This window comes from Rhineura floridana, chromosome 7 (genome assembly GCF_030035675.1).
Source record: "Rhineura floridana isolate rRhiFlo1 chromosome 7, rRhiFlo1.hap2, whole genome shotgun sequence".
NCBI lineage: Eukaryota > Metazoa > Chordata > Lepidosauria > Squamata > Rhineuridae > Rhineura > Rhineura floridana.
In genome coordinates, this window is record NC_084486.1 from 111,523,039 (window position 1) to 111,772,177 (window position 249,139).

The following is a 249,139-nucleotide window of genomic DNA, read 5'->3' on the forward strand; positions in this document are numbered from 1 at the left end:
GAGCACGTCTTGATGTGTCCACTGCTTCCCCCCCCCAACTTTGCAATGTAGCGGCCTGAATTGTATGAATGTGCTTTATTTTTCCTCTCGACAGTATACCGTGGACGGATTTTGAATCCCAAGTTCAGTACCTCCAACCGCAGGTTCTAGATAATTCCGGAGTGAAGGAGGCAATGTGAATACTTTGCCTTGAGATATCACCATCCTCTTCAGTGTAACACCAATATTGCAGGTGTTTTCAACTAAGGAATATTCAGAATAGACCCATTGAAATTAATGGATCTAAGTTAGGCTGCAATCCAATACATGTCTACTAAGAAGTAAGCTCCATTGGGTTCAATGGCGCTTACTCCCAGGTAAGTGTGTATTGAATTGTAGCATTAGTCATTTCTATTAATTTTGGTGGGTTGACCCTGAGTAGGACTCAGTTGGATACAGTCTTTCTATTTTTTGGTGATGTCAAATCAGATGCAACTTCTTCATACTAGATCATGCCTGGTTTACTCTATGGGTATGTGTTTTTTTAAAGCTATTGTGCCCTTTTCTTTTCAAAGGAAGGACCCCCTTTGGGCAGTTGAAATCTAGTCAGAAAATTATTTTAAAGTATTTTCAATTCTATTTCATAAATTGGCATTTCCCCCCTTTTATCTGTGAAGAATGGTGTTTTCCTTCATGCTGTGTGAACAACCATAAGGGCATCTGATCGAGTGCACATTTTAAAGTCTGGTCCCTGGATTCAACAGGATTTAGTTGCAAGAATAGCAATATCCATCTGTTCTATCTGCTCTTCTTTCACTTTATTTCAGAAACATTGGTCTTCTGTCCATAAAGTCAGAGAGAAGTAAGGGGCTTTCTGATACTCATCTGCAATAGAAACTCCCATCTCTCTTCTTCATTATGCAATCTGTACCGGTAAGTGAGAGTAAGAGAGACATCTGCTGGTAAGCAATGCAGCATTTTCCCTCATTTGGCAGATCTTCACTCAGGGCCCAACATTCAATTTTTCCCCAGACCACCCTTCATACCACACATGGAAATAAGCAGCAATCTGGCAAGGGTAACATCATCTGGTATGGATTGTGGCCACTGTTCTCTTAATTATTAATTCTCTTCAGTGTGCGTGCGTGTGCGTTTCTTTGCAGGAGCAGAGGCCAAGCTTGACTTTAGGTTTTATTCAATGTAAAGGGGCAAGAAAAGAAAAGAACATTTTGCATAATGCCAGAATTGCTGTATTCAGTTTGTACTGAATTGACAACATGTTAAAACGAAACTTTAAATTAAAATGTATATATTATGTATTAAACCAAGCAATATGTTGTGATCAATTTGTCTTGTGTTGTTGTTGTTAATAAAAATAATAGCAGCAGCATCTGGAAAAACTAAAATTCTTAAACCATTTCAGATCTCTTGATTTAGTACCAGTCTGAAGTCTCCTTTTTCTTTAGCCAAAATATAACAACATTTGTGGGCTTCGCAGAATTAGTGGTTACACCAGTGTTAAGGTACTTTAATGTGTCTCCGTTCATGCCTGTCCTGTGTAAAAACATCTCCATGTTATACTGACTAATAAACCCTTTGCCATCAGCAGAGAAAGGATGGTTTCCTATGATCTGGAAAGAACGGTGTGGCTGCTCCCTGTTTTGTGGAACAACATCCCTGCTGAGATACAACAGACACCATTTGTCATTTCCAGAAATGGCTGAAAACATTCTTGTTTTGACAAGCTTTTCCAGCAGGCTGGAAAAAAAGTAGGTTTTTTCCTTGTCAGGCCATATCTGATGAGAGGGGAAATAGGGGTGCCTGCCCCAGGGCCCCACACTTTGGGAGGCCTCTCGCTGAGTGCTGGCAGCCATTGCCAGTAGCCCTGCTGCCTGACAAACACTGTCACCTCCCATCCACCTGGTGAGGTTCTCCACCTCCCGAGAGCAACGGAGGGAGGAGGTAGAGGGCCCCACCAACACTGCTGTTCCTAAAGCAGTGGGAAAAGAAAAAGTGTAAGTGGGGGGGAAGGTAGTCACTGCTAAAGCAGTGGCAAAGCAACAAAAAGTAAGCCAGAGGAGAGATTGCTGCTGCCATCATTGCCATGAAGAGGAGGGGCAACAGAAACGAGGGAGGTGAAGGCAACAATGAGGCCTCCACAGTGTGAACTCTGCTAGAGACAGCCCTGCTGGCTTGGGTGTTTGTCTTGTTTCTAAACTTATTTTTAGTTGTTTGATTTATATGGTCATAAATTACACTCTTGAGGAGCAGAGTATATTTTTAGGAAGCAAGCTGGATCTTGCCCAGCAAACCTAAAGAGGGATGGGCTGTGTCTCAATAGTTGAGCATACACTTTCCAAAAGGTGTAAGGTTCACTCCCCGATATCTCCTGGCAAGGCTGGGAGGGACACCTGCCTGACACTCCGGAGAGCATCTGCAAGTTGGGTAGGCAGTACTGAGCTAGGTGGACCAATGGCCTGACTCAGGGTAAGGCAGCTTCCTATATACATGTATCCTTTGGAAGGAATTTTGAACTGCAGCTACGATGGACAAGACAGTTCTTAAACTCTGAGTGTTCAATAGTATTACCTTGGCAACAGCTGAAGCTTTTGCCTGCACCTCTCTTTCCTATCGCTTACAGATTCATATGTCCTAATAACTGAATACAATCACAAACACAGCTTGAAAACCCCTGCTGTTTCATACTTTCAGCCAATAAGAAACTGTCAATTTCTTCCTCTCTTCTATGAATTGCATCATTTCATGTTTCCTGCCTGTAGTTTTCCAGACAATTACTCATAATAAGAAGTGCTCATACTCTATAATGCATTCTTTGGAGTGCCTTTCTAGTGAGATCCTTCATCCAGCCACTATCACTCTCCGCAGATTTCCACTTCACTTCCATCAGCAAATCAAGGTTCTGTAGACAACAGACCAAATTATTACTATTATTACTTCCAATGTGCCATCAGAAATCATGAACATGAATGAAAGTAAATCTCTTCTCCAAGGAGCTTTGAGCCCTAAGGTGGACAAGTGGAGGATGGAAAGAGACAAGAAGGGAACATGGTAGGAAGAATCACAGAGAGGCATCTACACTGTACTACAATAAAGCCATCATTCTGAACCAAATTTATCCTATATTCTTTAGAAAAGCTGGCTTTTGTTCATCTGGATTATCAAATTAAGCAATTATAATACCTGACTATTTTTTGTGGGGTGCCTCCTTGAAGGCGGTACCTCCAACTGTACTTTGCTTCAGAGAAGACAGCCCTGGCCACTACACTGAGTGGGTACCTAGGCCTCCTCCCCAATGGCTAAACAATCTGGGGAGATAAAGGCTGACCTCATCACTGGCAGGCTCAATAGTTCCAAGGCTGTGATGGTCCTGGCAGCAATGGGTGGATGTATACCCAATTCCCCATGGCACCTGCATCTGAACCTTCTTGTTCATTTGTTTTACCCATTCTATGCAGGGCTGCCATCAGGGCATGCAGCTGGAGAGCTGCCTACGCCCATTCCACCAGCTTTCCTGTCCTTGATCACTGGCTCTCTCTCGCTTTCCTACTCTGTCCCTGTATCAAACTGACTTTCTGTCAATCTACTGCCACTGCTGTCAGATATGCCTTTTAAAGACCCAGAGAGGAACAGAAACATTCGGGTGTTGCATTTGTGACAGTCACCAGCATTTCTTCTCCTAATTAGGTTGTGTCATCCATACATCCCTGGGAAAATCCGGCATCTGTTAAGCACACAGCTGGGTGGACGACTGAAGGATGCCCTGTGCTTAATTCTAAAAAGCTTCCTATGTAATTGCCAGCTTTCATTTCATTCTACCCATTTTAGAAATATTGAGATATAGGCTAGAAACATTTTTACTTCTCCAGGTATTTGGATCACAAGGGAATTGATATCTGGGTGTGTTGTTAGCTGCCCTGTGTTGGAGAAAGGGTGGGATATTAAAAGAAGAAAGGACGAATCTCTAGCTCTTGTGGGGATAATAAGAAGAGGCATAGATGCAGCGTTCTACCTAATTGCTCATTAAGAAGATAACCTCATCTTCCTGCCTTCTAACATTCTAGTCAGTGAGGACCAAGATAATGAGATAACTAATAAACACAAGGAACATGTTTTTTAAAGGGCTCTGCAATACTTTGATCCCAGGGAGTGTGTCCTTGGAGCCATGGGTCAGTGCAGACCTCCCCCTTCGTGGACAGGGTGATCAACCCCTAAATGTATCCTCACAGCTGTAGAGACTGCCCCAACTGTCCCTCCTCAACTCTCTGGTGACAGAGAGGGCAAAAAGGAGGCATTCCAGGGGCATGCTGGGAGAAGATCATAACCCTCCCATTCCCTGATATGCCTTTGGAACAGGAAAGTACACTAACCCCAGAGCTGGGATACTTCCTTTCCCTCCCGCTGGGATCCATCCACAGATGCTGCTCAGAATGTCGAGAGACCATCAGGGTGCAGTATTGTTCATGGGTTCTTGCTAGGGCAAGATTTAGGTCTAGAGATGCAATTTATTTATTTATTGCTGCTAGTGGCATTGGGGGATGAGGTTTCGGATCCTTGGCCTCTCACTTGTGGGGTGCCACAGGGCTCCATCCTCTCCCCGATGCTGTTCAACATCTATATAAAGCCGCTGGGGGCTATCATCAGAAGATTTGGTCTGCAGTGTCACCAGTATGCAGATGACACACAGCTCTATCTCTCATTCAAATCTTCACCGAGGTTGGCTGTAGAAACCCTGTCCGAGTTGCACTGGTTACCGGTTGTTTTCCAGGCCCAATTCAAGGTATTGGTTCTGACCTTTAAAACACTATACAGTTTCAGCCCAGTCTATCTGAAGGAGCGCCTCCAACATCATCAGGGATGCCGCTCAACAAGATCAGCCTCAAAAGGCCTTCTCTCTGTCCCACCAGTTAAAACAGCTAGACTGGTGAGAACTAAGGAGAGGGCTTTTTCAATTGTGGCCCCCACTTTGTGGAATTCCCTCCCAAATGATCTCCGCCATGCCCCCTCTATGATGAGCTTCCGCCAGGCCTTGAAGACCTGACTCTTCAGGCAGGCTTTTGGGGTGGGTTAGGTTTTATTATTATTGTTGAGATTTTTAATGTTTTAATGTTTTAATGTATTTGTATGTTTTTACTTTGTACGTCGCCCAGAGTGGCTGGACAGCCAACCGGATGGGTGACTAATAAATGTAATAAATAAATAAATAATCCAGGTTATGTTCTTCCATGTTTATGTCAGACCTTAGTATGAATTACCAGCCAATTGCATTGTATATTTGTTCACATTAGATTTTTTGGTTAGTCATGGTTTATATGACTATTTATATTTTGTTATGTCTTTTAACTGTTGGTGAATTATGTGAAACCTTTTGATGCTGTGAGCCATATTGAGCATGATTTACGTTGGAAAGGTGGCATACAAATGATCGCTGGTGCTGAGGGCCGAGTTTAATCAGTCACAGTCTTTAAAATGGAAAAGTCAGTTCTTTCATACATGAAGAACACATTGCTAATTGTTTGTGAAATGGAGGCAGAGGTTTGTATCTCAAAACACCTAGAAACCATTCAGCCTTCTGTGTGGTTTGTACAGCATATATATTTGGGCTGCAGACAAATAACAAGAGGTCTCTTTTTTCCCATGATCACAGGCTGAGTTGCTACAGCAACCAGGTATCCTCAGTGACTCATCTTAGTGCCAAAAGAGTTTACATTTGAGTACCCATTCAGCTGGAATCCTGCTATAACCAGGAATGCCACAGGGCCAATTACTTTCTATCTTTCCCCAGGAAGTATCCTTCAGAAGCATAATTTCAAAGCTGACCACAAGTGCCAAGTAAGCCAACTAAGGCTGGAGTCCTACTTGCACTTCAGAACAAATCTCATAGAAGCTGATGCTCTCATCCATATTATTAGGCTGCACATATATCAATCCTTGACAATCCTTGGCCAAGGACTGTATTAGGACCCTTCACAGGATTTTGAATGAGTTTGCCTCTTAAGTTCTGCTGGGGGGTGGGAACCCCAGATTCTATTGCATAAGGCACGCTAACATTAACACAGTGAAGAGATGGAGACTCACTATAGGAACAACGTCTAGCATGTGCTTGTGTACATACATCAGTTTGGTAACACGAATCAATGGAAAATATCAACTATTTCCTTTTGAAGCACCCAGCATTTTAAAACAGAAAGACAGGCATATTACTTGATTAATTTCACTTCAAATGTAATGCTATGTAATGCTATAATAAGGAACTTTGTTAGAAATGTGTCAGCGGCATTTGGAAATATATTATTCAGTCAGAGCAATGGTACATTAAGTCTCATATACTTTTTCCACCACCAACTATTTCTGGATAGTACCTCCAATCCCTGCTTTTGGAAGATGTGTGCATAGTTAACAATATGCACACAATACATTGGTTCATTCTGTCCTTTCTAAGGATCCCCAGCATACCTTGATTTAAGGCAGGGGTGGAGAATCCGGTGGCTCTCCATTTGTTGTTGAACTCCCATCAGCCCCAACCAGCTTGGCCAATAGTCAGGGATAAGGAATGGTCAGAATCCTTGATTGGAGGTATCTGACAACTTGTTAACATTTTATAGCAAACTGACCTAAATAATATGTCCTAAACTTATATGCAGATTGAAACAGATATGAACTGGATTGTGCACTTAATTGAATTTTGTGATGCAGTTTTGGTTAAAAAATGTGCACAAATTGCATATTTTATTTATTTACTTATTGCATTGCATTTGTATACCGCCCCACAGCCGAAGCTCTCTGGGCGGTTTACAGCAATTAAAAACATTAAAAACAAATATACAAATTTAAAAACACATTTTTAAAAAGCAATTTAAAAACACATACTAAAATGCCTGGAAGAAGAGGAAAGTCTTGACCTGGTGCCAAAAAGATAACAGTGTTGGCACCAGGCACACCTCGTCAGGAAGATCATTCCATAATGTGGGGGCCACCACTGAGAAAGCCCTCTCCCTTGTTGCCAGCCTCCCAGCTTCCCTTGGAGTAGGCACCCGGAGGAGGGTCTTGGATGTTGAGCGTAGTGTATGGGTGGGTCCGTGTTGGGAGAGGCGTTCCATCAGGTATTGTGGTCCTCAGCTTTATAGGTTAAAACCAGCACCTTGAATCAAGCTCGGAAACATACAGGCAGCCAAAGCAAGCGCGCCAGAATCGGTTTTATATGTTCGAACCGTCTGGTCCCTGGCCTCTGCATTTTGCACAAGCTGCAATTTCCAAACCATCTTCAAAGGCAGCCCCACATAGAGTACATTGCAGTAATCTACTTGGAGGTTACCAGAGCATGGACAACTGAAGCCAGGTTATCTCTGTCCAGATAGGGGCATAGCTGGGCCACCAACCGAAGTTAGTAGAAGGCACTTCATGCCGCCGAGGTTACCTGAGCATCAAGTGACAGAGATGGTTCTAGGAGAACCCTCAAGCTATGAACCTGCTCCTTCAGGGGGAGTACAACCCCATCCAGGACAGGTTGGACATCCACCATCCGGTCAGAAGAACCACCCACTAGCAGCATCTCAGTCTTGTCTGGATTGAGCCTCAGTTTATTAGCCCTCATCCAGTCCATTTTCGCAGCCAGACACTGGTTCAGCACATTGACAGCCTCACCTGAAGAAGATGATAAGGAGAAATAGAGCTGTGTGTCATCCGCACCCAATGGATTCATGTAGATGTTGAACAGCATGGGGGACAAAACTGACCCCTGCGGAACCCCATACTGGAGAGTCCAGAGTGCAATGTTCCCCAAGCACCACCTTCTGGAACTGACCCGCCAAGTAGGAGCGGAACCACCGCCATGCAGTCTCTTTCACTCCCAACTCAGCCAGTCTTCCCAGAAGGATACCATGGTCGATGGTATCGATAGCTGCTGAGAGATCAAGGAGAGACACACTCCCCCATCTCTCTCCCGACAGAGGTCATCATACAGGGTGACCAAGGCTGTTTCCATGCCAAAACCAGGCCTGAAACTTGACTGAAATGGATCCAGATAATCGGTCTCATCCAAGAGTGTCTGGAGCTGGCCTGCCACCGCTCGTTCAAGGACCTTGCCCAGGAATGGAACATTTGCTACTAGCCTATAGTTATTAAGATTTTCTGGATCCAGGGAAGGTCTCTTCAGGAGTGGTCTCACTACTGCCTCTTTCAGGTAGCCAGGGACCACCCCCTCTTGCAGAGAGACATTAATCACTTCCCTGGCCCAGCTGGCTGTTCCATCCCTGCTACTTTTTATTAACCAAGAAGGGCAAGGATCCAGCACAGAAGTGGTTGCATGAACCTGTCCAAGCACCTTGTCAATGTCCTCAGGCTGTACCAACTGAAACTAATCCAAGAAATCAGGACAAGGCTGTGCTCTGGATACCTCACTTGATTTACCTGCTATAACACTGGAGTCTAAGTCCTGGTGGATGCTAAAGATTTTATCCTGGAAGTGCCTAGCAAATTCACTACAGTGGGCCTCAGATGGTTCTACCATGTCCTTGGGGCCAGCATGAAATAGCCCCCAGACAATTTTGAAGAGCTCTGCTGGGCGGCAAATTGATGGTTTGATAGTGGCAGCAAAATATTGGTTTTTTGTTGCCCTCACTGCCCCTAAATACAGCTTACCATAGGCACTTACCAGTGTGTAATTGCATCCACCAGGAGTTTGTCTCCATCTGCACTCAAGCTGTCTCCTATATTGTTTCATAGCTCTCAGCTCTGGGGTATACCATGGAGCCGTACGAGCTCTACACAGGAGAGGGCACTCAGGAGCAATCATGTCAACCGCCAGGGTCATTTCTGTATTCCACAGTTCAACCAGGGTTTCAACAGGTTAAATGCATGTGTATTTGAGGGAGGATGCGTTGGAAAGCAAATTCAGTGCAAAACCCCCCACATTTTTTTAAAATCCTGCAAAATCAGACTGAATTAATATATGATTTAGGGTATGTAAAACTGATTCAGAAAAGAAATCATCTGATCCATCTATCCCTATAGCCAAGGCAGACAACTTGTAAAACAATGAAGTCAATTCTGATGATTCAATAAGACTTAGGGCACAATCCTATAGGTATTTGTGCTGGTTGAGCTGATTGGCTACCAGCTCAGCCAGGTTACGCCAGCGTAACTCCCTCATCCTGGCTCAGCCACTGCTCAGCTGGCAAAACCCCAACCCTCCTGGTTCAGCTGGTTCAGCCAAGACCGGCATAAATTAAACTGGAGTAAGTCCCCCCAAAGGGGTGTGGTCTGGAGGTGTGGCAGGACAGAACAGAGGAGATGTGGCCTAACGTCATATCCTACATCTGTTCAGGTCAGTCATGTGACCTTCAGGCCCAGTGTAAATTAAGCCAGGGAAAAGGCTGCCTGTTGAGCTGCATGCTCCCCTCTCAAGGGCTCTTGAATGGAGGTAGGATCTGGAGTACTTTAATCCTGTGTAACTTCAGCTGGTTTAAGTAATGCTGGCTTCCTCAGCGTAGAATTGCTCTGCCAAACTGCTTTATTCTTACAGCTGCATTTGCTCACATTCATTTCCTTATCCCCAACTCTCCCCTTCCTTTTCCTGTCCTACCTCATTAAAATTAGGCTATAATTTAGTCCTCTCTCTCTCTCTCAATATATCACCATGCAGATTGAAAGTGTTGAATAAATAACATGGGTGCAACGTTTATCAATGACCCAAAGTCATTAATCAATTGACATTCTAAGGATTAATTAAAATAGCCCTGATTAATTTGGTATTGACCTCCCCCCCCCCAAAAAAAACCACCGCCACAAGAACAAAGTGTGTGAGAGACTCTCATTCCCGACATGGTGGCACACAACCCCAAAGACAAAGTCAAAGTGTGTGTGTATGGGAGGGGAGCAAAATAGCTCCCTGACACAACTTGAGCCACCTTGCTATTAGAACTGAAGAAAGACAGAGAGGAAGCATAGTTTCACTGCCCTGGTGAGGAAGTAAGAGTTTGAGTTTTCTCATAACAGACAGTCAACTTTTTCTTGCAGGTTGGCCAGCAAGTAGACGGCCAGGTAGAAGGAAGAAGCAAAGCTCTCCCCCTTCCACATCTGACAGTTCCACAAAGGGGTAAAAGTGGAATACAGCTTTCCCATTTTACTCTCAGAAATATTATCTTGAGAGTTAAGTCCAAACAACATCTGGAGGGCTACAGGTTCCCCATGAGACAATCCTGAGTCTGACTCAGTCTTAGGCAGCTTCCTATGTTCCTACAATGACAGATGAGTTGAATATTGTAGTAAAATAATGTAACCATTATTGACGGTAATTATGTGGTATGTGGTACAATCCAATGCATGTTTGTTCAGAAGGAGATCCCACTGTGCTCAGTAGAGCTTATTCCTGGGGAAGCATGTGAAGGACAGCAGCATTAGGATTCCCCACCCCTAATAGATTGAGACCAGATTTTAAGTTCTATATTATGGCCCTGATCCAGCAAAACTTACTTGCTACTATGTTTCATTGAAAGCAATGGAGCAAGTACATCATGACTATCTTAAATACCATTATTTTAAACACAGACTTCGCCTGCAATCCTATACCCACTTATCTAGATAAGTTCAATTGAACTTAATGGGATTTACTTCTGAGTAGACATGTTTACGATTGCATTGTTGGTCACATCTAACTTTACCTGGATAAACGCCTTTATAAAATGATCCTTATAATTCCATTGTACCTCGTATGAGTGCTGGGTCTAAAAAATGTTGACAGTGGAAGAGGGTGGGTCTGCACTCACACACACACACGCACGCACACACACACACACACACACACACACACACACCCATTTCTTAGCCGAAAAATAAACTTGTAATCTGAAAGGACAGCCTGGAGTTCAGCACAGCAGTGCTCTCAACTTCATCGACAGGATGCTCCAAGAGGATGGTGGGCATTCTGTTCCCATGGGGAATTCTGTCAAAGAAGCTGGAATGCTGCCAGGCTGCTGCATGGGTATACAGTCTGCTGCTTAAAGTAGTACTGACTAGGCTTCCCCCCCCTTTGCTCTCACTTAAGAAAAGGGAGGGGAGGAAACTCTGTCTGCACCTTGTATTTAAAAGGTAAGGACCCCTCTGCAAAAGGTCTTACATTTTTGTCCCCCCTTGAAAGTTGCCAAATATCCCCTCCCTGCTTTTATGGTGGATGAGTAGGTCTCAGGGCATGGTCTGAAGGGACATGAGGACACCACTTTGCTAAAGCTAAGCAGGCCTGGATCTGGTCAGCACCTGGATGGGAGACCTCCCAAGAACCACATGCATGCTGCCTTGGGTTCCATGATGGAAGAAAAGTGGGATATGAATATAAGAAAATAAATAAAAGTGAGAAGCTGAGCCCTACCTTGAACAGTGGCATATAATTAAATAAAATGAGATGCTAAATTGATGTGTGGCATGGCAGGCAGCATTTCCTCCAGGCGATTACAGATATAAGTTGGTTACTTGATACAATATAATTTTGCCCTTAATCATTGACATTTTAATAGTTTGCACTTTTCATAAATTGTGGGAGGATATTGCAAATCCTTCAGAACACTGCACTATTTTACTATCCAGGCAGGGGAGAGATTGTTTTTAAGAAAACCTTCCAAAAATCAATGGCATGTAGGGATCTCAATGCAAGTAACTTAACTGCAGCAGCTGGAAGCAATATTGATTGAAAGCTAACATGTATCTCATCACAACATTAAAATGGTTTGCATGTTAAAAAAAACTTAAAAGCATCAAGAGTGTATCATCATAGTGCATGCATTAAGTATTCTGTGTGTGAAAATTAAACAGATGCTTTCGAATGATGGAGATAAAGCTGATATACAGCACAAATCACGTAACCTTTCAAAACATCTCACCCAAGCCTCATCTTTGTCTAATTTAGTTTTATATTGTTTGGTGGGAAAACTAAGAGGAGCTAAGATATGATATATGCAGAGAGGCTAAAACATATTTGCTAACTGCCATCATTTCAGTGTTCTGATGATTTAAATATAGGATACATGGTAGGCGGGTGGGGGAGAGAACATCAGCCTGCAGCCTTCACAACAACTAGAGTTGTGTTCCTAATTTATAAGATGTTTTCAGTCATTTGTGCCACATTTATTTTATGGCACGCAGCCCACAAGGTACAGTAATCAAGACCTTGCATGTACGTGTTTCAATCAATCCAATTTTAAATATATGCATATATCAATAAAGGCAGCTGAAGACAACTGCAGAGTCAGGGATTCTACATCATATGGGGGAAAGTCTTAAGCTCCTTCCCATTCCCCAACATCTCAGTTAAAGGATCTCAGGAATCAAGACAAGGCAACATCTCCTCTGTCTGAAGTCCATGATTCTTTAGTATGATTTGTGCTTGCTGGCTTCGTCATGTCGATAACAGAAGGAAGGTAACAAAGCTGAAAAGCTTCCATGTGTTATAAATATTGGTGGCATACAGACATCTGGGTCAACTGGCACATAGGCTTGGCTGTATTAGTAATGCCTCTGATTCTTAAAAAATATTCTGAGCTGTTCTAATTGGTACTAACCATTAAGCCCATTCTGTCTATAACTGAGAATTATCTTAGGACAGGCAAATCTGTAGATTCTAATCTGGCTCTTTTCAATATGGATCTACCATGTCCTTGGAGCCAGCGTGTAATAGTCCCCGGACAATTCTGAAGAGCTCCGCTGGGTGGCAGATTGATGATTTGATAGTGGCAGCAAAATATTGGTTTTTTGCTGCCCTCGCTGCCCCTAAATACAGCTTACCATAGGCACTTACTAGTGTATAACTGCATCCACTAGGAGTTCGCCTCCATCTGCACTCAAGCCGTCTCCGATATTGTTTCATCGCTCTCAACTCTGGGGTATACCATGGAGCCGTACGAGCTCTACACAGGAGAGGGCGATCAAGAGCAATCATGTCAACTGCCAGGGTAATTTTTGTACTCCACAGTTCAACCAGGGCTTCGACAGGAGCACCAGCCCTATCAGCTGCAAACCTCTCCAGAGCCCTTTGGAAGCCATCCGGATCCATTAGTCTCTGGGGGCGGACCAGCTTAATAGGCCCCCCACCCTTGCAGAGGGGAAGAGCCGCTGTAAGTCTAAACTTCAGCAAGCAGTGATCTGTCCATGAGAGAGGGACTGATGTAAGGCCCCCCACATTCAGATGACCATCTCCATGTCCAGTTGCAAAAACCAAGTCTAGAGTATGCCCTGCTACATGTGTTGCTACAGTTATGTGGCTGTACCCTCTCCTGGTGCTGCTGAATACTTCAAAGTAAGTGCACCTTGGCCAAGAACCTGGGCAATCTTATTAATCAGAGGAAAGTAGTACATTTATTTTTTCCACGTGATAGTGGTGGACATCAGGAAGTAGGTCACCTCTTTGCTTAGTTTCCAAGATGCACTCTCCACTGTTTTCTTACTTTGATAGTTATTTGAATATTGTGGGGGTGGGTGGGCAAGTGTGTGTATACTTTGTGACATGTTCAGGACTTGGCTTTGCAACCTCTTTTTATTCTAGACTTCAGCCCTGGTAATAAAAACAACAATCAATAAATCCCTTTCCCAGTCATTTGGAAAAAAGAGAAAGGATTTTGAGGGCAAACAGCTCGACCCTAGGCATCTCTCTTGATTTAAGTGATTAATAAACACTATGTATATTGCACATGATAGTATGAATGAAGAAGTGACTGAATGGAGAAGATGTCCATCTACAATCTTTACCTAAGCTTTGTCTGTATCTTGAATGTAGAATTGCCTGCTGAACTGATGGGTAAATTTAAATCACTTGAAAAAAATGTTAATTCTGTCAGCCATTAGAGTGAACAGCTGTAATACCAGGTTTTTAAGTGACAACCCTGAGACAACCAGTTTTATAAATATAGCAAGATCGTTCCAGGTTTTTCTAAAATGGGGGCAGTACAAACTGTAAGTTCAGGGCAGAATTACACAGAAACAGAGGAAGCTGCTTTATTCCAAGTAAGACTGTTGGTCTATGCAGCTGAGTATTGTCTACTGACTGGCAGTGGCTCTTCAGAGTTTCAGACAGGAGTCTTTCCCAGCCCTTGCAGGAGATGCCAGAAAGTGAACCTGGGAACTTCTGCATGCAAAGCATGTGATCTACCACTGAGTTATGGCTCTACATGATTTATGACTCTATACATGAGTAAATTTAAGGCACATTATGGAGAGGGGGAAGTCAACACAAGATAATCATGATCATTTAGGGTCTCTTGCAATGATATGAAGGGTGAGCCTAAATTTGAAATGACACACTTCCAGATAGGCTGTGGGGTTGCAGACTCAGGCTGCTCCCAACCAGGCACTTTTCCCCTATGCCTGTACCTGGTCCACAGGCTTCAGCCTTCAACTCTTGTGTAAACCATTGGATTGGAAAGCCAGAATTAAGAGCTTTTGGGGCAGGGCAGCCCAATGGAGATAGGAGATGGAGAAATGAAGAGGCGTGCCAGGTTTATGCATGGTGAAGGTGGGGGTAGCTTGAAGAAAAGAAAGAATGCACACTCCAGGGCTTGCATGTTTCCCCCCATTCTGGTGGCATCTCAGAGGAATAGGAGGACTGTGGACCCGAAGCCTCCTCAGAATGCCCCTATTTTGCCATGACCACCCATTGGAGCACCCACAGCAGAGCAGCCAGAGCACCCACTAGTAGGGAGATGGGTAATGGCAGATCTCCCTACCTATGCGCCTTCCTGGGATAGTAGGATTATGTCTTCATTATATTTTAAGGGGTGTTTTATTACTCAGGAACATGCTTGTTAAGTTTGTTTATTTATTTGTTTGTTTATTATTTGATTTATATCCTGCCCTTCCTCCCAGCAGGAGCCCAGGGCAGCAAACAGAAATGCTAAAAACATTTTAAAACATCATAAAAAGAGCTTAAAATACATTAAAATAAAACATTAAAAACATTTTTTAAAACGCTTTAAAAACATATTTAAAAAAGGTTAAAAACATAGAAAACATATTAAAAGCAATTCTAACACAGATGCAGACTGGGATAAGTCTCAACTTAAATGGCTTGTTGAAAGAGGAAAGTCTTCAAAAGGCGCCGAAAAGATAGCAGAGATGGCGCCTGCCTAATATTTAAGGGGAGGGAATTCCACAGGGTAGGTGCCGCCACACTAAAGGTCTGTTTCCTATATTGTGCAGAACGAACCTCCTGATAAGATGGTATCTGCAGGAGGCCCTCACCTGCAGAGAGCAGTGATCAACTGGGTATATAATGGGTAAGACAGTTCTGTTCTGGTTATCCATAAAATAAGTTTGGTTACAAACAATGCTGAGCCAAAAAATGTGGGGAGGGTATTTCATGAATATTTTCATCCCTGTGAAATGGTCTTTATGCATCTTCTTTCTTTTCTATCCATTGGCAAAGGGGTGTGAAACTGATCACAAGAGGGCAGGTGTGCACATGGAGGGACCTTCTTAAAAGGGCATTGTGGTTCCTTGATGTCATCACATACACTATCTGATCCCCAGATAGCTTGGATTATGGTTAAGGTAAAAAGTTCTCCAAAAAGAACATTTGGTTCAAAACTGGAGAGGAAATGGGGCCACTGAAACTGGGGCAAGGGAAAATTTGCCATCAGGTTCAGTTACTATTCCTTTCTTTTATAACTTGTTTTTTAAGTCACAACTAGCAGAAGTAAGCAACAGTAAAGTTCCGCTCTCAGGGACCCAGCCACCTTGGTGTCCTTCAGAATGTCCCAGATACAGCAGTACTTTGGGGTACCATGGGGCAGGGGTTCTGGCCTCTGTTTGGGAGGGCAGGTGATATATATATATATATGTGGTTGATTCAGAATTAACTGTAATTGTGTTGCATCCAGGGTATGATGGGTGACACAAAATGGCAAAGACAGTCAAGAGAGGATGTTTGTAAAAGAAAGAAAAGACCTGCTGTTCTCTTAACAATAAGCTCCCGACAAATCGGGCAGTGAATTATGCCATGCCACCTGAAAAAATCAGCAAATGGGCCACCCCACTGTGCCTTCTGTGAAAAAGGTGGTGAAGTTGGACAGAAGGATTTCACAACAGCCCTAGCTGGGATCACGTGAGGTAGACTCCATTTAAAGTTTTTAAGAATGGTGTTGAAGGAGTTTTAGGCTTCGGAGAATAATAGTTCAAAGGAGCTGAAGGGGAGGGGACTGCAGATATTTTTACAAGTGACACAACACACCCCATAGCAACTTTGGCAGCAAAAATGGAACTTTATGAAATTCAGTTCAGCTGTAGGTCTGCTGTGTCTTTGCACTGGAGTGTGCATGTGTAGGGGAGGGGAGTCTTTCAGTAATCTGAAGGCTGTGCCTCACGTATTCTGGGAAACATATCTGAAAGGAACAAGAAAGAAGAAAGGCAGAGAGTGGAATTTCAGGGCTTGCTTGTTCTGTCAGCATTCACAGGTTATCTAGCTGCTGTGATATCAAGAATCCTGCTCATGCTATGAAAAGAAAAACTCACAATAAGAAGCCACACGTTGCCTACAATCTCAGCAAACCAACAGGATGAAATGGCATCACTGTGAATGGTTTTTGGGCTCATCAAAAGAGACTCACAAAACATATCTGTCCAAGGTCAGAAAAGAACTACATGTTTTTCAGCAGAGTACTGCCACCCTACTTTTGAAGCAGAGCACAGTATTTCAGATAGCTGTTTAACTTCTCAAACATGGAAATGCAACAACTAGATTTCTGAACTCCCTTCTCTTAGTCTCTTGCAAATAAATCTCAGCCAAAAGGCTGAACATGGTTTTTTGTTATTATTTAGGATGCCAGCTTCAGAAATGAACTGAAGAGAATGTCTTGGACATTCATTTACATCTACTATAGCAGGACTCTGTGATAAAAATGTGTTTTGTGGAATGGACTTTAATCATATGCTTGAACAAACTTCATATGTACAGAACATTAATTCACTCTTGGACTGGCTGGTGTTGTGATAGGACACCACTTACATCCAAGTCAGAGTACATATGGCACCACCTTATGATAATTCCTTCTGCCACAAGACAGACAATACTTTCATCCATTTTCCTAGCTTGTCCAAGACATACACTACATTTATCCTACTCACAAGTGTTCAGAACCTATTAAGGAGGCATTAAAGTACACCCACCCACAAGAAAAACAGCTTTTGACTTGTGGCCCACACCTGTACAGATATTCTCTTAAAGCAGAAAGCAGGCAGGATTAAATGTGAAGAGTGAAAACAATGAAGGAACAGCAGATGAACTCCATGTTTCCACAAAATCTGTGTGCTATTCCTATGGTCCTCAGGCAGATGAAGACCATGAGGGGTTTCCAAAGGTGATTGGGTAGGACAGAGGAGTATACTGTTAAGGTAATTAATGGTCAACATTTTAAATTATGAATGAAAACATAAGGTTTTCCTAAAGAAGGAATGAAGATATACAAGGGACATTATACATGCCTGTGCTCAGAAATGCCATATTCTGTTAGATAAACCACTGATAAATTGAAGCTATGCAAAACTGAATTAATCTGTTGACCGTTGTTGCTTCTTTTTATCAGTGACTAGGACAGAGCACTGGTGTAGTATAATGGTTAAGAGTATGAGGCTATGAGCCAGAATGCTTAGTTCAAATCTCACCTAAGAACGTATTGAGTAGCCATAAGCAAACTATTATCCTTCACCACCACCCCATCAAATAGAATGACAATGTTATTGATCTGCCATGTAGAGTTGTTGCAAAGATTAGAGATTATGTATGTGAATTGGAGCTGGTTTATACGGAGCCAAAAAGCTAGTCCATCTAAACCAGTGCTTAACAATTCAGGGAAGGTTTTACATCTCTGCTCCCTGAGATTCTTTTCATTATAGATGTTGAGGCCTGAACATGAAACCGTCTGTATGCAAGGTGTGGGTCCTGCAGCTAACTACATGCAGCATTAACAGCATAATTACTAATCACGTGTATTTTTAAAGAATTAAGTACCAAGTACTGCCAGGGCACATGGTGGTTGTAGGATTGTTATCCAAATTGCAGTGTGCAAGAAGGGGAAGTTTAATCCTTCCTTCTCCAGCGGCAATCTTGGTGAAATCTACCCCCCACAAGATGGTTAGCAGTAGGGACAAAGCTCCCATCGAATGGGAGCTCTTTCCCAATACTAATTATCATTCCAGTGAGTGAATTTTACCAAGATTGCAGATGGTGGCAAAAGGCTTAAAATTCTCACCCCTACGCACTGCAATCCTAATAACAATCACCCTCCTGGTTTTTAAGTTTTAAAAATACCCAATGTGATTGCCAACATGGCTGATAATGTCACTTATAGCTAGGCCCTGGGAGAGAGAATGTCAGTGACTAGTTTAATATCACATGAACTTCATTACTGAGGCCAGGTCTTCCCATGGACTATATACCATACAAATTATTTTCCACTAGAGTAGGATATTTTGACAACTTGAGATCAGATTATACCTTTGCTCTCTTTTTGCCTGTCTCTCTTTCCCTTCTTTGCTGGCATGTGCTCTTCATATGGGTAAGCATCCTATCCCTTACCTCCATCTTCGTAGCTCTTGCCTCCCAGTACCATCACTTTGGAAAATGGAAATGGACTGCCTTCAAGTTGATTCCAACTTATGGAGACCCTACGAATAAGGTATTCAGAGGTGGTTTACCATTGCCTCCCTCTGAGGCTGAGAGGCAATGACTGGCCCAAGGTCACCCAGTGAGCTTCATGACTGTGGGGATTCGAACCCTATAGTGCCGCAGCTGTTACATTCTTTCAACCTCTCCAGACAAAAAGTGAATTGAAGATGGTGCTGTTGTCTAGAGCACCCACACTGTTCACTTTAGGGTTCACTTTAGCTTCATCAAAAAGTAGCCATTCTGGATGCACCCATCACAACTGCTTATTTTTCTACAATGAGCTAGAGAGCATGAAGCTGAAGCAATGAAGGCAGCAGGAAGGTGGGAACCCCGAGACCCCCCAATCATGACAAAACTGAGCCAACTACCCTTCATATATAAATATGTTCTATGGTACATACCTTGATGCACTTAAAAGTACTATGCCCACAATTCTGTGCATCATGTACAAGGAGGAAAGCTGGATGCTATAGCAGAAAATGATAGCTGGCAATCTAAAATGTCTGCCTTTGAGAGGACAGGAAAATGTGTTTCCATTATATGATTAAATTTAAACAACCACATTTACACCATATGGCTGCTTGTCATACGATAAGCCAATTAAACTTGTCGGGAGAGAGACAGAGGGAGTGTAACTCTGTTGATTCTCCTTGACCTCTCAGTGGCTTTTGATACCATCGACCATGGTATCCTTCTGGAGAGGCTTGCGGAATTGGGAGTTGGAGGCACTGCTTGGCAGTGGTTCCGCTCCTACTTAGCGGGTCGTCTCCAGAAGATAGTGCTTGGGAAACATTGCTTGACACCGTGGGTTCTCCAATGTGGGGTCCCGCAGGGTTCGGTTCTGTCTCCCATGCTTTTTAACATTTATATGAAGCCGCTGGGGGTGGTCATCAGGAGTTTTGGAGTGCGTTGTCATCAGTATGCTGATGACACGCAGCTCTGCTTCTCCTTTAAATCTTCTTCAGGTGAGGCAGTCGACGTGCTGAACCGTTGCCTGGCTGCGACAATGGACTGGATGAGAACTAACAAACTGAGACTCAATCCTGACAAGACTGAGATGCTGTTGGTGGATGGTTTCTCTGATCGGATGGTGGATATATACCCTGTCCTGGATGGGGTTACACTCCCCCTAAAGGAACAGGTGCGTAGTCTGGGAGTCATCTTAGACTCTTCCCTCACACTTGAGGCTCATGTAGCCTCGGTGGCCCAGAATGCATTCTACCAACTTCGGTTGGTAGCCCAGCTACGTCCCTATCTGAGTAAGGAGGACCTCTCATCAGTGGTACATGCTATGGTAACCTCGCGTCTGGACTACTGCAATGCGCTTTACGTAGGGCTACCTTTGAAGACGGTTCGGAAGCTACAGCTAGTGCAAAATGCGGCGGCCAGACTGCTAACAAGAACTAAGCGGTCTGAGCATATAACACCTGTGCTAGCCCGTTTGCACTGGCTTCCAATATGCTTCCGGGCCAGATTCAAAGTGTTGGTACTTACCTATAAAGCCTTATACGGCGCGGGACCACGATATCTGTCGGAACGCCTCTCCCGATATGAACCGGCCCGTACACTACGGTCTACTATGAAGGCCCTCCTCCGGGTTCCGACTCATAGGGAAGCCCGGAGAGTGGTGACAAGATCTAGGGCCTTCTCAGTGGTGGCCCCCGAACTATGGAATGGTCTTCCCAAGGAGGTGCACCTGGCGCCGACACTATCATCTTTTCGGCGCCAGGTTAAAACCTTTCTCTTCTCTGAGGCATTTTAATTCCTGTTAATTCTAAATTATTATATTTTGATTTTAGACTGTACAGTTTTGTGTACAGTTTTGTGTTATTTTTATTGTATTTTTAATGTTCACCGCCCAGAGAGCTGTTGCTAGTCGGGCGGTATATAAGCTTAATTAAATAAATAAATAAACTACATCCATGCCATGTAACAGAGGCAACAAAACACTCTTGGTATCACATGTGAAAGTTCTCTAAGTGTGCAAATAAAGTGCTGCAGATTCCAGAAATGCCACAGCAGGTTCACATTGTGGTCATGGCTTGGATTCAAGGGTGCTCATCAGAATGTGGTCATAAGAGCTCCATCCTCTAACTTCAACTGAAGACAAAACAATATCAGCTGCTGCCTTGAATTGATCACATTTATTCAATATTTTTTGAAATAAGCAAGAATTTTGAAGCACATAAGCAAATAGAGCCACAAACACACACACACATATAAATAAGATGCACTATGAGAAATACATAATATTGAAACAAAAATAATACTGTCCAATAACATTTGAGAGACAAACAGTTCAAATTAGGGGTTTTTTTTAACTCACACTATAAAAAACTTGACTTTTTAAAGAAAAATATAGATCCAATATAAATACCTGATCCTGAACACTGTGAAATAAATGGAAATTATATCATCCGCTCACTTCAAAGGTAGCAGGATCAATCTCTTTGTTTGCCTCAATAGGCACTTCACTTGATCGTTTTTACAAAGCTTACCTTGAATACTATTACAAAAATGACAAACATCAACTCAAGAGTATGTTTCAGCAAGTTTCAGGAACATAATGCAGAATTAGGTTAGTTAACCATGCACAAAAGAGGGAGAAAGCTAATTCATTCAGTTTCGGAATAATAATTTTTACTAGATTCCTTTTCACAAACACAAACATTTCAGACTTCATTTTTTCAGTAATGGATATATCAAGTTTTACATTTTTCCTAAGTCTACCGAGAATGCTGGCACTGTTATGTCATTGCTTAAGATATTGTATTCTGTCTGTAATAACCACAGAGGTTCATCATCTGAGTTTGGTAAAAGCACATACTATTGTTAAGATTAGAGCTTTCTAAAGCTGAAAGTACATTAAAAGGAAAACCATGAACTTCACAAATTCAGTTTTAAAACATTTTCCCCAAACTAAAAGCTGCAGAAAACTTGTTCTTAAATAATCTACAGAAAATTCTGGTGCAGCTGAACATTTTAAATTTCTTACACTTTCTTCATCTTAAAAATATTTGAATTAAATCAGTAGCCCATCCTTTTGAAAAATAATCCAAAAAAGAAGACCTGAAGTAGATTACAAATCTTTTGTTTTAATCAGTGTGACCAAAGGTTTGTCGTCAGGACTGTAATCTTCATAAGCAATTGGAGTTGCATCATACATTGCAGGTCGAGATTTCTTTCCAAACCTAAACCCCCCAAAGAATGAAAAGGAAAAGTGAAATTACAGACTGGTAACACATCCGCACTTGTGACAGTGATCCACTGATCCATTATTACATCAAAGAAATGTCAAGTTTCATTTGAAAAATCTACTCAAGTGCCAAGTATTCATGAAATGAGCACATAAGTTTAGAGAACAGGAACAATGCAAATGTATACAATCAGCATAACTACAACCTGAAGTTTCTCCTAGACTGTGCCACTTCTGGTGAGAGGTGGTGGTGGGAGGTTGCTGAATGTCTGAGTACCCCTCCTTGGAAAATATTCACTATACATACAAATCAAGTGCATTAAAGAAAATATTCCAACCTCGCCTTCTCCTTGGTTGGGTATTTTTCTATGCGTAGAACATTTCCCTATTTGTGGGGGACCATTCCAACTCCTAACCTGCATCCTGATGTGGTACAGTCCAGGACAGCACTAGGATATTGCTGACTATATAAACTGGTCAAAAGAATCTTATTGCGAGAGAGAAAAGAGAACTATTTAAATGCAAACATGTGAGCAATATAGATCAAAGAACCCTATGCCCCTAACACTTGTAAATATGACTAGTAATTAATTTCTATATTGTTTAAGTTGAATTAATCCATTAACTCAATTAGCATCAAAGTAGCAATGTGTAGTCTTTGATCCATCACCAATTCCCTTCCTGCTTAGAAGAGTGATCCCTAGGAGATATTCCTCAGAGAACTAATCTTCCAGTGAATGAGAGAAGAGATCAAGCCCAGCCTGAAAGGCTTTCTCTTCTTATTTAATAGCAGCAACAGGTCTACTAAGAAGCAGTCTTGCATCATCTTGTAATTAACGTGGTCTGCAATGTGTTTTGTTTACATATCAAGTGGGTATGTTAAGGACTTTTTACATTATGTATGCATCTGTGTTAAATGGTCTTGATCATGCACTCTTGCAAGAACATAACTTTCATTCGAAGTGCTCACATGCTATCTACTTCCAAGCAGAGCTTGGAAAAGTTACTTTTTTAAACTACAGCTCCCATCAGCCCCAGCCAGCATGGTCACTGGATTGGGCTGATGGGAGTTGTAGTTCAAAAAAGTAACTTTTCCAAGCTCTGCTTCCAAGCAAGTGCTAGATAGTCCATCAGACACTGGTCAGTGGGCCACTGGTGGACAAAGGCCTACCTTTGGCCTACCCCTTGCCCAATGAAAGGGAATTCCATTCTAGAACACAGGACAGGTTCTTCTAGGCTTATTTTCCCTATTGGAAAACAGTCAATTCTTCTGTTTCAGTGCAATGCAGAAATAATAGTGTTCCTTAATCTCTACAGAAAAAATGGACCAGTGAAAAAATGAACTAGACCCAAACGTTCAAAGGAAAAAGCATGCCATTATTATTCAAGTTCAGAACAGCAAGAAGTGTGAGACAGCAATTCCTGCTTGGTAGATTGTAATGAACGCTACACTTCTCCTTTGCCTAGCTGTTCAGCCATGAAGAAAGAAAAGACAGAGCAACTGTGTCAGAGGAAGAGCCCTGTTCAGTATAAAATGAACTATGGTAAATTTAACAGGACAGCTGATATTTGCTCTAATACAATACCTACTAATTTTTTGGGGCAAGGCCAGATTCTGGAAAAATAGAAATTTATTGTATTGTAAGCCCAACGCGTTTCAGCCTGTTAGTTTTCAGGCCTTCATCAGAGGCGATAAATGAAACAACAAGGATAAATTCACTCACATAAACATATAAAATCATACATATAAAAAATCTATGTATCAGTCTGTGACTTACAATGCAGGCTAACGAGAAGTTTGAATGAGCAGACCGCTTACAACAGTATAAAGTGATTTCACCGGTATTCTATTTCTGGTTGCTTATGTATATATACTGTTGCCCGCCTCCCCCAATCTCTGAGCAGTGAGATTTCGGGGGTCCCTGCGCCCATCCAGGGTTTGGTTTCCTTTGGGAAGAAGGTCAGCGGAGACTGCAGTGTCTTTATGAAATATGGTTTATTTATTTACACACATTCCAACCTGAGCTCAAGAATGGAGGGGTTCAAGGCATCAGCAGTCCAATATCTAGCTTTTCCATCTGGGTGCAGGGGCATCCTATAGCCATGAGGCAGAGGGATAGCCTCTCTACATGCCTGCAGCCCCAGCCATTCTCTAGAACACACTCCAAAACTACCAGCACAAAACTCTCCTCGGCTCCAGGAGGGGGGTGGGAATGCTCTCCTGAAGAGTTTCAATAACAAAAGGATCTTCCTGGCCCATTTCACCAGTTGCCGGGGCAACTAAATAGGCCCATTAACTACCTGGCCACTCTTATTATCAAAACGAAGGACTCACTGGCCAGCAGAGCCAGTTCCTCATTCCAGGGTACAGGATTCCAAATCAGGGTCTGGAAAGGTGACCCATAGAAATCATCCATTCCAACCCCCCATGCTCATAACAATACTCATGCCTAATGTTCTGCTTTTTGAGGAGTTTATACTGTTGTAAGCGGTCTGCTCATTCAAACTTCTTGTTAGCCTGCATTGTAAGTCACAGACTGATATATAGATTTTTTATATGTATGATTTTATATGTTTATGTGAGTGAATTTACCCTTGTTGTTTTATTTATAGCCCCTGATGAAGGCCTGAAAACTAACAGGCTGAAACGCGTTGGGCTTACAATACAATAAATTTCTATTTTTCCAGCATCTTGGCTTTGGCCCCTCCTTTTTCCTGGTTTGGATGCCAGCCACTTTTTGTTGTTGCCAGATTTAATTGGGAACAAATGTGATCATGTGCAGATAAGCCGTCTTTTCAAGCTGGATTTGGACGTCTTTCCAGTTATCCTGGATATACAGGTAATCACTGCACTTCTGTTCAGGTCAGATTAGTCCAGGAGCATGTACAGAATTGCATACGCGTGTGAAAAGAGCACACCACACATACAGCGAAGAAATGGGGCAAGGAAAAAAGTTATATCCCCCCTCTCCCCACCCATCCCAGTGCAACTGTTCTGATGAAAACCAGAGCCCCCAGCAGCCCTGTATGAAGCTGCCTGCTCTCCAAGATCATCTAGCGAGGCCCCCTGTGATGTTCCTATATTAATGTATATATGGTAAGTGTTGGTTGTTTAGAAGATACATGGTAAGTGGAGTGAAAGAGGGGGAGTGAATGGGCAGTAGAATGCTAGATGATTGGCTGAGTGTTTAAAATGGCTGAATGTATAAAAGGAAGAGTGAGAGTGGAATCTGGGGGGGAGAAGAGAACTGAGTGGGTTGCTTGGTGGGGTTTAGAGAGTTGTTTGCCAGGAGGGAGGTGGAGTTCGGATTAGTATTGAGTAAAACCATATGCTTATGTGCCTTAAGAAGAAATCTTGTTAATCTTGTTAGCTTTGTTATCTGTAATAAATACTTAATTTGGTTTACCAAAGGCCTGATCCTTGGCTGGGGTTTCACAGACCAGAAGGGAGGGTAAGGTAATGACCAAGGCTGAAGGGGAACTATAACAAATGGTGGCAGCGGTGAAGAGAATAACAATACCAGTATTCAGAGTCTCTGGGAATACTAGTATTGGGACGTTACTGGTGGTTGCCTAGCAGGGGGATCTGTTGAGATCTGTGCTAGAGCGGGGAGAGAAATCATAAGAGAGAGCGGTCCGGACTGGTGGAGTCCCTGGTGGTGCCTAGTGACAGGCAGTAACCACGCGCAGGTAGGAACCTGACAGGGAGAGCCAGGGAAGGACGCATCACACACCCCTCCTGAGAGTTAGTTGGTGAGGATACGAGAGGGACTTCCCTGCTGTGTCACTCAGATTGTAGCACTACCTGTCTCTTGAGGTTTGTCCCCCCCCCTCCACACATAACCAGTCTTCTGCCACTGTCTGAAATAACTTCTTTTCCAGCAAGTTTTTACTATATCTAATATAAAAACTTTTTTTTCTGTTTCATTTTCAGCCTTTTTGGTTTGTTTAATTCTTAACTTGCATTTTTAATAGATGTAATTTATTTCTTATTTAAATATTTTATATTGTTTTTATTGTAAGGTGCCTCAAACAGCAGTTTATTTATTTTTAAATAAACAAACAAGAACAGAAATATAAGATCCCATCATGGATATTCTGCATCAGATGTAGTCTGACTCTCAGACTGCAGGTAAGGACTTCTTAACACAGTAGAAAAACTCCTCCATACCAAATCAAAGAAACCCTGCACACAGAAATATTCTAGTCTAACCTTTTCACTGACATGCTGATTTTCTATGTGGTGGAGTCTCTTTTAATTTTATTTTTTACCTTGAGTGGGAGGAATATTAAATCCTATTGAGTCCTCACCTGCAAGTCTAAAGTGGTACTGTCAAGGCACAAGTTGACCACCTAATCTTATATTGATGAGAATATGCATGTCAGAGAATTCTGACAGAAATGGAAGTGCTTGTTCACCTATTCATTCCATGTCCAGAATGGAAATCTATCCAGCAAATACGATTGATACTTGCTGTTGTTGCTTTCAGACTACACACAATATGTAATTTATTACTTTTCTCCCATTTTCATTGTGTTTCCTTTGCACTGAAATGAATGGTGTGGAATAATATAATAAGAACATAATTAATCACATAATTAATTGTGTAAAATTCAGCTAGACAGTGACACAAGCAACATAGTTTTGTCAGAAGCCAAACTGCAGTGGAATGGAAACAATGCTGCTTGCAACAAACATAGGTCAGAACGGAAACTGGTGCCTTTTGTGTTTTAATATTGTATTTTAAATTGTTTTTAAAAGATGTGTTTTTAAATTTGTATATTTGTTTTAATGTTTTTAGTTACTGTAAACCGCCCAGGGAGCTTCGGTATGGGGCGGTATATAAGTACAACAAACAAACAAATAAATAAACAAACGTTTTGTGCATCCCTAAGCGAGACCCAAGCCTTTAATCCCAAACAAACCTGGCATGCCGGATGGAGGCAATGGCACTACTAAATTCACTGTCAATGCTCCTGCAGTTGTAAAATTCCTCATATGCAGGCCTAGATGAACCTTGATATTCGATCCGGCTGATGCGACAAATCCCCACAATTAGGATGATCAACATCAGGACAAATGCTACACACAAGGCTCCAATTATGATGTAGAGAGAATGTCGTGGCATGTTTGTCAGGCTCTCTGCCATGTGCCCAGACTTCCATTGCAAATCTAGAAGCAAGAAATATAATGATCATTGTTGATTAATAGTACTGTAAGGAAGTAGCATCACTTACTTACCCTACTTCTTCACACAGTGCATAGTTAAGCTATGGAATTTGCTCTCACAAGAGGCAGTGATGGCCACCAACTTAGATGGCTTTAAAAGAGAATCAAGCAATTTCATGGAGAATAAGGCTATCAATGGCTACTAGCCATTGTGCTTCTGAATACCAGTTGCTGGAAACCACAGGAGAGGAGAGTGCTCTTGCACTCAGGTTCTACTTGTGGGCTTCCCATGGGCATCTGGTTGGCCACTATGAGAACAGGATGCTAGACCAGATGGGCCACTGGCCTGGTCCAGCAGGCTCTTCTTATGTACATTCCGATTCACTCACTTCTAATGTTTCTGCTTGTCCTTTTAATGGAGTTTCATTGTGCATTAAAACCTAAGCTAGAAAGCGTGGAACTATTCTGAAACAGCTGTTTTGGTCTTGTTCCTTTCTACCATTAATTTTGCCCTTGGTTATTCCTAACAGAGAGGATACAGAAACAGTGAACTAAGGACAATTTTTATATCACATTTACCCTACAACTGAGATGCATAGAATCATAGAATAGTAGAGTTGGAAGGGACCTACAAGGCCATCAAGTCCAACCCCCTGCTCAATGCAGGAATCCAAATCAAAGCATTCCCGACAGATGGCTGTCCAGCTGCCTCTTGAACACCTCCAGTGTCGGAGAGCCCACTACCTCTCTAGGTAATTGGTTCCATTGTCGTATGGCTCTAACAGTTAGGAAGTTTTTCCTGATGTCCAATCTACTCCTCATCTTGCCCACACTTGCCTCTCTTGCTCTTGATTCAGCTTTGCTATCTACATCCTGGTGAGTCCCTGACAATGACGTCCATGCTACCTGTGTGATTGAGGAGTGGAGCACATAAGCCTAAAAAGGGTATAACATGGAGAACCCATCAGACAGTGGTGGAAGACACAAGCTCGGGGGGCTTCAGAAAATTGAGGGGAGCTAATAGAATGAGGTTTGACAGTGGAAAAACTACTGAGTAAGGTAGTTTGTATGAATTTTAAAGTTACATTTGGAAGTATACATGTTTATGTCTACTCATTATGTCTACAACTGTTCTTATGGTACCAATAGACATTGCATAAAGTGTTGTCCCCGGCATATCATCAATATGATCATCTTTTTTCTGAATCCTAGAACCTTATTTAAAAGCAGTTTCTATTTTGTTAATGGTTGCTTTAATATAATAACAAATTGTATTAAATATTTATTTATTTATTAATAATACATAAATAAATAGATAATGTATTTGTTATCACATTTATATCCCACTTCTCCTCCAAGGAGTTGAAAGTGGAGTACAAAATCCTCCCCTTCTCACAACATCCTGTAGAGTAGGTTATGCTGGCTCAAGGTCACCCAGTGGGTTTCAAGACTGAGTGGGGATTTGAACTCTGGTCTTCCAGGTGCCAGCCCAACACTGCTACACCTCACTAGCTGCTGCCTACTGCTATACTCAAAAGAATATATTTCAAATATTCTTTCTTCACTGGCCAGAATATTCCATAAATCCACGTTTCTTTGCTCTGTCAGGCTCTGTTCAACTGTTCTCCGATAAGCCAAACGTAGAAGAATGCCTAATGAGGCGGCAAACAAGGCACTTCACTAAAATGGGTCTGCTTTATTTGTAAGTCCAAGGTACATGGCTGATGGAAGCAAAACAAGGGATAAACCTACAGAGTAGACTCTCAAAAAAGGAGCATACCAAAATTATAGTTGTAAGTGTTGGCCTGTAATGTGTTCTGTGTGTCTCACAGAAAGAGGCTCTGGAAACCTGAAGCAGAAGAGTTAAGCAGAGCAAGAGAGTGTGCCAGGTCTGCCAAGGTCAGCAGCTGGTTGACAAGGGCAACCGCTGAGATAAGAAGGGGACTCAAGGCAGCTCTGGTGTGGGGGAAAGTTTGTATGGAAGGAGGACTGCGTTTGTTAACTTTAGTGTCAGTGAAAGACTCTTACAAAGTACTTTGCCTGGCCTGTATTATTCCGGTTCGGACCTGCTCCAGTGCCTCTGCACTGTACGGTATCAACACGCGCTGCAACAGTAAGTTGCTCTGGAAACCTTTTTATGACTAAACAGCTGGGTTAAACTGTTGTGTAAATTTATATAGATATTAGCAGAGAATGTCAACGGTCTGAAATGCATGTGTGCCAATGTGTGCGTTTACCTAACAAAGCAGGCTTTTACCCTGCATTGAGATCACTGAGACTTAAGATTTAGTAAAATAAGAAAAGCTACTTTATTTATAGAAATACATAGTAGATAGAAAGGCATACCTAGTTCTAACTAACTAACTAAGTTGGAGGCGCAATGCCCAGGTTCGGGAGTTGCCCTCATGGCTCAGGAGAGAGAGAGCAGAGACAAAGGTGTCTCCTCTCTCTTGGACAGTCGAAGAAGAGAAGAAGGGAAAGGGCAGAAGACATAAGGGCTCTGGGGGATTTCCCGGCTGATAGGACTGGCGCTCCTGCCGAAGCCCTGGCTAATCTGTGGAATGCAGAGATGACCCGGGCTGTTGACACGATCGCTCCTGCGCGCCCTCTCCTCTGCAGAGCTCATACAGCTCCTTGGTACACGCCAGAGCTGAGAGCGATGAAACAAGATAGGAGACGGCTTGAGCGGAGATGGAGATGAACTCCCGACGAATGCAATTATGAGCTGGTTTGTGCTTCTACCAAGCTGTACATAGGAGCGGTGAGGGTGGCGAAAAAACAACATTTCACCGCCACTATTCAGTCATCTCTCTCCCGCCCAGCGGAGCTTTTTAGAGTGGTCCGAGGTCTACTCCATCCAGGCCTACAGGACATTGTAGATACATCGGTGGCCCGCTGTAATGAGTTTGCTGAGCACTTCCAGCACAAGATCTTCTGCATTCGCCGGGACCTAGACTCCCATTTAATAGCAGTTAGTCCTAATGAGGTGTCCAGAGCACAGTCTTGTCATGTTTTGATGGATGAGTTTCAGTTGGTTCAGTTCGAGGACGTGGACAAGGTGCTTGGACAGGTACGTGCAACCACTTCGGTACTGGATCCTTGCCCCTCTTGGCTAATAAAAACTAGCAGGGATGGAACAGTTGGCTGGGCCAAGGAAGTGATTAATGCCTCTTTACGAGAGGGAGTGGTCCCTGGCTGCCTGAAAGAGGCGGCGGTAAGACCACTTCTGAAAAAACCTTCCTTGGACCCAGAGGATTTCAGCAGCTACAGACCAGTGGCAAATGTTCCATTCCTGGGCAAGATCTTGGAGCGAGTGGTTGCTGACCAGCTCCAGGTGCTATTGGATGAAACCGATTATCTAGATCCATTTCAATCGGGGTTCAGGCCTGGTTTTGGCACTGAGACGGCCTTGGTCGCCCTGTTTGATGACCTATGTCGGGAGAGAGACAGAGGGAGTGTAACTCTGTTGATACTCCTTGACCTCTCAGCGGCTTTTGATACCATCGACCATGGCATCCTTCTGGAGACGCTTGTGGAGTTGGGAGTTGGAGGCACTGCTTGGCAGTGGTTCCGCTCCTACTTAGCGGGCTGTCTCCAGAAGATAGTGCTTGGGGAACATTGCTCGACACCGTGGGTTCTCCAGTGTGGGGTCCCGCAGGGTTCAGTTTTGTCTCCCATGCTTTTTAACATCTATATGAAGCCGCTGGGTGCGGTCATCAGGAGTTCTGGAGTGCATTGTCGTCAGTACGCTGATGACACGCAGCTCTACTTCTCCTTTTCATCTTCCTCAGGTGAGGCGGTCGATGTGCTGAACCGTTGCCTGGCTGCGACAATGGACTGGATGAGAACTAACAAACTGAGACTCAATCCTGACAAGACTGAGATGCTGTTGGTGGATGGTTTCTCTGATCGGATGGTGGATATATACCCTGTCCTGGATGGGGTTACACTCCCCCTAAAGGAGCAGGTTTGTAGTTTGGGAGTCGTCTTAGACTCTTCCCTTTCACTTGAGGCTCATGTAGCCTCGGTGGCTCGGAATGCGTTCTACCAACTTCGGTTGGTAGCCCAGCTACGTCCCTATCTGAGTAAGGAAGACCTCACATCAGTGGTACATGCTCTGGTAACCTCGCGTCTGGACTACTGCAACGCGCTTTACGTAGGGCTACCTTTGAAGACGGTTCGGAAGCTACAGCTAGTGCAAAATGCGGCGGCCAGACTGCTAACAAGAACTAAGCAGTCTGAGCATATAACACCTGTCTTGGCTCGCTTGCACTGGCTTCCAATATGCTTCCGGGCCAGATTCAAAGTGTTGGTATTAACCTATAAAGCCTTATACGGCCCGGGACCATGATATCTGTCGGAACGCCTCTCCCAATATGAACCCGCCCGTACACTACGGTCTACTACGAAGGCCCTCCTCCGGGTCCTGCCTCATAGGGAGGCCCAGAGGGTGCTGACAAGATCTAGGGCCTTCTCAGTGGTGGCCCCCGAATTATGGAATAGTCTCCCCGAGGAGGTGCGCTTGGCGCCGACACTACCATCTTTTCGGCGCCAAGTTAAGACCTTTCTCTTCTTTGAGGCATTTTAATGTAATTTAATTTAATTTTAAATTGTTGTAATCTGATTTTATATTGTACAGTTTTTAGATACTTGTTCTATTAGATTGTGTAATTTTATTGTATTTTTGATGTTCACCGCCCAGAGAGCTATCGCTAGTTGGGTGGTATATAAATTTAATAAATAAATAAATAAATAAATATCAGTATGCGACGGAAGGAAGTCAGAGCATCACAGGTAAAGGTAGTCAAGCCTAGCTATCTGGAGGATCTAACTCTATCTCCCTTCTGGAACATGAACAAAAGAACAAAACAGGAGTCGCTCTTGCCCCACTTCCAACATAAACATGCTTTAATATAAAAATAAATGGCTACTTTTCTTTCTCTATCCCTAAGGCCACTGAAAGGGTAAAACCACTGTAACTAGGGACTAGTCTTACACCAGCTCATCTAGCTTGTCTCTGACTGCCTCTCCATCAGAGATCTAACTACTGAAGCACTAACTGTCATTGAGAGTGTTCTCTTCTCATTTCCCTTCTCCTTTTTGTGCTATATTCCACAGGTGTGACAAGCACCTGTAACCAAGATCTTGAGGGCTTTAGAAATCTGGATTCAAACTATGATTCTGAAATATTTGTTATTATGCTGCATAATCAATAGTAAGTAATAAAAGCATACGGTTCCTACAATATATTCCTTTCATATAAAGTCATTAAATTACCTATTATTATTATTATTATTATTATTATTATTATTATTATTATTATTAAATATCAAGGCACTGCATAGATTATTATTATTATTATTATTATTATAGGATTATTGCATGTCTCAGGATATTAAATCCATCTATCAGTCAGCCTATTATCTACCACCTAAAGAGACTGTCACTCACACCCAGATTATTTCCTCAATTAAGTACACATGCCTATTTTAGCCATTACTATTTTCCCCCTTGAGCAGGTCTCCCAGGCTTTATTCCTTTATTTATTCATACATTTAGTATACTGTTCTTCAGCTAAGAAGTTATTCTCAGATTACTTCCAGTGTATGTTAAAATAATGGCTTGGATTCTAAGATAATTAAGGATGCAATCCTATACTTGCTTATGTGGGAGTAAATCCCACTGAACTTAATAGGACCTACTTCTGAGCAGATATGCACAGGACTATGACGTTAAGGAAGTTGACAGAATGAAAGTGTGGAAGGAAAACTCCTCAAACATTTGATTGTGCTCCAAATGACAGTTTATTAAAGAAGGCCAATGATATTGGGAGAGAGGTCACCAAGGACCGCCTCTGCCCAAAATATGCCAAGCAGAGCTTTATAAAGTGATTACATGTTATGCAGGTGTTACAACACAAAGCACATCTTATAACCATATACAGCAATACCTTTCACCCTTTGGGTGGTCACCTTTAACATTATTGGTCTTGCCCATCTATGTGCCAAGTTGGTACTTGCCTCTATCTGAAACCTGCTGGTTCTGTGTTTCGGCTAATGCCATCTGTTTGGCCACTGGGCTCCACATCCCATGCTGTGGCCACCCTGGGAGCTGATTCCCCTTAAATCTCCACACCATCCAAAGGTTCAAGCTTGCAGGGCAGCTTCCTTATTATTAAAAACTTAAACTTGTTATGTGAAATATTTCGCTGGACCACAATTTCCTCTGTCCCTTGTTTCAGTGCTTGTTTCAACTAATTCTGCTTTTATGCTGTATTATGACGCATCTTAATAATTCAGGCCTCTAATGAGAGAACACAAAAGCAAAGGCCTGAGCAAAAGCCTAATGAGTTATAATTTTGCTTTCAGCCCCCCCTTTTGAAACTAAGTCTCAACCGAGGATTTATAACTCATCAGAAGGGTGTAATTTCTGGGGGCTTTTTAAACCTTCCCCCATTACTGGTTCAGCAAGCATTATCCATTATTATTATTATTATTATTATTATTATTATTATTATTATTATTATTATTATTATTATTATTATTATTATTATTATTATATGCTTACTATCTAAAAGATCTCAAAGCGGTTTACAATAGAATACACAAGGTACAATAAAAACACATCAAATTAATTTACAAAGCAAAATACAAAAACAATACATAAACAATATCCATATACATAAACACAGTATGAAAGTCAGAATTCACCAAGAGAAGCCCATAAGCTGCCCTCCCCTCTCTATGAAAGTGTCAGAAAACTGAAATTATGTTGACCACGGAGGACGACGACAAGCAGGTAAAAGGTTATCGCTCCCCAGGTTCAGCTTGCCACCAATTTCTCTTGCCTCTCTTTCCTCCAGGGGAGAGGGCGGTGGGAGCACCCGCTGGCTGCGAGGCTCCAGGACTCAAACCTCAGCAGGCCTATGTGTCCATTGTTCTGAAGGTGGAACATCTCCCCAGGAGGCAGGTTGTGATCAGAGAATAGGACGGGCTTTTGGGGGCTAAAGAGGGCGGCCATCGTGTTGATGTTGATGGGGGATTACATGTTGTTGACCACTGAACCGCACTGTCACTGAGTTTGTTTTCCATCAAGTCTGAAAAACTGTAGCTAGGGGGAGTTATGTCTTTGCCCAGTCTGGGAACGGACAGCCAAGGCCGTTGCTATGGTAACCATCGCGATAGACTGGGAAAAGTTCTAGCAGCTATCTGTGTAAGCTGAGTCTTCTGTGTATTGCCTCTGAACTGAGAGGTTGTCTTCTGTGTTTACCTTTGGAGAGAGATGTACCAGAAGGGGGGTGACTGAAGAAACTCTACATGTATTTACTCTTAAGCCTTTGGCCGTAATGTCTTAATAAAGACTCTTAACATGATCTAATGCTCTGAAGAAGTTTCTTGCTCAACTTAACTCCAACGTAATGTATGCTGTTTCACGCAACAATGCACACACGTCAACAGGGTTATGGGCCCAGATCCACAGCGCATTACACGGGAGTAAGTTGCTGGTCTGAACGGCAGACGGAGTTCCAGAGCGCAGCTTGATTGATTGTACCAGACAGAGGTGAGTAACATGGCTGGAAACCTGTCTGGGGGAGGCTTGCCAATGGAAAGATTGACGGAAAAGAATTATGGCAGCTGGAAGCCGAGGATGCGGGCTTTGCTGATAAAAGAGGATTTATGGGACATTATAGATGGACCACCCCCCGCAGTATTGACCGCGGCCTGGAAGCGCAAAGATCAGAGGGCGCAGACGTTTATAATCTTGGCTCTATCGGATTCTCAACTGATGTGTGTGAGAGATGAGCCGTCGGCTAAACAGATGTGGGACGCGTTGCAGGATTTGTCCCAGGAATGGCAGCGGAGGCAGGAGGCAAAGGAGAAAAGTGCCGTGCCGAAGGAGGCTGTCAACAGCAGACAGGAAAACAAGCAAGAACAGCAATGGCTGAAGGCTTGTTATACCTGTGGGGCTCGTGGGCATCTTCAAAGAGACTGTGCAGTCAAGCGCAACTCCAGGGACGGAGGCTTGAAGCAGGGAAGTGTGAACTTTGTAAACTGAAGCCACAAACTTTAGCACCTGTTGACTGGATTGTTGACAGCGGGGCAAGCCATATATTAATCAAAGACAGAAGTTTGTTTTACACTTCAGAAGACGTGCAGGATTTTGTGCAACTAGCTGATGGATCGGCTTGGGGGGATGAGCAGCTATCCTCTCGTGCTGAGGATATATCTCCAGGGGGTGGAGGGATCCTTGTAGTGGGTGATTTGATCATTAGGAACATAGACAGTGGGGTGTGTGATGGGCGTGTAGACCGCAAGGTGTTTTGCCTGCCTGGTGCGAAGGTTGCGGATATCGCCTGTCGTTTAGATAGTTTGGTAGACAGTGCTGGGAAGGAGTCAGTGGTCGTGGTGCACGTTGGCACCAATGACATGGGGAAATGCAGCCGTGAGGTCCTGGAAGCAAAATTTAGGTTGCTAGGTAGGATGCTGAAAGCCAGGACCTCCAAGGTGGCTTTCTCTGAAATGCTACCAGTTCCACGCGCAGGACCAGCCAGACAGGCCCAGCTTCACAGTCTCAATGCGTGGATGAGACGATGGTGTCGGGTGGAAGGGTTCGGATTTGTTAGGCACTGGGGAACATTTTGGGACAAGCCAGGCCTGTACAAAAGGGACGGGCTCCACTTGAACCAGAATGGAACCAGACTGCTGGCACTTAAAATTAAAAAGGTAGCAGAGCAGCTTTTAAACTGACTGAGGGGGGAAACCCGACAGGAGCTGAGAAAGGTCCGGTTCGGAATAAACCTCCCCCCTGGGATAAAGACCAAAGAAATGATGAAATTTTAAAAGGGGTAGGCCTAGAAGTAGGCATTATGAGAGCAGGGGCACAGCATATAAATTCAGAAGAGCAAAATTACCACAGGCCTAACCACAAGTGCCAAAGACACTTGAAGAGAGACACTGCTTACAAGTGCCTGTACGCTAATGCTAGGAGCCTCCGAAACAAGATGGGAGAACTGGAGTGCTTGGTCTTAGAGAAGAGCATTGATATAGTGAGCATAACGGAGACCTGGTGGAATGGAGAAAACCAGTGGGATACGGTTATCCCTGGATATAAACTATATCGGAAGGACAGGGAAGGACGTATTGGTGGCGGAGTCGCTCTATACGTGAAAGAAGGCATTGAATCCAGCAAGCTCGAAACCCCAAAAGAGGCAGACTCCTCCACAGAATCGTTGTGGGTGGTGATACCGTGCCCCAGGAGGGACTTAATACTGGGAACGGTCTATCGTCCCCCTGATCAAAATGCTCAGGGAGACCTTGAGATGAGATATGAAATTGAGGAAGCATCCAAACTAGGAAATGTGGTAGTAATGGGTGACTTCAACTACCCGGACATAGACTGGCTGCATATGTGTTCCAGTCATGACAAAGAAGCAAAGTTTCTAGATATTCTAAATGACTATTCCCTAGATCAGTTGGTCATGGAACCGACCAGAGGGACGGCAACCCTGGACTTAATCCTCAGTGGGGACCAGGACCTGGTGCGAGATGTAAGTGTTGTTGAACCGATTGGGAGCAGTGACCACAGTGCTATTAAATTAAACATACATGTAACTGGCCAATTGCCAAGAAAATCCAACACGGTCACATTTGACTTCAAAAGAGGAAACTTCACAAAAATGAGGGGATTGGTAAAAAGAAAGCTGAAAAACAAAGTCCAGAGGGTCACATCACTCGAAAATGCTTGGAAGTTGTTTAAAAACACTATATTAGAAGCTCAACTGGAGTGCATACCGCAGATCAGAAAAGGTACCGCCAGGGCCAAGAAGATGCCAGCATGGTTAACGAGCAAAGTCAAGGAAGCTCTTAGAGGCAAAAAGTCTTCCTTCAGAAAATGGAAGTCTTGTCCGAATGAAGAAAATAAAAAAGAACATAAACTCTGGCAAAAGAAATGCAAGAAAACAATAAGGGATGCTAAAAAAGATTTTGAGGAGCATATTGCTAAGAACATAAAAACCAACAACAAAAAATTCTATAAATACATTCAAAGCAGGAGACCATCTAGGGAGACAATTGGACCCTTGGATGATAAGGGAGTCAAAGGTGTACTAAAGAACGATAAGGAGATTGCAGAGAAGCTAAATGAATTCTTTGCATTTGTCTTCACAGTGGAAGATATAGGGCAGATCCCTGAACCTGAACTAACATTTGCAGGAAGGGATTCTGAGGAACTGAGACAAATAGTGGTAATGAGAGAGGAAGTTCTAAGCTTAATGGACAATATAAAAACTGACAAATCACCGGGCCCGGATGGCATCCACCCAAGAGTTCTCAAAGAACTCAAAGGTGAAATTGCTGATCTGCTAACTAAAATATGTAACTTGTCCCTTGGGTCCTCCTCTGTGCCTGAGGACTGGAGAGTGGCAAATGTAACGCCAATCTTCAAAAAGGGATCCAGAGGGGATCCCGGAAATTACAGGCCAGTTAGCTTAACTTCTGTCCCTGGAAAACTGGTAGAAAGTATAATTAAAGCTAGATTAACTAAGCACATAGAAGAACAAGCCTTGCTGAAGCAGAGCTTCTGCAAGGGAAAGTCCTGTCTCAGTAACCTATTAGAATTCTTTGAGAGTGTCAACAAGCATATAGATAGAGGTGATCCAGTGGACATAGTGTACTTAGACTTTCAAAAAGCGTTTGACAAGGTACCTCACCAAAGGCTTCTGAGGAAGCTTAGCAGTCATGGAATAAGAGGAGAGGTCCTCTTGTGGATAAGGAATTGGTTAAGAAGCAGAAAGCAGAGAGTAGGAATAAACGGACAGTTCTCCCAATGGAGGGCTGTAGAAAGTGGAGTCCCTCAAGGATCGGTATTGGGACCTGTACTTTTCAACTTGTTCATTAATGACCTAGAATTAGGAGTGAGCAGTGAAGTGGCCAAGTTTGCTGACGACACTAAATTGTTCAGGGTTGTTAAAACAAAAAGGGATTGCGAAGAGCTCCAAAAAGACCTCTCCAAACTGAGTGAATGGGCGGAAAAATGGCAAATGCAATTCAATATAAACAAGTGTAAAATTATGCATATTGGAGCAAAAAATCTTAATTTCACATATACGCTCATGGGGTCTGAACTGGCGGTGACCGACCAGGAGAGAGACCTCGGGGTTGTAGTGGACAGCACGATGAAAATGTCGACCCAGTGTGCGGCAGCTGTGAAAAAGGCAAATTCCATGCTAGCGATAATTAGGAAAGGTATTGAAAATAAAACAACCGATATCATAATGCCGTTGTATAAATCTATGGTGCGGCCGCATTTGGAATACTGTGTACAGTTCTGGTCGCCTCATCTCAAAAAGGATATTATAGAGTTGGAAAAAGTTCAGAAGAGGGCAACCAGAATGATCAAGGGGATGGAGCGACTCCCTTACGAGGAAAGGTTGCAGCATTTGGGGCTTTTTAGTTTAGAGAAAAGGCGGGTCAGAGGAGACATGATAGAAGTGTATAAAATTATGCATGGCATTGAGAAAGTGGATAGAGAAAAGTTCTTCTCCCTCTCTCATAATACTAGAACTCGTGGACATTCAAAGAAGCTGAATGTTCGAAGATTCAGGACAGACAAAAGGAAGTACTTCTTTACTCAGCGCATAGTTAAACTATGGAACTTGCTCCCACAAGATGCAGTAATGGCCACCAGCTTGGATGGCTTTAAAAGAAGATTAGACAAATTCATGGAGGACAGGGCTATCAATGACTACTAGCCATGATGGCTGTGCTGTGCCACCCTAGTCAGAGGCAGCATGCTTCTGAAAACCAGTTGCCGGAAGCCTCAGGAGGGGAGAGTGTTCTTGCACTCGGGTCCTGCTTGCGGGCTTTCCCCAGGCACCTGGTTGGCCACTGTGAAAACAGGATGCTGCACTAGATGGGCCACTGGCCTGATCCAGCAGGCTCTTCTTATGTTCTTATGTTCTTATCGCAAAAGATTGTGGAAGCCCGAGGTCTGGTGAGATTTGACAAGTTGGGAATACTGTCAGATTGTTTGTTTGTACCAGAACTGAATCATAACATATTGTCTGTGAGAAAACTGGTGAGTTGTGATTTTTCAGTCTTGTTTCACAAAGACCAATGTTATGTAATGAGGGGAGATCAAGTGTGTTTGCAGGGAAGCCTTAATGATTCACAGTTTGTAATAAAGAGCAGTCAAGCAGGGTGTGCTGTGTTAAACGCTGAGGCACAGGTACATCAGGGCTGCGTCCATGAATGGCATCAAAGGCTGGGGCATGCAAACTTTGACACGATTAAGAAAACCCCAATGTACAGTGAAGACATGCGTTTAAGAGATTGTGGACAGTTAATGGATTGTGATGCATGTCATAAAGCTAAAATGACTATTGCACCAATAAACCGGGAGGCTGAAAGAACCACAACAGCTCCCTACCAGCTAGTTCATGTTGATTTATCAGGGCCAATAAATGCTTCACGAGGAGGTGCGAGATTCTTTATGGTACTGGTTGATGATTTTACGAGATATACTCATCTTTATTTGCTGAAGCAGAAAAGTGAAGCAGAGCAAAAGCTGAAACTGTTCATTAAGAGAATCGAAACTCAACATGGCACCACAGTGGGGGCTATACGCTCGGACCAGGGGGGGGAATTCACGAGTAAAACATTGAGTGACTTCCTTGAAAGTAAGGGAATAAAACAGAATTTCACTGCCCCATACAGCCCGTTTTCCAATGGAACTGCAGAGAGAAAAAACAGGGTGCTTCAGGAAGCAATGAGAGCCATGCTGATGGATTGCAGTTTAGGGAATTCTTTTTGGGCAGAAGCAATTCTTTATGCGAATTACATTCACAATAGGGTATTACACAGTGCTCTTGGAATGTCTCCTTATGAGAAAATCACTGGCAGAAAACCGAAAATACAACACATTCAAAAATTCGGGGCAAGATGCTGGATCCACATTCCACAGGGAAAAAGGAGGGGCAAGCTTGCACCGAGGGCGCAGCAAGGTTTTGTTTTGGGATTTCAGAATGCATATTTCAGAGTTTGGTGTCCAGAAACACAGCAGTTAATTCTGAGCAGAAGCATTAAAGTCTCAGAAAAACCTTGGGATCAAAGGGAAACAGTCATTCTTACAGGGTCAGATGACACACAATCACAAACATTTAAGCCAAATCCAGACATAAAGGTGGAGGGCACACATATTCCTCTCAGGGATGCGTTAAATGAGCTCATTTGTGGGAAACGTAGATCGAAGAAACGCAAGGCTGAGGAAATGGAATCTCCTGCGCAGGCTGTGCCAAGTACCAGCTCAAGTGGGGGGGATGGAAGGGCAGACGCTCTAGTGCCTTTAAGACGTTCTACAAGATCAAATATAGGCAAACCGCCAGAAAGATTCACTGTGGGATTAGTGACCAGTCCTGGAATGCACAAACTGGTTGAAATGGATCCTGACACGTTATATATGACATGTGTTCAGCCAAAGTTTGATTGAATAAAGTGTTAGCTAAATGTACAGAGATGTTTTGAACTGTACTGAAATGTAAGCTGTATTGCAAGATGTATTGGAGAAATGTATTGTTGTTATTGTTGTAATGAGTTACAGACATGATGGGAAAAAGGGGGGATTGTTTACCATTGAACCGCACTGTCACTGAGTTTGTTTTCCATCAAGTCTGAAAAACTGTAGCTAGGGGGAGTTATGTCTTTGCCCAGTCTGGGAATGGACAGCCAAGGCCGTTGCTATGGTAACCATCGCGATAGACTGGGAAAAGTTCTAGCAGCTATCTGTGTAAGCTGAGTCTTCTGTGTATTGCCTCTGAACTGAGAAGTTGTCTTCTGTGTTTACCTTTGGAGAGAGATGTACCAGAAGGGGGGTGACTGAAGAAACTCTACATGTATTTACTCTTAAGCCTTTGGCCGTAATGTCTTAATAAAGACTCTTAACATGATCTAATGCTCTGAAGAAGTTTCTTGCTCAACTTAACTCCAACGTAATGTATGCTGTTTCACGCAACAACACACACACGTCAACACATGTGACCCCCACAATAGGGAAAATCAGAGGCCCACTCTGCCTTTTCTGCATAGCTCCAGTGACTGGTCCTGTGGCCAGGAGGACCTGCCTCCGAGGGCCCCCCCCCGAATCTTCCTTGCTGGCATCTCCATCTGCACTGGCTAACTGGGCGGCCAGCAGCAGCAGCAAGAGGAGGAGGTGGTGGTGGTGGTGGGAGAAGTCCAACCTCAGCCTCTCCCGGGTGCGCATCCTCGTTGTGGCTCCACATGGGGTCTCTCCAAGTCCGTCGGAGCGTGTAAGCATCATTTTGTGCTGTGTCTCGAGCAGCTCCTCCAGCTCTGCATCCTTACACGCCTCTATCACCACATAAAATATGATAGTAGGGGGTACTCCAAAACACTATGAGGCTACAGACAGGCTCATTGCATTCTCGAGTACTGCTTCTACAGCCAATTTGAAGGCCAATTTACTATAATTTCCTTTGAGATTAGACTTTCTCCCCATTTTCTTCCCTGGATCGGTTTGGGTGGCCTTGTCATGTTGAAGGAGAGGTTGTAAGGCATAGGACATCAAGAGATGCAAATTTTCGGATGCCTGATCCAAAGCTGAGGCTGCTGAGGTCCAGCCATTCATTCCTTCTGGGAGTGCCTGTGTCAGATCAAGAGGCTGTCCCATCTTTATAAATTGTTGTGGATCCCACTACAGAAGAGAAAATAACTGTGAGTGGGAAGCAACGGAGGTCCTTGTGTTGCAACCAGGCCAGCATCCCTCAGTTTGTGCTGGAAGGGATGCTGCCTTGCTACAACCCAAACACCCCCCCATGAGAGTAGTTTTTATTAGATTAAGGCCAAATTTGTTAACATAGGGCATACCCATAACTTCACAGCAAAACCCAGATTCTTAGTGAGAGCTTCAGGTTATATACCCTCACCCACTTGGATCATCAGGTCATTAACCCTTACCCAGACCAAACAATATAGATCTTACTCTTAGAAGTTCAAAGGATTATAATATTTCCAGAGTCCAAATCTTCGCAATCTTGAAACTTTCCCTCTCCCAGGCTACCCTCTGTTCCACATGCTTGGAAACCAGAAGGATTGTTAGGCCCTCGAGGAAAAGCCCATTAACTGCTTCTGAATTTTCCTGGTGATTCAAAGAACAAGAAGTTGTGACACAAATTTGAGACCCTAAGGGACTTCCTTGCCCTTAGGGACTGGTCAGGATTTGGCATACAACCAGTTTTGCATTTTGCATTATTTTGGCCCTTATTTCTTTGTCTTCCAGCAGATTCAGGTCTCTTTCCTTGCCTTCTTGGTAGGCCCACTGGCTCTCCGGTCTCAAATCAGAACAGTTTGTCTGAATGTTAGAGCTCTTGGGACCCCATTCTTAGGCTCAGGTCCTGAGGGTCTTTGTCCTTGGCCTCAGGGATTGATTTTGTTGTCAAGCAGCCAAAAGTTTCTTCAAGTCACAATCAAAGACAGGTCAAGCCTCTCTGCAGACAGGTTTCTCTAGCTTACTGCACAGACCCCCTTGGATGAAGAACAGGTGGAGACCTTGCAACTGCTGGAAGGGATGGGCAATCGACAGCTCTCATCTCAGACTTGTGTCTCGGCATGGATGGCTTGCGACTTGACAAAGCGTAATGGATGCACGAAGTGAAGGCAAACGAAAAAGAAAAAACTTGGCCTTTACAGGAGAAATTGCAGCTTGCAGCTTGCTGGTTACTGCAGCTTGCTAGTTTGATGCAACAGGTTGAATGTCCTTGACAAAACAATCTCCTCTCCCTCCTCCCTTTGATAACTTCATACGAGAAGGGAAGCAACATTAGTTAATTTTTTTTATGAGCGTGGTCCAAATAGAAACAGGAATTTTTCAAACCTATGAATGGGCAGTCTAACAAATTTCGCCTTTCAACGTCCTCCAGCTCATCTACTTAAGCATCTCCAAAAGCTCAAAGCAATAGCAACCCTGAAGCATTTCACAATAATGCCAAATAACTCACCTCAGGGACATAAAAGATATGACACAGATCTCAAACATTTGTCATACAAGGCTAGTTTACATGAGGTGTAATCAGTTTTTAGTGGCTTTCCTTCCCTATAAGCTTAACAAATTCCACAAGCCCTTAAATATTGTATAGTCACAAAGGCAAATTTGGAAATAAACCAATATCTAGCTATTTGTTCGGCCATACCATCTTTCTTTAAATGAGGCAGACAATGACTGTTCATTGTTCCCTTTCTTTTTGGTATAAAACCTATTCTGTGAATTTTAGCCAAATCTCTTTGTCAGCCACTGGCCACTGAGCAAACCATCAAAAACAGACTGTTAAAAAAAAATGGTCCAAACAGTCGCTGCTGTCTCTGCAGCTGCATCAGCCCTATCTTAACCCCTTGTATGCTAGCTCACAGCCCACAAATGCTGCTTTTATTTAGCGGTTATAAAGTGTGAACAAACACCAAAAAGAGGGTCAAGCTGATCCCATAGAAGGAGAGCATGCTGTTCTGAGCCATGAAACACTTGGGCCATGAAATGTGCACCCCCCTTTTTCATGGCAAAACTGTATAATGAAAAAGATCTCTAAAAAGAAGCATGCCTTTCTAAGACAAAGCACCCTTGCCAAGCACCTGTTGTATTACATCAACATGTTGAAGTGGTGAATGTGTGCTGCTCTTAGCTTAATAGCCACTGAGCACGATACAGACAAAGACTCCTTTCTATAATCAAACACGGTAGGGTGCCTTATCCTTAAGCAAAGCAAAGCAAAGCAAAGCAAAAGCAAAAGCAAAGCAAAGCAAAGCAAAGCAAAAGCAAAAGCAAAAGCAAAAGCAAAAGCAAAGCAAAGCAAAGCAAAGCAAAAGCAAAAGCAAAGCAAAAGCAAAAGCAAAGCAAAGCAAAAGCAAAGCAAAGCAAAGCAAATAAAGTGAACTGGGAACAAAATCAAAATTTCCAATATGCTTCTAGTCAGTGGTTCCTGGAAGGTCAGAATCACACTGGGCAGATCAATTCATTCTTATACTTCCTGCCCACCTCCCTCAAAGCATCTGCTACTAGCCACAACGGAAAAGCAGATACTGTACTACACAGGCTACCAATAGAATTAAATAGGGCAGTTCTTAGCACTAGGCCTACAGGGCTCTTCAGGAAACTTAGGGTGTATACAGACTTGGTGTATAGGGTGTGTAAGACAAAGGGATAATATGGTAGTGCTCTTGATGCCCCCATGGTGCATGTGTGTTCACTTTTTTTCTGTCCTGCTATGGCTTCTCTGTAAAAACTTGCAAAGCCTATTTGGCCAGCGAATGAACTGAGACAGAAAAAATAAGCATGTCCTTATGGAGACAATGGCCATCTTAGACTTAGTTAATCGTCAATAAACCCAGATGGTAATAAATACACCAATACTTACGTATTTCACAATTTGCTCCAACCCATCCACGTGGACAATGGCAGGTATACCCATTGGGTTGGTCTATGCACATTCCACCATGACGACAGGGGTTGCTCTCACAGTCATTTATATTGATCTCACACTCTTCACCTTAAAAACGGAAAGAAACACAGTTACGTGTTGCAGATGTGGAAGTAAAACCACATATATCCCTTTCAACTGCAGACACCCAATAATCAGTGTATCTTACTCCCAAAAGATTTATTTTAGCAGTCATATTGCCTATAGTACAGCAAATAATTTGCTCCTTGTAAGGAAAATTTATATTTTTCTGCAAGCAGATTTTAGTTCCAACCATGCTCACTTCATGTTACTTGTTATTAAAACAATGGAACAAGATCTCTCTAGGATTGCAAAGGAGTGAAGAGTGTTTAAACAGCAATCAAAACACAGACTGACACAGGGCAGCATATCTGCATAGCAAAGCAATCAAACTTCAGCAAGAAATGGCTGGCATACATAAAAGAATTAGATCATTCTAACCACAGCTCAAAACAAGCATGAATCAAAGAAATGTCTTGCTTTGCCACTGGGGCTCTGTAAATTGAAGCTGAAGATATTGATGTTTTCTTGAAGATTAGAACACACCTGGATTTGTCAGGAATGGATTTCAGAAATGCTCTTACACAACTGCAGAATAAAATCTTAGAGAAAAAAATATCCAACAAACAAGGCAGCTTTAAAGCTGGTGATCCAGCTTATACCAGACAAAGTATAAACTAGCGGGCACCCATTGTTTACCTTTGCATTTATGAAAACACAATTTGATAAACTAAATTTGTCCTTTTGAAAGGCTGATAGAATTTTAATAATAAATAATAAAATTAATATATAAGGGATAAAAATATGGTTATAAAAGAAGGGGGAAGACCCCTGGTGTGCATTAGGATTAGAAATTAAGAAGAAGAGGGGGAAGTGTGGGATTTTTAACTGCAGACACACCTTAAGCCCCTGGAAGACTGACCTAATTGGGAACTCACAAGAGGGCATGAGTTATCTGACCTTTAAAGGATGTTTGCCCAGTCATTTGTTCATTTGTAAGGAAATGAAAAGATTTTCAAAAAGGTGTGCAAAAAAGGATCCACAGTTCTAACTCGGTTTTGTATGTAATGTGTAAACATTTCTATATAGGTTTTGTATGTAATGCCCCAGCCATGCCTGAATGCATGTTGCTCCATTACACTTTCTGTAACAGAATACACTGCTGGCCCCCATACCATTATCTGGAGAATAAAGTGGCCCACAAGAATCCCAGAGTTGACTATCCCAGCTTCAGAATATTAATACAAGAATCACAGAAAAAGCCAAGAGGATAAAATGTCTTCAGTTTCCAGGTATAGATTACATAAGGCTCATCTGCCATATTTAGCATCATTCAATTAATACATTGGCTTTCTCTGCAGCTTTCCAAATGTTTTCTTGTTTCAGAAAGATATTAAATCAGTTATGTTTTAATAGCCATTTTACCTTACTAAGCTATAGTTAACTACACCTTTTAACTACACCTTTTACTTTTGAAAGCCAGTGTATCAAATCACTTCTATCCAATATTAGCAGCTCTTCTGTCAAAGCTAAGTCCAATAGCAATACCCAAATTAATTAGTGCACGCTCTCTCTCTCTGAAAGCCCACTAAATAAACACTTGTTGAAATGGTACCAGTTGGAAAACATTTTGCCTAAATCATTTTAGGTGCAAGTTTTCCTTTAAGTAGTGCTGCCTTGTTCCAGAGAAGTAAAAGCATGCAGATAAAACAGCTGATCTAATTTGTATATATAGGAATACCTCACTGCAGATGTATGTTTATAAATCTCTTATTTGTTGAGCTTCAGTATACGTATCTGACTGAAGTTTAGTGTTTAGTAGCTTTAATGATGCCTTTTAATCCTTCAGAAGATTGCCCCATGAATAAAAGAAGAACTTTGAAAATGGTCCATTTTATTTTAGGCAATTCTAATCCACTAGAGTTGAGCAGCTCTAGCATGCAAACTTATAAAATAAAAAGTAGCAAAATTAGCATAAAAAGCAAAAATAAAACACAGTCGATAAAAACAGTAGGCAAAAAGACAATTCCTCTCAATTGCCCAATTAGGGACATTGCAAGGTGCCAAAAGGACTTACAGTACAGATGCATGATGCAAATTTGCATATATTAATTTCTGTGTATAAATGCCTCTGGGAAATTAAGATGGTGGGTGACTGGGATCTCACCAACCCTGCATTTTGTAGTACACACACCCACTCCATAACCTAAAAGCATTTTAAAAACATGTTAAATGGGAACGAGGAAGAGATCAGGGGCCTCCTGAAAAAGGCCTGAGGCTTGAGCCTTCCAGGCCACCCCATAACAAAGTATTTACCTAGAATTGTTTTTTGTGACTGCAATGAAAGACATATCATCTCTGTAAAAAGCTAACAAAAAGACTTTGAGAAACCAAGGAGCTAATTCTCTAGGACCATTACAGAAAGGGCCCTGTTTCTCCTCATTTGTTACTGTGATTGTTAGAAATGTTAGAACAGGGCTATTAACCCGAAGTAAAAATAACGAATTTACATGGCATTATGAGAATATTCCCATAAATGGCTAAAAAGAGCTATTCCACTGAAAACAGGTATAGGAAACATTCTATTTTAACATGCTTTTGACACTTAAGACGGTATGAACAAATGGGAATGTTAAATTATATTAAGACTTCCCAGTCTGTACTGAGTGATCATGAAAATGTGTTCTCTGGGTGCAGAATGATTCTAATTCATTGAACTGATAACAGAATCACATGAAGGCATTTATTCTGGATTATGCAACAGTGTTATACATTTTCTTGAATGAAACCAAGGGATTCTGCCTACAGTAGAGATAAAAGAAGCAAACTGTTGTGACTGGTGATATATATGTAGTTTTAAAATGGTAACAAATACATTGCAATATGCTTCCCTCCACCCTCTTCCACATGATTTCTGTATTTATTTTAAATCCTACATGTCTTGTTCTCAGCTTCCTACAGTACAGAACTATAATATATCATCATACATTGCTGCTTGTTTATTCAAAGGAAGCTTGAAGGAGAGAGAAAAAACACCAACCTGTAAGATGTTTGAAAAATGTAATATTCTGTTTAATGATCCATCAGAATACACATTTCAGCAGTGGGTTTCTGGATACTACTTTCAGGGCTTTTGATAAGTGAATGCTACAGTAGCCTTATGAGCTCGTCATACTCTAGGGCCCATGCTAATGTTTGTCCTGACATTAATGCATCTTTCTACTGGAAAGTGTTCCATCATACTGTAGAACAGAAATAGCCAACATCCTCAGTTTGGCAGAACCCTCACGGTCAAGTTGCTCAGGGTCTGGAGAAGCCTCTATGATGTTATTTATTACCTTTTCACTAACATGGCCAAGGAAGTTTAAGAAGCTGATTGCAGCTTCCTTCAGAAATTCAATAGTTGTCCCAGCAGCCTCAAGAGTATCTTTCTATTACCTAAAACACTGGTGGGCAACCTGTGGACTCAACAAATTATCTTCTGAAGCTGCCCTGCTATTCCATACCACCAGGTGTCTTCCTTTTTCATTTCCTCCATATTTTCCCTGGCTTAAAAAAATGTTTCCCCCCTCTTTCCATGTAATTTCACAACAAACTGGAAGGGGTACTTTGTATTCGATAAAATATAAATTGATGCTTTCATCCTTGTTTTTATATGCCTTCAAGTCGATTACGACTTATGGCGACCCTATGAATCAGCAACCTCCATCCTAGATTAGTTTTATTCCAATTAGTCTTTATTCTGGAGTAGATAAATCAGAACATTTGTCTCTGGCTCCACCCAGCATTGACTCTTGCTCTGCCCACCAGTTCAGGACAAAGCCCCTGACAGTCTAACCCTGAGGAATGCAGCCCTTGATAGGAGAAAAAAAAGGTCCATCTGTGACCTAAAGGGGTAAGATGGACACTTCCTGGATTTGCAGTTTTGCTCAGAGACCAATGATGCCCATGTCAAAGCAACTTGGGGAGAACAGCGCAATCCAGCAGGTGCTCTGCCCTTAAGGAAATTATAGGTTATCCAGAATCCTCTGCATCAAGCAGAAATGACATCTGCTTCAATGTCAACCATCAGATATGCATTATCCTGCTCCAGAAAACTAACTAGTTGCATTCTCGATATGACAATCACAATATTTAATATCTGGAGGTATATCTCTTTTGAATTGTCTTGTGTGAACAAAAGACCTTTGTTACATTTTAGTACTAATTTTAGTAAAAGATTTGCATAAGTCCTTTTAGTGTTGTTGCATCTATTACTTTAATCTGCAAGCCTAGAAAGACAAATGTAGATGAAGATAGTCAGGTTTGTTTTATAGAATACCTTCTCTGCACCTTCTGCTTTGTATTATATTTGTCAGAACTGCAATTAATATCATTACTGCTAAATTTTTAAATACATGGAATAAAATATTTGGTATCAAAACTGGCCTTCAGTGGAATAGTATGAAATGGGGTGAAAATTAATTCAATACCATTTGTCTTCTATTGTACATTCTGATTGATAATCATGCATATTATGTATTTTCCAAATAACTTGCCTGTAAATCCAGGTGCACAGAGACATGTAGCATTTAGCCCTTCACTGTCGCAAGTACCACCATTCTGGCAGGTGATATTAACACAAGGATCTTTGTATAATTCACAGTGCCTTCCTGAGAACAATAAGTGATCATGGATGATGTTAGCATTGTACATGCTTAAGGCTGGGGGAATGGGGGTGGAATCAGACTATATACAATACTAGCAGCCTCATACCCAGCATTGCTCAGGAATTCTAAGAAATATAGTCAGTACAGTTTGAAAGGTTTAGTCTGCCATCTTGATTCAAAATGATGTCCAATTCTATCCAAACACAGACAAAAACCTGCTCCTTGATCTCAGGAACCATCATGAAAAATTTGATTTCTTAAGAGGTGTCCAAATACAGAGCAAACAGACAACCAAAATATATAGTATATATGCGCCACATGGAGTCGGATTCATGATTTTCAGAAAAAGGTGGTCATATATAGTTTTGTCCTAGGGACACCAAGATAATTATGAATACTTGTTTGGCTCTCACTTAGACTGCAATAGGCTATGACCAAAACCAAGATAAATCTAAAGGTTATAATATTAGATGGGAGTGGCAGCCAAGTCCTATAAGTTTAATCCTATTACTAGCAGATAAGATATACTAAAATAGGGAAATTTAATTGGGGCCAAGTAATGCTTATCTTGACTTGTCCCTCCTGCATCCACTGTTTTGAGCTATCCCCTAATTCTTCATGATTGCTGCTCAGTGAAAGGTAAACAAAGCACCAGCCATCCATGAACTAAATCTGGATGAGATCACTTAACTTGCTTGTATTGCAAAACCTAGGTCTGTGTGGTGTTCACACCCACATAGGCCTGTCTAGGAGGTCAAATGGTGGCTGTCTGTACAAATACCTCAATCTCCCTAAATTGTTCCATGCCTAACCCCTGTATTGTAGGATGCGTGAACCTGGTATTAGCAGCCCACAATACACTGATATTTACTTTGATGTTGCCATGAGCACAATTAGCAGTTCTTCAATAAATGTATCTACAACCATTGCAGACATCTATTGGATACTGACTGTGACATCACTGATGCGGAGTAACACACCTCCCCTCTTCAAAGTTTTTCTTCTTTTTAGTGGGTAAAGGATGTATGTGTACATACCTCTCTTATATGTATACCTAGTGCTTTTGTGGTACAAAATGAGGTGCCAGTACTCATACTTTGATGAAAGCACTGTGGGTGCCAGCACAAAATGGTTGCCATGGGCAGCCCCCCCCACAAAAAGAGGTGCCAATACTCCGTACCAGTGAGTACTGTTACAAATCATCATCATCAATCATCATCATCATCATCATCATAAATGGAATGTCCTGTTATTTCTGCACCTTTAACTAATTAATTAACTCTCTCCATTTGGAGTAAATTTGCCTAGATCAGGCACTGTTTCTTCTTCAGCTTAGCCAATTTTACTCTTTCACTGATTTGTATTAAGCAAGCAGCTACAACTTGGGAGTAGAGAAGTGGCTACAACCGAGAGAAAAAGCTTCTTCCCCGAAGCAGTGGAAAACTATTGCTAATTTTGACTTAGTGCCATGACAGCGCTAAGGGGAAAAATACTATTTCACAAAACTCCAAAGGTCAGATTCAGCTGCACAGTTTAGAGATGTCAGTAAAGTAATATGTTAAGCCTGCCATATCCCACACTACAAATGAACTTCATAATTTTATTTTTAGAATACTTCTCTAAAGTTTGATGCAACTGAAATTATGCAGACAATCACATTTATTAGGTGGCTTTACTATATTAAAGCAAAACATCCCTTACCTTCATATTCAGCAAGACACACACAGTTGTAGCTATTGACAAGGTCTCTGCAAGTAGCACCATTCTGACATGGGGCTGAAAGGCACTCATTATATTCCTCCTCACAATAGAGTCCATGGTAACCTAAAATCATGTAACAACATAAAACAGAACATGTCATGAAAGTGTTTCTCAAGAAATGGTAATAGCTTCACAATTATGGATAGGACAGAGATTACTATTAGCTGAAATTAACAACAATGCACAGATACAACTTTCAAGCTGTTTTGTCACTGAATGTGCATAAGAAACTGATTTTATGTGAACAATCAGAAATACTTTTGTCTGCTAAGGAGGCATCCCAATAACCTTATTAGGAACCTGGACAAGTCAAGTGCATACTATAAGTACTGAAGCAAACTGACTACATTTTCAGAATTCATTTTTGCACTGCAGCAGATAACAATTATTAGGCGGTGTTACGAGGATAAAACTAGCATAAATCTTAGTGATATATAATACCACTTTATAATGAAACCAGATCTCACATCAATACAACTTTGAAGTGTAACTCAAATAGTGAACTACATAATATTAAGTACAGCTGTCACTTATTTGAAGTGGATAAAGATATGGGAGTCTGAAGACACTGTGACTGACACAGCTTATTCAAGCTGGTAAAATAGAAACAAAAGCCATTTCACAGGAAAATAAAGTGCAACCAATTTGTTCAGTGAATGTTTGGTGGAGTTTACATTGTGCTCACTTATTATTACAAAGGTAACCGTTTCATAGAATACAATGCTGATTAAGCATTATTTATTCTATTGTATTTCCAGTTGTATACAGATCTGATTCTGATTTGTATGTAAATAAATAAAGAATTTACTTCATTTAATTGCATCAGCTAGTGTATAATCTCCTTGCAAGCCCTATTTATTCAAAACAGACATTATGCAGTAGCTATGATTGGTGAATTATGACTATTATTTCGTTATTAGACACGACAGCTTCAGCTCCATACCACCACAACCGTTATTAAATTAGAGAGGCCTTTCACCTTTCATATATTTACATCATTCAAAACATCCCAGGCTTGTACATCAGGACCGACTTTACTAATTAAGGCACATGGAAATCTTGGCTTGGATTCAAAGGTCACACAATTTTGTCTGGAATTTTCGATAATGTGGAGATCAAAATATAAAACAATCAGAAGCAATAAATCTGGTATTATTGTTTTATTCTTCTTCAGTAACAATGGCTTGCATGAAAAGGTCCCGCTGTACAAGCAGAAGGTATCACCAATCACACTGTCTCATGCTCACACCCCAAACTGGCTGTAGAAGTTCAGGGGACCCCCCAGAGCAGCTCTTGGGGGAAATGAGCAAACTCTTCCTTCCCCATGAGCACAAGTGTCTCCCAATGACACAGCAATATCCAAACTGTTTGTGAATAGTTATTATAATTATGTTTTTGCTGTATTTGTCACTGCTTGTTGTTATTTTATTTCTGGTCTTCTCCTGCTAATTGAGAGTTCAGGATAAAAAACAGGGTGGTATTCAATGCTAGTCCCATTCAGAATAGAGCCTTTGAAGTTAATAGACATGGCTAAACCTACGTTCATTAATTTCAATGGGTTGAAACTCTTAAATTGAATATAATCCCATTTATTTAATTTCAGTTAGAAGTGATGCTACTGAAACAGCAGCAGAAAGCAGAATAGATTTTTTCCACAAATGGTTTTCATTTTTATACTCTTGTCCCTCTCTTGTTCTTATTTCCTCTGAAGCAGGAAGAGGCAGCCCATCTAATTTAATGAAAAATGTAAAGTAAATAGCAGCACGTCTTTTCACTGTATGTATCAATGCTCCAGTGAACTGTGAGCATGCCCTGAAACACTGAATACATTACTTGTGAGAAATACTATCGACTTCAAGTGATTTTTTTAGGACTCTAGTCAAATAATGAGTAAGTGCCCAGCTTTTGGTTTTTAATGGCACAAAGGACTGGATCTAAACTTTGGCTGCAATCCTATATGCCTACCTATATGCCTACCTGGGAGCAACTGCACTGAACCAAGTGGTATTTACTTTTGAGTAGACATACACAGGATTTTGCTGTTAGTCATACTCAGAGTAACCTTATTGAAATAAAAGTTATTCATCATGACTAATTGACTTCAGTGTGTTTACTCTGAATATGACTAACTCTGGATTTAACCCATGATGTCTATAAAATACATTGAGTAAATCACCAGTCATTGCTTTGTGATCAACCTTCAGTAAGATACAGAGCAGAAACCAGAGAATTACCATATGCAATCTTACCTTGAATTCTTATTTATAAAATAATTACAACATAAATTCTTATGAATTAAAATAATTACAGTTACAATGCTATTGTAAATGAATTCATATAACTCTCAATATACATATACCTCCTAATTGTATATGGCTGAAAAAAGCTCCCCTTCCCCCCAAATTGCCATTGCTATGAGCAAAGACTCTGCTTGCTTTACATGTTAAATAAATGACTTGTTTTGGAAATGAGTATCAACTTGCTCTATAGGGCAACCAGTTGAAGTCCTCATGTTTTCTGGGGAAATTCTTTTTTCTCCACTAGAGGGTGGCTTCCCCCTACCACACTTCTTAAATGTCAAGGACACAGAGAATTTTCACCCTGCTAGCTAGAAAAAGTAGATTTCACATCTCCTAATGTCAGTTGCAACACTGCTAATTATAAGAATAAGATGAAGCAAAGGAAATTATTTTCCTATGTGACTTAAAGTCAAGTCTAAATTCACAAAAAAATAAATGTATTTATATTCTGTAAACTAGTTGTTTTTAAAATGCATGCTTAGAATAGGTTTTTAAAACACATAGGAAATGTTCCAGTCCCTCCTGTGCATACACATATACAACTCTGTATTGCCGGGGGGGGGGGGCTGTCGGTACATAAATCTTTGCATGCATAAAATGATGGATGCAAAGAGAGACTGATCTCTCTTTTAACCATGTGTGATAAAAGGTAACAGGATTGCATCCGCTGGCTATGTCTACCTCCTTCACTACGGTAGGCACGTAAAAGGCTAGGTGCATATACAACTGTATAGTGTAGCAATCTGATCACAGAGGGTTTAATGATCACATGGAACAGCCTATACATGAACAGCTGAATGTGTGTGATCTCTCATAAAGGTAAAGGTGTCCCCACACTTATAGTGCGAGTCGTTTCCGACTCTTAGGGTGACGTCTTGCGACGTTTACTAGGCAGACCGTATATGGGATGGGTTTTGCCAGTTCCTTCCCCGGCCTTTCTTTACCTCCCAGCGTATGCCGGGTACTCGACCACAGATGGATGGAAGGCTGAGTGGACCTCGACCCCTTTTACCGGAGATTCGACTTCCTCCTTCCATTGGAATCGAACTCCGGCCGTGAGCAGAGCTTCGGCTGTGTTACCGCCGCTTACCACTCTAGGGGCCAGTGGGGCTGTTCCTGCTTCCCACTTCACTTATTAATTGAACACACAGAACTGAAGCTTTAAAAAAGGGGTAAAAGCGACTTCCGGGAAGGGTGACTTAGCCTGTGCCTGCTTTTGAGACGGGCTCCTGCCTCAAAAGAAGCTTATTCAGATATATCAGTCAGTTTTTTCTTTTTTTTTTGACTGATTAAACTTCTCCCGGGTAGGGAGAAACGAAGAGATTAACCTCAAAGCCTATTTTTGTTGGGACGACCAGATCTCATTAATTTATGGGACGAGGTCCAGCCGACGAAGGTGGGACGGATTTTTAACAGCAAGCTCTATCTGATAAAGCGAACGTTCACCTTATCTTCTAAGAGAGAACGCACTAACAGGCAAGCACCCTTCTTTCTATATTTTTCTTTTACTTGACTTAAATTGTTGCTGTTTAAAAGAGATTTGCCAGATTGATCAGTTTTTGACATCTCACTGGGGAGCCATAACTTCTCTCTGCTACGCACTAATTAATAGCTTATCTCTGTTTTTGTTGCAAAAAGCTGTCCTGGATTTGCATTCTAAAGATATACACAGAAGAGGGATTTCTATTCCAGATTTTTATTTTGAAAAATATTATACTGTTTTGAGACTACTCTCTTTTTGGTCTATTTTATTTTGACGAATCTGTTTCTTGACGATTGCCATTAATTGTTTCGATCCTGGGAACTGCATTTTGTTTACTTAACTATTGGAGAGATAAGGCTGTCTGCTCTGTTTATACTGTGATGTCACCAAGTTTGGAGTATTAACCCAATTGTTGCTGAAATAAGAAGTGGTTTTCCTATATTTTTCTTTTAAAATGGCAATTAAGAAAGTGGCTGAAAATCTGGAAATAACTATGTTTCAGAAAATAATGGATGAGATTGAGATAATGAAAATTGAATTGAGTAAAATGAAGCAGGAGATTAAAGATATAAGGGTCCCTGTGAGAGAGGTGACCCTGGAAGGGGTCCCTGTGAGAGAGGAGACCCCGGAGATTGGAACAGGGGTCCCTGTGAGAGAGGTGACCCTGGAGACTGGAATAGGGGTCCCTGTGAGAGAGGAGATCCCGGAGATTGGAACCAACGTGGAACAGGAACAAGATTTGGAGTCTATGGACTTTAGAAATAAAATCTATTGTTTGGAACTCAATGTTATCTCTGAAGAAATGAATGAAGATTCTAGAGATAAAGTTATCAATGGCATGGATAATCTTCTGGACTGGAATGATGTGATGGAGCCCAATATAGAGAAAATCTATGGAATTAACTGCAGCCATGTGACAATGGAAAAACTTTTAAGAGATGACCCAGTGTATTTTGAAAAAAAGAACAGAGATATGATTTTACAGCAGTATTTCAGCAACCTATTCAGAATGGATGGCAAGAAAATATTTGGGATAGAGGTAATCCCCATCAGACTCTTACTATATGACTATGGCTTTGACAGCAAGATTATTATGGAATACTGATAATGGAAGATTGGATATTGAAATTACTGGACTTAACAAGACTACTGAAGATGGAAGATGGAAAATGGAACTAATAGAGATAATAGAACAATGGCTACTGAAATTATTGAACCTAACAGATTCTGATGTGATGGATTAATTGAAATGTTTATTTTGACTATGGTTATGACAATAAGATTATCATAATTAGTAATGAGATGGATTAATCGATATGCTTATCTGGAAAAAAAAATTGATAGATATATTTCTTAAAGAATTGAAACCTCTCTTTGACTTTTTGTGGAAAGAATAAAGTAATGTTTATGAGATTTGATGATTAAGTAAGATAACTACTGGAGGAAAGTGATTTTATAATATGACTTAAGAGACAGGATTGTTATATATTATAGACTTATAACTGATTTGATCTTTGACAAATGGGAAGTCAATATTTTACTCTTTATTTTTTATTTTTGTTTTTTTTTTTTTCTTTTTTTTTTTTGTTTAACTATTTTTGATTTTGTTTTTTGTCTTTGAATGTTTTATGATTTTGTCTTGTATGTTTTATGAAAATCTGAATAAAAATTATTGAAAAAAAAAAAAAAAAGGGGTAAAAGCCTCCTAATAATTTTAGGGACTTTACATAGCCAAAATATTTTTAATCTATTTTTTAAAAAACTTAAATGGTTTTTCCCATGTAAGGGGCAGGGAATATGCAGTTTTTATTGCTGCTTCAAGTGTAATAGCTTCAACTCTCTCTGATGTTGTCAAAATTCTGCTACTGCTTACTTAGTAAAATCAATGAAAAAGAAAATATTATTGCAGCTTTTGTCCTTATTCAGCACTAACTACTTGTAGCGGGTAAGATCAGACAATCAATCACAATACATAACTCTTAAATTGCTGGGTCATCACAAAATATACTTCAATGTGGTTTCATACATTTCACCTAAACCAAACTAGGATTGTGCATGTTTACAGAGAAAGACAACTGAATTGCTGATCTTCTGTAGACTAACTGAAAATCACCATAGGGAATACATAGAATATGCATTCTATGCATCCTGCTAACCTTCTCTCCCAATCCAGGCCTTCTCATTATTTTATTCTATATCAGAAATGCTTTTTTACACCTGCACACAGGATCCTTCCCACCATATGGGTCCCCCCAGCCACCGTTGTGTCACTTCCCTTTACTGAATTATCACACAGTTTAATGCTTTAGGTAACATATTAATTCAGCAGCACTATGACAAGTACAATTGGATGTGATCACTATTGAATAGTGATGTATTGTGGTCATCTTGAAATTATTTTGCCTCCATCCAACACTGGGATGTGCCCTTTAGAATAATTTGTTCCCTGTTTCCTTCAATGTCATGTTAATCACATGTAAAAATTCATCAGCTATTTTCATGCATCTCATCTTATAATCAGTGACAGAAGACAGCCCTGCCAAAATATGAATCCATTTTCAGTCTCTCTTCTGAAGCCCAAGAGGAACGGGAAAGGCAGTAAGAGAACTGCATAATATCTTCTATTTGTGAAAGTACTACATACCCCAATTAACAATTTCTCCCAGTCATGAATGCATAATAATCAAGTAAATGTACAGAAGTCAATATAGTCTGCAAACCACACATGTGTTAATGCAAATCAATTGAATGCCTGCCTGTAGCAGTTGAGTCCTGGGTATTTGGTACTGTAGGTGTAGTGTCTTGAGGCACATCTTTCCATGTTAATAGTTCCATGTAGCTGAATGGTAGAGTATCTGCCCTGTATGTAATTTACTGTGTCTGTCACTTAAATGATTAGGCTAGGAAAGACCAAGGCAGAAAAAAGGAAGGTCAGCTCTGTCCACAATGCCCCTATGTAAAATGTCATGGACATTTAACTATTTATGGGAAACCCTGTAGAGCTCAATGGCAGAGCATCTGTTTTGCACACAGAAGGTCCCAAGATCAGTACCCAAGCATCACCAGTTAGGGCTGGAAAAGACCCATCAGAAACCTTGGAAAGCCAATACCAGTCAGTGTAGACAATGCTGAGCTAGATGGGCCAAGGGTCTGTCTCAGTAGAGGACAGCTCCCTATGTTCCAGTGTTGTTTGGGTACCCACTCATTTTCTACTTCAGTATCTTCCCTGCAGAGTGGCTGACCTTATTCATTACATAGTCTGTTTTTGCTTACTAAATCTGCACACCAATTCTTGGGACGCTACAAAAAAGTTGGTATTTATCTATCTGGAGTGATCTTGAGGGGGGGCTTTTAAAAGTGCTTGCTTTTAAGATGGTCTGAATGCTCTTGTGCTCGGACTGGGGCATGGGAACAGTCTTCAAGCATTTTGCAGCACTGCTTGAAACAGTCTCACCCCCCACTTAAAGATCGTTGCTCCAAAGCGTGCTTGCTTTATGACAATCTCCACACTTCCATCTGAGTGTGGGAGCACAGAGACTGTCTTAAAGCAAGCACGCTTTGAAGCAGTCTCCCCCACTTTAAATGGGGAGGAGACTGCTTCAAACATTGTTGCAAGCGTGTTTCTTCATTGCTGGAGATGGAGCAGTCCCTGTCAGAGCTGGTCTGCAGCCCACTCTGTCAATCATGTGACATCATGTGATTGACAGGCAGCTTGCCCCACCCACCTGTCAAAATTGGCCCACGGTGTGAGGTCAGATAAAGATCTGGCCCATGAAGCCAAAAAGGTTCCCCACCAAACTAGGGTTTAGTGCAACCCTAGACATCCCAGTGGCCCTTTGAGCCAGTGATGGGATGGTGGTTATATTGACCCCTTCCAGAGGAGCACTGCTATAACAAAAGAGATGGCAACTCCCCAGATGAATAGCTGACTTCCCCATTCACATCTACTGCTCTTGCTTGTGGTTTGCATGGCACGGAGGAGAAACATCCTCCCCTCAATGCATGGTTCCTGGTTGCCAGGGAGGAGAATAGAGGAAGCTGGGAATGGGAATGAGCAATGGGTAGCAGCTGCCTCAGATACATTTAGGCACTAAGTACTCATTGGGAATTGATGTGCTAGTGAATGAGGAAAAATGCCAGCACCCCAGTACTGTTCCATTTCACATGCTTTAGCTGAGTCTTCCCCGCTCACTGGCAGTCTCCCTAATGTCTCCATTGGAGAAGTTATTTGCTCAGGAAGGTAGTGTAAGTCAAGATAAAACTCACCCAACCAAAATACGAAGCTGCAGTTTGTATTAGTTCTACTCTATTTTCCCTGGCTTATATCCTTCAAGCAATAATGAATCATGAATGTTTGTACAGCAGTGGCAATAGATGAGGTGCCTGGTGTTCACCAACAAAAGTTTACCAGTCCTCCTCACCAGTGGGAGCTTACTTATGTTCAGGGATTCGTTGGCAAAATGGGCTACCTTACTGCAAACCTACCCTATGTGCGTGGGATATTGCCATCACCTATTGAATAAGAATAGGTTCTTAGGCCAGTAAACAGCACCAGTAAGATGAAACAAAATTACCTTTAAGGGAAATGCTACAGCCTACTCAATAGAAGATACTAATGTGATTTGTCCTTCAAGAACAGGGATGAGGAGCCTGTAGCCCTCCAGACATTGTTAGATTACAACTCCCATCATCTCTGACCAGTGGACATGCTGACCAGAGCTGGAGCCAACATCACCTGGGAGGGCTACAAGTTCCTTATCCCCCTCCTACCAAAATAACTTCTGAATTGTGGCCAAGGTCTGACACACTGTTAGAGTAGCAACGCAGTGCTCAAGTGGAGATCTCTACTAAAACAAACCTCTGTTGCTGTACACATTGGGGGGGGGGAGGAAGGCTGGAGTCATTTGTCTGTTTCTCAACTCACATAGGAGTGAGTCACGGGGTGAATCTAATGTTGCTGGCTCTTCATAGCATATGTTCAGTTCAAAATAGGACCCTAGTTAAGAATTAATGAATTAATTCAGAACCAAACTTCTAATCCAGGATGGTAATACTGAGTCTCTGACCGCCGACTCTCATATGCTGATGTTATCACTAACAAAACAGAATCACATGTGAGGCAAGTTTTGGGGAGATTGCCACCCACTGCCTCTGCCAATCCCGAACATAATTTCAACAGAACCCCCTAAATGATTGCAGAGTTATACAAATATTTCAATATATATAAGAGGAATGTCTACAAAAACAACAATGCACAGGTGTTCGCGGCTCCGGAATTTTTTGCAGTGGAGAAGAGAAAGGTCAAATGCCCTCATGAGTCTGCTTTTCTGCAAACAATGGAACTTGTGGTTGCTCAATGCTTCTCCCTATTAAACCCTTTGTGTATGTAACAATTTACAACTCTATGGTATTTCATCTTATCAACAGCTAAAAGGTACCTTTAGAATATGTGTGATATGATATACTCTTCTTTATGCACAAAGAACTGTTCAAAGATAAGAATGTTTCAAAACACAAAAAACGTTGAAAACACAGTTGCATCGGGAAGCTCAGAAGCTACTCTGTTGTTATCCTTGATGTTCTGTGCTGTACATTTAAAAAAACCCACCAAGCTGGCACCATGCATTTCTTTCCCATTGTTTGCTGCCATAAGATGCCAGTCTCACCACTAGCCAGTTAGCAACTGATCATTGCTATCCCCACCATGCCATACTCTCATTGATCATACTTGTTCGCTCACTGGCTTTGTGGAGGGAGTGGGGGAGAATTCCTGTACTAACAGGATCTGCATAGGATTTATGGGTTTCTTCTCTGATTCATCTATGGTATACAGCACAGGCAAGAAATCTTAGCTACTTGCCCCATAAAAAACATTTTTAGAGCCACTCCCTGGGAACTCTGTTAGCAATTAAGTAATTATTTTCTGCAATGGGGTGCAGGAGGCTGAAAGCTCAGTGACAGAGCATCTGCTTTGCACACAGAAGGTCCCCGGGTCAATCCTCAGGACTGGAGGTACTGTATTACAGTTGTTCTGTTCCTAGTTGCAGGGTCGCTACCAGAAAGTACTAGGAAAATGTTGCTTGGCCCCATGGCTTTTGAATTGTGTGGTCCCACAAGGGACCATTCTGTTTCCTATACTAATTAACATCTATATGAAATCATTGGGGGCTGTCATCTGGGGTTTTGGAACATGGTGCCATCAATGCTGATGACACATAGCGCTATCCATTACATTGGAAGCGGAAGAGGCTGTGAAGATTTTGGACTACTGTCTGGAAGCAGTGAAGGACTGCATGGGGGCCAATAAACTGAGGCTAAATCCTGATACAATGGAGGTACTGCGGGTAGGTGGTTTCTGGGACTGGGAAGTAGGTGTAGAATCTGTTCTCCGGGGGGTTGTTTTTCTCCTGAAGGAATAGATTCGTAGTCTGAGAACGCATTCACATTAGACATTTATTCTACTTTTATTCCACTGTAAGAAATTATGGCTTCCCCCAAAGGATTCTGGAAAGAATAGGTGGGAAGGGTGCTGAGAGTTGTTTGGAGACCTTTACTCCCATCATAGAGCTACAATTCCCTGAGTTATCTGGAAAGAGGGACTGATGACAGTTGTAGCTCTGTTCTTGAGAGGGTGGTTGCCAACCAGATCCAGGTACTCTTGGAGGATGCAGATTTTCTAGATCCATTTCATTCTGGATTCAGGCCTGGGTTTGGTACAGAAACTGCTTGGTCACCCCGTATGATGGCCTGCATTGGGACAGAGACTCTGTTGATCCTCCTTGACCTTTCAGCGGCTTTCAATACTACCGATCATGGTATCCTTCTGGGGCAACTGTCTGAGTTGGGCACTGGGGGCACTGCATTGAGGTGGCTCCATTCTTACTTGGATGGCCAGCTCCAGAATGTTCCTGGGAACACTGCTCGGCTCCATGGGCTCTCTAGTACAGGTCCTGCAGGGGGTTGGTTCTGTCCCCCATGTTGTTTAACATTTACATGAAACTGCTAAATGGGGTCAAATGGAGTTTTGGAGTGCTTTGTCATCAGTATGTTGATGATTTCTCCTTTTCATCTTCTGCAGGTGAGGCAGTGGATGTGCTGAATCAGTGCCTGGTTGCAATAATCGACTGGATGACGGCCAATAAACTGAAGCTTAATACAGACAAGACTGAGATGCTGTTGGTGGGTGGTTCCTCTGACCAGCTGAGTGGTGCATGGCCTGCTCTAAATAGGGTCACACTTCCTCTGAAGGAGCGGGTTCAGAGTTTGGGGGTTCTCTTGGATCCACTGCCGTCACTTGAGGCACAGGTGGTCTCAGTGATGCTGAGTGCCTTCCATCAGCTTAGGCTGGCGGCCCAACTGTGACCCTATCTGGACAGGGATAACCTGGATACAGTAATCTGTATTCTGGTAGCCTCAAGGTTGTATTGCAATGTGTTTTAAGTGGGGCTGCCTTTAATGGTTTGGAAGCTTCAATTAGTGCAGAATACAGCTGCCTGACTGTTGACAGGTTCAAGGCAAACAGAACATATAACACCTATTGTCCTGCCCAGAGGCGAAGGATTCAGACTGAGGCGAGGTTATGTCTCTTCCCCTTTTTATTAAAGTTATAGTTACATCCAAAGCGGTACGCTTCATATACCTGTCTACTCCGACTCACTGCTTTCCCTAACTATCCTAGCTAAACAGTCTCTGCAGCGTTTGGGGAGAGTTGACTCAGCACTTGTGCCTTGGGAGACACCTGCTTCAGTAGGGAAGGTTTGTGCACGTAAGCGGCAGCTCTGCCTACGTTTCACACTTTGAAAGTCTCTTTTCTTGCACCTCCTTGCATGGGGTGAGTCTCAGATGGCCTATCTGACAGCAGGGCTTCGCTAGGTGACAGCGTGGTCTCTAGAAGTGGGATGCTGATTGGCTGGGAAGTGTTTGAAGTGCCTGGCAGGGATTCCTGCAGAGGAGTAGATGGCATGATCGGAGAGTCGCTTCCCAACTGCTTGGGTGTTGGACTCGCAGGTGGGGCAGGAGCTGCCTTGGTGGAACTGCCAGGCATGGGTATTTAAGGGCTGCCAGAACCCTCCTCGCTTGTCTCCCTTCCTCCAACTCCCCCAAGGAGCCTCGTCCTCATCTTATTCCCCTCCCTGATCTAATTCTCCTTTCATCTGGGGCACAACAGCTATCCTGTTTCAATTGCATTGGCTGCCTATATGCTTCCAAGCCCAATTCAAAATGCTGGTTTTGACCTAAAAAGTGCTTTACTTCTCAGGACCCCAATATCTTTTAGAATACCTCTCATGATATGAACCTACCTGGGCCCTTAGATCTTCCTCTGACAGCCTTCTCCAGGTCCTCCCTTTGAAGGAAGCTTGGAGAGTGGGGAGAAGGGAGAGGGCCTTTCAGTTGTGGCTCCCCATTTGTGGAATATGCTTTGTTTTTAATATGCTGCCAAACCTTCCTGTGGCTTTGTGGGGGTGGTACTGGTATTGATTTGTTGTTGTTTATGTTTTTATAGTCTGTTTTGTTTGTTTTGTTTTAACATTGTGTAAGTCACTTAGGGACCTTCGGGTATCAAGTGACAAATAAATCTTATTATTAGTAGTAGTAGTAGTAGTCGTCTAATAATAATAATAATAATAATAATAATAATAATAATAATAATTAAAGCAGCTGATCTTTTAAACTGAGACTCTACACTCTGGCTTGATATAGAGTTTAAAGGCCACACCAAATTTGGTCAATTTCAAACTCTGTTCCTTAAGTCTGCACAATGAACAGTATATGCTTCAGCACAAATGCATTCATTTGTTCTGCTTTTCATCACTTTACTCCAGCTGTCCTCAATGACTTGAGAGTAAGAGGACCACAGATACTAAAAGTGAAGAGAGAGGAAGGGAAGCATTTGATCAGCTGCAGCAGTACCACAAAGATTACAGAATCAAATTGTTCCATACCTTCTGAAACTAGAAAGGGAAAAGCAGCATGCTGGTTTAGAAAATAGGCCTTTACACTATGTAGAAGTACTATTAAAGCTCCAGCCTTTAATATTCTGTGACTGTGGCTTCTTTAGCTGAATACATGTCAGAAAAAAGCCTTATAGTAATGAATACTGAATCTGTATCTATGGCATGGGCTATTTGTACCTATGGTCAGTGCTATGGCCACTGATAGGTTAATGTACTACACTTTGACCCATAAGGCGCAGAACAAATAACATATTCTCATATCACTATTGTTCAATAAACAAAGCCCAAAAAACTGTGTGATGTGGCTGCCACTAAAATTTCCAAATTATATATCAACAATGGATAATTGGTAACTACTGGTCCAGACCTTCCAACAGGCACACACCTACTTACCTGTCTGTCTGTCTGTCTGTCTATCTATCTATCTATCTATCTATCTATCTATCTATCTATCTATCTATCTATCTATCTATCTATCTATCTATCTATCTATCTATCTATCTATCTATCTATCTATCTATCTATTATTTGATTTATATCCCACCCTTCGTCCCAGCAGGAGGAGGTCTACATTGATTTCCTTATGTAAAAGATGGCATGTACTCTGCATATCCATCGCTGTCTTGCACAGACAAAAATGTGACCTGGCATTCTGAGAATCTCAGCCTTTATTCTTTGAAAGGCAAGTTTCTAGCCCTCATGGCTGCAGGAAAAAAAGCTTCAAAATATGCAGGCAAAGTTAGGGAAATGCTCAGACCCGCACTCTGTGGAACCTTCATATTTTTGGTCAGCTCCAATTATATCTGATCCAAGATTTAGGAATACATAACTTTCACTCATTTAGGTCACAGTCAGTCATTCTAACAAAGTCATAATTCCTTCCCTGAAATTAAAAGTATCTAGCAATTCTGCTGGTTCCCCCCCCCAAAGAAGCCATTTCAACTAACCCAAAGAACTATAACCCTTGCTTGAAACCATGTCACCATAAAAAGGAAAGGCAGTGCATATAGATATACAGAGGGGGGGAAACAATTTCCCACAGTAGCTCCATTCAGACTTCATGCCAAAACATGTTTAAGGAAATTTAACTAAAGCATCCCATGATGTATGAACTGACAAACCATGGTTTCCGACTGACTAGAAATCCAGAATCAGAAACCATGGCTTGAAGTATGTTTGTTAAGTAATGGCTTTTGTAGTAATTTTGGTTTGGCGTGTTCTGAACTGGCAAACCCTAATAATGGCTGTTGCACTGCCCTTGGGGGCCACTGCACTACACTGCAGCTACAGACAGGACTTTTGAGCAGCCAGAAAAATGAAAGCAGTTCTAAAACATGATTTGAGTTCTAAATTGTGATTGGCACAAACAATGGTTTGGCATATGAGAGAATTGAGCCTGAGGCTAAAAGGGAAAAAATCAAGAGACTGCAGTACATTATAAAATCAAATTTAGGTATGCCCTCCTAGCCCTATTGTAGACTATGAAGACAAAGCACAGATGAATTAATTGAAATTAGATGTGGTTGTGCCCATTGTATCATGATGGCACAGAGTGCACCCAACTCATAACAATTAGCAGATAACATAGCTTGAAAAATAGTATTAACGCCACCAGGGGGATAATTATATTCTCTACTTAGATTAATAATCTCTGTTCAACCCAGGAAGATGGTATTAAATGTGCTACTCACTTCTAATTCAAAACCTGCATATTCTAGCCTTCTTTTTGTTTAAGAATGGCAGTTCTAAGATCTAGGAGAATGAAATATCCCTCCACTCCCCCACCCTTTGTTCTGTGATTTGTTTCTTGACTCTGCTTCAGGGTAGGAAATAGGGTGCCCTCCAAATATTGTTGGACTCCAATTCTTATCTGTCAAAGCCAGCATAGCCCAATGGTCAGGAATGATGAGAGTTGCAATTCAACATCATCTGGAGGGCACCATATTGACCATTTCTGCATACTTCATCAAACACACATAGTGGTTTTTAAGTACGTTCTGGTGTACAATAGTTCAACTTGCAATACTTTTGCTGGTCTTTAAGTTACTATACACTTTGTTGCTGTTGCTACTTCAATCTAATATGGTCACTTTTGTGAGAGATGCAATAGAATCCAGACAGTTGGTCCAACTTTCCCACCAGATCCGCCCACCCTGGTGCCCTCCAGATGCTTTCAACTATATCTCCAATTATCCCTGACCAAAGGCTATTGTCCACAACAATCTCTGGAGGGCACTAGGTTACGGAAAGCTGCTCTACATAGAGTATCTTTCTGGGGAGCAAGGAAAAGGTAGTAGTTGGCCAACTAGCAAATGGTCATTCCTGGACATGTCAGCAGATCTCTCAATGACCAGCTCAGTAAATACATCACTCCCTCTCCCACTGAACAGGGAAGGTGGTGGGGAATAGAAAATGCTGCTGCTCACCATGTGACATAATGACAGGTAACTAAACCCTCAGACCTCTTCCCCATCTGAAAGCTTGTTTACTCCCTTCCTCATTTCAGAGGGCTCTGATTCACAACCCTCTCCAACTTAACAAAGCAACCCACTTCAGCAAAGCAGGTAACAGCCTTAATGTTCACTCATAGTTTCCAAACTCTGCTATCAAATATTGCTGTTATAAGTATCTGCATTTGAATTAAACAAGTTATAAAAGTCTGTTTACGCATTCAGCTATATTTCTCAAACATTAAATATACTCCGTAATGTAGTGTACTTCTAATTCTTAATATCATGCCTTTTAAGGTCAGCAATATGGCCACTTTGCACAGATCATCTTCATCCATAAGCAAAGAAGTAAAGCTGTTCCTATTCACATGGAACAGCAGCATTCAGTTCTCAAAGTGGCCAACCAGATGCCTATGGGAAGCCCACAAACATGACATGAGTGCTATACACTCTCCCCATTTGTGCTCCCCTGCAACCGGTATTCAGGGGCATACTGCCTCTAGTACTGGAAACAGTACACAGCCATCATGGCCAGCCATCACTGATAGCCTTATCCTCCATGAATTTTGCTAAACCTCTTCTAAAGCCATCCTAGCTGGCGGCCATTACTACATCTTCTGGTAGAGAATTCCGTAGTTTAACTATGCAGCATGAAGAAGTACTTCCTTTCATTTATCCTGAATCTTCCAACATTCAGCTTCATTAGATGGCCCGAGTTCTAGTATCGTGAGAGAGGGAAATTCCCTCCATCCACTTTCTCCACGCCATGCATTATCTTATCATTTCCCCTCTGCTTAGTTGCCTTTTCTCTAAACTAAAAAGCTCCAAATCTTGTAAACATTCCTCATAGGAGAATTGCTGTTCCCCTTTTCTAGAGCTTTTCCAGCTCTAAAATATCCTTTTTTGAAGTGAGATCAGAATTGTACACAGTATTCCAAGTGGTCTCACCAAAGTTTTGTACCACAACATACGATACTGGCATTTTCATTTTCAATCTGTTTCAATGACCCGTACTATGAAATTCATCTTTTTTCACACCTCCACACACTGGCTTAACAAGATACATATCTCTACACTTGCTAACACTGAATTTGCCATTTTTGTGGCTATTCACCCAATTTGGAGAGATCCTTTTGGAGCTCTTTGCGATCCCTTTTTATTCTTACAATCTGGAAGAACTGAAAGTCTCTCCTTCCAGTTACCCCTCGCCTTATTTCCAATGCAGGGTCACCCAGCTTCAGAGAATGATTGGGTGGATTGGTATGGGAAAATGAGTTTCAGCAAGTAGCTAGGTCCTGAGTGGTTAAGGGCCAGCACTCCAAATTAAGCTCAGAAACAGAGGCAATAGTGCCATTTCAATTGTGGGTGAAATATGGTCCCAATGACAGTCCCAGGTAGCAGCCTGGAAGTATACTTGGAACTAACTGGAGCTTCCAGATGATCTTCAAATTCAGACCTACACACAGTACATTGCAGTACTTACAATCACAGATTTTGTACGTATAATGACTTGGATCCAGACTAAGTCAGTTGAAATTCTCTCACTGAAATCAACAGGAGTGCAGTTTCATGTTGTAGTAGGAACTAAGTTGTAGTAAACTAAATTTAGTTTACTAGAAAACTAAAGTTGTAGTAAACTAAGTCCTACTTAAAGTAGACCCACTGAAATTAATGAACCTAAGTTAGTCATGTCTATTAACTTCACTAGGTCTATTCTAAGACTAGTGTTGAATACTACTCTTCGTCTGGATCCATCTCAATGTTTTTCTGTCACCTTCAAATTATACGTTCATAACAATGCATAAACTTTCATGTCTAAACATTTACAAAATCTACTATTTCATGGACACTGTACAGGAAAGCTATTTTGCAAAATGAATTTAATTTTCTACAAATTCTGTAACCATCTGATACAGCTATCTTTACTCCCATGAAGAATAAACCATGTGTCTATAAAAGTAAGCTATTTAAAAATGTCTCATGTCTCTATTTTGTTGCATCTCTTTAAAATTGGTATCCTAGAGCAATATTGTTATAATATAGCATCCGATACAAAACAAGCTGTATGGAAAACAATCTGCATGCTCAAGTGCTCATTCTGATTTTGTAAATTAAATATCGAACACATTGATACCTATCATTATACCACCCAAAAGGAAATGTGTTGTCAGCATACATATACTAAAGAGGAAAAAGGAAACCATTTTAATCTACATGTTTCTTGATGCTAAAAAGATCTGAGAAAATGTGGCAGTGCCATACAAACCTGGGATACAGAGGCATTTGTAACTTGTTCCAACACTACGGCAAATACCATGTGCACAAGGATTCAGAGCACAGAAGTCAATCAGCTGGGCACAGGCAGGTCCTGTAAATCCTGGACTACAACTACAAGAATAGGAAAGACGGTCTGTGTAACAGGTCCCATTGTTCTGGCAAGGAAAGGAAGCACATGGATCTACTTTTTCCTCACAAGATGTTCCCAGGTACCCTAAAAAAGAAGCAAGTGGAACTTATTTGCATGCATACATTTTGTTCAACTAATCTTTGTCAAAGCATGGATCCTTAACACCGTTTAAAAACAGAGTTCCATGACTAGAATTATCCTAACACATACATAGAAACAAATATTTATACAAATATAAATGGAGGATCACAGCTGACACCTTTTCCTCTCAGCTTAGGACACCAAAGACATTTATTGGCACTCATAAGGATGGGTTTTCAGATATGTTTGTGGAATCTTGCACTATATCCTCTTCACTTGAACTATTTATAACATTATGTAACAGCTTAAATGATGTTAGTAGTTCTAATTCCTGAGAAAATCCTCAAATAATCCTACATTTGCTCTTTGTCTCAAACTTCTTTGTCCTCCCCACAAGAATGTATCTGTTACTAGATATGGCCTCCTCCCTTAACTGCTTGTGAACTTCTTGGTAGGATTTAGCTATTCTTTTCCTTGATTTATTCCATTCACTGTTCCCTCCAACGTGTTAAGATATGAGAAACTGTATTTGTCTCACTCATTAGGATTCCAGGTCCTGGATGGAGGTTCCTTAAATTAAAAGGAAGCTTTTTAAAAAAGCCTCCATTGCCAGGTAACGTTAGTGATGATCAAGCCTAGAAAGGGCTACCACAACTACTACATGAGAAACATCCAGTATACTTTTACAAAGGCTGTAGCTTGCTATTTTAAATAGAGACCCTTCTGGCCAAGTGATCTGCTGCAGTATGGCAGGCTGGAAAGTGTTCCATTTCAAGGTTGGTGTTCTTTCTAGCCAGCAATTCTGCATCTAAGTAAGGACTTCAGCCCTTCAATAGGGTAAATGAGGAGGCTGGAACTCTTCTATCCAGCTGGTCTACTCATGATAAGCACTGTAGCCTGCTATTTTAGTTACAACTGCACACCTACAAAGGGCAGCAGCAGAATATTCCAGCAGGAGGAAAGGCAAAGGATTTGAATTATTATCTGGGGAGAGGGGAGAATGGGACAGCATGTAACTATACAAACCAATGTTGCCTTTATTATGATGTAGACTTTATATTATTCTATTGCTACAGACTTCTCTATAAATGGAAGCTCTCCAATTTCTATCATTCTTGCAACTCTGTATTTAACACCAGTATTTAAAGTCAGTCCGTGTAACTTTTGGATTTTAAATTGTTTTTATAAATGTTTTTTATTACTGATATTTCACAGAAGTGAATCGTAAATTGAATAAATAAATAATACAGGTTTTCCAGATAAATCAAGGGTATGGAAAAATAAATACTCAGGAATAGGAACTCCACAGTGTAAACATGGAAAACTGCAGAAAAAATGTTTAAGCTTTACATTTATTTGATATTTGCATTTCTTTTACCAATAAAATTGCGGAGTGTAGTGAAGAAGCAGCCTTCAGGATAGGGATATTATTGGTAAAAAGAGGTATGATGAAAGCATGAAGCTCAATAAGGTTTATAATGAGACTTAAAATCTATCATAGGCAAGGAACAAACAGGAAATGGCAAAATAACATCAAATATGAATCACAATGTTCAGAAATATGAAGAAATATTTTTGATAAAACATTTTAATTAAACTTGCAATATGTAGAAAAGTCAATAAAATAAATAAATCAGGTGATATCCTTATGCAGCTGTAGTACAGCAGATGTCTCTGTGAGTAAAGTGAATTCAGGGAATGTTTTACAGAAAAGAGAGCAATACAGTATAATGAAGATATATTTCTTATCAAGGAGAGGCTTAATCTTTTGGCTTGGCCATGTTCAGTAGTAGGTAATAGAAAAAAACAAGCACTACATTTTTAGTGTAGTATTGCTTTGTTAAATGTCTGATGAGCACACAGGAGACTGCATTAGACTTAATTCTGCAAACATAAAGCCACACATGATAAATGATTATCTAGGATTAGTGACTATAAAATCTTTAGATATGAAACATGCAGTTGGATGCATCAAGTAAGGAAACATGACAAATGGTTTTGATTTTTTCTTTACAAAAAGTCAAAGGGAAACACAAAATTAATATTATACTGAAATAGTAATCAAAAGTGTTCTAACACTGGAACCAACATTTATGTGAACCGAGTCAAAAAGAAGAAATTCAGGCCAATCAAAGTGCATTTTAGCAACACAGAGGACACTTCTATGACCCCTAATTGACCTCATATTATTTTTATTTATTGAATTTTCATGCTACTCTTCTTGCAAGGAGTGCATGGGATTATTCCATTTAATGCATTAAGCTTCATGGTAGAACAAGGATTTGAATCCAGGTTCCATTGCCCCAAAACCAATCTATTACAAGACAGAATCTAAATGAATGATGATAAAAAGAAAAATAGGGAGGACTTTCAATTGCAGTAAATAATCAGTTAATTAAAATATGATCTGTGAATATATTCACAACTTGTTTTAGGAAGTTTACAAGAATGCTGCATTTTGCAGCAGGTTATGCCTGCAGTATATTAGGTACAGATAGTTAATTGAGTTAAAAGGGGATATTCATGACTAATGGCTGCAGGGACAGATTGACAATCTGCTGAACTATGAACAAGCTGCCTATCCTGCCCAGAGTGAGAATCATGAAACGGAGGCGAGACTGGAATTAATTCCTGTTTTATTAGAGTAACTTCGAAGGCAAGGCATCTCATAGATTTCTCTAACTAGCTCACTGTAATCCCTAACTACACTACTCAGGCTTACTCTGCAGCATGTAAAGGGGAGTTCCCTCAGCACCCTCATCAGAGGGGTGCGGGCTTAAGTAGGAAAGGTCCTGCGCGGGACCTCCCTCTGGCCAAGCCTCTTTTCTCGGCAGCGCGCACAAGGTGACAGAGGGCATGCACATGTCTGCTCATCAGTCTAGACTCCTCAGGTGCCAGCTCCACTGAAGGGGGTGGAGATGTTTCTGGCAGGGAAGCGTTTGAAGGGCCAGACAAGGAATCCGGAGGGGGGGTGGAGTTGGCGTGCGTAAGAGGTCTTGCTCCAACGGCTCTCCTGGGGCGCTTGGCAAGGGAGGGGTCTCCACATGAGCGGGCGAATTTCCTGTGGGAATCAGAGAGTGGTTGGTTGTGTCTCCTCCCCCCAGATCTTCAGGAGCATCCTCCACATCTGACATCTCTCCCATCTGCAGAGCTGGGGGTGCGCCCTCGAACAGCTCCCCCTCAGAGTCACTCTGTGCTGGGAAGGGGCCCTGGGACTCCCCCACCTCCTCATCCAGGCCCCCCTGCGTCACCTGGGGCTTGACACTGCCTGTTTCTTTCAAGCAGTGAAAAGACACTAAATTCAAGAGGAATACTACTCAACATGGCATTGATTTTTTTCTAACCACAGAGGATTAATAATGTTGTCTGAGAAAGTCCAGCACATGGACTCCATATACAATACTTGCTGGATCAGATTTTTGCAACCTCTCACAAGCAGTCTAGGCTGTGGATTCCAAGGATTTGCAGAAACAATTTCATTGGAGTCCCAAAGTGACTGCAAAACTCAAAACACTAAGGAAGTCTGCTTGTCTAAATTTATATCCCAATTAAGAGTGGGCAGGCCACAGTCTGTGAACAGGGAAGTGAGCAGATAAACCAGTTATATGCTGGTACCAGCAGATTATGCTGCAACAACATTCCTGGTTGGCTAATAATCCAGAAATCTTGAAAAAGTGGGAATACGGCAGGCAAAATCAGGAGCTACAAAGGGAGGCAGTTTATAGGATGGGGTGAAGAATAGGATCTGGCCAGTAGGCCAGATTCTGAGCTCTCCCATGGGCCACTTTGATAGTGGGCAAGGCCACCTATGTGTCTAACATCATCATCATGTCAGGTGACCCAATTTCAAAGGAAAAATTGAGAGTATATTCTAAGTGCACTCTCAATTCTGTCCTTTTTTCCTTTGCAGGTGGGATTTCAGACATGCAAAACAACACTGTACTTAAGTCAGATTGCAAAGGAATATCCCTAGTGAAAGTGGAGCTTGCAGTCAGTGCTGAATTTAAATTGGCTCCACTTGGGAACTCCTGGGTGCAGCTGCTCCCAGCTGGGCTTGCAGACATCAGTGACCAGCACTGACTGCAAACCCTGCTTTTGGAAGTGATCAGCACGAATCGGGAACTCCAAAGCAGAACCAATCCCAATGGGGCTTTCATTTGGTACCATATATGAAAGTTGCCAAATAAAAGCACCACTTGCCAAAGGACAATTGAGAGTGCACTTTCTTTAAGTCTCCCAATTGTTCCTTGCAGTGGCATCTTTACCTGCCCCAAACCTGACATCGTAAATATCAGGTTTGGGGCAGGTGGATCTAGAGGATCATAGAATAGTAGAGTTGGAAGGGGCTTATAAGGCCATCAAGTCCAACCCCCTGTTCAATGCAGGAATCCAACTTAAAGCATAATGGTCAGATGGCTGTCGAGCTGCTTCTCCTTAGGTAATTGGTTCCATTGTTACAGTGCTCTAACAGTTAGGAAGCTTTTATACACACACACACACACACACACACACACACACCCGCCCCATAGCCGAAGCTGTCTGGGTGGTTTACAATAACTAAAAACATTAAAAATAAATATACACATTTAAAAACACATATTTTAAAAACAATTTAAAACACAATTTAAAGCACAATTTAAAACCTATACACGTTACAAGGGCAAATGAGGCAAGATCAAATGCACCTTCCCTGTGTGGGGCTGCATAGACTACAGATGCTCACCCATAGACTCACCGAGGAAGTTAAGTTCTATCTTTCCACACATTATCACTGAGCAGTAGTTCAGGTCTTCTCATACACCCACCTTCTCCTGCAAACTGGATCATGCAAAACGTCCCTCAGCTTTCCTTCCCATGTTAGTTGAAGCTCCTTACAGATCTGCCAAAGAAGTCACTGAAGTGGCCCCAGCACAGACCTTGCTTAATTCTGACCCTGCTTAACGTGCCAAAGAGGAAAAAGAATGAGAAGGCTGCAGGCAAAACACCCGGGAACAGTCCCAAATGTAACAGCTGCAGCGTTCAGACACTGAAGGAAGGAGAAATATCTCAGGCCCATCCACAGGAGGAAGAAATCTTGGGTAGAAAGCAAATCCTACATCTGTCCCAAATGTTCCTCCAGGGGGAGTGCCACCCCATCCAGAAAGTGCCATCCTCCAACTTGCCAGGATTCAACTTCAGTTTACTTAGAAAGCAAGTGGAAAGAACTTGAGAATTAGCCTCCAATCTACTAGCAGGTTTTCTGTCAGAGGCTACTTGCTGATGGGCAGTATTTTGAGCAGAAAAGCTATTAGGAAGATGAATAGTAATCTGGCAACTCCAAACGATGGAATCATTTCTTGGAAGTTCACTATAACATTCATGAAGTATCCTCTAATAAGAGCATAGACTCCTCCTGATGCTCCTACCAGACCCTGGTAGGCATCACAGATTGAGCAGGCCAAGGAACCTCCAATCACTCCTGAAATATAAACCAATCCAACTCTATGATGTTTGTGAACCATTTCTAGGGGAATCCTCAAAAGAAGCTGCAGGAAAAGGTTTCCTAAGATATGTTCAATGCCAGCATGCACAAGAATGTAAGACAAGAATCTCCAGGCTTCCTGCCTTTTGTCAGGCCTGTAAATAAGAGGGCTTTCCCGGATTTGGTTGTCTAAAGTGAGCCAGTGTTTCTGGGGTTTCGAAGCAGCATAATAAATGAACACAGCCAGCTTAGCTACACTGATGACAACGATGAAGAGAGGTGGTGGGATGCAGTTGGTTCTTTCAAGGTAGGTCGCCCTGACCTCTTCTGGAAGCATCCATTTAGAAACCGTGTCATGGATGTTGTTGCAGTTACTACAAGCTGCAGTTTCTGCCTTCATTTCTCTCATCTTTCTCCTGTGACTCCAGAGCCCTCTCCAAGTTCAATCGCTCAAGCTCCATGTTAGAGTCAGCCTACTCCTGCCTTGAATTGGTGATTGTTATCCACGATAACACCATCACCACCACCCCGCATCAAATCTCAAATCATGCAAGTCCACCCAGAGTGACTTGTGGAAATCACAGATCTAGCACTTTAAACACCACATTAAAACACTTTTAATGATGTTCAGTCGAAACATGTTTCACTGAACTGATGTTCAGTCTGGCTTCCTGTAACTTGAGCTCATTATTCTGTATCTGGGATGACTGAGAAGAGATCCTGGACCTCCCCTGTGTGACAACCTTTCAAGTACTTGAAGGGTGTTACCATATCTCCCTCAGTTTTCTCTTCTCAAGGCTAACCATACCCAGGTATTTCAGTCTCTCCTCATAGGGCTTTGTTTTCAATCCCCTGATCATCCTCATTGCCCTTCTCTGAAACTGTTCCAGTTTGTATGTATCCTTCTTAGTGTGGTGTCCAGAACTGGATGCAGTACTGAAGATGAGGCCTAACCAGTGCTGAATAGAGAACTAGTACTTCAAGCATTTTGGAAGCTATACTTCTGTTAATGCAGCCTAAAACAGCCTTTGCCTATTTCAATTTAAAGGCCTCCTGATGAAGTTCTCCATGCTGTGGGGCCAAATATATTCTTCCCACTCCTTGTGAGATGCAACCCATCATTTGCCAGGTGAGAGCAGCCCATGGTCCCAGAATCCAAATCTCTCTCATCAGCACCACCCTTGTAGCCAGTCATTCACCCAGAGTATTTTTCTTTTCCTTTCTACTCCTCTTCTAAGTACTGGAAGGATGGACGTGAAGACTATCTGGGCCCCAAAGTACTTGAGTTTCCCTTCTCAGAGCTTCCAAATCTGCCATGATTTCTTCATAACTCCACTTGGCAGTATCATTCATTCCCACATGGATAAGAAAAAAGGGATGAGCGATGGCAACCCTTCCTTCACACCTCTAATCTGTCCTCCCAGCAGACAGCATACCTGGTAAATCCATGGGTTTTATCAGCACACTTGGGTTTCTCAATCCCATGATTAGGGAGTCTTCCACTACTACTACTCGTCTCCTTGTTGTGGGGTGTGGTTTCATTGCCTTTCACTCGCTGTTGCATGGGGTCTCAGTGCTCTTCAACATTTTTATTAACGACTTGGATGAGGAGGTCAGAGTTTGGAAAAGTTACTTTTTTGAACTACAACTCCCATCAGCCCAATCCATTGGCCATGCTGTCTGGGGCTGATGGGAGTTGTAGTTCAAAAAAAGTAACTTTTCCAAGCTCTGGAGGAGGTACAGAGCAGGCTTATCAAATTTGCAGATGATACAAAATTGGGGGGCATAGCTAATACCGTGGAACACAGAAATAAAATTCAAAGGGAACTTGATAGGCTGGAGCATTGGGCTGAAAACAACAGAATGCAATTCAACAGGGATAAATGCAAAGTTCTACACTTAAGAAAAAGAAACCAAATGCACAGTTATAAAATGGGAGATACTTGGCTCAGCAATACGACATGTGAGAAGGATCTTGGAATTGTCGTTGATCACAAGCTGAATATGAGCCAACAGTGTGATGTGGCTGCAAAAAAGGCAAATGCTATATTAGGCTGCATTAACAGAAGTATTGTTTCCAAATTGTGTGAAGTATTAGTTCTCCTCTATTCAGCACTGGTTAGGCCTCATCTTGAATACTGCGTCCAGTTCTGGTCTCCGCACTTCAAGAAGGATGCAGACAAACTGGAACAGGTTCAGAGGAGGGCAACAAGGATGATCAGGGGACTGGAAACAAAGCCCTATGAGGAGAGACTGAAAGAACTGGGCATGTTTAGCCTGGAGAAAAGAAGACTGAGGGGAGATATGATAGCACTCTTCATGAAAGGCTGTCACATACAGGAGGGCCGGGATCTCTTCTCTATCATCTCAGATTGCAGGACACACATTTGATCTTGTGTTCTGTTTGGGACAGGAAGAAGGTGATCTGAGGGTGGAGGGGTTCTTAGTGACTCCGTTGTCATGGACAGATCACCACCTGACAAGGTTTAGACTTTGTGCCCCCAGTAACCTTCGCAGGGGTGAAGGGCCGATTAAGATGGTCTGCCCCCGGAGACTCATGGATCCAGATAGTTTCCTGAATGCTCTGGGGGATATTCCCAGCATGGCTGGCGATACTGCCGAAGCCCTGGTCAATCTCTGGAATATGCAGGTGACCTGGGCAGTAGACACTATTGCTCCAAAGGGCCCTTTCCCACAAGGGAAGACCAGTAATACACCTTGGTTTACTCAAACCTTGGGCCTGATGAAACTGCAGGGACGACGGCTAGAGTGACGATGGAGAAAAACTCAGTCTGCTTCCTATCGAACACAGGCTAGAACTCATTTTCGAGCCTATCATGTGGTGGTGATGACAGCGAAGAAAGTGCAATTCTCTGCCACCGTTGCGTCTGCTCAGTGTCATCCGGCGATGCTTTTATTTATTATTTATTTATTTATTTTTCCAGGCAAGAAAACAAACATTGCACATATCTTGCAGGTCACCACCACTGTAGTGTCCTTTCCGTCCATAATCGCTATTACCTTTTGTTTCTTTTTTCCTACTTTTATTGGACTGGCCTGTCCTCCTTGAGGGATTCATGCCCCTTCGGTCACCAGCTGTCAGGCCACGCCTCTTCCACTCAAGCTGCTATGCAGCCCTTCAGCTTTTCCACTTACCCAGCTAAGCACACAGTCAGAGCACATAGCCTTCTGGGATTATTCCAGGTCACTCATCCCTTTGCCTTTTGTTTCTTCCTCCCCACACCTCCACTACCAAACTCCTATTGGCTCTACCTGTTGGCTCTTTCTCTGAGAGGTGGCTCACTTATATATCCTCTGGACCAGCTGAGACTGGTCTGTCTCTCTGCTCAGTTAGGAGTCAGGAAACAGAATGAAAATCCCGGCACACACAGCTGCTGCTAGTTGCACTCAGCAGTTATCAAGAAAGTGGCCTCACAGGCCAAATTAAGACCCCTGCTGTTATGGGTCCCATGGAGAATATTTGGCAGGATTGGGTGAATGTGGAGGGGGTTGCAGTTGTTGGAGAATGATCTGGTGAGGAAATGCTTCCTGAAACCTTTGTCAACCCTGTGCCCAGTGATCCTGTGTGTATTTCTGCTGAGGAAGGCTTAACAGCCCACCCTCACCTGCAGTGGAGAGTGAGGAATATAGTCTACTGGCATAGCTGGTGTCTAGCCCAGATTTCTTCATTCAACAGCCAGGCTTTTATGAATACGCTGGATAATTCCAGAGACATAAGGAGGGGAAATTTCTCACAGAGTCAGAGCTGACAGCTTCCTCAAGGTCAAGCAGACGGGAGAAGAAATGGTTACAACTTGAGAAATTCTCTTTCCCTAGGTGAAGCCCCCACCTTGCTTCAAAGACTGGAAAGTGCTAGATTTAGCTCATGCAAGTAGAGTCCCCTTCCCCCTCTCTTTTATTTGGAGTGTCCTGGGGTGAGAACTTTGTTGCTTCCACAGCATAGTTGCACCTGCTGGTGTTCTTTATTAGTATGTTCTGATGCCACATTCCTGTGCTAACCTCTGGAATAAAACTCTGTCTTTAAGTCATGAGTCTGCTTCTCTGGTCAGGAGCCAGGACCCTTGCTGGAGGTTCCTCATGCCTGAACTTCAGGACTGGGAGACAAGGAAAGCAGTAGTAGGAGAATCTAGGTGAGACAATAACTCACCCCTCATACCAGATCTGACACCTTGGAGTGCCATAAATATAAAACTAACCTAATCCCTTTCAACAGAGAACAACCCTTCCTTGAGTCATATAGAGTGGCTACAGGCAACTGTTTTCACACTTTCCATAGGCAATCTGATCAGGGTTCATGCGCAACCATGTGGGAAAACAATCATTTGTATCATCTGACCACAAAGTCAGGGACCTTTTACATATCAGAAAGCTGACAAACAGAGACCTGGTAAAACTGTGGACACTTCAGATGGCTGGCTTCTCATATAGTTTCACACACGCAGTGGCTGCATAGCAAATGGCAATCTAAAATCAAACAGCTGTAGCAACTGTTGTAGAAACAAAGTAGGCTTCATTTTAAGCACATATAGACATAGAATGACCTTGAAGATAATTTGATCATAAGTATCAGGAAAACCATACATCAAAGGCTCAAACCCAAGGAAACCCATTCAGAGGCTTCTGCATTCTAGCAGCAGTCTGAAAGATAACACTGTTAATTTGCCCATAAATCTTCTCAACCGCTTTTCAAAAGGATTTGTGTCATTAGTTGAGATTAAAGCTGATCAAACATGGTAGGCAGGAATTTATTTTTAAAACAAAGCTCACATTCAAAGCCTCAGCCCCGCTCAGCTTGAAGATCAAATGCAGAACTGTAGAAATCAGACCTGAGATTTAAAGTGAGATGAATACAGCTACTCCTCTTAATATATTCTACAACTGAAACATGATGTTCAACAAGAATTACTGGATTCTTTCAACATGTCACTAGGTCTGAAACTTATCTTTACCTATTCTTCCTTACCATTCTCTTTTTGATATCCCCAAATATCTTCTCTATGCTAATTGCTTGAGAACTTTACCTTCCTCCATTCCTGCAACTCAAAGTTTGGCTCCTAGCCTACAGATCTCATCTTTATGATGCAAATGAGCCACACACTAAAAGCTCTTTTTAAATCATCAATTTTTACCACATATTCCATGCTTTGGTTATATACTGCGCTTCCCCAAGTATGAGAATGTCTCCACAGAGTTTGGTTTCTTTTGGATATGAGATAACTGGAGACCAGAATTTGAATTACCGGGCAGGGGGCAGAAGCAGCCAGGGTCCACTCAACTTACTTCTTGCTTCCTTAGCAACTTGCTTTAAGTAGGATATTGGAGGGTCATGACTGGGTTACAGTTGGGGTTGTGGATGATCTTCACTAAGAAGACTTCACTTTTCACCTCATATGATTTAGCACTGTTGATGCCTTTGTAATAAATGCTTTACTTAATAAACATACAAGCAAAGAATAGTGAGGTTTAATAGGAACTCCTTCAGTTGGAAGTTAATCTACTTACCCTGCATCAGATTCCCAGAAAGCTGCACTTCCAGTTCCAGCTAACTGCAGCTATACTCTTGCACCTCTCCATGTTCTCCTCTTGTCTAAATTCAATTTTTTTAAGCAGTCCTTCTGTTAATCACAAATTCCCTGTTGAACACAGGTCCCAGACCCCACTTCTGCAGGTAAACTGTCCATTAGGGGCACAGCAGGGGGGACACCAGTTATTATGAACTACTAACATTTTTCTGTCAAGTCCCCAACTGCCTATTAGGCAAATCGTAGTGACATGCCCTTCATAGCAATCCATTTAATGTAATCTGACAATCAAACTCACAACACCTCTCCTTCCTCTTTTTCCTTTGTCCCAAGGTTGTGTATTTCCATATTTTCTTATTCATTTTATTTTACAGTTACACTACTTCTCCCAGACTCTAGGGCTTTAGCATTTAAGTGGATTCTAGCTCATGGCGCATGTTCCCTGGTGAGCTGAAAATTAGCATTTCAGAGCGTACAGCCTCTTCTCAGCATGTAGCTACAATTAAGCACAATGAGGGAAAGCAAAATTTCCCCAGAGGAGGATGACTTTTCCCTGAAAATTTCAGGGCAGTCTAAAAATAACAATGTGTGCAACTTAACACACCTTTCCAAGCTGCTGTCTTCCAGCCACATGCAATATGTCCATGTTTTAATCTTATTTCCCACCCTAGTCTTCAAATAAAGGTAACGGAGTAGGTGAATGTGTGCAAGAGCAAAAGCATTGTCATGAGAGGTGATAAGAAAAAGAAACTGATGTGTATTTTTCACTGGATAAGTGTTTTATCACATTCTAAACAACTGAATGTATGGCTTTCTTTGCTTTTCTAGAAAACTCTTATCTTCTAACGGTTACTATCATTAGAGTACTGCGCTTAGGCTATTTTGCAACATAAAGCCAATTAGACAACATATTTGGAGCAACTAACAAAAGGCATATTGTACAGGTAACTGCCATAACACAAAGATGCTCTTTACTAGATTTCTGCAAGAAAAATTTGTTGCAAGTCGATAATGACAGGCAACTGTTCCTATCCTTATTTCGGACACATGTCGCTAAACATGTCTGCAGACCTCTTCTCCATGTTAAAGGAATAAGCCCTTCTGCAATATGACTAAATGAGACAAATTTAGCTTAAATATTGTCCTCGGGAGGGTAGCCAATGTGGTGCCCTCCAGATGTTGTTGGACTCAAAACACCCATCAGCCCCAACCAGTAAGTCCAATGGTGAGGTATGATGGGAGTTATAGTCTAGCAACATCTGGAGGGCATTATTTATTATTTATTTATTTAATTTCATTTATAAACCGCCCATAGCCAATGGCTCCCTGGGCGGTGTACAACATACAATAATACAATAAATGAACAAAATCACAGATAAAAATACAAATTCATAATAACACTAAATGATATTAGCATAGCTAAAACATTAAAACAGTAAAATACATAGAAATATATTAAAATGCCTGGGAGAATAGGAAGGTTTTAGCCTGGCGCCGAAAGGATAGCAGCGTAGGTGCCAGGCGTACCTCCTCGGGGAGACTGTTCCACAATTCGGGGGCCACCACCGAAAAGGCCCTAGATCTTGTCATTACCCTCCGAGCCTCTTGGTAAGACGGTACTCGGAGGAGGGCCTTAGATGTCGAACGAAGTGTACGGGTAGGTTCATAGCGGGAGAGGCGTTCCATCAGATATTGCGGGCCCACACCGTGTAAGGCTTTATAGGTCAATACCAGCACCTTGAATCTGGCCCGGACACAAATCGGCAACCAGTGCAAACGGGCCAGAACAGGTGTAATATGTGAGGACCGCTTGGTCCTCGTCAGTAGTCTGGCTGCTGCGTTTTGCACTAGCTGCAGCTTCCGAACCGTCTTCAAGGGCAGCCCCACGTAGAGTGCATTACAGTAATCCAATCTACAGGTCACTAGAGCATGAACAAGTGAGGCGAGGTCGTCACCGCCAAGATAGGGGCGTAGTTGGGCTACCAAACGAAGATGGTAAAACGCATTCCGAGCCACCGAGGCTACCTGAGCCTCGAGTGACAAGGAAGGGTCGAAAAGAACCCCCAGACTACGAACCTGTTCCTTCAGGGGGAGTGTAACCCCATCCAGAACAGGATGAACATCCTCCATCTGAGCGGAAAAGGCACTCACCAACAGCGTCTCAGTCTTGTCTGGATTGAGTTTCAGTTTATTAGCTCCCATCCAGTCCATTATCGCGGCCAGGCAACGGTTCAGCACATCAACAGCCTCACCTGAAGCAGATGAAAAGGAGTAATAGAGTTGCGTGTCATCAGCATGCTGATGGCAACGCACTCCAAAACTCCGGATGACCGCACCCAAAGGCTTCATGTAGATGTTGAAAAGCATGGGGGACAGAACCGATCCCTGAGGGACTCCACAATGGAGAGTCCAGGGTATCGAGCAATGTTCCCCAAGCACTACCTTCTGGAGACGATCCGCCAAGTAGGAGCAGAGCCACTGCCAAGCAGTACCCCCAACTCCCAACTACGCGAGTCTCTCCAGAAGGATACCATGGTCGATGGTATCAAAAGCAGCTGAGAGATCAAGGAGAATCAACAGAGTTACACTCCCCCTGTCCCTCTCCTGACAAAGGTCATCGTACAGGGCGACCAAGGCTGTTTCTGTGCCAAAACCAGGCCTAAAACCGGATTGAAACGGATCTAGATAATCGGTTTCATCCAAGAGCGCCTGGAGCTGGCTGGCAACCACCCGTTCCAAGACCTTGCCCAGAAATGGAACATTCGCTACCTGTCGATAGTTGTTCAAATTATCTTGGTCCAAGGACGACCTCTTATGTTTGCTACTCCTGTCCAAGGGGAACCATTTCCCAGTGCAACTCTGGATCTATTCTGGAGGGAAGACTGTTGTCTGTCCAGCAAAACTGGCACAGAACACTTTAATCAAAAGACAAGCATAAGACTGTAAGAAGAGCCCTAGCTCTACCAGCCCAACAAGTCTACATTCTGTTCTCACAGTGGTCAACCAAAAGCCTGTGGGAAGCCTGAAAGTAGGCCCTGAATACAACAGCACTATCATACTTGTGTTACTCAACAACTGGTATTCCAGTATTATGAACAAGGAAGAACTTCTCCCTATCCACATTCTCTACTCCATGCATAATGTTAAAAACCTCAACCAAGCCCATTTACTTGTTTTTTTTCTAAGCTAAAAAGGCCCAAAGATTGGGAGAGTTATTCCAAAGCCGTGATTGTTCGGTTGTTCTTTTCTGAATCTTTTCCAGCCCTATGATATCCTTTTTGAGGTACACTGACCAGAACTGCATGTAGTATTCGAGGTGTAGTTGCATCATAGATATATATAAGGGATAATGATAATAGCAATTATATTTTCAATTCCTTTTCTAATGATCCCCAAAATGGAATTCATTTTTTTTTTACAGCTGCCACATACTGGGTCAACATTTTCATCAACCTATCCACTACAATCATAAGATTTCTTTCTTGGTTAGTCACTGCCAGCTGAGAACCCATCATGTGACATTAGGGTTTTTTGCTCCAATGTACATCACTTTACACTTGCTAACATAGAATCTTAGAATAGTAGAGTTGGAAGGGGCCTATAAGACCATTGAGTCCACCCCCTCTGCTCAATGCAGGAATCCATCTTAAAGCAGACCCAACAAGTGGCTGTCTAGCTGCCTCTTGAATGCCTCCATTGTTGGAGGGTCCACCGCCTCCTAGTGTTGAGCCTCAGCTCTCCCAGAAGGGACAGGAAGGAGGGAGGCATGCGTTTCAGGCGCCTCCGCTGCCAGGAGACACAGGAGACTTGGGAGTTGTTGAGTCTGAGCGAGACCTTGGGGAGGGAAGTGAGCCTGAATTCCAGTCAGTTCCCACGGAAGACACGATCTCCGAGGAGGAGAGCGCGCCACCCCCAGTTGCTGCTGAGGACCTGTTGGGGGAAGCTCCAGCAAAAGTGCCAACTCCTCCCTTACCAAGCAGTTCCCAGGATGCCACCAGCATGACGCAGCCCCCTGACCTCGAATCTGTTACTCAGGAGCAGGTGTCTTCCGATGAGCCGTTAGAGACACGCCCCCGTCACTTCACTCCCGCCTCCATGAGAAACAGACAGGGCAGAGACAGGACTTGCGAACGAGTCAGAGATTACGATCGAAAACGTTCCCTACTTAAGCTTGCCGCTTACAGTGGGGAGCTGCTGTGTCAACTTCCTTCATACGCCACAGAGCGTGTCTAGAGTGTAGTTAGGGATTTTAGTGAGTTAGTGCAGGTTTTTTCTATGAAGCGCAATGCTTTTGATGTATCCATTACTTTAATAAAACAAGATTTAATGGCACCCGAGTCTCAACCTCATAGTTCCGGCTCTGGACGGGACACCTAGGTTTATTGGTTCCATAGTTGTATCGCTGTAACAGTTAGGACGTTTTTAATGATGTAAAGTCAAAATCTGGCTTCCTGTAACTTGAGCCCATTATTCTGTATCTTGCATTCTGGGATGATCAAGAAGAGATCCTGGCCCTCCTCTGTGTGGCAACCTTTCAAGTACTTGAAGAGTACTCCCCTCAGTCTTCTCTTCTCAAGTCTAAACATGCCCACTTCTTTCAGTTTCTCCTTATAGGGCTTTCTTTCCAGTTCCTTAATCATCCTTGTTGTCCTCCTCTGAACCTGTTCCAGTTTGTCTGCATTTTTCTTAAAGTGTGGTGTCCAGATCTGGATGTAGTACTCAAGATGAGGCCTAACCAGTGCCAAATAGAGGGGAACTAGTACTTTATGCAACTTGGAAACTATACTTCTGTTAATGCAGCCTAACACAGTATTTGCCTTTTTTGCAGCCTCATCGCACTATTGACTCATATTCAGCTGCTGATTAACAACAATTCCAAGATCCTTCTTGCATGTAGTATTGCTGAACCAAGCATCCTCCATCTTATCACTGGACATTTGGTTTCTTTTTTCTAGGTGTAGAACTTTGCACTTATCCCTGTTAAATTTTATTCTGTTGTTTTCAGCTTAATGCTCCAACCTATCAAAATCACTTTGAATATTGTTTCTGTCTTCCAGGATATTAGCTACCCCTCCCAATTTTGTTTCATCTGCAAATTTGATGAGCATTCCCTGCACCTCCTCATCCAAGTCATTAATAAAAATGTTGAAGAGCACTGGGTCCAGGACTGAGCCCTGAGGTACCCTGATCGTTATCTCCCCCCACTTTGAGAAGGAGCCATTGATAAGCACTCTTTGAGTATGATTCTGTAGCCAATTGTGCATCAACCTGGGAGTTGTTCCATCCAGCCCACATTTAGCTAGCTTGCTCATCAGAGTATCATGGGACACTTTGTCAAAAGTTTTGCTGAAGTCGAGATATATTACATCCACAGCATTCCCAGTCTACCAGGGTAGTTAGCTGATCAAAAAATGAGGTAAAATTAGTCTGGCAGGATTTGTTCTTGACAAATCCATGTTTGCTTCTAGTAATCACTACATTGTTTTTAAGGTGCTTATAAATTAGTCGCTTTATAATCTGCTCCAGAATTTTCCCAGGGATTGATGTCAAGGTGACTGGTCTATAGTTCCCAGATTCCTCCTTTGTTCCCTTTTTGAAGATAGCTACAAGATTAGCCCTTCTCTAGTCACCCAGCATTTTACCAACCCTCCATGATTTCGCAAAAATAATAGACGGTTCTGAGAGTTCTTCAGCCAATTCCTTCATTACTCTAGGATAAAATTCATCGGACCCTGGAAATCTGAACTTGTTCAAAGTGATTAGGTATTCCTTGACCATTTGTCTGTCAATCTCAAGCTGTAATCCTGCACCTTCAACTTCACATTTGATAGGAGTGACCTTTCAGTAACCCTCAGTAACCCTCCTACTGAGCCAAAGCAGGAATCGAGCACTTCTACCTTTTCATTGTCATCTGTTATAATTTTGCCACCCTCATTGAGTAGATAAGCCATCATTTCTTTTCTCTGTACTATGGATGTACCTGGAGAAAGGTTGTTTGTTGCTTTTAGCATCCCTTGCTAACCTCTGCTCATTCTTAGCTTTAGTCTTCCTGACGCCATCTCTGCAATTCTGAGCTACCTGTCTGCACTCTTCCTTTGTGGCCTGGCCTTCCTTCCATTTCCTATGTTTGTCCTTTTTGTTTTCAGGTCATCTCTAAGCTTTTTGTGAAGACACATTGGCTTCTTCTACTTCACCTTTTTTCCTTGTTGGAATTGCTTGCAATTTCCTTTTAGAATTCCTTTAGAATTTCCTTTTTTTAGAAACTCCCACCCATATTGGACTCCTTTTCTCATTACTGTTACTTGCCATGGGACTGCATTTGCTGTTAACCCAGTCTGGAGATATCATTTTTGAGCTTTTCACTGTCTCCTTTTCTTTTTAGCATCCTAAATCATTTGGTGTCATCAGCAAACTTGGCCACTTCACTGCTCACTCATAACTTCAGATCATTTATGAACAAGTTTATTTATCTATTAAATTTATATTTACAAGCTGCTTACAACTGTGAAGCCTACCACTTGTCTAACTGATCCTTGCCCATTGTGGCTCCTTATGAGCTGCAGGGAGAAATTGGGCGAGGGGATTAAAGCGGTGGTAAACGCATCCTTGAAAGAGGGTGTAATGCCATCAGCCTTCAAGGAGGCAATTGTAAAGCCCATCCTGAAGAAGCCCTCCTTGGATCCCCAAGTTTTCAATAACTTCCGCCCAATTTCGAATCTACCATTTTTGGGCAAGGTCATTGAGCGAGTGGTGTCCAACCAGTTGTCAGCACACTTGGATGAAACGGATTACTTGGATCCATACCAATCGGGTTTCAGAACTGGTCACGGAACTGAAACAGCCTTGGTCGCTCTGGTAGATGATTTGAGGAGGGCATTAGATAGGGGAGAATTCTCCTTTCTTGTCCTCCTCGATCTCTCAGCGGCTTTTGATACTGTCGACCACAGTATCCTTTTACATCGCCTGGAGGGATTGGGAATTGGAGGTACTGTATTACAGTGGTTCCATTCCTTTCTCTCCGATAGGTATCAACAAGTAGCATTGGGGGAGGAGGTTTCAGACCCTTGGCCTCTCAACTGTGGTGTGCCACAGGGCTCTATCCTCTCTCCCATGCTGTTTAACATTTATATGAAGCCGCTAGGGACAATCATTAGGAGATTTGGGCTGCAGTGTCACCAATATGCAGATGACACTCAGCTCTATCTCTCGTTTAAATCTTCACCAGAGTTGGCTGTGGAGACCTTGTCCAAGTGCCTGGAATCCGTGAGTGGATGGATGGGAAGGAACAAGCTGAAGCTGAACCCTGATAAGACCGAGGTGCTGCTTGTGGGAGACAAAGGAAGGTTGGGAGATGTTGACTTGAAGTTCAATGGGGTGAGTTTACCCCTGAAGGACCAGGTCCGCAGCCTTGGGGTTGTACTTGATTCCAGGCTGTCCATGGAGGCTCAGATTTCGGCAGTGAGCCGGGCAGCCTGGTATCAACTACACCTCATACGAAGGCTGCAACCCTACCTTCCTGTTCATCAGCTCCCACTGGTAGTATACGCCCTGGTCACCTCTCGTTTGGATTACTGTAATGCGCTCTACGTGGGGTTACCCTTGAAAACGGTCCGGAAACTACAACTTATACAAAATGCGGTGGCTCGACTACTTATGAACAGTCGCCGCCGGGATCACATCACACCAGTGTTGTTCGATCTACACTGGCTTCCAGTTGTTTTCCGGGCCCAATTCAAGGTGTTGGTATTAACCTTTAAATCCCTATACGGTCTCGGCCCAGTTTATCTTACGGAGCGCCTTCAATGCCACCAATTATGCCGCCTGACAAGATCAGCCACACAGGGCCTTCTCTCAATCCCACCGACAAAAACAGCTAGATTGGCGGGTACTAGAGAGAGGGCATTCTCAGTGGCGGCCCCCACCCTCTGGAACTCCCTCCCACAAGATCTCCGGCATGCCTCTTCCCTAAATACATTTCGTACAGCCTTAAAGACCTGGCTCTTTCAACAGGCCTTCGGGATTTCCGGGGAGGGTTAATTACTAAGATTGGAATGCCTCCTACCCTGTTTTAATATTATTGTCTGCTGCTGTATTGTTCTTATATTGTTTTTATATTGTATCATTGTATCGTATTTTATCATATTATGTTTTAACTGTTGTACGTCGCCTAGAGTGGCCATTGGCCAGATAGGCGACACAGAAATTAAATTTATTATTATTATTATTATTATTATTATTATTATTATTATTATTATCCCACTCTTCTTCCCAGGAGTTCAGGGTGGCAAACAAAAACAATAAAAGCAATAAAAGCAAAATAAATTTAAAACATATTAAAACAAAACATATTTAAAAAAACACTTTAAAAAAAACGTAAAAAGCAATTCCAGCACAGACACAGACTGGGATAAGGTCTCTACTTAAAAGGATTGTTGAAAGAGGAAGGTTTTCAGTAGGCACCAAAAGGTAACAGAGATGGTGCCTTTCTAATATTTAACGGGAGGAAATTCCAAAGGAAAGGTTCTATGACACTAAAGATCCACTTCCTATGTTGGGCGGAATGGACCTCTTGATAAGATGGGATCTGCAGGAGACCCTCACCTTCAGAGTGCAGTGATCAACTGGGTATATAAGGTGTAAGACGGTCTTTCAGGTACCCTGGTCCCAAGCTGCATAGGGCTTTATAGACCAAAACTATTTATTATTTATTTATTTTATTATTTGATTTGTATCCCGTCCTTCCTCCCAGCAGGAGCCCAGCGTGGCAAACAAAAGCACTAAAAACACTAGAACTTTGAACTTGGCCCACAGACTAATGGGAAGCCAGTGCAATTCTTTCAGCAGCAGGGTAACATGTTGGCAATACTCTGGCCCAGTGAGCAGTCATGCTGCTGCATTTTGCACCAGCTGCAGCTTCCGAACCAACCTCAGGGGCAGCCTCACATAGAACACATTACAGTAATTCAGCCTGCGGGTTACCAGTGCATGGACAACAGTGGTCTCAATACACCATGGCAATCATTTAATTAAGATGGGTAGGGTAAGAATGATCAGAGGAGGAGGAGGAGGACAGCTGTAGGCAGGGGAAAAGGATCCCAATGAGGCTTGTGAAAAAGGTGGCCCTATGGATGGCAAGCATGAACCTGAGGGCAGGGAGGAACTGATGGGATCTCTAGCACTCCAAGGCAGTTACAGGTTTGGGTGCTGAAATATTACAAATGGAATGCAGTGCTCCTGGAAAGGTGATTGCAAAATTATTGCTTAACGAAAGAGAGCCAGCTAGACATACAGGAGGAAGCATCTGAGGTTTCTCCCAGCCAGTAATAATGTGATACAGCAAGACTTGTTTAGATTAGAGCCAAATTAAGGTTTGGTATTCATGATCTCACAAGGTCCCACACTACCTGAACGACAGGGCGGGGACACTCCCTTGACCATGTTAACTGAGCAAGTAAATTACAGCCTCATTTGCTCTGTGCAGCTAAGTCTCTTTTAGCTCACACTCATTCAGACAACTTTGTGCCAAGGTGGTGCATGAGGGGACACACAAAATGGTGGTGGAATCTTCTTCTCTGACAACACTTCTTCTAAAATTCTTTTGTCAATTACTGATCTGCAACCACTGTGTGGGCACTATCTAGAAACCTGCTGTGCAGTATACTTTATGCTGCTGACCACCTGTCTTCTCAGCATCAGCAAATCCCAGAACTAACTGGGGTCTGGATGATATGACCTAGAGAAATGTCACAAGGAGTCAAGTAGAGGTGATCATATTAGTGAATTTCCCGAGTAAAACTACAGCAAGAAACCCAGCTCGCTTTGAGCAGGCCCCAAAATTATTTATGTGATATTCCTTTGTAAGAACACCAACATACATTAAGTAAGACTGCATTTGGACAGAATACTTTAAGAAGCCAATTCAGGTTTGGCTAAGTGCCAATATCCGACTGTCTCATCAAGCACTAGAACTATTTATATACTCACTGGGGGCGGGGGAGGCACAAAAATAATTCAAAATGCACGATTTAAACTGCTGACATCATGTCAGTGAGTTTAGCTATTAAGCAGGTCATCCATTTTACTCCAAGGAGCAATAAGGGTCCAGTGTTATACAATTTGTTAGGCTAGTATATGGTATGATAAAAGAGGAAATAGCTATGGGAAAACTCTCTAGCCACAAAACAGCCCATGTGTATAAAGAAATAACCCTAGAGGAAGATAACAAGGGCAGACTGGAAACAGAAATATTATTAGCCCTGGGTGACATTCTGAATCAACACTTTAGTGCCGATGACTATTGTGAAGTCTTTATTATTGAAAGCTTCCATAAATTTAGGACCAACAATTTACAGAACAGGCATTTTGCAGGCAGAAACATGCTACAAAAAAGCATGCTTCTTGCACCACACAATTTTCCCATTTGACACATGTTAATATGCATAGCATGAATTTAGGGTAATCCTAGGGTCTTGCAGAATAATCCTAGGGTCCTGCTTTGCTAGACAGTGGATACAAAAGGGCTAACATTGGCATAGCATGTGTTACAATCTCATGCACTTGCAGCGGCAGAGTCAATTCCACAACAAATGTATAAACAAAAGCCAACATAGCAACATTGATAGATGCACCTACAGTATCTGTGGCAACTCTGCCACCACCTATCTACAGTGAGGTCACTCACTTCATGACAATAGTCCCACACTAATCAACACACAGATCCAGCTGAGTGTTGTTAATGTATCCACTGCAAGCATGTGCATACATATCACATCACATCACATCAACCAGGCAGGCCAAATAACATCCTCTCCAGAGCACACCATCCCCGTGAAGATCTATGGGAGTTATGCAATTCCAGCAGTGCAAGGATTTCCACTTGCTTCCAGTCTCCTCGCCCTGGGACCTTATAGTAAAGGGCAGGTAGCAAATTTAAAAAGAAAGAAAGAAAGAAAGAAAGAAAGAAAGAAAGAAAGAAAGAAAGAAAGAAAGAAAGAAAGAAAGAAAGAAAGAAAGAAAGAAAGAAAGAAAGAAAGAAAGAAAGAAAGAAATTGCCATGGCAATTTGTCAGTCAACAGGACTATAAAAACATAAATACCCCAATAGAGAACACAAGCCTTCTTAGCAATTTTTTTCTTGCTTACCTTCTGGACACTGGCAACTGAATCCACTGATACTGGAAATACAAGTACCTCCATTTTGACATGGCTGTTGACTGCAGTAGTCTATTTCTGACTGACATAGTACTCCAGTATATCCTTCACCATGATGGCATTGTTAGTATCAAAACACAGAGAGAAATGGAAATGTAGGTCATTTTAACATCCAAACAGCGTTCTTGGATATTGAGCCGATCTGATAATTATTTGCAGTAACCAACACTCATAGGATCGATCTTAGTGTAAAGACAATATGCAATCTGGAATAACACTTAACATTACTTCACAAGAAGTAACACTGATAACACACAATGCCCTTGTGAAGGACACAATGCTGCACTACACTTCATCAGGACATGAATGAGCCTCAGGCCTGTGAGCAATTCCCTCTTCTTTGCCACACCATGGGGAGATGGGAAGAGTTTATGCTTATGTCTGAACCCAAGTAAACTGCAGTTAGTCTTAACTAGGGATGGAAAATGTAGTTCTGTCTGCATTTTTAAGCAAGCTAATCTGATTTACACCTCCCACACTAATAACTGTATTGGAATGCAATTATCCTTCAGATTTTGCACTTCTAATTTTGTGATACAGTTCTGAGTTCAAAAAAATGCATCAAAATGTGTATTTAGGAAAAATATGTTTAGAAATGTGCACACAGAGGTAAAATACATATTTAAATATATATTTTGTGATAAAATAAGTATTTAAATTCTAATTTTTATAAATATACAGGAATGAATTTATGAATGATGTAAATCTGAAATGGACTGGAAATAGACTGATCCATCCAACTTCAGTACAAGATTGGATTTGTTTGGAAGAATTTCTAAAGCAAAAACAAAAAATCCTCTTGCAATGAATGAAGAGTGTTTCAGTTTTTTCCGAGTCTCAGACAACATTATGGTCAATCTACATTCATGTTTATTGAAAGAACTGACTTCACCTCACTATGACCTTGACTGTACAGCTTATTCAAGTAACTCTACTTCAAGTTCAATTACGGACTAATTTATCTCCTCAAATGTACTTTGCAGTTAATAGGATTTAAAGCATTACTTAACTATATTTACATATCTTATTATATGCTTGGATGTATTTGCATATTTATATTAAATATAACAGATTAAGATATATGTGCATAAAGAGGTTGCACCTCCCCAGTATCAGTATTTAATTCAAGTTCAAAAAGTTAACACAAACTATTTGTCTGGATTTATAACATTTTAAAAAGAGATAGAAAAGGTAACATGAAAGGGATTGAAATGTAGAACAGAAATATCAACCCTAAAGGACATTGACTATTCACCAAAGGTAGCTCAGCATCAACATTTCATTGCACTTAACTTCAGCTATGTGTGGTCCCTTGATTCAATGAAGCTGAAGAAAGTTACCCATAAGAAGAGACAATATCAGAGTGCCATTCCTTATCACTACTGCAGTGACTTAAGAGGGGTAAGGAATTTGGAATTTATGCTTTGGCAAATATATATATGTCTGATTGAATTGTTCACTTGTTCACAAATTTGTGGTTGAAAACAAGTGTAGAAGGCTATGCCCAAGGTGTAGCAAGTATCTGCTAGTGCATTTTGTGGTCAAAGGACACGTATGAGACCCTACGGCGGAGTTTACCTTTTTTGGAATATAGGTAGATGAATCGGATGTGACCCTTTTTAGGATGCAACATGTTATTTGGCCAATATAGATTTCACTCAGGAGATAAGCTGAGATAAGGCATTCATATTAAATGAGAAGGGTATAAAAGCAAAGTCTGGGTTTTGCTGGATGCCTTCTCCTGAGCAGAATCAGCCACAACCTGAGCAGAGGGGTCCACCAGTGAAAAGCTTTGTTTGTATGCTTTGCTTCTGAGTTAGAAAGCGGGGGGTGTCTATTTTTTCTCTACTGATAAATCATTCTTTTGCTACTCAGTAAAATAATTATTTTATCAATATGTCTGTCTGTCACTTCATCAGGCAATAAGGGTTGCTGAGGCTCTGCACCTACTCTTTGCTGGGAACCTGGGACCTTGCCCCCTTCATTGGCTCCTGAGTTTTCAGCAACCTAGTTTTAACTCTAGCAAGAGAGAGGCAGGCCTTGGGAAAGGCTGACCACAACTGATTGCCTCTTCTTCTGCTTGACCCTTGACTACTAGATTTCTGCCTTTCCCCATTTCTCCTTTGGATTTTCATGCATTTCTGCAGATGTAATATACTTCTAAGCCTGGCTAAGGAATTTCTGCAGGAAATTCCTTCCCCTTCTATATGAAATTGTTGGTTTATGCTTAGTGCCTTTGTGTGCAATGGATTCTTTTAAGATATTGCTTAAGGAGGTGGGAAGGAATCCAGCCTCTACTGTGTTACCATTCCAGCTGCAGTGGCTCCTGTGAATTAATGTGTACTTGTGGTCTTCATAAAAATTCTTACATTAATACCTTGCATTAACGTACTCAATGGGACCAGAGCGAGTACGTAAACTGAAAATGTCCTTAAAGTGAAGCACTACCTTTTAAAACTTTTTTTACCTCTCCTTCATGCGGAGCCTAAAAGCCCCGCGCTAAAGCCTCTACTGCTGCGCTACCGCGCCTCTCAGCTGATCGTGATCGTGCCTCCCAGCTGATTTGCAGTGGCGTGATCGAGTCTATTTCCACCCCCACCCACTAAAGCCTCTGCTGCTGCGCAGCGTTTCTGGAGAAATACAGGCATATGGAGCATGTACGTTATAGTGAGGCAACGTTAAGTGGGGTATGCCTATATTTTGTTCTTCTATCAGCTTTCTCTCCCCCCACTCCCAGGGTCAAAACTGCACATTATGTTAAATATATAACATGCAATCTTCTACCATGTTGCTCCGACTGACTGCAGCTGTAAAAGGTGCCAAGAGATCTCCTCGACTGAAGGTGCTAGAGACCGCCTTGACTGTGAGGGCTGCAAGACACTCTCCCTGCATGCTGGCCTCTTTCCACCTGGCCTGGGAGGGTGAGGATTTGACTGACTGGAGCTATAAAAGCCGCCACTACCTGAAGATACCAGAGACCACCTTGACTGTGTGGTGTTGTTTTGGGGGTTTTGTTTCGATCAAAATTTAATTCTGGAGACCAGTTATTTTTGCTGTTATTGGGATTATGTTCTTGCATTAATTTTAATTTTAATTAATTTTAAGGCTCTTGTTTCAATTTACTGCATATTTCTTAATGAGATGTTTTCTTTAACTTGCTGTTGGACTATTGAAATTTTGTTTTGTAACTGATTTAATTATGCAACTTTTTCATGCTGTAAGCCACCATGAGCATAGATTACTATGGAAAGGCAGCATACAAATAACCCATGATGATGATGTTTTTTAACTAAAAATGCAGGGGGCTGACATGGATTCAGACCCTAGAACAGCCTTTCCCAACCAGTGTGCCTCCAGATGTTGTTGGACCACAACCCCATCAGCCTCAGCCAGCATTGCCAATGGTCAGGAAAGATGGGAGTTATGGTCCAACAACATCTGGAGGCACACTGGTTGGGAAAGGCTGCCCTAGAACATGGGGAGAGGTTGTTTAATCCTTCCCTCCCCACTGCAATCTTCCCCCAAATCCCCCCACCTGCATGCCAAATAGCAAAAAAATAAAAGGCTCCCATTGGCACCAACAAGAACTTTTTTATCTTGGCATTCATTTTGTGTGTGTGAGAGAGTGAGTGAGAGAGAGGGGGAGGGGGAGGGGGAGAAGGGGAGGGAGAGAGGGAGGGGGAGAAGGGGAGGGAGAGAGGGAGGGGGAGAAGGGGAGGGAGAGAGGGAGGGGGAGAAGGGGGGAGAGGGAGGGGGAGAAGGGGGGAGAGGGAGGGGGAGAAGGGGGGAGAGGGAGGGAGAGGGAGGGAGATCATAGGAGTGGGAAGGAATAAACTTCACCTCCCCACATGCTACAATCCAGATCAGGGGTCCCTCTGTGCTTTTGCACAATACATATTCAGTGTAATATGTAATTTGACTGTTATTCTCAAGAGATACACGGCTCTGTTCTGCAATGTAAAGCTTAAGACACTGTGCAAAAGGACAAGATTCCAAGCACAATACAAAACATACCAGTAGGGCAAATACAAGTGAAATTGTTTCCGTCATGTTTTTCTGGGATGTCCACACAGGTTGCATTGTTCTGACAGGGACTGCTTTGACAGGCATCAAATTCTTCACAGAGACCACCCAAATATTGATCTTCACAGTCACAGAAAAACGTTGCCTAGAACAAAGCATACTCTACTGTATTATGAAACTTCAAACCTTCTTTCTAAGCCAATAACTTGATTTAAAAAAGAGGTATCATTAAGGTTAGAGAGAATGATCATTTAAAAAATGTAGCAAGATCTCTAGAAAAAATAACTCCTTATAGATATTTATGTTAAAAAACTGTTACTGAACTTAAATTTCTAGCAATTTAGCCTAATACATGCTTTATCACAGATTAACTTTTTTAAAGTTCATCTTTAGTTCTGTTTTCAGAAACACAATCAATGAATAGAATTTAAACTGAAATATTAACACATTTTAAAAAATAAACAATTATTTTGCCACATGTTTTCCTCAGATACAATATCACCGAGTTCCGTGGAGATTACACATGAAAGATTTGTGTGCACAGATTCTTGGAAGTAAACTCCCTTCTTTGTACATTACAAGATCCATTGGGCAATTGTCTTTTGGCCCCTGGCAATTGTTCTGTGGGATGCTATCCGAAATGCAGTTTAATATCTATATAAAGCCCTTAAGAGCAGTCATCAGGAAATCTGAGTTGAGGTATCAGAAGTACGCTGATGATACCCAGCTCTACTTCTCTGTGACATCTGAATCGAGAGAGGCCATGCAAGCCCTGGATAGCTGCCTGGTCTCGGTGGTGGGCTGGATGAGGGCCAATAAACTGAGTCTGAATCCTGGCAAGATGGAGGTGCTGTGGGTTGGTGGTTCCCGAGTTTAGATAATTGGTCAGTTGCCTGCTTTGGATGGAATCGTACTCCCTCTGAAAGAGCAAGTTCATAGTCTGGAGATGCTCCTTGATCCAGCTTGGTTACTAGAGGCCCAGGTGACCTCAGTGGCTAGAAGTACCTTTTACTAGCTTCAGCTGGTAAGACAGCTGTTGTCATTTCTGGACTTGAATAGCCTGACCACTGTCGTCCATGCACTGGTAACCCCCAGGCTGGATTACTGTAATGCGCTCTATGTGGGGCTGTCCTTGAGGTTGGTCCAGAAGCTGCAGCTGGTGCACAAGGCAGCAGCACGAGTGCCCACTGGGACAGGGTATCACCAACATGTCATCCCACCACTGAAAGAACTGCACTGGCTGCCCATTAGCTACCGGGCTAAGTTCAAGGTTCTGGTTGTGGTGTACAAAGCCCTATACAGATTGGGACCAGGACATCTGAAAGACTGTCTTACCCCTTCATTACCCAGTCAATTGCTATGCTCTGCAGGTGAGGGCCTCCTGCAGATACCATTTTATCAGGAGGTTCATTACGCACAACATAGGAAACAGACGGTTAATGTTGTGGCACCAACCCTTTGGAATTCCTTCTCCTTCAATATTAGACAGGAGCCATCTGTTATCTTTTCAGCACCTACTGAAGACCTTCCTCTTTCAACAAGCCTTCTAAGTAGAGATATTATCCCAGCCTGTGTCTGTGTTAGAATTGCTTTTTAAGATGTTTTTAAAGCTTTTTTTAAAATATGTTTTTAAAGATGCTTTGTTTTAATATGTTTTTAAATATGTTTTGTTCTAATATAACTAAATTTAAAGTCCATTTTTACAATGTTTTAAATGTTTTTAGTGTTTTTGTTTGCCGCCCTGGGTTCCTGCTGGGAGGAAAGGTAGGATATAAATTAAATTAAACTAAATTTAATTAATTAATTAAACAAACTAATTTGAATGCAGTAGCAAAACAAAAAAGAATCATGCATCAGCTCTTGACTACGTGTTATAACATCCAAAGCTGCCATACAAGACGTGGAAGAAATACAAGAGTCAGAATAAAAATCATCTTGTACAAATACTCTTCTTGTCAGTTGCATATTTTGAATCCTGGACATTAGTTCTTCAGCATCTAGTTTTTCGTGCCTTGGTGATAATTTCTGCAACATTTGGAAAAACAGGGAGAAGGGGAAGCTTACACAACAGCTACTTTGTTGTCCTAGAAACTACAGTGCTTTTTATGCAACTGTTACACAAATCACCATAGCACATTTGAATTTATCAAGCACTTATATAAACTAAAAGCTAAATATTTGGTGTGTAAATATATGGCCTAAATACATAGCCTTGCTTACAAAACCTCAAATCATGAGTGCCCTGTATTTTGCAAATACACATTAATTCTCATGAGAAGGATTTGCATTTCCAAAGCAACCAGCAAGAAGGAGGGTGACTTAAACCTTCATTTGGGTTGTATCCAAAGGGATTCTAGTGCAGGAAAAGGGAACGTCTCTTGTGGTCCATAGATTCTGTTTACTCTCCCATCTACAGTTTCCTGTAACACTTTCCACTTTCCCCAGAACACCAGGAGTGGTTTTTCTGGGGCACAGAAGGCTCATGGTTTGTTGGTTCTAAACCCTTGATAATTCTCACCCACATGAACAAATTTTGGGGAAATTATCTATAAAATCATGTACAAAAAGAATCTTTTTTTTTTGGTCCTGCTTAAAACTGTCATATACATTTGTCGAAAGTAGTTTAAATGTAACTATTACAAATTAAACTATTTCAATTTTCCTATTCTAATTACTTCCCAAGTTTAATTTTATCCCTTCTAGCTAACTATGTAATGTTTTCTATCTCTGTCAAATTAGAATTTCCCTTCTGCTGCTCCACCTCACAGAAAACTTTCGAGATGGCTATCATGCAAATCAACGAGCCATTTCTCCGTCAATCTTCCTTTAAACAGTTCTTGGGACAAAAATGATAGTAATGGAAAATATTTTCTGAAAAGATATAAAATGTATTAAACCTATCAAAATATATGCCTATTTTAATAAAAAAAACCTGTAACAGCCCTGTCCACATGTCACATTAAACCATAGTTTAAAACACACTACAGTTTAATAGTTTAAAAGAAACTAAGTTTAATGGTGCACATTGCTCAGAGTCTGGCTTGTTGTGTCATCTGAACCAGGATATCATTTGTTTTTCTCCAAACAAACCATGAATGGTAAGCCAAGAACAAATCACGGATACTGCTCAGAGTTTGGAGAGAAACAAATCAGGACCTGGGTTCAGATTACATGACAAATGAGACTTGACTTGTTTTTTCTGCAGTGCAGCAGGAGTGGGTGGGGAGCATTGCAGAACTTCTGAGTAGTGCTCATTCACATTAAACCATAGTTTAAACTATGTTCTAAACTATGGTTTAATATGATGAGCAAACTGGGCTACTGAGTTGTATCCAGAGGAAATGTCATTGAATGGGATTGAAATGGACTGCCTTCAAGTTGATCCCGACTTATGGCGACCCTATGAATAGGGATTTCATGGTAAGCGGTATTTAGAGGGGGTTTACCATTGCCTCCCTCTGAGGCTAGTCCTCCCCAGCTGGCTAGGGCCTGCTCAGCTTGCCACAGTTGCACAAGCCAGCCCCTTCCTTATCCGCAACTGCCAGCTGGGGGGCAACTGGGCTCCTTGGGACTATGCAGCTTGCCCATGGCTGCACAGGTGGCAGGGCACGTAACCCCTGAGCCACTCACTATGGGGTGATCTTTAGCTGGCCCTTGACACACAGGAAACATGAGCGGGGATTTGAGCTCACAGACTCTGGACTCCCAGCTAGGCTCTCCTCCCCACTGTGCTATACCAGCTGTAGGATTAAACTGTGACATAGAAACATAGGAAACTACCATATACTGAGTCAGATCATTGATCCATCTAGCTCAGTACTGTCTACCTTGACTGGCAGCAGCTCTCCAGAGTTTCAGACAGGAGACATTCCTAGCCATTACCTAGAGATGCTGGGGATTGAACCTGTGGCCTTCTGAATGCAAAGCAGATGCTCTGCCACTGAACTTTAGCCCTTCCTCTGGATTCAACTCAATACATATGAAAAGCTCTTTCAAACAAGCCCCACTGACATGATCAGAGAATGTACAATAACAATACATCCAGCAAGTACAACAAGTCTTTCTGCTGGGTTTCACCCATGTGGTCTATTAATACTACTGATATGACTCCCGCTACATTTAGGGGAAATTCATGGAAAGACATGAAAATTGCCTGTCAGGTACTGTGGATTAAACCTGTAGTTAATGCTATAACCAGTTTCCTATCTGATAATGGTACATACTGAAATGCATGCCATCTGTATGCTAAAATTGGCAGATAATAATAATAATAATAATAATAATTTAATTTATAAGCCGCCTATCTGGCCGATGGCCACTCTAGGCGACGTACAATTTAGTTGCAATAAATGCATCATAATAAAATACACATAAAATACATATAACAGTAAAACTATAAATAAAGAACAATAGCAGTTCAGAGTAATAGGCGATCAGTCCTAAAATATTAACCCTCCCCGGAAGTCCCAAAGGCCTGTCTGAAGAGCCAGGTCTTCAAGGCCTGGCGGAATACATTCAGGGAAGGGGCATGCCGAAGATCATATGGGAGGGAGTTCCAGAGAGTGGGGGCCGCCACTGAAAATACCCTCTCCCTAGTCCCCACCAACCTAGCTGCTTTAGTTGGTGGGACTGAGAGAAGGCCCTGAGTGGCTGATCTTGTCGGGCGGCATAATTGGTGGCGCTGGAGGCGCTCCATCAGGTAAACTGGGCCAAAACCATATAGGGATTTAAAGGTTAATACCAACACCTTGAATTGAGCCCGGAAAACAACAGGAAGCCAGTGAAGATCGAACAACACTGGGGTGATATGTTCCCGGCGGCGACAATTTGTGAGTAGTCGAGCCGCAGCATTTTGTATCAGTTGTAATTTCCAGACCGTTTTCAAGGGTAACCCCACGTAGAGCGCATTACAGTAGTCTAAACGAGAGGTGACCAGGGCATGTACTACCAGTGGGAGCTGATGAACAGGGAGGTAGGGTTGCAGCCCGGCTCACTGCTGAAATCTGAGCCTCCATGGACAGCTTGGAATCAAGAACAACCCCAAGGCTGCGGACCTGGTCCTTTAGGGGCAGTCTCACCCCGTTGAACATCAGGTCAACATTTCCCAATCTTCCCCTGTCTCCCACAAGCAGCACCTCAGTCTTATCGGGATTTAACTTCAACCTGTTCCTTCCCATCCATCCACTCACGGATTCCAGACACTTGGACATGGTCTCCACAGCCAACTCTGGCGAAGATTTAAACGAGAGATAGAGCTGAGTGTCGTCCACATATTGGTGACACTGCAGCCCAAATCTCCTAATGATTGCCCCCAGCGGCTTCATATAGATATTAAATAGCATGGGAGAGAGGATAGAGCCCTGTGGCACACCACAATCGAGAGGCCAAGGGTCTGAAACCTCCTCCCCCAATGCTACCTGTTGATGCCTATCGGAGAGAAAGGAATGGAACCACTGCAATACAGTGCCTCCTATTCCTTTTTTTTTTTTACAATAATTTTTATTCAAATGTTCATAAAACATACAAAACAAAATCATAAAACATTCAAAGACAAAAAACAAAACAAAACAAAAATGATTAAACAAAAAAATAAAATGTTGACTTCCCATTTGTCGCAGATCAAATCAGTTATAGGTCTACAATATATAACAATCCTGTCTCTTAAATTATATTATAAAATCACTTTCCTCCAGTAGTTATCTTAATTAATCATCAAATCTCATAAACATTACTTTATTCTTTCCACAAAAAGTCAAAGAGAGGTTTCAATTCTTTAAGAAATATATCTATCAATTTTTCTCCAAATAAACATGTCGATTAATCCATCTCGTTAATAATAATAATAATCTTATTGTCATAACCATAGTCCAAATAAACATATTGATTAATCCATCTCATCAAAATCTGTTAGGTCCAATAATTTCAATAGCCATTATTCCATTATCCCTATTAATTCCATCTTCCATCTTCAATAGTCCTGTTAAGTCCAGTAATTTCAGTGTCCAATCTTCCATTATCAGTATTCCATAATAATCTTGCTGTCATAGCCATAGTCATATAATAAGAGTCTGATGGGAATTTCCTCTATCCCAAATATTTTCTTGCCATCAATTCTGAATAAGTTGCTGAAATATTGTTGTAAAGTCATATCTCTGTTCTTCTTTTTTACAAAATGCACTGGCTCATCTCTTGAGAGTTTTTCCATTGTCACATGGCTGCAGTTAATTCCATAGATTTTCTCTATATCAAGCTCCATCACGTCATTCCAGTCCAGAAGATTATCCAAGCCATTGATAACTTTATCTCTAATATCTTCATTAATTTCTTCAGAGATAACGTTAAATTCCAAACAGTAGATTTTATTTCTAATATCCATAAACTCCAGATCTTTTTCCAATTCCACATTTGTTCCAATCTCCAGGGCTTGTATCTTCCCTTTATTTTTTCTTTTCTCATCTCTGATCTCATTCTCCTCTCTCACAGGATCCCCTATTTCTTTAAGCTCCTGCGTCATTTTGCTCAGTTCAATTTTCAGCTCCTTACTGCCCTGTCGCAGGGTTTGTTTCGTTATCTCAATCTCATCCATTATTTTCTGAAACATAATTACTTCCAGATTCTCAGCCACTTTCTTGATTGCCATTTTTAAAACCACGAAAACAAAGCAAAACAAAAATAAAGAAGAACCACTTCTTATTTCAGCAACAATTGGGTTAATATTCCAGGCTTGATGACATCACAGTATAAACAGAGCAGCTTGCCTTATCTCTCTATGTTCAAGAATACAAAACAAATTTAGTTCCCAGCATCAAAACAGTTAGTGGCGTCGTGAAGAAGCAGATTCGTCAAAATAAAATAGACCAAAAAGAGAATAGTCCCAGACAATATAATGTTCCTCGGAATAGAAATCCCTCTTCTGTTTATATCTTTAGAATGCACTTCCAGGACAGCTTTTTGCAATAGAAACAGAGATAAGCTGTTAATTTCGTGAATAACAGAGAAGAGTTATAGCTCACCCAGAAGTTCTTTAAAGCTGATTCATTTGACAAATCTCTTTTTGCTGCAACAATTTAAACCAAGTAAAAAAAATAATAGAAAGAAGGGTGCTTGCCTGTTAGTCCGTTTTCTCTTTGAAGAAAAGATAAACGTATCGCATTAATCAGATAGAGCTTGTTCGGAAGTCCGTCCAGCATTGCTGGCTGGACCTTTTCTCATAAATTAATGAAATCCAGTCCTCCCAACAAAACCAGGCTTTTGAGGTTGATCTCTACGTTTCTCCCTGCCCGGGAGAAATTTCATCAGTCAAAAAAAAAATGTTCTGACTGATTTATATCTGAATAAGCTTCTTTTGAGGCGGGAGCCCGTCTCAAAAGCAGGCACAAGCGAAGTCACCCTTCCCGGAAGTGAGCAGTGCCTCCTATTCCCAATCCCTCCAGGCGATGTAGAAGGATACTGTGGTCAACAGTATCAAAAGCCGCTGAGAGATCGAGGAGGACAAGAAAGGTGAATTCTCCCCTATCTAATGCCCTCCTCATATCATCAACCAGAGCGACCAAGGCTGTTTCAGTTCCATGTCCAGTCCTGAAACCCGATTGGTATGGATCCAAATAATCCATTTCATCCAAGTGTGTCAACAACTGATTAGCCACCACTCGCTCAATGACCTTGCCCAAGAATGGTAAATTCGAAATTGGGCAAAAGTTATTCAAAACCTGGGGATCCAAGGAGGACTTCTTTAAGATGGGCTTTACAATTGCCTCCTTGAGGGCTAATGGCATTACACCCTCCTTCAAGGATGCATTGACCACTGCCTTGATCCCCTCGCCCAGTTTCTCTTTGCAGCTCACGAGGAGCCACGATGGACAAGGATCATTTAGACAGGTGGTAGGCTTCACAGTCGAGAGCACCTTGTCCACATCCTCAGAAGGGAGAGGCTGAAATCGATCCCATTTGACTGGCTTGCAACTGGCCAACTCTGATTCATTTACTGCATCCATGGCGTACGGGATCGAGCTCCGTAAATGTTCGATTTTGACAGCAAAGTGCTTTGCTAATTTGTCACAGGAGACCTTAGACTGTTCCAAGGGTTCCTGAGCAACTGGACCGACCAGGCTTCGGACCACTTGGAACAACCTCCTGGGACAGCACTCTGCTGACACAATAGAGGCAGCAAAGAACCTCTTCTTTTCTGCCTTTATTGCCACTTGGTAGGCAGTTACTGCTGCTCTAACCTGTGTCCGGACATCTTCGGAATGGGATCTCCGCCACCGGCGTTCTAGTCGTCTCACCACCTGTCTCAGATTTCGCAACCGTGGTGTGTACCATGGTGCTAACTGAGTTCTGTTCAGGGGGAGAGGATGTTTCGGTGCCACCCGGTCCAGAGCCCTGGTGATCCCTTCATTCCACTCCAACACCAGGGTATCAACCGAGCGGCCTTCAGCAGGTTCCAATTCCCCAAGCGCAGTCAGGAATCCTTCTGGATCCATCAGGCGTCTGGGGCGGACCATTCTAATAGGTCCTTTACCCCTGCGGAGGGTGTGAGGCATCGAGAAGTCTATGTTTACCAGGTAGTGATCTGACCATGACACAGGGGTGGAAGAGATCACCCCCAACTTCAGAGCACTTCCCTCCCCTCTCAGGACAAACATAAGGTCGAGAGCATGACCGGCTACATGGGTGGGTCCAATATTACTAAGGTGCAGTTCCCAGGAAGCCATGGTTTCCAGGAAATCCCGAGGGGCCCCAGTGAGAGTGGTCTCGGCATGCACGTTGAAGTCACCCAGCACCAATAATTCTGGGGACAACGCCCGTACAGCCGAGACCACCTCTAGCACCTCGGCCAGGGAGTCTGCTGTGCAGCGGGGTGGGCGGTACACCAGCAGGATCCCCAAACTGCCCTTCGGGCCCAACCTCCAGTACATGCAATCAACAAACTTAGTCCTAAGTAGAGGAGTCTGGTAAAAACTAAAGACTCCCGATAGATGACTGCCACACCCCCTCCCCGCCTTTCACCCTCGGCTGCTGTGCATAACGGAAACCCGGTGGACACATGGCCTCAAGAGTGGGAGCTGAGGCCTCATCCAACCAGGTCTCCGTAATACATGCCAGGTCTGCCTGTTCATCCAAGATGATATCATGGATATGTGATGTTTTTTGTACTACAGACCTGGCATTACACAACAACAGTCGAAGGTCGGTAGGAATCCTGCATCCCCCAGTTATCGTCTGGTTTTGGACAGACCCGGAACATGGGATGGATACTAGGCATCTATCCCGTGTTCCCCTAATTCTGATGAATACAGCTGATACATCATTAGGTTTCTTTTTTATTAGAAAAAGAGCAGTAGAAAATACAATATTTTAATTAATCTTTTCATTAAATGAGCCTAACTCTCAAGCTGCAACCTCTGAGGAAATGGAAGCCTTGATTATTTGGTTTCATTTGAATATGAAATGCACATGGCCTTCATTTCTTTATTATTATTTATAGTGACCTTTAAAAAGGTTGCTGTGATTTCTGTGCATTTATAGCTAAACTAGAAACTAATAATCAAAAAACCTGTCCCCACCCCTGCTTCTTCTTTATCCTCACTGCCCCTCCCTTAGGGTTGCCAACTCACAAGTGATCAGCTAAGCAGCAAAAGCTCATGGTCTCATTCACTTAAGTGGGTTTAGGATTTGCAACCTATATGGAAGTAAGTCCCACTGAATTGAGTCAGACTTATTTCTGAGTAGGCATGAACAAGATTGTGCTGTTAGTCTATTATTATTATTATTACTATTAATTTCATTTATAAATCTCATCCCATTAGGCGTCCCAAAGGGATTTACAAACTTGTTTCTTATTTCATTGTGCCTATATATGAAATCATTCTAATTAAAGCTAAGGATTATGATAAGTATCCATCAGATAATCCAGTATATCAAGCCTAGCATATAATTCAAAATTTGCAATGCTTACAGCAAGGGTAGTGCTTTTGTCAAAAGATGATGCATTGTAACAATTTACTATAAAATGGAAAGAACAATTTATTCTTAAGAAAATATTGACAATGAAGCATGTCTCAACACTTCCAGAGAAGAATTTCAGACACATAATAGCACTGGGACTCAGATAACTTATTATGCAGAGATGATTAGGTACCATTAGTTGTTATTAGGTATGCAGCTGTCATTTTTCTCCCATCATGGAGTTACATTTCTGGTGACATGTACTCATTTTTCTGAAGAGCACAGAATTAAGAAAACTACAGATTGTCATAATCATTGTTTAAATGAGACCTGAACAACTTCTAACAAATAACTGAATATTTACAAATTTATCTAGAAGATTACTTACTACTATTTTAAAAAAAAACAGGCATGGGATGAATATTTAAAAAGGGGAGTCTCAACAATATGACCCCTGTCAAATATAGCAGATCCAATTCGAGTGAAGTGGATCCCCCTCCAGCAGGTCCATCTCCAACTGGCACTTACACAAGTCCCAAAGCCCACCCCTACCACTACCTGCCAGTCCTCCCTCCCTTTAAAAAAAAGAAAAGCTCAAATGCATCAGTAGTTACAGTTATTTTACTATTTTGTACTTCCACAGCAATTACTTGCTGAGGTATATTTTTCCCATCAGCACAATTCTGTTCCACACATCTCCACCAATAAGAAAATATTACTTAGTGGTGTCATTTGCATGTCACACTAAGCCAAACTATGGCTTACTATACATGAGCAAGCATGATGATACACAGGGAAAAATTGTGTCCTGCGCTCCTGCTGCAATACTGGAGCTAAGGAGTGGTTTCCCCAAAACAAATCATGAACGGAAAGCCAAGAACAGACCTTGGTTACAGCTAATGATTTGTTTGGAGCAATTTGTTTATAGTCAGTTTGTAGTGTTCAGAAGGAACCCTGAACCAGAGGTCACTAATCTTTTTGGGCCCATAGGCACATTTGCAAAATGGAGCAACTGTCAAGGGCTTCTCTCTCTCTCTCTCTCTCTCTCTCTCTCTCTCTCTCGGCTACAACAGAATGCTTCTTTTTAGCCTAATTTCAGCAGAGGAAGAGGTGTGGGAGGGTGGGGCCAGCCTTAGGAGTGGGCATGTGGACACTGAACTGAGGGGCAGAGCTTGGAAAAGTTACTTTTTTAAACTACAACTCCCATCAGCCCCAGCCAGCATGGCCACTGGATTGGGCTGATGGGAGTTGTAGTTCAAAAAAGTAACTTTTCCAAGCTCTGCTGAGGGGGCACCAAGCTGAGCTCAATGGCTGTTTTTTAATGTACTGTCTGCCGTGAGCTAGGGTGGCAAAAAGCAAGTATTTGTAACCCTTTTTTCAAGGTTCTACAGATTGTTTGGGAACTAACTACAAAAATGATCTTCCCTCAATTAGCCTTAAAGCTAATTTCTTTTTCAGTTTCTACTTTGATATCATTTGCTCTAGGTAAACATCAGAGGAACACAGCTTTACTTTGAGGCAACACTATCTAACACTTAGCATTTCAAATACTATAAACTCTATAAGCACTATATCAATAGTAATAATAACAAAATAAAGCCAAAAGCTGTAAGAGGTCAGCTGGATACCTTTTCTATTTATAACTTTTCTTTATTATTTTTAAAGATATAAATAATGGATATTCTAAAGTAAAGAATGCTTACCAATGATAGGAACTAGTACAAAACAAAACATTAAAGGTAAAACCTATGATAGTTCAAGTAATACTCAACTCTGCCACATTGATCACCAGAATTCTTGGTATTTTGTTTAAAGTTTTTATTTAAAAAGAAAATGCTATATTCAAGTGTAAGATGACACTAATCTCAACATGTAATTATGACATAATGGGACCTCTCCCCTGCCATGATGAAGTAAATATTTTACATAGTTGTGCATTAAACAAAATGGATGCTAATTTGAGGCTTAAACTGGCTGTAAAATGAATCCTTGGGGGCTGGAAGGGAGGGGCATGCTTATTAGCTAGGCCAACTATAAGGGAGTCTCAACCAATCACAGTAAGGTAAAATCTTTATGTCTGGTCAGCAACAGAGATAAGATTGATCACACAGGTTTATGATTGGCCCAGGGCAAGTAGCCCTGGTTACAGAGTTTGTTGTAAGGAAAGGTGGAATAGGGAAGGCTCTAAGGAGGAATTCTGTGGCAGAGCATGTCTGTTCTTGTCACTCCAGGCACCCCAGGGAAAAGTTCAAGTAATGAGTGAGTGAATGCCACCTAAGATTTCCAGGCAACACGCCACTGGAGAGAAATTTTCTGTGGCAGTTATCATAGGGAAAGGCATAGGAGTGGTGTGAGGCTAGGCCAGCAGCAGATCATAACCAGAAGACCTGTGAGACTGAGCCCCAGAAAGCAGAAAGAAGATCTACCAGAATGGGGTTGGAATTTGGAAGAGATCCTCAGGGGAAACACAACCCAGCCCCTATTCCCTAATACTCATGAAAGAAAAAAATGAAGCACATCTGTCATTCTGCTTGATCCCAGGGCAAGGAGGAGCTGCAGGCAAGAATTCTCACATTTACTCCATGCATGCAATAATTCTTGCTTGTGCCCCCCAGCTTTGTACATAGATACATGGGTACACATCACACCTTCACCAGGCACCATAAGCCCTCTGAATGGCTTGGAAAGATGACGGGGGGGAGGGCACCAAAAGCACTCCTTGCCCAGGTTGCTATTTTTCTTCAGGCCCGCCATGGGGGAGGGGACCCTGTGGATGCCAGGGAAGGCCTCTGCAGGCCCATGTTCACCTGAGGGCACTACACTGCAACCCCTGAACCAAGCCTAACCATGGCTTAGCTACTAGTAATGCAGCAACAGGAGAGGAGTGAAGCATCTACAATTGTCTCTCTGTGAACCAACATGCGTAGTCCGGCTTAGTATTACATGCAAATCAGAGTAATGTGTCATGCACTTTTGAAGGAATTAACACTATCCATATTTAAGTCACCACAAATCGTGTTTCATGAAGATAAATTGTGTTCAGTTCACACATCTTTTCCCTTTAAAGTTTGTCTGAACCTGAAGAAACCCAGCAGTTCACTGCAAGATCTAGAAAAGGAACCATAAATACTACAGCTGCTTCAGCGTCAAGCCTTTAGGAGTATAGCTCAAATGATACATTTCTGGGTTGTGTATGATGGTGTCACTCCACTGACAGAAGGCTTCTTGATCTAGCAAAGGATTCCATCAGTAGAACAAGGGGATTTTTTGCCAATTTTCCTTTCCCCCTCCACCACTTTCTACACTGTTCGGAAGATCCTCCAACCTTCAAGAAGATTTTTTTTGGGGGGGGGAGCGTGGAGACTCCACTGACAAAAGTGTCTGCTGAATCAAAGTACTTTCCATGGGACACAACCAGTTAAAACCCATTGAAGTTATTGATTAAAGTGTTTGGTTATTTCCTCCCATGTCAAGCCAGAATTGTACATTACCTTCAATGTATAGCTGCCTCAAAAGTTCAGATAACATTCTCCGGAGAACATCCTTTGTAATGCAGCTGAAAATTATGAGCTGGAAAAATTCATAGATCAAATCAAGTCATAACAAACTTTGGTGGCATCACCAATATATCCCTGCCCGGCAATTGTGTTCCTCAAATGGAGCATTGCTAAGAGTACTTCATGCCCCAGAGGTGAGCTTAGTTTGTACTAGAAACCAGGCTTTTAGTGTTGCAGCTTCTACAGTTACTAGAAATTAGACCAATATCTAGTGTGTTGATGTTTGTCTTTCCCGAAACCAACGAAGACAGACTCAGATGCGGAGGCGAGTTTTTCTTTAGTACCTTTAATGGATAAAGTAAGTTTAAAGTGCTTCATGAATCAGTTTACAGATTACGTATGTTTCAGTCTCATAAGGCACAACTATACTGCACTAAGACGTTGTCACAGCAACTAGACATGCCCACTCACCGACCTTAAGTAAGGATGGGTGGGCACCCTACTTGCATAGCGTGGGAGTAACTACAGGGAGCATGCACACAAACGAGAGCTCCACCTCCGAGGGATAGTGAGAGCCCATGCTTGCTGGCACAAGCGTCTGCGGGTCTGGGGTGAGGGTGGCTGGGCTGACTCAGATGCGTCCTCCTCAACAGGAGGTGGAGGGCTATACAGTGGTGACACCAGAGTGGGCACAAGAAGAGGGTGAGAGACGGGTAGAGAGTCCTCCTCTTTGCAGGAATAGGCTTCCTCGCTGGTAACAGGATCCACAAGGCAGAGTTATCACTTGCAAATGGGAGATCGCAGGCTCCTGTGCACCTGAAGTCACGCCACTGGTGTCTTCTTCCCATTCAAAATGAGACTCCGACTCCTCAGTGCCACCACCCAACACCCCTTCCGCAGGGCTCATGACAATGTTTAGATGACTAGAAGCCATTTTTGTTTAAGAAGGCTTTCCTAGAAGGGGGACCAAATCATTTTATGGAATATTAATTGTACATTTGTAGAAACTGTTTAATTGTTTAGAGTCTTGATCTTTTGTAATTTAATTCACATTATCTTATTGTACACCACTTTGATAGCTTCTGGCAGTGAATTGATTTATCAGGATGTAAAATAAATGCAATAAATAATGTTGTATATACCCCCTTGCAGCTTTGCAAGGCCATCCAGGCAACTTCCTTTTTTCTCCAACACATTACAAATTGTAAACCCACAAAGACATAATACAAAACACATGTAGTTCGATCGATGCACCTAAGGAGTAGAGAACAACACTGACATTGCAGAATGTTTTTAGTACAGTGAAAGGAGTGACTGGTGATGGTAGTTTGGTGATTTAGAGGAAGATATTGGGTGGATGATGTGTTTGGATGAATAGTAGGTATTTCATGGTTTGTAAGGCAGAATTTGAATGTGTTGGTGGGGTGAGTCAGGATGCAATCTGGCAAGAGGATGCAGAAGAGGGAAAGGTTCCCAGACTCTTAAGATTTTTTAAAATGTACAGTACTGCTACTGTTTTTGCTTTTGGGGAATTGTTATTGTTTTAAATTGCACTGTAGTGTCATTTTGTACTGTATTGTAGTTTTCCAGTTTTGTTTTATTTTGTCAACCACATAGGGACTATCTTAGCATTAAGCAGTATATAAATACATGGAATAAATAAACCATATTTTCCAAAGGAGGATAACCAAAGATCTAATCTTTCTCCTCCTTTACACTTCTCAGTGTAATCCTATCACAGGCAGCCCAATAATTATTTTATTTACAATTCCTGCATTACAGAATGCCCTAGTGTTTATGGTTTAATACATCAAACTGAAAACAATGTATTACTGTGAATTCAGATATCATTGAACCAAAACGATAAAAACTTCTGGCAGTAGAAGCACCAACATCCATCACTGAGGTTTGTTTATGGCAAAATGCCTTTTGGATTTTCTTTTTTAAGAACATGCTTAGCATTCTTGAATGTTACGCTGTACAAACAGAAGGGATTATGAATAGAATCAGCGAAAAAAGGAGCCCAATGCTATGGCTGATTCACATTAAGCATACAATTTTGGCAGCCAATTGTTGTATCTGTAGGAAAATTACCATTTCTGGACATCTCTCACTCCAGGTGAAGAAAACAGTGGCAAAGGATCTCACACGTAATTAAGCTTGCACTTCCCAAAAGCCAGCTTATTAAACTGCACTGTTCACACTGGCTGAGAGTCAAATTTTCTTGGCTTAAATTCCTGCCATGCAACTAGCTGACTAAAGAATATTTAAAAAATGATTTGTGGGGGAAATTACTAAGGAAAAAGAAACAATAACTTCACCAAAGTTAACATTCTGCACAAGCTCTATGGGAACTTACGATCTGGTGGGCTGCACTTATAAAAATCATCTTTAAACAAGTCTTTTTAAATGCTAGCTCAAAAAGTTGTTCAAAGGAGACTGAAGAGTGGTTACATCTTGATGACAGAACCAATGGGATGACATTTCCAAGTGCTGATTTGGTGAAGTCTTTGCCAATAGCAGTTTTGCTGAGCTATGGTTGTTCATCTAGGGTTTTGTAACTAGCTGCCAAGTATGAGGCCTAGGTGAAACACCATCCAGGCAGAAGCAGGTTTTCAGTGACACATGCAAGTATGAAGAGGCCCTACATCTCTCTTCCTCTCCTAGAATCTGATGGAATGGCTGCTATAGATGACAGCTGAGGGAGGAAGCAAATCAAGCTGGTCTTTCAGCAGAACAGCCTCACATCTCTCCTTTACTGATGGAAAGGCTGATGATGACAGTTGAGGGAGGACCCTCACTGAGCTTTTCTTTCAGCAGAATTAACTTTTCTAAGTTAAAAATCAGAGTGCAATCCTATGCATGCTTATTCAGAAGCAGGTCCTACTGAATGCAGTGTGTTCCCAGGCAAGCCTACATAGGACTGCAAACTCAAGTCTCTTTGATATCTAAGAATTAGAGCCATTTTGAATTCCCAAATCCAAAGTGGCAGATGTCATTTTAAATGCCATATGAGGAATGTATCACTCTTTTCTTTCTACCCAAATACTTGTGAATTCATAGATTTGTAGTTTCGGTCACTAATAGATGTTGACACTGTAGGCTAACCCACCTCTGTACTGTGTATCTAACAGTTTCAACCCTGGTGGCAAGGTCACTGCAAAGACCTCAAAAGTCTGCAGTCTCCTACTGTGCCAAGAATCCTGCCTGAACTATTCTGTGTGACAGAACCACTAACAGCAACACCTTTTCCCCTTCCAGTAAGCTAAGGAAGGCTGATAGCACACAACATTCATCTGACATGATTAAGCCTCAGCTCCAGTTCAGTATTTTGAACTGTAAGATGTCTGGGAGCAGAAATAGGTCCGACACAATGCAACATTTGTAGGGACCATACGTAACATGCACGAGCAAGAAAAACCCATTACACATAGAACCCCACCCAAGACACAAAGCAGTAATGTCCAATTATTGTTTTCTATCTTATAGTGAATGTGCTATGATAAGAATAGAGAAACTTATTTTTAAAAACTCCAAATATGGAAATAAGGTAATCACATCAAAAACAAAGAAACTCTTAGGGTCTGCAGGGTCAGGAAATGCTACAAAGCAATTACGTGCTGAAATTAGGTTAGGTTAGGTTTATTACTCCTGTTGAGATTTTAATGTTTTAATGTATTTTTATGTTTTTTATTCTGTACGTCGCTCAGAGTGGCTGCACAACCAGCCAGATGGGTGACTAATAAATCTAATAAATAAATAAATTACAGCACCACAGCTTTGAAGAACTCCAATACAGCCCCCCAAGTGGGTGGATTCTTTACGTATAATTAAACACACAGTTATTCATCTTTGTCTTCTCATCTGTTCTGAGCAGGAAAGATTTTACAACTTTTCTGGGCAAACTGTTCCAAACTGTTCCCAAACATTTGGACATTATCCATCTCAATCTGGTTGGGCCATTGTGAGAACAGGATGCTGGACTAGATGGGCCATTGACCTGATCCAGCAGGCTCTTCTTATGTTCTTATGTTAATTTGCTATGCTGCATTAGGAATCTATTGAATACATTTTGTTCTGCGAAGCTCTGATATTCTTGCACAATAGTTAAGCCTTTACAAATACAGAATTGTAAATTAGTAACAGGTAGAAATCCCTAAATTTCCTAAGGATGAATGCCTATGCACACTTAGTTTGGACTAAGTCCCACTGAACTAAGTGGTGTTTAGTTCTGAGTTCACAGGACAGGACTGTAACTCTCTTGCTTTATTTGCACAGGACTGTACACAAGATTCTAATAATAGGATCCTTCTGCTTCTGACATTTCACTTGTAGCTTCCTCCAAACAGCATGTTTTATAAGTACCTGGAAAATACAGATTCCTACCAAGAGGTTCCAAAAGCTGATAAATTAATAAAGCTATTAACTAAAAATATTAAAACATCAACATCTGTGTGTCTGGATAGGCTTGCGTGAACAAAAAAGTTTTAAGCAGTCCCTGAAAGAAATACAGCAAAAGTGCCTGCCTGATGTCAAAGAGGCAGGAAGTTCCAAAGAGTAAGTGCTGCCATACTAAAATAACAATTTCTTACAAGTGCACGAGTATTAAGTGGCACCTGTAACAGTGCCTGTTCCGCAGAGCACTGTGGATTATTGTCTCTATATTTAACATGATTGCCTCTATATTCATTTTCTAACCATTCACCGCCACCAAAATAGTGATCTTGAATGGAATACTACAGTTTCTTCCATACTACAGAGGCATTAATATTCCACAATTAGCTGGGAAGTGGGATTAAAATGGAGGCTCCACATAAACACTGGCATTATTAAGGGCAGACTTCACGGTGGAAGTCCTGGGGGGCCTCAAAGAACCCCCAGATTGTGCCAGATGCAGCTGCAACATCCTTCCTTTTATTACTCTTTTTAAAGTAGTTTATAGGCAGTGAAAAGGAGAAGAGAGCCTGTACCATGGAACCCACCCCTACTGCTTCCCAATCCCCTTGCCTTTAGGAGCATGGATGCCTTGAATGGGAGTAGATCCTGGCTTCTACTTGAAAATAAACAGAATGACACTAGCCAGGCTCTTTCTCCATAATATGCCTAGATGTTTCTCTTCCTTTGACAACTCAGCAGGAGGAGGAGGCTGAGAGGTCAGAATTCTCAGGCAGCTGCCCAGGAAAACTTCAGTCTCGCTGGCTGCTGCTGCTGGGAGTTGGAAATAGGATCTGGCAGCCAGACTCTTTGCAAAGATTGGCAGAGTCAGTGCTTTCTTCTCGCCACGTTTTTAATACCATTAGCCAGGGAAAAGGGGGACTTTGGTACAGTGTGAGGCTCTCCAACTCTCCAAAGTTCCAAACCTACATTACAGCCTAGCTTGCCCATGTTTGCTTGGAGAGAAGTCTCACTAAGTTCAATGGGACTCACTCCCAAGTAAATGTGCTTAGCACGGGTAGGGATCCAGAAGTAGCCAGCCCTCTGTGAGCCACTTTGACAGGTGAGCAGGGCCACCCACCTGTTAATCACACAACGTCATATGATATCAGGTGATTGTAACTTCACTCAAGAGTCTTCCTTTGCAGCCGTAGCTTATTTTTTATTTTTATTTTTATTATTGCATTTATATCCCACCTTTCCTCCAAGGAGCTCAAGGTGGCATGTAAACATGGTTCTCCCTCTCCTGATTTTATCCTCACCACAACCCTGTGAGGTAGATTAGGCTGAAAGACAGTGACTGGCCCAAGGTCACTCAGTGAGCTTCATGGCCAAGCAAGGATTTGAACCCTGGTCTCCCAGGTCCCAATCCGACACTCTAACCTAGCCTTTCCCAACCAGTGTGCCTCCAGATGTTGTTGGACCACAACTCCCATCAGCCTCAGCCAGCACTGCCAATGGTCAGGAAAGATGGGAATTGTGGGCCAACAACATCTGGAGGCACACTGGTTGGGAAAGGCTGCTCTAACCACTACACCACCACTGGCAGCTTGAGTATGAGAAGTAGGATAGGAGTGGCTAAAAATCAATTATAAACACCAGTCCCCACCCATTCCCCACATTTTCTTTGACAGTCACCCTTGTTTGATTCATTTGTTTCTATCTCCCGTTAATATTTCAGGCAGTAGGCTGTTTACTCCAAAATCCATGAAATGCTGCAGTATCCACAACAATAAGAATATTGGAAGCCCTTTTATTGCAGAGCAGTCATGTGGTGGGCTCACAGGCATCCCGAAGGAATGAAAACAGCAGGGGACTGGAACAGTGCATAGCTTTGTAGTACACCCAGCCATGCGCCCCCTCTCTAAAGTGCTAATTTGGAAAAAGAAAGACAGACCCCTTCCCACCTGGTAAGCTGACTTGGGAAGGGGGAGGAGTGCTTCAGAATAAGAAAGAGGGATAAGCAGCCTCAAATTCTATATCCTACATTTTGAAAGCAATTTCTCCCTTGCCCACTCCAAAATGCCACTCTCTTCTCCTGTGACCCAAACAGGGTTGCACCATACCTCTCTGCAGACCCTGTTGGAACTCTGATCTCATTGAGAGGCTAAAAAACTTAGAACCCATTTTTACACTACATAGAAGGGGGGGGACTACATATTTTCACACACACACACACACAACCAAGATCAGGCAAATAAGAAATGCATGGGGGAAATTCAAGGCAAGAACATTCTCTTCACTAACACCCCTCCCTCTACAGCCTTTTAATATAACACTACATTATCCAGCAATGTCCTTCCCTATGGTCAAGATCTTCCTACTGTGTTTACTCATAGGTAAGTCCTGTTTAATAAAGGATCCCAGCAACTTCAATTTCAAATCCTCCTGTAGGTTCAGGATGTTTTATTGCTCCCTGAAGATTGCAGATGGGGCAATAGTGATGAATAGCCTGTTAATTGCCCTTGGATAGCCTTTCTTAATTGCCCCAACCACTTTCTGTTCCTGTGGGGGTGGTGAAGACTTTAATTACTGACGTCTTCTCATTATTTTTTCTTTTCTTTTACATTAGCAAAACAGCACTATTTCTTAACTAAAAGATTAAAAGAAGAAAATAAAACCTATAGATTAGGTGGGATAAAAACAAAAACCAAAGGAAAAAGTAATGGCCTTGCCTAGTAAGTCAAACCAGAAGACGATACTGATGTTAGGTCCAAACCCAACACGCAAGCCGCCCTGTCTACCCCAACTCGCAAATGAACCCGCTATCAGAGATCAAGTAGCACAAGACAAAAACCTTTGCAAAGGGGACCCAATACTTACAAGCTGAAGCAGGCCAGCATGGGAACCTCGTTTATTGGTGTTCAATGGTTTGTATAGGCTTACCCCGAAGTTTACAATATCGGGTTCACGTCATAAAATACAAAAGAAGCAATTGCCAACTGTCATAGCTTTGGGGCATATGTAAGGAGGTAAAGGGGTACCGGGGGAAGGACAAAGTGGAAACATCAAGACTATCTCTCAGACTCTATGTCTGCATATTTCGCATGTCCTTGAGATAAGCACTATGCAGGAACAGACAAAGGCAACTATTGAGGGGAGGCCCAGCTGCAACCGGGCGCCCCCTAAACTGGAGACAGACATGATATTACTCTGCTTACATATCAAAGGAGTATTACAAGTCAAGGATATGAGGGGCATTGGAATAGCGTTTGACATTTCTATGCAATGCACGTTTGTAACAATAAGCAAGGCCATAAGCATAAATGTGATACAGAAATGCATAGTAGGGAAGTTTCCAGCTTAAACCGGCTTTTATTATGCGAGCCACTGAAATGTAGGTAAGGGTCAGGTCACCAGGAAATAAACTGACATTTTATATCAAGAGTCATATAAAGGCCACTTTGGTTCTATTTCCCATGAAGCCCAAGCTGGTTTAGGTACGACAAGTGAGTTATAGTTTTACTGGCACTGGGGGTTTCAATTTATCCCTAAGAGTCCCCCCTTTCAGCCCTGAGAGACTAACTAGTCTCTCAGGTAGCTGTATTTCCTTGCTTGGGTTGCCAAATCGGTCTCAAAGCCATTTCCATGTAAGTCGGTTGCGGTTTTCGGGAAAGGGACAGTGTGAGCTTGCTTAGACAGACTGAGGCCAATTGCATTAAATTAGGAATACATTGCAAACAACAGCAAACAGAAATCAATAAGGCAAGTACCATAACAATGTAAAATAAAATTTTGTGCCAGTCTGGCCATGCAGAAAACCAGTCAGAAAACCCAGAGAACAAAGAGAAATTCCCAATGCGCTCTACCTCATGATAAATGTTTCCGATATTGTTAATGTGTTTAATGACGTCAGCCTTACTGTCCGTAATATGGGTACAACATTCTCTCCCTATTAACGAACAGACCCCCCCGTGAGAGCTCAATAAAAAGTCCAAGGCGAGCCGGTTTTGCAAAACTACAGTTCTAATTTGTCCTTGTTCATTTGTAAGATCTGAAAAGGAAATGGCCGAATCATTCATAAAACGCTCAAAAGCTTGGGAAAGTTCTATGAGTTCCTGGTATGTTTTGGCTGCGCCATACATTGGAAAAAATCCTCTCAACACTGCCTCCCCTGTGCCTCTCTTATTACGGCGGCGCAAAGTGGGCAGAGTGGGGGAAACCCGGAGCCCTGGCACCACCCTTCCCAGAGTGCAGGTCCAGGAGCCTGATACTGGTAGTTTCCTTACCGCTGAGTGTCCACAAAGCCACCAGAGTCCAGCTGGGGTTTGATGGTCCACTAAGTCCATGAGGAAAGGCACCAGATGATGGTCTGTAAAAGTCAGCCGCAACAGATGCTGCCAGATGGATAACCAAGTCAAGCCCTCTGCTCTATGTGTTCCATTCAAAAATGTCCAATTACCCGGGTTTGTAGAGTAAATCAAGCCATCACACATCATCCCACCCGTTGGCTGGCTTCCGCTGCCTACGCAGACTGATCTAGCGATGGGCCCGCTTAGAACCAGCCCCCCTTCTAGTTCCTGTGAGCTGGAATGTAAGGCAAAGGAAAGATATTCTTTTAACGGCAGAGGGGCCCCAGTCAAGGGGACTCCAGCCTGTCCATGTGGTGGTGTGTGTGCACAGACATAACAAGTGCCCTTTTTTGGAGCTGTTTCTTCCATCAAAGCAACAAACGTATTACCATCCCACCCATCGCCTATTTTAGTATTTCTTTGTTTAAACCCACCTAATGTCTTTGTCTTTTGTGTAGCCTGTGTTACCTGTTTCTGTAAAGGTTTCTGAGCGCTCAGTTTATCATTCAGCCACGCATAGCAAGAGGGTATACCGATACCCACACAAAACTTCTGTTTTTCTGTTGTCCTGAATTGAAAAGTAATTCTATTATCTTGTGTCTGAAAAGTAAGCATGTTATACTCCGATCTTATGGACTTTACATCCACATTAGGGGGACAACCATAGTTAGGCATAGGGCGATATTGTCTGCACCGAAGTGCAAGTCTGATGGGCCATTCAATTTCCACCCGGATACAATGTACTATCCAACTGCCTGTGTAGTTATGTTGCAATATAACAGCTGCTTTATGACACAAACGTCCCGCTATGTCAGCCTTCACCATTCCTTCCTTTATCTGGTCCACATCATACAGGAAGGGATCTGGACAGTCCTGTGTTTTCGGAATTGTTCGTCCAAAATCTTTCAGATAGTAATAGTCATTGTCACTGCATATTTTCACATTGGGGGGGCAACATAGGGGCCAGGCATGATGAATCAAAACACCCACAACCCACAAGTAGGCAGACATCCTCCATCCTTGCCGGGGCATTTCTGCATTGATATTTACTCGATGTCTGCATCCTGGAAAGGGAGTTGGGCCGCCTGCCACTGGCCTGTTTCTTCGTTCCTCTGTAAACGTATTTTGGGGACCTGGGGGGGGGTGCCGCTACCACAGCAGGCTTTACGTGGGAATGATGTATCCACGACTTCCGTCCTTCCAGGAAGATGGCTGCTTGTGTGGTTAAAAGGACTTGATGTGGTCCTGTGTATCTTGGCTGCAAAGAATCGCCCCTCACGAATTTCTTTGCCCAAACAAAGTCCCCGGGACAGTATGGATGCACCTGGTCTTCAAGGGGCACCGTCTTGGTGGATCCCGCAGCTTTCCACAATTCACGGAGTCTATTCTGCAGAGAAAGATACTGGGATACAGTTATGTGATCCCCCCCCAATAGTGAAACATCCACATTTGGCAAGCTCCCCCCTTTCGTGGGAGGCCTGCCATACAGTAATTCAAACGGCGAGAGCCCTAAGGCTCGGGTAGGGCGGGTGCGCAAATGGAAAAGAACGAGAGGGAGTACCTGAGGCCACCTTAAACCTGTTTCCTGAGTATACTTAGTCAATGCCGTCTTAATTTCCCGGTTCTGTCTCTCCGTCGCCCCGGACGATTGTGGATGATAAACAGTGTGAAATAGATGTTTGATTCCCAGACCTTCTTCGACTTTTGCTAAAATCTGTCCCGTAAAGTGTGTTCCTCGGTCTGAGTCTATTACCTCTGGAACCCCGAACCGTGGTATTATTTCTTTCAGCAGCAATTTGGCCACCGTTGTAGCGGTGGCATTTGTGGTTGGGAATGCCTCTACCCATGCTGTTAAAGGACATACCATGACCAAAAGATGTTTCTTTCCTTCTGCTTTAGGGAGATCAACAAAGTCAATTTGAAGTTGTATAAATGGTGCAGCCGGTACGGGTCTGCCCCCTTGCGGGGCCCTGTTTGGTAAAGCTGGGCCGTTTGCTTGGCAAATGTGACATGCTTTCACTATTGCACCACATACTGGTTGAATTCCGGGAGCATACCAGAAGCGTGTTATCGAATCCACTAGCGGATGTTTACCATAATGGCCCCCATGGTCGTGGAACCATTTCGCTGCTGTGTGGTACAGAGCTCTGGGAAGGCATGCTCGACCGTCAGGCATAGTCCATAACTGCTGTTTCAGGATCGCTCCTAGCTCGGTCCATCGCTTCAGTTCCTGTGGGGGTATTGAAACAGATACAGGCGGGACAAAAGCAGTGGTTGCCAGCGCCAAAGTCGGCATATTTATAGGAAGCAGTGCCGCGTGGCGCGCAGTTTGGTCTGCCAGGGCATTTCCTAGTGTCACAGGATCCTGCTCCTTGGTGTGTGCTTTACAATGCACCACTGCTAGCTGTAAAGGTTCAAGAATAGTTTGTAACAACTTTTGCACGAGTTCCAGATGTTGGATTGGTTTTCCCCCTGCAGTTGTAAACCCCCTGTATTTCCACAAATGAATGTGACAATGTACAACCCCGAAAGCATACCTGCTATCTGTGAAGATGGTCACCTTTTTACCTGCTGACAATTGACACGCTCTGGCCAGCGCGTAGATTTCTGCTGCTTGCGCTCCCCACCGTCCTGGGAGTGCTGCCGCCTCTACCACATCCCATTGTGTTGTTATTGCAAAACCTGTGTATCTTACCCCATTCTGGTAGTAGGAACTGCCGTCCGTGAAGAGAATGACATCTGATTCCGGTAGCGGTTCATCAGACAGATCGGGTCTGATCTGCAAGGTAGATTGCAAAACTTCTACGCAGTCATGGTCCGGGAAGGGCGGAGGCAACTCGGGCAGGAGGGTAGCTGGGTTTAACAGTCCGCAACGTTCAAACCGCACATTAGGATCCTCTAATAGCTCTGCTTCCAGCTGTTGCTGCCTCTGCGCTGAAAACACTTGCGTGGTACCTTTTCGCAACAAAGCCGAAAGTGCATGCGAAGTCCAGACAGTAGTGGAATGACCGAGGGTCAATCCTTTCACCTTGGTCAAAAGTAAAGCCGCCGCAGTCAGCGTGCGTGTGCATGTGGGAGTTCCACGAGCCACACTGTCAATTTGCTGAGAATAAAACGCCACTGGGAAGTGACTGGGGCCATACAGTTGTGTCAGAACTCCGCTAGCTACCCCCGACCTTTCATGAACAAATAAATGAAAGGGTTTACCGTAATTCGGCGGTTTCAAAGACACAGACGTGGCTACACTTTGTTTTAGTAATTCAAACGCCTTTTCATTATCCCGGCTCCATTTTATCAAATCAGGAGCTTTACTTGCAGTGAGCGCGTGTAGCGGTTTGCTCAATTCTCCACAGGATGGCAGCCATGGTCTGCAAAACCCAATCAGTCCCAGGAACCCTCTTAACTGTCTCTTTGTCTTTGGGAGCGGACAATTCTGTATGGGGAAACACGCCCGGGATCCATTTGCCGCCCCTTTGGCGTTAAAATGAACCCCAAATATTTAACTTTCTCTGATAGCCACTGGATTTTCTTCGGGTCGATTTTATGACCCCTTGAATGCAAGTATAGCAGAAAAGCCTTACCGTCTTCTCGCAGCGCCCCCTGTTGTCCGTTCGCAATCAAGATGTCATCAACGTACAAAACAAGAACTGAACCCCCTTTTGGGGTGAACCCCTCGAGGTCGTCCCGTAGACACTGGCTAAACACCCCGGGACTGTCGCAGTATCCCTGAGGAATTCGGGTCCAAACGAAAGAGCGCTGGTCCCATTCGAACCCGAACAAATGCTGCGAATCTGGGTGGAGAGGGATGCTGAAAAAGGCATTTTTTAGATCAATGACGGTAAACCACTTCGCGTCCCATGGAATCTGACTGATGATTGTCACTGGGTCTGGAACAACAGCGTATAAAGGGATCACATACCTGTTTACCGCCCTCAAGTCTTGACAAAATCTCCACCGGACTGGATCTCCGGGTTTCTTTGGAGGTTTCTTTATAGGTAGAATAGGCGTGTTGCGGGGGGTTCGCTGCGGCCGGATGACTCCTTTTGCGATAAAACCTTCAATTATGGGGCGTATGCCTTCTCTTGCTTCTAATGACAGAGGATACTGGGCAACGTTTGGTGGCGGGAGGAATGGCTTTACCTGAATTCTGACAGGGCTTACCGATCGCAGCAATCCCACATCCGTATCCTCTGTACCCCACAAGTCGGGTGGCAGGTCAGCGAGATCTTCTGGTAAGCTGTGACCTATATGTTTGTGTTTAATTGTATTCCCCACAGGCACCCCCAATACACTCATCAACAAACCCACCCCGTCAGGGGTGCAGGTTAAGGTAGCCTCCAGTTTACATAACATATCACGGCCCATTAAAGAAATAGGGCATGAAGCAGAATAAAGAAAAACATGGTTAAACATTTTATCATTGTATTTTACTTGCAATGGTAACGTTATGCACATAGGTGTGGGGTTTCCGTCTACCCCCATTGTCATTTTCACTTCTTTACTTAACCAACTATCAGATGCAACATTTATCAGGGAATATGTGGCTCCAGTATCCACCAGAAAAGTCACCGTTTGCCCCTGCACATTTAAGGACAGTCTGGGTTCTTGGATTGGGAGAGAGAGTGAGAGAAAGAAACCTGCCAGAGACATAAGATTCATTAGCCCCACTCCCAGCCCCTCCCTATCCACATTTAGTCATTGCTGGTTCTCTGGGCGTCCGCCGTGCTGGTCCCATGAAGCCGGTGTCTGTTGGGCGGCAGGTGGAGGTGGGGGCGGAAAATCTGCATTCGTACCTGTAAAATCTGGGTAAGAAGGGTTGTTAGGGGTGTACTGCGCGTCCCCTGTCCTCCACGGACAGTCTTTCTTGAAATGAGTGTACTCTCCACATTGGAAACAAGCCCTATCTCCCTGCCATGAATGCCTCATCTGTCCCCTTCCTCTCTGGTTTCCGGCTCTCAGCCCCCTCGGAAAACCTCTGCCCCTGCCTCGAAATCCTCTATTTGGTGGCTGGCCTCTTATTGCAAGAGCCAGCATTTCAAAATCCTCCTTCTTCTCCTTCTTTCTACTTTTCTCCTTGTCCTTGTCCCACACAAAATCTGCTACTTCTAAAATCACAGTCACAGCCTCCCCCCCCCCATCCGGGTCTGAAATTCAGAAAGTAATCCCTCACCGCTGGCTGCGCTTGATGAACAAAATTGGCAATGAGGGTCGGATGGTCCAGCATGTTTTCTGGGTTCAAATTAGTATAACTACGTGCTCCCTCTAACAAGCGCGACCAGAATTTTCTGGGAGGTTCGCTGGCTTCTTGTTTGATCGCCATAAATTTAGCTTGGTTGGGGGGTTTCTGTGACATTCGCTCCAAGTGTGTCAAAATCCTATCCCTATCGGTCTGCAGCTGAGCGCGGCGAGGCTGCGTCCAGTCTCCCGCTGCCCAAGCTGCAGCCGTTTGTGCTCAGTCCGACCAAGCTCTATTTGTTGCCGCTTCCGCAGCCCAAGCAGTCTCCATTGTCCACAACCTGCTACGTTCTTCACCTGTCAGTACTCTCCTCAACAAATGCTCCACATCCGAGTACGTCGGATTGTGGCTTTCAAACAACCTGCCTAACAGTTCTCTGATTCTCCTTGGCTGTTCCCCGAAAGTTCCAGCCATTCTACTCCATTCTTTTAAGTCCCATTCCAACCAACTTTTTAGTTCAACCACCTCAGTACGCTGGATACCCCCGTGGCCATCCACATACGGCTGATCATGTACAAGCAAAGGCATCTCCAACGCTTCTGCCTCTTTTCTCTTCTTTTCCTTTTTTCGCTTGCGCGTGTCCATGCCCCCTGAGGCCCCCTTCTCTTTCCCCTTTTCGTCTGTCTCATCATCTGACACAAATGAAAAGGCCCCTTCCTCCGGATTGGGATCCCCGCCCCCGGGAGCTGGTAGCGGATCCGGAGCAGAGGGTATTATAGAACGATTCAAGACCGTTCTTTTACTTGACGTGTCGTCATTAAAATAATGAGGAGGGGGTTCCTCAATGGACAAAGTTCTCACTGCCATCAAAGTAAGACTATCCCATTTTTGCGACCCTATTTTCCATAGGAGCCAAAATTCCAATTGATCCGGGTGGGTATCCCCAATCCGTCTCCGCACTCCCAGTAGCGGAGCGGTTTCAAAGGACCCACCCCTTGGCCACCGTTCACCCGGCACCGACACTGCAGTCATCCGCGGCCACTCCTCCTCACAGAGCTCTATCATCTTTTTCTTTTTCAGGCCTCTCCTTCGCACTGGCAATTCCTCCTCTTGCCACAGCATACACATAATTCCCAAAGGGCTGTCCTTTACCAGCACACTCCCTTTATTTCCCATGACGTCTGATAACGGGTTTTTCCTCAACTGTGCTTTATCCCCAAAGTGTCAAAGCCGCCCGCTTTTATTGATAACCGAGAAAATTCTCTCGTGGCGCCTGTTATCAAATTAAGGGGTGCGATGGCAAAAAGGGGATCCGCACAAGGGATCCCGGACGAGCCCCCAATTGTTAGGTCCAAACCCAACACGCAAGCCGCCCTGTCTACCCCAACTCGCTTATTACACCCGGGAAGAGTGCGGAGTTGAGTGCAAATGAACCCGCTATCAGAGATCAAGTAGCACAAGACAAAAACCTTTGCAAAGGGGACCCAATACTTACAAGCTGAAGCAGGCCAGCATGGGAACCTCGTTTATTGGTGTTCAATGGTTTGTATAGGCTTACCCCGAAGTTTACAATATCGGGTTCACGTCATAAAATACAAAAGAAGCAATTGCCAACTGTCATAGCTTTGGGGCATATGTAAGGAGGTAAAGGGGTACCGGGGGAAGGACAAAGTGGAAACATCAAGACTATCTCTCAGACTCTATGTCTGCATATTTCGCATGTCCTTGAGATAAGCACTATGCAGGAACAGACAAAGGCAACTATTGAGGGGAGGCCCAGCTGCAACCGGGCGCCCCCTAAACTGGAGACAGACATGATATTACTCTGCTTACATATCAAAGGAGTATTACAAGTCAAGGATATGAGGGGCATTGGAATAGCGTTTGACATTTCTATGCAATGCACGTTTGTAACAATAAGCAAGGCCATAAGCATAAATGTGATACAGAAATGCATAGTAGGGAAGTTTCCAGCTTAAACCGGCTTTTATTATGCGAGCCACTGAAATGTAGGTAAGGGTCAGGTCACCAGGAAATAAACCGACATTTTATATCAAGAGTCATATAAAGGCCACTTTGGTTCTATTTCCCATGAAGCCCAAGCTGGTTTAGGTACAAGTGAGTTATAGTTTTACTGGCACTGGGGGTTTCAATTTATCCCTAACACTGACATGGAAGATGCAATATCAGAGCACCAACAAACTCCCAATAAACTAGTTTCCCAGACACGGAGAAAGAGATAAGGAAATAAATATCACAATATACCTGGAACTATTCCTATTCTTAGGCCTATTCCTACACAGCAGGCACCTAGAGAACCATCCTAACTATACAGGTCGCTACAGTCCTTTTTGCCTTTTTACCCAGCCCTTTTTTCCCTGAGATGGTAGACAACTAAAACGGAGTGCAGGGCCCTAAGCCAGAGCACAGCTCCTCTAATGGGTCATTTCCCACCAAGGAAACATGGGAGTTCAGTTCAGACATCAGATCCTGCACCATTATATGAAGGGCTTCATTTGGCCCTGGCCCAGGGTCAGAACCGTCTTGTCCATAATTTTACAGACAGGTCTGGCTAATCCTTTATTCTGCAACCTGTTTTCTCCAAATAGCTTTCTAACTGCCCTTCACCAGTTCATCTAGAGTCATCCATCAGCTAGTTGCCACTGCCTAGTGCCTGTCCCATGTGGGTCAATCTGTCCTTACATGGCCAAGATGGAACAGGGAACTTCCTCCCTTCCTCCCCTCCCCTCCCCCACTCCAGGCATAATGACGCCTCTTACCTTAGACACCTGTGTGATGCATTTTCCTTTCCCTGAACACTGGAGGTCATCTGTCTGGCTTTCTCCTGCCAAACACGTGCTGCCTTTCACTATCACAGTCAAGCGTAAAGCCACAATGCATTTGGCAATGGAATCATTCACAAAACCTAAGGAAAGAGTCCAAACACATTATTATTAAAATATTACCTTGAAAAAAAAAATGGCCCTTGCCAAATCACTCTCATCTGACTAAACCCAAAGGGCCACACTAGATGTGATGGTAAGTTGCATGATCACATAATCATTTTCAGTGCTTGCCATGTGCTTGGCACGGAGAAGGACCCCAGTTCAGTTCCTGGCATCTCCGGGTAGAGCTGGAAAAAAAATCCTGCCTAGAACTCTAGAGTCACTGTAAAGTTTAAATTTATTTATTTATTTATTTATTATTTCAATTTATATACCGCCCTTAGCAGAATAGCTCTCAGGGCGGTGAACAAACAAGATAAAATACAATATATCATAGTAAAAAATCACAAAAACATGTACAAACAAACAACAGAAAGCACAACAAAAACGAAATACAACACAAATTAAGAAGGATACATGTTAAAAGTAGAAAGATTAAGAAAATTAAAAGATTAAAATGCCTGGGAGCATAAAAAGGTCTTTACCTGGCGCCGGAAAGATAGAAGTGTAGGCGCCAGGCGTACCTCTTCGGGGAGGCTGTTCCACAACTCAGGGGCCACCACAGAAAAGGCCCTAGATCTAGTAACCACCCTCCGGGCTTCCCGATGAGCTGGTACCCGGAGGAGGGCCTTAGATTCTGAACGAAGTGAACGGGTAGGTTCATAGCGAGAGAGGCGTTCCACAAGGTATTGAGGTCCCACGCTGTGTAAGGCTTTATAGGTCAAAACCAGCACCTTGAATCTCGCCCGGAAGCAAATAGGGAGCCAGTGCAGACGCGCCAGAATAGGTGTTATATGCGAAGACCGACTGGTCCTCGTCAATAGTCTGGCAGCCGCGTTCTGCACCAGCTGAAGCTTCCGAACTGTCTTCAAGGGCAGCCCTACGTAGAGCGCATTACAGTAATCCAATCTTGAAGTTACCAGAGCATGAACAACGGAGGCGAGGTCGTCCTTGTCCAGATAGGGGCGTAGTTGGGCTACCAGACGAAGATGGTAAAATGCATTCCGTGCCACCGAGGCCACTTGGGCCTCGAGAGACAAGGAAGAATCGAAAAGAACCCCCAAACTACATACCTGTTCTTTCAGGGGGAGTGTAACCCCATTCACCTTAATAACAAAATACTCAAAAAAGGGTTAAAGTATACATTTAAATGAATTAAAAATAGAACATGATTTAGTGTAAATATTTTATAAAACCAGCATGAACTCTTTGGTAAACTTCTGTAAACAACTTCAAATCAATGTCCGTACATAATAATAATAAAAAGTGGTCTAATATGTTTCAACAGATGTCTTCCTCAATGGTCTCGTAACTAATAAGAGTACACCTTTTATATTTCAGCACTGCAACCACAAGTCTACTCCAGGCTACCTTTCAAGAGCCAATAGAGAAGCTATTTACACATGGCTGGCCATACTGAAGGGATTTTTTTTATTATTTTTTATTTATTTATTGTTTAATTTGTATCCTGCCCTTCCTCCCGGTAGGAGCCCAGGGCAGCAATTTTAAGAGAATTTTAAAAGAGCAACACAGGAAGTAAAAGACTCTGAATCACTTCAGAGTACTTAAATAACAGAGGATTTGGCAATCTGTTGTGGAGTCCTGAACCCTTTTTTAGCTGTTTCCTATCTCTCATCATCCAAAAAAACTGTCCTATAGGCAGCAAGTATACTGCATACTTATTTCCCAACAGAGCCTCTGAATTACATATAAGATGTTTTAAAATTTGTGTATTTATTTTTATTGTTTTTAATTGTTGTAAACTGCCCAGAGAGCTTCGGCTATGGGGCGGTATATAAACGTAATAAATAAATAAATAAATATATTTCTTTCATAAATGGGGGCTGATAATTTTGAAATTCAAAGAATTAAAATCCCATTTCTTCCAACTGGCATATATTGGAAATAATTGGAAATAATTTCCACCAACATTAAATGGTCCTCACTGGTATATTGCACAATATTCTAATTCAGTGAAACTCTGGATAACCACTGCCAGTCAGTGTCGACAGTACTGAGGTAGATGGACCAATGGTCTGACTCGGGATAATGCAGCTTCCTATGTTCCTATCTGATTAAAAACAGTCATGGGGGCGCAATTTGAACTGGGACCTGATGTAGTGCTGTATGAGGGGAGGAGGATTAACTCATTTGCTAATTTCAATCCTACCAGAACTGCTTTTAGTCACAGAGAGAGAGAGAGAGAGAGCTATGTACCATTATTGTATCTATGTAACTAATAGCAGCTTGGTGGATAGATCATTTAACTTTGGAAAGTTACATGAAAAGACCCAGATTGGGCTTCCCACAACTACTTTTGGCCAAAGAATGTGGTGAGTGAAGAGATATTGGTGGATCCAATCCTGGATCTGCCACTTTGTGTCTAGTTTGGCTAGTCTAGATAATTTGAGGTACAGTTAAAGTGGTTATGAAAAGAAGATACAAAGTCCTCTTCCAAGCTTCTCTCTCTCTCTCAAAACAAAATGTACAGATAAGAAGCACTGCAAAGCATGTGTAATTAGTCTGGAATAACCATATAGAGGTGAAGCGGAACGAACCCTTAACAAATTTTAAAGGAAAAACAGCCCCTGCAAGTGTTATCAGGCCAATGCTGCCATCAACTGTGCTTAGATATTTCCCTTCTTCTCACTCATGTTTTACAACAGATCACTATTGTTTAAAAACGCTCAAGTAAGGCAAACAACTGATTACACATGGGATGGGGGTGAGAAGCTTCAGCTTTCTGTTTCTCAAGTGGCCCCTTATCCCATATTGGAAACTGCTTCTGGAACTGTGGGTTGAAAAGCAGTTTGTGATATGGTACAGGGGTTTGTCCTTCAAGGGACAAATAATGTCAGAAATCTCAGTGGGTATGCACAGGCCTTTGCACTTGCCTTGAATAGCTCCCAGCTGCAGCATTGCAAGGATTCACACTCACAACAACTTGGTACTAGATATGAGAGTCGCATATGTTGTATGGACATTGCTATTAAATAAATTCACAGATGACCAATTTACAAGCATGACAATACTTAATGCCAGCATTACATCTTCTTAATGCAGGGTCGGGGAACCTGTGTCTCTTCAAATGTAGTTGGGCTACAACGCCCATTGGTCATGGGAGGGCATAACTCAGTGGTAGAGCACCTGCTTTGCATGCAGAAGGCCCCATGTTCAATCAGCGAGTAAGACTGGGAAATCCTGGAGAGCTGCTGCCAGACAGTGTAGACAATACGTAGCTAGATAGACTGATGGACTAAGGTCGTTTCCTATGTGCCTATGATCCCTGTCTTAAGAATTTAGATCCAAGTCCTCTGGTATCAGCAAATATGAAATGTGTGCTTAGGAGTCACTTCCACTAATAGCAAACTGAGGTGATGAGCGCCAGCAAAAATGATTCCCCAAAAAGGGCCACTGAGGAAGGATGTTTGGTGGGATCCTGGAGGTTTGCAGAAGTACAGAAAATCATTTAAATTAAAATTGAAGGGAAGAAACCCCCTCTCATTAAAAAAAAAACCCAATAGCCCAAAGAGGACTGAGCATGCTTAGAAAAGAGTGTGGAATGCCCTGGATGAGGTGAATAGCTACTTGACCAGGAGCTGAGAGGAGTTAGGAGGGAGCTTATACACTGAAACATTTTGCAATTTATTACACTGCAACTTCTAACTATTTAGAACTCAGCACATCAATTGTGCTGCACCAGTGCAACTCTGAAAACCCCATGACATCATGACATCAACAAGCATGCTGGACACCATCTTATCAGAGATACCTAAGGAGGATAAAATTATCCTCTTTGGTTATTTTAATGCAAGAGTTGGGCATGATTTTGATTTATGGCCAGAAACCATTGGGAAAGGAGGAGTTGGCAATAGCAACCTGAATGGAATTCTACTTCTGACTAAACATACAGAGTATAATCTTGTTATTAGAAAACACACTTTTTCATCAGAAAAAATTTAAAACATCATGGAAGCACCGTCAGTCAAAACACTGGCATCTCCTGGATTACGTAATTGTCCATGCCAGAGATCGTGATGTACTCCTCACTAGGGCCATGACAAGTGCCGATGACTGCTGGACAGATCACTGATTAATTCGATCCACTATGGCCATTAATATTGTCCCTCAACATAGGCTCCAAGGAAGAAAACCAAGCTGTAAAATGAACATCCATTAAGCGAACCTGTTTTCAAACAACTCTCAGGAAACATCTACCGATGGAACTCCCTGGAAATGTCGAGGAACAGTGGATTAAACTGAAGACATCCATTATTGCAGCATGTGAACAAGCTATTGGATGCCAAACTAAGAAACATCAGGATTGGTTTGATGAGAATGATAATGAGATTGAACATATCATCGTCAAGAAAAGGAAAGCCTTCCAGATATGGCAGAAAGACATTAACTGTGCTGCTAAGAAAAAATCTATGCCAGTGCAAAGGCTGAGGTCCAAAGAAGAACTAGAGAACTTAAGAACGCCTGGCTTTTTTAATGCCACAAAGGCCATCTATGGACCAACAAATTACAGTACAAATCCATTACGTTCAATGGATGGTAGCAAGCTTCCTAAGGATAAAGAGTCTATTGCACTGTGCTGGAAAGAGCATTACCACGACCTCCTCAATCGTAACTCTATCGTGGCTGATGAGGTCTTCTCGCAAATTCCACAACAACAAACTAGAGACGAGCTTGCAGTATCCCCTAATTTGGATGAAGTCAGTAAAGCCATCAATCAAATGAAGAACAACAAAGCTAGTGGACTTGATGGGATTCCTGCTGAAATCTTTAAAGAAGGTGGGCCTGAACTTACACAACAACTTCATACACTCATCAAAAAAATCTAGATGAGGGAGGAGATCCTGGAAGACTTTAGGGATGCCATAATTATCACCCTTTTTAAGAAGGGTGATAGAACAGATTGCAGGAACTATCAAGGTATCTTTTTTCTTGCTACCGCAGGTAAAATTCTTGCAAGGATCCTCACAAATCACCTCCTGCCAATCTCAGAGGATGTCCTCCCCGAATCTCAAAATGGTTTCCGCCCTTCCAGGGGGACAGTGGACATGATCTTCACTGCACAACAGCTTCAAGAAAAATGCAGGGAGCAGAATCAACCTTTATATATGGCGTTTATTGATCTGACTAAGGCCTTTGACACTGTGAATTGCTCTCTGGACTATCCTTCTGAAAATTGGATGCCTTGATAAATTTGTGAATATTTTGCGACTCCTTCATGACAACATGACAGCAACAATTTTGGACAACAATGGCTTTCAGAGCGATCCATTCAGAGTCGGATCAGGCGTAAAACAGGGATGCGTCATTGCTCCTATCTTATTTGCTATTTTCATTGCTATGATTCTACAGCTTATTGAGGGGAAACTTCCTACTGGTGTGGAAATCATATATCGAACAGATGGAATGCTTTTTAATCTCAGTAGGCTGAAAGCAAAAAGTAAGGTAATGTCAACCTCTGTCGTAGAACTTCGATATGCTGATGATAATATAGTCTCTGCACATTCAGAGAAAGATCTTCAAACTATCCTAAATGTCTTTGCAGAAGCATACGGAAAGCTTGGGGTCTCACTTAATATTAAAAAAACCAAAATGTTTCATCAACAGGTGCCAACTAGTCCCTCTGCAGCACCATCGATCCAGCTTAATGGTGTGATGGAGAATGTTGATCACTTCTCCTATCTCGGCAGCCATCTCTCTGTAAAAGCTGACATCGATGCTGAAATTCAACATTGTCTGAGCTCTGCGAGTGCCACAATCTCCCAAATGAAGCGTAGAGTGTTCAAGGATCGGGATATTCGCAGGGAGACCAAAATGCTTATTTACAAAGCCATTGTACTACCGACCTTACTGTACGCCTGTGAAACATGGACCATCTATAAACGCCACTCTCAACTTCTTGAAAGATTCCATCAACGCTGCCTCTGGAAAATTCTGCAAATTACTTGGGAGGACAGATGGACTAAAGTTAGCGTTTTGGAAGAAGCAAAGACTACCAGCATTGAAACAATGATCCTTCAACATCAACTTCACTGGACCGACCATGTTGTTCAAATGCCTAATCACCGTCTTTCAAAGCAGCTACTTTACTCCCAACTTAAGGATGGAAAATGGTTTAAGATAAAAGGCAAAAGAGGTTTAAAGATGTTCTCAAAGCTAATCTAAAAAAAAGTAACACGAACATCGACAACTGGGAAGTCTTGGCCCATGAACATCCCAAATGGAGGTCGGCTATTATCAAAGGTGCTATGGACTTTGAAGAAGCATGAATACAGGGAGAAAAGGACAAACGAGCTAAGCGGAAGGCACGTCAAACAAATCCTCATCGTGACCATCTTCCATCTGGAAACCTATGTCCTCACTGTGGGAGGCTGTGTGGATCCAGAATTGGCCTCCACAGTCACTTACGGACCCACTGGTAAAGACCTTATCTTGGAAGACAATCTTACTCGGCCACGAGTGATCATCAATGAAAAAATGAAGGAAACCAAGAGAAAATCTGCAATCCTGTTACTCATGCTGTTTTTCCTCACCTGAAGTCATAACCTATTTTCAACATAACTGTTGGCACGACTGAATATGACTGAAATGCATATAAGATTACGATTTCTGTCAGACTTAACAGCCAGGACTTTAAGGGAACAAATATTATATTTTTATGCAAATTGCCTCAATTATGGAACAGGATGAGAGAATGGAGACAGAAAAAATATATAAACAGAATCTTTTTTTTCCCCTCATGAGGTATTTGGATGGGAGGGGGAAACCCTAATCTTTTCTACGAAATGTTAATCCTAATGTTGCTTCCCCCCAAAGAGATTATAATGGCTGTATGGTAAACACAGATAATCCTGAATCCCATATTCTTTAACTTTTGCAGTGGGAATGTACCTGCATTTTTAATAGTTACATATTTCAACTTCTTGGGAAATTCTCTTCCATATTTGGAATATTATATTTGCTGTGGTGTCTGTAATGAATAAGTAGCACAATATGTAGCCATATCTTAGGACAAGGATAAAATGCACAGAAGCCATATGGATCAGTTCCATAGGAACAAGTATGCAAGTTGTCAACATATCCACAGAATGGCTGAATCAAGAAAGTGATGCTCCCTGAAGAGAACTCTCAGCATGCATTTGCAGCTTAAAAACAAATTTCCAGCTCAACACAATGAATAGTTTAACAACTAGGTCAGTGGTTCCCAACCTTTATGAGCACAGGACCCCCTTTATAAGCTGAAAACAAATTGTGACCCCCCTCCCCCCAGGGAGGGAGGCTGGCTGCCAGGAAGGAAGGGGGAAACCAGCCTTTCTTTGCAGGCTTGCTTTTTTTTGCTTCACAAGAAGCCCTCTCCTCTCATTCTAAGTAAGGGCGTTGCCAGTAGCGGCAGTGCAAGGAGACAGGGATCAGTGATAGTAATCCCCTCTTCTTCCTGGTAGCTCCACCCTCAGCCTCCTTTGGCATCTGCCATGTATTTTATAGGCAGATGCCTGCCCTTAGTGCACCTGAAAGACGCTCTGGCACCTCAGCAAAAGGCCTCCCCTCTTGTTTGGAGCAAGAGAGAGGTGTCATCTGCAGCGGCAGTGGAAAGCAGACAGTGTAGAGGGAGTGAAGACTTTTTTTAAAAAATGAATAAATAATTCATTTCTTTACTGTTCATGGCCCCCTCTGGATTACTTTGCAGCCCCCCTGGGGGTCCCAGCCCCCAGGTTGGGAACCACTGAACTAGGTATTTGCTATATAAACTAAGGTTTGCAGACTAAATAAGCCTCACACACTTTTGGAGGACAATTCATCCTCAGTGGTGCCATGAGGGCCTTAGGGCACACATCCAGGGCCCCATTCGGCAGAATGAGCAGGGGGCATCCAAATGCAGCATGTCTGGTTTATATTTGATTACTTGAGCAGGGAGTAAATTCTAAGAACTTTTGGAAGTGGCTTATGCTTAAAGATAAGGTGGCTGAGGTCCCTCCTCTCTCTGTTTTGAAATGGGGTGGAGGAAGCTTTTCCATCATTTCAAGAGGTAGCTTGGCTGTCCTTTAATTTGTATTTAGAACACAATGTCCCAAGGGAACATCACAAGTCATGTTATAGATTCATTCCTGGGGCATTGTGGGAGGAGGAGAGATGGCTGCCCCACACTGGCCAATGCCAGTGACATTTAACTGTACTAAGAGCTTGACACATGCTTACTTCTTGCAGTTAATAGTCCACTGAATTCAACAAACAAATTCCCACTCTTTTTTGTTTTTGCTGCTTCTATCATTTATCTTTTTTTGGTCATTTTTTTGCTGCTTCTATCGTTTATCCCCCCCCCCCAGGATGCCCACCTTAACATGATGAGTGGGTTTGAGAGTGTTGAAGAAGCTGAGGGCAATGCCGTCAGGAGTCTAGACCAAGAGGCTAGACTCCTAGCAGGGGCAACCAAGGCAGAATGGTCAAAGCTGAGACACCAGACTAAGATGCATCCAAACTCAGAGGAAGGCAATGGTAAACCACCTCTGAATACCTCTTACCACAAAAACCCTATGAGCAGAGTATCCAAAATGCAACACGAGATAGTGCTGGAAGATGAGACCCCCCCCCAGGTCAGAAGGCACTCAACGACCTACTGGGGAAGAACAAAGGACAACCACGAGTAGCACTGTGACTAATGACGCAGTTGGGTCAAAGTTGAAAGGAAGCCCAGAGGCTGATGCACACAGATGCGAAAGGAGAGTCCGGAGTTGTACAACACACACAATAGGAACATGGAATGTGAGAAGCATGAACCAGGGGAAGTTAGAAATTGTCAAGCAAGAAATAGAACGTATCAACATTACAATACTTGGTGTGAGTGAATTAAACTGGACAGGAATGGGACATTTTCAATCAGGCAACTACAAAATAATTTAAGCAGGAAATGAGAAATTAAGAAGAAATGGGGTTGCTTTAATAGTGAGAAGTGATGTAGCAAAAACAATTAAGAGCTATAACGCAAGGTCTGAGTGATATCAATGAGATTTAACGGGGAACCTATCATCCAACCAAGTCCAAGTCTACGCTCCAGTGGCAAATGCAGAAGAAGAGGAATTGGAGAGATTTTATGCAGAAGTACAGGAAGAAATTGAAAGTCTTCAAAGCTTTTTAAAAAAAATGTTTTTTAAATTTGTTTTGTTTTAATACATTTTAATGTCTGTTTTTATGATGTTTTAAAGTGTTTTTAGTGCTTTTGTTTGCCGCCCTGGGCTCCTGTTGGGAGGAAGGGCGGGATATAAATCAAATAATAAATTAATAAAATAAAGGTCTGAGTGAGTGATATCAATGAGATTAAACGGGAAACCTATTATCATAACCATTATCCAAGTCTACACTCGAACAGCAAACACAGAAGAAGAGGAATTGGAGAGATTTTATGCAGAAGTACAGGAAGAAATTGATCACACACCAAAACAAGATGTGCTGATAATCATGGGGGACTGGAATGTAAAAGTAGGGAAGAGAAGAACTAGGAATTGTGGGGAAATGGGGCTTAGGAGATAGAAATGAAGCAGGAGACTTACTGAATTCTGTGAAGCGAATAATTTGTTTCTTGCAAACACGTTTTTTGAGCAACCAAAAAGACGACTGTACACATGGACATCACCAAATGGTCAATATAGGAATCAAACTGATTATATAATTGGTAGCAGAAGATGGAGAAGTTCCATACTTTCTGCAAAAACAAGACCAGGAGCAGATTGCAGTACAGATCATGAACTGGTCATATCAAAAATCAGAGTAAAGCTAAAGAAGAAGAACAAATCAGTCATAATGCCAGAATACAATTTAAATAACATCCCAGAAGAATATAAAGATCAAATAAGGAGCAGATTTGAGGCTTTAAACTTAGTTGACAGAGAACCAGAAGAACTATGGAGTGAAGTCAGAGACGTTATCAGGGAAGAATGCAAAAACACAATACCTCTAGTTAAAAAGAGAGAAAGTCCTCAGTGGATGACTGATGAAACCCTTAAAATGGTTAAAGAGAGAAGGAAAGCAAAAGCAAAAGGAGATAGAAACATGGTTAAAACCCTAAATGCAACAATATAGTGACTAGTATGTAGGGACAAAGAGAACTATTACAATGGTTATTGTATAGAAATAGAAGAGGACAAAGGGTAGAGCAAGAGCCCTATTCCAAAAGATTAGAGTAATTAAAGGGAAATTTAAACCAAGAGTAGCGATGCTGAATAATCAACAGGGGAACACACTGACTGACCGAGATGAAATAAAAGGAAAATGGAAGCAATACACTGAAGAACTCTATAAAAGACATGCCAGAATGACAGGTTCATTCATGGAGAAACTGTATGATGAAGAACCAGAAATTTTAGAATGGGAGGTGAAAGCTGCTCTTAAAATACTTGGAAGAAACAAATCATCAGAAACAGATAGCATACCAATACAGTTGCTACAAGCTACTGAGACTGAATCTGTCCAAATTTTGACAAAAAATTGTCAACAAATTTGTTATGTGCCTTCAAGTCGATTACAACTTATGGAGACCCTATGAATCAACGACCTGTCATAAACCACCCTGTTCAGATCTTGTAAGTTCAGGTCTGTGGCTTCCTTTATGGAAGCAATCCATCTCTTGTTTGGCCTTCCTCTTTTTCTACTCCCTTCTGTTTTTCCCAGCATTATTGTCTTTTCTAGTGTAGTTTTCTAGTGTAGTTCTAGTGAACAACAAATCATTTATCCTAACTGCTACAAAACTGGCCTAGAGTTCATTGCCAGGGGGAATGTTCATGGGTTATTAGCATGAGTTTCTTTGCTTTACTAAGGATCTTAAACATGGACTACAAAATAATCTTACTTCTTAAAACACTGCACATAGGTCCTGATCCAACAATATGTGCAAGAAGCAGCCAGGGCTGTACCCTTGAAGTCCTGTAAAATAATTTGTAATTGTGCCAGTGTTAGAGGAAAAGAGATTGAGGGACTGAATATAGCCCCCTGCCCCTTAGGCAGTGACACAGGCAGCTGCCATGCAATGATTCAAACCACAGGTCCAACTAGCTCAGTACTGTCTATGCTGAGTGGTAATGGTTTTCCACCCAGACCTGAAAATTCCAGAGATTTAATCTGAGACCTTCAGCATGTATGCTTGTGCTCTATACCACTAACTTGTAACTACTAACTCCTCCTACTTCTCTTATAGGGCTATACACATATAGTTCTGGTTGCTGGAATGAATTGGAGAATTATACATTGTGGCACCTGTTTGCTCAATGCAATTCACCCTCTAGCTAGAGGTATGTGCGCAGAAGCCTATTTTGTATGCACCTATCACTGCTGGATTGAGACAACAGATTTCTGTGATTTACTGAACTCAGATAAGCTACTTATTTTGATTAATGAAGATGTCTGGATATTGGTTGGATAGTCCCATACACCATACATACCTTTAAAGCTTTAAGCACTGCATATCGATAACTATTCATAACAAAGCATTGATAGCCTAATCTTCTGACAGCAGTGTATTGCCCAAAACACACTTTTATTCTGTCAAAAAAGTTCCCAGATCAAGCAATGGATGCCAGTTTTGCATAAAGAGGAAAGGCAACCAAGGCTTTTGATAATGTTCTCTGGAAGTTTCTTTTCCAAGTCCTGTTTAAAATGAACCTTGGTGAGAATTTTATAGACACAATACAAAGTCTATATGAGGGTTCAAGAGGGTGTGCTCGGGTAAATGGAACAGATTCTTGGATGTTTGAAATTGGGAGAGGTACAAAACAGGGCTGCTCACTATCACCCTTTGATTTGGCAATGGAGCCATTAGCCCAAATTTTGAGGGATTATGCTTAAAGGGTAAATCACATCTGTTACATCTCTTTGCAGATGATGTTGCTGTTCTGGCAACAAATCCTATGCAGGCTATTCCTAGGATCATTGAAATTATAAAGGAATATGGATTTCTGGCTGGTTTACAAATTATTTTTGATAAATCAGAAATTTTATGTTTTAATTTGCCTCCAAAATTACAAGCAATTCTACAACAGGAAACTCAATTAAAACTTTGCTTTTCTACACTCAAATATCTTGGGGGTTTTATTCCTAAAAAAATAAGCAACATGGAACCACTTAATTACTCTCCTTCCATAAAGAAGATAAGAACATTGTTGCTGGATTGGAAACACTTGCCTCTTTCATGGATGGGCCGACTTGCAGCAGTGAAAATGACTGTTCTTCCGAAGTTATTGTTTCTCTTTAGGACAATCCCAATTGCCACCACCACACAGAAATTAAGAAGTTGGCAAAATTTGTTACTGAGGTTTATTCATCAAGGGAAAAGGCCTAGACTTCTTTTATCTATTCTATTTAAGAGGGCAGCACTGTGGGAGTGTAGAAATACCAAATCTGAAACTGTATCATGATGCTGCTCACTTTAAAAATTTGCTGCCGGTAATTCAGAAGGATATGAATCATTCATGGTTGTCTATGGAATGCCCAGCCTGCTGTGAATTAAAAATTAGATCTTTACCTTTTATGGCATATAGGGAAAAAGACCTTCATTTCCTAGATAACCCCTTCTTATTAGCACATTTGTCTGTCTAGAGATTGTGGAAGAAGTGTTGGATATCTCAAGCCAACTCCTATTATTCAATTTGTTCACCATCCACTATAGCTCTCAAACTTTGCTTGTTGGGAGGTGAAGGGGTTTTACACATTACCTGACTTATTCATGAATGGAGTTCCACTTACTATAAAACAAATGCAGGAAAAACTATACCCACATCAATGTACTTGGTATCAGCTACTTTAGGTTCAGCACTTCATAACAATACCTTCTGTGGAGGACCAGGGACAGAAATCATTGACTTCATTTCAGAAGTAGTTGGTGGAAATATCATTCACTGATAAGGGTTCTTGATCATCATTTTATAAGATATTACTAGATCTAACTACTGGGACTTTAGATAACCTATGACAACAATGGGAAGATGTTAGTATGGAGATTGATTCTGTAAAATGGGAACATTTATGGGTTAAATTCCCATTTAATTCAATATCAGTTAAACGGCAAGAAAACTCATATAAGATTATTCATAAGTGGTATTTAACTCCATTAGTTTTGCATAGAATCAATAATACTGCTACACGGAGGTGTTCGAGGGTGTGTGGAGAGCTTGGAAATTATTTTCATATGTGGTGGACATGTGGTGGACAGGCATTTTGGAAAAAAGTGTTTCATGAAACTGGGATGATTACAGGGCAGAATATCAAGTCTGATCCTGTTATGGCTCTCTTGTCGATTTTCCAAGGAGATAATCTATCACTGCACTCTAAGGATCTAATAGTAACCTTATTGGTGGCAGCAAGAACTGTAATTGCTCATCACTGAAAAAAGACTTATTACAATTTAATAGAATTATGGTACTCTCAGCTATGGAACATAGCTTTAATGGAAAAATTAACGCAACAAAGATTGGTGAGGTGGGATCCAAATAAAAAAAGACAACTTTCATATTAAATGGTTAATGTTTATAAGTTATTTAGCAGTGGGAGAGAATAATTTCTATCAGCCATCAAGTCATGCCTCATTATGGAGGGATGTCTTTGGGTACTCTATGGAGTTTATTGCGTTAAATCAGTCTACCAACAGTGAATTTCTAGATCTCTATGGCGTTCCATGTATCAGATGTTATGCTTTTTAAAGCTTACATTAATCGTAGTAACTCTCTTCTCCACTTCTTTTTTATGTATTGATTTATTTTTATTATTATTATTATAATTTTGAAACATTTTAATTTTTTTCTTCTCCCTTTTTTAATTTATCTATGTATATATGTTTTGATTGTATAAGCTATATGTCAGTACATTGTAACAGGCATTTAAATTGCTACAAAGATTTTGATTTGTACACTTAAGTTGATTTTAAAAAAAGAAAAAAGAATTCATGAAATGCAATAGTCAAATTTTGAGCATCTTATTAAGTTTTATTGTATATGGGGTTATGTGAGTGTGTGTATATATGTATGTGTATCTATGTACATGGACCACTCTAAAAAGACAGTGTAGAAAAATTCAAAGTGGAAAAGAGAACAATTACTAAAAAAGGGCAATTAACACAAAATTGACTTCTTTATACGCAACAATGTGATTAATGCCCTTTTCCTTGCTTTTGTTGTGTGTTATGTATTGTTTTATACTGTTCTGATATTTGTATGGCAAAGAAGAAATAAAATGTAAAAAAAAACCCATTGTGAGACAATGAGACAACCCCAGTAATAAATAATAATGTTCATAATAAAGAAAAAAAGAAAAGGCATATTAAGTTGCAACAGTGTGCAGATGCCAACAGGTTGTTCATGAGCACCCCTGTGGAAGAACTCTGTTTGAAAATACATTGGGCTCAATCTAACAAAAAAAACCTTGTGTATTTTGAGGTCTTCTTCTTTTCCTGGGTTTTGAATAAGCCCACACATACAAATTAATTTGCTGTAAATAGGTATTATTATTGTTATTATTTCCATTTATAGACTGCTTACTATCTAAAAGATCTCAAAGAGGTTTACAATAGAATACACAAGGTACAATAAAAATATCAAATTAATTTACAAAGGAAAATACATAAACAATATCCATATACATAAACACAGTATAAAAGTCAGAATTCACCAAGGGAAGCCTGTAAGCCGCCCTCCCTGCTCTATGAAAGTGTCAGAAAACTGAAATGGCTTGCTGCCATTTCTCTTGCCTCTCCCTCCTCCTGGCGGGAGGGCGGTGGGAGCGCCCGCTGGCTGCGAGGCTCCAGGACTCAAACCTCGGCAGGCCTGTGTGTCCATTGTTCTGAAGGACGAGCATCTCTCCAGGAGGCAGGTTGTGATCAGAGAGCAAGATGGGCTTTAGCTGGGGGCCAAAGAGAGTGGCCGTTATGTTGATGGGGTACTGTATGTGACCCCCACAATAGGGAAAATCAGAGGCCCACTCTGCCTTGTCTCTATAGCTCCAGTGACTGGTCCCATGGCCAGGAGGAACTGCCTCTGAGGGGGCCCCCTCCGAATCTTCCTCGTCGACGTTGACGTCTGCACCGGCTAGTTGGGCGGCCAGCAGCAGCAGCAGCAAGAGGAGGAGGACATGGTAGTGGTGGCAGAAGTCCAGCCTCAGCCTCTCCCGGGCACGCATCCTTGTCATGGCTCCACACAGAGTCTCTCCATGCCCACCGGAGCATGTAAGCATCATTTTGTGCTGTGTCTCAATCAGCTCCTCCAGTTCTGCATCCTGCCAGTGATGCTGTGGTGGGGTGGCCGCCGCCATCTCTTCCATGATCTGTGTGTGTATAGCCCCAAACTACTCATAACTAATAAACCAAAAGCTACATAGTAAGGGTAGCATAGTTGGGTTATGTACAGCTTTGTCAAGCTGCATAACCAGGTCAGAACATGCTTGTTCCTAGATGCTATACATTATTTCTAGCACATATATTGTTTGTGCACTGAATCACTTGATTGGCTAATTACCATCTTGGTGCAGACTCCTGTTGAATTTCTTGCAGTGGTGTCTCAGCATCTTCTAATTGAGTTAATTAGATACCAAGAGGCACTACTAAAGCAAATAATTTACTTCCTTAACAGTTTGTGTTTGGCACACCCAAATTATTTGGAAGAACCTGGTGTAGGCTGACTATCAAAGAAAAAAACTGCATTAATCTCTTACATCTTCCTCATTTCAATGTGGGAAAATATTAAAAGAAGCTAAGAAAGTCTATTTCTACAAAATCAACTAATTACCGTTAGAATTTTACAAAATGCTTTTTAAAACTCAATTTATCTTGAGGAATAATATATACATATACTTCATTCAGTATAATCTTTATATTGAGAGGGGGGGTTGGGGGGGGGGAGAAAAAGGAATTCAACAATCTAAACCAAAACAGTAGAGTGATTGCAATCTTCTATGGTCAAACAGGTGTATTATTGAACTAGGTTATGCTAGTCCTGGGCTTTAAAAGACACGATGAGGTCCTATGATAAAAGGCTGGTCTAGTTCACTGCCTTATGAGAGTTTCTGCAGTCTTCTTCTCTCTTTGCATGCATAACTCTGGCTCAATACTGCAGCATACAAGGGAGGATAAAGGAAAAGAGAGGGAGGCACAACATAATATGAACTCTTTTTCTACACCAGAGTAACCGTGGCCTTGAAGCTAAAATTATAAGTATGCTGACTTCTGTGGTTCCTGTGTTAAACCTTTTTTGATATTCCAGAAATAGTTATAGTTTTCTCTTGGGAATTCACTTTATCTGTTGGAGTGCAAATTAGGTACACGGGTTCCAACCTTTGAAATTCCCTTCAAACTCCTTTTTTCAAATTAGTTTTGTACAGATATACAAGTGAGACTGGACATACTGTCCCTCCCATGTACTTTGTACTGAAAAAAAGATGGCAGCACCCATGGTTCCACAGGATGAATCCCTTAAACCTTGCTATGATGAAGGAGACACCTTCTGCCTGTATGTGTCAGGGACTATGGTCAGGAAGCAGGGTTTCTGTCAAACCTGTAACCAGCTGTTATGATGTGTGCAGTTTGCACACAAACCTGTAGTTTGGACATGCAACCCTGACACAGAGGAAATGGACAGTTCTTAACATAAACTAGCCAGGCATCAGCCAAGGAGGACCATCCCAGAGGTCTCTGTCAGAGGAGAGAGACTGTGTGTGCTGCAAGTGGGAGAGAGAAGAAACAAAGGGTGCTTTAACCCCCTCACATCCGAGTCTGAATTTTTTTTTACTGTAAACCACCCAGAGAACTTTTTGTTATTGAACAGCATATTATACTGGAATGAAAGAATATAATCTGAGGCCCAAGACATGAAGGCAGTGTTGCAGCTCTTCTCCACCACAATGTATCATATTTCAATGTGCTGGTTTTAACCTTGAACCTGGGACCAGCATAACTTAAGGACTGCCTTCTCCCATGTCAATCTGAGTAGTTATTTAGATCCTTGTCTGAAGGCCTTCTTTGGGTCCCCCTGCCTTCACAGGTGAGTAGGGGTGACAGAGCCTTTTCAGTTGTGGCCTCCTGTCTTTAGAATGCTCTCCCAATGGAAGTTTGCCTGGTGTCTGCGCTCCCAAAGGAAGTTTGCCTGGTGCCAGCTCTGATGTCTTAAAAATCATCACTATAAAAAAACTCCCTGGAAAGGTTACTTTATTTGCCCAGGCCTTTTAGACCTTCTGCTTTATATTTGGGATTTTAACCTAGGGAAACACTGAATTATAGTATTTTATGCCATGATTCTCTGCTGTTTTTATTACGTTTGTTGGTTTTGCTTGTTTGTTGTTTTGCATTTGTCATAATTCACTGTGCCTCTTCACTGTGGAGTGCCACAGGGTTCTATCCTCTCTCCCATGCTATTCAACATCTATGTGAAACTGCTGGGAGCAATCATCAGGAGTTTTGGGTTGCAGTGCCATCAGTACGCAGATGACACTCGGCTCTATCTCTCCTTTAAATCCTCACCAGAGTTGGCTGTGAACACCATGTCCAAGTGCCTGAAATCTGTAAGTGGATGGATGGGAGAGAATAGGCTGAAACTGAACCCCGACAAGACTGAGGTATTACTTGTGGGAGATAAAAGGAAATTAGGAATTACTGACCTGATGCTTGATGGGGTAAGTTTACCCCTGAAGGACCAGGTCCGCAGTCTTGGGGTCATACTTGACTCCCAGCTGTCCATGGAGGCTCAGATTACAGCAGTGAGCCGGGCAGCCTGGTATCAATTACATCTGATACGGAGACTGCGACCCTACCTTCCTGTCCACCTGCTCGCTCAGGTGATACATGCCCTGGTCTCCTCTCGCTTAGACTACTGCAATGCTCTCTACGTAGGGTTACCCTTGAAAACGGTCCGGAAATTACAGCTGGTACAGAATGCGGCGGCACGCTTGATTACGCATAGCCGTCGCTGGGATCATATCACCCCAGTATTATTAGATCTTCACTGGTTACCAGTTGTCTACCGGGCCCAATTCAAGGTGTTGGTGATGACCTTTAAAACCCTATACGGTTTCGGCCCAGTATATCTGAAGGAACGCCTCCAGAATCACCGATTGTGCCGCCTGACGAGATCAGCCTCGCAAGACCTTCTCTTGGTCCCACCGGTGAGAACAGCTAGGCTGGTACGGACCAGAGAGAGGGCATTCTCTATTGTGGCCCCCACCCTCTGGAACTCTCTCCCTTTCGATCTCAGACATGCTCCCTCCTTGTCCAGCTATCGCCGAGCCTTGAAGACCTGGCTGTTCAGGCAGGCCTACAAGATTGGGACAGATTAATTTTATGTTATAACTGAATTAACGGATGTTTTTTTAGCTTAAAATTTGATTATGTTGATATGTATATGTATTGCTTTTATTCTTGTTGTTCGTCGCCTAGAGTGTCCCTAACCCGGACAGATAGGCGGCTGAAAAAATAAAATTTATATATTTATATATAATTGTTAGCTGCTCAGAAAGCTTTTGGGTTGACGAGCAGAACTGAAACTATTCTAAACAAACAAAACTTCAGGTCTCTAACCCTTGTGCAAGCAGCCTAACAATTCTAATGGCTGTGTGAGTAAGTCCATCAGTCCCTAGTATCTTCGTTCGTATGATAATGCCTCCTATGGATTATGAAGTTGGACATGGATCCATAGAGCACTAAGACCACTGCAGGCAATTTCATGATATGTGAAAGTGCTCAAAGTCAGCTCTTGCCAAGGAGACTTCATAGTCAAGACATAGTAACAGACAAAAAAGGATAGCAGAAGGAAATAATGTAATTGTTTTGCATGTTAATCTACATCGGCAGTACACAAACTGTCCAACTGTGATTCAGTGTAGCTTTCATGGCAAAAGAAGAGCTTTCAAAAAAAAAATTTGAAACAAGAATGTGTATGGGGTTGTATCCAGCACTGTGTGAGCAATGGGACTTCCCCTTGCTATCCCTTCCCTCCCCCAGTATCTGCTCCAAAGAGTCCCCCAACCGTCTGAAGCAGATTTTGAGAGTGGATGGGGGAGAGAGAAAGGGGGGGAAGTTCAATTGTTTGGATTTTGTTTTGCAACTGATTGAATTATGTAACTTTTTTTCATGGTGTGAGCCGCCTTGAGCATAGATTCTTATGGCAAGGCAGCATACAGATAAACCATGATGATGATGAATTGTGCAAGTGGAAGTCTACTACATGAGTGGGACAGCAATGTTGGATACAGCTCTAAACATTTGTCTTCCACCGTACACACAGGAGACACAGTAGGTGTCACACCTTCATCCACAAACCCCTTTCTAAGCTGCTGTTATTCCCATGAGATGGAAATACAAGCACTTTTATTTTTAATCCAGTGATAAGAAGAGGCAGTGCAACTTAGATCAGGGAAACTGCATGCAGGAAAAGGATAAACACTCTTCCTCTAGCATTGCTTTTCCCATTAGGAAACTCCACCCCAGCCCGGGGCTACTTTGAAAGAAAAAGAAAGAGATTGGGAGATCGGCATCACATCTGTTCGGGTCCTATATATATTTAAAAGCAGCATTGTTCTGACCTAAGGAAAAGGAACGTTTAACACAGATGCATTACGAAGTTGATATATTCTGCCCTGTCTCATTATCAGACTGGAGTTACCAGAGGCAATGCCATGCAGAGGGCAGTAGAGGGAAGAAGCAAATATCCAGAATATGCCTAGAAGAAGTATCCAGATTGAGTCTGGATATACCATTTCCTGTTTCTTCAACTAACAGGGAAGGAGAGCACAGGGCAAAGGAACATGAGTAAAAGCCCTCCTAAAGCACACGCGTGTGCACACACACACTCTGTTCACATTGCAGCAGATCTACAAATGGAAGCCTGTTTGGGTGCAAGGCTTGCTCTTGGTGGTTTGGAGGCCACTTGTCTCAGAAATGACAAATCACTGAACAGTTCATTCTTCATTACGAAAAGAAAAAGGGTTTGAGAAAAACAATGAATTAAGTGCTATTATTACCACAACTTCAATTTCACGTTCCCCTTACAACAAGCCATCTGTCCCACAAACCTGATTTAATTAAGTCTGTGTACATAAAGAAAATGTCTCCAAACCACTTTTGTCTTTCATACATCTTAAAATGATATACATAAACATATTCACACATCTTGCCATTAAGTGTAACCTTTTGTGGTTAAATGCTTCAAGCTGCAGTTATCATTCTTACTGCTTTGCTCCATTTTGTGCAAGGCAAAAATGCATAGGAGGGGCTCTGCTAGGTCAGGCCAAGGATTCCTCTACTCCAGGGGTGGAGAATCTTTGGCCCTCCAGATCCTGTTGGACTACAACTCCCATCAACCTCAGCCAGCATGACCAACAGTCATAGATAATGGGAGTTGTAGTTCAGCAACATCTGGGGGGCAACAGCTTCCCTACCCCTGTTCTAGTCCTACTTTCTGTTTTCTATGATAGCCAGTTATAGCTCTCTTGAACAGCATTCCCCAACCTAGTGCCCTCTGGATGTCTCAGACTACAATTCCCACAGAACAAACTGAGCAAAATAAATCCCAACAACACAAACAAGGTAATTGCCAATAAACCGGGTTCTAAATATTCAAATACAGAATGAAATAATACAAAGCTTGTATTTTGTATTATACAAATATTATAATTATAATATTATACAGTGGCAAAACAATTATTTTATATCACAGATATAAACAATTGCAAACAAGCATAACCTGAAATTACTCAACTCAAAAAAGAAATCCAAATGTGTTTCAACCTTATGGCCTCCTTCAGTTGTCACTAATGTATATACATATGTGCTGTTAGACATGTTCACAAAAAATAAATTTGAAATATTTCAGTCAATTGGTATAAACAATGAAAAATATATACATAAGTCAAGAGTAACACCGCCAAATAATGCTAGTCGTAACAGTCTTTATCAGAGCATGGAGTGGCACATGTGCATGTTTGTAATCCAAAACTGGCGCTCAAGCAAACTGGAACATGTTTCAAAACATGGCCCAGCTAATAAACCAACAGGAAGTACTGTAGTCCCTCCCCAAAATCAGTGCTGATCCCTAATCATAATTGCTTGTCACTGTTTATATTTGTAATATAAAATAATTTTACAATACTAGTTTTATATTCATGCTTTATCTCTGTGCTCCAGATACAGTAGGGCCCCACTCATACGGCGGGTTACGTTCCAGACCCCCGCCTAAAAGCGAAACCCGCCGAAAAGAGGAACTCCATCAATAAAATGGTGCCCGACGCCCGAAAAATGCTCTAAAAGCAGAACAAGCGCCATATGAGTGGGGCTTTGCTCTAATTGAAAGCCGTCATATTAGCGGAATGCCAAAAAGCAGGCCACCGAAAAGAGGCTCCCTACTGTACAATAATTCTGTACTGTTCAGATATATAAATCCCAATTTGCTGGCAATTACCTTGACTACAATCAGCCCCAGCCATATTTTAAACATGCTCTGAACTTTAGTTTTTAATATAGTTTGAATTCTCGATGAAATCTATGATAGGAGAGTGAGACTACTCCTACTCAGAGTAGACCCAATGAAGTTAATGGCCATGACTAATTTAGGTTCATAAATTTCAACTGGTCAAACACCAAGTAGGACTGAGATGAATGCCACCCAAACTCCTTAAACTTAATTCAATCAACATACAAACCCAGGTTCAGAGACATGTAAATTTCTATTATGTTCTTGTTTAAAATAGCTCTGTGTAACTTTATCTTCTCTCTGGAATCACTAGTTCTACATACAGTTGACTATGTCCCAGTTTAGACAATTCTCCAACCCACTTCAGATTGCAGATTCCAGTTCTGAATTGGAAGGCAAGTACAAACCATACTATGATTATTCAAACTGTACTTTGACCTAAAGAGAAAACTAAAAGTGCAGCCACAGGAGAACCACGAGGATGGAATGTGTTTCAATCCTTCAAATCATTGCTTGAAGCAAAGTTTGCCAACATGGCACCCGCAGGTGCACATGTGCCCACAGATGCTTTCTGTAGTGCCTACAAGGTCCTCCCATCCCTTCCCCATTTAAATTAGGTTCGAATGAAGCATTCTGTTCAGCATTCTCACAACAGCTTCTCCAATTTGCAAATATGCTCACAAGCCCAAAGTTTGGTGATTCCTGACTTGAACAATCAACTGAACGGTTCCAATCAATAATATGTTTATCTGTATTTCTGCTACTCTGTTGATTATTGCAAATGCTATTATTTTATTGTTTGAGTGTATGAATTATTATATTCTGTATCGTAATCCATTTTAGACATCCTGTTTGGGTCAAAAAGGGGAATATAAATGATTTAAGTGATTTGAAACATCTAGCATTACCAGAACTCACCAATGAAATAGTTGTTTCCTAACGTAAGCATTTCCTCTGTCAGGACAAGTCCACCCATTGCTTGGAGAAGAGTAATACTTGAAGCATCTATAAGTGAGCATTGCTTAAATCTTTCTGTTGTGACCTTCCACAACAAGATAAGAGAAGCTGTGGCATCTTGTCTTATACTAGAGAGAGAGAGAAGATTCAAAATACTGAACATATCACAGGGAAGAAAATGTCTTAGTATATACTACAACACTCAATAATTTTTTAAAAAGCAAGTATGATTGGTAGGATGGATTCAGGAATAACAGATGGGCTAACTTGTTGCAACAAATATTTTTACCCTTAAACTAATGTATTTCCCAAACAGTTGAATCGTCAGGCAGGTCACAGAGAAGGCCAAAGTATTCATTAACAGAGCAATCCAATCTACCTGAGGGTAAGAAATCTGCTGAGGAACCATCACTGCATCCAAAGCCCTGTCAGCTCATAAAGTGGTGGGGCCAACAATTTGTTTTAATTTTCCCCTCTGTTGCAGCCAACAGAAGAAGATTAGATTCCCACTCAACCAGGGTGCTCACTGGGTTATCTTAGACCAGTCACTGTCTCTCAACTTAACCTACCTCACATTGCTGTTGTGAAGATAAAACTGGGAGAGAGAACCATGTATATACCACTTTGTGCTCCTTAGATGAAAGAGTGGGACCACACTGGGGAGATCTCCAGTGGCAGACAGCGTGGTCTGCAGTATCCTATGGATCCTCGGTTGACCTCCCAGAAAGCATGGGATTGCTCCCTAAGGCCGCAGTCTTGTACATACTTACCTGAGAGTAAGTCCCACTGAACTCAATGGGGCTCACTTCTAAGTAGACATTTATAGAATTGTTCTGTAAATCAAGTGAAAAGTACAGGTGGGCCTTGAGTTTAGGGCTTGTGAACTAGGAAAAGGGTCAGTTACATGGAGAATAGAGTTGTGTCTTTCCTATGATTTTAAATTAGACTTTGCATACTTGTTCACCTGTTATACATTAATCTATCATTATCTGCTGAGCTTTTTGTGTTCTACATTTTATTTACAAAAATATGTTACAACGAACTAGGTGAGCTTGTCACTGGTTGATCTGCTGTGACATCATGAAAAACTCACAAATTATTTGAAAGCCAGGAAGAAAATATGTTAGCAAAATAGCATTGCCAAACAGTGGAGGTATCTGTAGAAGTAGTGAAAGATCAGTTTAGCTGGGCTTAGGGACAAAAGGAAAGCCAGTGTAGTAGAACATTGAACTAAAACTAAAGAGACCCAGGTTCAAGTCCCGACATATTCATGAAGGTCAGTGAGCAATCCTGGGCCAGTCACCAGCTGTCAGGCTTACCTATCTTACAGGGTTCTTTCTTTCGTTGAATTTTTTTCTGCTTTTTCGTAATCCTTTTATTGTATTTGAAAAGGTATATAATAACTTGTAATTACAATTAAGCATAACATATAAGAAAACAATCAACACAATAATGAAACCAATGACATAATATAATGCATATTTTTAATCTTTGCTTGAAATATTTAAAAGATGCCTTAATGAGTAAAACCCACTCAAAGTGGCTTATACACAAGATCAAATAAAAATACAATTTCCAATGAACAGAAAACAATATAACCCCCGTTAAACTCAAACATTTATAAAACCATTAGTAATATATATTGTGAGGAGGGAGGACACTGTCTGCCACCTTGAGATCCTTTGAGGAAGGCTAAGATATAAATGTAATTAATGAGGGAGGGGCTACTGCTACAAGGCAGAGGCCCTGGGTAGAGCTGAATAAGGAACAGAAGGAGCTAAAGCAAAGGCTGACAAAAGTGGGAGACAAGAGGGCCAAACGGCACATTAACCCGGCTACTTTCATCCTGAAATAAAAGCAGCTGTGGGTCCCTGATGCAGAACATGCTCCCAATGTGGATCAGGGCCCTGTGCCAATTTCCTGCTGACAAGTGCCTCCACACAACTTCTATTTGCCCCCACACACACGCACACACTTGTTTGCAGTAAGCAACACCTTTAGGGAGGATGGAAATTACAGGAACACGAGGATTTTCAGTATGAAACTGTTGCAGGAGCACATTCCTCACAACTGCTTTTGCTTCAAAACAGGAGTGGCCAGTTTAAGCACACACTTTGAAAACAGCATGGATAATGGCATTCAGAAACTTGAGAGGAAGAGACAGCAAAGGCCTGGACAAAGGGGGAAGGAGACAGGGAGCTGGAAGAAGGGCAGAAGCTGGGAGACGCCACATCAGCCTAAGTACAGAAGGACCCAATGGTACTGCTAGGGAGCTGTGGAAGTAGAGGAATTGTAGGCAAGAGAGGAGCCAGAGAGGAAGGAAAGTGGGCTAAATTTAGCACATTTCCTTTTAAGCCTCTAGTTGCCAATTAATAATTAATTAATTACTTTCTGAGCAGCAGAAAAAAATAATGGCCCCACCTTTCCAGAGTAGTAATCTTCACAGTATATCCACACAGCAGATTAAGACCATGGCTTTAATTAAATCATGCTGTTTTGGCTTGAGTGCAAATATTCACACTTCTGCAAATACTTCACACTTCTGCAAACAAAGCTCTCGCTCTTAGTCACCCTTCAGTTTCCAAACTAACCACTGGCTTTTTCAAATCAACTGGGCTTTGTAGACTTTCTTGACCAGATCAATGGCTTTCATTTCACTGGGGCTTTACCCTCTGCCACTTTCTTTCCACTGCTAAATCTTCCACAGCAATGAATGCATCAATGACTGGATTATTATTTTGGAAGGTTCTGTTCCAAACATAGTTAGAATTCCAGGTGGAACAAGAGCTAGAAATTAGAAAGCCACCTGCTGAAATAAGCTAAACCTTGGGTTCCCAAACTGTGGTCCGTGAACCACCAGTCTCTGAGAGCTTCATTCAGGTGGGTTGTGGCTTTTCCACATTAAATATTCATATTGATATTTAACTATATTTTATTGTTTTTTACTTCTTATATTGTTTTTACTGATTCTGTTTTTCTTATATTGTTTTTATTGATTATTTTCTTGAATAAATTCTGTTGAATGCAAATTGTAAAGCAATAAAATAGAAGAAATAAAAGAAGCAATATAATTACAATTAAAAATCATACACCATCTAGCACAGCGCATTACAACTGCTCCAACAGGCAGAAAAATCATTAAGTGGTCTGGCAAGTTATCAGCAATTCTCAAGTGGTCTGTGGGGGGGAAAAGTTTGGGAACCACAGGGCTAGCCCTCACTCATGTCAGATCCAGCAACTTGGGGCCAAATCTGACTAAGTGTACCTTGCCTTCACTAAGGCTTCCACCAAGTACTACCCCTTCCCAAGCCCCCACACAAAAAAACTGCCTTGGAAGAGGGGGGGAAACAGATAGCCTAGGGCTCTGTTCTAGACAAGAATGCTCTGTTTGGCTACAAATGACATGCATAGTGTCCTTTCCTTCTGGAGATCGTACAGCTTGATCCAGTCTTCTTTTCCATCTTTTGCTGGACTACAAACCTCATGGTCCCTGGCTGTAAATACTGCCCTGTCACCTGTTCTCTCCTTCCCGAGGGGAAGTGGCTTGGGAAAGTGGAATGGGGTTATCTGCATGTCTTTTGCAGATAAGAAGAGGCCCCACAGGGACTCTTCTGTCTGGAAGAAGGCCATCTGCTTTCTGTTACCTCCTCCCTCTTACCCAATGAAAGAACCTTTTGGCTTCAGGAACAGGGGGACTAGCAGGGACAAAGGAGCAGCAACTAGCTAGATTTTTTTCAGTGTTCCAATTAGTTTTTTCATTGTTTCATTGGAACACTTGAATAGCCCAATTTATTTTGGGAGTGAGTGAATTTTTTTCTATTATTATTCACATCAGAGATACCATGAGGCTTGTCCCCTATATTTTTGTGACATTTTACCTCCAAAATATTCTTATATTGGGGAACGAACATAACTGATGATAGATTGCTTATCTCCCAAAATTAGGCTATTCAACTGTACCAACCTGTTGTAAAAACAACAACATCAACCTTGTTGCCACTCCTGGAAAAACTTGTGATGGTGATGATTTCAACAACCAAAATTATTTTAAACAGGTATGTATAATAATTCTAGGGTGGTGCAATTTCTTACTTTATTGATGTATTCTGTGGAACTTCAAAAGAGATGAGGCGACCCCCACCAGAATTATTAGAGCTAGCATTTCCACAAGCCACATCAGGGATTATCTGGGGGGGGGGAAAAGAATGTTAGGACATTCCATATGCACAATGCTTTTGAAACAGTAAAAATAATACACGGGAAAAGTGAAATGGGGGGGAGGTATTTATCAGGATAAAGTGTAGGACTCTGAGCCACTGTCTAAGGCAACAGCAAAGAATCTCCAGCACACAAGCCTAATTAGGCTTGCCACGCTTCCCAATTTGGCCAGCAAGGCCATTTTGGCCAGCCTATGCCCACCTGTCACTCACCTGACATCATAAGACATCAGGCACAGGACACTGTGGCTGCAATGGAAAATTAGAAGCCTTTGTGTTTACTCTCAATTGTCCCTTTGCAGTGCACCATGCATTTGGCATCAAATGCAAGCTGTGGCTAAAAAAGAACTAAGAGGTGTATACTGTAAGCCTTCCCTTCCCAATTGTTACCTTTCAGCTGTAGCTTGCATTCAGTGCTGTTTACATTTAGGGCTGAATGCTGGTCATCGGGATTGGACAGGGATCGGATCCATGTCTGACAACATAGGATGTCAGGGAAGTGACCCTTCCCACCTGTCAATGTGGCCTGCAGAGAGTTGGCTACTTTTGGACCCGTTTTTTAATAATGTTTTTTAATATGTTTAATATGTTTTTAATAATATTTTAACCCTTTTTTAAAGTTTTTTTTTAATGTTTTTAACGCTGTTTTGTTTTAATGTATTTTAAGATCTGTTTTTATGATGTTTTAAAGTGTTTTTAGCACTTTGTTTACCGCTCTGGGCTCCTGCTGGGAGGAAGGGCGGGATAAAAATTAAATAATAAATAAATAATAAATCTGGCCCTCCACCCACAAGTCTATCTCTGGTCTAAGGGTCAAGCTAAATGTGATGTTAGCGATACAAATACATTCATGTGCAGTTTTTTTTTTTAAATGCAAACAGCAACTGCCAGGAAGTGGGGATGGGGCAAGTAGCAGCAGGCCTCAGGATGTGGAAACACAATGTTAATTGCCTCCCTGAAACTACTATTTTCACTGGGAGGGGGGGCGGTCTTCTTTTTTTGAAAGATTACCTGAAACTCTGTGCATTAATATATTATCTTTAAGCTTTAACTTTGCCTTTTAAAGATCTCAGTAAGCCCTTCAGAAAAGCACAAATGGATTTTCACATTGTAATATGCTAGATATCAATGAGATTGCAACATAGTCCTTTAAACAGCAGGTAATACAAGCTCATGGGATTTCAGGAACTGTATCAGGAACAGTTGATAGCATCTCTCAGCTATGCTTACTATCACATAGAGTTTCAACAAATCACAGATAGCAATGCTTTGCCACCTGATACCAGCAACAAAGAAGTCTGTTAATCTTTTTCCCCAGCAGCAGAAAGCTTTCTACAAAACAAAATGGAGCCACCAGAACCTGCCAATGAAAGAAATCCATGACCTATAAATGTGTTCTGCAATTTAATTTCTTTAGCATCCAGGCAAAAGTTTCTCCCTTATAAAGTGATTGCACATGACTAGCTGATCATTCAGGTTGCTGATGTAGTAGCAATGCAGTACAGAGTACCAATGAATAAAACAACAATATCTTAAAAACTGGAGCCCGTTTTTGGAACCGCTAAATGGCCACTTATTACTACTGTAAAAATATTTTTTTTATTTCTTTAAAAAGGAAGAGAACATAGCATCAGTAAATACACTCCACAATGTTTTTGGTCATTGACTAGAATGCTGAAAATGAAATCAGTCAAAAGAAAAGATGAAGACCATCTTCTCAAAATATTTTTTCCCTCTGAGTGGTATGGTTAGGTTACAATAAAAATGCAGGTTACACCAATATAAGAGTTTGAAAAGGGGCAGAAGAATTTTATTGGGTTTCCATTATTACGAGTTTTGAAAAATTCTGTTTCTCAGATTTGAATCAGGAGTAGGATCCATTACAGGCCATCACCATCACAAGATAAATAAACAGAGAACTGTGCACAGCTTTGAGAAAGCTGTATATTAAAAAATAACTATCTGGCCCGCGTATATTTCAAACAAGCACTTTCTGTAAGATAGCATTTTCTCTTTTCCTTGGTCCCAATTTGTCTTCAACATATCTATGCAACATTGTGAGCAGAAAGTTGCTGGACTCCTACTCCATCACAACCTTGCTTGGCAACTCTCTGTATTTCATATAATGCAACAAAACATTCCAAGGAAGTATGTGCATAACTTACAACCATTCATTTGGTTCTACTGTTCTAGTCATTAAAATTAATTAATTAAAGGATACTTTCTAGACTATTTTCAAAACTGTTCACTCTTCCCATACGCAGAGTCATCTATAGGCAACCTTTTCCTCCAAAACATTCATTGCAGTAATATTCTGAAATTGCACAACACATTTTTGTTGAAATAAAAATCTTACCTCTACTTCATTCCATTTCAGATCCACAACTTTCTGACCTTCCTTTGGCTCCCATGTAGGCAGTGTCACTGTCGTTTGTGATTGTGGCAAGACAATGTCAGGTTCCACAGTGGCCAATACTGGCCTATTTGGGCTAGGTGCCTCTGTCTCTGTCCATCCAGAGATTGGAGGACTGTAAAATGAGCGTTCACAGTTTGTACCTTCATAGCCTTCATTGCAAACACAGAGATAGCCATCAGCGTTACTACTGCAGTTGCCATGGTGACAAGGGTTACTGGCACATGGATCTGAAACAAACTGAATAGAGACAATATAATGAATCAATTAATACCATGACATAAGATTTGCTTGTTTTACCATAAATTGTAGTGGAATGATATTAATATGTAGCCTAAAAGACTTCAGAGGCATTACATTAGAGACTACATATGGATGGCTCTTCATTCACATTTCAATGAATCAGTTGTCATGTTATAAAAATGTAAATGTACTGCCTTCAAGTCGATTCCGACTTATGGCGACCCTATGAATAGGGTTTTCATGAGGCTGAGAGGCAGTGACTGGCCCAAGGTCACCCAGTGAGCTTCATGGCTATGTGGGGATTCAAACCCTTGTCTCCCAGGTCATAGTCCAACACCTTAACCACTACACCACACTGGCTCCCACTTGTCATGTTATAGTGGGTGTAATAAGCAAAATTTGGCAGTGTTACGATATGTAAAAAAGCCTTATGAAAGGGATGCTATGGAATCATAGACTACTGGAAACATTTCTGTGTCTAAAAATATACTGTGCTGTTTTTATGAAACAAAGGAAAGATCAAACAGCCATCCTTTCCTCTTGCTCTTGACTGAGTTAATGACCTCTACTGTCAACAACTGAGGATCACAGTAGTATTCCTGATATGACTCTACCCAGTAACTGACACTCTACCCTCAATAGCCCCTGGTTACGGTCTTGCCTGGCCTGAACTTTGATAGGTAAGTAATGGTCTCTTTTCAAAACCTGTGTTGATGAAACACTTGTTACATTTTACATTTGTTTCTATTGAAAGTACTGTTATGGTTTATTTTTTTAAAAGTTATTTTTAGAACTAAAGAGTAGTTGCAGTATAATCAGGGCCGGTGCTATCACTAAGCCAACTAGGCAGCTGCCTAGGGTGCAGACCTCAGAGGGGCGCAGAACTGACCTTTGAGAGGCACAGTTTTATACAGATTAGTTTTTTAACCCTTGTAAAAATGCAACTGACAATTTATATTTTTTATTTTAAGATAAATACCACAACAGTGCAATGGAATATAATTAACTACAACTCCCATCAGCCCCAGCCAGCATGGCCACAGATGGGAGTTGTAGTTCAAAAAAAGTAACTTTTCCAAGCTGTGGCTCTTGTCGGAGTTTCTAGCAAGAGCTGCAGAGCGGAGATTACTGAGCGAGCTTACGTGTGTGTGTTTGAATCTCTGCTAAGATTCTACCTTCCCTGCAAATTAGTCAGACAGAGACTTTAAAATAAGAAATAACTACTTTATTCTGGAAATACATATTTGATAGGAAAGAGTTCTAGATCTAGCTAACTAGCTATGTTGGAGCAGCTTGCACTGATCCCAGTGCTAGCCCTCATGGTGGTGAGAGGGAGAGACAAAGGAAACGTGTCTGCTCCCCTCGAGAGAGAGAAGAACTGGGAAGGAACTGGGATCAACATCCTTTGCATATCAGTCTAGCAGGAAGGGAAGAGACAGCAGGGGGATCAAAGGACAGGTATAGCCTAGCAACCAAGAGGTCTGCTCTCTAGCTAGCCTTTTTAACCCCATCCACCCTCAACCCACAAGTTTTAACCCCATGCACCCTCAACCCCGCCCTTTCAGGGTTGTAGCCAATAGTGAAGCCAGGGCTGTGTTTTGTTGAGCCAGGCAGTGCCTAGACTTCATTGCAACGTCAGAAAAATTTGAAATTCTCAGTTTGAGTAAGTAAGAATATGGCTTACAGGTTTTTTCCTCTTGTGTGCAACTTAAGAGTCAGACCCTGGGGGCTATTGAAGAGGGCAGTGCTTTGAAAACATTTGCAATATTAAAGTATTTAATCCAATATTTGCTTTCCATGTACCTGGAGTAAACTCCATTGAACTCCATTAGGAATTATATCCCACCTGTTCTGAGCCCGTGGTTCTGAAACCCACTTTGCCAGACAGTCAACTCAATCTCTCTCTTTTAATCAGAACTATTTTATTAAACCAGAAAAAACAAAGGCACACAGAAACCTCAAAGAAAGCGTACAGTCTCTGGGGATGGTGAACTTTGGCAGAGAAATATCTTCAGAGAGAGAGAGAGAGAGAGAGGTAAAAAAGGAGTGTTGTCCTCTGAGGCTACTAGACCTTCTGCTAGCTTCACTCATGACTGAAACAAACTGAGGCAGGTTTGAGAGGGAAAACTAACTAACCAATTAAAGAGAGGGGTGATGTCACCTGACAGGAAGTTACTGAAAGGGTAAGGGAGCATAGAGACAGACCACTAGAGTTCCATAACTCTAACCTAATAAATGCCTTGTTTAGCACAACAAAAGGAGTCTCTATATATACAATTCTAAACCCTGCGGAGGCAGCACACCACCCTTCCTCTCAGTAGGAGCCCAGGGCGGCAAACAAAAGCACTAAAAACACTTTAAAAATCATAAAAACAGACTTTAAAACACTAGGCTCCTTTCTTCCTACAGAGGCCTTCTGGTGACTGGCCTAGCCTGCAGGCACTTAAACCCTTCTTGCCTAAAGCAAGTAGGCTAGATTGTTTGTGCAATTTTTGCATAATTTTTGTTATATCTTATAAATTCTGATAATATTTTACTTTTATTTTATATTTTGAAGAATTTTATCATTTTTAAGTAATTTATACATTAGAATTGTTTTTTATGTATATATGAAATAGACCGTAGAGTTAATTGGAGGTTATGTAATACACACACACACAAAGTGAAAATGCACTTAATTTTTAATCTTACAGTCACATCTTAATCTGATTTAGAAAATTGAAGTTAGCCATTTTTGGGGGGGGGTGCAAGTAGTTAGCCTTGCCTAGGGCTCAAAATAGCCTGGCACCGGCACTGAGTATAATAGAGGCTGTTTCTACATTCAGCTGGTTCAACTGTTTTTACACTTCATGAAGCCGCTTGATCCCTCTCAACACTAATAAGCGAACAACTGTGCACCCTCTTTTGAACATGCATGTCCTCCCTTTCTAAGTCTTGACAACTCTCATTTCCCATATTATATTGTTAACCACTTTGGGATGCCCCATGAGAAGTGATTCTTAAACATAACAATAGCAGCAACAGGTTTTTAAAAATATTTGCAATCATGTGCTCTGTAGGGCTTAAGTGTGCTCAAAATAGGTTGTTTTATTAATTAGTTCGAACACATTTCAAGAAAATTAACATATTCTGCATTCTAAGTAGTGCAGTAAATCCACTAGAAATGTTTAGAATATAGGGCACAGTATCCCTAAGGAAGAGTTCTCAAAGCACACTGGGCCCAATTAATAAGCAACGTATTATCAGCACACCATTTTAAGAAAGTTCATCGGTTAATTTTTTGATGCCTTCCCACACTTCTTGCCAGGCTGCAGGTCCCACAAACATGTATTCTAACCTTTCTCTTTTAATCCATTATCCAAACTCACATCTCAGGTGAAAGTTCTCCTCTCTTTTGATCATTCTATCATCATAAAAAAGCCTGATGAATGTGCTTCAAGTCTGCACAAGCATATGTTATAAACCCTACTTTTAATTCATCAGTTCATCACTGCAACTTTGCCTCTCTGCACAAGATATTTAAATAGGCAACAAAGCTGGTCATCTTAAAGGACATGCCATTGTCTTGAATGTTCTGGGGACCTGCAACATGGAAAGGGGAATTTACCACTGTGGCATAGAGATAGCAAGTCACACAGAAGTGTCAAAAATGCAGTCACGGGTGCTCTATCTGTATGGAAGACTTAGAAATTATGAGGCTTACAAATTACACAGATTTCATTCTCTTCAAATGTTTATTTACCCATACAGATTTCAGTCCCAATGAAATGTAAAAATTCATTTTAAAAATTGTAATTAATATGAAGAAAAACAAAAATGTTAAAAAAGATCTAACCTACATTCTCCTAGGATTAAGAAAAGGACGTAATTTGCTTATATCTTTTTAAATTATAATCCATCAAGGATTTAATAGATTGTTGATTTGGCTTAATTAAAAAAAAGAAAAAATCACAGTTATTGGGAATGGATTCAGGAATTTGCAGAGACCAGTGAAGGACAATGAACAGGAAGTAGTACTTTTTCTGCTTCCTCCTAGCTCCCAAAATGTCACCTCATATGTATGAGCGCACTGTAAACTTCTCTCTTTAAAAGATCTATGATGATGAGGCTTCTTGGATCAAGTCCCAATACAAAATAGTTCAGTAGAAACGCTAACATGAGGCAATATTACGCCTGGTTACAGAGCTCAAGGATGAGGAGAAAAAAGATAATTACGTTTTGAGGAGATCATTTTCTTCCTTTAAAACTGGAAAAGGGGAATAATGTTCTTTATCCATTTAAAAGCCACAAACCTCTACAGGGTGAATATAATGTTTTCAGGCAGTTCACAAAGAGCCTCCTCATTTTAGGCAATGCTTTGGTCAATTATTAAGGTTCCTGTCTACACTGTTAGTACAGGGCAGCCTCATTCTTGCCAGCTGCTGTGCTCCCCCTCCCATATAGCTTCATCTTTATTCCTCTGCACATAGCATCCTCACTCTCCTTCAAAGTCACATGACCAAATGTCCTGTTTTGATATGACACATTGATCATGTTTCCCCTTGAGCAGTTTATTCTCAACACCAATCAGTTATTAAGTAACAAATGAATCATGCACAAGTCTCTCAGTTTCTTGGATGCCTTTAAAAGAGAATTAAATAAATTCATGAAGGTTAAGGCCTCTTCTCTTCCCCCCCCACACACAAAAAATACTGTACCCCTACCATGTAGGAGGCTACTTAAAAAGGAGAAATAACTCCAAAATGTACACTTAGTCACACAACTCTATAGAAAGTGACTGTCAATCAAAACCTTAGCCTTTTTACTCCAGCTCCACAAGGACAGAAGGATGACAACATATTTGGAGATGTCTAAAACATTAAGAATACATGATAACCATTCACATAAGACAGTACATTTTGTACACGAAAGTGTCTCTCCTGTGCTCATCTAATTTCAAAAATAACTACAGACTGGACACCTTGGAAGTATTTAGGCTATGTGGTAAGGCAGCTCATGCTGGCAGACCTCCGCTCTTTATAGATTTTATGGAAAACTGCATCAATATTTTATCTTGGTACTGACCAGCAAATGTGGTTAGGGATGATCCAAATCAAATATGCTTTTAAAAAACCTGAGAAGTATGAATATAAAGCAATGCAAAGTACAGCTTCCTTCAGCTCTTAAAAAAAATTAAGGTCTTAAAACAGAAATATTGGTTTGTTTCCTTTTTACCCCACCCTTCTTCCCAAAGGACCCCATGGCATTTAAAGCATATTAATGATATATGCTGTACATCATGTTGTGTAAGACTGCATGGCATCTTAAGATGGCACTGACAGGCAGTGAACTGAAAATATAAGCAGCATGACACCTTTAGGTCAAGGCAGCATGTATTAAGTAATCCTGCACACAACTGCCATAATAGCAGAGAACTGGGTCTTTAAAATGTGCAAGAGATGACTTATGATGCATCATTTATTTTTACTTATTTTGGAGTATTTATACAATGCCTGCTAACCAAACACACAATGCTACAATAGTCAGTAGAATGGGGGCACAGGTGTATAACTGTCCCTCTTAATTCTCCAGTGTTCCAAAAACTGCCACTCTGCAGCTGAATTTCCTGGCCTGGGATTGACTGCTGAAGCAGCAGATATTAGCCCCTCACAGCCCAGGACTTCCCTCACTGGGCTACTGCTGATGTCGCTCACAACCCTTAGCTCTGGTGGTAGATGCAGAAGGCACTAGGGGAGCAAAGATGTATGATAGATTTATGCTAGATGTCAGGCTGCCACTTAAAACATATTGCAGAAATCTAACAATTTAGATTTCTTAGACTGTGGATGCCAAGGAATGTGGGCTATTATCCATATGCTGGGGCCAGTCATTTTGACTTGCTGAGAAAAGTCAAGAAAAAGCCACTTGCAATTTGACCCAATCATCTTTATTCAGATTCAGAGGTTCAAAGGGACTTAGCTCAAATTAGGATGCTTCTGACTGCAACCTTAGACCACAACCCTATGCACACTCACTTGGCAGCAGCAACAGAATCCAATGAGGCACATTCTGAGTCCACATGATCAAGGTCTCTCTCCATGTGATTTTATTTCTTTATTTTATTTAAAAAAAACATTTAGGAGTTATCCTTCCAGTTAGAACCTTGGGACCCAATGTGACATACAAAAGGAATAAAATGAAGTACAGATACAAATTAAATACAGGACTACAATAAGTCTAATAGTATAGTTCAGTAGCAGTAAAACAATAATCAAACAAGTGCAATCTGTCATCACCTGTGAATATCGTAAGAAAAGTTTGCAACAGGTGGTGAACACAAAGGATTTTGCAAGAAAGGGCACACACAACAGAAAACAAGATCCTGCTCTTCATACTCACAAAGCCTTTTAAACTATAAAGAGAAATGAAGGGCAAGGCCTGCCTCCCAGAAATATTTCGATGAACAGGGAGGAACATATGAGAGCTGGTGTTTTCTAAGGTTTGTAGGATCCCAGCCATTAAAGTTAACAATCACCATTTTGGATTGGCAGCCAAAGAAGTCACATTGGGACTGGAGCGGAACAGTTTCTTATCCATGCTCTAATCAAAACACAACCAGCTACATTCTGCACTAGCGAAACAGTCAGAGACATCTTCAAAAGATAACCAGTGTTAAACTCATAACAGAAGAATTCACCACAGTAATCTCAACAGAAGTCAGATCTTAATCAGAGAGGATAGTTTACATACATGAAGGTAACAGAAAGTGCTCCTGGCCATTGCCACAATGTCCGTATCAATTAACAGATGAATGTTAAGGAGCATCCCTCAGTTGTGTACCTGCTCTTTCAGAAGGAGTATGATTGGGGATGGGGGAAACATTCAACTTAGTTCACATTTAAAGGTGAACCTACCTAGTTGGCACTTTCTGAAACAATATGTGAACTGAAACACAGCCATCCTTTGAAATTTACACTTCTCCAGATTTTGCAGTGTAGTTTTCCAGCCAAGTAATGTGCACAAAAATGCATATACTATGGTAAAGTCAAGAGCTTGGAAGTAACTTGTTACAAATAACAACTTACTTGTAATTTATTACTTTTTTTTAGCAACGAGTGGGTAACTTTGTTACATTTTGCTAGTAATAAAATTGGTAATTTCATTACTTTTCAGCTGCAACTGTAACATTTCCAGTGTTACTTTTGGAGGTTATCGGGGGGGGGGGACAGGGGAAGCTTCTACTCCTCTGATTGGTGGACAAAGACAAAAGACATGTGCCTCACACTGGGCTTCTGCGCAGCGTTGCTCTTCCCTTGTGCTCTGTGTTAGGAGGCCATGAGGGAGGAGGTGGAGAGCCAGACGGTCGTGGAGTGGAGACAGAGAGGGAAAAAATGCTTCGAAAATGGATAGTGGAGGGAGAAAGCTGGAGGGCAAGGATGAAGAGGAGAGACGGCAGCAGCAGGATGGAGATGAAAAGGTGTGGAGGTGAGTGACTCTGTGTGTGTGTGTGTGAGAGAGAGAGAGAGAGAGGGAGAGAGGGGGGGAGAGGGGGGGAGAGGGAGAGAGAGAGGGAGGGGAAAGGGAGGGAGGGAGGGAGAGAGAGTTAGGGTTACACTTTCCAGCTTTCAAGAATGATCTCTGGACTCACTCCGGATGGTGGATCTCTGCTCACTCACCCTCCCGCCCTCCCCCCACACCCACCTGCAAGCCCACTCCCTCCCTCCCTCCCTCAACCTACTGCCCCCCAACCCCTGCTCTCGCCCCCTACTAACTCACTCACCCTACCATCTCACCACTGCACCACTCTCTTGCCCTCACCCCCACCCCCGCTCGCTCACTCCCTCCCTCATTCACCTTACCATCCTTACGCCCTGCCCTGCACCTGCCTGCAAGCCTGCTCGCTCACTCGCTCTACCACCCCCAAACCCCGCTCTCTTGCCCCCCCCGCTTGCTCACACCCTACCACCCCCACCCCTGCTCTCTCACCCTACCGCCCCACCCTCTTATTGCTCACTCCCTCATTTGCCCTACCGCCCCCTGCTAGCTTACCCCCTGCTTGCACACTCACTTTACCTCCCACCACCACCCGCTCTCTCGCCCCTGCTTGCTCACTCACCCTAACACCCCCACTCTCTCACCCCCGCACACTCAGTTGCTCTCTTGTCCCCCGCTCACTGACTCGCCCTACTGCCCCACCCTACCCGCTCTCTCACCCAATGCCCACCCACCCCGCTCGCTCACTCCCTCATTCGCCCTAGGAAACTCAAGCAGGCATGAACTAATGCTGCACCTCCACAAGGTAACAGATGGAAGTGGCCAAATAGGCGTTGTCACTTCAGAGCACAGATGAGAGACAGCAAATCCCAGCAAATGGAAAAACAACAGATGAAGAGAAATGTTTCTAAGGAAGCCCTACTACTGTGATATCATTTTTTCTCTTTCTATGGATTTATTTTTAATGTAGAAGAGCGTTTACAAATTGTATCCTCTGCCTGCATCCTGAAATGATAAGAGTCCTTTTTTGTCACCTCATGCTGCATGCACAGACCAGGACCAAGAATGACCCTCAATTAGCGTCTTATGAATGGATGAAAAATCCACCCTCCAAGTCTTAAGATGTGCAGGGCAGGTTCAGTGGCCAGGGCCTAGGGCACCATCTGTGCAGCTGCTTGGAGCAACAGGCAGCTATGAGTGATAAAAAGGTACGGAGGTCGATAAGAACACATGGAAAAAGCTATCAGGACAGATTTAAGTAAACCTGAGCTCGAGTTCACTTTAAAGTCTTCTCCATGGAACTGCTGTCAACAAAATAATTGCACTTCACCGTCACCACTGTGCCCACATAGTCTCAGTCAGTGGAGCTTTGGAACAGGTCAAAGCTGTGAAAAACTCCCACATCCATCCATCCATCCCATCCATCCATCCATCCATCCTATTCTGCCCTTCCTCCCAGCAGGAGCCCAGGGTGGCAAAGAGAAGCGCTAAAAACACTTTAAAACATCATAAAAACAGACCTTAAAATACATTAAAACAAAACATTTAAAACATTTTAAAAAGCTTTAAAAACATCTTTTTTTAAAAAAGATTAAAGACATTATTAAAAAAACATATTAAAAAGCAATTCTAAGACGCAGACTGGGATAGGTCACAACTTAAAAGGCTTGTTGAAAGAGAAAAGCCTTCAAAAGGCACCGAAAAGATAGCAGAGATGGCGCCTGCCTAATATTTAAGGGGAGGGAATTCCACAGGGTAGGTGCCACCACACTAAAGGTCTGTTTCCTATATTGCGCAGAATGAGCCTCCTGATAAGATGGTATCTGCAGGAGGCCCTCACCTGCAGAGCACAGTGATTGACTGGGTATATAAGGGATAACACAGTCTTTCAGGTATCCTGGTCCCAAGCTGTATAGGGTTTTATACATGAAAACTAGAACCTTGAAATTGGTCCGGTAGCAAATGGGCAGCCAGTGCAATTGTTTCAGCAGCAGGGTGACATGTTGGCGATACCCTGCCCTAGTGAGCAGTCTCGCTGCTGCATTTTGCACCAGCTGCAGCTTCTGAACCAACCTCAAGGGCTGCCCCACATAGAGTGCATTACAGTAATCCAGCCTGGAGGTTACCAGTGCATGGACAACAATAGTCACGCTATCCTGGTCCAGAAATGGCCGCAGCTGTCCTAGCCACGGAAATCACCTGGGCCTCTAGTGACAAAGATGGATCCAGGAGCACCCACAGACTACAAACCTACACTTTCAGAGTGAGTACGACCCCATCCAAAGCAGGCAACTGACCAATTATCCAAACTCGGGTACCACCAACCCACAGTGCCTCCATCTTGCTAGGATTCAGACTCAGTTTACTAGCCCTCATCCAGCACACCACTGAGTCCAGGCAGCGGTCCAGGGCTTGCACAGCCTCTCCTGATTCAGATGTTACAAAGAAATAGAGCTGGGTATCATCAGCATACTGCTGACACCTCACCCCAAAGCTCCTGATGACTCGTTCCAAGGACTTCATATAGATGTTAAACAGCATGGGGGACAAGATGTTACCCTGCGGCACCCCACAGCACAACTGTCAGGGTGCCGAAAGACAGTCACCAAATGCTATTCTCTGAGAGCGACCTTGGAGATAGGATCGGAAACACTGTAAAACAGTGTCCCCAATACCCATCTCACCAAGTCAGCACAGAAGGATACCATGGTCAATGGTATCAAAAGCCGCTGAGAGATCAAGTAAGAATAACAGCGTCACACTCCCCCTGTCCTTCTCCCGATAAAGGTCATCCATCAGGGTGACCAAGGCCAATTCAGTCCCATAACCAGGCCTGAACCCAGACTGGGATGGGTCAAAATAACCCGTTTCATCCAAGAGTACTTGCAATTGCTGCGCCACAACCCTCTCAATCACCTTCCCTAAAAAGGGGGTATTTGCAACCGGTCACAAACCAATGTGTCCAGGGTGGGCTTTTTTAAGAGTGGTTGGATCACCGCCTCTTTCAGAGTGGCTGGAACCACTCCCTCCTGCAATGATGCATTGACCACACCCTGGATCCACTCGATCAAACCCCCTTGGCAAGCTTTAAATAGCCAAGAAGGGCAAGGGTCGAGAGGACACATTGCTGGATGCATCATCGCAAGCACCTTGTCTATGTCATCAGGCCACATCAACTGAAACCGTTCCCAATAAGTTGCAGCAGACGTTGAACTGGACACCTCATTGGGGACTACAGTAGATGTGGATGGGGCATCAAGACTGCTATGGAGACGAGCAACTTTACCCTCAAAGAGCCTTGCAAACAATTCACAGTGGGCCGCTGAAGGGTCTAAAACTCCATTTCCTGGAGTTGATGTCAACAGACCCCTGACAATACGGAAAAGCTCCACCAGACGGCTACTTGAGGATGCGATGGAGGCACAGAAGTGGGCCTTCTTCGCTGCCCTCACCGCCACACAGTAGGCACAGTTATGATGCTTTACTCGTGCCCGATCAGCCTCACAGCACATCTTTCACCTCTTGCACTCTAGCTGTTGTCCAGCCTGTTTCATTGCCCTTAGCTCACTGGTGTACCAAGGTGCAAACCAGGCTCCACAATGCCAGAGAGGGTGCTCGGGGGCAACCGTGTCGAGAGCCCGACACGCCTCACTGTTCCACAGCGTGACAAGTACTTCAGCAGGGTCACCTGCTCTATCTATGTTATATTTTAGTCTATGTACGCCGCCTAGAGTGGCCGTTAATTCGGCCAGATAGGCGGCCTAGAAATACAATTTTATTATTATTATTATTATTATTATTATTATTATTATTATCTACTGGGAACTCCCCCAGGGCATTCAGGAATCCAGTGGATTCCATTAGGCTCCGGGGCGGACCATCTTAATCTGTCCACCACCCCTGCAGGGAAGGATCAGAGCTACAAGTCTAACTTCACCAGGAAGTAATCTGACCATGACAATGGGGTGACATCCACCACCCCTATCTCCAAACCACTCCTTCCTCCATCTGGAGCAAAAACCAAGTCGAGGGTGTGCCCTGCCCTATGTGTTGGGCCAGTAACAACTTGAGACAGCCCCATGGTCGTCATGGAGGCCATGAAGTCCTGAGCCAGAACACTAGAGGCACCCTCAGCATGGACACTGAAATCACCCAGCACAATCTTTCTGGGCTCCTCCAACACCACAGCCCAGACAGCCTCCACCAGCTTGGACAGAGAAGCTGCCGGGCAGCAGGGTGGACGATACACCAGCAACAACCCTAGTTTATTGTCTCCTCGGCCCGACATCAGGTGCAGGCCCTCACAGCCAGCTCCAAGACAGACTGGTTTCCTGGTGACAAGAGATGGAAGTTCTGTAGACCACAGCAACTCTTCCCCCCCCCATCCCTGCAGCCTGTGCTGGTGTCGCACCGAGTATCCAGATGGGCAAAGCTGGGTCAGATCAACTTCTCCAAGCTTACCCATCCAGGTCTCAGTAATGCACACCAAATCAGCACCTTCATCTGCAATCAAATCATAGATGAGAGTGGTCTTATTGTGTACTGATCTGGTGTTAAACAGCAACACACAGGCCAGTGGGCACAGCAGATGAGCAACAAACAACCCATCCATGAGAGGAGTGGCAGCAAGTAACAAGGCACAGATAGCCTTGCCCTCATCTTCTATGGTAATTCACCACCTCCCCATGGCTATATTTCCCTCTGCCTGTAATCACTGAGAGTGGGGTTGCATCACCCATGTTCCTCCGTACTAAGACTCCTCCTAAACACCTGATATGGACCCAACACGAGCCCACCAACAAAACCTGCTGGAATGAATTATCCCAGTAGGCCTCTGCAAGGATTGGGAACAGTCATACCCATTCAAACTTGTTCACACAGGGCCCATCTACTCCCCCTCCTGTCTCACACCCAGGGAGGGCCAGCCTTCTGCCAGTTACAGACTCTCACTCTGAAGGCATCTGGTGACTTTCTCCTATCATTCAGTTCACTGCACAGGCTCCCACTCTGTGCAGGAACTACACATGCAAAACATGCCCTCCCCACCACCAATCTCCTCTAAATTGGTTTAACAGAAAACCAATTAAAAAAAGAAAAGGTAATAGAAGGGGGTAGCATCCTCGCCCTCAGAACTCCCTAAGGGACTCCCCAAGGAGCAATCCCCTTTGGTGTTGCCCCTTCGGTGGCGACCCCGCCAGCAGCAGACCCATCGCCCAAGTGCAGCTGGACTTTTATGCCTCCTGACCCAGCCAGCAGCTGTTGCAAGAGGCTGCAAGATTAACAGCAGCCTCTCTCTGGAGCAAGGATCAGGCAGCGGGTCCCAGGCCTTGCAGCACTTACCAGGGACTTCAGTTGTCTTGAGAGACAGCAACCCAAAGAAGCGAGCAGCAAGCACCCAGACGCTCAGATACTCACTCCCAGGGCAAGTCGTCTTCATTCCCTTCTGGATCAATGAGCTTGCAATGCTCATTGGGCTATGCCTATAAGATTTTTTTTTAAAAAGGAACTGAAATGTAATTGTAGTGATTACTTTTAAGAAAAAGTAAAGTAATCAGTTACTTTCAGAGCAATTGTAGACCTTTGGAAGATGGCGGCGGTATCGGCAGTGTTTGGAACAGCTCTTGGTCATTACCAAGCTTTTAATCTCATTTGGTGAGCTCCAGTCACAATACAACAACTCAAATCAAACTAAAACAGCTCTGGAAGCTTGTTTATTTCTCTTGTTCAGCGAAGGTGGGAGGAAGGCTGAAGGTCGAAGGAGATAATAGCAAAGAAAGAACCCCTTCCTGCCCATGGACATTAAAGACGTCAAGGAAACCTCCCTCTGCCTCTGGAGAGAAAAGGTCAAGGAGCTACGACTGACTAAGAAGTTGGTATATATTTTATACAATCAAGTTTTAAATTGTGCTGGGGGTATTCGGCAGTAGAAAGAAGCAAGCTAAGTTTACTGTAAGTTTACTTTAAGGCTACAAGGAGTTTTTTTAATTATGGTTCTTACATGACAAGCGAGTAAGACCTTAGGGGTCTCCTTACCCCCAGTGTTAGACCTTCCAAAAAAGACAAGGAAGAGACAAACCAAAATCCTTTCCTATTTCCCTTCGAAAGAGGAATGTAAAAAAGAAGTACCAAATCTTCATTCCACTAGCCTTGATTGGTCCATGGACTATGCAAAGAATGGCCTTGATATCTACCTGAAAGAGGACTTCACAAGGGTTAGATCTGGCAACTGAAATTACCCAAGCGGAATCATTAGTGAGTCCAACCCCTGGGGCTTGGAGAAGTCTTGACACCTCTTCACAAGTAGCTGTACCTGACCCAGACCTAGATAGCTCCTATATCCAGTATGGGAGGATTATAACCACTGAACTGATCCTGAATAAATGCAAGGACCTAAAACCTTCTGAGGAACCCAAGATTACTAAGGACATAAACCCAACTGTTTGTTCTTTCTCAGATAGACGAGACATGATTTCAAGCCAGGATAATTTAGCTTCATCCAAAGTGGAGATGCATTTGGAGCTAATAACTAAAGAACAGGATTCAATCAAGAAACTTCTGTCAGAATGTTATGGTCTGCTAGTTATTATAGCTAAATTACATACAAGAGATGATGGGCCAGTATATTTGGAAAGAAATGATGCCAAGATCACAGTCAAGACCAAAGAGAAAGATGTGAAGGAAAGACATAAAAAGGGTGTAGTAAGGAAAAAACTCGGTAAAGAAAAGCGAAACTTAAAGGAAGCAGCACATAAAAGGAGTAAAAACATCAAGTCTAAAGGGAAGGGCCAAAAAACAACTAAACCATGTAAGGTAATGAATTTTTAAAAGCTTTTTAACTTGTTGGAGGACCCACTAAGAGCAATTGCAATTGTAACTGTAATTACTACTTTTGGGGCCATGTAATTGTAACTGTAATTTATTACTTTTTAAAAATAATCTTCCAAGCTCTGGGTAAAGTGTGCATAAAAAGCAAATATTAGTGAAAGTAACATACAAAAAAGCATTATAGGGAAAATATAACTATTAGGGGAAATATGCTTGCAAAAAATGTATATATTAAGCAAAACTGCATACAAAAATGTAGATTAGAACTTCACACTATAAAATGCTGACGACTTTTCATGAAGGCCTAAAAAAGAATTTGCAAACTTATGTGGAAATATGGAGAACTGAACTTAAAATTGGAAAAGTAATCAACCAAAACTGACAGATTCACTCCTCTCTAAATATGACTAACCTGTCAACAACTATGGGTGGTGTTACAGTCATCATGACTTGCATTTTATTGTGATTCCTATAGAAGGCAGGTTATACAGGGAAGGAATGAGTTAACAGCAATAGTTAACAAGGAGCCGGTTGCATCAGTTTCACAGCTGCAGGAATTCAGAGTAATTAAGCAAAGGCCCATAAAAGAAGGAGGGTGGCTGCAGCAAAGTGTGGGGGATGAAGGAGTCGTGTGAGGAAGGTGCTATTGTGTTTGTTTATGATCCTGTGTATCCAGAGAACTTTATTTGTGTATCGCAAGTAAAGCTTCTCCTTAACAAAGCTGTGGCAGTCTATCAGGTGTCTTATTGCTTCAACCAACTGGGCAACAGGGCTACTTATGCTTCCAACAGGTGGTACTCAACTAAATCCTTGTGCTAGCAAAGCATTCCTTCCCCTCTCCTCCCCCTGTGCACACCCTGCACCATTCCAAAAGCTGCTCCAGAGGGTTGGGGGAAAACCCAGATCAGATTTAGGGGGTACGTGGTGGGGAGAGGGAGAGAACATTCTGTTGCACAAAGATAAATCCTTGCGCTAAGGGAATGTTCACCTTAGCATTGCATTGAAAACAAACCTTTGGCTTGTCTGAATTCAGTTTCATTGTGCTAGCCCTAATTTACCCCAGAACAGAACTCAAGGAATTAATTGCTACCCTAACATTCACAGAAAGAGAAAGACACTCTGCACCTTCAAACTATGGGTGACTGTCACAGGGCTGCATGCAGTTATTTTTAAAAGATGGGGACAAGATAAACACTTTGTGGCACCCCAGATGATAAGTAGGAGAGCTGTCATGCAGGCTCATCCTCTGGAATGGGCCAATCAGAAAAAAAGAGGAACTGCTGCAATAAAGTGCCACAACCTCATTCATTTCAGCCAATCCAGAAGAATTTAAATGATCAGCGTTATCAGAAACCCAGTTTAGAGCTAATTTGAAAAACAACAAATTACACTGAAACAGTAGCCAAGGACTCAACCAGAACACTGTTGCAATACCCTGTTATCAAGGACATAAGCATGCAAAAGATGCTCAGGGGCAGGAGCATGTGGCATGCGTTTCTCCTCCACAGTTTCTCTCTTTCTCTCTCTCTCTCTCTCTCTCTCACACACACACACACACACACACACACACACACACAGAGGGCTGTGGAGTCGGAGTCGTGGAGTCCCTGGGGCTGATGGGAGTTGTAGTTTTAAAAAAGTAACTTTTCCAAGCTCTGGATTCACGTGGTGGTGATGAAATGCCTTGTGCTACCATTTTACCACAGTAAATGTGTTATTACTAGTTAATATGCATTTGCCATTTATGAAGGAGTCGGAGTCGGACAGTAGAAAAATAGAGGAGTCGGAGTCGAAGGTCTGGCGTACCGACTCCACAGCCCTGCATGCACACACACACAGAACAAAATGGGATGCTTTCCACAGGGGGATAAAAATGTTCATGAAATGCACCTCCCATTTCAACACAATGTAAATGTACCTTCTACTTAAACTTTCTTAGTTGACTTTTTATATCTGCATCAAGCTAAAAATGAACTCAACACTTAAGCAACTTTTTTTTTTAAAAAAAGCCTAAAATAGTAGCATAATGTATACCAATTCTAAAGGATAGAAAGTAATATTTTCTCAGTATAAAACAAGAATGAAACACAAATTAGCTCTAGAGGCATTATGTTTCTCTGATTTCTTTTTTGGAGAAAAATAGATGATTCTAAGATGCAGATGAGGTACAGCTGCACAATTAAGTGCAAATAAGTAACTCAGATGAAAAGGACAAAAACACATTTCTGTAGATAAATCTTATATAAGTGGTAAACATATCAAAGACCGAATGAGCCCTTAATACCTTACTGAACGTGTTCATAATACTAGAAATGATGGTAAAGCCACACTCTCATATGAAAACAAAGCAAAACATAAACTCTATACAGCCGAGTCCCAAATATTCAATAAATATTATCACTACAATGGAAGCACCAAGTCAGTTAAGGATGGATATAAACTAACAATATTAAGTAGTCATGCCTCACTACAAATAAAATAAATGTTTTATATTGAATAAGTTATACATGTAACAAGTTTCCATATTAATACAGCTCAGAAGTTGCAGTCTCTGTGCAAATGAGAGTTCACTTCCACTGGCTTAGCAAAAACACAGTCTGTATATTTTACATGGGTGCTTCGAGCCTTTGATAGCCTTCCCACTTTCTATGTTGGAATACTTCTCAAACACCCAGTTAGCCCAGTTTCCCAATGTATTACTAGTCAAAATTCATAGCAATGGGATTAATTTTTAATTTAAATAATTTTACTGATGTTTTAACATGGCAATGTTAAAAACTGGCAAGATAGCTTCTTATACCAAAAGGTTACAAAATGTTATAATTGACAGAAATTGATTAATCTGAAGGGGGCATGGCCAAGGCATGGAGAAGATGCAAGCTTAAAACAGAAGCTGCAGAAAAGAACACTGGAATCACTCCCCATCAGGAAGTTTGCAGCAGCCAACCACCCCCAGAAGTGTTCAGGATTTAAAGGAGAATATCAGCAAACCCAAGGCATGCTAAAAGGCATGCTAAAACAGATGATCTCAGTATGTTTTTCAAACCCAAGGATTGTGACCTCACTAAACAGCAACACCTGTTGCAGGCCTCTGCAAAAATGGTGCCTCCTCCATCAAAATCTGCTGAGATGCAAAAAAAAGGGGAGAGTAGCCTCAGCGATGAGTTCGCTGCATATTAGAGCCAATACAAATATTACTTATGAATATGTGGAAGGAATTAATGAGCTTTGTGGAGGAACAGCTAGTGGAGATCAATATGAGACTGAATTTGATTTCTGACACAGTGGCCTCAGCACAATATCAAGGCCTAGATCATAAAAGAAGATTAAGTATCTACAAAAAGATAACATATGAGAAATAAACTTGAGGATGCAGAGAAAATAGTGCATAATGTACTACTTAATCTATGTAGATTCCAGGAGGAAGCTGAAGGAGAAGATATTATGGGCTTTGTTTTGCAGTGATTCACCTCTGTTATTCCTGAGTTAACTTTTGTCATAAATCAATCTGGAATGAGCCCATCCATATGAAAAAAAAAACCCAGATATTGTTCTTCATTTTGCATGTTTTAAAAAGGAAGAAATTTGGAAGAAATTATGTGATGTGCAAAATGTCTCCTATGATAACCAGCCAATCACAGCGTTACAAGATCTAGCCCCCAAAACACTCAGGAAAAGGGGGAATATGAAGCCTCATACCAGGAAACTACAAGAGACTGGTATAAAATACGGTGCGGTTTCCCATTTCAGCTGATTGTTATGAGGCTAATGACCCAACAAACAATGACAAACAATCATGAGACAGTGGTGCTTCTGACCATTCAAGAAATAGAGCTACTGATGGAAGCACAACACATGGCTGCGCCAGAAGAAGGGGAGGAAGAACAGGTGAACTTTCAGATGATGGCTGGGAAGAAGTCTCCCATAACTGGCGTTCTCATAAAAGGAGGATGAACGCTGGCCAAAATGAGCCATCAGTACCTACAGGCAGATTTCTTTGCTCAAGATCAACAAAGTTCCGCTGACTTTTTGGACTTGCAATTAATCCTCATGTTATTGGTTCGCTTGCCTCCCTAAGGTACAGGAAGGTTGGTTATTATGTTTTGAACTCATTCTTATACACTTCCCTTGGTGGGAACTAGAGATGTGAGATTTGAGTTATGCTATATATGGTAGAACCCCCAGCAGGAAATGTGTGGGGTAAAATTTATTTTATTTTATTTTTCTTACTGATGGTCTCCTGCCTCGGCTGGCATGAGCATGAGGCTGTACAGCATACAGACTTACTAAACTAGGTAAGAATTAAGTTGTGTTTCCAGCATTTTCTGGAGATGGGGTAAGAGGGTAAAGAAGCAAATTTGGAATGGGTATTAACTGACTTAAAACTGGCTGACTTAAAACTTGTTGCATTGAATGTGAAAGGAATGGGAGATGAAGTTAAGCAGAGAAAGATATCTTATTTACTTAAAATGCAACCCCATATCACCTTTTTGCAAGAGATTCATAAAGCTCACCAAAATCATGCTCTCTTGAAACACCACCATTTGGGAACCAAACCACTTATATCTGGCTCTGCTAAATCAAGAGGGGTGGCTATAATTTTACACACTCAGTTGAGCTTTAAGTTGGTGGCCATTCTTAAATATAAGAATGGATGGTTTGTGTTCGCTAAGGGTGTGTTGGGAACAAGGAAGTGACACTCGGCTCCATATATGCACCCAATATGGGTCAGTATGTTTTTTGAAAAAAGTAATGGGAAAACTGCAAAATTTTGTTGAAGGTGAAATTATTTTGAGTGGAGATCCTAATCTGAATGTGCGGGGCTCTCCCTTATTCCCTTAGTGACTTGGAGGGCTCCCATGCAGTGAATTTTCAAAGGGAGCGCGGGAAGGTGAGGCAATATTGGCTGCTCAAGTTTTTGCAACAACAAGATTTAAGAAATATCTGGAGTGAGCTGAATCCATTTGACAATAGTTTTTCTTACCACTCAGCACAGCATAATTCTCACTCCCCTCCCCGCCACCAATCTGCTCTGCCCTGCTCACCCCTAGCATCACAGAGAAGGAGACAGGAGAGAATGGGCCCTCTCTGAGTGGAAGGAGAGAGCAGCAGTCAGAGCAAAAGCATCTCCAGCAGGGCCAGATCACGGAGGACGAAGAAGAACAGGAAGAGGAAGCGCCACATGGTGGAGCAAGCAACAGGCTGCAAGCTGCAATCCCCTGGATCTATTTCTATCTGTAATTCATGTTCCCAATATGTTTCCAAACTTTTTGTGGAGCTGTAGGATGTAGTTAACATTATTTTATGCATTGCTAAGTTTAACCCTTTTGAGTTGTCCTCTGTGGATATCCCTGATTCCTCAAAGCAACTCAATCTTCCTGTTGCGCTTTCTTTTACTTCCCTAATCATTAAAAAGTTTTTAATTTCTCCATAGTAGCCACAGAAGGTCAGTCTCTCCCAACCTATTCCTTACCCCTCCCCCCCGAAATAAGATGGCCATTTATATAAAAAATCTTCTGTACAATAAAGTCCCGTGGCACACCACCTTCTAATATCGTATATTCAGCATTTTTTTGTAAAAACTTGGAGTGTTGTGCCAAGGGAACTAATGAAGACACTGTCAATGTCAGTATATTCATCTTCATTTTCCAACTGTTAAAAAAAGTTTCTGTAAACCTAATTTTGCAATTTCAGCCCTTTAAGCTTTTGCTTTACAAAATGGTATGAGGACAGTGGGATACCATCTAAAATTTTACTTTCTGTTAATACCCACTGTTTATTGCTATCTTCCAACATAAATGAAATCATACACCTTATTAGATAAATAACACAATTCTAAATTTGGTAGACCCCATCTCTTCAACCCTGGCTGACAACTATCTCTTACTAATGGGGGGATGCGCAAAATTTAAAGAATTGATTTTTATTTGTCATCATTTTAATTATCAAGTGGGAATCCAAATTGGAAGGTAATATTAACTCAACCTTCATATCTTTTAAGGTCTTTCTCCATATAGGGCCATAATTGTCTATAAAGAGATCATTCAAATTGCGAGTTATGCATATTCCTAAGTATCACATTCTGGTATGACAACTTTAAATTCAATTGCTCTGAAAATAACTTCTGCACATTTGGGGAAATGTTGAAACACACTGCCTTGCTAAAATTAATTCCCAGGACTGCTACTATTTCAAATGTATAAAGTTCCCTCTGCAATGCTTTCACTGTTTCCAATGGCTTAGAAGTTGTGATCATCATATCATCTGCATATAATCCCAATGTATATTCTTTCTCCTTAATAGGAATTCCAACAATACCCACTATCTGCCGGATGCAAACTGTCAATGTTTCTATAGTCAAAATAAAAAAGGAAAGGAGACAAAGGGCATCCCTGTTTTGTTCCTCACCTGTTATTAATTGGTTCCAACTCCATACCATTAATTCTAACTGTTGCCTTAGTATCTGAATAAATTTGATTCACTATTTCAAGATTTTTTTCCCCAAAGTTGTTGGGGGGTTTTGCCTTGTTTTAATATATTGCTATAGTTCTATTTTAATGCACCTCACTCCAGGATTGCACAGCAATGAACAGCAGATCAGAAAAACATTAAATAAAATAAAAATAAAAAGAGATTACTATGATAACACCAAACGATGACATGAACTGAATGACAGGGTATATGAGGAGTTAGATTTTAAAATTTAATTTTCAATATCAAAACTTAGGTGCCTAATTTAAGATAAAAGAAGATTAAACATATTCTGTCTTGGCTTTACTAGAAAAAAAGAGGACCAGGGCCAGTCCCAGGCATGGCTGGGCCCTTGGGCACCAGCCTGCCCTGAGCCCACAGTGGCATGCTCAACCCCCACCCACAGGCAGCATGGGGCTTATAAGCCTGGCCATGCATCCCACCTACCTCTTCCATCCCTGTGAATGACATGCACGCTGCATGTGCATGCCTACCTTCAACCAACATGGTGGCAGGGGCATCAACCCCTTAGGGAAGCCCCCACCACATCTTGGTTAATGGCAGGCAGGCATGCACAGAGTGCACATCACTCACAGGGACAGGAGGAGGTAGGTGGGGTGTGCGTGCAGACTTACTGACGGCCGCACTGACTGTTTTGAAGTGCGTGTGCCTGGGAGCTCCCTCTCCGTGATCCATGGAAGGGTTGGGAGCCAACACTGCACTGGATTGCAGAATGGGAATGCTACCCTCCCACTCTAAGAAAGGACTCTTCAGGGCTGGCCAGGGCCCGACCTAGCTGCCCTCTGGCACCAGCCCTGAAGAGGACAAATGGCTTTGATACATTAACTAAAGGAAGTTTGCACAAGAGGAAAGTTTCCCATCCCCTCTTCCACACTGCGGCCCCATGGACAAGTCTGCCTCACCTGAGAGTGATGACTTCCATCTTAAAAGTGTTCTTAACAGTGCAATCCTACACAATGAAGTAAGTCTCAATGAACTCAATGGGCCTTCCTCCTGAGTGAGTCTTTACAGACTGCAGGCTAATTCTTCTACAGGGAATATACTTCTACAGGTAACAACATGAGACTTAACACAAAATGACCAGCTCAGCATTCTACAGTTTTTGTTTTTGTTTTTCTCGGTACCAAATAATGAAAATGCAGAAATGCATACAAAACAAAGCAAAACAAAACAAAGACATATAAAAATATTAAGAAATAATATTGTGCACATGAACAATCAAAAGGATTTAATGATCAATAAATACTGAATTTCCTTTGTACCACGTACAACTAGTAAGGACCAGTGGAGGGGAAATGACTGAATGCTTTTTAAAAAACACTAAAACTAAAAATAAATCACTGCCCCTAGCCAAATAGCGTATGAGGAAGAGGACTGGGCTAGATCATTTCTTCCCAACAACTAGTTTTCACTATGCAGGCATTTTGGATGGGATGGAAAAAATTCAGCCATGCAAGCCTCCACTCTGAGGTGGTACAGTCCAGACATATTTACCTCCTAATTTGTTATTTGTGATAACAAGCCCCAATTTACTCATTTCTTTGATTACCTCACTTATTTTCAAAGTTACATTTTTGCTGCTATTATTGTAGCAAATGCTCACACAGTGCACAAATATGCCCAGAAGGAACATATTGGCTGTAGCCAAGAACAATACCATTTTGAACAACACCAAGCTTCTTTATCTATGCCATCAAAGAAGAATGTGCAATCTAGATGGGGGGAGGGAATCTTTAGAAAGCTTTCATTACAATTTCCACTGAGGCTAGAAAAAAATAAAAGTAATTTACAATCACATATACATGGAATAGGTCACAAAGAGGAACTGTTCAGATGATGCCCCCACCCATATTGTATTTGTGACAAAAACAATCATTTTAACAGAATGTATACTGTGCCAAACTGATATACATTTTGTTGTTGTTGTTATGTTCCTTCAAGTCAATTACGACTTATGGCGACCCTATGAATCAGCGACCTTCAACAGCATCTGTCGGGAACCACCCTGTTCAGATCTTGTAAGTTCAGGTCTGTGGCTTCCTTTAGGGAATCAATCCATCTCATTTGGTTTTTCTCTTTTTCTACTCCCTTCTGTTTTTCCCAGCATTATTGTCTTTTTCTTATGAATCATGTCTTCTCATCATGCATCAAAAGTATGATAACCTCAGTTTCATCATTTTAGCTTCTAATGATAGTTCTCGTTTAATTTGTTCTAACACCCAATTATTTGTCTTTTTCGTGGTCCATGATATGAGCCTAACTCTCCAACACGACATTTCAAATGAGTTGATTTTTCTCTTATCTGCTTTTTTCACTGTCCAACTTTCACATCCATACATAGAGATTGGGAATACCATGGTCTGAATGATCCTGACTTTGGTGTTCACTGATACATCTTTGCATCTGAGGACCTTTTTTAGTTCTCTCATAGCTGCCCTCCCCAGTCCTAGCCTTCTTCTGATTTCTGGACTATTGTCTCCATTTTGGTTAATGACTGTGCCAAGGTATTGATAATCCTTGACAAGTTCAATGTCCTCATTGTCAACTTTAAAGTTACATAAATCTTCTGTTGTCATTACTTTAGTCTTTTTGACGTTCAGCTGTAGTCCTGCTTTTGTGCTTTTTAACTTTCATCAGCGTTCGTTTCAAATTATTACTGGTTTCTGCTAAAAGTATTTATTTATTTATTTATTTATTTATCATTTTATTTGTATCCCACCCTTCCACCCAGCAGGAGCCCAGGGCAGCAAACAAGGCACTAAAACACTTTAAAACATCCTAAAAAGAGATCTTAAAATACATTAAAACAAAACAGCATTAAAAACATTTTAAAAACTACTTTAAAAAAGGGTTAAAAACATTATTAAAAAGACATATTAAACAATTCTGACACAGATGCAGACTGGGATAGGTCTCAACTTAAAAGGCTTGTTGAAAGAGGAAAGTCTTCAAAAGGCGCTGAAAAGATAGCAGAGATGGCACCTGCCTAATATTTAAGGGGAGGGAGTAGAGTAGAGTATCATCTGCATATCTTAAATTATTGATATATCAACCTCCAATTTTCACACCCCCTTCCATCTTGTTCCAATCCCGCTTTCTGTATACGTTCTGCATATAGATTAAATAAATAGGGTGATAAAATAAACCCCTGTCTCACACCCTCTCCGACTGGGAACCAATCGGTTCCTCAATATTCTGTCCTGACAGTAGCCTCTTGTCCAGAGTATAGGCTGCGCATCAGAACAATCAGATGCTGTGGCACCCCCATTTCTTTTAAAGCATTCCATAGTTTTTCATGATCTACACAGTCAAAGGCTTTGCTGTAATCTATAAAGCACAGGGTGATTTTCTTTTTGTCCGTTCCATTATCCAATGTATGTTTGCTATATGATCTCTGGTGCCTCTTCCCTTTCTAAATCCAGCTTGGACATCTGGCATTTCTCGCTCCATATATGGTAAGAGCCTTTGTTGTAGACTCTTAAGCATTACTTTACTTGCATGGGATATTAAGGCAATAGTTCGATAATTACTGCATTCCCTGGGATCCCCTTTCTTTGGAATTGGGATGTATGTGGAACGCTTCCAGTCTGTGGACCATTGTTTAGTTTTCCATATTTCTTGACAGATTTTTGTCAAAATATGGACAGATTCAGTCTCTGTAGCTTGTGGCAACTCTATCAGTATGCCATCTGTTCCTGGTGATATGTTTCATCCAAGCATTTTAAGAGCAGCTTTCACCTCACATTCTAAAATTTCTGGTTCTTCATCAAATGGTTCCTCCATGAATGAATCTGTCATCCTGGCATCTCTTTTATAGAGTTCTTCAGTGTATTGCTTCCATCTTCCTTTTATTTCATCTCGGTCAGTCAGTATATTCCCCTGTTGATCGTTCAACATCCCTATTCTTGGTTTAAATTTCCCTTTCATTTCTCTAAACTTTTGAAATACGGCTCTTGTTCTACCCTTTTTGTTTTCCTCTTTGTTGGCCAGTGTGGCATAGTGGTTAAGGTGTTGGACTACGACCTGGGAGACCAGGGTTCGAATCCCCACATAGCCATGAAGTTCACTGGGTGACCTTGGGCTAGTCACTGCCTCTCAGCCTCATGAAAACCCTATTCGTAGGGTCGCTATAAGTCAGAATCGACTTGAAGGCAGTACATTTACATTTTCTATTTCTATACTATAACTATTGTAATAGTTCTCTTTGTCCCTACATACTAGGCACTGTATTGTTGCATTTAGGGTTCTGACCGTGTTTCTATCTCCTTTTGTTTTTGCGTTCTTTCTCTCTTTAACCATTTTAAGAGTTTCTTCAGTCATCCATTGAGGTCTTTCTCTCTTTTTAACTAGAGGTATTGTCTTTTTGCATTCTTCCCTGATCATGTCTCTGACTTCATTCCATAGTTCTTCTGGTTCTCTGTCAACTAAGTTTAAAGCCTCAAATCTGCTCCTTATTTGATCTTTATATTCTTCTGGGATGTTATTTAAATTGTATTTTGGCATTATAATTGCTTTGTTGTTCTTCTTTAGCTTTACTCTGATTTTCGATATGACCAGTTCATGATCTGTACCGCACTCTGCTCCTGGTCTTGTTTTTGCAAAATGTATGGAACTTCTCCATCTTCTGCTACCAATTATTTAATCAATTTGATTCATGGAGGACAGGGCTATCAATGGCTGCTAGCCATGATGGCTGTGCTCGGCCACCCTAGCCAGAGGCAGCATGCTTCTGAAAACCAGTTGCCGGAAGCCTCAGGAGGGGAGAGTGTTCTTGCACTCGGGTCCTGCTTGCAAGCTTCCCCCAGGCACCTGGTTGGCCACTGTGAGAACAGGATGCTGGACTAGATGGGCCACTGGCCTGATCCAGCAGCCTCTTCTTATGTTCTTATTGCTATATTGACCATTTCATGATGTCCATATGTACAGTCATCTTTTTGGTTGCTCAAAAATGCGTTTGCAAGAAACAAATTATTGGCTTCACAGAATTCAGTAAGTCTTTCTACTGCTTCATTTTTGTCTCCTAGGCCCCATTTCCCCACAATTCCCAGTTCTTCTCTGTTCCCTACTTTTGTATTCCAGTCCCCCATGATTACCAGCACATCTTGTTTTGGTGTGTGATCAATTTCCTCCTGTACTTCTGCGTAAAATTTCTGCAATTCCTCTTCTTCTACATTTGCCATTGGAGCGTAGACTTGGATGATGGTTATGTTGATAGGTTTCCTGTTTAATCTCATTGATATCACTCGCTCAGACCTTGCGTTGTAGCTCCTAATTGCTTTTGCTACATCAGTTCTCACTATTAAAACAACCGTTTCTTCTTATTTCTCATTTCCTGCATAAAATATTTTGTAGTTGCCTGATTGAAAATGTCCCATTCCTGTCCATTTTAATTCACTCACACCAAGTATTGTAATGTTGATACGTTCCATTTCTTGCTTGACAATTTCTAACTTTCCCCGGTTCATGCTTCTCACATTCCATGTTCCTATTGTGTGCGTCGTACAACTCCGGACTCTCCTTTCGCATCTGTGAGCATCAGCCTCTGGGCTTCCTGTCGGCTTTGACCCAGCTGCGTCACTAGTCACAGCGCTACTCGTACTTGTCCTTTGTTCTTCCCCAGTAGCTTGATGAGTGCCTTCTGACCTGGGTGTCTTATCTTCCAGCGTTATATCATGTTGCATTTTGGATACTCTGTTCATAGGATTTTCGTGGTAAGAGGTATTCAGAGGTGGTTTACCATTGCCTTCCTCTGAGTTTGGATGCATCTTAGGGCTCATCCAGACGACTGCAAAATGTGTGACCCGCCCGCTAAATGTGTTCATTATTTTTCGGTCATCCAAATGATGTCTCGCACTGTTACGCATTTTCGCGGGTTAAATCCGCTCCTTGCAATACCGGCAAAAATGCAATTTGCTGTTTAATATCCGGAATCATCTGCTGTGCCTTCAGGAGTTAGGATGCAATACCATGGACTTTACAGCTGATGGGCGGTTCTTGGGCGTTTCCCCTTGCCCCTTCTCCTCATTCCAGCCAATCACGTATCTGCACTTTTGCGCATGTGCGAGAATAAGCCTGGGAAAATTGAACAAATCATCGCAATGGTGGGGTGTTGGGGGGGGTCTGCAACTACTGCGCAGATGCGTTTTATTTTTTGCCAGCCTGCAAACTGGGCGGCCGCTCTGGGTGAGATCTCCAATGCACAGCAAGCAAGAAAGGGGGGGTCCGTTTGAGCCTGCCTCCGAAAGCCTTGTCAATTTCATTCTACTTGCTGGGGTTTTTGCTTCAAATCAGAAAAGCATACATTCGTTTAAGTGTAATATCGCAAATGCAAACAACAAAAGGGCTTCTGGTCGGTTTCAAGCCTGCTCCAGAAAGCTTTGTCAATTTCATTCTCCCTGGGAAGGCAGGCGTGAAACCGACCAGCAGCCTTTCCTTCCCAGGGGAGAACTCCTTTACAGCCATATTGCGCTTCGTTGCAAAGGGGGAGAGGAGCATACGTAATTTTTTTGCTGACCAATTGGTTGATAGGGGGAGGTTTTAGAGGCGGAACTGGGAAAAAGCGAAAAGAATGTAGGGGTCTTACCACTGCGGGTGCGGGTGCAAAAAAGCATTTTTTTAATTGGGAAAGAGCGAACTAAAAGGCAAAGTGAGGACTATCAGATGACAAACCGAATATGGAAACGGTGGATTATCCCGCTCCGTTTGGATAAGCCCTTAGTCTGGTGTCTCAGCTTTGACCATTCCACCTTGAGTGCCCCTACTAGGAATCTAGCCTCTTGGTCTAGACTCCGGACGGCATTGCTCCCAGCTTCTGCAACACTCTCAAATCCCCTCACCATGTTAATGTGTGCATCCTAAAAGGGGATATACATTTATCATTACTATATTTTGTTCCTCTTCTCAAGATGGCAATTGGGATCCAAAGCTTTGGCATTGGCACCAGTGTGTCATGGTTGGACAAACCCAATTCACTCCGTTTACCCCTATGACTTAGTCTCATGAAAGCTGCATGGAAGACAAACTGGCACTGGGCTGCAGCTGACTGGACAGTAGCTGCCCTATGGGCTTGTTTACTAAAGTCCTGTCCCTTTAACATTGGAGGCACACAGAAGAGATAATCAGTCTCACTGACTGGACAAGGGGTTAAGAGGAAAACTGGTTTCAGTGTCTCTCACTCACAAGGTCAAAGAGGGGAGCCTTGGGAGTAAATTAATTGAAGATGAATTTATATTGGGAAACTTAAATAAGAAATTCATTGGGGAGGTGTTTGGGCAGGATTTGAATATTTTGAGTAAATTCATTGATACGGAATTTATTTGGAGGGTTTGATTTTTGGAACTCAGGCCCCTACTTCTGCCTTGCACTCAGTTGAGCAAATCATGTATGTTTTAGCAGCAAAAGTGAAGACAAGATGTGGTGTTCTGGTGCAAATGAACCCTGCCTTTTACTAAGCTTGTGTTCTTCAATAAGTCATAATGTTCATCTAATCCAGGGATTGAGAACCTGTGGCATTCCAGATACTGTTGGACTACAACTCCCATCAGCCTCAGCCAACATGGCCAATGGCCATGGATGACCAACATCTCAAGGCTCACAGATCCCTCACCCCCGGTCTTGCTCTTTTCTAATGGCAGTCACCCAAGTCCCTCTATTAAGTTTACAAGCAGGGCATAAAACAACAGATTTCCCCTACTTGTCATCAGATTTTAGTTTCCAAAAGCATCCTGCTTCTGACCAATGAGCTTCAATAAAAGCCTGTAAGTTGTTCCCAGGATCCTACAGAAAGAGCTATGGAATGCAATAATTTTGCTGTAAGGTGGAGGGGGGCTCTGACAAAAGAAAAAAGGTTATATATAGTGATGCACCTTTGCCGTTATTTCCATCCACAATCTCAAGCAACACACAGTTTATGGAATTGATCTTCCCATGTTGTGGAGCTCTGAACCTAATAAGTTAGTCCATTTCAGTTTTGCATTCCTGCAAAGTCAGTCAAGGTCGGTCACACATGACTGGCCTAATCATGGGACAAAAGGAGACATTTGGTAGGGGAGCAATGAATTGGGACCAGTTTGCTTGCTTGCTTCATTATTTCCCAGCCCTCCTACTGCTGCCAGTGCCACCAACTCCTTCCTCAGAGCAAAACATTCTGGATGAGGTGGCCAGGACAGCATTGTGCCATGGTGGCTAGAAATGCTGTTTAAATTTAGGAGAAAAACGTTTAAAGTTACTTTAAACTTTAAATGAGATTTCTACCAGCATGAGCAGCTCAGGCACTTTCCTGACCAACTCACCCAGAATATCTTGCTCAGAGGAAGAATCCCCTTGGCTCTTTCTCCAACTGAGGCAGGAGGAAGCAGAGGACACAGCAGATAAACCACAAGCACTTCCACCTTTATTGGTGGCACAATAAAAAAAATAAAAAAGGTAAGTGGGGGGAGTAGTAAAAGGAATGATGGCAATGAGGAGAGGGGCATCTGCCACATGCCGCACAGTCTCTTGCCCAGTCCTGTTGGCATGCTAGGGTCACAATGCTGGGTGAGGTGAAACTGTGCTTCCCCCTCCTCCATCCAGTTTATATTATTTTTATTGAATTTCTTGTGGGGTTAGCTTGGGTCAATTTTGGAGTGCAACCTTTGAATATTAGGCAGGCGCCATCTCTGCTATCTTTTCGGTGCCCTTTGAAGACTTTCTTCTTTCAACAAACCTTTTAGGTCGAGACCTATCCCAGTCTGCATCTGTGTTAGAATTGCTGAATATGTTTTTTAATAATGTTTTTAACCCTTTAAAAAAATGTTTTTAATGTTGTTTTGTTTTAATGTATTTTAAGATCTGTTTTTAGGATGTTTTAAAGTGTTTTTAGTGCTTTGTTTGCCACCCTGGTCTCCTGCTGGGAGGAAGAGCGGGATACAAATTAAATAATAAATAAAACCAGAGGGGATCAAGAAGGAATATTCTCAGGAATTTGAGTTGTTGGAGAATATGTCTTGCTTTATTACAGCTTCTGGAACACTTTACTGTTCAGGCATCTCTGCTGTGGTGTACTTGCTCTTATGATCCAGATTCTTTCATAAGGGGAGGTACTGACACTCCTCCCTTTGGACAACTCTCTCTCTCTGCCAACTATATACATTTTTGCTTTGCATGCAACTTACTTGTCCCTGGAAAGAGGACACATGGCAATTCTGCCAAAATGTTCTACCATATTATTTCTTGTTTTACTTAAACTTAGACAGTTTTTTTTCTTTATTTGGAGAGGATCCCTATTGCAATATTTCTATTCTGGCAATGCTATTACTATGCTGAAGAGCTTCAAAGCCAGACTTTCATTCACCTGCTCATTCTTCAAGGTCATAAATCCCATTTTCTGTCACAATTATCTACTTCAGTTTATAAACGTTAACTAGGTCCACTTCTATATTAATGTCATAGCATAGACATATGCTAGACATTAAAAATGGCTATACAGAAATCATTTGGTGAACATTTCAGTTTCCCTTTGTTTTCAACAAGAAAAATTCAAGGGATTGATAGAAAATGAAGCTGCTGAATTATAATGTATGAAAATATTCAACAAATTTTACTTTGACAAAATAAAACCAGAGTAGAGACTACATGTGCTTTTGGACCAATGGATTGGATAATGTATTTATTGTATTTTTGTTGCAAGGCCGTGTCTTTCTCTCACACTGTAAAACATATTTTTCCATACTGTAATCATATACATTAGCATTAAAAACCCAGCCACCATTTGCCAGGGAATGTTCACATTCACTTCTACCAATCAACTTAGATGATTATCCTCACCAGAAAATATTTAGGTTTCCCAACCTTTCAGACTCCCACTAATGAACGCTGACAATCTCCCATTTCAAGGTCATATATTGTAACCTCATTTAGCGTCTGCAATTATTAAAAGTAGGCCCAGGCAATGATAGCTCATGACAAAATTGATTAGGTCTGAGGTCAGCAACCATTTTGGGGCCCATTTGGAAACCAGAGAAACTATCATGGGCACTACCCACCGCACACTACAACCACAGATGCACACTCCCCTCTCTAACAATTAGGCTTGAAAAAAAACATTCTAAGAGCTAATTTCAGGTGCAGTTTTTTTCAAGCTGAATTGCAGCCAGACAAAAGTAATTTTGGGTGTTGCAACTGGAGAGGGAAGAGTTGACCTCTCCCCCCCCCAACTATCAACCCTGCTCTGAAAATGTCCTTCCTATGCCTTCTGCTGTAACCAATTTTTTTTCCAATCCTAATTGCAGAGTTTTCAGCATAGTGGGAAACAGCTGGGGATAAAAAGATTAAGCCTTTCCTCCTCAGCTCTGACCCCCCAAATGCCCTTCCCCATTGCAATAAGGCATTGAGGAAACCTACTATTATAAGCCCTTTTTAAGCCTATCTGTAGTAGAGGGGGCATTTTGGATGGTGGAGGGCTTCCAGCTGGCAAGAAGAGAGTTAACCCTTCCCTCCCCAGTGGTGATCCTTTTACTGCAATTCTACTGACTACAACGTATGTCTTTTTCAAGTCTAACTGCAATGAGACAACAGGAGGAGGAGGCAGGTCCTCTCAGAGGTACCATGGAAGCCCCCGGCAAGCATATATGCACCAAAGTATATCTGGTTGACCACTGTGAAGATGCTGAACTAGATGGACCACCAGAATGATCCAGCAGGCTCTTTTTGCTTAAACAGATTGATCATGGCTTCTCTTTTGGCATATGATAAAATTTGACCATCATATAGTTACTCAGTTAAATTACAGTGAAGTCCTACTGATACTATGTTGTTAGACACATACACTTCATTGAGCAATTTATTAATTCATGCTTACTATGCATGCATGCCTTAGAAATGGCTATAGTGGCTTTCATGAACTTTGAAAAGCGACTTCATAGAGCCTCCAACTCACTTTTATTTGTGGGAGGGAGAATAAAATCACACAATCTGCAAAGCAGAAATGGACACTGCAGATCTGAGTCAAATCTTAATTCTCATCAACAAGGCTGCTGTTTTCACTTTGTATCAGTTAAAAGTATGGTCACATCTGCGGATTCAATGACACTCCTGAGGGCATCTTTTCATCACCATACACTCACAATCACACAGAGTATGGCTTCTGGGCCATCAGCAGTATGAGAAATCACATCCCAAAAGTACTAAACAGAAAAGAAACAAACAATAAAAGATGGTGAGCGATGTTCCCTAAGGGAGGAAGAGACCTTGTGCTGGAGCTCCTCCAAAGAATTTATGGAATGATCAGAAAACCTATGAAAAACCGCAGGGGCTTTACAACTATGGGTTCATGCACAGTTATGAGCTTGGTCTCTACTGTGCTTCTAGTACCACTCTTCTCTTTCCTCTGGTGAACTATTGGATTAAACAGAACATTCAGTAAAGTCAATATTAACCCAGAGGCAAAGCCAGCCATTCATTCTACGTGCACAACTACAGTGATCTTATTCAGATGGATGAAAGCCTAGACTGAAAGAAAACAGGATTAAAAGAGAAGGCAGGAACGGAAGAACAACATGCATTAAAAAAAGATGTAGGAAGAATAAATTCCAACAATATGTAATGCTATCAATATGACAGTATTTTTTTTCTTGTCAAGGAAAACTAGCAAGTACTCTTCATACAGCATGTAGGTTTAACTAGAGGAATTAGGTTGAATACTCTGTGCATCTGTGAAAGTTTAGTATCTGGCTCTTATTGCTTTATAGTCTATGGCAAGGGTTGCTAACATGGTGCCCACAGGTGCTAGTGTGCCCACCAGTAACTCCTACGGCACCTGCAAAAGATCCCCTCAGAAACCTACAGTGCATGAGAGACTGTTGATTCTTTCAGCTCAGTTCCTCAGTAAATTTCACTGGATGCCAGGACTGGACACATACCCTCCATTCTGTTCTGAATAGAGGAAAGGTGCAATGAGTTTCTCTCTGTGAATGAGCAAAGTGTGACTGATGTAAGTACTTTTTCCCATTGACAGGGGAGGCTGCTTGGGGAGTCATGCCCACACCATTTTGTGCTCCTGTCTCTTTTTCTGCTCTTTTAATGCAGCAGCCGTTTTGTGTTATGCCTACTCCACTGCAGCCATTTTGTGACTTGTGCCCACAACACTTTCCCAAAATTCCAAATGAACCCACTGGCCCCAAAAGGTTGGTAAGCCCTGGTCGATTGGCTCACAGCATCTGTCCTATAACAAGTATGTATTGGAGTCTGATTTTCTTCTTAAAATGTTTAACAACATCTCTCTCTCCCTCTCTCTCTCTCTCTCTCTCTCTCTCTCTCTGTACCCAACCTATTCAAAACAGAAGTACCATAACTAGTACCCTTGTCCAAATCCCAAAAATAGAATGCCAATGAATATCATTAAAAGCAACATAGCTAGCCATATGTGCACAAAGTATTATTGAGGCTGAAATTATCACCAAATACTGCAGAATGGCACTATGCTTAATTCATATTGGTGTCATAGCTCTTGCTATGAAACCCCAGCTTGAACCAGAACCCTCTTTCAACCAGAACTATCACTTGAAGCAGAACACGTGCAACAAATGCATCCAGATATAGTGTTTCTCTCCCAAAGTGAAGCAGGCAATAACCTGGATGCAGGAATATTATGGCCCTGAGAAGGAGGAAATAACACATTTCTTGCTCCTCTGTTAGTGCTGCTGCCAATTCCATGCCAATGAAGCTCAAAAGACAGCTGTCCATTTTTTCCATTTTCCTTATTTTAATTTATTAAAGCATTTTTACCCCACTCTTCAGCCAAAAAGCCTCCCAGGGTGACTTATAAGACTAATATTCTTGCCATCAGGCTACAACACACAAAAGAAAAAAGGAAGGAGAAAAAAATAATATTGGGCACAAGTTGTTATTATGCCCAACTGGAATGAAAACAGTACGAGGAGGAGCAGTCAAACATTGCTGGTCTCTCAGCTGAACCGACTGAGTTGCCTTATTTCCGATCTCTCCATCTGCTGTAGGCTGATAGAATGCCTGATGCCAACTCACAGTTGGAGGGAGGAGCCTGATGGAAATGGTTTCCCAGGAAAGTTGATGGAGTAGCCCTGTTTCCCTTCTCTCCCTTGCTGCAGTCTGATGGAATGACTATTGCTGAATGAGAACTGAGGAAGAGGAAAAGCCTGATGGAGTATTTTAGAGTGGAATGGAAAAAGGAAGCACAATAGTTTTTCTTTTTCTGCTCTCCAATGAAATATATTCAGTTCAGAATGTTTGAGCAGCAACAGAAGGTTAAGAATATATATTATCAGCTCATCTAATCCATCTGTACGGGCTCTCTTCTCAGATTCACTTCTCTCACACACATATACCCTAATTTCTTCTTTCCATCCTACTTTCCTGCACTTTTTAAGTCCAAAAGATTTGAACAGACATAAATATATGTTGACAGATATAGATGTAGATAGATAGGTGCACAGTTTGTAGATAAAAGAAATCAAATACAATTCCATGTTTCAAATGACCAAGCCTGATACACCTAAACATTTTGCAATATAATAATACAGTCTAGCTATTTGGCAAGATATACACTAAGCAGATCACACTGTTGAAGTGGGAGTTCAAGTGTATATTTCATAACAAAATACAACTGGCTAAAATAAAGTAACCACATTTAAAATGAACTAGTCAGTCAAGAAATAATAGAAAGCCCCTTTGAGTAATTTCTTAACACTCATCAATTTTCTAGTGCCATTATTGGGCTAGTTTACTGCACTAGAGACCCACTGAATGTATTTTGTAACTCTTCTGCATTGTTTTACATTTGCACATTTATATTATTCTGATTCATCACTGAAGATTCACCTTATTTAAGGATATGACTATATTAAAACTACTGGCTTCCCCTCTATCATTTCCTTCCTATAGTATATGAAATGCCTTCCTCATCTTATATCTGCAAAATACTGAGCCCAGCTATCATGAACCCTGCAGAGTGGGAGTGGAGCAGCAAGAATGAGGGGGAGAAGGACTTTGAATGGGATGACAGTTCCAATGACGGGCCTACAGGTGTGCTGGACCCTGAAAGCTCCGCCCCTATAGTTCCAATTACCATCGAGGTGGCTCAGCCCAGTCAGGCAGTTGCCTCTCCTCCCACAGTTGACCTTCTTCCAACACCCACTCCATCACTGCCACAGTGCAGCCCCCTCCCTCTCATGGGCAAGATTTTGCTGAGGCACAGCAGACACCCTTGCCTCGTATTCAGGGGCTGTTGCATCAACAAAATCAATGCACCTCCTCAGCCCCTCTTGTGTGCACTTGTGTGCACATGTATTCTCAACAGTGACACTCAGTTCACCCAAGTAGGGTGCCCACCCATCCTTATTTAAGCATTGTGAGGGGGTGTGGCTAGTTGCTGCAATGTCTTAGCACAGTATAGTTGTGCCAAGTTACTCCTTGTAAAGATGCTGAATTCTGCGTAACCTGTATGCTGATTCATGAAGCACTCTGAATTGAAACTTTCTGATAAATCTACTACAGAAAAGCACACCTCTGCATTTGTGTCTGACTTCAGTGGGTTTGGGCAGGGTATCAGCATTGTTCTTTTTTATTAACTAGACAAAAGAGAGCACTATCTATTCTGAATTGTAATGCACGTGTTTTATTTTTCTGTGAATACAAAAGCTGAGAAGCTATCATGATGCTGTGGCTTCCTGATTTTTCTGCACAGATTTTCCTGAGATTATCTTCCTGTAAGAAGCCATTGTCAGGCAGTTATCAGCCTCATTTATCCTGCACCATCACATATCACAAATGCGGCAGCCAGACTGCTAACAAGGACCAAGCGGTCCGAGCACATAACACCTGTTCTGGCTCGCTTGCACTGGCTGCCAATAAGCTTCCGGGCTAGATTCAAAGTGTTGGTATTAACCTATAAAGCCTTATACGGTGCAGGGCCACGATACCTGTTGGAACGCCTCTCCCGATATGAACCGGCCCGTACACTACATTCCACAACGAAGGCCCTCCTCCGGGCCCCGACTCATAGGGAGGCCCGGAGGGTGGTGACAAGATCTAGGGCCTTCTCGGTGGTGGCCCCCGAATTGTGGAACAGTCTCCCCGTGGAGGTGCGCTTGGCACCAACGCTGTTTTCTTTTCGGCGCCAAGTGAAAACCTTTCTTTTCACCGAAGCATTTTAATTTAGTTTAACTTAAATTTATACAAATTGTTGTAATTGATTTTTGATTGTTTTTATGTCCTGTGGTATTGTATTATGATTTTACTGTACTTTGTTCACCGCCCAGAGAGCTATTGCTAGTCGGGCGGTTTATAAGCTTAATTAATAAATAAATAAATAATAAATATCAATACCTGTTAATTTCATGAGTGAATCAGCCACAGCAATGCAAGCAAAGAAGAGGGGAAGCCATAGTATTCAGCTTAGCTGAAGATTGCAGGAGCTCACAGCATGTAAATCCAAACATTTAGTGGTGCATATAGCTTATCTTTCCTTGTAGCTCACAAGAATCTAACAGCTTACCTGGACTGTTGGCAGATATGGACTGTGGTGGTTAAAAGGCCTAATTATCAAGGGAGCTCTAAGCAGTTTTAGAGACTGTGGCTGCTTACAATCCAGCCCAAGCCTATAGGAGTAATTGAATAGATGCTACAATTTTGGAAGAAAGAATACTGAGAAATTAGCCACATATACACTGAATTACACTTGGGTGACTTGTTGAATGATGAAGCATTGGTGTTATACAATCTGTCAGGGGTTAAAACTTTTATATATGGATATAGATAATCCATTCAGTGTTTATTGAATAATTTCCCTCCAGAGTACTTGCCCAGTATTCCCAAGGGTTAAATTATGACTAAGTAGAAAAATGCATAGAATCACAGAGGCTTAAAAGCTCCCTAGTGACTAGGCATGTGAATAAGAGTGTTTATCCCAGCAAGGATATGAAATATCCAGCAGCATTCCTTTTCATTTGCCTAATGTGAACAACTTGTGCCTGGAGCCAAATCTCATATATTTGAGGGTGCTGCAGGTTTTTCATGTATGTGAACAAGGAATGTTTGAGCTGTAATGTGTGTGTGCAGAACAGAAATTACTGTGACCTGTTACAATTATTTCTCAGGTTAAGTGGCATCAAGTAGTGTCAACTGGACACAAATAAAATATGCATGTGTTGTCACTTTTTCTCCTGCTGGAACAAAAGATCCAGTGTGTTTGCAAAATGTGATCCAGGTTACTTACCTGGGGTCTGTTCTTTCTTCTTAAGGTTGTGGTGACCTATATAGAAATGACACTCCCATTTTCAGAATTCTGCAGCACCCAGAGCATGTAGTAATTGATGAACAGAAACTACAGCTGCAGCAAGCACCCTGCAGTTTGAAAGCTTCTTTGTGCAAAGACATGTGCTTCTTTGTGCAAAGACAAGAATGGGGTGTACTTTCAAATGTTTTGAAAAGAGTGTTTCCTGAGAATGTACAATCCTATTGTACAGGCATGAAGACCATTGGTAAACTTTAAAATCAGTTTTTATTCCCCTAACTTCTGCTACCCATATAAAATATGTGCATCACTTAAATCTCCCAGACAGTAACTCAACAGTGCAGTTCTCATTATGAAACATTTTGCTTTGATAGCATGCTAGGAAGTATTTGGGTAAGAAAGGCTATGGTCTGAAGGCACATAAGGCCAGCTCCCTGCTGAAGCTAAGCAGGGTTAGGTCTGGTCAGTGCATGGATGGGAGACCGCTTGGGAACCATATGTAAGCTGCCTTTGGTTTCTATCATGAAAAGAAAGACGGGGTATAAATGTAATAAATAAATGAATAAATAAAATGGCATGCCCCAATTAGTGACCAAGGCACTGACTTCCAAGAGGGCACTTTTACATCCCTGTCCCTGAAGAGCAACCCAGCCACAAACCTGAAAGATGTTTTATTTGATTGCTCATGGAGCCCAAGCAATCTGAAGCCCCTTCTGGATATGAAGAAACAATAGGCTTAGTGTGGAAGGAGCTTCCTGGCTTATGGTGACCAAGAAATCAACAGCACAGACTACCCAGGCATCCACCTTAACCTCCACAATGATTCACCTTGCTAACTACCCAAGATCCTATGTTTATCTACTTCCTGAGACATCAACAGGATAGCCCACAAAACAAACAACAAAGAAATGCTAGACCTCAGACCAGAGCAAAGCCCTTTTAAGACATCCACTTCACACTGAGTGGCAAGTACTCTAGGAAGTTTTTGCAGCCTCCAGCACTGTTGTTGTTCTTATGTGCTTTTCAAGTTGATTACGGCTCCTGGCGACCCTATGAATCAGTAACCTCCAATAGCATCTGTCATGAACCACCCTGTTCAGATCTTGTAAGTTCAGGTCTGTGGCTCCCTTTATGGATTCAATCCATCTCTTGTTTGGCCTTCCTCTTTTTCGACTCCCTTCTGTTTTTCCCAGCGTTATTGTCTTTTCTAGTGAATTGTGTCTTCTCATTATGTGTCCAAAGTATGAAAACCTCAGTTTCATCATTTTAGCTTCTAGTGATAGTTCTGGTTTAATTTGTTATAACGCCCAATTATTTGTCTTTTTCGCAGACAATCAGATGCTGTAGCACCCCCATTTCTTTTAAAGCATTCCATCGTTTTTCATGATCTACACAGTCAAAGGCTTTGCTGTAATCTATAAAGCACAGGGTGATTTCCTTCTGAAATTCCTTGGTCCTTTCCATTATCCAACGTATGTTTGCGATATGATCTCTGGTGCCTCTTCCCTTTCTAAATCCAGCTTGGACATCTGGCATTTCTCGCTCCATATATGGTAAGAGCCTTTGTTGTAGAATCTTGAGCATTACTTTACTTGCATGGGATATTAAGGCAATAGTTCGATAATTACTGCATTCCCTGGGATCCCCTTTCTTTGGAATTGGGATGTATATGGAACGCTTCCAGTCTGTGGACCATTGTTTAGTTTTCCATATTTCTTGACAGATTTTTGTCAAAATATGGACAGATTCAGTCTCAATAGCTTGTAGCAACTCTATTAGTATGCCATCTGTTCCCGGTGATTTGTTTCATCCAAGTATTTTAAGAGCAGCTTTCACCTCACATTCTAAAATTTCTGGTTCTTCATCAAATGGTTCCTCCATGAATGAATCTGTCATCCTGGCATCTCTTTTATAGAGTTCTTCAGTGTATTGCTTCCATCTTCCTTTTATTTCATCTTGGTCAGTCAGTGTGTTCCCCTGTTGATTGTTTAACATCACTACTCTTGATTTAAATTTCTGGATGCAACTTAGTCTGGTGTCTCAGCTTTGAACATTCCGCCCTGGGTGCCCCTGCTAGGAGTCTAGCCTCTCAGTCTAGACTCCTGATGGCATTGCTCTCAGCTTCTTCAACACTCTCAAATCCCCTCATCATGTTAAGGTGTGCATCCCAGAGGGGGTGCAGCACTGTACAGGAGTACAATTCCCTTTAGAAGGTTGCCTAGGAGCTGTCCATAGTCCTGTAAGTCTTGTATCTAATCAACTCCCTATTTCTCTTCTGCCCTCAGACAGCACCAATTGTTTCTTTCCAGCTGCAGTTGTACAGGCACTTTCCTTACACAAAAGGATTTGATTGGTGAAGACAGTACAGGAAATCAATCACAAAGTGGGAAAACTTATGCCATCTCTTAAATGGGTATTTCTGCTATCTAAAAACTGTATTAAGTTTTTAAAGGGTTCTGTTCAACATAGTGCTAAGGCAATCATTCCATCAGTGCAAATATTTCAGAATGGAATGATCTCCCCCTCTGCTCCCCCTGTGCACCCCCCCCCCCGTTCTGAGGAGATTCCCTTAATCCTCCAGAGCAGATTTAGGGATGGTGCAAGACACGTGCAGGGGGAGGAGATTGTGGGTAACACTGCTGTGCTAGTGCTTACTCTAGTGCTAGCACAAAAAGTTACCTGAATACTGCCCAAAGTTTTAAGTCCTTGGAAGAGGAGATGGTAAAAAGGAAATGCAACATTACCGTACATCAAACACATTCCTACAATATGGATGTGTTTATACATGAACCGAATGCCAGTGTGGCATAGTGGTTATAGTGTTGGACTATGACCTGGGAGACCAGGGTTTGAACCCCCACACAGCCATGAAGCTCACTGGGTGATCTTGTGCCAGTCACTGCCTCTCAACCTCAGAGAAAGGCAATGGTAAACCACCTCTGAATACCGCTTACCATGAAAACCCTGTTCATAGGGTAGCCATAAGTCGAAATCAACTTGCAGGCAGTCCATTTCCATTTTTCATACATGAACCAAGGGCAAGACTAAATTATACAATCACATGAACAATATTTAATCAGTAGGCACGTAACCAAGATTGTATACTGCATACGCTATTGCTCAGAATATCTACTAACTAAATACAAAATCAACAATATACACCTATTGTTATTACTAATTGTTAGGGCTAACCAACTAGTCACATGGTAATAGTTTCAGTGCTGAAGTGGAGCCTGTTTTACATATTCTGTTTAATTGTAGGTATTATGAAGGGGCCAGAAAAGATCTTTTATACCCTATTATGCAGTCCCTTCCAGGCCGCTCCCCTGAGTCTCTTCTGCCTATTTTACTAGAGGGCTCTGACAAGGCAATTACTGTTCAAGTGGCCAAATTTCTGAACTTGGCCATTGTGACCAGACCCTGTAAGACTGTGAATTGTAATTAATTTTATCATATTGTTTTGATGTCTGCCATCGCTCTGTCACCAAGCAGTCTCATTTTAATATTTTTATACTGTATTGTGGTCGGTTGACTGAAATAAAATTATTCTATTCTAATAGTTTCAGTGCAAAATTTGTCCTTTCAGGGACAGGAAGAATTGTTATCAGGGGAAGGAGAAAGCCTTCCCTCTCCAGATGCTCTTATTTATTTACCCTTCACAGACCAATGTGCTACTGCTTTGACAATGCTTCTCCCTTCTGCAGGGCTTCTTTCTCAATCACTTTGTGATCCAAGCAAATAAGGGATCATGCCATGTGTGATGTCACACAGCCAGATTTGGTTACATGATAATGTCACTGGGAGCAAGGAAACCAATGCAGAATGAGTGTAATTTTTCTTATATCCCATTGATCTCACTATGTTTGGGGGAGCTGAATGGGGAACTGCCATCTGCATACATGGGAGAATGGAAGTGCAGCCACTGCCTGGGCTGCCATAGCTAGACAATGTAGGTGTTTCCACATGTTGCAGTAGGTGCACCTCCTATGCCCTCACCCTCAACTTTCTTTGCCTCCACCTTCCGCATGACCACCATTTTCTGTGGAGCACCTGTCACCCCTGCAGAATGCATGAACAAGTGTTGATAAAAAAAAAATCCTCCCGAGACGGTTTTCAACCCTACTAATAATTACTAATACTAATAATTACTTCTAATCTACTGTGCTCATTGTGTTTGCCCTCCTGATCACCCTGTGATAAATGCCATATATTTTTAAAGATTCATTTTCCTAAATTATGTTTACTATTACAGAGAATGCAATATATTATTAGGACATTTGACTATACTCCGTTGAGCCACTATTATGACTGCTAAGTGGTTAACACTGCATAAGAGCAGAAATATGTAAAAAGAAGCTATTATCAAGAACAAACAGCAAACAGAACATTCTCATGTTTAACTGCAAAGTATAGGTTGTAGTGATTCATATACATAGATCACAGAGAATTTACAGAAGAGATGAGAAATCTGTGGCCCTCCAAATGTTGTTGGACTACAACTCCCATAATCCCTGCCCATTGGCCATGCTGGGTGGAGCTGCTGGGTGGAGCTGCTGGGTGGAGCTGATGGGAGTTAGAGTCCAACAACATATGGAAAAGCACAGGTTCCCCTGTCCTGATTTCAAGGCAGAGACTGATCTCCTTCTGATTCCTGCACCCAACAGTGTTTAAAAGAGACAAACGTTAAACCCCACTGAGTTCAATGGGACTTATTCTAAAGTAAGCACATATAGGATTGGAGTCTAAGGCACTGGGAAGTTAACCTCCATGCTAGGGATTATCTGACTTCACAAGGAAGCAAGTTGTAAATTCAGAATAAGCCATAGGCAAAGATACAGATATTCTAGGTATCTTTCATTTTCACAGTTCTGCTTACTTTAAATGGTCTACCTGCCTTTGAGCACAATCCCTTTTTAATGTAGAAAACAGTTGTGTGGTGTTCTTTTTTCTTTCTTTCCTTCTTTGTACAAAAGCAAACTGCTAATGCTATTCCACTATGGATCTGCACATGTGCATACATGCCCACAAATGTATTCTAAAAGTGCAGAGGTTCTTTCTAAATAGCTTCATTTTACTTGTCTAAAATTATAAGCTCTGTATTGTATACAATTTGTTCACTCACCCACCCGTTTCAAGATCATCTGCCCCAAACTGAGACTGCATTTACAGCTATCAGATTAAGTTCAATTACAATCAGAGGATTTATTTCTCCACAATAAGGGAAACATTTAAGACTAACACTTCACACCAAAAGATGTTATAAATGCCAATAAGCCTATTCACTATTCAAGTTCAAGCTCTGGATGTGTGATTTCCAAATGCTTGGATCACTTCCCCACAACCAACCTGCCACCACTACCCTTTGTCTTCCTATACCAATTCAAGTATCTTGTAACCACCTCCTTAATATCTGCTTGAAACCAAAATGAACTGTCCACTAGTGGGCTCCTTTTGAAGACTAGGAAACTGCAGTTAGTACAGAATTTAGGAGCTTATTTTCTTACATTTATATTCTGCCCTTATTTTGTTATGGAAGCCAACGTACTGTATATGTGGTCCCCCAGCTGAATGCAGTTGCTAGGTGAACTAACTAGGGCCAGATCTTGGCAACATCTGTTGTAAACCGTCCAGAGAGCTTCGGTTATGGGGCGGTATACAAATGCAATAAATAAATAAATAAACATCCTCACCCCTATGCTTAAAGAGCTACCTTGGCTTCTGGTCCATCCCTGAATATACTTCATACTGCTGATGATGACTTTAAAGGTCAACATGGCTTGGAACGTGGGTACATAAAGGAATGCCTGATTCCAGATCAACCTGCTCCACTCAGGCTGTGCACGCACACACACACAGAGAGAATCCTGGGAACTGTGGTTTGTTAAGTGTGCTGGGAATTATAGCTCTGTGGGGGTAAACTACCATTACCAGGATTCTTGGGGGGTGCTTTAAATGCACTGTGTGTATGAAGCCTCACTGATACCATCTTCAGGGGCTCTCCTCCAGATGTCTTCACCACCTAAGATTTAGCAAAGGGCAACCAAGAAAAAGACCCTCTTTGTGGAACTCTTTCCTCAGTGGAGGTTGCCTGGCACCTACTTTCAAAGGCTGTAAAAACCAGGTCACAACAACTCCATTTGTTTTTAATTAAATTACTATCTAAAGAATTTAAATATGCACTCACTAGCATAGATTTTTCTATCATTCAAAATAATTTCTTACACAGCAGCACTTCACAAAAAGCTCTCTTTTTCACAAACTTCATCTATTGCTTTCTTCTGTAAATCACTGCTCAGTAAGAACCAAATATCTATCTATGAAGCCTGCATCACTCCTTGATAGTCAAGACACATTTTCCTTGTTTGTGTGTGTGTGTGTTTTGTAACTGTAAATGAATTTCAAGCTATTTATATGCCAATCATCTGAAGAATAAATTTGAGCTTCTGAACAGTAATCATTAATGCAGGTAAACTTAGATTTTCTCCCTTGTTTATTTAAGACAGGTTAAGGCTCCCACTCCAAATCTGTACCATGCCAGATGACATAGCTCTAAGACTGCATTTTTAAATCATGGTCTCTCATTCTAGATTTTGAATTATTACAGAGCGATATGACCTAGAAAAAGAAAGGGAGAGAGAGAGCTCAATGAAAAAAATGTTCCCCACCCACCTTTCTTCTCAAGGCACTGGAAGACTAACGAGCAACCCAAATGCTGGGGAGCCAACGGAAGGGGGGGCTGGTGGAGGAGGAGCCAGTGGAAAGCTCTGCAGGATCCTCCCTCCACTTGGGAGCCACTGGCTCCATCAGGAGCTGTGCACACAAGCCAACCAGGAAGCACTGGCTCCGAAGAACAGGAGCGCTCTGCATAGGACACAATGGAAAATAATTAAAATTATTTTACTGCACTGGCCTTTTGGCTAGTGAAGTTTGCGGAGGAATCAGGACCCAGAAGTGGGCTCTGCCACCCTGTTTTTGGGGCTTCCGCCAGTGCTCCATCCACTGGGGTGGCCATGCCCAGTGGATCCCCAGTGGTGCTGGCAGGCTTCTGGCAACGCCACAGCTCAGCCACCATGGAGGGTTGCTGCTGGCGGAGCCTGGCGCAGCCGGGAATCCATGGCATCCACTCACCCCAGCCCAGCGGAAAGGTGAGTTGGATTGTACCCTAGGTCTTACATTTAACTGTTATATAGCACATCCAGAACAAACAAATAGAAATTCATATACATGCAACAAATAACTCACATAACAATACTGGAAGCTCCTAGAACGTCCATAGCATGATACTGAACAACTTGAACCTGATGCTGACAACACACTTTGGTGGAACTTGATAGTTTCCCTTTTTAGATACATGCGTCTCTCCCCCCCACACACATATATATACATACACACACTCATTTTAAAATCTAGCTAGATGTTCACTCTAGTGCATGGTAAGAGGAATCGCACGGTTTCCCTTTTTTTTCAACTATTTATTTTACATTTTTTGAGATGTGACAAAGAAAAAAATTGATAATAGTTTTTTTTATGTACACTGCTTTGGGATTTTTCAGATTAAAGCAGCTCAACAATTTTTCTAAATAAAAATAAACCCAGAGGGGAAGGGCTATAACTCAGAGCATCTGCCTTGCATGCAGAAGGCCCCAGAGTCAGTTCCCAGCCTGAAACCCTGGAGAGCCGCTGCCAGTCAGTGTAGTTAATACTGAGCTAGATGGACAAATGGTCTAACTCAGTATAAGGCAGCTTCCTCTGATCCTATGCAACATAATAGAGCATTGCTGCCTCTTTTTTGCCCCTTTTCATTTTATTATTTAGGCATTTGCCCTTGGTTTTTAAGATGCACATACACAATTTTAAAAACTATTGCAACTTTAGGAATTGGTGCCTCAGTTTGCCAGTTTTCCTCCTTCCTCCCCATTCCTTTTGTATAGTATCTTTTAGAACATAAGCCTGCAGGCAGCGGTTGTCTTCTTTTTAATCTGGACACAGTGCTCAGTAAATTTGGGGTGATTTATAAATAAAGCAGTGACAACAACAGTTATTAGCATCATGTTTATAGAATAAGCAGAAATCCAGCTCTTTATCACTAGATCACTCCCCCAGTTGTTATATCAGTTGAAAAACTGGATTCTAATTACAGTACTCTTAAAACTGAACAAGTGCAGATAGATTTCCCAGTGTTAACAAGAGGAACAACATTCTCCTATACAGAATGTTGTCAGCGCAACAGCACCATCAATTGTCGTTGATAATGGCTTACTATAAATACGCTTTAAGGAGTGAAACATAATTTAACATCTTATTGCAGCACTCAGAGCTCAAAATGACAATGTAGCCTCCAGATGGCACTCAAACTCACAGTATTGATCAGCATAAATGAATTTAGGAGTGCTTCAACATTCTTGCTTTATAGTTTCTGCTGTCAATTTTGTAAGGATGTTATTAATACAAACCCATATATTTCACTCAACTATACATCTATATCAATTAGTCTGATAGCTTAATTCTGTTATTAAAAAAATCATTTCTGGAAGGGACTGCAAAAATGATTTTTTCCCAGTATCTCACATCTTAACTCCTTTCCACTGTCAGCTCCTCTTTCTCCACAAGTATAATGCTATTGTGTTTTGCCTGTGGTCATGTACGCTCTCATTGTTCAACAGTTCTTTATATTATGAGTCCCAAATAGTTGAACAAGATTCATACCATCAGCTATTTCTTGGGAATGGTTTCAGCTGATGCAGCCTGATGACGTGGACAAGGTGCATGCGACAATGCGGCCAACAACATGTCCTCTTGACCCTTCTTGGCTTATTAAAGCTTGCCAAGGAGGTTTGACTGAGGGTGTGGTCAATGCATTGTTGCGGAAGGGAGTGGTTCCAGCCATCCTGAAAGAGGTGGTGATCCAACCGCTCCTGAAAAAGCCCAACCTGGACCCATTAGCTTGCGACAACTACTGACTGGTCAAAAATACCCTCTTCCTAGGGAAGATGATTGAGAGAGTTGTGGTGCAGCAACTGCAAGTACTCTTGGTTGAAACAGATTGTCTTGAACCGTTCCAGTCTAGGTTCAGGCGTGGTTATGATCTCCCTGATGGATGACCTTTATTGGGAAAAGGATAGGTGGAGTGCGACCCTGTTATTCTGATCTCTCAGCAGCTTTTGATACCATGGTATACTTCTCGGCCGACTTGTTGAGATGGGTATTGGGGACACTGTTTTACACTGGTTCTGATCCTATCTCCAGGATCGTTTTCAGAGAATAGCATTGGGTGATTGTCTTTTGGCCCCCAGGCAGTTGTGATGTGGGGTGCCGCAGGGTAACATCTTGTCCCCTATGCTGTTTAACATCTATATGAAGCCCTTGGGAATGGTCATCAGGAAATTTGGGGTGAGGTGTCTGCAGTACACTGATGATACCCAGCTCTATTTCTCTGTAGCATCTGAATCGGGAGATGCCATGCAAGCCCTGGACCGCTGCCTGGACTCAGTGGTGTGCTGGATGAGGGCCAATCAACTGAGTCTGAATCCTAGCAAGATGGAGGCGCTGTGGGTTAGTGGTTCCCGAGCTGGGATAATTGGTCAGTTGCCTGCTTTGGATGGGGTTGTATTCCCTCTGAAAGAGCAAGTGTGTAGTTTGGTGGTGCTTCTGGATCCATCTTTGTTGTTAGAGGCCCAGGTGACCTCTGTGGCTAGGAGTGCCTTTTACAGGCTTCGGCTGATAAGACAGCTGTGGCTGTTTCTGGACCAGGATAGCCTGACCATTATTGTCCATGCACTGGTAATCTCCAGGCTGGATTAACATAAAGCACTTTATGTGGGGCTGCCATTGAGGTTGGTTCAGAAGCTGCAGCTGGTGCAAAATGCGGTGGCAATACTGCTCACTGGGGCAGGGTATTGCCAACATGTCAGCCCACTGTTGAAAGAATTGCACTGGCTACCTATTAGCTACCGGGCCAAGTTCAAGGCTCTAGTTTTGGTGTACAAAGCCCTATACAGCTTGGGACCAGGACACCTGAAAGACCATCTTATCCCTTATATACCCAGTCAATCACTGCGCTCTGCAGCTGAGGGCCTCCTGCAGATACCATCTTTTCAGGAGGTCCATTCCGCACAACATGGGAAATGGACATTCAGTGTAGTGGCACCTACCCTGTGGAATTCCCTCCCCTTAAATATTAGACAGGCGCCATCTCTGTTATCTTTTTGGTGCCTACTCAAGACCTTCTTCTTTCAACAAGCCTTTTAAGTTGAGACCTTATCCCAATCTGCGTCTGTGTTGGAATTGCTTTTTAATATGTTTTTTAAACTTTTTTTTTTTAAAGATGTTTTTAAAGCTTTTTTTAAAAAAATGTTTTTAAAGACGTTTTGTTTTAATATATTTAAAGTCTGCTTTTATGATGTTTTATAGTGTTTTTAATGCTTTTGTTTGCCACCCTGGGCACCTGCATGGGACTTTCCTCAGAGACCACAGCCATCAAGCAGTGCCTACTGACAACAGCATAAGGTCCCTTTGGCTGCACTCAGTGGCAGCTTATTGTTGCCAACTGCTCCACTTCAAGAGTCACTACTGGAGGTAAACTTCAAGCTCAGAGGAGGATTTGTGAGGTGAGAGGCAAGTGCCTTGGTGAACAGAGGAGAGCTCTTTGAAGCATTAAAACAGTATGACAAAAGTCAGAGAAAGGGGGAGCAGGACATAAAGACTGAAGCAACGGGAGCAATTAAGTATAGCAGCTTATTTAGAAAGGGTGTCATGGAAAAACAGGGAAAGAAATACAGCCAGATTAGCAAAGAGCTTTTTAAAAAGACTTCTAATCTTTTAAACTCAATGGAACATGATGTAGGACATCCCTATATGAACAACTAAATTATTTAATAATGAAGTTCTGAGTCACTTGCAGCACAATCCTATGCATTTTTATTCAGGCAAAAATCTCCCTGAGTTCAGTTGTACTTACTCCCATGTAAGCAAACCCAGAACTGTAGCCATACGCAATTCTTTATATATTGGACCATTCTTTCTTTTGGCTGTGGGTTTTGGGATTATTTATAAACTACACCTGTTATTTCTGGAAAATTCTGAATTTATGCCATTGTTTCCACATTTCTGTGAATTAAACACAGTTCTGTGAATCACAATGACAGCACATATGAAGGAGGGACAGTAGGGTAGGCAACAGTCACCATTTATTCGTAGGTGCATAGATGCTTGAACATTTTCATTCATTCAGATCCCTCAAGTCCATTGACTAGAGAAGTTTTCTTACAGTGTTTTTCTTAACCATATGAGCATATACCCTGCATACTCTGGAGTAGATAATTTACCTATTAATACATGCCACTGAAGGACACTGCATTTGGCAACTGAAAAACAGGAACATAGTAAGCTGTCTTATACTAAGTCAGATCAACAGAATCTAGCTCAGCATTGTCTGCACTAAGTGCCAGCAAAGAAATCTTCCAAAGGAATCTTTTCCACCCCATCTGGAGATGTTGTGGACAGAATCTGGGACCTTTTGCATGCAAACCAGATACTTCACTTCTGAGCTATGGACCTACATACCACAGTGACTTGGCATGTATTACCATAACCTGGATGGACATTTTGGGGGAAGCTAAGTCTCCCATGTCTGTCAAGTTTCTCAGTCCAGCAGCAGGATAGGCCTCATCGATGTGGAAGAGAACACAGGAACCTGGCTTACCAGTGGCAACTGGTGGATCCAATGTCAGTGAATCTGCTCTAGGTTTTAGGTCCAAACTTTCAAAGAGCTGTCTGGACATCAGAGCCACCATGAATGCATCTAGCTCAGCTTTGTGAGTAAAGTTTTGCTTATCTGCTGCAGCCTGTTCTCTTCTGTCTTTCAATATACACTGTAATTTGCCACTGTGTGCAGAAGTTGCTTCAGCTTGTTTTTTTATATTTGTTTCACGTTTAATTACATATTGAATAAAATGTGCATGGTGCTTATTGTCTTTTTACTTTTTATCAGTGCTGTATGGGTCAGGAATTATTCCTTAACATTCACTAAAATTGGTAACTATTACCAATGCCTCTGATAATAGTTTTATCTCTCTGAATATTCTCCTGTAGAACGAAGAGGGGAGGGGGTTTAAGAACTCAGCCTCTCAGTTGCTTAGCAACCATCTATGTATTAGAATAAAATAAAGGGGCAAAGTGCCAAGTATTCGTACACAGTTCAAATCCTAGTATTTTGAATGGTTCCGGATTTTTGCTACAATTTACACTGAAGATAACCATGTCAAAAAGCTGCTGGAGTCTGAAAAGCTGCACCTGCAAAGTTTTATCTTCTACAAAAATATGAAAGGGGTGATAGTCTTGTTGAAAGAAATTTTACAAGTTCTACAGGTATGCAAAGGCTTTCTTAAGGTCTATATACAACTGTTAAAGGTATGAAGCTTTGCCCTACATCACATCCAGTCACCTTAGGATCACTATGGCTTGCCTTTTCTGGGAATACTAATGTCAGTTTGAAAATCAGCATAAACTTAGGAGCCTACAGTTAATTAACAGGCTCTGTTTCAGAGACATCAGGGCTCTTCTGTGTGTAAAAAAGGAAGAAAATCAAGAAAAGGAGGAGGCTGCCCTTCACTAAGAGCTGACTAATGCCTTTTGCAGCATTTCAGCTAGATGCTAGATCGTGAATGCCTCCTGTGTAAAAAAGAAAAATCCATTAAACACAGGAATTCAATAGAAATTTCAAGTAATGAAGGGATGCATAGTAAATCATCCTTTCTTGGGATCCTGCTGCAATGTAAGTTGTGTGGCTGCTGTGCATTGAATGAAGATTGTACATAAATGCCACTGACTATTTACATTCACATGATACATGAAGAATGTGGTGGAATATGAGGTTCAACTTGAACTGGTGGGTTAGGCCTACATGGGGTTAAAAAGGGTAGACAGGAGATCTCCTGGTTCCCAGGTTGCACTTATCTTTTGCTCTCCTGCTTACTCTTCCTTTTTGTGTAAACAGATATTCTTAGGATGCTCAACACATATTCCAGCTTCTTCATTCTCTTGAGGGAACGAGCAGACATCTTTGCCTTTGTCTGTCTCTTTCCTCACAGCATGAGGGCAAACACTAGGCTTACTGTTTGCATCTCCAACTTAGCTAGACAGCCAGATATAAAACTCTTTCCCATCAAGTATGTATTTCCAGAATAAAGTAGATTCTGGGATCACAGGCTACGTGTCCTGGAAGATGAACTGCTGGCAAGTGATAGGTTGCACCTTACAAGGACTGGGAAGAATATGTTTGGCCACAGCACAGAGAACTTCATCAGGAGGGCTTTAAACTAAATCCTAAGGGGGAGGGAGACATAAACGTGGAGGTAACAACTGACAAAGGCTTATGCACAGTAACGGGAACTGAGAGAACAGCTCTAATAGGGCCCAATAATAGTCTTCATAAAAATGTAGTGAGGAAGCCAGACAATAAATCGCATGCTCTTCAATGTCTATATATTAATGCCCAGAGTATGGGAAACAAACAAGACTAACTTGAACTCTTAATACAGGAGGGTAAATATGACTTGATAGGTATAATTGAAACTTAGTGAAATGATTTCCATGACTGGGCTACAGCAAATGAAGGCTATAACTTGTTCAAAAAGAACAGAAGAAATAGAAAGGGAGGCAGAGTTGCACTACATGTTAAAAATATATATCCCTGCACAGAAATACAGGAGAATGAGCTTGGCAGGTCCACTGAGAGTATCTGGATTAAAATTAATGGGGCAAGGAATAAAAGGAATATGGTGGTTGGAGTCTACTACCGAACACCCAATCAAGGAGAAGACAAGGATGAAACTTTCAAAAAGCAAATTGCCAATGTTTTGAGGAGGCATGTTGTAGTAGTAATGGGGGGGCTTCAATTACACCAATATCTGTTGGGAGATAAATTCTGCCAAACAAGGCCCCTCCAAGAAATTCCTGAGTTGTATTGGAGATAATTTTCTCCTACAGAAAGTAGAGGAAGCAACTAGAGGATCAGTTATTTTTGATGATTCTAATCAAGAGAGGACTTAGCAGATGAAGTGGCAGTTACAGGAACTCTGGGGGAAAGTGACCATGCTACTTGCATTCTTTACTTTACTTTGCCTTAAAGAAAGCAAAAGCTGAGAGTAGCCATATACATACCCTGGACTTCAGGAAAGCCGATTTGAATAAACTCAGAACAATGAAAAGTAAGGTTCCGTGACAAGCAACCCTAATGAGAAAAGAAGTCAAAGATGGGTGTGAATTTCTAAAAAAGGATGATAATTGTTATTTATCACAAGCGAATATGAGCCAACAGTGTGATATGGCTACAGAAAAAGGCAATAATAGAATAGTTTCCAAACCACGTGAAGTAGTAGTTCCCCTCTATTCAGCACTGGTTAGGCCTCATCTGGAGTGCTACATCCAGTTGCGGACACCACACTTTAAGAAGGATGCAGACAAACTGGAATAGGTTCAGGGGAGGGCAACAAGGATTATCAGGGAACTGGAAACAAAATCCTATGAGGAGAGACTGAAAGAACTGTGCTTGTTTAGCCTTGAGAAGACTGAGGAGAGCTATGATAACATTCTTCAAGTATGTGAAAGGTTGTCACACAGAAGAGCACCAGGATCTCGTCTCGATCATCCCAGACTGCAAGACACTGAATAATGGGCTCAACTTACAGAAAGCCAGATTTCAGTTGAACATCAAGAAAAACTTCCTACCTGTTAAAGCAGTACAGTAATAGAACTAATTACCTAGGGAGGTGGTGGGCTCTCCAAGACTGGAGGCATTCAGGAAGAAGCTAGACAGATACCTGCCGGGTATGGTTTAAGTTGGATTCCTGCACTGAGCACACGATAGGACTCAATGGCCTTAGAGGCCCCTTCCATCTCTACTATTTCCATGATTCTATGATAGTTTTCTTATTTTGAAGCATAAAGTCTCAGTGTGACTAATTCCAGGAAAAGTGCGATATTTAGCAAGGATTCAAACACACACAAAGTTCATTCAGGTGCTTGTTGTTACTCAGCATGTGCACAAATTGACTTTCAAATGCCACACAGTTGTAAGCATCACCCCTTGCTTGGAGACAATGCATACTGATCAAGCAATATATCCAGTCCCTTGTATGAATCACATTCTCTAACATTACTTGGATCTATACTAACATCTATACTGATTTGTCAATATACAAAATATACTGTCAATTTCCACAGTTTCCATGTCCTAATGTGGATGCGTACAAATTCTCTTTCTCCATTCAACTCACATTAACACAAAACCTGGATGCTGTCACCACTAGTTAACCCAATTCAAGTATTTTTATGATAGTATTTATGTCATAGGCAACTGCAGTCTTATTAATCCTAATTGCTTGGCTTACTCATTGTTTTCTACTCTACAAATGCAAGAACAAATAAAAGTAAAAGCAACAATATTCTTGTTCAGCTTCTTACTCCATGGAAAAGAGTTAACTATATACAGCTTGCAGAATGTGTCTTGAACAAGATCATAGCCTAGCATTAAACAATGGTGCACAATTCATCATGACAGCACTTTAACATTTCTCATGGTGAAATACATCTAGGCTACATTCACACCATGCATTTATTTCACTATTATTCCACTTTAAACAGTAATGGCTCCTCCCAAACATTCCTGGGAAGTGTAGCTTGTAAAGGGTGCTGAGAGTTCTTAGGAGACCCCTCTTCCTCTCACAAAGCTACAATTTCTAGCATGGTTTAACTAGGCCGCATCTGCACTATACATTTAAAGCAACATCATAACACTTTAAACAGCCATCGCTTCCTACAAAGAATCTTAGTTGTCTTAGTTGTCTTCTGTCCTCCTCACAAAGCCACAATTAATTCCCAGAGTGGTTTAACAATCAGTCCCTGTTCCTACAGAACTCTGGGAATTGTAGCCCTGTGATGGGAAAAGGAATCTCATAACAACTCTCAGCACGCTTCACAAACTACACTTCCCGGGATTCTTTGGGGGAAGACACAACTATTTAAAGTAGAATAATAATGGAATAAATGTATAGTGTGAATGTGGTCCTAGTGTTACATTTCAAGACTTCATTTTTAAGTGCTGTTCTCCTTTCGAAAAACCTACAGCAGAAGGAGGTGTCAGACAACAATGAATGTGCATGAAGGGAGATTGTTTCAGCTGGCCCCACCCTAGGGTGGAATACAAATATAATAAATACATAAAAAGAATTAATGAAATAAAACACACTTAGATGAAGCTAGTATCTCGACCCATTTCAATCTGAATTCAGGTCTGGTTTCAATATAGAGATTGCTCCAGTTAATGATTCACTTTTAGAGAGGAACAGTGGGAGCTGGCCTCTCAGCATGTTTTCATGCCATCAATAACCATGGTATTCTCTTAGAGCAGCTCAGTAGGCTGGGGCCACAGTGATATGGTGGTTCCTCCTCTGCCTGCAGGGCCATTTTCAGAGTGTAGCATTGGGGGACTTCTGCTCAACTACATGGCAGTTGTGCTATTCTATACCCAATGCTTTTTAACATCCATATGAAGCTGCTGGGTGCCACCATCAAGGGGTTTGGGATTCAGTGTCAACAAAATGCTGATGCTACCTAGCTCAGCATATTCGTACCATCTGAACCAGAGGTAGCTGTGTCAATGCTGAATCAGTGCCTGGAGAATTCAATGGACTGGATGAGGGCCAATAAATCCTGAAAAGATGGAGGTGTTACTGGTGAGTGATTATTGTTTCCAGAAATTAGGTATCTGCCCTGTTCTGGGTGGAGTCCCACTCTCTGAAGAAGCAGGCACATAGTATGCGGATCCTACTGGATCCACTGTTGTCACTGAAAGCCAAAGTAAAGATCCTACTTCCAGCCATGGCTGGTTCATCTGTTATAGCCATTTCTGAATTAAGATAGGGTGCTCAAAATGGTTGGCAAGCTAATAATTTCCAGTCTTGGTTACTGCAATGTACTCCATGAGGGGCTACCTTGAAGGAGGTCCAGAAATTGCAGCTAGGACAAATACTGAAACTTTGGTGTAATGCCATATAACACCTATTCTGCAGGAACTGTACTAGCTTCCTATATGTTACCAGGTCCAATTTAAGGTGTTAAGTCTGACTTTTAAACCCATGACTTGGAACCTAGGTGCTTGATGGAAAGCCTCTCGCCATTCCAGCCAGATCATTCTCTAAGACTGGCTGAGGGAGCTCTTCTCATTGTGGGAGATCTTTCCACTGTCCCACCCACAACTGTTGCTCATGGTGTGGGGACACAAGATAAAGCCACCTTGATAATTGTGCCCAACTGTGGAATTCCCACTCCTTGGAAGCATGGGTGGCCATGTTGCTTGTGGTTTTCTATCACCAAATAAAAACACATATTTTCTCCCAGGATTTTGAAAGGCTTACTCGACTCTGATCTTGAGTTTTAGTATTAGTATAGCACAGTACATGCTACTGTACTGCTGCTGGTTTTAATGTTTGGATTTTAATTTTGTTTTATTATATTTTTCATTCCCAGTGTAAATTGCTTTGGTTGTAAAAAGTGGTCTATACTTTTATTATTAAATTAATAATTTTTTTCTGGACATTTTTGGAAAGCTCCTTACAAATCAGTATTCCAGATGTCTACAAAGGGGATTACCAAGATTTCAGCATTCGGGTTCTTTTATCATTAATAAAAGTGGAGACTCCAATGGTAGAGGGAGGAACTTGGGAAATCTCTGTTTTCCAAACCCTGACAAGCATTGATATGAGAAGCGGTGTCTGCTGAAATTCCTTGTCCTGCCCTTATTAAAGGCACAGGAACCTTAATGTTGAAAGCTAGCCATTGTTGGTCTATAATGACTATAAAAATGTATTTCCCTACTTTAAAAAAAATTAAAGCAGCATTCAGCCATGAAGCTAGCCAATGCTAATAATTTCCCCAAAGAAACATAAAGACAACAATGCCAGGTATCTATTATTCATTTGTCAAGTGCAGTAGGAAAAAAATGTAGAGGGAATAGTACAGAGAAACCCAATTGTTTTCATTACACTTTATTGCCACATTGATCCATCTGAGACAAGGAAAGAAATATCCTGCTTTCAAAATTACATATACTGCTGAAAAGGATGATAGCATATTTGTGGAAAGATTAACAGTGCTACCCAATTCTTAAGGGACAGCTTGCTTATTAAAATTCATGAACAGCCAAATAATGGTTTCCATCTGCAATGCAACATCTATCTTTATTGCATATTTTATTTACAATTTAGAGGCTACATATACCAAGCTTAGTTAGAAATGTGATAAAATATTAAAACTGTGGAAACAATAAGCTTAACTACCTAGGACATCTGTATGGAAAGTGTAGCATTTGCACCTATAGAACACATTTAAAGGTGCTTTAACCGCAAAGTTTCAGAGTTACATGGGCAACGCTACATTTAGTCAATACACGGCTGACTGACCAGCCAAGACACTGTAACTCTCTCAAAGTCGATGTGCTTGTTTTGCTGCTTCTAGCTGAAAACTCCTCCCTCTAGCATGTGACAATTTTCCAGCTGCATGCAACCTGGTCTAAAGGGCTCAGCTAGCAAGCAAACTGAGGCAGCTGCTGAAAGCCAATGTCAAAAGGCATTGTCAATTTGGTGATTGTGACCATTTGGGATTGGTATTCTGCAGTGAGAAGACACTAAGAAAGTGGTGAGAGGTCACATCTAGTCAGTGGTGGCTGTTGCCCATTGGAACGGATAGGGAAGAAAGCAGGGAGCCGAACAGTACATGGGGCCAGAGCCAAGGCAGGGCCAACTAACTCTAGTTTTGTCCCCATCCTCCTCCCTGCTGATTTCTACATAGACAACACTGTCACTAAGGAGGAAAAAGTTAATAGCCACCACTAGATCCTGGACTGGATGCAAGTAAGAAGTCAAGCAAATGTGGGCTGGCTGAGATCAAACGGAGATTGGTGGGGCAATGTCCCATGAGCCCTAATAAGCCAACCTCCACTGCTTCTAGCTATTGGCCCAATTGCTCCACCTGGCAAGGTCACACATATACTTCTGCCTTAACTAGTTAGTGCATTACTGAAAGAAACAGCACTGCATCTTATGACTTCCACTGCTGTGCTAATGTCGGCTTCTCTGTCTCAGAGTCCTTCCTTGCTTTCTAAAGCTTCTAGTCTATCCACCATGATATTATCCACAGCCTTCTGTGGCATTACTGAACCATCTGCCCTTTCTTTCTCCCCATCTCTTCCACCCTACTCTGCTTCACTCCCTCCTGCTCCTTCAGGAATTCTGCTCCTTCACCTAGAAAGCAATAACCCTCCATGATCCTTTCCTTTCTCAATCCCCTCAAGTTTCTTGTCCTCACCAAAAGCTGATTCCCCAACCTCTGACTCTGCTGCTGCTCTGTTCTTCAAAAGTGTCTCCTTCTCCCACTCTTCATCCTGAAGACTGCAGTAGTGACACTGGTCGCCTTCTCTGCAAATGCTGCCAGGTCCGGCCCCCACTCACCCATTCATCTGCCCCACCACTTCCCATCTTTTGGGGTTCATTCTGTTCAACTTTACTCCCCTCTACACCTCCATATTGTGTCACATATCAGCACGATGGTCCCTCTGTGATGCTCCTGTATTAATGTATATATGGTAAGTGCTGTTTGTATAGGAGATACATGGTAAGTGGAATGAAAGAGGAGGGGGGAGTAAATGCGCAGTAGAATGCTGGATGATTGGCTGAGTGTTGAGAGTATAAATGGAAGGATGACAGTTAAATCTGGGTGGACGTAAGTGGGTTGTTTTGGTGGGTTTTTGAGAGGAGATTGTGTGGAGAGTTGGTGGACGTGAGTGGGTTGTTTTGGTGGGTTTTTGAGAGGAGATTGTGTGGAGAGTTGGTGGATGTGAGGAGAGTGTGGAGTTTGGATTAATACTAAGACAAGTACCAGAAATAGATGAAACCATATGCTTATGTGCCTTTATAAAGTAATCTTGTTATCTCTGTTGTTTAATAAAAACTATATTTGGTTTACCGAAGGCCTGATCCTTGGCTGGGGTTATACAGACCAGAAGGGAGGGCAAGGTGCTTACCAAGGCTGAAGGGAAACTGTAACAATTGGTGGCAGCGGTGAAGGGAAGAATATAACACCACAAGTATTCAGAGCAAACCAGGAACGTATGCTTTATATATAAAGTTCAAAGGGATTGGGGACAGCTTAAGCACTCAGTCACAGAGGTAACCTGATAGAGAGACTCAGGCAGAGTCTCTGTGAATACTGGTTATAGGACGTGACTGGTGGTGCTGCCTAGCAGGGGGATCTGGTGAGATCTGTGCTAGAGCGGGGAGAGAAACCATAAAAAAGGACAGTCCAGACTGGTGAAGTCCCTGGTGGTGCCTAGTGACAGGCAGTAACCACGAGCAGGTAGGAACCTGACAGGGAGAGCCAGGGAAGGGCGTCACACCCTCCCCCATCCCTTCATCCTTCATTTCAGACCTTTATGCCTGTCTTCCTCTCTGACAACATCTTCTCCTTGCTCTTTGGAGATGTCAACAGCCAAGTTGATAACGTCTCTCTGATCCAGCTGCCTTCTCCTTTGACATTCACTGTGAGCTGACTCACCCACTCATCTTTGCTCCCCAAACTTTCCATGCCTCTGTCACTCTCCATACCAGTTGACATATTTTTCAATACTTAGTTTCCAGATTTTTTTGGATATTAACTGTGCTTTACTATGCACCCTGCTTAGACAGCTTTGTGATTAAGTTGTCTACAAACATTTCTAATTAAAACTAAAGCATTCTCCCATTTTCAAAAAACATCATTTGACCCACTCCAATTCCCATCAAAACTCCTACAGCATATTGCTTACTCCTGCAATCTCAAATTGCTCTCTGCACAATCCTCCCTTGATCCTTTACAACCTGGCATATGCCTTCTGCACCCCTCCTCAACAAAATCACTGGCATTCTCTCCTCACCCTCCTTGACCTCTCTTCTACCTTTGATATACAGTTCTGTCCTCAGCTGGTTCTCTTCCTGTTTAGTTGCTCTTTCAATGTTTCCACAGAGAAAAGCACTTCCTTTGTTTTCTCTTTCCATTGTGGTGCCTCAGAAATCCATTCCTGGCAGTTGCACACTGCTCGTAGGTGACCTCAAATTCCATGGCTTTCATACCATCTTCATACTGATAACATCCAGTTCTACCTCTCTATCTGCCTCTGTCCAATCCCACACTTCTTAAATGCCAGACCTGTATTTCCTCTATCTACAGCTTATGAGAGAATGTAAATTAAGCGTTAGTGGAAGATTTTTATCCATTCCAGTGACTAAATAAATAGTACAGTCCAATTCTCAGGTTACATAAATAAATGGACTATGGATGGATTTTCAAAAAATGGATTTTCAAAACTGAAAACTAAAGCCAGATCCTCTCCCCTCTCTTCCCTCCTGGAAAGCAATAGTGACCCACCTGCCAGAAACCTAGCATTGTGGCTCCACCCTACCCAGTGAACTGCTTTTTCTGAATGACAACAATATCACATCACAGAATCAGTAGTCATGAGCACCATTTTCATAAAACAGCAACACACAGCAAATGCAACAGCACCTAACAACATCCTAAAATATTTCAACACTATGAATGTAATAGTAATACTCCTCTGGCAACAGCAGAAATAATGAAGGAGTTTACAACATGAGCAGCTATTCAACCCTCCCCCACCCCACATGTATATACTATGAACCAAAGTATTGCCTCCATATTTAAGTAAGTAAGAAAAGCCCTGTTGTATCACATCAAGGGTGGGTTCTACTTCCAACAATGGCCAATTAGGTGTTTCACAGAAACCCATAAGTGGGTCAGTCAGATGTTTTCCTTCCTCTCCATTCACTTCCCAGGAACTGCTATCCAATACCCTGGGAAATATACTGATATTCTTGGTCTAAAGGGGAGGATGAGGAGACTTGGTGACCTGTAGGGGGAAGAGGCAGCTTGGTGACCTGTAGAGGGGAGGATGAGGAGACTTGCTAACCTGTAGAGGGATGGAGGAGGAACCTTGGTGACCTGTAGAGAGGGATAAGGAGGAGAAAGCTGGGCAATAGTAGTGGGGGGAAGGAGACTTAGCCAGGTCTGGGGGCAGTTGGGGGTTTGGCGAGGGGGTGGGGTAGTTAGGGTTGGTGGGGTTTTTTGCAACTCTCTGCAGCTCTGGCATCAGGGAGAAGGAGAAGCAGGGGAGGATCATAAAAGGCTTTGGCAAGCTCAAAGGGGAGGGGTGATGGTTTGGGTAAGCTCTGGAGGGGGCTTGGTGAGGTGGTTAGATGATGGGGTATACAGGGGTGGCAGCCCCTAGCACACACATAATACACAATCTTTTAATATGTGGGTCCCTTAATATTTTCTTTTCTTTTATTCACCCCACCCTGCCTTCCTGTTGTCCCATTGATCTGATGGGGATAAGAGTCTCTCTGTGTGTGTCTCATCTGTCAAGTCCCTGATTGACACTGTTCTGTTTTCTCTTTCCTATGTTGTGGGTAAACAGGGGTGTCATATTGGTCAAGATGCATTATACTTTAAAGGGATGGGGCCTAAAAGGGAGGAAGAGTGTTGGTTTGAGGATAAAGGGAGGGGGCAAGGGGCCCACTGCTATCCTGAGCTCAAGGGCTCAGTTTTCAAAATGGATTTTCAAAAAAACCTGAGATGCACATCTCTTTAGAAAAATAATAGCATAAAATTTACAACGTACTCAACAGAACTGTTTTCTGTTGATACTGAATCCCATTTGCTCATCAAAATGATGGGAATATGTTTACATTGACCTGTACCTCTACTAGCATTGAAAAGTAAACTCATCACAAAGCACAAATTGGATTTTATTTCTCCCCGAGAACCAGTCGCAATCTCATTTACAGTGCTGTAATCAGTTACAGTATTAATCCATGCTAATCCTTTTTAGGGCCCTTCAATGGCACTGATCATCCTCCTAGGGGTCAAGAAGTGTTTTTCAATGAGACTTCCTTCCCAGCTGGCTGATGACTGTTTTTTCTTTCCCCTGCGGTGTTTGGGATGTCACTCTGCAAGAGTCAGCGCTAACAGCAGCAGATGGAGGATGTGGTGCATGGAGATTAGGGCAGCAAGATGAGTCTAATGGATGAATATAACAAGGGATTCAAAGATCTAGGGTACACCTTTGCTAGTCAGCATATCTGTCATTTTCTGTTTAACTAATTTGCAGGTGTAGGATGAGAAAGATCTTAGCATGTGTTCTCTAAATCTTCATAAGATTAGCATGGAGGCTATAGATGCCCCAGCTGGCTATGGTTACAATGGGTGGCGTTCAATACTAGTCCTACTCAGAGTAGATCCATTGATGTTAATAGACATAATTAAGTTATTATTTATTACTTATTATTTATTAAATTTATTTATACCCCACCTCAAGGCAGCTTACAAAGAAAAATAAACACAAGTATAAGAATACATCAATAAAAGCAATACAATTTACAAAAATTAAACTAAATAACAAATAACATTAAGAAAAAATGTCCTTTTCGTTCTATGCAAGCCTCACAAGTTAGGGTAATTGATTTCAATGGATCTACTCTGAGTAGGACCTCATTGAATACATTCCAATATTTCTAAAATAGCACATATACTTTTACACTTAATGGGTTGTTTTTTGTTATGTGCTTCCAAGTCAATTACGACTTACGGCAACCCTATGAATCAGAGACCTCCAAGAGCATCTGTCATGAACCATCCTGTTCAGATCTTGTAAGTTCAGGTCTGTGGCTTCCTTTATGGAATCAATCCATCTCTTGTTTGGCCTTACTCTGTTTCTACTCCCTTCTGTTTTTCCCAGCATTATTGTCTTTTCTAGTGAATCATGTCTTCTCATTATGTGTCCACAGTATGATAACCTCAGTTTCATCATTTTAGCTTCTAGTGATAGTTCTGGTTTAATCTGTTCTAACACCCAATTATTTGTCTCTTTTGCAGTCCTTGGTATGCGCAAAGCACTCCTCCAGCACCACATTTCAAATGAGTTGATTTTTCTCTTATCCACTTTTTTCACTGTTCAACTTTCACATCCATACATAGAGCTCCTGTAGGATGCACACCTTAATGTGGTAAGGGGGTTTGAGAGTGTTGAAGAAGCTGAGAGCAATGCCGTCAGGAGTCTAGACCAAGAAGCTAGACTTCTAGCAGGGGCACCCAAGGCGGAATGGATAAAGCTGAGACACCAGACTAAGATGCATCCAAACTCTGAGGAAGGCAATGGTAAACCACTCCTGAATACCTCTTACCATGAAAATGCTATGAATGGGTTGTGTACTCATGAGTAAAAGTTGGTTGAACACAACCCAGTATCTTGTGTTGCAGTTATTTTAGGAAATAATTCTAATTCTACTACACTGGAAAACATGCAAGATTTTCTTCTTTCCCACCTGAAAAGTTTTTCAGACCTCTGGGTTTATTACAATTTGCCACCTCCTGACTCGAAGGGGCATGTGTGTCTGTAACAGCAATGTACCAAGAAGGAACTAAGCAGTGTTTCCCATCATAATGTTGCAAAGATAGAAGAAATATTTGTTAAACATCTTTTTGCAATACAGCCTTTGAAAGCACTACTCTCTTTACATAACAAATGAACAATACTAGGGTAGTTCAAGCAGCTTCATATTGTTAGCACCACATTTAAAATTATAATCCAAATTCAAGAAATACAATCTTGATATATTTGGACATACAAGCACCAACTGCTCCAAAGCGCTGGCTTTCTTCTAAGCAGAATATCACTTCTTGCAAATTAAAAGGGGGGGGGAAGGAAAACTCCCTCTCCTTCCAGTACTCCTCAATCACACTTCTGGGCAGGACTAGCCCTAGTCTCAGCATTAGATTGACTTTCTCTTTCCCTTTCAAAACTTCTTAAATGTTCACAAATTTAGTTCTAAGTTGTACACTCCCTTCTGACTCCAGTACTGGAGAACCCAACTGTACTGTGTTAGAAGTGGCTTCCTCCTCCACAGCACAAAACCTCAGCAACATTTCAGAACCATAGACAGCTCTCTCCATTCCTTTAAAATCTGCTCAATCCAAGAACTGCACTTTCTCTGTTCCATTTGCAACCAGTTGCCTAATCTTTAGGAAACCTCTCTTACCCCAACCCAAAGAGGAAGGATAATCTCATCTCTGTAGTTTGGGTGTAAGGCAGACAGGAATTTGGGCTTTGTGTTCAAGATAATAGTCATGATTTCTCAGAAAGGGATGAGCCCTTTTATTTATTGGGGGAATTTTTTTTTCACCATCTGGGTCTCAAAGTGGCTTACCATGATAAAAAAAACACTATACACAAAATGTAAAACAAATTAAACCACAAAAAATTAAAACCTCAGAAATTTAAAATCTCAAAAAATTAAACAAAAAAACCAGAACATTTAAAACAGGAGAGAAGTATTCATGATGCAAAGGCCTCCAGAAAAAACAGTTTTAACTAGGCATCTGAAACTCAGCAGGGATGGTGCCTGTCTAACTTCTAGTGGGAGGGAGTTTCGAGAGTTGGGCCCACAACACCAAAGGCACAACTCCTCATCAATCTGAGTCATGCTTCTGGCCCATGGAGACCCACAAATTATAATCTGTATTCCATTATTCATAACTTTTAATATTTACAAATGGCACTTCGGAGCAGAGAGGTTTTTAAAGTGTCAGAGCAATGCTTACAACTTTCTCTTGAGTGCTTAAAATTAATTTGGAACAGGCATAAATTAGTCCTTCCACTGTAGATCATCTTGTCTTTTTAAGTCATTTCACTTCTGACAGCTTCCTGTGAAGCTTTCCACTGTATAGCCCCACATACTAGCCAGCATGTTCACAATAGGACTTTTCTGACACCCCCTTTCCATTGCAGCTTCTTATTCTCCACTAAATTAGCTCCTAAATGTCAGATCCCTCCAGAATAGGATTCAATACAGCATGAAGGGCTGCAACTAGAAAAGTGGCAAACCTTTCAACAAGTAAGTAGCGGTGAAAGCTTTTTGAACCCCATTTAATGTTTTCTACAGAATAAAGCAGATCTGTTATCATAAACATTCATTATTTAGTTGTAGAATACTGCCCTCTATTTTGGCTTTATCACCCTCCCTCCACAAAATCAAATTATTTGACCTTTCTGTCTAGATAAATCAATTATTCCCGGCAAACTGTTATCTAGTCATTAAGAAACAGTCTTTTCACCTTACCACAAGAAAATCATTTTATTTGCTATCTGGTTAATTATCTGTATTTCAGTTTTACTGATCTGATTCATAGATATATTATAACCATGCAACTCTTCAAGAATTTATTACTAAGCAATGATAAGCATTACAAAATCAGATTGGGGTGAACCAAGAACCCTTTGCTGACTTTTGTCCAGCAAGATGAATAGCCAGAAAGTGTTACAAATTCAATCTAAAAATTCCATTCATGAACATAGTTGGGGGTGGGGGAGCATATTTAAAGGGGTGTAGCTCTTATTTGAATTTTTTTTCTGAATTAAAGCAAATGTAATTATACTTTTTCTAGTAAGAATTCAAGTTTTTGAACCCCAGTGGTACATTATATATTGTCACAGACTAACTGTGGGTAGCTGCCTTCCATGCTTATCATGGGCTAACTGACAATCCTCTTATATCACTTCAAATGCTGACTTCAAAAATGGAGAGATTACTCATAAATACAAATACTTACATACATTCTTGTAGCTTTCCCCAGCTCAGTTCAGTTTCGACACATAGCATTCTAATAGGTTTGGAGTATTACATTCAAAAGACACCATTTTCTCACCCAAGTCACATTTTGATTTCTAAAGCCAACTGTAAATCATCCCTCATCCATGCTGTCTGTGCAAATCCACAAAAAAAAAAAAAGGTGGATTGGGAGGGTGCTCCTGATGACTATACCACATTTCTGCAATTTCCTTCCCACGGGGACTCACTACTGTTCAAGCCAAAGGATCCTCCGGCAGCATAATAAAACCATTCTGCTTTTACTTTTGGAACCCACAATTAGGTTTGAGAAGAAGTGTTGTGGGGAAATTTTGAATGCAGTTTGTGTTTTAAATAATCTATTTTTAGAATTTATTTTTTACTCTTTACTTTAAGCCTTGCAAGCTGGACTAGGAATCTAGACAAATACTTATTTGGGACACAGCATTTCTTTTAGCTAAGAGCATATCTTATAGAAGGATGGGATGGCAGGGAATAATATTGACAATACTGCCAGATGATTTATTTAAATAAACAAGTTGTGTTGAGCCCCAGCTCTCCCAGGAGGATCAGGGAGGGGAGTCGGCCAAGCCCCAGCCTCCTCAGATAGAGCAGGGGAAGTAATCAGAGGTAGATGAGGCTTTCAAGGACAATGAGGGAAAGGAAGTAGTTGACAGTCTGCCAGTTCCCACAGACAGCTCTCCCGCCAAAGCAGTCCTCGCTCCACCTACAGATGCCCCAACAGAGATGTTGGGGGATGACCAGGCGAGCACACCAGCTCCACACACACCCCAGGATTCCCTGCCTGGCACATTAAACACTTTCCCATCTCCTCAGGCCGAGCCGGCACCTATCAAGCTTGTACTGTTAGATGAGCTGGCGGAGGCTCGCCCCCCTTCACCCCTCACAAGACGCCGTGAGAAGATGGGACTTCGAAGGCATCAGAGATTATGGGTGACGACCTTCCCTACTTAAGGCAGCGCCGCCCTGACTCGGTTGCTGAATCAACTATCTTCACACACTGCAGAGTATGCCTAGGTAGCTTAGTTAGGGACTGTAGTGAGTTAGCATAGCCAAATCTATGAAGCGCACTGCCTTTAATGTAAAAGATACTCTAATAAAACAGGAATTAATTCCAGTCTTGCCTCCGTCTTGTGTTTCACACTCTGGGCAGGCCAGCTTGACTCAACCACCATCCCTCTTCTCCAATGACTCCATGACCGAAAAAAATTACAATTTTCAATTATAAAAAAGGTCTCCTTGACCCGAGAAAACCATAGTTCCATAGGACCAGAACGGCACTACTTCAGCCTTCCACAACATCGTGATTGGTGCCTTAAAGATGGTTTGGACTACAACTCCCTTTATCCCTAATTATTAGTCATACTGGCTGGGGCTGACAGGAGCTGTAGTTCAAAACAACTGGAGGGCACAAGATCAGGGAAAGTACTACAACATCTAAAGAAGAGAGCTAGTAATACTGCATCCCTGTATACCGACTTAACTGGGAATTGAATTTAATGGGACTAATTTGAGTAGATATGTATAGGACTTCTGAGTCCTACAGATATAATTTCCCAACAACAACAACAACCAGCTATTTTAAATGCTATTAGCGCTATAAGGTTCCATAATAAAAAAGCAGGAACTGAACAAAAGAGTGCTATAAAATGCTCCACAGAACCACCACATTGTGACAAAACTGAATTAAATGTTCTAATGAAGGGGAAAGTAATGTGGTGACCTTCAGATGTTGTACTCCCATGAGTCCCAGCCAACATGGCCAATGGTAAGGGATGATGGAGTTGAATCCATGTTGTCTATACCTGATCCCAGGAGAGAAAACAAAAGAGAATGTTATTTTAAAATTATATTACATTTCCTCCACAATTGGGTAACAAAGTTTCTTCCTAAACTCAGCTTGACCTGCAACTAGCAAGCACATTATAAACACATTTTTCACCCAATTGTTAAAGGCTTGCACCACCAGAGAACAACTGCTTTGGAAGGATGTGATCGACTTACTGGTACAACATGACCAGTGTAGTAGTATGTTGTCTTTGGTGATTAGGCTGGTTTAAGAGGAATAGCAATAGCATTTTTAAACTAAAACCTATTTAAGAAAATATTCCACTATTATTTATTTTCTTGCATTCATGTCCCAACTTTCTTCCACCATGGACCCAAGGCTGAGTACATGGGTTCCTGATGGTCTTCCCATTCATGTAGTAACTAGACCCACACTTACTTAGCTTCAACAATGTGGTGGCTTCATAAGCCATACCCAGGGAACTCTTGTGAATTCCTTTCCTTATGCTTCCTTCTCGTTGAACATTCCCTATCAGTTCCCCAAGCTTGATAAACCTGTTTACTGTTTTTGTTTCACTAGTTGCCTTTGTTTCATAAGTCATTTTTCTATAGGCAGCACAGAAAGCATTATGTTTTAAGTCAGAATTCATTTAAGCTAGATTATTAGGTTAGTGTCTTACAGAACATTCATTTCTGTGATCCATGGTATAAGGACTGAAATGGTTGCCTTTTAAATCAAATGCCTTTGACTTCCCAAACCTAAAGGATCAAGGTTCCATTTCAGGTTGAATGAATTAGGGGCATAAAAGAAATGGGGTGCCACAGCATCTGATTGTCCTCATGCGCAACCTATACTCTGCACAAGAGGCTACTGTAAGGACAGAATATGGAGAAACCAATTGGTTCCCCATCGGAAAGGGTGTGAGACAGGGGTGTATTTTATCACCCTATTTATTTAATCTATACACAGAACATATCATACGGAAAGCAGGATTGGACCAAGATGAAGGAGGTGTGAAAACTGGAGGGACAAATATCAATAATTTAAGATATACAGACGATACCATACTACTAGCAGAAACCAGTAATGATTTGAAACGAATGCTGATAAAGTTCAAGAGGAAAGCACAAAAGCAGGACTACAGCTGAACGTCAAAAAGACTAAAGTAACGACAACGGAAGATTTATGCAACTTTACAGTTGACAATGAGGACACTGAACTTGTCAAGGATTATCAATACCTTGGCACAGTCATTAACCAAAATGGAGACAATAGTCAAGAAATCAGAAGAAGGCTAGAACTGGGGATGGCAGCTATGAGAAAACTAGCAAAGGTCTTCAAATGCAAAGATGTATCACTGAACACTGAAATCAGGATCATTCAGACCATGGTATTTCCGATCTCTATGTATGGATGTGAAAGTTGGACAGTGAAAAAAGCTGATAAGAGAAAAATCAACGCATTTGAAATGTGGTGTTAGAGGAGAGCTTTGCGGATAACATGGACTGCAAAAAAGACAAATAATTGGGGGTTAAAACAAATTAAACCAGAACTATCACTAGAAGCTAAAATGATGAAACTGAGGTTATCATACTTTGGACACATAATGAGAAGACATGATTCACCAGAAAAGACAAAACAGAAGGGAGTAGAAAAAGAGGAAGACCAAACAAGAGATGGATTGATTCCACAAAGGAAGCCACGGACCTGAACTTTCACGACAGATGCTATTGGAGGTTACTGATTCATAGGGTTGCCATAAGTCGTAGTCTACTTGGAGGCAACAACACAACAACAACACAACAACAACATTAGAGGGAGATCAAATGAGACAAGGGCCCACAGTGTTCCAGAATGCAGTTCAATTGTTTAGGCCTCTGAGATCCTGAGAGTCTCTTCAGTCATACATAAGGGCTCAGACATGTAAAGTGGGGATACCAACTTTTTCTCTGACAGTAGCTCTCTTCACTGCACCATAAATTATTTGAAAAACTGCCCCCATGGAGTTAACTGAGCAGCTTTCTGGATTACAGCCCAAATCTGCCAGTACAGGAAACTGAATCCTTCCTATTCTCAATTTCTAGCAATATGGTGTGTCTAAGAATATGTAGATAAGCATGAGTAATCCAGAAACTCTCTCTTGAGATTAAAATATTAGGCTTTTTGAATATTAGTCTGTAGACGTTTCTGCATGAATATCACAATAGTGTAAATATTTGAATACAGTCTGACCTTGAAGTATGAATAGAAATGAAATCCATTATCTACCCAAAATTAAATTTAGGTTTATAATGAAAACAGTACTTAACGATCAAAAATCATTTCTATAAGCAGAACTGAGACACAGTAAAGTATGTGATGATTTATATAGTACTTTCTTTTTTTAAAAGATCCACTAAATGTTTTACATAAAGTTTAAAAAGACAAACCCTGTTCCGATAGACCCTGCTCATAGTCTCAGCAAGACAGAAGTTAGGAAAGCGTAACATACAGTGGATAAATGTATTTATTTATTATATTTCTATACCGCCCAATAGCCGAAGCTCTCTGGGCGGTTTACAGCATAAAACATCCAGTATACAATTAAAAACATATATCAAACACATTGAAACAATATAACAAAATAACTAAACATAGTTAAACACATGGACACGACAAACACAATCCTAAAATGTTAAGTATAAAAACGTATTAACGTATTAAACGTATTAAAAACAGTTGTCTTCAGCTATAATTTAAATCAGCATCTGGGAACCTTTTTTCAACCCAAGGGCCACATTCCCTCTTGGGCCACATTCCAAGGGACACATGTTGGGGAGGAGGGGCCATATGCAAAAAGTGGGTGCTGCCAAAAGCAAAAGTGGGTGAAGAAATATGAAAAAAGTCAGCCATGCAAGAAGCAGAGGTTTCTAGGCCTCCATCCAAGTAAGCAAGAGACATTATTACAGTTCAGGAACACATTCTAACCAAACAAAAGCACTTGAGGTGCGCATGGAGCAGGGCCAGTGAGAGGTGAGGGCCCATGGCCTGAGGGTAGTCCCAATGGCTGGTCAGAGAGACCTGGAGGGTTGCATTCACCCCTGGGAATGAGGCTCCTCCACGTCTAATTTACAAATAAAGGACATCTATATGTCAGGAGACCGAGTATTCCACATGAACAGAACAGGCAGAACAAAAGGATAGTGACTGCGAACAGATAATAATCTTGGAGTTGGTGAGTGAAAAGATACTGGTGAAACAGAGGGAATGTGAATGAGCATGGACTGAAGTAAGAGACAAGATAATGAGGAGTGAGAAGGGGAAGGGTCGCTGCTCAATGGTAGAGCATCTGCTTTGAATGCAGAAGGTTCCTGTTTCAATCCTCAGCATCTCCAGGTAGGACTGGGAAAGACTCCATGTCAGAAATTCTGGAGAGCCACTGTCAGTCAGCATAGACAATACTGAGCTAGATGGACCAATGGTCCGACTCAGTACAGTAGGGCCCCGCTTATACGGCGGGTTAGGGACCAGGCCCCCACCGTAAAGCGGAAATCGCCATAAAGCGGAACCCATTGACTATAATGGGTCGCGTTGCGCGAAAATGCCACGAAAATGCTGCAAAATGGCAAAATCGGCTTTAAAACGGGGAATTTCCCCTGATTGAAAGCCGCCGTATCAGCGGAACGCCGGAAAGCGGAACACCAGAAAGCGGGGCCCTACTGTATAAGGCACCTTTCCACGTTTCTATGAGAAAATATAAGCACTTGGAAGCCAGAGGCAGAAGTTTAAACTGTAAAGGCTAGAATGAAGAAAATAAATAACCTGACTTGAAAGCAGAAAAAAAATGTGTGGCAATGAAAATTAAATACAATACAGTTATGCTAAGAACATTGGGTGACATTCAACATTATGCAAATAGCCTTCCGCAGTGGGATTTCCCCTCCACATCCACCTCTCTGGAAAGCCTCCCAACCCTCCACAGCTGATTTCGGGAGTGCACAAGAGTCTGCAGAAGAAAGAAGCCATAATGCCAATATGAACACATTCCACTTGCAGACAATCTTCACTGAATGTCACTCTTTAAGTACATTACAGACAAAATGAGAGAGACAACCAATGCTTCAGTTCTAACAGGAGAAATAAATGAAATTTGGAAATGCTCAGCAAATGAGGATGGCAGAATTTCACAGTAGCATGTTTAAAAGGGAGAAATAGGAAATAAGAGGAAAGAAATACAACAGGTATCAAAATCAACTTCGATTATGGTTTAGAGAAGAGGGAACAAATACAATAGAATCTTGTTTGTTTTTTAAAAAAGGACAGAAAGGATCTATGAAGAGCATGGAGGACCTGTCAGAAGTTCTAATTCTGAGATACTAAATTGGATATAGCAAGACATACAAGTTGATGATGATGATGATTTCATTTGTTGGTTGCCTCATACCCAACAGTTTCTAGGCAGGGCTGGCACCAGACTGCAGCAGGCCCTCGAAGGTGGAGGCAGCATGGCGGCACTACCACTACGGTCTTAAACAGGCCCAGCCACTACGTCAGTGCACTACGATGCATGCCTGTCATTACCAAGATGGTGGCAGAAGAGTTGATGCCCCTGTACCATCTTGGAAGGTAGTAAGCATGCACGCGCAGCCCACTGCCATGGCACCACAGGAAGTGGCACAGCCAGCTCACAGCAGCAGCAGGGGGTGTGGCCTAGTAGAGTGGCTCCCACTCTGCAATCTGTGCCAGCATCGGGGCGTGGGGTACATCCTCCGCGATGCAATGCTTGCACAGATCACAGAGCATGAGCTTCACCTGCCCAGCCCCAGCAGCAGGGGCCCCTCTCAGCCACAGGGGCCCTCGGCCAGTGTCCAACCTGGCTGCCCACTGGCACTGGGTCTGTCTCTAAGCAACTTTCAAAAGATTTAAAACATGCAATATAGAACAGATTTTAAAAAATACAATATAAAAACGTAAAACCCAAACAAAAGAAACTAACAACGATAGCACACCTCAAAGGCCAAACACCTGAGTGAAAAGGAAGGTCTTTGCTGGGAGCCTAAAGTTGGATAAAAGCAGCACCAGGTATGCCTCGCTTGGGAGAGCATTCCACAGCTGGGCCCCCCCCATAGAAAAGATCTGTTCTTGTGTTGCACCCTGCAAGTTTCCTGTGGAGGGGGCACACGAAGAAGGGCCTCCGATATTGAGCGCAGGGACCTATAAAATAAGTCACATTAGCTTTTAGAAAAACAGTCATGGATATTGGGAGATGGAAAATAAAGCTAAAGGTTAACATTGTAAAAAAAAGTTAGCTAATATTAAATGAATGAATAGAGCCAAACTACCCGATGTGGTAAATGGGTTGTTTTTTGTTTTTTAAAAAAACACCATGGGCTGTAAAATCAGTCCCTGTGACTGGCAGGCGCTATGAAGTCTCTGGACTGGCCAGGCCTGGTACAAATCCAAGGAGCCTGCCCTTTGCTCCTGCTTGGAACACAGAGTAGAGCCTGCTATTCTCCAAGATCCAGCTTCCACTTCCTTTACTTACCTGCCATTTCCAGCTTCTTTATACACTTCAGGGCAGACAGGTAGTTAATGTATAGCTCTACAAATGTTCCTGGACCCCAGCTCCCACCAGCCCCAGTCAGCATGACTAATTGTCAGATACAATAGGAGTTGGGAGTTCAACATCATCTAGAGAGACGCATGTTCTCCATGCCTCTTTCAAGACTTAGATTCCAATGGTCTACACACTTGTTGATCAAGCCCTCACATGATGCATTCAAGTCCTGCCACTACACCTACCCCAGACACATTGGGTGGTATTCAAACTAAACAATAGTACTAGTGTAAAGATTAGCACTCATGCAGTGGTGCTTTTCCCTCTCTCCTCCTCGCACACTCCACTTAAAATCTGTTCTGGAGCAGAATTGAGGACAGCAGGAGGGGGGAGATGGAAGAAGTTCCACTGCGCTAGTGCTAATTCTACTGCTAGCACTATTATTTAGTTGAATACCACCCATAATTTTAATATTCAGTATGATGTAGAATTCACTCCAACAAGATGCAAAGCACATACTTCATTTAGAAACCCTGTGGTGCTTGCTTAATACTACTGGAGCCAAGCAGCCATTGTTTGAATAATATATACAATCACTGGCCTCTTGAAAATATTTTTGGCTGAAATCATTGCAAATGATTTGGCAAAGTAAAGCTACTTTTAAAAACTGTACATCAGTTGGATTTGGTTCTTCTTCACTAAATGCACAAGGCAGAACACATACTCTATCACAAAAATGGTACATCATCTGTCAGTGGGACAAGATATAGAGTAGTGATTTAAAAAGGAAACAATGACTACCACATATTAAAAAAAATAAAATGATGGCACGCAACAGTCCTCAAATCCTTTATTTTTAAACATTATTGCCAAATTTCAGTGGCATGGAGTAAGTTGTTGGAGGATTGCAAGACTAAAGAAAAGTCCTGGTGATGCAGAAAGTTGCACCAAGAATTCATTATTTCTGAACCAGGACAGAAGGCAACTTCCTCAGTCTCTGTACCAGAGCCAAACCACAGAAGAGACAGAGGACTTAAGTATTCAGTAAAACAAAGCTGAAGATGTCCATTAATTCCACAGTCTACTCCTATGCATAAAATCACATCATAACAGATGAATCAGCTACATGAAATTGAATTGCAGGTTTAAGACTGTGGGCATACTAGTTTCTTCAAAAGCAGCCAGAATGGTTTTTCTGGCTGCATTTTGAAGCGACTCTGCCCTCTGCTGGCTACACCTTCCTTCCCTGCTGCTGACTTCAGGCCTTTCAGGACCACCCACAGCAAAGTGTTAGGCCAATCACTGTCCCTGCCTGAGCCTGCAGCAAAGCATTTCCATTGGCCACACCTGGAAGGCAAACGGGTTGATCTGCCAATCAGTTTTGAAATCTGCCTGTAGCTGAATCCTAAAAGAAAACACACTTGGGCTGATCTGATCAGGTTTTAGAATAAAAAAGAGCAGAGTTTAACGAGTGTCATGTGCTCCTGTTTTCAGAAAAGAGATGTGGAGATGTACTGGAACCGGCACAACAGTAAGTGTATCTCTACCCTCAGTGATGGGTTTCAACCATCACAACATGATTTTTGAATCAGAAAATAAAAAATAAAACTCCTTTTTAATATAGTGATGAACCACCATGATTACCCAACACATTAAGACTGATACCCTATACAGAGTGGTGGCTTCCCTGTGGCTCTGCAGATATTACTGAATTACAACTCCCATCAGCCCCAGCTAGCCCAGTTAAGAATGATGGGAGCTGTAGATCAGAAACTTCTAGTGGGTCACAGGTTAATCATCCCTACTATACAAACTTATGAGGGAGTAAGTCTTATTGACACATGTTGGGGCTTGCATACAAGTAGGCTTATAGAGGATTACACAGTAAGTGGAAGATGCTCCCCTAAATGTTCTGCCTTTGACACCTGAGATATATATATTTTAGGACCCAGCCTACTGTTGTGATTGCAATTTAAAAAATGTTTTTAAGGATGTAATCCACCCTGGGACGTCAGGGTAAAAGGCAGGTAATAAATTAAAATAATACTATTATTAATACCAATAGGGCATTTCCCGCTAGCTAGGATGTGCAGTGGACCTCAGTCCTCAGCATGTATATAAAAGTACAGCACAAATCCACATATATCTATCCCATCAACTTCAAGAGAAACTGTTTCAGAATACACATAATCCAATGAGCTAGCACAGCAGCCACCATACTGAGCATTAGCCAAAAAGTTTTCTTTTTTAATCAAGGCACATATAGGTAAAAGCCTTTGTGTGTATCTACTCATGTGTCCATTCATATGCAACCATATATGTGAACTCCAATCTTACATGTGTTTTCACATAAGAACAACCTTGGGGATCTTTAGGGTGGTATCCAATAAGTGCAAGGATTTACGCTTGTGCAATGGAATTTTCCCCTCTCCCCCAAGCATGCTCTCCCCAAATCTGCTCTGGAGGATTGGGGGAAACCCAGAACAGATTTAGGAGGCCACGGGGGAGAGGCGGAAGAGGAAGTTCCATTGTACAACCTTCAGTGCTTATGCTGACGGATCAAGTTACTAAGCACTACACTGGATACAACCCACAATCTGGAAACAATTGTATGCCACACTAGTTATTGCACTACCAATTTAGAAATGCCAATACTGTCTTGCTTACTTGGAGAAATTAGCAGGAAGTAATAAATATCATAAATGCTGATGAAATGTTTATTTACACAAAATGGCAGACAATAAGTAAAATGGCTTTGCAGCTAGAAGCACCACTACAGCTGTATAAAAAAGCAAAATTATTAGTTGTTACAAGTTACAGAGGCTCCCAAACCTAAGTGCCTGGACCGTAAGCTTAAACTGAAAGAGTTCCTATTACAGCAAGGGTGGCTAATAGCTCCCCCTCAGTCCTACTGACTTTGGTTGCAGCAGAAAAAAGAAAAGTGCTGGGGTGGGTGCAGTTCAGCACCACGATGGGGATTCCGACACACGGCTAAAATAGTAGAACATACTCCATTAGATAGCACCTTCTCCACTTACCAGATTATCGATGATTCCCTTCCTCAACTGATCTGCAAAGATTAGCTGAGAGGGGGGCTGTGTGTGTTGTGTGTGTACATGCATGCAATTGTGGGGCAGCCACATCTACCACTGGCATTCAACCCCCAGAAGGCTAGCCAAGAGTGAAAGTGGCCCTCGAGCTAAAAAAAGGGTAGCTACTCCTGTACTGCAAAGATAGAGATAGATGGAGGGCGGAAAGTTTGCCTTTATATGGCACAGGGTGGGTACTAGGGAGCTGGCAGAGCTGCAGTGGAACCTTAAATGTATCGGGCAGGGGAGCCTGAATGCAAATTAGTAGAGTTTAGCTAACACCAGAGTTGGAAACCAGTCAGATTAGGAAGGGAAACACCTGGGCTGTAATATACCTTTTACCAGAAAGGCATAAAAACACAGGAACGGTTGCAGGGACTAACCTAGGCTCCAAACACATGTTTTCATTGTATGCCTTGGCAGAAAGGGGATATAAAAACAGCAAGTAAAGTAAGTAAATAAAGAAATGAAAGAATAGCTACCTTGCATATTATAAAGAGTAAAAGCAAATGCACGCTAAACATTTAATGCATACCAGCTTCTAATAGATCATGAACATACAAACGTGACATGTATCATCCACTGGTCCATGTAGCACAGTCTGGTCTGCTCTGACTGGCAGTGGCTCTTTGAGGTATGAGGACAGAGTATTCCAAGCTGCCCAAGGCCTTAAATTAGTTAAGACAGAACCTAAGATTTACTTCATGCACTCAGCCACTGAGCTACCGGTATTTCCCTATGTGTGCAGCACATTTGAAGTAGCAAATAGCATGTAAAGGGGTGTGTGGACCAAAAAAAAGTGTTTCTTTGCTGATAAGACTTGTCAGTAGATGCTTTCCTCTTTGCAAAAGTAAGCAGTAGGAATGAGCATGCACAAAGGTTTCACAGAAAGAAAGCTGAACAGGAGGTATGCCACTTGCATGAGCTCCATGATCATGCTGAGATGAAAAGGATAGTCTTCACAAGGCTTGCATGCACAGCTATTTGGCTGCTGTATATCATAATTGCTTTTTTAGACAATTGGGGGCAATTGGAACAGTCTTTTTCCTCTGTGCAAGAATCTTCCTCCACACACAACCTTTATACAAAGAAAAGGCTGCCCATTTCAACTGTACAGTAGCAGTTTTTAAAAGCATTCTTTCTGAAGAGCACATTACACTGGAATTGAAACTTTTAATTCCAGTGGAGCAGCAGATGATGACTAGGTTCTTTACATGTGTCACCATCTTTTCCTCTTCTCCCAGGCATTTTAGCATGTGTTTCTAAATTGTGGTTTTTTTATGTGTTTTTAAATTTGTATATTTGTTTTTAATGTTTTTAATTGTAAACTGCCCGGAGAGCTTCGGCTATGGAGCAGTATACAAATGTAATAATAATAAAAATAATAATGTAACTACAAATAGATTTTGTTTTTTAAAAAAACAAATTTGTCTTGTTGACACTCTATTAAAAAAGATTCACTACCTAATGCACATGCCCCCCCAAAAATGGTATGCAGCAACAAGTTATATGAATTTTCTTCTGCTCCAGTCACCAGTTGCCACAGCAACTGATTTCTTGACATAAAAAAAATCAGGTGAAAAATTGGCCAAAATGATAGAAAAGAGCTACATATTTTTAAATATTTTGGACACATGCAGTGTCAGTGTTCTTGTTTCTCCCACCAATAGTATTGCAAAATGCAACAAAATTGCGACAGCTAATACAATGCTAACAGAATTCTGAGCAGTGTCCAGCTGTGTTCATATGAACAATCCTACTGCAGAGTGCTGTGCTTTAACTACCAAATTTCTAGTTGAAATTATATCTTCCTCCAAACCCCAGTTCCCAAAATGTAAACTTTAATCAGACAGTTCTGATATTAGTACAGGTATGAAGGAAAGTATGTGCATTTAAATATTTACCTGTCTAACTGATATCATCTAACTATTGCAATATGGTTTAAATTCCTATTTGGGAGCTTTCAACTTCTTCTAAATAATTTTTTTTATTTAGTTGCCCCATTAAAATGCTCAAAAGTAAAGTATTCTTATGCCTGAATCCCTAGAATTAAGATAGAAGAATTAAGATTAAGGCATATCTTACTAGTTATGTAAAACTCGGTTGAATTGTTTAAAAGGCTGTCTAATACATTCCTATATGTCTGTTTGGAGGTGGATAGTTTTTTAAATCCAATCTTATTGTGCACTATCCAGGCAAAGTTAAAAGCATTTTTAAGAAAGATCCACATGCAATACCTTTATGCAATACCTTTACACATGTTGTTGAAATAGGTGGGCATCTGTATGCTATTTCCCATTTGCACTGTGATTTTCATCCAAGTCCTTCTAAACAAAACAGACATATCTTTGGATGCAAGTGGGCAACATGCATTCACATCTAGAGTCACCAGCTGTTATGTGTAACTAGTTGTTGCAATATAGTTATGGCCACTGATTTTAATGGAAATATTTAAGCATATTTTATGCTCCCTCCTCCAGGATGCACACCTTAACATGGTGAGCGGGTCTGAAAGTGTCAAAGAAGCTGAGTGCATTGCCATCAGGACTCTAGACCAAGAGGCTAGATTCTTAGTAGGGTCACCCAAGGTGGAATGGTCAAAGCTGAGACACTAGACGAAGATGCATCCAGACTCAGAGGAAGACAACGGTAAACCACCTCTGAATACCTCTTACCATGAAAACCTTATGAACGGAGTATCCAAAATGCAACATGAGATAGTGCTGGAAGATAAGACCCCCAGGTCGGAAGTCACAGACCTGAACTTACAAAATCTGAACAGGATGATTTATAACAGATGCTATTGGCAGTCGCCATTTCATAGGGTCGCCATAAGTCGTAATCAACTTGAAGGCACGTAACAGCAACAAATTTTATGCGCACTCCAGATTCACAGGCATTTATGACTAATTCTCTTGCAACATGAACATACTTATCTGTCCCCTCACACCCATTTTTGAATGCAAAACCTCTTTCTCCAGACCCTTGCAAACCCGCAGTACAGTTTGCAGGCATTTAAAAGAGTGTTGTCTGTGACAGATACTACAGCAGATAACCATCATTAAGCGACCACGCAACTCTCTTTTCTAGCACACAAGAAAGCCTGTGAACAGTCAATTTTTTGTTAACAAGACTGCTAAGTTAGTTAAAAATGATCCACTTAATTGACTTAAGCCTCTTTGACTTACTTGCATTGCCGAAAGGAAGCAACAGAGGCACTCTGAAACAAAACACACAACTTTCTTCCAGACTCTTTCATTCATTCTTCCCTATTAAGTTTTATAGGCAACATTTGTGTTCTTTGTTGTTGTTATTTTTAAAAAACTCAACCCCCCTCCCTGCTTTCACAGATACTACAGCTTTGGTAACGGTGTATATTCTTGACTATATAAAGAAAAAAAGATCAAAGAGTATCATGGCTCCTGACTCAGGATACCACTTCATGTACCTGAAGTAGACGATAGTTCACAAAAGCTTGTGCCATAATAAAACTGTTAGTTTTGTGCTACAAGACACTTGTTTTTGTTGCAAAAGACTAATACAACTACCCCTCAGGGGGAGAGGAGAAAGGTCATAGACCCTTCTGCTGTGCACACCAGAAAAGAAACCCACAGTATAATTGGTCTTCCCAGTAATAATCCAAGCAAGTTTTACATACAAGAGCTCTTATCCAATGAAATCTAATCAAACTGAACATTTTATTATTTTTTTATGGAAAGGACGCAAGAACACCGTTTTAAAGTCTACATAAAAATAAGCTCCTTTCTTCATCAAAGTGGAAAAAACTAAATGCTCTACATTCCTAAACCAAAAAAGAGACCAAATGGGAATTATTAGTAAAGCCTTTCAAAGCAGTTTTCAGCTGTAATTATATTCTTCATAAACAAGAAGCAGATTATAAAAAAGCTGCTCAAGTTATATTTTACCAATGCATTGCAATTCCATTAAATATAGCCAACCCACATAACTACTTCAAGTCTTACAGCAAAACCTGGTCTCACCAAGAATGGCAAAGGCCAATAGTATATTTAGCACTGGAAAATCTATAAATAAAAGTACTAAACATTGTTCTCCAAGAGAAAGGGGGAGAGCAAGAACAACACTAAAATACTCAGATTTAACCTTGAGCAGAACAGCAACCTCTCTCTGGTTTAAGTCAACCAACCGTTAGCAATATCCTTGAAAGGTACCCCTGGACCTACGATTCTGACACAAAACTCGCATCACTTAATAGAAAAGCAAAGTTCCGTTTCAGAAGCATCTCATAGAAGTATAAGATACGTGGAAGAGGCGGGGGGCGGCCACGGGACGAGTGTCTGCTGAAGGTGCCCAACACGCCCTTCAACCTGAGCGCTCAAACATCTGTCCTAGTTATTCCCCCCCCTCCCCCGTTTGCGATGACAAACAGGCACAGGGATCCTCAGACGTCTCCCGGCGTGCGTGTCTGCAGATGCACGGATGACCCCTCGCAAAGACGAGGCTGAAGAGGAACTACCCAGGTCATCGAGACAATCGTAACACCAAATCGAAATGAAAACTGGAGTCAGATAGGAAATCTGCATGGAGGGATTAAGCCATGATACACGACGCGACGACACGTATCAAATGGAAAGCAAAGGCACAGAGAGAGAGAGAGAGAGAGAGAGAGAGAGAGCTTTCTCCCGCGAGTATAAAAGAGGGAAAATTCACGGAGATAGAGGACAATCCTGGCCGTGGCGGACAATGGGGGAGACGATGGAAGGGAGAAGGATTCCGCCAAACCCACAGGCAGATGGAAACCGGGGAAGGGGGGGGTGAGAGGCGAGGGAGATAAGGCGGGCGGAAAGAACCGAAAAGATTCCGAAGGAGAGACTGAAGGATAAGGAGAAATGGCAGCTGGAGATACGCAAGGGCGGGCGCTTCCAAGGGCTCGCTCCGGAAGGCAGCTCTCTCTCCCAGCTTACCTGGCAGTTGGTCCCGGTGACCCCCGGGGGGCAGGCGCAGCTGTAGGCAGGCTGAGGCGAGAGGAAAAGCAGCGGCAGGCGGTGAGGCACGGCGCGGAGCTTTGGTAGCGCCGAAGAGCAGGTGCCGTTGTTCCTGCAGGGCTGGCTGAGGCAGAGGTCGGCGGAGTTGTCGAGGGGCGCGCCGGCGGTGGTCGGCCCGGCGAGACTGGCGCGGCGGCGCTGAGCCAGGCTGAGGAGGAGCAGCAGGAAGAGCGGGACGGAGCGGGGCATAATGGCGCGGGCGCCTCCCGCCAAGAGGAAGGCAAGGAGCGAGGCCGAATCTCGGGTCTCCGACTGTCGACAAGATCAAGAAGAGCCGGCGGAGAATGCAGCTCCTCGGCAGCTGCCCGCTTGTGGCAACGTGCGGGCGGAGACTAAGGAGGGAGTGGCTGGCATGGCGAAACGCCGGCGCCAGCGGCCGGTAGAGGGCGCTCCAGCCGAGCGCAGCGTCCAAGAGCGCGCTGGGGGGGCGCAGGCGACCGGGCAAGGGCAGGGAGAATATGGTCGCGCGTGCGCGCACACGAACAAGCTGCTAAACGTCAGCGGGTCTTTGAGGAGAGTTCGCTTCCTTGGGGCGAATATACCACTATATGATCTAATAAGTTAAGTGTTGAACGAAGGTCATCTGGGCAGAGTTCAAATCTTTACCCCATCCACAGCCGGGAAGCTCATTGGGTGACCTTGGAGCAAGTTTGCTGTCTCTTGGTGTGGTCTACCTCACAGGGTTGTTATAATTATCACATAGGGTGGGGGGAGAAGAGTACATTCCTGGCTGCTCTTGTTTTAGGAAAGCTTCCTGTACATGGTTTGTTGGAAGTACGACCCACCTAGCTCAAATGAGCTTAATAGGCCTCAGGGCCTTGTGTATGGCAAGTGAAGGCAGAGAGATGGAAAAGTGGACGCCTGGAGGTTTCTTTCTTAGGACATCCGACACCTACTTCTGAGTTGCAATTTCTCAGAAGACAGCTTAAAACAAACTTTGTTCTGATGGGGAACCAATTGGTTTCTCCATATTAGCCTCTTGTCCAGAGTATAGGTTGCGCACCCCCATTTCTTTTAAAGCATTCCATAGTTTCCCATCGGAAAGGGTGTGAGACAGGGGTGTATTTTATCATCGTATTTGTGTAATCTATACACACAACAAATCATACTGAAAGCAGGATTGGACCAAGATGAAAGAGGTGTGAATATTGGAGGGAGAAATATCAATAAGATATGCAGATGATATCATACTACTAGCAGAAACCAGTAATGATTTGAAACGAAGGCTGATGAAAGTTAAAGAGGAAAGCACAAAAGCAGGACTACAGCTGAACGTCAAGAAGACTAAAGCAATGACAACAGAAGATTTGTGTAACTTTAAAGCTGACGATGAAGACATTGAACTTGTCAAGGATTATCAATACCTCGGCACAGTCATTAACCAAAATGGAGACAATAGTCAAGAAATCAGAAGAAGGCTAGGAGTGGGGAGGGCAGCTGTGAGAGAACTAGAAAAGGTCCTCAAATGAAAAGATGTATCACTGAACACTAACGTCAGGATCATTCAGACCATGGTATTTCCTATCTCTATGTATGGATGTGAAAGTTGGACAGTGAAAAATCGGATAAGAGAAAAATCAACTCATTTGAAATGTGGTGTTGGAGGAAAGCTTTGCGGATAGTGTGAAAAAGACAAATAATTGGGTGTCAGAACAAATTAAACCAGAACTGTCACTAGAAGCTAAAATGATGAAACTGAAGTTATCATACTTCGGACACATAATGAGAAGACGTGATTCACTAGAAAAGACAATAATGCTGGGAAAAACAGAAGGGAGTAGAAAAAGAGGAAGGCCAAACAAGAGATGGATCGATTCCACAAAGGAAGCCACAGACCTGAACTTTCACGACAGATGCTATTGGAGATCACTGATTCATAGGGTTGCCATAAGTCGTGATTGACTTGAAGGCACATAACAAATCTCAACATCTTTCACTCATTATATGCTGAATTTTCATGTGATACAGTTGGTGCCATGCTAACACCCCATGGGTTACAGCACAAAAAACACAACACAATTAAAACAATAAACAGCAAGAGCCCCACCCATGACCCTAAAACAGTAATTCCATAGATGGCATTACAAGGAAAGCACCAAAATGATTCAGTTTTCATCTCCAGATTCCACATACACACACTCTAAGGCTAAGCCTTGATCATACTAGTGACTGCCATCACAATTCCTAGGCAATGTCATGAAGAATACACTCGCTCAAACAAATTCACACACACGTCTACTCTCAATAGGGTTCGCAATACTAACATTAACTCCTAAATATAGAATGTTGAGAACACCTGTGTAAAATGCATAGCAAATATATTCTTATAAATAGAACAATTTTTTTTTAATGTACTTAGGTACAACTTTTTATTTGCAAAAGTGCTTCTCATTGTCTTTGTAGATTGCATTTACCATCAGAACAATGGTGCTTTCTTTAAGTGCATGGCAAAAGTGAAATTTTGATCCAGGTCCAACCCTCTGTCCATTTAACCACATTTGATGGGAAGGACTATTGTTCTCTCGCTATTGTCAAGTGGCTTTTGCCAAGTGGATTAGCATAATCCCTCTCACATATATATCTGCACATTCACTAAAACTGCAATCCTAACTCCATTGGATTCAACAGGACTTGAACAGTGATCATTAGGATTTCAGTTCTCTGAATTTTCCTATCCAAAGGTTATTCCAAGCATGTATGTTCTGTCATTACTCCCAGAGGGAAGAAGACATTTTTGCACCAAAAGTCAGAAGCAGATGCTATAACATGGTACAAGGAGAATTAAGTGGTGATTTATGCCCAAGAGAACCCCAAACATTCATCCTTTCTCCAGCTTTTGCTTTCACACACATACTTCTAATAGCAAATATATGAGTTTGTGGGACTGAACCAATGGAATAGAAGATAAATTGGGATATACTGCCAGATTTCCAAGTGATTTGCAGTAGGTCAGCAAGGATTCTGATCAAACAACTGTTTGACAAAAGTGGCAGCAAAAAAAAAGGAAGGATTTCCCCCTTTCTAAATTAGGCTATTTAGATTAAGAAATTTTAGGAGGAAAACCAGGAGTGAATTCCTGGGCTGAGCATGTGCTGATGTTTGCACCCAACAGCTACTGTTTTGCAGTTGCTTTGCTTTGTAGATTTTGGGATTACATTTTTAAAAAAAAGTAGTTGCAGCAAGCCTGAAGTCTGCCTGCCTCTGCTGTGGAGTTGAGCAGACTTCACACTTGCCTGATCTACTTTGTTTGTAGTGTGACATAGATGAACACAACATAACCCTCAGGCAAACAAATCTTATATTTGCTATTGATGGCTACTGCATAGCCCTAAGCATGTCAATGTAATGCATTAATCCACATGTAGTGGAATTAACTATACCTAGACAGCTATTACAGAATTACCAGTTTACAAAGCATAATGAGAGCAGAGAATGAAGCATCTTCTTAAAATGTTGTTTACAGAGGCTGTTGAGGATCTTTGAAAGCTATATGGCAGTGATAACCTCAAAAGGTGCAGTTGCAACTCACTGCAAGAAAGGTCTGCACCAATTGAATTTCTGACTGTGTTAAACAGTCTTGATACAGTTGCTAATACCAAGAAGTAAATATGATTTGAACACACCTCTAGCCTGTAATTTAAGGGTGAGCGTGCATGTGCTATTTCAGTTCATAGAGAGCCTGTAATTTTAAGGGTGAGCATGCATGTTCTATTTCAGTTTATAGAGAGCCCATGTGAAATTGGGGTGAGAGTGTGGTCTAAGTTCTGGATTCAAATCCCCACTCAGATGTGAAGCTTACTGGGTGACCTTGGGCCTATCAATCAGCCTAACCTTCCTCACAGGGTTTTTGTGAAGATAAAATGGGAAGAAAGGAGAACCATGTACACCACCTTGAGCTTCTTGAAAGAAATTTTATTGTTGTTGATGATATAACAGAAATCTCCAGCTCCAGAAAATAATTGCAGCTGTGTTCCTTCACTTCCTAATAATTGTTTCATCTTTCTTTTGAAGATGGACTTCAGATATGATAGTCATACACTAATATCTGGTGAGTAGCTGTAGATTGAATGCCTCAGTCCTAACTAAGGAGGCTTTCAACAATCTGTGTGTGCGTCACTTGAATAATGTGGGCTGCAATCTTAAGCCTGCTTACTAGCAAGTAAGCCCCATTGAACATAGGGGAACTTTCTTCTGGATAAACATAAATATGATTGCTCTGCAGCTGTTTCACAAGGAACACAACACACACAAACACAACATTTCTCACCTCTGTAATTTGAATTAAACCCTACACTGGAACTGAGTGTACATTCAGTTCACAAAAGGCTATATTTTGTATTTTCTGTCCCACATTAACAGCATTCACAAATGACTCATTTCAAACTCTAGTCTGGATTTAAATGTCTGTATGATGTAGCCTTCTGCACAAGCCAAGAAAGAGAAAAGAAAGGGGGAAACCCCAAGATACCAGAAAAAATATATTTAATCTTTAACAAAAGCCCAACACATTTTGGCCGATATATGTTTAGGCCTTCCTCAGGGGCTGTAAATTAAATAGCAAGGACACACTACATTAATATGCATATAAAATAAAAAATTCTACATAACATAATCTGTATTTAAAAAATATTTTCAGTTGCTGGTGTGGAATATCCTTCTATGGTGTGGAATATCCTTCTATGAGCAGAATTGCTTGCACCAGTACAACCACCACAAAGAAGAATTCACTAGGTGTGCTCATATATACCTTCCCAGGGGTGATGATACCAGTGTACCCACTAGAAGATTGGATGATTACAAACAACTGAAGAAAAAGAATGTGGAAGGGATCCTGGGTATTTTTTTAAATTAACGAGAGGAAGAAATTCTAACTCCTCATTGAATCCACCAGGGGTCAGCGTTTTTAGATCCAGAATCCAAGATATTTCTCTCCTTAGTAGAACATGACTTCTCTCCCCACTTACTTTTTCTAGAACCCCAAACTTAAAGTCGGCAACAGAGTGATGATGACATCTAGTAAAATGCTCCACTAAGGGGGCCCAAGCACAAGCACCAGACTGTTTTAGGCCTCCCAACCCATTTGAATATCTGCTCTTGAGTGCTGAGGTCATCTCAAGGGAATCCACATGTATGCACATAAGTGCTTTAAGCATGCACACAAAACCCTTTGGATCCTCTCCACATACATTCACCTAACGGAATGTAAAAACATTCACAGGACAAGGCAGTGGAAATTGTTGGAATCACTTAAAGTCCCAAGTACCTTGTCTGCTGGTAAGAAAGGCTGTTGGCTTTCCAAGCTACATCTGACAAACGGCACTTTTCTGATGGACAAGGTCATACGTAACAAAACGGTATAAGAAGACATACTTGTTCTGGATACTAAGATAATTACACGCATCTATCTTTACATTGAGTGCTTAGTTTTTATTACCCAGAGTTCTCATTACTTGAGCAAAAGATGCATATACTCAGAAAACATTAATATGCGGCTCCTCACCTCAGGGAACAATTTGGCTGCAGTTTCTGCCGTTGTTTTTATGGACCCACAAACATTTTAAACCAGCACATAAAGCTGAGCTAAAGAACCAGACACAAGTGAGTGGTTTTGCATTCTTTAGCTGTAATCGGTCAATCTGTTAGCAACATCCATGGCCCAATATTGGCAGTTATTAAGGAAAATAAGAACAGAGAAAAATGTTTTGCTAGAACAGTCTATATACTATATGTCACATCTGAACAGTATTAATAATGAATGTGATTTTGAAACAGTACTAACTGTGAAGCTGCAATATTTGCAATGAGTACATCCTGTAATTCCCTAGGAATCCGGAGTTACGCTTTGATGTGCATATTTAGAATCCATATTTAAATCACAGAGGTCTCTCAAAGGAGTAGAATCATAGAATCGTAGAGTTGGAAGGGGCCTAAAAGGCCATTGAGTTCAACCCCCTGCTCAATGCAAGAATCCAGTATGCTTGGCACCTCTCTTTATGTCCCCATGTCGATATATTAAGGGAAGCAATGTCTGATTAGGTATGGGTGTATGTATATTTTGTGAACAGGGAAATCGGGGATTTTAAAATATCTTTATTTGTTATTTATTCACAACAGAATGATCTCTAATTCTTTAGCTACTCGAATATGGATAACCTTTGAAATAAGGTTGAGTAACACTATCAGTGATTCAAGCTGCACTAATAAGCTATTAGATTAACAATGCCTTTCGAAATCAAGCAAGGGTAAATAAATGGGAAAACCTGAGTACCTGCCGAATATTGGCTGAATAATTGGCAAAAATAGCTTTTATGTATACCCAAATAAATGTTCTACTTAAGGCTCAATCTTGCAAAGCGAAATTAAGTTAAACTGTGCTAAAGCTCTGAAGTAAAAGTAAGGAACCATCAGAACTATTGAGAAGTTGGTATTTAATATTGTTTACTTTATGTGTTGCTTTTTAGCAGGGATGGGGAACCTGTGACCCTCCAGATGTTGCTGGACTACAACTCCATTATCCCAGACCTTTGGCCATGCTAGCTGGGGTTGATGGAAGTTGGAATCCAACAATATCTGGACTCGGTCACAGGCTCTCCACCCCTGGCCTAGAAGGATATCTGAGTTGCTCTACCTCCCCTAAACAAGTATCTGGGGTAGGGTTGCCAGGTTCCTGGCCTGAGACTGATCTTGTATCTTTAGGAGAAGAGAAAGTCAGCCAAGTACCTGGCCCAGCCTCCAAGACGTCTTTTGTATCTTTAAAAGTTGTGCAGGGGGAAGGGAGAATTCCACCTTGTGGTTTTTCTCATTACAGGGTTGCAAGAACACCTGCACTTGGCTGACTTTCTCTTCTCCTAAAGATACAGGATCAGTCTCAGGCCAGGAACCTGGCAACCCTAATGGGTATACCTTGTACGCTGAACTGTTGGCTTTGTAAGATTTGTTGTATACAGTTTAGCTATTTAAATAAGCTCTTATAGTCAATTGAAAGCTGTCAACAGTTTCATGGTAAAATTTAATAAACCAAAAATACGTTTATTAGCACATGTGAGCACACACACCACAATATTTATTTTGTATCAAGTCTCAAAATTCTTCTCTTTGCTCTATGGTTTCCCCCCACCCCCACTTTGTTCAGTGAAGATTTCTGATGATTAGTCTCTCAGTTCACAGAAACAATAGACCATTATGTTTTGACAGACTAAAGTAATAATCTAAGATCTTATAGCCCCATTTTTAGTAAAACACAAAATGGCACATCCTTTACAACAATGGTACTCGTGTGTGTGTGTAGTGAGTGAGCGCGCATGCGTGTACACTGAAAGACACTCTCATCATTAATGGAAAACTGTCATGACTGTTTAAAGTGGAATAATAGGGGGGGAAATGTGTGGTGGGAATGTGGCCGTGATTACTGTAGAATTACATAACAACTCTTTCTGCACAAGTAGCTTTGTACATCACCTCCTTTTCCATTATTTCTCAAAAATTAAAACATAGAACAGCACTGGAAGGTTCCACTGTTTATTATTATTATTATTATTATTATTATTATTTATTAAATTTATATACCGGCCAACTAGCAATAGCCCTCTGGGCGGTGAACATAGAAATACAATAACATAGGAAATACAATAAATGACACAATATAATACAAAATAATACAGTCTAAAATCAATACAATAACATTTTTAAAATTAAATCAAAATGCTTCAGAGAATAGGAAGGTTTTAACCTGGCGCCGAAAAGAAAGCAAAGTCGGCGCCAGGCGCACTTCCTCGGGGAGACTGTTCCATAGTTCGGGGGCCACCACTGAGAAGGCCCTAGATCTTGTCACCACCCTCCGGGCCTCCCTATGAGTCGGAACCCGGAGGAGGGCCTTCGTAGTAGAACGTAGTGTACGGGCCGGTTCATATCGGAAGAGGCGTTCTGCAAGGTATCGTGGTCCCGCTCCGTATAAGGCTTTATAGGTTAATACCAACACTTTGAATCTGGCCCAGAAACATATTGGCAGCCAGTGCAAGCGGGCCAGAACAGGTGTTATATGCTCGGACCGCTTGGTCCTTGTTAGCAGTCTGGCTGCCGTGTTTTGCACTAGCTGTAGCTTCCGAACTGTCTTCAGAGGTAGCCCTACGTAGAGCGCATTGCAGTAATCCAATATGTATCATATATACAGCCACAGCTGAAAAAGTAGCCATGTGTTTAATTCCTCCCGGTGTCTCTGAGATGCCCATATTATCTTACCTCTGACATTGCAGTGTTGTACACTGCAGCCATGGATGGGAAGTGGGGGAATGTGCAACACTGCTACATGGATCAGGCCAGTGGCCCATCTAGTCCAGCATCCTGTTCTCACAGTGGCCAACCAGGTGCCTGGGGGAAGCCCGCAAGCAGGACCCGAGTGCAAGAACACTCTCCCCTCCTGAGGCTTCCGGCAACTGGTTTTCAGAAGCATGCTGCCTCTGACTAGGGTGGCAGAGCACAGCCATCATGGCTAGTAGCCACTGATAGCCCTGTCCTCCATGAATTGGTCTAATCTTCTTTTAAAGTCATCCAAGCTGGTGGCCATTACTGCATCTTGTGGGAGCAAATTCCGTAGTTTGACTATGCGCTGAGTAAAGAAGTACTTCCTTTTGTCTGTCCTGAATCTTCCAACATTCAGCTTCTTTCAATGTCCACGAGTTCTAGTATTATGAGAGAGGGAGAAGAACTTTCCTCTATCCACTTTCTCAATGCCATGCATAATTTTATACACTTCTATCATGTCTCCTCTGACTCGCCTTTTCTCTAAACTAAAAAGCCCCAAATGCTGCAACCTTTCCTCGTAAGGGAGTCACTCCATCCCCCTGATCATTCTGGTTGCCCTCTTCTGAACCTTTTCCAACTCTATAATATCCTTTTTGAGATGAGGTGACCAGAACTGTACACAGTATTCCAAATGCGGTCGCACAATAGATTTATACCACAGCATTATGATATCGGCTGTTTTATTTTCAATACCTTTCCTAATGATCCTTAACATGGAATTTGCCTTTTTCACAGCTGCCGCACACTGGGTCGACATTTTCATCGTGCTGTCCACTACAACCCTGAGGTCTCTCTCCTGGTCGGTCACCGCCAGTTCAGACCCCATGAGCGTATATGTGAAATTAAGATTTTTTGCTCCAATATGCATAATTTTACACTTGTTTATGTTGAATTGCATTTGCCATTTTTCCGCCCATTCACTCAGTTTGGAGAGGTCTTTTTGGAGCTCTTCGCAATCCCTTTTTAACAACCCTGAACAATTTAGTGTCGTCAGCAAACTTGGCCACTTCACTGCTCACTCCTAATTCTAGGTCATTAATGAACAAATTGAAAAGTACAGGTCCCAATACTGATCCTTGAGGGACTCCACTTTCTACAGCCCTCCATTGGGAGAACTGTCCATTTATTCCTACTCTCTGCTTTCTGCTTCTTAATCAATTCCTTATCCACAAGAGGACCTCTCCTCTTATTCCATGACTGCTAAGCTTCCTCAGAAGTCTTTTGTGAGGTACCTTGTCAAATGCTTTTTGAAAGTCTAAGTACACTATGTCCACTGGATCACCTCTATCTATATGTTTGTTGACGCTCTCAAAGAATTATAATAGGTTACTGAGACAGGACTTTCCCTTGCAGAAGCCATGCTGGCTCTGCTTCAGCAAGGCTTGTTCTTCTATGTGCTTAGTTAATCTAGCTTTAATAATACTTTCTACCAGTTTTCCAGGGACAGAAGTTAAGCTAACTGGCCTGTAATTTCCGGGATCCCCTCTGCATCCCTTTTTGAATATTGGCATTACATTTGCCACTTTCCAGTCCTCAGGCACGGAGGAGGACCTGAGGGACAAGTTACATATTTTAGTTAGCAGATCAGCAATTTCACGTTTGAGTTCTTTGAGAACTCTCGGGTGGATGCCATCCGGGCCTGGTGATTTGTCAGTTTTTATATTGTCCATTAAGCCTAGAACTTCCTCTCTCGTTACCACTATTTGTCTCAGTTCCTCAGAATCCCTTCCTGCAAATGTTAGTTCAGGTTCAGGGATCTGCCCTATATCTTCCACTGTGAAGACAGATGCAAAGAATTCATTTAGCTTCTCTGCAATCTCCTTATCGTTCTTTAGTACACCTTTGACTCCCTTATCATCCAAGGGTCCAATCGCCTCCCTAGATGGTCTCCTGCTTTGAATGTATTTATAGATTTTTTTTGTTTTGTTTTTTATGTTCTTAGCAACGTGCTCCTCAAATTCTTTTTTAGCATCCCTTATTGTCTTCTTGCATTTCTTTTGCCAGAGTTTGTGTTCTTTTTTATTTTCTTCATTCGGACAAGACTTCCATTTTCTGAAGGAAGACTTTTTGCCTCTAAGAGCTTCCTTGACTTTGCTCGTTAACCATGCTGGCATCTTCTTGGCCCTGGCGGTATGTTTTCTGATCTGCGGTATGCACTCCAGTTGAGCTTCTAATATAGTGTTTTTAAACAACTTCCAAGCATTTTCGAGTGATGTGACCCTCTGGACTTTCTTGGCAGTTAGCCATTTACATGTATGTTTACATGTATGTTTAATTTAATAGCACTATGGGGGAATGTGCAACACTGCTACATGAGGATATTTGTTTGGTCTGTGCAATATGGATGATGAAAGGTACTTCAAGGCACATGGGTGCTATTTTGTCAGGCCTAGTTCTGATCCTAGCTAAGGGATAAATGGCTTTCTGTAGGAACTCTGCTACTTTCTTCATTCTCTTTGAGGTGATTCTCACACCCACTAAGCAGTACAGTGCTGGTAAAAAAGACAAAAGGTAGACTTTTGCCTCTAAAACATGTAGTGCAGTCGTTGAGAACTTCCAGCCCAAGGACCTTATTTGGCCCTCGGCATGGTTTAGCCCAAAGCATACCCACTTAACATCGTATGACATCAGACGCAGGACAGGTGAACCCACAGGAAGACCAAATTGAAAAGGAAGAAAATGGAACACACTCTTAAGTACACTTACAATTCTTCCTTTCCATCTACTGGTCTGTGCAACAGAAAAAAGGCACCAAATTCAAAAAGCATTGAATTACAGCTAAAAGGGAAGAACTGGGAGCACTGGCTGACAGACAGGTGGCCCTGTGTAAATGGCATGTGGAGGATGGGGGAGCTGTGGATTCAGCCCACTGGCCAGATCTAGTTCCCCACCCCTGATATAGGGTACCCTCAAACATGGGCTCCTTGCTTCATATCCAACATAATTCCCTGAGGAATGTATCAAATGATGCACAAATAGTTTCACTTGTGCAATGGGACTTTTATTCTTTTCCCAGGTGGTCCAAAAATCTGCCCTGGAGAGTCCCCCCAACCCTCTGGCTCCAATCTGGAGGGTGCTTGGAGGGCTCCAGGAAAAAGAAGGGGGAACATAAGTGGAAGTCTGTTACATGAGCAGAACAGCAGCATTGGATAGAAGTCAGGGTGTTACTGAACGTGTGTGTGTCCCCTTCACACATTACTATTGCAAATGCTAATCTAGCCACACTGCCTTATGAAGGATGACCCTGATCTAATTCTTGTCAAATTCCTAAAATGATTTTGCTTCCCTTTATACATCACTGGAAAGCTAATTTGATGTAGTGGTTAATGACAGGTAGCAGCGGGGAAACGTCCAGACTGAAATTCACACTCAGCCATGAAATTCAAGGTATGATCCTGTGCTAGTGACCAGCTAATTACTACCTCTCAGACTTGATGTGAAAATAAAAGAAGGAGCAACCCTGCATACTGCCCTGAGCAACGGGAGGACTGTTAAACCACGTTTGACAATTGTAGCTCTGTGAGAACAGGAGACTCCTAACAACTCTCAGCAACCTTCAAAAATACACTTCCCAGGATTCTTTGGGGAAAGCCATAACTGATTAAAGTGGAGTAATAGTGGAGTAACTGTATGGTCTGAATGTGTCCTACAACTGTTCCATCAAAAGGTTCTTCAGTTCCATGGATGTCAACATTAGTTTGGGAGTTCAATGACAGTCTTGTAGATAAAGGGGGCTTATACTATGCCAGAATATTTGTCCATCTAGTCTGATGTAGGCGGCAGCTCTCCAGGATTTCAGACAGAGGCCTTTCTAGTCACCTGCTGCCTGATCCTTTCAACTGGCATGATCAAGAGCTGAACATCGGGCCTTCTGTATTCAAAGCATGGGCTGTACCACTGAGCTGTGGACCTACCCTATACTAGAAAACTTTCAGGTAGTCTCCAAATAAACCAAAAACAAAACAGAGCACACCTGAAGATTCCCCCCACCCAACACTTTCACAAATTTAAAATACAGTACGTTTCCAGTGCTTTTTGTATGTGTGCGGTGGTACTCACTGGTATGGAGTGCCAACAGCTTTTTTGTTGTTGCCCAAAACAGCTCTTTTGTGCTGGCATCCATGGCACTTTCACCAAGATATGAGTACCGACACCTCATCTTTTAGCGCAGTATGTTTCCACTAAATGCAAGACGACTTTAAGGATTCCCCAAGAATTTTAATATGCAGATTAAACCATGTATGGATTACAGTACACACAAGTCTCAAAAAGGACTAAAGGAGTACTTTTTGCATGCCCAAAGTCACTTTATCTTTGTAGCAATGATTATTCTTGAGATTGTGGCAGCACTGAAAAAGCAGCTGCCAAAAGCTGTAGAGTACTGAACAATTTTTGCCTTCAAAAAGGAAAGTTCTGTTGACATGGTTTATGAAAAGCCCACAGAAATTCAATCACCGAAGGCTCCTTTTAAGACAAGATAGGTTATCAAAAGTGTTGCCAGCAGAACATAGATTAGCTTTAGATTGTTCTTTGGCTTGTAGGTCCAAGTAGAGCATACACAGCTCTGGTGACCTTCGCATTTCTAAATCCGTGGAATATTTTTTAAATGGAGACACTGCTGCCCTCCAAATGCTCTCACAAAGTATTATCAAGGATTTAGACTTGGGAAGAATTAGCATAGGCTTTGGTTTAACAGTGTAAGTTAAATTGATCCCCCTTTTTAACATTTGAGCAATTTTAGCCATGAAGCCCTTATGCATGTAGTAACTTAGTACATGCATAATACTAATAGTGTAAAGGTTGTCAATTTGCCTTAGTCTAATTTTAGTTTGATAGAAGACTTTTGTCTTCCTGTTTGTAACTTTCAAAACAGCATCTCTGTTTTAATGCCCTCAGATAATACTTTCAGCCACAGGAAATGCTAAGTGTAGTGTAGGTGTGGCTAACTTGTGCATTGTGGGCCACATATGCTCCCCAAGAGGTTTTTCATGGGCCCCAAGACTTGCCATATATATCTTTTTTTAAAAAAAGACTGCTTGTATGGGTCCCTTACTATGATTCCATGCCTCAAGTTTTTTGTGACCATCCAGGCTCCTCCATTTAAAAAAAATAAACTGAAAAAAATTACTGACTGCTCCCATAGGTACCCCATTGTGATGCCAAATGTTTTTTGTACCCCTTACTACTGTGTCAATTAAAAAAGTGGTCATCCATGCAAGTCCCCTGCTCTAATTCCATGATACCAAAAGGTTTTTGTGATCCCCTCCAAATGTGACCTTAAAAAAAAATCACCTACACCTATACCCACTTTAGAGAGCCAGTGTGGTGTAGCGGTTAAGGTGTTGGACTAGGACCTGGGAGACCAGGGTTCAAATCCCCACATAGCCATGAAGCTCACTGGGTGACTTTGGCCCAGTCACTGCCTCTCAGCCTCAGAGGAAGGCAATGGTAAACCCCCTCTGAATGCCGCTTCCCATGAAAACCCTATTCATAGGGTCGCCATAAGTCGGCATCAACTTGAAGGCTATTCCCATCCATTCCCATACCCACTTTAACATGTGGCACCCTGGAAGGTTGTCTATGGGTCAACTCTGCCCTTGGCTGGAAACAGGTTAGCGAACTCTGGAGTAGTCAGAAGTGGGTAACTTCAGTGAATTGTATAGAATTGTCTGCTTTGACACTTGAAAAGTTAAGCAATACAATGTAAACCGCTTATGTTCCCTTATTATAGCTTTAGAAGATAAAAGTTACATCCAGTTACAAAACCAGGATTAGAATTGCTCCTATACATATAAACAAAGGGTTGCATTCCTCAGACAGATAGCTTTTAACTTATCTTAAAATGATCCAGTACTCAAAATAAGATCAAACATGTTTTGGAAAACCAACCCAGAAATAGAGATTCTTTTGGAGAAAGACGTAAGGAAAGAGATACTGCGTATGAGTAGACAGTAGCTAAGGAAAGTGCTGATGACTACTCAACTTTCTACTCCCCTCTAGCAGCCTCAAGGAGAATGGAAGCCAAGGATTCTGAATATGGGTTTAGTCTCAAGTACAAATGTAAACAACGGGTTGAACAAAATGGGAATGTGGAAATATGTATGGCTGCCGCAAAATCAAAGGGCACAAGAAATAGCTATTTGATCACTAAAAACTGATTTAGACCAAGGATGAAAGGGGTACCAGTTGTTGTAGATGCAGTACACCCATACAAGAAAGTGTATGCATTTGAAGAACCCTGCTTGATCCAGCTCCATGTTTCCAAGAGTTGGCAATGAGATGCATTTGGAAAACGTACAAGCATGACACTGTGGAGGTTAATTTCCCTCTGAGACATAATTGTGTCACACAAGGTAGGGAAGAGGACTTCCAGCTCTGGAAGCATCTACGTGTGATAGTGTTATGCATACATAAAAGAAGATACAGTTCAGCTTCTACAGCCAGCTTTTTTGTTGTTGTTTAAATAGTAATCCTGGATTCTTACCACTAGGTTCACATATATGCTTTAAAGTGTTGCCAATGTCTGAAGCTACAAGACCAGTGGAGTTATAAAAACTTTTTTCAGTTGGAACGACAGATTTCATGATGTTCTCATCATTACTAACAGTATCAAAATTTAGCAATGCATTATGAATTGTTAAACATTAAGCAGATTTACAAGATTCTTCTTAAGACTTGCAGAATCAGTTACACAAACTAAGGAAAATGTTCCCATAGGAACAGCCCTACTAAATCAGACCAAAGGCCCATCTGGTCCAGCATTCTGTTGTCACAGTGGCCAACCAGTGCCCTCTGGGAAGCCCACAAATAGATGAGTACAATAGCACTCAGTCACTTGTGTTACCCAGCAGCTACTATTGAAGGGCATACTGCTTGAGATACTGGAGATAATATATAGCTATTATTAGTCTTATCCTCCTCAAATTTATGTAATCACCCTTTAAAACCATTCAGGTTAATGACTATCACTACATCTTTGTTAGTGAATTCCATGTTTTAGGTGTTGTGCGAAGTACTTCCTTTTGTCTCTACTGAATCTGCCACCATTCAGTTTCATTGTATAACCTCTGGTTCTAGTATGATGATGGAAAAAAGTCCACCTACTTTCCAAACCATGCATAGTTCTATAAACGTCTATCTATCCTTATTTGCCTTTCCCCTTCAAACTAAAATTGCCTCAAATGTTGTAGCCTATCCTCAAAGGTTGTGTGATAA

At 41.9% G+C, this 249,139-nt stretch overlaps 1 protein-coding gene, 1 long non-coding RNA gene and 1 pseudogene across 3 annotated transcripts; 1 reads left to right on the plus strand and 2 right to left on the minus strand.

Annotated features, from left to right (window-relative positions):
- Nucleotides 1-20,774: 20,774 nt before the first annotated feature.
- Nucleotides 20,775-234,006, minus strand: DNER (delta/notch like EGF repeat containing). 2 transcript variants are annotated; one of them, XM_061636867.1, is made up of 13 exons: nucleotides 233,543-234,006; nucleotides 154,097-154,393; nucleotides 151,616-151,710; nucleotides 147,485-147,651; nucleotides 124,956-125,101; nucleotides 94,820-94,973; nucleotides 90,737-90,850; nucleotides 68,370-68,594; nucleotides 50,857-50,979; nucleotides 49,045-49,158; nucleotides 44,423-44,554; nucleotides 26,763-27,009; nucleotides 20,775-21,831 (listed from the first exon to the last, which is right to left on the minus strand). In XM_061636867.1, the coding sequence occupies exons 1-13, from the start codon at nucleotides 233,810-233,812 to the stop codon at nucleotides 21,720-21,722; spliced, it is 2,196 nt and encodes a 731-aa protein (XP_061492851.1). In that variant the 5' UTR covers nucleotides 233,813-234,006; the 3' UTR covers nucleotides 20,775-21,719. The 2 variants fall into 2 exon arrangements, with proteins under 2 accessions (XP_061492851.1, XP_061492852.1); XM_061636868.1 differs by lacking the exon at nucleotides 233,543-234,006 and adding an exon at nucleotides 219,909-219,944.
- LOC133389363 (uncharacterized) lies at nucleotides 28,742-34,372 on the plus strand. Its single transcript, XR_009764076.1, has 3 exons — nucleotides 28,742-29,119; nucleotides 32,125-32,221; nucleotides 33,869-34,372. It is a non-coding gene; the product is annotated as an uncharacterized LOC133389363 (long non-coding RNA).
- Nucleotides 73,529-74,513, minus strand: LOC133388604 (rhomboid-related protein 2-like; annotated as a pseudogene).
- Nucleotides 234,007-249,139: the final 15,133 nt, after the last annotated feature.

Excerpts from the sequence above, each read along its gene's own strand:
- DNER (XM_061636867.1), bottom strand. The coding sequence starts at position 233,812 with ATGCCCCGCTCCGTCCCGCTCTTCCTGCTGCTCCTCCTCAGCCTGGCT. Across the intron at positions 94,974-124,955 it reads GCATCACACAGGTGTCTAAG|GCAACGTTTTTCTGTGACTG; the intron begins GTAAGAGGCGTC and ends GCTTTGTTCTAG. Across the intron at positions 90,851-94,819 it reads CACTTGTATTTGCCCTACTG|GATATACTGGAGTACTATGT; the intron begins GTATGTTTTGTA and ends ATCATGGTGAAG.